The sequence below is a fragment of the Prionailurus viverrinus genome, chromosome D2 (assembly GCF_022837055.1).
Source record: "Prionailurus viverrinus isolate Anna chromosome D2, UM_Priviv_1.0, whole genome shotgun sequence".
In the NCBI taxonomy this organism is placed as follows: Eukaryota; Metazoa; Chordata; class Mammalia; order Carnivora; family Felidae; genus Prionailurus; species Prionailurus viverrinus.
Window position 1 is genome coordinate 48406050 of NC_062571.1, and position 236884 is coordinate 48642933.

At 39.0% G+C, this 236884-nt stretch overlaps 2 protein-coding genes across 14 annotated transcripts; both read left to right on the forward strand.

Moving 5' to 3' along the window:
- Positions 1-278: 278 nt before the first annotated feature.
- On the forward strand, positions 279-90996 carry ZFAND4 (zinc finger AN1-type containing 4). Of its 5 annotated transcripts, none has more exons than XM_047825896.1 (10): positions 279-406; positions 9018-9318; positions 54422-54497; positions 57974-58041; positions 61386-61572; positions 70542-70689; positions 81175-82350; positions 83089-83143; positions 88517-88634; positions 90091-90996. In XM_047825896.1, exons 2-10 carry the CDS (start codon positions 9057-9059, stop codon positions 90224-90226), a joined length of 2226 nt encoding a protein of 741 aa, XP_047681852.1. In that variant the 5' UTR covers positions 279-406; positions 9018-9056; the 3' UTR covers positions 90227-90996. The 5 variants fall into 5 exon arrangements, with proteins under 5 accessions (XP_047681852.1, XP_047681856.1, XP_047681853.1 ...); XM_047825897.1 differs by having other exon boundaries at positions 322-455; positions 88517-88638; XM_047825895.1 differs by having other exon boundaries at positions 322-455.
- A 7788-nt stretch (positions 90997-98784) lies between these two features.
- On the forward strand, positions 98785-229468 carry MARCHF8 (membrane associated ring-CH-type finger 8). Of its 9 annotated transcripts, none has more exons than XM_047825318.1 (8): positions 98785-99449; positions 146827-147006; positions 205975-206025; positions 220190-220272; positions 220520-221359; positions 222782-222962; positions 224937-225084; positions 225510-229468. In XM_047825318.1, exons 2-8 carry the CDS (start codon positions 146905-146907, stop codon positions 225812-225814), a joined length of 1710 nt encoding a protein of 569 aa, XP_047681274.1. In that variant the 5' UTR covers positions 98785-99449; positions 146827-146904; the 3' UTR covers positions 225815-229468. The 9 variants fall into 9 exon arrangements, with proteins under 9 accessions (XP_047681274.1, XP_047681275.1, XP_047681283.1 ...); XM_047825319.1 differs by having other exon boundaries at positions 98785-99038; XM_047825322.1 differs by having other exon boundaries at positions 98787-98908.
- The last annotated feature ends 7416 nt before the right edge of the window (positions 229469-236884 follow it).

Below are 236884 nucleotides of genomic sequence, written 5' to 3' on the forward strand. Positions count from 1 at the left end.
GTGGCACAAAGGGGCGGGGGCGCGGCGGCGGTGTGTTTCTCGTCAGTGCCTGCCGCGGCGTCGCTCGCGGGGCTGCGCCTCTCTGTAGGCCTGCGGGCGGGCGAGCCAGTGGACGAGACAGACGGGGAGGGCGCCCGGGGCTGCGGGCCGCTGAGCGGGTTCGCGCTGCCGCCGCCGGCCTCCGCGGGCCGGAGAGGAGCGCCGGCCGCTCGGCAGCCGGGCCCCGCCCCCTCCGCAGCCGCTGCCCTGAGACCAGCGCGGTGCGACGCCTTTCCTGAGGAGTCTCCACTTTTCGTCCCTCCGCCGAAGCGACGCGGGTGTCCCGCCCCGTCCCGTCCGACGGGTGCTGAGCCGCCAGTCGCCGATTCTGACGCGGAGCTTGTGCACTACCCCCCAGATTAGGCCCGTACGTGTGGGTAGCCGGAGTTTATCCTGGAGGAGTACGGGCTGCGCAGGTGACCCAGTGGGCTTGGAGTGTGTACTTTGAAGGCTGGAGTAGACGTTGGCCTCCAAGGATTTCCAAGACCCACTAGAAAGAAGTTTAGGGTTCAAATGCATTTAAGTGGTGGATATAATTCTGTAGCATTATTTACTTATTTAAGAGCGAGCTTAAGCGGGGGGAGGGGCAGAGACAGAGGGGGGTGGGGTGGGGGAGAGAATCCCAAGCAGGCTGCCTGCCCAGACAGCAGGGAGCCTGACTGGGGGCTTAAAATCGTGAACTGTGAGATCATGACCTGAGCCAAAATCAAGAGTTGGATGTGTAGCTTCTATTTAAAACAGGGGTGTTTTTCACCTAATTAGTAAAAGGCAGTTTGTTAAAAGCCAGTGTTTTTAAAGGTTGCATAACATTTTGGATCTCTTTGTGTTGGGGGAAATTTTTAAAAGATAACGGCTCTCCTCTGGCTAATAATCTTTAGAACAGGGTAAAGCTGATTGCTAGTGAAATTACTTACTTCAGTGCTATTATTGCCTTACCTATCTTTAACTTCTCTCTTATCTTTGGTAATGTTTTTTAGAACTTTTTCAGAAGAAAGAAGTGTTTTTGGAATTAATTTAGGAATTTTTTTTTTTTTTTTGATGCCATTACTCTTACTAGCTAAGTATGTTTTTTAATTGGTAAAAATTCTGGAAGTACTTTTTTTTTTTTCTCTACTCGCCTCTTTTTTTTTTTTTCTTTTGCTCTTGTATAATTTAGCTTTCACGTTCTTGCAACATTTCCCATCCTGTCTCTGAATCTTCATTGCCTCTCATTTTCCAACATAGGGTTCCATAATATGTTTAGTTGAGAATGACCACACGGTTATTGTGTGTTAATACTGTCTAGGTCTTTGGTCTGCTGGAACTTTTCATTTGCTCCTTTGCCATCATCTAGTCCTCCAGGCTGGCTTAACCAGATTTCATGGCCTCATTTTGTCCTCTGTTACTGTGATTTCTACTGCTCAGGAGAGGTATAACTATTTTTGAGTCATATTTCAGGTTTTTTGAGTAGGCTGCATACGTCCCAACACAGGGCTTGAACTCACGACTGAGATCAAGATCTGAGCTGAGATCAAGAGTCAGCTGCTTAAGCGACTGAGCCACCTAGGCACCCCACATTTTAGTTTTGAATTTGGTTACCTGCCTTGCTCCTTTATGGATTTTAGAAATTTCTCCATTGATTACGGCCCAAACTTACAGTAGGTGTCCCAGTGCAGTGTAGTGCTGCACTGGGTTGCTGTTTTTCCTTTAGCCCATAGTTGCTTTATCCATTCTCATTATAGATGAGGGACTTCCAAATCTGTTACCCTCTCCCAGCCCCAGCTTTTCTTTTTTTTTTTAAGTCGTTCTTATTTTTGTTTAACGTTTATTTATTTTTGAGAGAGAGAGCGCATGTGTGCAGGAGAGGAGCAGAGAGAGAGGGAGACGCGGAATCCAAAGCAGGCTCCAGGCTCTGAGCTGTCAGCACAGAGCCTGGCTCAGGGCTCAAACTCATGGACCTACAGATCTTGACATGAGCGGAAGTCAGACTCCTAACCGACTGAGCCACCCCGCCCCCTCCCCACCAGCTTGTTTATTATATTCAGGGTATTGTGGAAGAGTACTGTGGTGAAGGAAATGCTCCTTAGATCTTCTGTCTCTAAATTCCTTGGGCAGACACTGGTTACCCATGCCTTTATTTCTGTAATGTTCATTTCAGCATTCCTGACTTTTGACTTCTGTTGTTAGAGCTGCTACTATGTAGGTAGAAATGCTATTGATTTTGGGGAAACAGACACAGGTAATTCTTCAATACGTTGTTTAATGTAGCATGATAAGTATGTTTTTAAGAATACACATGTAACCCAGAAGCACATTATAAAAGCAGTTGGTTCAGAGGTTAGGGGTTAGCTTCATAAAAAGTTATTTTTCCTAAAAGCATTTCAGTGTATTTACGATATAACGAAACAAAACCTGAACAGTACAGCCACTTATTTGGCTTATATTTAAGAATAATGGGCTTTTACCACTATCATGAGCAATGTTATTAGCACAATACTTTGTATTATCATATTTATTACTCATTGTTTTTGATAAATAGTGTGATAGCACTCCTAGCATCTGTGCTTCCAGCATCAGGTTTTCTTTCTGTGATGCCATCTCTTTAGGATCATTAGCAGTCTTTACAGTGTAATTCAGGTTCCCTAATTGATTCTGCATCCAGTTAGTGTTATAAAAATTCACCCTATAGCAGAAATCACTGTATGTGCATGTATGTTATCTGTTGGACAAACTTTGGTGGACTTACTGTAGAGTGAATCATAACAGGATTCTCATGGGAAAGCAGCATTCCCCCAAACTTTTGGAGCATATCCAAATATTTCTTCATCTCTAAAACAGGGATTATATATATATGTTTGTGTGTGTGTGTGTGTAAAATAAATAAATGTATTTTTTTATTTTATATATATATATTTATCACAGATTTGTTCTAAGCATCACTTAGATCCAACACTGTGCTAGGTGATGGGGTGGCAAATCAGATGTGGTCTCCCCCTTAAGTAGCTTCTCGTTTAGGAGAATAAGAAAGCCATGTAAAAAAGTGAAATTGATTGTTCTGGGTACAATATATGATGGAGGTTGGGGTACAAAGCCATAAAAGGTTTTGTGGAATAGTTGCTATTTGAGCTGAGTCTTGAAAGATGATTAAGTGCTTGTCAGGTAGCCAAGGGTGGTGATGGCAGAGAGTAGAGCAAAGCAGGAGCAATGAGATAGAAGTGGAGGTATTCTGAAGCTGCAGGTGCACATGATTAGAGGATAGAAGTACAGAGGTATTGCCAGGTGGGATGACATAGATGTAAAATAGAATGGGCTGGAAGGTGAGATGTACGATCTTAGGGTCTTTCTCAGAAGTCTGAATTTTGTTCCTCTTTTTTTTTTTTTTAATTTTATTTTGAGAGAGAGCGTTTGCAAGAGAGCAAGTGGGGGAGGGGCAGAGAGAGAGAGAGAGAGAGAGAGAGAGAGAGAGACTTCTAAGCAGGCTCTGCACTTTGAGCGCAGAGCCCGTTGCAGGGCTTGATCCCACAAACCATGAGATCATGACCTGAGCCGATATCAAGAGCTAAGATGCTCAACCGACTGAGCCACCCAGGCGCCCCTGAATTTTATTCCTATATACAGTGAATTTAATTCTGTAATTTTGTTCTATTGGCATTCTATTCTGTAGAAGCCATCATAGGACCTGGAGCTAAGAAGTAACATGATCAGTTCTATACCGGTTAAAAAGATAACTATGCTCCACCCCATATATCATTAGGAAATGCAAATTAAAGAGATACCACTACACAACTATTAGAATCCAGAACACTGACAACATCAAATGCTGACAAGGATATGGAGCAGTAAGCACTCTTATTCATTGCTGATGTGAATACAAAGTGGTACAGCCACACTGGAAGACACTTTGGCAGTTTCTTATAAATCTAAACACATTGTTAAGATCCAGCAGTCACGCTCATTGGTATTTACCAAAAGAGGTAAAAACATAGCCACACAAAAACCTGCACACAGATGTTTATAGCAGTAATATTCATAATTGCTCAAGTTTGGAAGCAACCAAGATGTATCCTTCAGTAGGTGAATGGATAAATTGAGGAACATTTAGACAATATGGAGTATTCAGTGTCATAAAGAAATGACCTATCAATCCATGAAAGGACATGGAGGAAACGTAAATGCATGTTACTAAATGAAAGAAGCCAATTTGAAAAGGCGACATAGTGTATAATTGAAGCTATATGATATTCTGGAAAAGGCAACCTATGTGGATGGTAAAAGTATCAGTGATTGCTGGGGATTTGGGAGGGTTGTAGGATGAATATGTGAGCCACAGGATATTTTTAGGGCAGTGAAACTATTCTGTATGATACTGTAATGGTGGATACATGTCATTATATGTTTGTGAAAACCAATAGAAAGTACAACAGCAAGAATGAACTCTAATGTAAATTATGGGTGTTAGGTGATAATGATGTGTCATTGCAGTTTCTTCAGTTGTAACAAATACACCATTCTGTTGTAGGATGCTGACAGTGGGGGAAGTGGTGCATGCGTGAGGACAGGGAGTATATGAGAAAATATATCTCTACTTTTTAATTTTGTTCCTATTACCTTGATACCAAAACCAGACAAAGATATATTAAGAACACTAGATCATTATTTCCTATGCATATAGATAGAAAAATTTTCAAAAAATATTAATCAAATATAGCAACATATATAATTATACACCATATACAGATGAGATTTAGTTTAGGAATGCAAGGTTGGTTCAATAAAAACCAATGTTCTATTAAACACCGTATTAATAGAATAAGAGACGAAAACCACATGATTATCCCAATAGACATTGGACAGAAAAGCATCTGGCAAAATCCAACACCTTCATGATTAAAAAAAAAAAACCAAAAAAAAAAACCCAGTTAAAGTAGTAGAGTAGATTATGTATGGAAACCCCACAGCTAAAATCATACCTTGTAGTGAGAGACTGAATGCTTTCCCCCTACAGTCAGGAATAAAACAAGAATGTCTACTCTCACCACCAAAATTCAACCCTGTATTAGAGATTTTAGACCAAGTAATTAGGTAAGAAAAGGAAGTAAAGAGTGTCTTACTGGAATGTTCAAGATTGGAAATGAAGAAGTAAAACATTTCTCTTTGCAGATGACATAATCTTTTATGGAAAAAATCCCAAGGAATCCACTAAAAAATTACTGGAACTAATAGATGAATTCTGCATGGTTGCAATGTACAAGATCAATATATTAGAATCAATTTTTAAAATTTTTTTTAACTTATTATTTTTGAGAGAGAGACAGAGAGCAATCGGGGAAGGGGCAGAGAGAGAGGGAGACACAGAATCCGAAGCAGGCTCCAGGCTCTGAGCTCTTAGGACAAAACCCAATGCAGGGCTCCAACTCACGGACCGAGAGATCATGACCTGAGCTGTAGTTGGCCGCCCAACCGACTGAGCCACTCAGGCGCCCAAATATATTAGAATCAATTTTATTTCTCTATGCTGGCAATGAACAAATTGAAAATGACACCAACAATAACTTCATTTATAGTAGCATCAAAAAGTATAGTTCTTAGGAATACTTTTTTTTAAAAGCAAAACTCATACTCTTAAAAACTAGAAAACATTGTTGAAAGCAACTTAAGAAATTTAAATAAACTGAAAGGCATTGCATGTTCATGGATTATAAGACTTAATATTGTTGGGGCACCTGGGTGACTCAGTCGGTTGAGTGTCCGACTTCAGCTCAGGTCATGATCTCACAGTTTGTGGGTTTGAGCCCTGCATCAAGCTCTGTGTTGACCGCTTGCTCAGAGCCTGGAGCCTGCTTCAGATTCTGTGTCTCCTCTCTCTGCCCCTCCCCCACTCACACTTTGTCTCACTATGTTTCTCAATCAATAAATGTAAAAAAAATTTAAAAAGACAATATTGTCAAGATGGTGGTATTCACCAAATCTGCACACTTAACACAGTGCTTATTCAAAAGCCCAACTGGTGTTTTTGCAAAATAGACAAGTTGATCCTAAACTTCATGTGGAAATTCAAAGGACCCAGGATAACCAAGAATCATGAAAGAGAAGAACAAATTAGAGAACTTACACTTCCTGGTTTCAAAACTTACTACAAAGGTGAAAAGACAACGTGGTACTGTTATAATGATAGACTTGTAACAGATCAATGGAATAGCGTTGAGGGACCACAAGTAAACCCCCACATTCCCGGTCAGTTGGTTTTTGACAAGTGTATCAAGACAATTCAATGGGAACAGAATAGTTTTTCCAGCAAATACTGCTTGGACAACTTGCAAAAACTTGCAACAACTTGCAAAAGAATAAAAGTGGATCCTTATTTTATACCATCTACAAAAATTCAAAATGGATAGATCTATATGTAAGGCTAAAACTATATAATTCTCAGCAAAGTGTGTATCCAAGTGAATATTCCTTTTTTTTTTTTTATGTTTATTTTTAAGAGAGGGAGAGACAGAGTATTAGTAGGGGAGGGATAGAGAAAGAGGGAGACACAGAATCCACAAATCCAAATCCACATCCACACATCCAGGCTCCAGGTTTTGAGCTGTCAGCACAGGGCCAGACACGGGACTTGAACCCAGGAACCACGAGATCATGATCTTAGCCAAAGTCAGATGCTTAACTGACTGAGCTGCCCAGGCACCCCAAAATCTTTATTACTTTGGATTAGGCCAGGCGTTTTTGTTTTGTTTTGTTTTAAGTTTATTTATTTAGAGAGAGAGAGGGAGGGAGAGAGAAGCCCAAACAGATTCTGCATTGCTCTACATGGGGCTCCATCTCACGAACCATGAGATCATGACTGGAGCCGAAACCAAGAGTCAGTCGCTCACCCAACTGAGCTACCCAGATGCCCGTAGGCCAGGGTTTTAAAATGTGATGCCAAAAGCACAAGCAGCAGAAGAAAAATAGCCAAATTGGATGTCACTAAAATAAACTTATGCTTTGAAGAATACTGTCAAAGTTAAAAGGCAGCCTACAAAATTAGAGAAAATATTTGGAATCATATATCTTTAAGAGGCTTGTGTCTAAAAACACATTAAAAACCCTTTTACAATTCAGTAATAAAAAGACAACCAGAGTAAAAATGGACAAAGGATTTGAATACATTTTCTGAATATAGATATTTCTGTGTAGAAGGTATTCAAATAGCCAATAAGCATCTAAAAAGATGCTCAATATTCTTAGTCATTAGAAAAAGGAAATCACAATCACAATAAAATACTACTTTGCACCCACTAGGATGGCTTTAATCAAAAAGGCAAAAAAAAAAAAAAAAAGTATTGGCAAGGATGTGGAGAAATCAGTATCCTGGGAATGTAAAATGGTTCAGACCCCTTTTGAGAACAGTTGGCAGTTCCACAAATTGCTAAATGTGGAGTACCTACCTAACCCAACAATTCCACTCCCAGACATATATGGGAGAGAAAGGAAAATGTATGTCCACACAAAAAGTTGTAATCCAATGTTCATGCAGCATTATTCATAATAGCCCCACATTGGAAACAAGCTAATATGCCCATCAGCTGATGACTGGATAAATATGTGGTGTATCCATATGATAGGATGGACTTTTATTCAGCTATAAAAAAAGAATGAAGTACTGATACATCCTAAAATGGATGAACTTTGAAAACGTAATGCTAAGTGATAGAAGCTAATCACAAAATACAATCAAAATCACACTGTATGATTCTGTTTACGTGAAATGATCAGAATGGGCAAAATGACAAAGTAGATAAGTGGTTGCGTAGGGCAGAGAGGGAAAGAAAGAATTTGGGAGTGATGTCTAAAGAGGACAGGGTTCCTTTTTGGGGTGATGAAAATGTTCTAAAGACGATTGTGATGGTTGTACAATTCTGTGATTGTAATAAAAACCAGTAAATTTTAGATTTTAAATAGGTGAATTTTATGGTATGTAAATTATATTTCAATAAAGCCATTAAAAAGATACACTTACCTGTCCAGGAAGATGTGTATCACCTGTCCTATTAACTCCTCTCCTTACAAAGTTTTCACATTTCTAATAGCAATTTATTGATTTGATTATTCCTATTATCCTAATTATACACTTATAATTTATCTTAGGACTTTGTTGCATTTGCCTCTCATATTCATTAGCCATTGTATGTTTGTGTGTAGAGATTATGTCTGATGTCTGTTACCAGTATTAATGTCATCTCAGTGCTGTACTGATAGATAACTTCTGGAAATCCAAAAGCTTATTGATTATTTAGTGAATCTTATTTTTTAAGGAACCTATTAACGTGGTTGCTATTCTTTTCTTCAGTGTGATTCAAAGGTACAGTGGTATAAAGTTGTATTTTGTATGGGTTAAAAACATAATTTACGTGTTTTAGTAAAGGATGTATACCTCCTTGCAGATATATACCTCCATGCTGAGTTTGCTGGTTTAAATATTATTAACAACAATAATACACTTGTTGAGTATGCACTATATATAAATAACTGTGCTGAGCTTTAGTAAGATACAGAGAAGTATTGTAAATATACCTGTTCTTAATAATCTTACAGTCTGGGCGTGCCTGGGTGGCTCAGTTGGTTAAGCGTCCAACTTTGGCTCAGATCGTGATCTCACAGCTGGTGAGTTTGAGCCCTGCGTTGGGCTCTCGGCTGACAGCTCAGAGGCTGGAGCCTGCTTTGGATTCTGTCTCCCTCCCTCTCTGCCCCTTCCCTGCTCACGCTCTGTCTCTGTTTCTGTCTCTGTCTCTCTCTCTCTCTCTCTCTCTCTCTCTCTCTCTCAAAAGAATAATAATCTTATGGTCTAATTGGGAGAGTGGTTTCAGAGACAACTGTGAAAGGTTTAGGATTAGACAAATTAAGTAATAAAATGAATTCTGGGGCTGTCTGGAAGATTATGGGCCAGAGTTGTTCAGAGAGTATGACAGGATGAACTTTCAGATTCGCTTGTTAAAAAAATTATTCTTGTTTTTTAGGTACAAAACTCAAAACATGAACAGCATTACATATTACCAATGTTCAAAGCTGATTTGGCTAGAACTGGAATACGGTTGCATACCACACATTCCAGAGGAATTAGAAAAGTCAAAGTAATGGATAACAGAAAAGATCCTCCATTCTTCAATGAAGATAACCTGGGAACATTTTACTACAAACTTCCTTTCTGTGAAACCATGGAGCTCTTCATTGAAACATTGACTGGAACGTGTTTTGAGTTGAGAGTTTCACCCTTTGAAGCTGTTATTTCTGTGAAAGCAAAAATTCAAAGATTGGAAGGTACTAGTTTTTCTTTGTTTTTAGGGTAAGAGGATTACATTTGTTCATCAAGAGCATATAATAACTAACTTTTCTTATGGGGAAAATGTCACACATGCATGGAATTAGAAAGAATAGGGTAGTACACCCCCATCTATCCCTTACTTAGCTTTAATAGTTATCAATTCATGGTCTATCTTGTTTCCATTCCTACATTCTTCCCATCCGCTTCCCCTTCTACCAGATTCTTTTGAAGGAAGTCCCTGGCATCATGTTAATGGTGTGTAAAATAATATTTTAAAATAATTTTTCAACAGATTATGATGACATGCAAAATCTGCCACAACTACGTCACAGTTACTTTCAATGGGAAATTGTAATTGAGTTCCCTTTTAGTGACCTTCTTTACCTACTTGGCAGATACTTTTCTTTTTTTAATGTGGAGATTTTCTAAGGGGTTTAGCTTATATTTTCGTAATTTGAAGTTTTCTTAGTAGAGCAGGGATGCTGAATATTGTGCAGTGTCTCTTTGCTGTTTGCGTATTTGTGAAAGGTGTCATAGAGTACATTGTGTTAAAATTAGAGTCTTTTTTTTTGCACTTTGAAGGTTTCTAAATTAAGTGATACTTGCCATTACAGTTGTTAAAATCCAGTATTGACTAGAAAATTAAGTTTTTCTGTATAACACTAAATGGATCTTTGCTTTTTGAGCCAGCTGGAACTTGCTATAATTTAGAGGTAGTAACTAGCATTGCCCTCTAGTCCAGTTTAGGTTCAGAATTATAGAAGGATGAGTAGGGATGGAATTTTTTATCTTTATAAAGCCAAGAATCCTGGTATCCGAGCTTCTAAATATTTGCTGTGTCTCCACTAACTTCTATTAAGTTAGTGATCAGCTGCGTCCAGTGATCACATCAGTATATACACTAATGGTACATGAAACATTTTTCCCCCAAGTGATTTGCTGAGACATGGAGTCAGAATAGGTTATTTTGACATTGTTCTGCTTTTTTATTACGTGATGGTGTAATGATATCTTTTTAGGAGCAGGAAGACAAAACCCTCTTGTGTTCTAAATAATCTCTGTATTTTCCCCCCTTTCATGTATTTTGAATAATCTCCATGCAACAAAAGCACTTTAGGGAGAATGTTACTTAGGTACTTAATGTCAAAAGTAAATTTGAGGTTAGAGAGATTAGGGACTCATCCAAGGGAAATGTTTAGTTACTAACAGAGTTAGGTTCATAGCTTAAGGTGTGGACTCCTTGTTCTATGTAGGAGTAGGCATTGCCAGTGTAAAAACAGTGACTTTGTAGTTATTGGATAGTTGAAAACAAATAGACATTTATAAAACAAATAGAGTTATTGGGAAATTAAATGAGGTAATGTAAATACAAATGCAAATCCCACTGTCCTAACAAAATACCATAGACTGGGTGGTTTAAACAACAGGCGTTTATTGTCTCACAGTTCTGGAGCTGGAAAGTCTGAGATCAGGGTACTAGCATGGTCAGATTCTAAGAATCTGACTAAGAATCTTTCTGATTACAGACTTACTGATTTACAGACTTTCTTCCTGACTTAAAGACTCCCTTCTTCTTGCTGTATTCTCCTATGGCAGACAGAGAGAGAGAGCTCTCTGGCTTCTCTTCTTATAAGGGCACTGATCCCACCAGGAGGGTCTCACCATCATGACCTTATTTAAACCTAATCACCTCTCAAAGGTCATATCTCCAAATACCAGCACATTCTGCTTTAAGATAACACATTGGGTGTGGGGACACAGTTCAGTCCATAGCACCTACAACAAGTCATCAATAGATCTCAATTCCTGTTCCCATTCCTGACCCTCCTATCCCGCACCCCTTTTCTTTTGTCCTAGTCTCCATACTTTTTTGTAACTTCCTGCAGCCCATGGGCACTGACAGTCATTCTCTTCTTAAGGAGGCTTCCAGTAGGCATCTTTCATAAACAATGAATTTTGCTTTTTTTTCTGGGTTGTCTTTCTTTTTCTACCCAGGAAGACGTTGGGGCTAAAATATTGGATAAGACTCCCCAAGATAGAAGGATACGGAGTAGGGAGGATAGGAAGGCAGAGGTGACACCACTCAGTTCATCCTTGAGGGAAGTGGCTCCTCTGTCCGACTGCTTTTCCTTTTGGGTAGGTTTTGGTAAGTTCAGAACTAGAGGTTAGTGAGAGAAAGGAGGGTAGATGGGAGGGGTCTTCAGACAGAGCTCAAGGAATATTCTGGGTTAGGAATGATGAGGCTGTAGCAAGAAAGGGGCAGAACAGGCAATAGAACTTTAAATGGGCCTTGAAAGGACAGGAGCACTGAAGCCAGACTGCCTGATTTCATATTTCAGGTTGAGCAGATTACTTAACCCCTATTTATCTCAGTTGTGCTAATTTAAAACAGGAATACTGATAGTACCAATCTCAAAGAGTTGTTTTTAGGATTATTAGTTAATAAATGTAAAGCATTTAACGTGTTCTTTATCAGGGGAAAATGGTCAGTCTGTGGAGATAGTGCAGTATGTACCCAAGGATCTAAGAACTATGCCGTTGGGAGAAGATGTAATTTAGGTCTCTGAGTTTTTCAGAGGAAGTGAAATTTTTGGAGCTTTTCATCACCTAGAGCATTGGTATGCAAAGAATAGTACATACTTAGAGGATATGAAAAATAATCCAGTGGAATTTGGAAAGGAAAAATGTGCCAAGAAATGTAAGGGATTATTGTCATTTGGTTCTTTATTGCCGTGGGCAGTGGATTTACCATCCAGTCCTTGGCTTTACTGCTGCCTAGTAAAGATTTCTCTTCTATGCATGGGATAGGATGATCTTCCTGGCCTTCTTAGAGTGTTACTAGTTCTGTGTTATTAGTTCTGACCAATGACCTATGTTCATTGTCTGTGTTATTAGTTCTGACCAATGAACTATGAATAGAAGTCTCCATTAGCCTGAGCCCCTGAGTAGCTGTAGGGAGCAGAAGCACCCTGCTGACTTGCAGCAGACATGTCTAAGAAATCAATTTTTGCTTTAAGGCACTGATGTCTTTGGGGTGGTTTGGGGAGGGTTCAGCATAACTTACTTATTCTGACTGATACAGTATCAAATAGGGATCTTTTTTTTTTTTTTCACTACATAGATAACTGGTCTTCTAAATACCATTTATTGAATTACTCTAATCTTTTCTCACCAAAATAACTTCATACCTGTCACGTATGACATTTTTATGTGCACACTCAACTCTTTGGATCATCTAATCTATGTCTATCCCTTCATATGCCAATATCACACTGTGTTATTTATTATAACTTAACAGGTTTTGATAGCTGATGATATCCATTCACATTAAGGATCATTATATGTCTTTAGAGAATTGACCCCTTTATCACTATGTAATGCCTCTCTTTATCCCTGATAACTTTACTTGCTCTGAAGTTTGCTCTGTCTGCAATTAATATAATTATTCCAGCTTTCTTCTGGTGAGTGTTAGCATAATGTACCTTTCTCCATCCCTTTACTTTTCCCCCCAGCTTTATTGAGGTACAGTTAACAAATAAAATTGTATCTATCTCTATACTTTTAACCTATGTATTTAAACTTTGTATTTAAAGTGGATTTCTTATAGACATTATGTAGTTGGGTCTTGGTTTTTCATCCAGTCTGATGATCTCTTTTTTAATTGGTTTATTTAGGCAGTTGATGTTTAAAATGATTATTTATATGGTTGGATTAATAGCTACCATATTTGTTACTGTTTTGTATTCATCCTCCTGGTTCTTTGTTCCTTTATTTACACTCTTTTCTGCCTTTTGTGGTTTTAATTAATCCTTTTATATGGCTCTGTTTTCTCTCTTCTTAACATCAGTAGTACTTCTTTTTTAACTTATTTTAGTGGTTGCAATAAAGTTTACAATATATATTTATAGAAAAGCCAAGTCCACTTTCAAATAATGCTATACTTTTTCATGAGTATTGCAACTACCTAATAAAAACTATTCCTAGGGCACCTGGCCGGTTCAGTAGGTACAGCATGGGACTCTTGATCTCAGGGTTGTGAGTCTGAGCCCCACATTGGGTGTAGAGATTACTTAAAAACAAAATCTTGGGGTGCCTGGGTGCCTAAGTCAGCTAAGTGTCTGACTTTGGCTCAGGTCATGATCTCACGGTTCATGGGTTTGAGCCCTGTGTTGGGCTCTGTGCTGACAGCTCAGAGCCTGGAGCCTGCTTCAGATTGTGTGTGTGTGTGTGTGTGTGTGTGTGTGTGTGTGTGTGTGTGTGTGTGTCTCTGTTCCTCCTCCACTCATACCCTCTGTCTCTCTCTGAAAATAAATAAACATTAAAAGAAAATCTTAGAACAACCCCCCCCAAACCTAAGTATTCCTAATTCTTCTCTTTTGTCCCTTATCTCATTGTTATCATTCATTTCATTTATGCATAAGTCATAATTGTTACAGTGTTATTATTCTGAACAAACTATTATCTGTTAGATCAATTAAGAGTAAGAAAATGAATAGTTTTTATTTTACCTTAGTCCTTCTTTGATGCTTTTCCTTTATGTAGATCCAAGTTTCTAACTGTATCATTTCTTTCTGAAGAACTTCTTTTAATATTTCTTGTAAGGCAGGTGTATTGTGCCCAGTTTTTATTTATCTGAGAAAGTCCATTTCTCCTTCACTTTTTTTTCCCTTCTTTACTTTTGAAGGATAATTTTATAGGGTACAGAATTCCAGATTGGTTGTCTTTTTCTTTCAACATTTTATTATTAAAAAAAAATTTTTTTAAGTTTATATAAGTAATGTCTATACCCAATGGTGGGGTTGAACTCATGGCCCTGAGATCAAGAGCCTTATGCTCCACTGAGCCACCCAGGTGCCCCATTTTTCTTTCAACATTTTAAATAGTTCCTCTACTCTCTCCTTGTTTATAGGATTTCTCATGAAAAGTTCCCTATAATTATTATTTAGGTTTTTCCTCTGCCTTCATTAAAGAGTTTTCTCTTGGGGCACCTGGGTGGCTCAGTCGGTTGAGCATCCGACTTTGGCTCAGGTCATGATCTCATGGCTTGTGGGTTAGAGCCCCACATTGGGCTCTCTGCTGACAGCTGGGAGCCTGGAGCCTGCTTTGTATTCTGTGCTTCCCTCTCTCTCTGCCCCTGCCACTTGCGCTCCGACTCTCTCTCTCTCTCTCTCTCTGTCAAAAATAAACATTAAAAAAATGTAAAAAAAAAACCTTTAAAAAAGATTTTTCTTTTTGTTTTTGCTTTTCTGAAGTTTGATATGATATGCCTAGGTGTAGATTTAAAATTTTTTATCCTGTTTGATGTTCTTTGAGCTTACTGATCTACGATTTGGTATATCTCGTTAATTTTGGAAATTTCTGGGGCATTATTATTTTTCTTCTGTTCTATTTTCTTTTAGTATTCCAGTTATATGCCTTTTGAAATTTTTTCACAGTTCTTGGATGTTCTGGTTGTTTTCATTCTTTATTTTCTCTTTATATTTCAATTTGGGAAGTTTCTAAAAAGAACTTTTGTTTTTTTTTTTAAAGTAGGCTTCATGCCCAATGTGGAGCTTGAACTCACAACCCTGAGATCAAGAATTAGATGCTCTATTGACTGAGCCACCCAGGATCCCCTCTATCTACATTTCTTTAAGCTCAATGATTCTTTCCTTGCCATATCCAGTCAGCTGATAAGCAGGCCCATCAAAGGCATTTTTAATTTCTGTTATTGTTTTTTTTTTTATTTAAAAATTTTTAAAAATGTTTTTATTTATTTTTGAGACAGAGACAAGGCATGAGCAGGGGAGGGGCAGAGAGAGAGGGAGACACAGAATCTGAAGCGGGCTCCAGGCTCTGAGCTGACAGCACAGAGCCCTACGTGGGGCTTGAACTCACAGAGTATGAGATCATGACCTGAGCCAAAGTTGGACACTCAACCGACTGAGCCACCCAGACACCCCTCTGTTATTGTTTTTTTTTTAATTGAGTTCTAAGAATATTTTTTCCCTTTTTTAATTTTAAGTTTTGTTTATTTAAAAAAATTTTAAGTCATTTAAATGCAAGTTAGTTAACATACAGTGTAATAATGGTTTCAGGAGTAGAATTTAGTGATTCATTGCTTACATATAACACTCGGTACTCATCCCAACAAATGCCCTCCTTAATGCCCATGACCCATTTAGCCCATCCCCTCACACAACACCCCTTCAGCAACCCTCAGTTTATTCTCTATGTGTAAGAGTCTTTTATGGTTTGCCTCTCTCTCAGTTTTTATCTTATTTTTCCTTCCCTTCCCCTATGTTCATCTGTTGTGTTTCTTAATACATATGAGTGAAATCGTATGATATCTTTCTCTGCCTTACTTCCCTTAGCATAATACCCTCTAGTTCCATCCATGTTGTTGCAAATGGCAAGATTCCATTCTTTTTGATTGCCGAGTAATACTCTATTTGTGTGTGTGTGTGTGTGTGTGTGTGTGTGTGTACATACATATATACCACATCTTCTTTATCCATTCATCAGTTGATGGACATAATTTGGCTATTGTTGATAGTGCTCTTATAAACATTGGGGTACATGTACCCCTTTGAATCAGCATTTTTGTATCCTTTGGTTAAATACCTACTAGTGCAATTGCTGGGTTGTAGGGTAGTTCTATTTTTAATTTTTTGAGGAACCTCCATACCGTTCTTCAGAGTGGCTGCACCAGTTTGCATTCCTACCAACAGTGTGAAAGTGTTCCTCTTTCTCTGCATCCTTGCCAACATCTGTTGTTTCCTGAGTTGTTAATTTTAGCCATTCTGACAGGTGTGAGGTGGTATTTCTTCACTGGATTGTTTCTTGGGTGTTGAGTTTGATAAGTTCTTTATAGAGTTTGGATAGTAATCCTTTATCAGATATGTCATTTGCAAATATCTTCTCCCATTCCATCTATTGCCTTTTAGTTTTGTTGATTGTTTCCTTCACTCTGCAGAAGCTTTTTATCTTGATGAGGTTCCAGTAGTTCATTTTTGCTTTTGTTTCTTTTGCCTCTGGAGACGTGCCAATTAAGAAGTTGCTGCTGCCAAGGTCAAAGAGGTTGCCTGTTTTCTCCTCTAGGATTTTGATGGTTTTCTGTCTTACATTTAGGTCTTTCATCCATTTTGAGTTTATTTTTGTGTATGGTGTAAGAAAGTGGTCTAGATTCATTCTTCTGTGTGTCACTGTCCAGTTTTCACAACACCGTTTTCTGAAGAAACTGCCTTTTTTCCATTGGAGACTCTTCCTGCTTTGTCTAAGATTAGTTGGCCATATATTTGTGGGTCCATTTCTGGCTTCTCTATTCTGTTCCCTTGATCTATGTGTCTGTTTTTGTGCTAATACCATACTGTCTTGATTACAGCTTTGTAATACATCTTGAAGTCCAGGATTGTGATGCAGCTTTAAAACTGCGATAAAGCTTAAAACTGCAGCTTTAGTTTTGTTTTTCAACATTTGACTGTTCAAGGTCTTTTCTGATTCCATATAAATTTTAGGATTGTTTGTTCTAGCTCTGTGAAGAATGCTGGTGTTATTTGGATAGGGATTGCATTGAATGTGTAGATTGCTTTGGGTAGTATAGATTCTGTTATTGTTTTTTACTTCTGGCATCTACTTTTAATTCTTTCTTACACTTTCAATTTCTCTGTCTCCATTACCCATCATTACCCATCTATTTTTTCATGTTGTCTACTTTATATTAGATTTTTATTAAATTTCTTAACATATCAATCAGTTATTTTAGTCTCCCTGTCCGATAATTACAAAATCTGTCATATCTGAGTCTGGTTCTGATGTTTGTTTTCTTTGTATATACTGTGGTTTTCTTTTACCATGCCTTGTAATTTTTTTGTTGAAACCCAGATGTAATGTATTAGGTAGTGGTAACTGAAGTAAATAGGTCTTTAATGTGAGTTTTTGTATTAAACTAGCTAGGAGATGGGCTTTGTTTAATGTTTGTTGTAGCTGTAAGTGCCAGAGGCTTCAAATTTCTCTGGTTTTCCTGTTTTGTCTCTCTTATCTTTGGGTTTCCCTAAGAACTCCTCCTTCGAAAGAATTTGTGTCTTATAACTCACCTATAACCTGCTGCTATTCTACTAGAGCCCTGTTAGTGTGGTGGTAAAGTGTTGGGGACCAGAAACCATCTATAGTCTTACAATTCAGTCTCAGTTTTCTGGTGGGCCTGTGTCCCTGGGCCATGACCTTCAATGTGTTTGTTAGTGTCTCCCACCTATAATCACTTGGGTGTTATAGGAAGACTAGAGGGGTCTGGATTTTCCTATCTCTGTAGATTTTGGGGGTGATGGTTTGCCTTCCTACTTTATGTCTCCAGTAGATCAAAGAAAAGTTGATGGTTTTCAGTGTACTCAGCTTTTTTTATTGCTTTAAGTATGGAAGTGGCAACTTACAAGCTCTTTACATGTATTGTCTGAAACTGGAAGTCTCAGTATCATTTTAAAGTAACTGATGAGGTTTTGGGGTGATGGTGGGGTTTGTGGGATCGGGAGCCGATGGCCAAGAAAGAATTCTTGAAGATGTCCTTGGTGCAAGAAGGTGATCTTATTAAAGCATGGCGGGGGGGCACCTGGGTGCCTCAGTCGGTTAGGCGTCCAACTTTGGCTCAGGTCATGATCTCGTGGTCCGTGAGTTCAAGCCCTGCTTTGGATTCTGTGTCTCCCTCTCTCTCTGACCCTCCCCTGTTCATGCTCTGTCTCTCTCTGTCTCAAAAATAAATAAACATTAAAAAAAAAATTAAAAAAAAAAAAAAGCATGGGGACAGGACCCAGTGGCAGGAAGAGCTGCACTGGGGTTGTGCAGAGTGACTCCTTATGTACTGTGGAGTTTTGGGGGAGGTAAAGTCAAGAGGAAGTTTCTTAAAGGGATTTCCATATGCTAAAGAGGATTTACAGATTACTGTGGGCCTAGCTATTGTCAAGCTAAGGTTGTTTTTCTTTCTAGCAAAGCATTATCATTAAGATAGTAGGGAGTTCCTGATGAGGCTATTGATGAGATATTTGTTAACTAATGGAGACTGTCAGGTTAACCATTTGTTTTCTGTCCTTTCCTTTGTTCTTGGGCAGCCAGGAGTGCCTGAGGAATATCACACATGTGCTAGCTTGTGCTTGGCCCTCAGCTTGCCTTATGGTCCTCATCAGTAACCATTTATGATTTAAGATTTTTTCCAAGAACTGTGTTACCTATATCCTACAAGTTTTTAAGTTGAATTTCATTGTTATTAAATTTTAAGTGCTTTTTTGTCAAAAATACTTATTCTGTTGTTTAAATAATATTATACTCAGGTGCTCTGCAGCCATAGCAATACATAGGATTAGATAGATTTGATCATTTCTTGTAGTTTATACATACTCCCAATATTCTGACTAATAATATTGAACATGTTTTCATTGGTCTCCAAGTTTAGAAAACTCTTTCCATTTTTTCATCAAGGTACAATTTATATATTATAAAATTCACCATTTTTAGTATTGTATTAGTTTCCTAGGGCTGCCATCACAAGGTACCACAAACCTAGTGGCTTAAAAAACAGAAATTCATTATTACACAGTTGTAGAGGCTAGAAGTTCAAAGTCAAGGTGTTGACATTGTTGGTGCCTTCTGAGTGCTCTTGGAGAAAATCTGTACAATGTTTTTTTTGCCTAGCTTTGGTTTGCTGGCAGTCTTTCTTGCTCCTTGGCATGCAGAAGCACCATCCCAGTTTCCTTACTTATCATCTCCCTAGGTATGTGCGTATTTGTCTCCAAATTTCCCTTACTTACTTACTTATTATTTTTTTAAGTTTATTTCTTTTGAGAGAGAAAGCACAAGCAGTGGAGGGGCAGGGAGAGAGGGAGAATCCCAAACAGGCTCCATCAGAGCCCAATGTGGGGCTCAGGGCTCAGACTCCTGAACCACAAGATCATGACCTGAGCTGAAATCAGATGCTTAATTAAACAACTGAGCCACCCAGGCACCCTTCCCCTTTTTATAAGGATACCAGTCATATTGGATTAGGACTCTCCCTAATGACCTCATTTTAACTTGGTTGCACCTGTCAATACCCTATTTCTGAATGAGGTCACATCCTGAGGTATTGAGGGTTAGGGTTAAGACTTTTAACATATGAACCTTTGGGAGATAGTTCAACCCATAACTCATACATGGTTTTATCATTATTGGCAAACATTGCTGTCATGTAACTACCACCACAGTCAAGATAAAGAACAGTCCCATTACTCACCAAAATTCTGTGCCTTTGTGGTTAACCTTTTATGTAAACCCAGCTCCTGGCACTTACTGATCTGTTTCTGTCCGTATAATTTTGCCTTTTCCAGAATTTCAGATTAATGAAATCACACTGTATGTAGGCTTTTGAGTCTGGTTTCTTTCACTTATGTATAATACATAATGCATTTGAGATTTATCAATATTGTTACATGTATCAATAATTTATTCTCTTTATGGCCAAGTAGTGTTCCACTCTATGACTATAGCATACTTATTCTCAAATTTAGGGACATTTGGGTTGTTTTCAGTTCATGGTGATTATGAGTAAAGCCATTATAAACTTTGACGTAGTTTCATTTCACTTGGGTAAATACCTAGGTGTGGATTTGCTGAGTTTACAGTAAGTGTACATTTAATTTAATAAGAAACTGTCAAACTTCTTTTGCCAGAGTGGCAGTACCGTTTTGTATTTTTTGGGAGTAATGTCTAAAAGTTCTAGTTGCTCTGCATCCTCATCAGCACATGGTATTGTTTGGGTTGTTTTTGATTTTGTTTTTTGCAATTCTAATAGATACTGGTGATATCTCATTGCACTTTTACTTTGCATCTCCCTAATGGCTAATGATATTGAGCATCTTTTTCTTTGCTTATTGGTCATCTGTTTGTCTTCTTTCGTCAAGTGTCTGTTCAGTATTTGCCCATTTTTCATTAAGTTATTCGTTTTCTTACTGTGTTTTAAAAATCCCAGTAGTTTAAAATTTTTCATTATGGTTCTTAAGTTTCTTTGACTCCAAGTTATTCAGGAGTATATTCCTATTTCCATTACTAGAATTCAAAAATTTTCATTTTATTATTAATCACTAATTTAATTGCAGGTGGTCTGAATAAGTAGAATACTTATGGTAAATAGAGTATTCTTATGTATAATTGTCTTTGAGTCTTATAGTAGCCTGGGGCTCTTTAAAGATTCATGTGTGGTATAGAAGAAACAGGAAGAAAAAACCTGAGGAGCTGAATTATTGATGTAACAAGTTCCATTATAGCCTATTCAGAAGTAGAATCAAACAGACTTCTGATTCTGTCCATATGGTAGAAACCCTTTTTAGTACAGAACACATAAATTCTGGGTAAAAGTTAAAAAAATTTTTTTCCCAATATTTTTTCCAAATTTTTTCCACTTGTATTAATATAATGGAAACAGTAAGAGGCCTGAAAGACAAAATGCAGTTTTGGAGCAGATGTTTGTTTCAAAAACATCTCCCAATCTCTGAAGACCCCACAGCCTTGAAGCAAAGGGGAAAGGAGAGAAAATCTGGTGTACAGTGGAAGGTTGGCTCAGAGATAAATATGTTCCCCAAATCCTGTGACCACCTTGGTTTGGTTTTGTTTTGCCACCTACTTTCTGGCACTACAAGATGTGTTCAGATCATCTTGTATATGCACTGCACTGTCTTAGAATCAGCCATTTCTCTAAGGAGTCCTGGTTCCTTTTATTGGAGTAGTATTAGAAACCAAGATCTGGGCATGACAGTTGATTTTTCAGGTACAGTAATAGAAACCAGAAGACATTGGAATATTATCTTTAGAAGGCTGAGAGAAATAGCAATCTCTATCTAGAATTGAGTTGGTCTTTCCAGGATGAGGACAAAATAAAGATATTTCCAGAAAAAACAAAACTTGCATTTTTAAACAGAAGACCCTTGCAAAAGGAACTGCTGAAGGATATATCTCGGAAGGCAAATGATCTCTAAAGGAAGTTGGTGATGTAGGATGGAATGGTTATCAAAGTGGTACACTTCTGGGTAAATCTAAATAAACATTTACTTAATAAAACAGTAATGTATAGAGGTTTGAAAAAATCAAATTAAAATCCTGGTAACAATGACATAAAAGTCAAGAAAGAATTGTTTGCACAGTGCTAATAACGCTCTTAGCATTGTTCATGAAGAGGATAAAGATGTGATTAGCTCTAGACTTCATTTTATCAAATATGATAATTGAATTTCTAGAGTAATCACTAGAGATTAGAAATAGAGGTATATAATTTCCAAGTGGTAGCAATGCCTTAACCTTCTTCTATTTATCTAAATTAATACATGAAAGAGGTAGGCAATTAAAGCAGAACAAGTGAAAGGCACACAATAAGATGGTAAAAATAAATAGGAATATATCAGTAATCCCAAAAATGTAAAATGGATTAAAAAAACCTCTCTAATTGAATGACTACAATTGATAGATTGGTTAAAAAAAAAAAAAAAACCTATGTGAAATGCTATTTACCAGAGACTCAATCTAAAATGTAAGAACCTCAAATGTTGAAAGGACTGAAAAAGATTCATTAGGCAAATACACCTGATGAAAGCTGGTGTTTCTGTATTAATAATTATGTAAAATACATTTTATTTTTTTTAAGTTTTTTTCAATGTTTATTATTTATTTTTGAGAGGGGAGAGAGAGAAAAGGGAGACACAGAATCTGAAACAGGCTCCAGGCTCCGAGCTGTCGGCACAGAGCCTCATGTGGGGCTTGAACTCATGAACAGTGAGATCATGACCTGAGCGGAAACCCAGAGTCGGATGCTTAACCGACTGAGCCACCCAGGTGCCCCTGTAAAATACATTTTAAGGTGAAACATGAACAAATCATGTAGAGGGATGTTCATAGTAGTGGTGTTGGTTATGTTAAAATTCTAGAAAGGGACTGGTTAAGCAAGCAAGTTGTTTAACCATCTGACTATTGATTTTGGCTTAGGTCATGATCCCAAGGTCATGGGTTTGAGCCCTGCATCTGGCTCTGCGCTGACAGTGTGGAGCCTGCTTGGGATTCTATAGTATATTGGGATCATATTCAGTATTATTTTTTATGTATCTTTTAAAAAAATTTTTTATGTTTATTTTTGAGAGAGAGAGACACACACACACACAGTGTGAGCGGGGGAGGGGCAGAGAGGGAAGGAGACACAGAATCTGAAGCAAGCTCTAGGCTTTGAGCTGTCAGCACAGAGCCCAGTGTGGGGCTCGAACCCATGAACAGTGAGATCATGACCTGAGCCAAAGTTGGACGTGTAACCGACTGAGCTACCCAGGTGCCTCCATATTTTATGCATCTTAAGTAAAGTTCAAGCTTTGTGAGGGCAGGGTCTTCTTTCTTACTCACTTTTATGTTTCAGCTCAAAGAATAATGTTTGATATAGAATAGGCGTTCAGATATTTGATGAATGAATGAGTGAAAGAAATCCAGAGCGATGCTTAATACTTAACTGTATCTAATCGAAAGGTTGGTTGTCTTCTGGTGTTATTTTCCTGTTTATGAAATTAAAATATGCAATCTTTCCTATGTATATACTATTCCTTCTGTAATTCACTTTCATAATCTTCTTTCTTTTCTGTTTTTTTTAGAGAGACAGTGTGCACACAGGGGGACAGAGCACAGGGAGGAGCAGAGGGAGAGAGAGAATCTTAAGCCACCCAGGCACCCATTTTTGCTTTTTCTGAAATGACTACAATCCCTACACTGTTTTCAAAATTGCTTTCAAGATCTTTGTTTTAAAAGTTTGCGTGTCGGGGTGCCTGGGCAGCCCAGTTGGTTGAATGTCGGATTCTGGATTTTGGCTCAGGTTGTGTTCCCAAGGTTGTGGGATCCAGCCCTGTGTTGGGCTCCACACTGAGCATGGAGCTTGCCTAAGATTCTCTCTTTCCCCCCTCCCCTGCCCTTCTCCCCCACTCGTACTCACTCTTTCTCCCTCAAAAAAAAAAAAAGTTTGCATGTAATATATGTGCTTATCATATAATGTAACCTTAAGAATTAAAGTTGTAATTATCAGTGTTGAATAGATACATGTGTATTTAATATTAAGAAACCAGGAATGGACATAATTTTTGGTGTATTTTTCTTTTTTTTTTTTTAATATATGTTTTTGAGAAAGAGTATGAGTGGGGGAGGGGTAGAGAGAGAGGGAGACATGGAATCTGAAGCAGGCTCCAGGCTCTGAGCTATCAGCACAGATGTGGGGCTGATGTGGGGCTCAAACTCATGAGCCACAAGATTGTGACCTGAGGTGAAGTCAGACACTTAACCCGACTGAGCCACCCAGGCATCCATTGATTTTCTCATTTTTAAAAAACAAGCTTTTTAAAAATTAATAAATTTTGTTAGAGCAATTTTAAGTTCACCAAAAATTGGGCAAAACATAGAGAGTTTCCAAATACAACCATGCCCACCCCCAACCTCTCCTATTGTGAACATTCCACACCAGTGTAGAACATTTGTTATAGTTGAACCTACACTGACACATCGTTTTCACCTAAAGTATGTCGTTCGTATTAGGGTTCACTCTTGGATGTTTTACATTCTTTGGGTTTTCACAAATATGTAATAACATGTGTTCACCATTATATTATTATATAGAATAATTTCATTGCCCTAAAAAATCCTAGTGCTCTGCCTTTTTCATTCTTTCTTCCTTATAACCACTGGCAACCACAGCCTTTTTATTGTCTATTCCATAGTTTTGCATTTTCCAGAATGTCATATGGTTGGAATCCTACAGTATGTAGGCTTTTGAGATTGGATTCTTTACCTTAAAAATAGGCATTTAAGTTTCTTCCATGTCTTTTCATGGCTTGATAGTTCTTTTCTTTATAGTACTGAATAATATTCCATTATCTGCATGTACCACAGTTTATCCATTCACCTAGTGAAAGACATTTTGGTTGCTTCCAGGTTTGGATCATTATGAATAAAGATCCTGTAAATATTTATGTGAAGGCTTTTATGTAAGCATAAGTTTTTAACTTTTTTGGATGGACACCAAGGAGTGTAATTGCTGGATCATATGGTTAAGTGTATGTTTAGTTTTGTGAGAAACTGCCAAAGTGGCTGTACTATTTTGTATTCCCACCAGTAATGAATGGAGGTTCCTGTTGTTGCACATCCTTTGCCAGCATTTAATGATGTCATTGTTTTGGATTTTGGCCATTCTAATAGGTGTATGGTAGTAACCTGTTTTAATTTGCTTTTCTTTAATGACATATGATGTCGAACGTTTTATAGATGCTTGTTTGCTGTCTATATCTTCTTTAATGAAATGTCTGTTCAGGTCTTTTAACTCTTTTTTGTAAGTTTATTTATTTTGAGAGAGAGAGCGCGTGTGCGCACATGTGCCTGTGCAAGTGGGGGAGGGGCAGAGAGAGGAAGAGAGAATCTGAAGCAGCAAGCAAGAATCTCAAGCAAGGCTTGAACTCACAACCTCAGGATCAAGAGTTGCATGCTCTTCTGAGTGAGCCAGTTAAGTGCCCCAGAAGTTTTTAATTTTAATGAAATCTAGCTTATCATTTGTTTCTTTCATGGATCATGCTTTTGGTATTGTATTTAAAAAGTCATCATCATACTTAAGGTCAGCTAGGTTTTTTAGCATGTTATCATTTATAGTTGGCATTTTACATGTAGGTCTCCAGTGTATTTTGTTTTATTTATTTTTGAGACAGAGAGAGACAGAGTGTGAGCAGGGGAGGGGCAGAGAGACAGTGAGACACAGAATCCAAAGCAGTCTCCAGGCTTTGAGCTGTCAGCACAGAGCCCAACCCAGGGCTTGAACTCACAAACCGCGAGATCATGACCTGAGCCGAAGTCCGACGCTTAACTGACTGAGCCACCCAGGTGCCCCTCGAATGTATTTTGAATTACTTTTTGTGAAGGATGTAAGATTCGTGTCTAGATTAATGTTTTTTACATGTGGATGTTCAGTTGCTATAGCACCATTTGTGGAAAAGACTGTGGGCTCCATTATATTGCCTTTGTTCCTTTGTCAAAGATCAGTTGACTATATTTATGTGGGTTTATTTCTGTTTATTACTCTGTTGGTCTGTTTATTCTTCCATAATTACCCCACTGTACTGATTACTGTAGCTTTATAGTAAGTCTTGAAGTCAGGTAGTGTCAATCCTCCAGCTCTGTTCTTCCATATTTAGTTGGCTCCGGAGCTTTTTGCCTCAGTTTGTTGATATCCATAACATAACTTTTTTGGATTTTGATGGGATTGTGTTGAATCTACAGATCAAGTTGTGAAGAACTGATGTGAATCCTATCCATGAACATGGAATCTCTCTCCATTTATTTAGTTCTTCTTTGAAATCTTTCCTCAGAGTTTTATGGTTTTCCACATATGTGCCATATACATATTTTGTTAGATTTATACCTATTTTTCAGTAGATGCTAATGTAAATGGTGATAAATATATATATTTTTTAAGATACAGTTGTTTTTATCAAATAGTAATATATTTTTAATTTCAAATTCTACTTGGTCATCACTGGAATATAAATAAGTGATTGACTTTAGTATATTAACCTTGTATCCTGCAATTTTGCTGTAATTGCTTATTAGTTCCAGTGGTTTGTTGTTGTTGTTGTTGTTGTTGTTGATTCTTTTAGATTTTCTGCGCAATCATGTCATATACAAACAAAGACAGTTTTATTTCTTCCTTTCCAATCTGTATGTCTTGTATTTACTTTTATTGTTTTAGGTAGGACTTTAGCTAGTCCTTGCATTAGCTAAGGACTTCCAGTACGATATTCAAAAGCAGTAGTAGGAAGGGGACATCCTTGCCTTGTCCATGATCTTAGTGGGAAAGCTTTAAATTTCAAATCATTTAGTTTATAGGGTTTTCGTCAAGTTGAAGACGCTCCCCTCTATTTGTATTTGCTGTGAATTTTTGTCATGAATGAATTTTGGATTTTGTCAAATGCTTTTTCTGCATCTGTTGATATGATCATGGGATTTTTCTTCTTTAGCTTGCTGAGGTGGTAGACTACACTGATTTTTTAATGATCCACAAGCCTTGCATACTTGGAATATATCCACTTGGTAATAGTGCATAATTCTTTTTTATACCTGTTGAATTGATCTGCTAATATTTTGTTGAGGCGTTTTTTTCATCTGTGTTCATGAGAGATATTGGTCTGTAGTTTTCTTTGTCTAGTTTTGGTATTAGGGTAATGTTGACCTCATAGAATGAATTAGGAAGTATTCTATCTGCTTCTATCTTCTGCAATCACTTGTAGAGAATTGGATAATTTCTTTCTTAAATATCTGGTAGAATTCACCAGTGAAACAATCTGTCCTCAGTGCTTTTTGTTTTGGAAGGTTATTAATTATTGACTCTATTTCTTTAATAGATAAAGGAACATTGAGACTTTGTTTCTTGAGTATGTTGTGTGGACAGAATTGGTCCTTTCATCTAGACCATCAAATTTGTGGGCATGGAGTTGTTCATAGCATTCCTTTATTATTCTCGAGCTCAGATATTCTTTCCTTAGCTGTGTCCATTCTACTGATGAGCTTATCAAAGGCATTCTTCCTTTCTGTTACAGTGTTATTGATCTCTCTAGCATTTCCTTTTCTTTCTTAGAATTTTCATTTTTCTGCTTACATTGCCCATCTACTCTTACATGCTGTCTCCTTTATTTGTTAGAGCTTTTAGTTTAATAATCATAGTTGTTTTATATTTCCTGTCTGATAGTAGTTCCTTGCTCTATGTGAGCTTCGTTCTGATGCTTGCTCGATCTCTTCAAACTGTTTTTTGCCTTTTAGTAGGCTTTGTTATTCTTTCTTGATAGCCAGACCTGATATGCTTGGTAAAAAGACTGCTGTTAATAGGCCTTTAGTAATATGTGGTAAGGTGTGGAGTAAGATGGGGCATAGGGAAACTTTCTACAGTCCTATGATTAGGTCTCAGTCTTCTATTGAACCTGTGCCCCTGGACTGAGAACTTGACGAGGGCCTGTTATTACCTTCCACCCTGTCCTCCCCTGCTTTAGGTGGCACAGGAGGGCTAGACTGAGCTGAAGTTGAATATTTCCCTTCCTCTACAAGGAATGCTAGAGCAGGCTGGAGTTAGGTGTTTCCCTTACCCTCCCATGCAAGGCTAGAATGGATTGAAGTTAGTTACTTCCTTTCCCTCAGGTCAGTTACGGTCTTATAAAACCCCAGCAGATTAGGCTGTGGTAAAATAGTTTCTCCTGAGGGGAAGAATATAATGCTCTGGCATATTTCAGACTAGTTACTTTTTCTCTCCCCTACTGGAAGCAGTAAGATATTTTTCTCTGATAGTCACTGTAAAAACCTGGTCAAGCTCCTGGAAGTAATACTCACAAAGTGTGGGGCCCACCATGCCTGGGTTTCCTGGAGTTTTTAACTCTCATACTTATCCACACTGAGCCTCCAGTAATTCATCAAGAATAGTTAAGGTTTTCTTTCTTTCTTCTTTTTTTTTTTTTAATGTTTATTTATTTTTGAGAGAGAGAGAGAGAGAGAGTGCAAGCAGGGGAGGGGCAGAGAGAGAGGGAGACGCAGAATCTAAAGCAGGCTCTAGACTCTGAGCTGTCAGCAACAGAGTGTGATGCAGGGCTCGAACTCACGAACCACGAGATCATGACTTGAGCCGAAATTGGACGCTTAACTGACTGAGCCACCCGGGTGCCCCTATTGTTTATTTATTTGAAGGCTATTGATTTTGTATGTTAATTGTATATACTGTTAATTTATTGAATTATCTTTTTTTTGTAATTTTCTCATAAATTCACTGGTGTTTCAGGTATATTATCTACCATATCATCTGCACTAGAAATAGTTCCATTACTTTTTTAACTATTCTTTGGCCTGTCATCGATTACTCTTGTCTAATAACTCTAATGCTGTGTTCAACAGATATATTGAACATCCTTGCCTTGCTCCTGATCTGAGTGGAAATACTTCTGGTATTTATTCATTCAATTAGATACTCTCTTTAGGTCTATTTGGTAGTATTTTAGCATGTTAAGAGGGTATCTCTCAATTCCTGTTTCCGTGTTTTTTAAAAAATATTATGAAGGGATATTGAATTTTGTCAAAGGTTTTCTGATCTTCACGGTTTTTTTTTCCCCTCTCAGAAATGTTAATGTGATGATATTAATAGATTTCTGGGGTGCCTGGGTGGCTCAGTTGGTTAGACGTCCGACTTCGGCTCAGGTCATGATCTCATGGTTCGTGGGTTTGAGCCCTGTGTTGGGCTCTGTGCTGACAGTTCAGAGCCTGGAGCCTGCTTCAGATTCTGTGTCTCTTCTCTCTCTGCCCCTCTCCCGCTCATGATCTGTCTCTCAAAAATAAATAGATTTCTTTTTTTTTTTTTTTTAACTTTTTTTTTCAACGTTTATTTATTTTTGGGACAGAGAGAGACAGAGCATGAACGGGGGAGGGGCAGAGAGAGAGGGAGACACAGAATCGGAAACAGGCTCCAGGCTCTGAGCCATCAGCCCAGAGCCTGACGCGGGGCTCGAACTCACGGACCGCGAGATCGTGACCTGGCTGAAGTCGGACGCTTAACCGACTGCGCCATCCAGGCGCCCCTAAATAGATTTCTTAGTATTGAACCAACCTGCAGTCCTGAAATATATCCTACTTGTTCACAGTAAATTCTTCAATTGTGTTATTGGATTCTGTTTGCTAATGTTTAGATTTTTATATCAGTATGAATGAGTGATACTGGTCTGTAGGGGTTTTTTTATTTGTTTTTATTTTGTTTTTTGGTAAACTATTAGATTTAGGAGTTGATGCTATACTTGCTTTTTTAAAGAAATTAGGAAATTTTTATTTATTTAAAAAATTAAGATATTTTCATTCATTTTCAGTGCTCTGGAAAAATTTGTAGATCATAGGATTTATTTTGTCTTTAAAGATTTGGTTAATTCCTGTGAATCCATCTGGACTGGTGCTTCTTATTGTGTAATAGTTTTTGAGTAACATTCCCTAGTTCTTTGGAAATTTGTCTGCTTAAGCTTTCTAATTTTAATGACATCCATTTTGTTAATCCGTTGTTCCCTAGGAAATTATCCTTGCCATTTATTTTTGCATATTTGTGATTTCCTTCTTTTTTTCTTGGTAAAGTTAATTAGCAGTTTATGCCTTTGTTAATGTTTGTTACAAACTGTTGTTTTTATTTATTACTATTCTATTTTTCTGCCTCATTTTTTCATTTATTTATTTATTTATGATATTTATTTATTTTTGAGAGAGAGAGAGAGAGAGAGAGAGAGAGAGAGAGAGAGAGAGCAAAGTGTGAGGGGGAGAGGGCAGATAGAGAGGGAGACACAGACTCCAAAGCAGGCTCGAGTCTCTGAGCCGTCAGCACAGAGCCAATGCAGGGCTCGAACCCACAAACTGCGAGATCATGACCCAAGCCGAAGTCGAACGCTTAACTGAGCCACCCAGGCGCTCCTTTTCTGCTATTATTTTTATTTACTCTTTTTTTTCAATATATGAAATTTATTGTCAAATTGGTTTCCATACATCACCCAGTGCTCATCCCAAAAGGTGCCCTCCTCAATACCCATCACCCACCCTCCCGTCCCTCCCACCCCCCATCAACCCTCAGTTTGTTCTCAGTTTTTAAGAGTCTCTTATGCTTTGGCTCTCTCCCACTCTAACCTCTTTTTTTTTTTTTCTTCCCCTCCCCCATGGGTTTCTGTTAAGTTTCTCAGGATCCACATAAGTGTGAAAACATATGGTATCTGTCTTTCTCTGTATGGCTTTTTTCACTTAGCATCACACTCTCCAGTTCCATCCACGTTGCTACAAAGGGCCATATTTCATTCTTTCTCATTGCCATGTAGTACTCCATTGTGTATAAAAACCACAATTTCTTTATCCATTCATCAGTTGATGGACATTTAGGCTCTTTCCATAATTTGGCTATTGTTGAGAGTGCTGCTATAAACATTGGGGTACAAGTGCCCCTATGCATCAGTACTCCTGTATCCCTTGGGTAAATTCCTAGCAGTGCTATTGCTGGGTCATAGGGTAGATCTATTTTTAATTTTTTGAGGAACCTCCACACTGTTTTCCAGAGTGGCTGCACCAATTTGCATTCCCACCAACAGTGCAAGAGGGTTCCCGTTTCTCCATATCCTCTCCAGCATCTATAGTCTCCTGATTTGTTCATTTTGGCCACTCTGACTGGCTGAGGTGATATCTGAGTGTGGTTTTGATTTGTATTTCCCTGATGAGGAGCAACGTTGAGCATCTTTTCATGTGCCTGTTGGCCATCCAGATGTCTTCTTTAGAGAAGTGTCTATTCATGTTTTCTGCCCATTTCTTCACTGGGTTGTTTTTCGGGTGTGGAGTTTGGTGAGCTCTTTATAGATTTTGGATACTAGCCCTTTGTCCGATATGTCATTTGCAAATATCTTTTCCCATTCCGTTGGTTGCCTTTTAGTTTTGTTGGTTGTTTCCTTTGCTGTGCAAGCTTTTTATCTTCATAAGGTCCCAGTAGTTCATTTTTGCTTTTAATTCCCTTGCCTTTGGGGATCTGTCAAGTAAGAAATTGCTACGACTGAGGTCAGAGAGGTCTTTTCCTGTTTTCTCCTCGAGGGTTTTGATGGTTTCCTGCCTCACATTCAGGTCCTTTATCCGTTTTGAGTTTATTTTTGCGATGGTGTGAGAAAGTGGTCTAGTTTCAATCTTCTGCATGTTGCTGTCCAGTTCTCCCAGTACCATTTGTTAAAGAGACTGTGTTTTTCCCATTGGATGTTCTTTCCTGCTTTGTCAAAGATTAGTTGGCCATACATTTGTGGGTCTAGTTCTGGGGTTTCTATTCTATTCCATTGGTCTATGTGTCTGTTTTTGTGCCAATACCATGCTGTCTTGATGATGACAGCTTTGTAGTAGAGGCTAAAGTCTGGGATTGCGATGCCTCCTGCTTTGGTCTTCTTCTTCAAAATTACTTTGGCTATTCGGGGCCTTTTGTGGTTCCATATGAATTTTAGGATTGCTTGTTCTAGTTTCGAGAAGAATGCTGGTGCAATTTTGATTGGGATTGCATTGAATGCGTAGATAGCTTTGGGTAGTATTGACATTTTGACAATACTTATTCTTCTAATCCATGAGCACGGAATGTTTTTCCATTTCTTTATATCTTCTTCAATTTCCTTCATAAGCTTTCTATAGTTTTCAGCATACAGATCTTTTACATCTTTGGTTAGATTTATTCCTAGGTATTTTATGCTTCTTGGTGCAATTGTGAATGGGATTAGTTTCTTTATTTGTCTTTCTGTTGCTTCATTGTTAGTATATAAGAATGCAACTGATTTCTGTACATTGATTTTGTATCCTGCAACTTTGCTGAATTCATGTATCAGTTCTAGCAGACTTTTGGTTGAGTGTATCGGATTTTCCATGTATAATATCATGTCATCTGCAAAAAATGAAAGCTTGACTTCATCTTTGCCAATTTTGATGCCTTTGATTTCCTTTTGTTGTCTGATTGCTGATGCTAGAACTTCCAACACTATGTTAAACAGCAGCGGTGAGAGTGGACATCTTGTCGTGTTCCTGATCTCAGGGAAAAAGCTCTCAGTTTTTCCTCATTGAGGATGATGTTAGCTGTGAGCTTTTCATAAATGGCTTTTATGATCTTTAAGTATGTTCCTTCTATCCCGACTTTCTTGAGGGTTTTTATTAAGAAAGGTTGCTGAATTTTGTCAAATGCCTTTTCTGCATCAATTGACAGGATCATATGGTTCTTATCTTTTCTTTTATTAATGTGATGTATCACGTTGATTGATTTGCAAGTGTTGAACCAGCCCTGCATCCCAGGAATGAATCTCACTTGGTCATGGTGAATAATTCTTTTTATATGCTGTTGAATTCGATTTGCTAGTATCTTATTGAGAATTTTTGCATCCATATTCATCAGGGATATTGGCCTGTAGTTCTCTTTTTTTACTGGGTCTCTATCTGGTTTAGGAATCAAAGTAATACTGGCTTCATAGAATGAGTCTGGAAGTTTTTCTTCCCTTTCTATTTCTTGGAATAGCTTGAGAAGGATAGGTATTATCTCTGCTTTAAATGTCTGGTAGAACTCCCCTGGGAGGCCATCTGGTCCTGGACTCTTATTTGTTGGGAGATTTTTGATAACTGATTCAATTTCTTCACTGGTTATGGGTCTGTTCAAGCTTTTTATTTCCTCCTGATTGAGTTTTGGAAGTGTGTGGGTGTTTAGGAATTTGTCCATTTCTTCCAGGTTGTCCAGTTTATTGGCATATAATTTTTCATAGTATTCCCTGATAATTGCTTGTATCTCTGAGGCATTGGTTGTAGTAATTCCATTTTCATTCATGATTTTATCTATTTGGGTCATCTCCCTTTTCTTTTTGAGAAGCCTGGCTAGAGGTTTATCAATTTTGTTTATTTTTTCAAAAAACCAACTCTTGGTTTCGTTGATCTGCTCTACAGTTTTTTTTAGATTCTATATTGTTTATTTCTGCTCTGATCTTTATTATTTCTCTTCTTCTGCTGGGTTTAGGCTGTCTTTGCTGTTCTGCTTCTATTTCCTTTAGGTGTGCTGTTAGATTTTGTATTTGGGATTTTTCTTGTTTCTTGAGATAGGCCTGGATTGCAATGTATTTTCCTCTCAGGACTGCCTTCGCTGCATCCCAAAGCATTTGGATTGTTGTATTTTCATTTTTGTTTGTTTCCATATATTTTTTAATTTCTTCTCTAATTGCCTGGTTGACCCACTTACTCTTTAGTAGGGTGTTCTTTAACCTCCATGCTTTTGGAGGTTTTCCAGACTTTTTCCTGTGGTTGATTTCAAGCTTCATAGCAATGTGGTCTGAAAGTATGCATGGTATGATTTCGATTCTTGTATACTTATGAAGGGCTGTTTTGTGACCCAGTATGAGATCTATCTTGGAGAATGTTCCATGTGCACTCGAGAAGAAAGTATATTCTGTTGCTTTGGGATGCAGAGTTCTAAATATATCTGTCAAGTCCATCTGATCCAATGTCTCATTCAGGGCCCTTGTTTCTTTATTGACCGTGTGTCTAGATGATCTATCCATTTCTGTAAGTGGAGTGTTAAAGTCCCCTGCAATTACCACATTCTTATCAATAAGGTTGCTTATGTTTGTGAGTAATTGTTTTATATATTTGGGGGCTCCTGTATTCGGCGCATAGACATTTGTAATTGTTAGTTCTTCCTGATGGATAGACACTGTAATTATTATATAATGCCCTTCTTCATCTCTTGTTACAGCCTTTAGTTTAAAGTCTAGTTTTTCTGGCTACTCCAGCTTTCTTTTGACTTCCAGTAGCATGATAAATAGTTCTCCATCCCCTCACTCTCAATCTGAAGGTGTCCTCAGGTCTAAAATGAGTCTCTTGTAGACAGCAAATAGATGGGTCTTGTCTTTTTATCCATTCTGATACCCTATGTCTTTTGGTTGGCACATTTAGTCCATTTACATTCAGTGCTATTATAGAAAGATATTATAGAGTCGTTGTGATGTCTATATGTTTTATGCTTGTAGCAATGTCACTAGTACTTTGTCTCACAGGATCCCCCTTAGGGTCTCTTGTAGGGCTGGTTTAGTGGTGACGAATTCCTTCAGTTTTTGTTTGTTTGGGAAGACCTTTATCTTTCCTTCTATTCTAAATGACAGACTTGCTGGATAAAGGATTCTCGGCTGCATATTTTTCCTGTTCATCACATTGAAGATCTCCTGCCATTCCTTTCTGGCCTGCCAAGTTTCAGAAGAGAGATCGGTCACGAGTCTTATAGATCTCCCTTTATACGTTAGAGCACGTTTATCCCTCACTGCTTTCAGAATTTTCTCTTTATCCTTGTATTTTGCCAGTTTCACTATGATATGTCATGCAGAAGATCGATTCAAGTTATGTCTGAAGGGAGTTCTCTGTGCCTCTTGGATTTCAGTGCCTTTTTCATTCTCCAGATCAGGGAAGTTCTCAGCTATTATTTCTTCAAGTACACCTTCAGCACCTTTCCCTCTCTCTTCCTCCTCTGGAAAACCAATTATGCGTAGATTATTTCTCTTTAGTGCATCACTTAGTTCTCTAATTTTCCCCTCATACTCCTGGATTTTTTTGTCTTTTTCTCAGCTTCTTTTTCCATAATTTTATCTTCTAGTTCACCTATTTTCTCCTCTGCCTCTTCAATCCGAGCTGTGGTCGTTTCCATTTTATTTTGCAGCTCGTTTATTGCATTTTTAGCTCCTCCTGACTATTCCTTAGTCCCTTGATCTCTGTAGAAATAGATTCTCTGCTGTCCTCTATACTGTTTTCAAGCCCAGCGATTAATTTTATGACTATTATTCTAAATTTACTTTCTGTTATATTGTTTAAATCCTTTTTGATCAGTTCGTTAGCTGTTGTTATTTACTGGAGATTCTTTTGAGGGGAATTCTTCCGTTTGGTCATTTTGGATAGTTCCTGGAGTGGTGTGGAACTGCAGGGCACTTCCCCTGTGCTGTCTTGAATAACTCGTGTTGGTGGGTGGGGCCGCAGTCAGACCCGATGTCTACCCCCAGCCCACCGCTGGGGCCACAGTCAGACTGGTGTGTGCCTTCTCTTTCCCTCTCCTAGGGGCGGGATTCACTGTGGGGTGGCGTGGCCCGTCTGGGCTACTTGCACACTGCCAGGCTTGTGGTGCTGGGGATCTGGCGTATTAGCTGGGGTGGGTAGGCAAGGTGCACAGGGGCGGGAGGGGCAGGCTTAGCTCACTTATCCTTTGGTGATCCGCTTCCGGAGGGGCCCTCCGGCAGCGGGAGGGAGTCAGACCCGCTGCCGGAGGTGTGGATCCGCAGAAGCACAGCGTTTGGGTGTTTGCGCGTGCAAGCAAGTTCCCAGCAGGAACTGGTTCCCTTTGGGATTTTGGCTGGGGGATGAGAGAGGGAGATGGCGCTGGCGAGCGCCTTCGTTCCCGCCAAACTGAGCTCTGTCGTCTGGGGCTCAACAACTCTCCCTCCCGTTGTCCTCCAGTCTTCCAGCTCTCCGAGCAGAGCTGTTAACTTATAACCTTCCAGATGTTAAGTCCCGCTCGCTGTCAGAACACACTCCGTCCGGCCCCTCTGCTTTTGCAAGCCAGACTCGGGGGCTCTGCTTGGCCGGAGGGCCACCCCTCTGCCCCGGCTCCCTCCCGCCAGTCCGTGGAGCACGCACCGCCTCGCCGCCCTTCCTACCCTCTTCCATGGGCCTCTCGTCTGTGCTTTGCTCTGGAGACTCCGTTCTGCTAGTCTTCTGGTGGTTTTCTGGGTTATTTAGGCAGGTGTAGGCGTAATCTAAGTGATCAGCAGGAGGCGGTGAGCCCAGCGTCCTCCTACGCCGCCATCTTCCCCCCTCTATTTTTATTTACTCTTATAATTTCCTTTGATTTACTATGTTCTTTTTCTTTTTTTGAGATGAGAATTTATTTTTATCCTTGTATTGATTTTTATGTGTATGGTGCTATGAATCTTCATCTAATAACTGATTTAACTGTATTCCTTAGATTATTATTGTTGTTGCTTTTTAAAAATTCTGTAATTTTTGTATTTTCCCCTTCACCCAAGAGTTCTTTACCAGAAGGTGTTTTAATTTCCAGATGGAAGGATCTTTCTGTTTTTGTTGTTGTTTTTGTTAGTAATTTTTAGGTTTATTGCATTGCAAGCGGAAAGTGTTGTTTGCAGTATTTCCATTTATGAAAAGTAATATTTTTTTTACCTAATATATGACCAGTTTTTTTTTTTATAAGTGCCATGAACTCTCTTGAGTGGTGTATTCTTATTATTTAGGGATAATAAAGATCTATCTCATTGATTATGTTGTTTAGGTAATTCTATCTCTATATATATTTTGTCACACTTGATCTGTATATTGTACTGAAAGGTATATAAAAGTCTCTTACTGTGTTTCTCTCTGTCTCTCTGCATCTTCTAGTTTTTGTTTCATAAAGGTGGTTATGTCTGTCATTTGATACATAAAAAAATCTGTTAAGTGTTAATGTCTTCATTATGAATTTTAGCATTAAAAAATATCACTTGGTCTCCTGGGTGGCTCAGTCAGTTAGGCATCAGACTTGATTTCAGCTCAGATCATGATCTCACCTTTCCTGAGTTCAAGCCCTGCATCAGGCTCTGCATGCTGATAGCGCGGGTCCTGTTTGGGATTCTTCCTCTTTTTCTGCCCCTCGCCTGTTTGTGCTCTCTCTATCTCTCAAAATAAAGAAATAAAAACTTCGAAAAAAATAAAAAAAAATATGACTCATTGTTACATTTATTCTTTGGGGTGTGAATTCTACTTTGTCCAGTAATCAGGATCACCACCCCAACTCACTTTTGGATTCTCTTAGCTTGTTTACTTCTGTTCATCCCTTCAGTTTAGCCTTTCCGAATCCCTTTATTTTAAGGTGTATATCTTATCTACAGCCTATAGTTTGGTGTTATTTTTTTGTGACAAATTGAAAATCTTTTCTACTTTGTCACAATATATAACATTTCTATATTAGCCTTAATCTTTCAATATTCCACCATTTATGTATTTTAAAATGCCGGTTGGTAATCTTTTGACTGAAGATTTTCTGACCCTATCTTGATTGGATGAAGTTCATGCTCTTATCGCATTCCTCAATTGGTGCATGGTGCAGCAATGGATGCATCTCACGAATGCATAATTCTCTGGTAAGTTCTTGTAAGTTGAGAATTTTTTCTGTAACTTTGTTAGGCAGCCTGTATACCAGACCCATCAAATGAGTTCGCTTCCCTCAACTTCTTCCAGCCCCTGGCGAGCATCATTCTACTTTCTAAGAGTTTGACTACTTTAGATACCACATATAAATGGAATCGTGCAATATTTGTCTTTTTGTGATTTGCTTATTTCATTTACCATAGTGCCTTCAAGGTTCATCCATGTCATAGCATGTGACAGGATTTCCCTTTATTTATTTATTTATTTATTTATTTACTTATTTACTTATTTAATTTACTTATTATTCAAGTATAGTAAACATACAGTGTTATATTAGTTTCAGGTGTACAATATAATGATTCAACAATTCTACATGTTTCTCACTGCTCATTGAGATAAGCATACCTTTTAATGTTTATGTATTTATTTTTTTTGAGAGAGACAGATAAAGAGAGACAGAGACGGAGAGAGCAGGGGAGGGGCAGAGGGACAGGGAGAGAGAATCCCCAGCAGTGGAGCCCAACTTGGGGCTCAATTTCGTGACTGTGAGATCATGAGCTGAGTTGAAATCAAGTTGGCTGCTTAACAGACTGAGTCACCCAGGCGCCTTGAGATAAGTGTACTCTTAACCCCCGCTAGCAGCCACCAGTATGTTCTTTATATTTAAGAGTCAGGGTTTTTTGTTTATTTGTTTGTTTATTTTCTTTGTTTGCTTTATTTCTTAAATTCCACATATAACTGAAACCCTATGGTATTTGTCTTTCTTAGACTTATTTCACTTAGCATTATACCCTCTAGGTCCATCTCTGGTGTTGCAAATGGCAAGCTCTCTTTTTTTTTTATGTCTCAATAATGTTCCATCCTATACATACATACACACATATACACATACACAACAGATCTTCTTTATTTATCCATCAGTGGACACTTGGGTTGCTTCCATATCTTGGCTATTGTAAATAATGCTGTAATAAACATAGGGGTGCATGTATTTTTTTGAATTAGCATTTTCACTCTCTTTAGGTAAATACCCAGTAGCAGAATTACTGGATCACATAACAATTCTATTTCTAATTTTGAGGGGAATCTCCATATTGGTTTCCACAGTGGTTGGACCAGTTCACATTCTTACCAACAGTGCATTAGGGTTCTTTTTTCTTGACATTCTTGCCAACAGTGGTTATTTCTTGTATTTTTGATTTTAGCAATCTGACAGTTGTAAAATGATACCTTATTGTGGATTTAATTTGCATTTCCCTTATGATTAATGATGTTGAGAATCTTTTTATGTGATTTTGGCCATCTGTATGTCTTTGGAAAAATGTCTCTTCGTGTCTTCTGCCCATTTTTAAATTGGATTATATAGATTTTATGGTGTTGAATTGTATAAGCTCTTTATATAATTCAGATATTAACCCCTTATTGGATATATCATTTGCAAATGTCTTTTCCCATTCAGTAGGTAGCTGTTTTGTTGTGTTGCTGGTTTCCTTTGCTGTAGAAAAGCTTTTTATTTTGGTGTCATCCTGATAGTTTTTTTTTAATTTGTTGAAATTCAAGTTAGTCAACATACCGTGTAGCATTGGTTTGAGGAATAGAACCCAGTGATTCATCACTTACATATAACGTATAACACCCAGTGCTCATCCCAACAAGTGCTCTCCTTGATGTCCATCACCATTTAGCCCAGCCCTTCACCTACCTCCTCTCCAGCAGCCCTCGGTTGGTTGTCTGTATTTATGAGTCTCTTATGGTTTGCCTCCCTCTTTATTTTTATCTTATTTTTCCTTCCCTTCCCCTATGTTCATCTCCTGTGTTTCTTAAATTCCACATATGAGTAAAATCGTATAATATTTGTCTTTCTCTGACTTATTTCTGTTAGCATAATACACTCTAGTTCCATCCACATTGTTGCAAATGATAAGATTTCATTCTTTTTGATCACTGAGTAATATTCCATTGTATATATATACCACATCTTCTTTATCCAGTAGTTTAATTTTGCTTTTGTTTATCTTTGTTGGAGGAGACCTATCTAGAAAAATATTTCTATGACCAGTGTCAATGAAATTTCTACCTGTTTTATTCTAGGAATTTTATGGTTTCAGGTCTCACATTTAGGTCTTTAATCTATTTTGAGTTTATTTCCATGTATGCTGTAAGAAAGTGGTCCACTTTTATTCTTTTGCATATAACTGTCTAGTTTTCCCCACACTATTTATTGAAGAGACTGTCTTTTTCCCATTGTTTATTCTTTTGTCATAAATTAATTGACCATAAAAACATGAGTTTATTTCTGGACTCTGTATTCTGTTCTGTTCCATTGATCTGTGTGTTTATTTTTGTGCCAGTACCATACTGTTTTGATTGTTGTATATGTTGAAATCTGGGATTGTGATACCTCCATCTTTGTTCTTTTTCAAGATTACTTTGTCTATCAGGTCATTTGTGGTTCCATACAAATTTTAGGATTATTTGTTCCAGTCTGTGACAGATCCTGTTAGTATTTTGATAGGGATTGCATTAAATTTGTAGATTACTTTGGGTGATGTGGACATTTTAACAATGGTGGTTCTCCCAGTTCATGACCATGGAGTATCTTTCCATTTGTTTGTGTGATCATTTTGAATGTTTTTTCATCATTTTTAATTTTTTTCATCATTGTTTTGTAGGTTTTGGAGTACAAGTCTATCACCTTTGTGGTTAAGTTTATTAAATATTTTCTTTTTGGTACAATTGTAAATGAGATTGTTTTCTTGATTTCTGTTCCTGCTGCTTCATTATTAGTATATAAAAATGCAACAGATTTCTGGATACTTTGTATCCTGTGACTGAATTAATTTATTAGTTCTAATAGTTTTTTGGTGTAGTCTTTAGGGTTTCTTTGTATAGTATCATGTCATCTGCAAATAGTGAAAGTTTAACTTTTTCTTTACCAATTTGGGTGCCTTTTCTCGTGATTATGGTACCTAGGACTTCCAGTACTATGTTAAAGTAAAGTGGTAAGAGTGAACATCTTGTCTTGTTCCTGATCTTAGAGGAAAAACTCAGTTTTTCACCATTGAATATGACCTTTGCTGTGAGTTTTTCATATATGGCCTATTATGTTAAGGTATGTTCCTTCTTGAGGGCTGCCTAGGTGGCTCAGTTGGTTGAGCATCTGACTCTTGACTTCGTCTTGGGTTATGGTGTCGCAGTTCATGGGTTCGAGCCCTACATTGGGCTCTGCACTGGCAGCATGGAGCCTGCTTGGGATTCTCTCTCCCTCTCTCTCTCCCCCTCCCCTGCTGGTGCACTCTATCTCTCTCTCTCTCTCTCTCTCTCTCTCTCAAAATTAATAAACTTAATAAAAAAACTGTTTAAACTTTGTTGAGAGTTTTTATCATGAATGGATGTTGTATTTATTCGTATGCTTTTACTGAATCTATTGAGATGATCATGTGGTTTTTATCCTTTCTCTTGTTATTGTGGTGTATCATTTTGGTTTTTTTAAAAATTTTTTTTTTCAACGTTTATTTATTTTTGGGACAGAGAGAGACAGAGCATGAATGGGGGAGGGGCAGAGAGAGAGGGAGACACAGAATCGGAAACAGGCTCCAGGCTCTGAGCCATCAGCCCAGAGCCCAACGCGCGGCTCGAACTCCCGGACCGCGAGATCGTGACCTGGCTGAAGTCGGACGCTTAACCGACTGCGCCACTCAGGCGCCCCGTGGTGTATCATTTTGATTGATTTGTGAATATTGAACAACACTTACATCTTGGCAATAAATCCCCCTGGATTGTGGTGAATGATTTTTTTAATGTATTGTTGGATTTGGTTTGCTGTTTGGTGAGGATTTTTGCATCTATAATCAACAGAGATACTAACCTATAGTTTTCTTTTTTTGTAGAATCTTTATCTGGTGTTGGTATCAATATATGTGATGCTGAAGCGAGCACATCTGGTGTTGGTAACAGTGTAATGCTGACCTTGTAGAATGTATATGGAAGCTGTCCTTCCTTTTCTGTTTTTTGGGGAATAGTTTGAGAAGAATAGGTATTAACTTTTCTTTAAACGTTTGGCAGAATTCACCTGTGAAGCGATCTGGTCCTGGACTTTGTTTTTTGGGAGTTTTTTTTTTAAATTTATTATCATTTTTTTAATTAAAAAAAATTTAAAGTTTATTTATTTTGAGAGAGAGAGAGAGAAAACAAACCAGTGGGGGAGGGGCAGAGAGAGGGGGACAGAGGATCTGAAGTGGGCTCTGTGCAGATAACAGTGAGCCCCATGTGGCATTCAAACTCACAAACTGCGAGATCATGACCTGAGCCAAAGTTGGACACTTAACTGACTGAGCCACCCAGGTGCCCCTGTTAGGAATTTTTAAATTACTGATTCAGTTTCATTGTAATTTGTTCACATTTTCTGTTTCTTTCTGATTTAGTTTTGGAAGGTTATATATTTCTAGGAATTTATCCATTTAATGTAGGTTGTCCAATTTGTTGGCATATAATTTTTCATAATCTCTTATAATCTTTTATATTTCTTTGGTATGGGTTGTTAATTTTCCTCCTTTTCTGGTTTTACTTATTTGAATTCCCCCCCCCCCCACCTTTTGTTGATCTTTTCAAAGAAACAGCTCTTGATTTCATTGATCTATCGTTTTTTTAGTCTCTTTCTCATTTATTTCTGCTCTAGTTTTATTATTTCCTTCATTCTACTGGCTTTGGGGTTTGTTCTTCTTTATCTACACCTCTAGGCATAAAGTTAGGTTGTTTATTTTAGATTTTTCTTGTGTCCTGAGGTAGGCCTCTCTTACTACAATCTTCCCTCTTAGAACAGCTTTTGCTTCATCCCAGAGATTTTGGACTATTGTGTTTTTATTTTCTTTTGCGTCCATATATTTTTTTATTTCCTCTTTGATTTCTTGGTTGACCCATTCATGTTTAGTAGCATTTTACTTAGCCCTCATGTATTTGTGGTCTTTTTAGATTAAAAAAATTTTTTTTAATGTTTATTTATTTTTGAGAGAGAGGCAGAGTGTGAGCTGGGGAGGGGTAGAGAGAGGGAGAGACACAGAATCCAACGTAGGCTCCAGGCTCTGAGCTGTCAGCACAGAGCCTGATATGGGGCTCGAACTCACAAACTGTGAGATCATGACCTGAGCTGAAGTTGGACACTTAACCAACTGAGCCACGCAGCCCTTAAAAATTTTTTTTTAATGTTTATTTAATTTTGAGAGAGAGAGAGAGAGAGAGGGAGGGAGAGAGGGAGGGAAGGGAGGGAGAGAGATAGCGTGAGCAGGGGAGTGGCAGAGAAAGAGAGAGACACAGAATCCGAAGCAGGCCCCAGTCTCTGTCTGAGCTGTCAGCACATAGCCCAGTGCGGGGCTTGAACCTGTGAACCATGAGATCATGACCTAAGGCAAAGTCGGACACTTAACTGATTGAGCCATCCAGGTGTCCCTCCAGATGTTTTTCTTGTGGTTGATTTCCTAATTTTATACTGTTATGCTTGGAAAAGATGCATGATATGATTTCAGATTTTTTGAATTTATTGAGACTTGTTTTGTGGCCTATAATGTGATCTGGAGAATGTTCCATGTGTGCTTAAAGGAATGTATATTCTGCTATTTTTGGATGGAATGTTCTGAATATATTTATTAAGTCTGTCTCGTCTAATGTGTCATTCAAAGCCACTGTTTCCTTATTGTCTTTCTGTCTGGTTGATCTATCCATCGATGTGAGAGGGGTGTTACTGTATTGTCAATTTCTTCCTTTATGTCTGTTAATAGTTGCTGTATGTATTTAGGTTCTTTCATGTTGGGTGCATAATTATTTATAATTGTTATGTTCTCTTATTAGTTTGTTCCTTTTCTCATTATGTAGTACTGTTCTTTGTCTATCGTTACAGTCTTTATTTTAAAGTCTATTTTGTTTGATATAAGCATTGCTACCTGTCTTTCTTTTCGCTTCTATTTCCATGATAAATATTTTTCCATCTCTTCACTTTCAATCTGCATGTGTCTTTAGTCTCTAGCAAGCAGCATATAGATAGGTCTTGCCTTTTTATTCATTTAATCAGCTTATGTCTTATTTATTTATTTATTTATTTATGTATGTATTTATGTATGTATGTATGTATGTATTTATTTATTTATTTTGAGACAGCACAAGTTGGGGTGGGGCAGAGAGGGAGAGAGAGAATCCTAAGCAGTCCTTGCACCGTCAGCGAAGAGCCTGATGCAGTGTCCAAACTCACAAACTGAGATCATGACCTGACCGAAAACCCAGAGTCAGACACTTAATGGACGGAGTCACCCACGTGCCCCCATATCTTTCCTTTCTTGCTCTCTTTATGGTTTCATGGCTTTCTATAGTGATGTGCTTAGATTTCTTTCTCTTTATTGTTTGCATTTCTATTGCAGGTTTTTGATTATGGTTACCATTAGGCCCATATGTAACATCTTACACATATAGTCATCTGTATTAAGTTAATGGTCATTTAAGTTTGAACCAATTCTAAAGACACTAAACTTCTACTCCCTCTCCGTGTTTATGTATGTGATGTCATACTTTACATCCTTTTATTTTGTGAATCCCTTGACTTTCACATATAATTGATTCTACTGGTTTTGTGCTTTAACCTCCTTACTGGTTTTATAATTGATTAATCCACTACTTTTATTATGTTTGTATTTACCTGTGAAATTTTTTCCTTTCGTAATTTTCTCATTCCTGATTATGGCCTTTTCTTTCCACTCGAAGAATCTCTTTCATGTTTTTTGTAGGGCTGATTTAATGGTGATAAGCTCCTTTAACTTTGTTTAGAAAACTATCTCTCCTATTCTGAGTGATAGCCTTGCTAGGTAGAATGTTTTTGGTTGTAGGTTTTCTCCTTTCAGCACTTTGAATATGTCATGGCTTGCAGTTTCTGCTGAAAAATCAACTGATGGTTTTATGGGAGTTCCCATGTATGTAACTGCTTTCTCTTTCTGCTTTTAAATTCCTTCCTTTATCAGTAATTGCCATTTTAATTATTATGCATCTTGGTATGAACTTCCTTGGGTTGATTTTTTGGGGGCTCTCTGTGCCTCCTTGATTTGGATGTCTGTTTCCATCTCCAGATTAGGGAAGTTTTCACATATTATTTTTTCAGACAAATTTTCTGCCCTCTTTTCTCTCTTCTATAGCATGAACGTTATTATTATTACACTTGATGATGTCACTGAGTTTTCTTAACCTATTCTCATTTTTTATTATTCTTTTTTTTCCCCTACTATTCAGCTTGGTTGCTTTCTTTTTTTAAAAATTTTTTTTTTTCAATGTTTATTTATTTTTGCACAGAGAGAGACAGAGCATGAACGGGGGAGGGGCAGAGAGAGAGGGAGACACAGAATCGGAAACAGGCTCCAGGCTCTGAGCCATCAGCCCAGATCCCGATGCGGGGCTCAAACTCACGGACCGCGAGATCGTGACCTGGCTGAAGTCGGACGCTTAACCGACTGCGCCACCCAGGTGCCCCCAGCTTGGTTGCTTTCTATTACACTGACTTTCAGCTTGCTGATCTGTTCCTCTGCCTCCTCTAATCTACTATTGATTCCTCTATTGTATTTTTAATATCAGTTATTGAGTTCTTCATCTCTGATTGGTTCTTTTTTATATTTTTTATCTCGTTATTGAAGCTCTCACTAAGATCCTCCACTTTTTTTTCAAGTCCAGTAAGTATCTTTATGGCAATTAAATTGAATTCTCTATCAGGCATTTTGCTTATTTCCATTTCATTTAGATTTTTTTGCAGTGAGGTTGTCCTGTTCTTTCATTCAGCACATATTCTCCTGTCTCCTCATTTGTCCAATTCTCTGTGTTTGTTTGTAGATATTAGGAAAGTCGGTTACATCTCCTGACCTTGAAAGTAGTAGTCCTATGAAGAAGAGGTCCTGTAGTGACCTATAGTACAGTGTCCCATGATCACCGGAACAGGTGCTGCTGGAGTATCTCCTGTATGGGTTGCATGTGCCCTGCTGTTGTAGCTGAGCCTTGCTTGGCTGCAGTCCAGTTAGCTACAATGACCCATTTTGCCCTTTGTGGGCAGGGTTTGGTCCCTTTGTTATTCAGGGACCAGAATGGGGCCGCCGTTAGCTTATAATTGGGTAGTGTCAGCAGTCAGACCAGATGCCTGCCCCTTTGCTGTGGCTGTGGTAGCACTGAACTGCTGGGTGCTCTCCCTGTGTTGTCCTGAGAAGCTTTTGTTGGTGAATGGGGCCTGTAGACAAACTTGATGTCTTCCCTCTATCTGTTGGGGCTGCAGTAACCCCAAACTGCAGTGCTTTCTCCCTGTGCTGCCCCCTGGGAGGCTTTTTGTTGATAGGCAGCACTGCTGGTCAGGTCAGATACCTGTCTCTGGATTATCTCCTGGGGCTGTAAATGCACTGATCATCGGGGCACTCTGCACTGGCAGTCATAAGGTTCAGCTGCTGGGGCTGCTGGTATGTTTGGCTATCTTTCCTTCTCCCCAGGGCAAGAGTCACTTTGGATTGATGTCGGTCCCTGGCAGGGCTGCTTGCAGGATGAGACACAGCAAGAGTGCCTTTGGAAGGACTCTTGCCTAGTGGGGTAGGTTGGATGGGTGGATCCACAGGAGAACTTGCATAATGTTAGGAAGTTAAATGGATAGTGTTCACGCTGGTTCCTGCACATCTCTGGCTATGTAGGCCAAGGAAGGGGAAGAGAAATGGTGCTAGCCAATTCTTTTGTCCTTGAAGAAGGATCCTAAAGATACTCCTTCAGCATGTGGTCTGGGATTAATAAATGAATCTCCTCTGTGTATATCCCAGGCACTTAAAAAAAATTATTTATTTATTTTTAACATTTTTTTAATGTTTTTATTTTATTTTTGAGAGGGGGGGGAGGGGCAGAGAGAGAGGGAGACAGAAACTGAAGCAGGCTCCGTGCTCTGAGCTGTCAGTGCAGAGGCTGACACAGGGCTCGAGCTCAGACTGTGAGATCATGACCTGAGCCAAAGTCAGATGACCAACTGACTGAGCCACCCAGGCGCCCCTAAAATAAATTTTTTTTTGATTTAACTTTATTTTTTATTTTTTAAAATTTACATCCAAATTGGTTAGTATATAGTGAAGCAATGATTTCAGTAGATTCCTTAATGCCCCTTACCCATTTAGCCCATCCCCCCTCCCACAACCCCTCCAGCAACCCTCAGTTTGTTCTCCATATTTATGAGTCTCTTTTGTCCCCCTCCCTGTTTTTATATTATTTTTGTTTCCCTTCCCTATGTTCATGTGTTTTGTCTCTTAAAGTCCTCATATGAGTGAAGTCATATGATTTTTGTCTTTCTCTGACTAATTTCACTTAGCATAATACCCTCCAGTTCCACCCACGTAGTTGCAAATGGCAAGATTTCATTCTTTTTGATTGCTGAGTAATACTCCATTGTGTGTGTGTGTGTGTGTGTGTGTGTGTGTGTGTGTATGTACATATATATACGTATATATATGTATATGTATATATATACGTATATATATGTGTATATATATATATATGTACATATATATACATATATATATATATTTTCTTTATCCGTTCATCCATCAATGGACATTTGGGCTCTTTCCATACTTTGGCTATTGTGGATAGTGCTGCTATAAACATGGGGGTGCGTGTGTCCCTTCGAAACAGCACACCTATATCCTGTGGATAGATGCCTAGTAGTGCAATTGCTGGGCTGTAGGGTAGTTCTATTTTTAGTTTTTTGAGAAACCTCCATAGTGTTTTCCAGAGTGGCTGCACCAGCTTGCATTCCCACCGGCAGTGCAAAAGAGATCCTCTTTCTCTGCATCCTTGCCAACATCTGTTATTTCCTGAGTTGTTAATGTTAGCCATTCTGACAGGTGTAAGGTGGTATCTCATTGTGGTTTTGATTTGTATTTCCCTGATGATGAGTGATGTTGAGCATTTTTTCATGTGTCAGTTGGCCATCTGGATGTCTTTGGAAAAGTGTCTATTCATGTCTTTTGCCCATTTCTTCACTGGATTATTTGTTTTTTGGGTGTTGAGTTTGATAAGTTCTTTGTAGATTTTGGATACTAACCCTTTATCTGATATATCGTTTGCAAATATCTTCTCCCATTCTGTCGGTTGCCTTTTAGTTTTGCTGATTGTTTCCTTCGCTGTGCAGAAGCTTTTTATTTTGATGAGGTCCCAATAGTTCATTGTTGCTTTTGTTTTTCTTGCCTCTGGAGACTGTGTTGAGTAAGAAATTGCTGCGGGCAAGATCAGAGAGGTTTTTGCCTGCTTTCTCCTTCAGGATAAAAACATTGTTTTTAATATTTGTTTATTTTTGAGAGAGAGAGACACATACACAGAGAGAGAGACACAGAGAGAGAGAGAGAGAGAGAGAGAGAGAGAGAGAGAGAGAGAGGAGGGGCAGAGGGAGAGGGAGACATAGAATCCAAAGCAGGCTCCAGGCTCTGAGCTGTCACCACCCAGTGTCATGCACCCATGAACCTCGGGATCATGACCTGAGCTGAAGTTGGAACCCACTGAGCCACCCAGGCGCCCCACCCCAGGCATTTTTCAAACTGCTTCTTTTATGCTGTATCTCCATGAGATTGCTTGTTATACTGTCTCTTTATGGGTGGAGATTCAGTTTTTTATTGCCCTCCAGCTTTCCCGGAGCTGAGCCTGTTGAATTTTAAAGTACCTGGGTGTTAAGCCCCACTGGTAGTAAAAAAACGAAGTTAAGCCCCACTGTTTTTCAAAGCCAAATGTTATAGAGACTTGTCTTCCCAGTGAGGGTCCCTGTGCCTGGGATACCTGGCATGGAGTCTGCTTCTCTTCCTTGTCTGTGCTTGTGGTGTCCCTCCCAGTTGTTTTCTCCTCAGGAGTTTGGTTCTCCACTACGTCTTTGCTCTTCCTACTTTTTGATGTGGCTTCCTGCTTCCTGCTTTTTGATGTGGCTTCCTCTCTACAATTAACTGAAAAGTCTGTTCTGCCAGTCTTGAGATTGTTCTCTGGGTTGGTTGCACTGATATGATTGTTATCTAGGTGTGTCTGTGGAGCAAGGTGAACTTAGGATTTTCCTTACCAGCCATCTTTACACAAGTCTACAGGATTTCCTTCTTTTTTAAGGCTGAATAACATTCCATTGTAAGTTTATACCACATTTTCTTTACCTATTTAACTGTTGATAAACATTTAGGTTGCTTCCATCTCTTGGCTATTATGAATAATGCTGCAGTGAACATGGGCATGCATAATCTGTTCCAGATCCTGATTTCTTTTGAATATATACCCAGAAGTGGAATTAATAGATCATATGGTAATTCTATTCTTAATGTTTCAAGGATCTTCCATAGTGTTTTCTGTTGCAGCTGCACAATTTGGTATTCTCACCAGTAGTGCACAAGGCACCAGTGCAGATTTTTCCACATCCTTGCCAACACTCTGTTTTCTGTTTTATGTTTTTTTATGGACATCTTAATGGGTGTGATGATGTCTTACTGTGGTTTTGATTTGTACTTCCCTGATGATTAGTGATGTTGACCATCTTTCCATGTGCTTATTGTCCATATCCCTATGTCTTTTTTTTTTTTAATTTTTTTTTTCAACGTTTATTTATTTTTGGGACAGAGAGAGACAGAGCATGAACGGGGGAGGGGCAGAGAGAGAGGGAGACACAGAATCGGAAACAGGCTCCAGGCTCTGAGCCATCAGCCCAGAGCCCGACGCGGGGCTCGAACTCACGGACCGCGAGATCGTGACCTGGCTGAAGTCGGACTCTTAACTGACTGCGCCACTCAGGCGCCCCTCCCTATGTTTTTTTTTAGAGAAATGTCTACTCAAATCCTTTGCTCATTTTAAAGTCAGATTATTTTTGTTGTTGTTCAGTCCAGTCTAAGTCCTTTGCCTTATAAGTTCTTTGGGTTTTTTTCCATGTAACTCTTGAGGATTTTATCTTTATTATTGAAATTGAATAGTTTTATTACTAGAGACTAAGTCTTGGGTTTAATAATTCTAGGTTAATTTTCCCAGGTACCTACTGGGTCCTTTCCATTTGTAGATTCAGATTTTTTCTGTTTCTGGAAGCTTTTTAGGATTATTATTCTCAGTATTAGTTCTGTTCCTTTATTTTCTTTTTTTTGGATTTTGATAATGTGAATATTATTCCTTCTTGGCCTGTCTTCCATTTTCACTACTTTCTCTCTGACCCTTCTTCCTTCTTTATGTCCTTCTCATCCTCTTGGTTGTTTTCTTGCCTTGTCCTTTACTAAATGTGTATTTAAGTCTGTTATCTCTTGGTATCTTGTAATTTGTTCTTCATTTTGAGGTAATTTTGTCTTTTTCCTCCATTTCTTTTCTGAGTCTAGTCTGCTTTTTTTTTTTTTTTTTTGCAATTTCTTCCTTTTTTGTTTTTGTTTTTTGTGTTAGACATTTTCTGTTCTTAATTTTTGAAGTTCTGATTCAAAGTGCTCTTTCATATCTTCAAATGCTTGACTATGTTTAACTCTGTTGCAGGTGTGGCCTTACACTTTTCTTCTGCTTTATAGTTATTTTTCTGAGTAAAATTTACTTTAGTTGATAGGTTTGGAATAACATTAGAAATTAAAATTATATATTTACTTAATATAGAAGTATATATTTACATACTGTATACTATATATGTTATACAACGTAAAGTGATATAATTTTTTAAATTATTATATAACTTAATTATTATTATCATTAACTCTGTATGGATTTATAAATTTTTCTCCTGTTGGATTTTGTGGTATGGAGTGTTTCATAGATACTGTTTAATGGTGCTCTCTTATGTTGTTACGGCCATGTCCAGATATTTTAGTAGATGTTTTATGTTTGTTTTGTGCTGATGTGAGTTGGAGGGAGTTAAGAGTTTTCCAGTTTTGTGGTTCTTTTTTTGTCTTGCAAGACTCTTTTCACCACTTGCTCCTTCCCCACCCCGCACTGAATTACTCAGAGACGCTCCTCCTCTTTTGTTTTTCTGGCCTCTCACAGAAGCTTCTTCAAATTGCTTGGCTTTAAAGTCCCTTCCTTATAGTCAGTGTTCTGATCTACCTGAGTCCTTTTTGTAGACTTTTCAGTCTTAGAATAGTTTCTTCTTCTTCATTATGATTTTATATTGGGCTTAATATAATGTCACTAGTTTCCATCTGTGTCTTCTCTGAAATTTTTCTCAGTCACCCCTGCAGGGGCAGGAGCATGATACTTCACTCATGAGGATTGGGTGATTGTCCCCTCTTATTCCCATTTATTTTGAAGTTTAGACATTTTCCGTCTTCACGATAGGAGAGTGAAGGAAATGACTTTTGTGTAGAATCATTTCGTTTCTTGTTGTTCTGTATTGTTTTGGGAGGAAATATTGGGAGATGGGAGCAGGGGTCCACCAGTGTCTTTAATTATCCATAGGTCCTATTGATTCTAGTTTATTTCCTACATGCAGATATGACTATGTTCTCAACTACATAGTATCTGTGTGAAAACTCTAAAAAAAAGACTAAAGAAACATGTGACTCATTAGGGTTAGATGAGGTACCCTCTGATGGGATTAGTGCCCTTGTAAGAAGAGACACCAGCGAGCTGAGCTCCCTTTCTTGTGCACACTCACAAGGAAGTCATATGAGTACACAGGAAGCCAAGAGAAGTGGCCTTAAAATGAAACCTACTTTGCCAGAACCTTGATCTTGACTTCCCAGCCTCCAGAGCCTTGAGAAGTAAATTTCTATTGTTTAAGCCACCAGTCTGTGGTATTTGTTAGGGCAACCCAAGCAGATTAACACACATACACACATTTACAAAAACACTCATACTCGTATATCACTTCTCACAGATTTATTTAGAATAGTGAACAATTGGATAGGTGAAAATTCTCTTATTAGGGGACTGTGTAAATAAGTTACGACAGAAAAATATTAGAGTACCATTCAGTCATTAAACACAATGTATGGGTTTTTTTTTATTGATGTGAAAAATGCACATAATATATTAATTGAAAAAAGTAGTTTATGATACAGCTCACAAAATTTGTTCCCATTTCTGGTAAAAGAAAAAAAAAGTTTTAAAAGGAAATATACCCAAAATGTTAAGAATAGATTCTACTGGGTTTAGGATGACATGTAGTTTTTATATTCTTTTATATATCTCCAAGTTGTCTACTTTTCACAAATGACTGTTATTTTTATAATATTTTAACTTGTAAAATGTTTTAGAACACTTAATAAAACGTTTTTATGTATGTAATCTTTATTTTTTAGGAATACGTGTTTTATAGGAATTAATTTTTCTGGATTTAGTTGTATGAGAAATAAGAGTTGAAGTTTAAAGAGTTGAGGTTTAAAAGCAAACCTTAAATGGGGTTGCCAGATTTTTATTTATTAAATCTGGCAACGCTGTCTTAAAGGAAAGTTGGTTAGCTCTGTGTATTTGAGATTTTTAAAGTGTGTTTGTTAGAAAGAACCCTAGTGGTTTTTTAAATTTTTGTTTTTATTTTTTTAAGTTTATTTATTTTGAGAGGGAGAGAGAGAACACATGCTCAGGGGAGGGGCAGAGAGAAAGGGAGAGAGAGAGAGGATCCCAAGCAGGCTCTGCACTGTCAGTGTGGAGCCTGATGCAGGGCTCAAACTCACGAACCATGAGATCATCATGACCTGAGCCAAAACCAAGAGCCAGCCCCTTAACCAAAAGAGCCACCCAGGTGTCCCAAGAATCCTAGTGTTTTTTAATGTGTGAGAGAGGACACTGAGCCTCACAGAGGTTGATATTCTCCTCAAAGTCATTCAGCAACTCAAGTAGCCATTAGGATCACAGCTCAGTTTTGGATGTTTCTTTCACACTGTCTTGCCTGCCTGCCATCCTTATAATATTTATTTTAGCCTGATAAATGTTGGCTCAGTTCATTTAAAGTGTTTGCAGGAGATGTACCTCAGTAGTGTTATTACTGTGTCTTTAATCCAGTTCTAAAGTTTCCATTAGAAAATAATACCTGTATGATGTGGGTTGAATGTAAACAGGGTAGTTAGTACCTGGCCAAATTGCTTTATCTAATTATGCTAGAGAAATCCTATAGTTTTGATTGAAAAGTTGACCTAGGCAAATTTCCAGTTTGTTAAAATAATTTGTGAAATAATTTCTAGTTTTAAAGCCTTTCTTTACCTGACACTAATTTTTAGCTGGAAGAAAAACAACTAAACTGTTTCATTTGAGAGATATAATTGTGTCCTTCCCGCTTAGGGCCTCCTCCTTCTGTGACTGTATTCCATGATGATCTTTTGGAACATTTGGTAAACATTTAGTAGATACCAGGTCTTCTAACAGGCAGTACTACTGAAACATCACCAGACAGCGACTTTTGCTTTATGAAAACTGATTTTGTAGAGACTGATTAGCATAAAGGTTAAGCATGCAGTTTCTGGAGTTGGCCTTTGGGGGGCTTCACATCTCTATCTACTCTGTGTCAATCTCTCAATACTTCAGTTTTATAACCTGTGAAATGAACATAATATTGATGCCTACTTCACAAGATTGTGGTCGCAGTTAAATTATGATAATTGTGGTTGCAGTTAATTTATGATAATACAGGTCAAGCACTTTTAACAATGCTTAGCTTATAATAAATGCTAGTATACATACCACTGTTATTATTCTAGTCAAGTTTTAGTATCATAAGAAAAAGTAATTTGAGAAGACCGTGTAGGAGGTATTGAAGAAAGTTTTTCATCAACATCAGTGTCCATTAAATGTCCTATTGAATAGATAATACTCTTTGGCTAGAATGGTACAGATATTCTTTGGGTGTTTAAATTTGTACTTTGCAAAAGTATAATACTCCTTATTAATATTTCTTTAACATCACAGAAATGCAAATAAACTCTCTTGTAGACTATAATTTTTAGCATTGAAAATGGTCTACAGCATACTTTTTTTTTTCAATGTTGAATTATTCTGTAATTAGTGTTCAGGCTCTACAAAAGAACATGTTAATATGCAATCACATATAAACACCGAGGTGGAAGGAATTTTCTAATACATTAAGGTTTATTGGAAATTATATTTTCTGTCCTTTTTTTTTTTTTTTTAATTTTTTTTCAACGTTTATTTATTTTTGGGACAGAGAGAGACAGAGCATGAACGGGGGAGGGGCAGAGAGAGAGGGAGACACAGAATCGGAAACAGGCTCCAGGCTCTGAGCCATCAGCCCAGAGCCCCATGCGGGGCTCGAACTCACAGACCGCGAGATCGTGACCTGGCTGAAGTCGGACGCTTAACCGACTGCGCCACCCAGCGCCCCTGTCCTTTTTTTTTTTAATATTATTGACTTTTCCATTTAGGAGACATGTGAAAGATGCCATGTTAGTCACTAAATAATATTACTCTGGGAACACATTTTAGGGATATGACCCACCTTCCCCCATAACTACATGAAGATTGTACTTCACAGCATTAACAAACATAAACTAAATTAGTTTAATTTTGTAAGCTAAATTAAATGTTCTATACTTTTAAACTTAGATACAATTGATGTACTAGTTTCAGGTACACAACATAGTGATTCAATGTTTGTATTTATTGCAAAGTGATCACTGTAATGAGTCTTGTTAACATCCATCACCATACCTAGTTACAAAAGTTTTATCTTGTGATGAAAACTTTAAGGTCTACTCTCTTAGCAACTTTCAGGTATACAATACAATACAATATTATTAATTATAGTCCCTATGTTATACATTATTTTATATATTTTATGACCTAATCATTTTATAGATGAGAGTTTGTACATTTTAACCCCTTTCACCCCTTTCACGCCCCCATAATATACTTTGAACAAACTGCACATAAATGAATGAAGACTGTACTTTGCAGCATTAACAACTGTCTTCAATTTTTTTTTTTTCTTGAGAGAGAGAGAATGTGAGCAGGCAAAGGGCAGAAGGAGAGGGAGAAAGAGAATCTTATGCAGACTCCACACCCTTTGTGGAGCCTGATGCAGGGCTCAGTCTCACGACCAGATATCATGACCTGGGCCGAAATCAAGAGTTGGATGCTGAACCGACTGAGCCACCCAGGTGCCCCTAGGCCTTAAGTCTTAAACTCTTCAGGGCTGATTTCGTGATATTTGTTTTTTAATGGGCTCCCTAATGTTATACTTTGACTCAGGGTAGACAGTTATTAAAACATACCATTCTAAAGTGAATGGAGTGGACTTGATCTACTTTCAGTCATTCTGTTGATTTTAGCTAAGCACCTAGCATTCAATCTAGAAGTGTGTTTGATTTATTAGTAGTAGTAGTTCTTTAATAAAATAGATTTGAATCATACTTTTTTGAAGATTCTATTGAATTTTTAACCATATTTTTATAACCTTCCCCTAAGGTATACCCATCTGTCAGCAGCACTTAATTTGGAATAACATGGAACTTGAAGATGATTATTGCTTGAGTGATTACAAGTGAGTGTAATTACATATTAGCTGTTTTATAGATGCTCAGTATTACAACTCCGTATATTAGTGTTTTCCTTCTGAATCCTTGGATCCTGTCTCTTCTGAATAGTTCTGACCCCTAGATTAAAAAAAAATTTTTTTTAATGTTAATTTTTGAGAGGAAGAGAGAGACAAAGCACAAGTGGGGGAGGGGCAGAGAGAGAGAGGGAGACACAGGCTCTGAAGTGGGCTCCAGGCTTCAAGCTGTCAGCAAGAGCCTGATGTTGGGGCTCAAACTCACAAACCATGAGATCATGACCTGAGCCGAAGTCAGACGCCCAACCAACTGAACCACCCAAGCGCCCCTTGACCTCTAGATTTAAGTGTAAATCCTGAACCTTAAGATGTGTTAGCTCATTACTCCATACTGCCTGATCTTTATCCTTTGATTCTGTTTTACTTTTTCATTATTTACACCAAGTTCTATATCCTCTGTCTTTTTAGATCTCTCTCTTTTGATCTTGTCTTCTGTTCTCCTTTCTTTTAATATTGGCCCATTCCCACCTAACTACTTTCTTTTTTTCCCCATTTTTACAAGAGTATTGGGTGAGAATAAAAATCCTAGAAGATAGCACAGGCAGTAATTTCTCTGACATTGGCTGTAGCAGCATTTCTAGGTATGTCTCCTGAGGCAAGGGGAATAAAATCAAAAATAAACTGTTGGGACTACATCAAAATAAAAAGCTTTTTAAAAAAATGTTTATTTATTTTTGAGAGAGAGAGAGTGTGAGCGGCGGAGAAAGAGAGGGAGAGAAGATCTGAAGCAGGCTCTGCGCTGACAGCAGTGAGCCTGATGTGGGGCTCAAACTCACGAACTATGAGATCCTGACCTGAGCTGAAGTTGATGCTAAACAGACTAAGCCACCCAAATGTCCCAAAATAAAAAGCTTCTGTACAGAGAAGAAAACAGTCAACAAAACTAAAAGGGAACCTACTGAATGGGAGAAGATGTTTGCAATAATATCCAATAAAGGATGTATATATATCCAAAATATATAAAAACTTATAGGGTCACCTGGGTGGCTCAGTTGGTTAAGCATCCAACTCTTGGTTTCGGTTCAGGTCATGATCTCATGGTTTGTGAGTTCGAGCCCTGCTTTGGGCTCCATGCTGATAGAGCAGAGCCTGCTTGACACTCTCTCTCCTTTTTGTCTGCCCTTCCCCTGCTCTCTCTCTGTCTCTCTCAAAATAAATGAGTAAATGAATTTAAAAAAAAAACAGGGGTGCCTGGATGGCTAAGTCGGTTAAGCTCCGACTTCAGCTCAGATCGAGATTTCGTGGTTCATGGGCTCAAGCCCCACATTGGGCTCTGTGCTGACAGCCTGGAGCCCGCTTCAGATTCTGTGTCTCCCTCTCTTTCTGCCCCTCCCTGCTCACACTCTGCCTCTCTCTGTCTCTCTCAAAAATAAATAAACATTAAAAAAATTTTTAAAAATACTTCTACAACTCAACACCCCAAAACCAAATGATCCAATTAAAAAATCGGCAGAAGATATGAACAGGCATTTCTCCAAAGAAGACATCCAGATGGCCAACAGATACATGAAAAGATGCTTAACATCCCTCATCATCAGGGAAATACAAATCAAAACTACAGTGAAATATCGCCTTACACTTGTTAGAATGGCTAAAATTGGCACAAGAAATAATAGGTGTTGGTGAGGATGTGGAGAGAAAGGAACCCTCTTGCACTGTTGGTGGGAATACGAACTGGTGCAGCCACTGTGGAAGACAGTATGGAGATTCCTCAAAAAATTAAAAATAGAACTATCCTATAATCCAGTAATTACAGTACTGGGAATTTGGTCAAGGAATAAAAAAAACACATATTCAAAGGAATATGTGTACCCCTGTGTTTATAGCAGTATTATTTACAATAGCCAAATTATGGAAGCAGCCTAAGTGTCCATCAGTAGATGAATGGATACACACACACACACACACACACACACACACACACGAATAGTATTCAGCCATTAAAAGAACAAAATCTTGCCATTTGCAACAACATAGATGGAGCTAGAGAGTATAATGCTAAGTGACATAAGAAAACGACAAATACCATAAGATCTCAGTCATATGTGGAATTTAAGAACAAAACAAGTGAGCAAAAGAAAAAAGAGACAAAATAAATAGGTTCTTAACTATAGAGAACAAATTGATGGTTACCAGAGGGGAGGTGGGTAGGGGAATGGGTGAAATGGTGAGGGGAATTAAGAGTATACTTATCATAATGAGCGCCAAGTAACATATAGAATTGGTGAATTCACTATATTGGACACCTGAAACTAATATAATACTATATATTGTACTGGAATTAAAAATTTTAATTAAGGGGCACCTGGGTGGCTCAGTCAGTTGGGTGTCTGACTTTGGCTCAGGTCATGATCTCACATTTCATGGGTTCAAGCCTGTGTGTCAGCACAGAGCCTGGAGCCTGCTTGGGATTCTGTGTCTCCCTCTCTGTCTGCTCCTCCTCTGCTCATGCTCTGTCTCTCTCTCTCTCCTTCAAAAATAAATAAGAAAACATTAAAAAAATTTTTATTTTTTTATTTAATTAATTTTATTTAATTAAAAAATAGTGAGAAATTAAAGAGAAAAACACTTGATAAAGATAAGAGTATTGGGGAAGAGAGTTTTGTTCTTCACCAAATCTTTAATTTTTCATTAAGCCCTCCTGCTGCTGCTAAGTGACACTGTGTGCACCAGTGATTACAGATACACCATTCGCTTTGGTCTCTCTTGCTCTCTTCTCTTACATAATTCTTCATTCTTTTTTTTTTTTTTTTTTTATGAAATTTATTGACAAATTGGTTTCCATACAACACCCAGTGCTCATCCTAAAAGGTGCCCTCCTCAATACCCATCACCCACCCTCTCCTCCCTCCCACCCCCCATCAACCCTCAGTTTGTTCTCAGTTTTTAACAGTCTCTTATGCTTTGGCTCTCTCCCATTCTAACCTCTTTTTTTTTTTTTCCCCCCATAATTCTTCATTCTTAAGAACAAAAGGGTCAGAGGCCATGTAGAATATCTAGAATAACACTGGGATTCTGGAGCTCTTGTAGATTTGCTATTTTTCAATTTTCTATCTTATTGAATAGATCTGTTTTCTAACACTTTGGGTCTTGGACAAACTTCTTTTTTACTTAGGGCCTCGATTTCTTTACATGTGAAACGAAGGGATTAAACTACATGATCACAGAGGTCCTTTACAGTATTTTTATTCTGAGTTGTGTCATATTTAAAGATTATGAGAACTTCTTTACTTTTTCATTATTTATGCAAGTAATTAACATTTTGCATTTATGCATATTGCTATATATATTTTTTTTATTACAGAGGGTAATTACTATGCCTGATAACCTAGCACATAATTATGTGTATATGTAACACCAAATACACTTCGATGGTTATGGTTTGTTTTTGTGTTAACTATCCACAGCATTTCAGAAGGTTGTACCTTGAAGCTGGTATTGGCTATGCGTGGTGGACCTATAAATACTAGAAGAGGTAGGCATTTGTTAATTATGTATATTAAAGAAAGTTGACAATAATAATTTTTAAGCCAGTTGGTATTTTTGTAGTCCCAAGTTTTATCAGGTTCTTTTTCTGCTATCAGGTCTTAGAAGAATGACATTTGTTTTTCTAACTATCGTTCTTTAAAGCCTAAATGCCCAGACGCAGGAACCAGGGATATTAAAAAAAAATCTCACCAGTACAGGGAAAGGAAATGGAATAGCATAGTGTAAATATGTTGTTATCATTGTGTTTAGGTGGATACCAGTTTGTGCTTTTTTACCCACTGAGTCTTCAGCTCTGGATGTAATGGTTGTTATAGAAAATTCTAAAGTTGCCCGTTAGCCTGGTTTGTGCTGCGCTTGGGTTTCATGGATATTATTGTGGCCCTATTGAGTCCTTTTTCAGAATGTGGGCGGTCTCTGGAAGTCATTCATTCATTTAACAAGTATATTTTATGCATCTACTAGGTGTTCAGTACAGTGTCCCATGGAAGAAAAAGTTTCTGCTTCCTGACAGTGCTCAAAATAAAGAGGTAAAGACTTGATGTCATTCCAGGCAGTTACAAGTGCTGTGGAGGAAATAGGGAAGTGTGACAGTGTCTGTGGAAATAGGTTAGTAGGAGGATGATTGTGGAAAAGATGACATGAGCAGAGATGTGATTAACAAGAGAGTTCTAAGCATGGGAAGAACTGGGAGTATTCACATTGGCTTCTGATTCAGGTTTGTCACATGAATTCCCACGAAGAAGTGGGATCCTTAGACTGCTCAGAGTACTCCTGCTCTGTGGGCCTCATTTGGGGAAGGCCTTCATATTTGTTTGATCCTTTACTAATCCTGAAGACCGAGGTTAAGCATTGATTCCACTGCTGGTTTACATCTTCCATGAGTCAAATTTTATCTCTGTGTGTCATAATTTGGGTTAGATTAGGGATATTATCATCTTTTTCCTAGCTGCTTCAGGAGGACTTTCTGAGATATGTTACTTTAGTTGTTCAACTATTTTGGATATGTTAGAAAAAAAGCAAAGGTAGCAATGTTAGAGTTGGTTAACTAGCACTCCTAATATCAGGGACTTTCTATAAATTGGGCTTGTAAAATTATCCTATGTGACATAAGGCAATGTTTACAGTACCAACTCTGACGGTAGTGTAAGAACCCTAAAGTGTTTATGGAGCCATTATGGTAAGATAGAATTATACAGTGTTTAGTGCCATGTGAATTCCACTGTATTAAAATTTGGAAAGTTGGTTATTTTGTATAGCTTTGTCTTTAAACCAGGGTGTTTTATCAGAACATCTACTTTTATTAGGACCAGAATTAGTTTATGTTTATGAGAAGTGTAGGTGCTATAGATTTTGAGTTAAGAATATATGTATGTGGGTTTTATTTTGTTTTATTTACCTTTTGAGAAAATGAAAATAAAAAGCATCACTACCCTTAGGTAGTGGAAGCTGTGTAATAATTTTTTTCCCCACAACTTTCTGTGCCTTCTTTATAAATCTGAAAAATCAGCACCTAGAACTTGTCTTTTTTTCATATTTTAAATTATATGTTTAATAATTTTGCCTTTGTTGAATCAACCTCTTTAAAATTAAAAGCTTGCTATTGTCTCCCTGCATCCTTGAGAACTTTGTTAAGAAGAAAAACTATATATACCCAGGTCTAGAATTTTTCCATATTGTATTTGAGAAACCATATTTATAATTATTTAGTCTTACTTAAAAATTATGGTTTAGCAAATACCTTTATTGTGTGAGTTTCAGTAATGGTTAGCTTTTAAAATTATGTTTGAATTAATCATTATCACAACAACATAGAAAATCCTTTCTAAAACTAAATTGTATCCTATATATAACAATGTCTTATACCTGGTGAAATCAAAGTGGTTTTCCTGTTATGAAAGGTGTATGCATACACACACATGGATGCACACACATATTCAATCTCAGTGGCTCCTTAAATAAGGCACACCATATTGATTTAAGTAAGGCTTTCTCATGGCTTTAGTAATGGCAGTAGCATTGTTTTTATTTCTTATTCGTGTAATGTGGAAAGTGTAGCATTAACTTAAAAATGGCAAGAACTTGTTATAAACATGTCTTTTAATATTGCACATTTTGTGCCTATGCAAGAGTTGATCAAAACACCCAAATGTTTTTATGAAATAAGCTAAACTTTATTATTTCTGGTTTTTGTATTTAAGCAGTGGTCATTTTTGGATTTAGGGTATGAGAATGTCTTTAATATTTTTACCTTACTTTCACAACTTAAAGTTTCTTATTGCTATAACTCATTGCTATAACTTTTGTAGAGGGTAGCACAACACTGTGATTCTGTTAATAAGTAAGCTGTTTTTATTAAAGTTAGGGAATCTAAGAAATTGTTGCCCTTTTAGGAAAGAGAAAATGTTTCTGCAGCTTGAAATGAGAGTTTTTGGGAGCAAACTTTTTTCCCTGTAATCATTACTTAAGTCAGAATCTTTTAGAACATTTACTCCATGAACTAGAAATCTCTTGAGGCCCTTCCCACCACAGGAGCAGCATCTGTGGCTGCTGTGGACAAGAGCAAGTTGTAATGATGGCTGCAGTATCAAACCTGAGGACCACTACAGGCCACAAGAGCCTATAGTAGTGGGGCTCCCCTGTAATCCTTATGTTCTGGACACATGGATACCTACCAAGACAGTGGGGTCCTGGGAGGATGCTTTCAAGAAGCAACATACTGACCATAACACACACTGCAGTTTTAGTATACTCAGTGGCCCCCTTGTGTTCTAAATTGTTGTTGCATTTAGTTAACTTCATGTCAAGAAACAGCTCTAAGAAGAATCTAAAACCAGAATCAAAGAAGAATCTAAAACCAGAAAGAAAAAGAGGGATTTATTTGCTTCTGATTTCTAACATATGTCTCCCAGTTATGTGTATGTGTTTATTTTTTAATGTAAAGTAAATGGAATTTATATTGCTTTTAAATACTGATATAACCAATATTGGAATATATAGGAAGAAGGCGTGTGAAAAGAAAATAGTCATAAGTAATTATGTCCTAGAACCAGCAAATATACAGACTCTCGTGGTACTGGAAAGTACTGATGTATTTGGTTAAGCCCTGTATGTAACATCCTAATAATGCATTTTATTTATTTCATATTAGTTCAACATAGGGAATGTTGTATTAACTACAAAAAGACCAGAAACTTACTTAAAGAATATCATGTACTCTATGTTGTATGCACACGATTGTTCCAATTCAGCACATTATATCCTGTCACTGTACTAACATGCATTAAACTTGATATAAATTGAAAGCTTGTTTATCGATTTTTCCATTTGTAGTTCCTATGGAAGATCCACTTAGGGAGATGGCTGAGTACATGGATTCCAGTCGAGATGAGGTCTGGGAGAAGACCTCCTGCAACAAACAAGTTACATTTTTGGTATACCGAGAAGGAGATCAGTTGAATTTCTTTCGTGTAGTAGATAGGGGAGATGGCACTTTAACACCATTATCTGAATCTTTAAGGTAAATAGGTTTTCATTTGTATGTCTCACTTAGAAAAGGAGAACATTGTATGATATGCTCATAAACCTCAGTATTTGTGTTGTCAAAATAGTCTTATATCCACAAGATTGACTAAATTTTGTGCATTCTTGCCACCCCCCCCCCGCCCCAGGTATGTAATTCCAAAATTGTTCCTCATTATGATTGATATTTAGAGAGTCACTTATAAAACTGAAATTTGTTTATGGCGTAGGGTTTTTTCATATAAAAATGGATTTCTGTCACTTTATGAAACTGTAAGATGCCTACCTAGATTACAGATTTTTGTAATAATTGTGTGTTATTGTACAACCTTGGCATAATAGAAAGGGTTGACCTAGAGTTGCTGGTTTTGTTTTGTTTTGTTTTGTTTTTTCAAAATTTAACTCTACTGCTTAAAAGTAGTTAAATCTCTTTACCTCTCTGGTCTTATTTTCCTATTCTGTAAAAGAAGGAGGAGTTGTTACATTCTTTTTTTTTTTATTTTTTTTAATGTTTATTTATTTTTGAAGGAGAGAGAGACAGAGTGTGAGTGGGGGAGGGCCAGAGAGAGAGGGAGACACAGAATCCGAAGCAGGCTCCAGGCTCCAAGCTGTCAGCACAGAGTCCGATGCAGGGCTCAAACTCACAAACTGCGAGATCATGACCTGAGCTGAAGTCTGACGCTCAACTGACTGAGCCACCCAGGCGGCCCAAGAGTTGTTACATTCTAAACTCAGAAGGAAACAACTTAAAGGTACTTAGCTAGGCAATAAAACAGTTAGGAAATCTTACAAGGTAACCTGTGAGTTTCTGTGTATTCTGTCTTATTTTGATTCTTTATTGCCTCTCACTTTAAGTCACTAAACATTTAATGAACTTTCATAGCCAGTCTGTAGACTAGCCCTGGCTTACAGAGATAATTGTCCCTCCCTTCATAGAGCATGCAATCTGCTATAACTAGTGTCAATAATATAATCTTTCCAGTTGTTATCAAAGGATATCAACATCTTTGGAAAGCCAGATAAGAGGACCTTCATTTTGCCTGAAAGATAGGGAGTTAGGGACAATCTCTGAGAAGAAGCACCTTAAAAGAGGAGTAGGAGTTTACTAACCAGACAAAGGAAGGAAAAGTATTACAGGTCACTAAATTTAATTAGATTAGTTGTGTTTTTGGGGTGTTGAATTATATAACTTCTTTAATATATTTTGGATACTAACCCCTTATCGGATATGTCATTTGCAAATGTCTTCCCCCATTCAGTAGGTTGCCTTTTCATTTTGTAGAAGGTTTCTTTTGCTATTCAAAAGTTTTCTATTTTAGTGTAATCCAAATAGTTTATTTTTGCTTTGTTTCCTTGCCAGAGGAGACATATCTAGAAAAATTTTGCTAAGGCTGATGTCAGAGAAATTACTGCCGATGTATTCTTCTAGAAGTTTTATGGTTTCAGGTCTCACATTTAGGTCTTTAACCCATTTTGAGAAATGGTATAAGAAAGTGCTCTAGTTTCATTCTTTTGCATGTAGCTATCCAGTTTTTCCAGCACCATTTATTGAAGAGACTGTCTTTTTCCCATTGTATATATTTGCCTCCTTTGTTGTAGATTAATTGACCGTTTAAGCATGGGTTTATTTCTGGGATCTCTATTCTATTCCATTGATCTATGTGTCTATTTTTGTGAGCACCATAATGTTTTGATTATTATAGCTTTGTAGTATATCTTGAATTCTGACATTGTGATACTTCCAGCTTTGTTCTTCTTTCCTAAGATTGCTTTGGCTTTTGGGAGGTCTTTTGTGGCACAAGTACCTAAATTTAATCCCATAGTATAAAAAGCTAGTGACAAAACCATGCATAGAAAAAATAACTGGTAGTCTGGATCTGGAGTACAGTTTTTGTGGCTCAAGAGTCTAGGCACAGTTTAGCTGGTTGCTCTGCTCTAGGTCTCCCAAAGCTGCAATCAGGGTGTTGGCAAAGATGGGCTTTTAACCAGAGGCTTGATTGAGGGAAGCAAATCTGCTTTCAATTTATTCATATTGTTGGCGTAATTCATTTCCTGGCAGTTGTATGACTGAAGGCCCTGTTGTTGTTGTGTTGGTTTTTTTGTTTTGTTTGTGTGGTTTTTTTGCTTTTTTCCCCCCTGGCTTTTGGTTAGAGGTTGCCCTCAGCTCCCTTCTGATTAACTCAGAATCAACTGATTTGGGGCCTAAATTACTTCTGAAAAATCCCTTTTGCCACATATTCTATTGACTAGAAGCAAGTCCTAGGTCATGTTCACCCTCAAGCGTAGGGGAGTATCCTAGGTATGAGCACCAGGGATTGGGAATCATGGCAATTTCTTTAGATTCTGCCCACCACAAGTTATGTGGAAGAAGGATTAGACTTATCATTTATTTGAGAGCGGACTGTGACAAATGGGTATTGACTGTTGACTCTAATTTGTTAGGATCTGGTTAGCGCTACAAAGCACAGTAGTAACCATGTAGTAACCAGAACCATATAGGCCAGAAGTATAGAAGAGGGAGAGATGAAGCCTACAGCCTTAATCCAGTATCTCTTACTTGGACCATGAATAGAATTTTTTTCAAAACGTTTATTTATTTTTGAGAGAGAGTGCAAGCAGGGAGGGGCAGAGAGAGAGAGGGAGACACAGAATCCAAAGTAGGCTCCAGGTTCTGAGCTGTCAACACAGAGCCCGACGTGGGGCTCAACCTCACAAACCGCAAGATCGTGACCTGAGCTGAAATCAGATGCTTAACCGACTGAGCCACCCAGGCGCTCCTGAATAGAATTTTTTCATACCAGTCTCTCCGTGTGCTAGCTTACTGTTATTTTGGTTTCCTTCCTTAGAACATCCTCTTTTGGCTCTTTCCCTAAAGGAGAAAATCTAAGCCCCTTAACTTAGTATGTAAGGCCCTTTACAACCGGTCATCATCAGTTTTTCAGGTCTCCTTTGTGCCATGTTTTTGTACATCTTTTACCATTTGCTAGAAATGTCATTTTCTCCTTTATCCCAATTTCTCCTCAGCCAGCTTCTGTTTATAAAGGACATAGCCCAAATGTTGCTGAGGATTTCGATTAAAATTGTATTATTGTTCCTCTCAAGATATTTTTTATTTTTCTCTTCCTTTCTACTCACCTACCAGAACTGGACAAGGAATAGGGTACAGAGAAAGAGGAGTAGAAATCTTTTTCTGGTTATACCTTGAATGGCATTTATCTTGACTATTGTAGGGGAGCCTTTCTTACTCTACAATAGGGGGCAGCAAAAATTTTTTGTAAAGGGCCAAATAGTGACTATTTTAGGATTTTAAGGTCAAGAGATAAAATCAAGAATACTATGTAGACACATAACAAAAGAGAAAACAAATTTCCACAAAATTCTTACTGACAAAATTCAAAATATAAGAGTAATTGAGTGTGTGTGTGTGTGTGTGTGTGTGTGTGTGTGTGTGTGTGTGTGTCTGTGTGTGTAATTCGGGTCCACTAAAGAGAATTGAATGTTTTTTTTTGTGGGAGTAATATTTTACTTGAGGTTGCAAGCTAGTGTTATCTATCAAATTTGCAAAATTAGTTGCAAAAGTTCATCTGTTAATATGGATCTGTAATGAGATTTTATGTATTTTATCTTTGAAAAATTTTTTCATACAGATAGGCATCGCCAACTAGTGATATCATGTATGATTTTAATTGAGCATGTTTCATTGTTTGGAAGGCATTTGTAGAATTCTATTACAGTGCTCACTGGCTGTTTGCCTTTAGCATGGCAGTAGATTGCATATTAATCACTTCAAGATATGTGGAGCTCCTCAATCGCTCATTTAAATAGATTTTGAAATAGGGAAATTTCCTTTAACTTGCAATGAGATACGAAAACACTGCTGGGAATTTAGAAAGTATGCCCACTATAAATTCGTGTGGGAATGTTCTTGCTTTGTTTTAACTTTTGAAAGCATGCCATTACATGTGGTTCAAAGTAATGTTGATGTTGTCAGAATGACAGTACTGCAGCACGAGTTTCTTATAGGAACACTGTTTTACCTTGTGATTTTAGGTAGAATTCAATAAGAAACATTATCAAGTCCACAGCAAAAACTCATTTTCAAAGGCGTTCCTTGTTTTATGTTAGCAGTTAAAGGCGGTTCTTCTTCAGAAGAATTCAGTGTTAGTCCTGAGCTAACAGAATCATAATAAAACTACTGTCAAGACATTGAACTTATGGTTAAGTCCATGAGCCAGAAATGGTTACTACCGTGGACCCTACTGGTTCAGTAACACATGATAGATTCAAATATTTACTCCTGAATACCTGCTGGTGAAGAATAGAGTAACCATCGTCTCTAAACACCTTACATTTTCATTAACTTTGTAAATTTTTTTTCCCTGTTCCACACATATTTTTACTTCATTAATTGTAGGAGACTTCACTTCAAGTTGTTTTAGCCATTTGTTTGAACCTCTTCTTACCTGTAGTTGTTTCATGCAGACTATTCATAGAGGTTGGTTCTTCACTAACTTCAAAGTTGGTATTGATGCCCTGATAAACAAAAACAACTGAATGGTACTGATAACTTATGTCAACTCATCAAAAGCCAAGGGAAAGAAATCTAAATCATTTGCTTTATTTTTTAGTTGACTGTTGTCAGTTCTTCAAGAAATTGTTCTTGCCAAAGCAGTAATCTTTAAACAAGTTTATTTTCTCTGGACACATTACTTCAGTTGCTGTGATCAAACCCAATTTAATTAATTCACTTTTGGCAAACAGATTTTCTTGCTTAGCTCATAAATAAGCCACTCAGAAACTTACTTTGGGTGCAGTCTCATTTTCATTTTTTATTTTTGTGAAGAAATTCTACTTTGATGAAATATTTCATTTTTAATTTTCTGATTTTTCTGACTCTTTTCCAGCAAGTTGGGAATAGTCTGATGAGTCCTTAGTGTAGTAATGCCCAAATAAGTTGTTTTTCTTTAACATGGCCAAATGTCACTGCATAATAAACATGGGGCTTTGCCATTTAATTGAGTGAAATAATCCATTCTCTACTCTGCCTAAAAACTGTAGCATTCAAAGTCCACTCTTGTTTTGACAAGTTAGGTATGTGTATGTGCCTGTGCGTGTGTGTGTGTGTGTGTGTGTGTGTGTGTGTGTGTATAAATGTCATGGTACAGTGATACACATGGCACTCAAAATGCTGTTGAATTATGACTGTGCCACTGTGATTTGTAGTGTGCCAAGCCACAGTGCCAAGCCGTGAGAGAGCCACATACAATTCTGTTGTGGCTACTCAACTCTACCGTTGTAGTACAAAAGCAGCCTTCTGTAATATGTGATCAGTGGTGTGGCAGTGTTCCAGTAAAACTTTATTTGTGGACACAAATGTGAATTTCATATAATTTAACATTATGAAATGTTATTTTGATTTTTTTCAACTATTTAAAAGTGTCAAAACCATTCTGTGGACCGCACAAGAATAAGTGGTAGACTGAATTTGGCCTGTGCCCATAGTTTGCCAACTCTTACTCTAAGAAGAAACAGTGAGAATTGCGTGCTAATTGAATTCATTCTGATAGAAAATCTAGTATCAATCATGTTGAGTCTTAAATCTTTATAGTTAATCATGCCACCTTACTTCTTTTTTAAGTGGGAAGAAATCAAAGGAGGCAAGGCGAGACTTAATTAAATGGTAACTTGTCTGTGAAAGTCATGTGAGGACTTGGCTTTGGGGTGAACAATATTCACGTTGGGAAAGATATTCATTTGTTCAATATTTTATTCTTTAATCACAATATTAGATTAAAATGTTTAGAAAAAGTTAAATATAGCATTCAAGAAAATATCTAGAAATTTAAGAAAATACTTACAGTTTTTAAGTACAAAGAAAGATATTTGTAGATTGAATTTATAAATGACTGTTATCCTAGTCTAGTAACCTTTTTCCATTTTGAAAGAAACTGTGATTGGCTTTTCATTGCTCTCCTGAGTCTATGCTTTGTGAGAGAAAACACAGTAATGTGGTTCTTTGAAAAAAATTAGGTGAATTTAAAAGTGTATTTTTACTTGAAAATGGATCCAATGAAATAGTTATCATGACTCTACTTTTTAGAATACATATATGTACACAGTGTGCAGGCAAACACAGACAGAGTGTTCTCTGTGGGAAACAGTAAAGGACCAATTTTTTATTGCAGGAAAGTTGAGTCAGAAACCTCTTTCAGTATTCAGTATGGGTACTTAAAGTTAAAATAACCATAGAATGTATGACAGAGCACTTAAAATACTGCAAGATGACCAAGGATAGAATATACTTGAGTCATTTCTTCTGTCTCCAAGGGTGCACTGGCAGAAATCTTCACTCCTTCCGCCTTTTCAGGTATAGTTAACTTCGAGACAAGAGCCCTCACATGTTGTAAGTTCTGTTCACTTTTGGGGGTTCACAGCATGATGCAGTAAGGTCTGTTGTTTGGTGCCTGAAGAAGCAACAGGAAATAGTATAAAGAATAGGCTTTGGCTGTTTCCGATTCTGTGTCTCCTTCTCTCTCTGCCCCTCCCCCGTTCATGCTCTGTCTCTCTCTGTCCCAAAAATAAATAAACGTTGAAAAAAAAAATTAAAAAAAAAAAAAAAAAGGGGCGCCTGGGTGGCGCAGTCGGTTAAGCGTCCGACTTCAGCCAGGTCACGATCTCGCACTCCGTGAGTTCGAGCCCCGCGTCAGGCTCTGGGCTGATGGCTCAGAGCCTGGAGCCTGTTTCCGATTCTGTGTCTCCTTCTCTCTCTGCCCCTCCCCCGTTCATGCTCTGTCTCTCTCTGTCCCAAAAATAAATAAACGTTGAAAAAAAAAAATTAAAAAAAAAAAAAAAGAATAGGCTTTGGAACCAGGGGATTTGAATGTTAAGTCTACCATTTAGTAAAACCTCTCTGAACTGCAGCTTCTTCATTTATAAAATGAGATATGATATCACCATATATAGTTTTGTGAGGATTAGAAATGACATGGAGAAAGAGTCTGGCGGAGTAGCGTTCAGTAAATGATAGCAGTGTTAATTTAGTGTTGTTCCCATTGTGGCAGTTTTCATACTGTGGCGTCTGCAGTAGGGAGAAGTGATGGTCACAGGTCAAACACTAGGGACTAAATTACTTATGGAGACCTATTCCCACCATCCTTCCTTCTGCTACCCATACCTGCTGTGCATGTAATTAATCCATGGTTTCAAAATGTCGTCATTGTCACTATGTAAAGTTTTAAGAAAGGGGCTTTCCATTCTCGACTTTGCCTTTATGTGGTGGAGTATGTGTTTGTGAAGTGTTAGGGAATATGCCCTTATTTTTAAGGCCATCCTAAATTGTTTCCATTTCTTAAAACCATGTAGAACAGGAAATTTTGTTAACCCTCATACTTTTTTTAGCTAAGATACATACTTTAGTTTTCCTATAGGTAAATCAGGCATGGTGATCAATACACATTCTTTTTTTTTTTTTTTAATTTTTTTTTTTTACATTTTTTTAAATTTATTTTTGAGAGACAGAGAGAGACAGAGCACAAGTGGGGGAGGGGCAGAGAGAGAAGGAGACACAGAATGCGAAGCAGGTTCCAGGCTCTGAGCTGTCAGCACAGAGTCTGACGTGGGGCTCGAACTCACAAACTGTCAGATCATGACCTGAGCCGAAGTCAGACGCTTAACTGACTGAGTTACCCAGGCACCCTGACCAATACACATTCTTAATCTTCTCTATTTAAAATCTTAGTCATTCCACAAATATGCTGAGCTTGTGTTTTTCCCAAACCCTTATCATTGTAATTTTGCTTTATTGAAAAAGCTGAATGAAATTTCACTAATGTTTGTGTTCAGTTCAACAAATATTTATTGGCTATGTGTCAAGCACTGCGCTAGGCACTGAGACTAGGAAGTTGAACAAGGCCTAATATCTGCTTTCACCTTGCTTACTTAGTGGGGAGTGAGAGGGAAAGATAGACATATAAGTATAAATGTAAGGATAGTGTGACAAGTGCCATTATATTATGCAGTCAAAGAGATGGGGCTCCAAATAATAATTACGTTATGAATAAATGTCATGGTGACTGGTCAGTAGTTCAGATGTTTTACATGTTTAATAATTTGTGTTATGACTTGACCGGAGTTTCTTTTTTTCATTTTAAAATATATGCTGTTCTAGGTGGTTATATTTCCAAATACTGAGAAAAATATTAAGTCATTCTTATTTTTTCATTGTTCTTTAAAACAGATATTTTCTGAAGACAACAGTGTGTGTTCCTTTTTTAGTGAAAATCCTCTCGGTATGAATTTAAAAATCTGGACTTTGGTGTATTAATTTGTTTTTCATTATGGTTAATGGAATTCGGATCATCCTTTGGTCTAGGTTTCAAGATGATCAGCTTTGGCTGATAAAATGAAATCAGTGCGGTTTTGTGGAAATGGAGTTTGCTCTTGTGGGAGTAGATACAGGTGCCAGAAGACCTTCACTTGTTGTATACTGACTTCAGAAAAGCTTAGCTGTGCTAGATTTTCAGTAATGCTGGATCATGATATTTCACCCTATTTAATTTTTTTTTTCTTTTTTTTTTAATTTTTTTTTTTCAACGTTTATTTATTTTCGGGACAGAGAGAGACAGAGCATGAACGGGGGAGGGGCAGAGAGAGAGGGAGACACAGAATCGGAAACAGGCTCCAGGCTGTGAGCCATCAGCCCAGAGCCCGACGCGGGGCTCGAACTCACAGACCACGAGATCGTGACCTGGCTGAAGTCGGACGCTTAACCGACTGCGCCACCCAGGCGCCCCTTAATTTTTTTTTGAAGAAGTACATTGTTTGAAATACATTTGCCTTGAATTTACACTGACAAGATTTACTCATCTGTCATTAGCAGCATCTGTAGTTTCTACTGCACATAAAGCATTTTTAGTCATTGGGCAGGAATCAGACACATCTCAATAGTAATTGTTGTTTTCTTTGCAGTGGTGGTTCTGTGTATAATCTGTATACTGATGAGGATGAAGAAACTGAGCCTTCTCCTTCTGGGCAACAGATCATTGAAAATTCAATAACTATGAATAAGATGAAGCTGCTGAAGGCTAAGATGGAGAACATGAATCTCAGCAAAAAGGTGAAGCTGTCGGCATTTGGCCAGGCTTTTCTCTAGTTTATCCCCGCGGGGCTGACAGCGTTGAGGTCTGTGGGTAATTGTGAAAACAAATTATTGATAAAATACTACTCATTTCAAGTTTCTGGCCTCAGTTATTTATTAAGATATTAAAAGCAATGAATTGTTTTTTTTTTAGGCCACCAATACATTTACTATGATATACTGCACTTAAACTAATTCATGTTTTTTTTTTAAATTTCAGAGGTCTGGTGCTAAGAAGGATAATAGAAAATAGCCGAATCTCAATCTTCCCATAGTTACTTTTTGAAATGCTCTGTTAATATTTGCTTATTATGGATATCTCTCCTATTTTGGTTTTGATAAAGAATATACCTATGTTCAGCTTTACTGGATACTGTCAGTTTTCCAAAGTGATTCCAAAGTAATTGAACCAATTAGCATTCTTCCTGGTAGTGAATGAGAGTTGCACATATTCTTACCAACATTTGGCATGATCCTTCTTTTTTTCTTTTTGTCATTCTGGTTGATGTGTAGTGGCCTCACATTGTGGTTTTAATTTACATTTCTTTGACTAATGAAGTTGAGCACTTTTCACATGTTTATGGGTATTTGGATATCCCTTTTTATAAAATGCCCATTCAGATTTCTTGGGTATTTTTCTATTGAGTGTTATGTTTTTACTTACTGACTTTTTTTTAGATGTTTATATATTCTAGATATAAGTCCTTTGCTACACACACACACACACACACACACGCATACACACATATACATACATATATATATATATATATATATATATATATATATATCACTACTCTATTACTTTGCTTTTCATTGTATTAATAGCCCATCCCTTTTTCTTTCTTAAAATATATACATATAATAAGGTTTAAAAATCTTTAATGTATAGCTTGATGAATTTTTACATTTATATATACTCAGGTAGGTACAACCTAGATTAACATAAGACCTATCTTTCTCTCCAGATTTTCTCATAACCTTTCCCTACTTCCAGAAATAACTACTATTCTTATATGTGTCACCATAAATTAGTTTTCTAGTTGTTGAACTTTGTATAAACGAAATCATATAGAATAGACTTTTAATGTTTATTTATTTTGGGAGAGAGCAGGAGCGGGGGAGGGGCAGAGAGAGGGAGAAAGAGAGAGAAAATTTTTAGCAGGATCCACACTCTGCCTGGAGCCTGACATGGGGCTTGATCTCATGCCTGTGAGATTATGACCTGAGCCAAAATCAGTAGTTGGATGCTTAACCGACTAAGCCACCTAGGTGCCCCTCTTTTTTATTTTTGATCTGGTTTCTTGTGCTCAGCATAACACTTTTGCAATTCATCCATGTTGTGAGTATCAGTTCTTTCTTTTTTACTGCTTTGTACTATTCCATTGTATGACTACTTCAGTTTGTTTCTCTCCTCTTTTTGACATGTTGGGTTTTTTCTAGTGTTTGCCTTTCAACAGTAGAGATGCTGTGGACATTCTTATACATGTTTTTAGTGGACATATGCATTCTTTTATTTGGGTTATAAGCCTAGGAATGGACTTGCAGAGTATATGTGTAGCTTTAGTCACAATGCCAAACAGTTTTGGAAAAGTTCTGTAATTGTTCCTTTCTCATTTAGGTATACGGTCCATCCTTTTCAAAAAAAGTATAATGTGGGGGCACCTGGGTGGCTCAGTCAGTTAAGTGACCAACTTCAGCTCAGGTCATGATCTCATAGTTTATGAGTTCGAGCCCCTCTTCAGGCTGTGTCCTGATAGCTCAGAATCTGGAGCCTATGTTGGATTCTGTGTCTCCCTGTCTCTCTGCCTCTCCCCTGCTCACACTCTTTCTCTCTCTCAAAAAATAAATGAACATTAAAAAAAATAAAAAACATAATGTGAAGTAGGGAAAAGATAATTTTTTCTAGATGGAGAACAGTTGATCTAGCTGTATTGAAAAAAATCTTTCCTCACAATCTTAAATTTTTACACACCTAATAACAGAACTTCAAACACATAAAGCAAAAACTACAAAGAGAAATAGACAAATCCATAGTTATTTTAGAAGAATTACACACACTCTCAAAAAACTGGTGGAAAAGATGGAAAAATCAGAGAGGATGTAAGACTTGAACAACACTATCAGCCTACCTGCCCCAATTGACATTTATAGAATGCTGCATCAAAGAACAGCAGGGTACACATTCTTGTTCAGTGCACTCAGAACCATATTGTGTGCTGTCACACAAGTCCCAATGAATTTTAAAATATTCAAATTATACAAAAAGTTCTTACTCTAATGGAATAAAGTAAAGAATCAATAACAGATATCTGGAAAGTCGAATATTTTGGAAATAACACACTTCTAAGTAATTGATGAGTCAAAGAGACATTGAAAATCATTTTGCACTAAATAAAAATCTTCTGATAATATGGTGAATTTGTTTTTTTAATGTGAAATCATTCTTATATTCTTAGAATGAACTACTCTTGGTTGTGATGAATTTTTCTTTTTATATCTTTATCTTTAATTTGCTAATGTTGTATTTAGGAGTCTTGTTTATCCGGGGAATTGGTCTGTAATTTTTTTCTAACATGCAGCAAAGTTGGAAGAATTTTACAGTGAACACCCACTTATCCACACATAGATTTTATAATTAAAATTTTTTAATTGTTTTAAATTGTGGTAAAATGTACATTTTTAAGTTTAATACAGTTCACTAGTGTTATGTATATTCGTATTATTTTACAACCAAGTTTTATTTTTTATTTTTTGAAGTTTTATTTTTCTTCCAAGATTTTATTAAATTTAAGTTAGTTAACATACAGTGTAGGATTGGTTTCAGGAGTAGAATTTAGTGATTCTACTTACATATAACACATATAACACTCAGTGCTTACTTATCACAAGCACTCTTCTTAATGTCCATCACCCATCTGGCTCATGTCCCACTCCCCTCCCCTCCAGCAACCCTCAGTTTGTTCTCTATAGTTAAGGGTCTCTTATGGTTTACCTCCATCTCTGTTTTTATCTTATTTTATTTTCCTTCCCTTCCCCTATGGTCATCTGCTTTCTTAAATTCCACATATGAATGAAATCATATGATATTTTTCTTTCTCTACCTGACTTATTTCATTTAGCATAATACACTCTAGTTCCATCCCACATCATTGTAAATGGCAGGATTTCATTATTTTTGATGGCTGAGTAGTATTCCATTGTATACATATATCACATCTTCTTTATCCATCAGTCAATGGACATTTGGTCTCTTTCCATACTTTGGCTATTGTTGATAGTGCTGCTATAAAGATGGGGGTGCATATGCCCCTTTGAATCAGTATTTTTGTATCCTTTGGATAAATACCTAATAGTGCAATTGCTGGGTCACAGGGTAGTTCTATCTTTAACTTTCTGAGGAACCTCCATACTGTTTTCCAGAGTGGCTGCACCAGTTTGCATTCCCACCAACAATGCAAGTGGGTTCCTCTTTCTCGGCATCCTCACCAATACCTGTTGTTTCTTGTGTTGTTAATTTTAGCCATCTGACAGATGTATGGTGGTATCTCATCATGGTTTTAATTTGTATTAACCTGATGATGAGTGATGTTGAGCATCTTTTCGTGTGTCTGTTAGCCATTTGTATGTCTTTGGAGAAATGTCTGTTCATGTCTTCTGCCCATTTCTTAACTGGGTTGTTTGTTTTTTGAGTGTTGAGTTTGGTAAGTTCTTTATAGATTTTGGATACTACCCCATTATCTGATATCTCATTTGCAAGTATCTTCTCCCATTCTGTAGGTTGCCTTTTTGTTTTGTTGATTGTTTCCTTCCCTGTAAAGAAGCTTTTTATCTTGATGAAGTCCTAATAGTTTTTGCTTGCCTCTGGAGATGTGCCCAGTAAGAAGTTTCTACAGCCAAGTTCAAAGAGGTCAATGAAATGTTGCCATTTGGTTCTCTAGGATTTTTTTTTTAATTTTTTTTTCAACGTTTATTTATTTTTGGGACAGAGAGAGACAGAGCATGAACGGGGGAGGGGCAGAGAGAGAGGGAGACACAGAATCGGAAACAGGCTCCAGGCTGTGAGCCATCAGCCCAGAGCCCGACGCGGGGCTCGAACTCACGGACTGCGAGATCGTGACCTGGCTGAAGTCGGACGCTTAACCGACTGCGCCACCCAGGTGCCCCACTCCTCTAGGATTTTGATGGTTTCCTGTCACACATTTAGGTCTTTCATCCATTTTGAATTTATTTTTGTATATGGTGTAAGAACGTGGCCTAGTTTTATTCTTCTGTAAGTTGTTATCCAGTTTTCCCAACACCATTTGTTGAAGAGACTGTCTTTTTTTTCCATCAGATATCCTTTCCAACTTTGTCAAAGATTAGTTGGCCATGCAGTTGTGGGTCCATTTCTGGGATTTTCTGTTCTGTTCCATTGATTTGTATGCCTGTTTTTGTGCCATTACCATGCTGTCTTGATTACTACAGCTTTGGAATATAGCTTGAGGTTCAGAACTGTGATGCCTCCAGTTTTTTGTTTTTCAGGATTGCTTTGGCTATTCGGGGTCTTTTGTGGTCCCATCCAAATTTTAGGATTGTTTGTTTTAGCTCTGCAAAAGATTCTGGTGGTATTTTGATGATTGCATTAAACGTGTAGATTGCTTCGGGTAGTATAGACATTTTAATGATGTTTGTTCTTCCAACCTGTGAGTAGAGAATGGTTTTCCATTTCTTTGTGTCCTCTTTTTTCTTTTAATGTTTATTTATTTTAAGAGAGAAAGCATATGTGGGAGGGACAGAGAGATGGGGAGAGAATCCTAAGCAGAGTCTTTGCAGTCAGCACAGAGCCCAACTTGATCCCATGAACCATGAGATCATGACAGGAATGAAAATCAACAGTTGGGTGCTTAACTGACTGAGCCACCCAGGTGCCCCATGTGTCCTCTTCAATTTCTTTTGTAAGTCTTCTATAGTTTTCAGAGTACAGATCTTTTACCTCTTTAATTGGGTTTATTCTTTATTTTTATTTTTTAAATTTTTATTTGAATCCAAGTTAGTTAATGTATAGTATAGTAATTTCAGGAATAGAATTTAGTGATTCATCACTTACATATAAAACCCTGTGCTCATCCCAACAAGTGCCCTCTGTAATGCCCATCCCCCCACACCCAACACCCCTGCCAGCAACCCTCAGTTTGTTCTCTGTATTTAAACAGAGTCTCTTATGGTTTGTCTCCCTCTCCATTTTTATCTTAGTTTTGCTTCCCTTCCCCTATGTTCATCTGTTTTGTTTCTTAAATTCACTCTTAAATGAGTGAAATCATATATTTGTCTTTCTCTGACTTTTTATGCTTAGGATAATACCCTCTAGTTCCATCCATCTTGTTGCAAATGTCAAGATTTCATTCCTTTTGATTGCCAAGTAATACTCCGTTGTATATATATATACCTACCATATCTTCTTTATCCATTTATCTGTTGATGGACATTTGGGCTCTTTCCATACTTTGACTATTGTCGGTAGTGTGGCTATAAACATTGGGGTGCATGTGCCCCTTCAAATCAGCATTTTTGTATCCTTTGGATAAATACCTAGTAGGCCAGTTGCTAGGTTGTAGGGTAGTTCTATTTTTAATTTTTTGAGGAATCTTCATATTATTTTCCAGAGTGGCTGCACCAGTTTGCATTCCCATCAGCAGTGCAAAAGAGTTCCTCTTTCTTCACATCCTCGCCAACATTTGTTGCCTGAGTTGTTAACTTTTAGCCATTCTGAAAGGTGTGAGGTGGTATCTCATTGTGGTTTGATTTGTAGTTCCCTGATGATGAGTGATGTTGAGCATCTTTTCATGTGTAGTTAGTTAGGTTTATTCTTAGGTATCTTCTTGGTTTTGGTACAGTTGTAAATGGGATTGATTTCTCGATTTCTTTTTCTGCTTCTTTGTTATTGGTGTATAGAAATGCTACAGATTTCTGCATGTTGATTTTATATCCTGCAACATTGCTGAATATTTACCTTTTCAGTTGCTCTTTATTCTTTCCTGCAATTACATGCTTCCTTCAAGGATTATTTTCCTTCTGAATCATTTCTTTTAGTACTTCTTTTCATTTAGTAAAGGTTTCTAACAGTGGATTCTCTCAGCGTTTGTCTGAATACTTATTTTACCTTTTGTGTTTTGAAAAATGTTCAGCCTTTCAGAAATGTGGTAAGAGCAGCACAGCAGACCTGCATAGGCACTTTAGCTTGACCCATCAATTAACATTTTTTCACATTTGCTTTCTCCCTATTTTTTCACCATTCCGTTTGGGAATTAGTTGCAGATACCATTTCCCCCTAAATACTTCATTCTGCATATATCTCTGCAGAACAAGGGTCTTCTCCTACATAACCACAATACAGTTACCATACACATGATTTATCTTTGATATACATTCTGTCATCTATATTCTAATTTCTCTTTGTCCCAGTGGAATATCTTCAGTTTAAATTTGTCTGATTGTTTCATCATGATTGGATGCAGGTTAAACATTGTTGGCAGGAATATTACTTATATGATGCATTCTTCTCAGTGCAAAACATCAGGAGGCACATGCCAGTTTGCAGTAATTTTACTTTTTTTAAAGAAAATTTGCAATTTTAGTTGATATTCCCCTTTTATCCAAGAGTTGTTTAATAGCATTCAGAAAAATTCCTGGTGAGAGAAGCTTTTTGCTTTGTCGTTGTTTTTGATTTCTGGTTTTATTGAAATTAAAAACAATGATTTTATGGAAATCAGATAATGTTGCTTATATTTCTACTTAATAAAACCTGATTATTTGTGATCTAATATCACTCTGCATGAATATTCCATGTATACTTCAGAAGATGATTCATTCTCTATCATCAGGGTAAAAGCTTGATAGATAACTATAAGATTGACCTTATTGGTCAGTTGTTTGGATTCCCCATTTCCTTTGTTTTGGTTAGCTTAATGTTTCTTTGATAAAAATAATGATACCTGAAAGTCCATTATTGGTGGACATTGGTGTATTTCCTTTTTCATCTTCCATAGTGTTTTGCTTTTTTTTTTTTTTTTTTTAATTTTTTTTTCAACCTTTATTTATTTTTGGGGGGGGGGACAGAGAGAGACAGAGCATGAACGAGGGAGGGGCAGAGAGAGAGGGAGACACAGAGTCGGAAACAGGCTCCAGGCTCCGAGCCATCAGCCCAGAGCCTGACGCGGGGCTCGAACTCACAGACCGCAAGATCGTGACCTGGCTGAAGTCGGACGCTTAACCGACTGCGCCACCCAGGCGCCCCTTAATGTTTATTTTTGAGTGAGAGAGAAAAAGAGACAGAGTACAAGTGGGGGAGGGGCAGAGAGCAAGAGAGAGAGAGACAGACAGACAAATAGAAAGACAGAATCGAAGCAGGCTCCAGGCTCCAACCTGTCAGCACAGAGCCCAATGCAGAGCTTGAACTCAACGACCTCGAGATCATGACCTGAGCAGAATTTGGACGCTTAACCGACTGAGCCACCCAGGCGCCCCTACACGGTTACATTTTAATTATACTGCTTACTGCAGCTGTTATAAAGTGTTCCATCCCTTTCAGCTTAAATTTTCCTTGCCAGATATCAGGCCCATAACCCTTGATAACTTACTGTCTTCATTTACTTGGTATACCTTTTCCCATGTCTTTTAGAATTCACTTTTAGGCACACTTTTTTTTTTTCTCCAAGTAATCTTTACCCTCATTGTGGGATTCGAACTCACAACCTCAAGATTAAGAGCTTACCCTCGTTAGATGTAGAGATTACATAAAAATAAAATCTTTAAAAATTTTAAAAATCAAAGTTAACTTTTATTTTTTTTTTAATTTTTTTTAACGTTTATTTATTTTTTTTTGAGACAGAGAGAGACAGAGCATGAACGGGGGAGGGTCAGAGAGAGGGAGACACAGAGTCTGAAACAGGCTCCAGGCTCTGAGCTGTCAGCACAGAGCCCAACACGTGGCTCGAACTCACGGACTGCGAAATCATGACCTGAGGCGAAGTCGGCCGCTTAACCAACTGAGCCACCCAGGCGCCCCAAAGTTAACTTTTAAATTACTTTTTGGTATATCTTTTATATACATTATAGAGTTGGCTTTTTGCTTTGTGAACCAGTTTGAAATTTAAAAAAGTAGGTAACTTAATCACATTTATATTTAGCAGTATGACTTTCATATATGGTCTCAAATGTCTTATTTTGATATATTTACAGTATTCTAATGGTCTCTTTTCTTTTGTGTATGTATGGATGTGTGTGTGTATGAGTGTGTACTTTTTGGTACTTCAGAAGCCTTTTGTTCTATTGTTTAACTTTATTAAAAAAATTTTTTTTAATGTTTATTTATTTTTTTTTTTTTGAGGGAGAGAGAGACAGAGACAGAGCATGGGCAGGGAAGGGGCAGGGGCAGAGACAGAGGGAAACACAGAATCCAAAGCAGGCTCCAGGCTCTGAGCTGTTAGCACAGAGCCCAATGCGGAGCTTGAACTCAACGAACTCTGAGATCATGACCTGGGCCAAAGTCAGACACTTAACCAACTGAGCCACCCAGGTGCCCCATCTATTGTTTAACTTTAGATTAATATTTATTATCATGTCCTTTATCTGCTTTTTCCTTACTTAACCTTCTACTCTTTTATTTTCCATTTTTGAGAGATATCTTTTGACTCTTACTTATTATAATCAATGAACTTATTTGCTTTCTTTTTTTTTAAATTTTTTTTTAACGTTTATTTTTGAGACAGAGAGAGACAGAGCATGAACGGGGGAGGGTCAGAGAGAGAGAGAGAGAGAGAGAGAGAGAGGGAGACACAGAATCTGAAACAGGCTCCAGGCTGTGAGCTGTCAGCACAGAGCCCGACGCAGGGCTCGAACTCACGGGCCATGAGATCATGACCTGAGCCGAAGTCGGCCGCTTAACCGACTGAGCCACCCAGGGGCCCCTTATTTTGCTTTCTTTATCTCTCCATTAACTTTTTTTTTAATTGAAATATAGTTGACACACAATGTTACATTAGTTTCAGGTGTATGGCATAGTGATTGCACAGCTCTGTATATTCTGCTGTTATGCTCACCACAAGTGCAGCTACCATCTGTCACCCCAGAACGCTATTGACTGTATTCCCTATGCTGTACCTTTTATCCTCATGACTTAGTCATTCTGGAAACCTGTATCTCCCAGTCCTCTTCATCCCCTTTTGCCTATCCCCCTACCTCTCTCCCTCTGGCAAATGCCAGTTTGGTCTCTAAATTTATGGATCTGTTTCTGCTTTTTCTGTTAGTTTTATTTTTTAAATTCCATATGTAAGTAAATCATGTTGTATTTCACTTTTTCTGACTTAGTTTACTTAGCATGATACCTCAAAGTCTATGTGTATTGTCACAAATGACAAGATTTTATTCTTTTTATGCCTGAGTAATATTCCATTATACATACATCGCACATCTTCTTTATCCATTTATCTATTGATGGGCATTTAGGTTGCTTCTTTATCCTTCCATTTTTAAGTTTATCCATAACATCATAAATTGTTGTGATACTTTTATTAAAACTTACTATATTGAGGACCCCTAGACCACTCTACAGTTTGATGATTTGGTAGGAAGACTCACAGGACCAGCATATAGTTGGATTCATGGATAAGATTTATTATGGCAAGAGGGTACAAAGTAAAATCATCAAAGGGGAAAGGCTTATGGCTCAAGTCCAGAGAAAACCAAGCACAAGCTTCCCAGAATCCCGTTCCCAGTGGAGTCTCATAGGACATGCTTTATCCCTCTGTCAATGAGCTCTGTCAGTACATATGGAATATTATTATCTGCCAGGGAAGGTTATTAGAGAGTCTGTGCCCAGGGGTTTTATTTGGGGCAGTTCATGTAGGCACCCTCTGTCTAGCATGTACCAGAAGGCCAGACACCCAGAAGGAAAGCCAGTGTTTAGCATAAACCATAGTGCTTGCACAAACAAGTTAGGCACCTTTTCTGTTAGGGTGGTGGGAACCCTCTTGAAATACAAGTTCCCAGAAGCTAGCCAAGGGCCATCCTGGAAGGCAGGCCTTTTCAAGGATAACAGTGTAGGCCTGTTAACTCTTTTCTGTAGTACCTATGTAGCTGACACTCATCTTACTAGGAAAAATTGTTGGGGCCTAAAATAGGTGAGTAATATCATATCTAGTATACTCAGTGAATTTTCTTCTCAGCAAAACTCTGGAAAATAATCAGTAGTGAGGAAGATAAATAAAATTATTTTTAATATTTTCAGAAAATTATACTCCGTGGAGGAAGAGAGCAAAATTCATCTCAGTTTTAAACTTCAGATTTTAATCTTTTAAGACGTTTTAGATTGAGGTAATCAAAATGCCAGTGCTGCAGTAAATAACATTTTCCTCCTTCATTAATTTTTGTTAATGGGTAGACAAAAATGACTGTAAGGAATTATATATTCACTCTTTTTTTTAGCCTAAGAAAGCTGTCAAGGTAAAACCTCGTCCACCTATAGCTCCTCGACCTTCTGGTAGTTCCACAGCAGCTGCTCGCCACAGATTGTTAAGGGTTCTCCCCCACATTGGGCAGTCTTGTTTACCTCCTGCTGGGAATGCATGTCTACCTGAAACTTCCAGCAATGCCGTTTCAAGTTTGGCAACTGTGCCCCCCACTGATAGACCCATATCATCTATTGCTAGCAATTTTCTTAAGGAAGAGGATAACTGGGAGATGAACGCACTGTCTCATTCCAATGGTAGCATCAAACTACCACCTCAGATACCCCATACCGAGTTGGAAAATGACAAGGAGCTTGCTGATTCTGTTCTCCATCTTGGATCATTCCTGCCTAGGCGGACGAAACACTTTTCAGGAAATTTGTCATCCAATAAAGAGGATGACACTACCTTATTTCCAACGTCAGAAGAATGTGTAACTGAAGAATCACTTCCACCTGAAGTGGGTTCATTTGCTTTATTTACAGAAGGAAACACCGATGAACAGAGCATTGGCTTAGAAGGCACACAGAAGGTAAATCCAGAGTTCTTACTCTGTAATGATGATAAAGGGTTGAAAGCTGCAGAACAGCATCTTAAACATGTTGCAAGAATATTGAGCAGTGAATCAGTAGAAACTACAGTTCTCGACCACCATGAATTAAGTCCTCACAAGAATAGACTCTTGTCACCTCTTCGCTGTTCTACACCAATGTCACTCCATAATTCTCTGGTGAAACCACAGAGACAGTCCAAATGTTTTGAGTCTGGGAATCTCCAGTCTTCTGCTTCACAAAATGTGCTTCGGTCGCTAGATGTTCGAAATATAACTGATTCTTCTTTCTCTAGGACTACTCGCTTTCGTGCTGTTAAAGTTGATTCACCTGGGAAAAGAGCTGATATTATTTCTAAAGTTGAGGCATGGGATATCACAGAAATGGCAAACAAGGCTTCCAAAGAGCCTGTTGGTTGTGTAAATAATATAGGTTTTCTTGCTTCGCTGGCCCGGAGTGCAAGCAGAGATAGCTTACAGAGCATGCGTGGGGCAGGCAGGATTCGGACCTCTGGAATGGGGCTGTCTACAAGTCTCCAGCATTCTCAGGAAGAAAGCTTTAGGAAAAATTCTCCCCTGTTAGAACCTACAGATTTTTTTCTAGTAAGTATTTGTTTGCAATATGTTCTACTAGTTAACCTTGTAGTTATTCATCATATTACATGTTTGTTTTTTGTTTACTTAAGGGAGGAGACCGAAGGTTGAATTCTTTTTATAAAAGTTTCTCTTAAAATGTTAATCTAGTCGGTAGAAAATCTTTTTGATAGTTGAATTTTAAATAAGGTGTTAGCCCTAAATTGAGAATTGTAATTTGAAAAATAATTTTGTGTCAACAATTTATCATCTATTTTTAACACTAAATATTTTTAAAAGATTTTAATGTTTATTTATTTTGAGAGAGAGAGAGAGAGAGAGAGAGAGAGAGAGAGACTAAGCATAAGTGGGGGAGAGGCAAAGGGAGAGAGACACAGAATCTAAAACAGGCTTCACGCTCTGAGCTGTCAGCACAGAGCCCGACGTGGGGCTTGGACTCACAAACTGTGAGATCATAACCTGAGCCGAAGTTGGACAGTTAACTGACTGAGCCACCCAGGTGCCCCTAACGCTAAATATTTTTAATTGTTTCCATATAAGAACTTTTATTTACACCATCAAATTTTCTTCTCTTAAAGAAAAATACGTACAGTATTGCTGCATGTGAGAATCAGATGCCAAATTAATTTAATTAAATGAAAGCCCAACAGCATTTCCATAATAAAATACAAGTATTTCATGTTTAGTGATCTTTTCTTCTGTTCTCCATTAACTTACCTCTGTAGATGTTTTGTGTTTTGATTATAGTCTGCCCGTGGCATTGGAATGAATGGAAATAACACAGCAGCAGGGAAAAGAGTAGGTAAGCTACAGATAATTGTGAAAATATAAGCCTAACAATCACTTCATTATGCATACTGTTTTTTTCAGAGAGAAATAAGAGGAAGGTTCTTTGTGGTATGTATGGAGTAAACTCTCCCTAAACTTTATTCCACTGAGGAAAATGGCTATTAGAACTGACTGTAGAACATACTTGAAGAATAAAACAAAAATTGAAATTGAGGTCTCTGTTGCCTGGGGAAAGATATAGTCTAAGTGAAAAGACAGGAAGGATGAAGAATTAATGTGTAATTCCACAACCCTCTGTCACTGGCCACTCTAGAGCCATGCTGGGCTGCTGGTTGGGTTTCGAAAAAGTATCCTAGAGAGGTGTTTCTTGACATCATAATCCAATATGAAGGAGAGTAGGAAGAGCTCCTTTTGATGAACTGATTATTTCTGGGTAAAAGAAAAAGACGGTCCTTGAATCAGCCCTTTCCAAAGCACAGTAGCAGAAGTAGCTACAACATTGGCACTCCTTTCTGCCAATAACACCTTAAAGGTGCACTGGCCAGTCCTAATCTCCAAGGAAGCCATTATGATCATCATCTTTTGAGATTTTAGACTCAGACTAGGGGTGGGAGCTCATTACCAAAGATGTACCACCTTTCTAGCCTCAGGGTTCTAAAGGATACTTTATATGAAAGTATATAAAACTGATGTCACAACCAATGTAATATATATTATGGTTGTCACATGAGTTTTATGCCTTTAAAGAGTACTTAGGGTTTATTTTTCACTTCTACATAAGGCCCAGAGTTTTAAAGTCTTAATATATCCATGTTTTTTCAATATTAAAGTGTTATTATATCCATGTTTTTTCAATTTTTTAATTGTGGTAAAATATACATAACATAAAATTTACCGTCTTAACCATTTTTAAGTGTATAACTCAATGCCATTATATAAAACATTCACATTGTTGGGCAACCATCACCACCATCCATCTCCAGAATTCTTTTTATCTTGAAAACTTGTACCCATTAATCACTAAGTCCTCATCCCCCCACCCACTCACCCCAGCCTCTAGCAGCCATGATTCTATTTTCTGTCTAATTCTAATTCCTTGAAGTACCTCATATAAGTGGAATCATACAGCATTTGTTTTTTTGTGTGTACCTTACTTCACTTAGCATTGTGTCCCCAAGGTGCATCCATATTGTAGCACCTTGGGGACATGCTGTCAGAGTTTCCATACTTTTTAAGACTGAATAATATTTCATTGTATGTATATACAGCAGTTTGCTTATCCATGTATCTGTGGATGGAGACTTGTGTTGCTTCCACATTTCAGCTCTTGTGAATACTGCTGTTATGAACATGGGTGCCCCAATATCTCTTTGAGACCCTGCTTTTAATTTTTTCGAGTATATACTCAGAAGTGGAATTGCTGGCTCACATGTTTATTCAATTTTTAATTTTTTGAGTAACTGCCATACAGTTTTCCATAGTGGCTGCACTATTTTACATTACCACCAACAGTGTATTAGGTTTCCAGTTTCTCCATATTCTTACCAACACTTGTTATCTTCTGTTTTGCTTGTTTGTTTGTTTGTTTTTGATAATTGACATCCCAATAGGTATGAGGTAGTATCTCACTGTGGTTTTGGTTTGCATTTCCCTGATGATTAGTGATGTTGAGGATATTTTTATGTGCTTAGCCATTTGTACATCTTCTTCGGAGAAATGTCTGTTCAAATATGTTGCCCATTTTTAAGTTGGGTTGTTTCATTTTTTGTTGCTGAGTTTTAGGTGTTCTCATTCTGGATACTGGTCTCTTTATCAGATATGTGATTGGCAAATATTTTCTTCTAAATTTTTCTCCCTTTTTTATTCTACTGATAGTGTCTTTTGATGCACAATAGTTTTTAATTTTCATGCAGTCCATGTTGTTGGTGTTTTCCTTTGTTGCCTGTGCCTGTGGTATTGTTTCCAATAAATCATTGCCAAGTCCAATTTCATGAAGTTTTCCTCCTATATTTTACTCTAAGAGTTTTATATATGTCTTCCAGGAAGGTCTTTGATACATTTTGAATTAATTTTCTAATTTATATATTTTTGTATATATGGTGTAATATAAGGGTCCAACTTTATTCTTTTTCATGTATATATCCAGTTTTCCCAGTGCCATTCGTTATGTGTATATCCAGTTTTCCCAGTGCCATTCGTTAAAAAGACTGTCCTTTCCCCATTGTCTTGGGTATCCTTGTCAAAAATCATTTCATCCTGTATGTGAGGGTTTATTTCTGGGTTCTTTATTGCCTGTCTTTATGCCAATACCACACACTATAATTTATCTACTTTTAACTCTAATTTGAGCTTCTGTGCTTTTTCATTTCTCTTCTCACTCTTCCTCTGAAATAGTTGATGCTTTGGTCACCAAAGATATCCACAATTTCAATCCAGTGGATGCTTCTGTATCCTCACCTTGTTTGATTCTTGTGGGCCTCCTTCTTGAAATAGTTTCTTTTCCTTTGTTTCTCTCTGTTTCATTTCTTTCTTCTTCTTCTTCTTCTTCTTCTTCTTCTTCTTCTTCTTCTTCTTTTATTCTGGGCTATCATATTGCTGTAGAGTTTTGTTTTTGTTTCATTTTGTTAAACCTGATTTTCTTTTTCTTTACGTGTTTCACCAGCCCTCTGCTTGTCCCCAGGTATACATTCTTTTGGTTAATTTCATTTAAGTCAAGCCATCAACTACTGCCTGCAGTGATGATTACCCAAACAAGGGCCATGTAACTTGCTGCCATTTCCTTTCAGTAATAACTGTATCATTCTGAATGTCCTTGAAGAGTCCATGAGAGTTTTGGTATACATTTTATTTAATTAATTTGTTAAATTCTTCCACTGGTTTTCTTTGCTTTTTACTATAGGGTCTCCCTTGGAAATCTTACCCATCCTCATAGATCCAGTTATCATTTTTAGACATATGATTACCAAATTTTAGACATATGATTTTAGACATATGATTGCACCTGGAAATTAAATAGAGGTTGAAATAGAGTATTTTATTTTATTTTATTTTATTTTATTTTATTTTATTTATTTTTAAATTTATTTATTTGAGTTCAAGTTAGTTAACACACAGTGTAGTATTGGTTTCTGGAGTAGAACCCAGTGATTCAAACTTACGTATAACACCCAGTCCTCATCCCAACAAGTGCCCTCCTTAATGCACATCACCCATTTAGCATTTTTAGAAGCAATTGCACCTGTGAATGGGTCTAGTGCTTCATTCAGAGTGGGTATGATGTGGTAAGTGACAGAAAACAACTCTGGAAAGTTGGAAAGGTATCATATTGGACATACAAACCCTGAATGCCAGTCTGAAGAATAGTAGCAAACCTATATATTAGTGATGGGTCCTGACTTGGAGTAGGTAACTAATAAATGGTTTTCTCCAGTAGGTAGAAGCACGTATAGAAACTATTCTTGTAGGAGAAGACTGCAGTTGTGTGTCTGTGCCAACTCGTACTGTGTCTTGTGTTTCTGCACATTCAAAAAGAGTTCTTGAATGAAAAAAGTTTGGGAAACATTGAGTTAAGCAGTTCCAAGGAAAGAAAAAAGGAAAATATGACTACACTGAACTAATTAAATAACTATCATTAGATTATTCCATTGAGGAAGAATATCCTAAACCTGAATTTCGAAGATAATTACAATCAGATGAGCTTCCAGAAGATATCTGGTATTATATGCCTTTCCTCTGTGACCTGTGCAAATGCTTATTTTCGTTTTTTAAGAAGTGGAAAGTACCCCATCACCTTTGTTCTTGATAACTCTTAAGCGCACTTGAAGAAGAAAGTGCTAATTGAGTTGGTGCCAGGGCACCACTGGGAATCATTCACTTAGTTGTTTTCAATTTTGTTTCTACCATTAGGAGTCATTCAGTTAGTTTCCAATTTGAGGCAAGATCTAGGAAATGGGAAGGTATTTCAGACTGGTAATAAAGCTGACTTAGTTACTGGGTTTGTATATCCAGCATCCTTTCTGGGTGGCAAAAGGCATAGCACCAATTCATTGTAATTCCAATTTTTTGAACCCTTGAAGGATCTTCAAAGACTTTTAGCTGCCATATAAACATTAAGCCGAGGTCTCTCAAACCTTTTTTAAATAGTGGAGAATAGGCAACAGTACCACCTAGACCCAGCATTTTTCTTCTCATTCCTTCCCCTTGTTCTGTTTTCTTTGTTTGCCTTTTGCTTCTTGGCCTTTTAGTGCCACCAAGCACCATGTGCTGGTACTGTTATTATAACAACTGTGGATGGTGACTTTGAGCCTCTCTGCTTGAGTCAGGTTTGTTGGAATTTTGCTCAGTTGTAAGAGAATTTCACCTAGTAGTTAAAGAAATGGATTTAATTATTCTTATGTAATAACAGATATGCTGTTTTTTAAACATAAAATCATTACAGTAGTACAAAATTCAGTAACTATTTTTTGGAAAGGTAGTACTGTGAAATTGAGCAGTGCACCATGTTAGTCACTATTGATAATATGGTATTTTATATAATTACAACATTTAAAATTTTCAGGATGCTTTTTACATGTGAGAACTGAATTGACCTTAAAACACTTAGAAACACAAGGGAGAAAACCACGTTATGTTATCTTAAAAATGGGGGTTCCTAGGTAGCTCAGTTGGTTAAGCATCCGATTTCATCTCAGGTCATGATCTCATGGTTCGTGGGTTTGAGTCCCGCGTCGGGCTCTGTGCTGACAACTCTAGAGCCTGGAACCTGCTTCAGATCCTGTGTTTCCCTGTCTCTCTGCTCTTCCCCACTTGTGCTCTGTCTCTCTCTGTCTCTCAAAAATGAATAAATGTTAAAAAAAATTTTTTTAATGAACAAATTGAAGTTTTGAAAGAATAAATAACTTGCCTGTGGTTTGACAACTGTAATTTCAATGATGTAATCAGGACTAAAAGACCAGTTTCTTGATACTCTGGTGCTCCTTCTTGGCGTAAAAGAATAGGGTGTTTGTATTACATATACATTGTTTCTCAGAGGCCTCATAAGAATGATTTTGAACCAGACTTTTTCTTAATTCTCTGTCAAGGTTTGGTGTACTTTACAATTACTGATTGCCCTTAGAAATAATCAGAAAAATACTGGTGTGTACAGAAGCCCTAAAAATATAAGTCTCAGTCAGTAGAAACCCACCTCATCTTTAAAAATGTAACAGTTCTACTGTATCCTTACTTGTAGATTTTGTAGATAATTTTGGATATAAATATAGCACAAATTAATTTTTTATGGCCAAGAAATTTGTTGTGATGGGGTTGTGTTTTGTGTTTTGCTTAATACTATTTCACATTTAACATTTTCTGCCTGTAGTAATCAAGGTGTCCTTTCATTAATCAGGAGAATGTACTCATCACCTCCCACCCGTGAAAGCCCCAATCCAAACAAAGAAGAAAGCAGCAAAGCATTGTTTTCTCTGTGGAAAGAAAACTGGACTGGCTACTAGCTACGAGTGCAGGCAGGTTGGCTGACTGGAAAAGCTGAGATGCTTTTTTTGTGGTGACCCAGCCTGGGGATACAATATAAAACCTTCTTTAAATTGGCTATTCGTTGGGGCGCCTGGGTGGCGCAGTCGGTTAAGCGTCCGACTTCAGCCAGGTCATGATCTCGCGGTCCGTGAGTTCGAGCCCCGCGTCGGGCTCTGGGCTGATGGCTCGGGGCCTGGAGCCTGTTTCCGATTCTGTGTCTCCCTCTCTCTCTGCCCCTCCCCCGTTCATGCTCTGTCTCTCTCTGTCCCCAAAATAAATAAAAACAACGTTGAAAAAAAAAATTAAAAAAAAAATTGGCTATTCGTAACATCATTAAGATGATGTTCAGATGGTAGCCCTTATTTGAGCTCCTAAGTGGCTGAAGTAAGGACGAAGTAGACAGCTCATGAGTTTATAAATCATGAGATCCTCTCCTGCCCTCCAAGTTGGGAGATTTAAACCAGTGGCAGAGTGTACTTTGTCTTATGATAGATATGCGTGGTTTTTGTTTGAATGCAACTTGGAAGAATCCCTCCTCCAAGGTTCTTTTTTATTTTTTTATTTAAAAAAAAATTTTTTTTTCAACGTTTATTTATTTTTGGGACAGAGAGACAGAGCACGAACGGGGGAGGGGCAGAGAGAGAGGGAGACACAGAATCGGAAACAGGCTCCAGGCTCTGAGCCATCGATGCGGGGCTCGAACTCACGGACCGCGAGATCATGACCTGGCTGAAGTCGGACGCTTAACCGACTGCGCCACCCAGGCGCCCCGGTTCTTTTTTAAATTGAACAAAAAAAGGACTGAATTTAAAGTAAATGTACTATTAATTTTAATGATTATATGGTACAGTTTTATTTCAAAACAGAGGAATAATCTATTCACAAAAAGTAATGAATTTTCTCATAATTATTTCTTTCATTAGCATTGATTAATATCAATAAATCACTCTGGGGATGGTGTCTGCCCTTAGTTTGAGTCCAGGCATTAAAAACAACTGCTGCTTTTTAGAGTGCATTCTGTTCAGATAGAAACAGTTCATCTTGTTGCGAAAAACATTGTAAAAATCCTTTTATGACATAGTTAAGTTTTACATAATTTTCTTTTGAGACCGAATTTCTTAGAAATTCAGTTCTCCCAGGTTTACTAGATACAAGAGAAATGGTAGACATATTTATCAGCTTTTACAATTTTACCATTTCATAAAAATCTATATCCTGTTTCATTTCATAATAGATCCTTTATTTTAAACTCTCATATTCATGGACAGTTAATTCTCTTTGGGGGGCACTTGTGCTAGTTTATGAGTGTAAGGGAAATGTCAGTGCTGAAAATTGCTAAAGAGAACCACAGGGCTCCTGTTGGATACTGGAAGTCAAGCTCTCATCTCCCAAGGAGATGAGCCTCTCTAAAATGTGACTATTCACATGAACTTTTTTGTGCTTTAGATGTGGAAACAACTTCTGTGCATCTCATCGTTATGCAGAAACTCACGGCTGCACCTATGATTACAAGAGTGCAGGGAGGAGATACTTACAGGAGGCAAATCCTGTGGTTAACGCACCCAAACTTCCAAAAATCTAGCTCTTGCTCTGCACCTGGGAATTGTATTACAGTGACAGAAGAAATACTGTTCAGACTGCATCATATCTGTTCGACTCCAAAAGATTTGCCAAATGAAAAAAGCATACGGTGCTCACTGTTGGAGAAAGAATGCTACTATATTTGACATCTTTATTCTTTGGTCAATCAAATGTTTTAAAAGTAGTTTTAAAAACTTTAAACTATAATGATTTAACTTTGTTACTGCATGTCTTGTGTTAAGTATTTTATATTTGACATTGCAATTTTACTAGACAAGTCTTCAAAAGATGCACTTTAGGAAGTTATCACTGACTATGTAAACCAGCTTCCACGGTGTACAGAAATGTGCCGTCACGTAATGGCTCTACTCAAATCCACCACTTTTTTGAGGGGGGTGGTGGGTGGGTGGTGGAGATTTTTTTTTTTTTAATCCCATGTGAAAATTTATTGAATTTACTAACAAGTTCCTTTTATTTCAAACTACTTTTTATAAAAAAGAACATTTCATTTCCCAGTGTAGTTTTAACACACATATTTCTTCCATATTCAGATTGGCATTCAGATATGTATCCATTCATAAAACACATCATGTTAAACATACTATATATTTCTTAAAATATACTTTTTTGAATGGCAGTTCTACAATAGAAGGCGTCTCACTTGTTGCCATTAAATATAGAATCCACCTTTTCACTTTTTGAAAAATGGCTATATTTAAAACAAAATCTCACATTTTGGTTTGTTTTTCTTATATGTTGAGTGCTATTACCAGGAGAAATTCAAATAAATATTCAATTTCATTATGAGTTTGATTATTTGATTATGTACAATACTTTTTTCTTTTATAAAGACTTAAAAAAATGTTTTTTTATGTTTATCTTTGAGAGAAAGAGAGAGCACGAGCAGGGGAGGGGTAGAGAGCAAGGCAGACAGAGAATCTGAAGCAGGCTCCAGGCTCTGAGCTATCAGCACAGAGCCTGACCCAGGGCTTGAACTCATGAGCAGTGAGATCGTGACCCGAGCCGAAGTTGGACACTCAACCAACTGAGCTACCCAGGTGCCCTAAGACTTTTTAAAATAAAACTATTAAATCAATAATTTATTCTACTTGGAAAAAGTGACTCTAAGAATAAAGGTATTCATTTAAGGTACAAGGGCCCTGCTCCCCAGATGTAACCAATACACTGTTCAAGCTTTTGGGAGTTCACTTGCTTCATGGAAGTTTAGTTGAATCTGATCCTGAACCCTGGTAAACAGCTGGCAGGAAACCCAGATAGACTTTGCAACTCTAGCCCAAGCCCAGTGGGATCTGAAGTGGTTCCAGAAAGCTAATTTAGGGTGCTCGACAGGGTTTCTTTCTCCATGCAAAGCTGAATGAACTAGACATTACCTCCATACTCCCAATTTTTATTAGTATGCTAGTCTGCTGAGACTGCCCTACCAAAGTATGCTAGACTGGGTGGCTTTAACAACAGAAATTAATTTTCTCACAGTTTCTAGAGGCTGGAAGTCCCAGATCAAGGTTCCTCAGGGTGGTTTCCTGGTAAGATTGCTTCTTCCTGGCTTTTGGAGGGGTGTCTTCTCATTGTGTGCCTTTCCTTGGTGTGCAGACACGTGGTGCTCTCTGGTGTCTCTTCTTTTAAGGACACTAATCCTATGGGATCAGGGCCCCACTCATATGACTTCCCTTAATCTCAATTACTTCCTTAATCCGGATACAGCCATACTGGGGGTTAAGGTTTAACATACGAATTTGTAGGACACACATACATTTAGTCCATACCAGTCCATTCTTTTTAGTTATATCACTTATCTCAAATTCACCTACTCCTCTGCAGTTACCCTAGTCCATATTACCATAGGCTTCACCTGACCTATTGTAACTGCTGCCTAACTAGACTTCTTGAATTAGTTCTGTGGTCCTTTATATGACCCCATATTCTACACTTCAATTGTAGTGAGCTTGAAAACCAAAAAATTGAGCATATCAATGCTTGAAATATATCAGTAACTTCTTCTTTTCTTAAATTAAAATGACCCAAATTCTTAATCATTCTTCCTAGTAAGGCCCCTGTGATCTGGCCCCCATCAATTTCTCCAGCCTCAAATTGCACTCCTTCTCCCAACTTTCTGGAATTTGCCCACAATGACTTTCTTTTTGTTTTCTCAGCCAGTTTCTCCTTAATAACTACTGGTTTTTCAGATGCTGACTCCATCACTACTTTTGGAAGAAAGCCTTCCCTCATGTATTCTTGTCTAGTACCCTTCCTCATCCTACCATATACTTTTCCTTCATGGTATCATATACCATATACTTTTCCTGCCACGGTATCATTTTGACTTTGAATTGCACAAGATGGCAAGTCCATTGGAGCATCTGTTAGGTGTCAGGTACAATTGTTCAGTGCTGTAGATGCAGTGCTCCACTAAACATCCCTGCTTTTATTGCATGCTTAAATTCTAGGGGAAAAATAAATATAAGAATATTCCAGATGGAGTATCAGTATGTTAGGATGCTGTATTCATTTACTAGTGCTACCATAACAAAGTACCACAGACTGGGTGGCTTACACAATTTTCTCAGAATTCTGGAGGCTAGAAGTCAGAGATCCAGGAGTTGGCAGTGTCGGTTTCTTCTGAGAATGTCTTTGGTTTGCAGATAGCCAGCCACCTTCTCCCTGTGACATCACATGGTCTTCCCTCTATGCACAGCTGTGTTCTAGTCTCTTCTTATGTGGACACCAATCTTACTGGATCAGGACCACCCTAATGACCTTATCTTGCGGGCACACAGCACAGCAGATGAGTAATGGAAGCAGGAAAGTTTGTTAAAGCGGAAACTGTATGATGAGATATGAGAGCCGGCGAGGTAGAGAACTATGTGCTCTGAGGGTTGGGTTTCTGTTTTATTGACAGTTCTTAACTAGGGGGAGGAATCGTTGTTACTTTGGGTGAGAAGCAGAGTTTCTCACTTTTTCTAATTTGGTCATGGGTTTCCTGTCTCAGCATCCTCCATCTTGGGTCTGTCTGGTTTGATCTGGTTTCTTGTGGAGTGCTGCCAGGACAGGCCTCTGACTTTCCCTGATAGCTGGTCAGGACTTCCTTGTTGCTGGCCTCCAGGTATCCTGTTAGAACCTAACTGCCTATTCTAACACTGTTTCCAGTACAGTCCCAATATGAGGTACTGGGGGTTAGGAGTTCAACGTATAAATTTTATGGAAACTTGATCCAGACCAGAATAGATTCTATATATTGCTGTGATAACACATTAACCCCCAAAGTTCTGTGGTTTAACACAACAAAGTTTATTCCTCACCCACGCAAAATTGTGAGTCAGGCAACTTCCCAGGGTAGCTGATGAGGAGATTCAGGCTGATTCTCTAAGATTGCTGCAGCTGGGGGGGAGGGGGGGGAAGCTAGAGGTTTCACATTGACTTTTAAATGATTTTATCTAGAAGTGTATTATATTCTGCCCCTAGCCCATTGGTTAGAATTAGTCTTATGGCTTTACCCATTTGCCAGAGTTATGGTGGTGGGGAATGGATATTTAATGAGCTGTAAGGGCTCTGCCACAGATGGTAAGTGCTAAGAACAAAAACCAAGCACAATAGGGTGACTTAGATAGGACTGTTGTTTTAGAAAGGGTAGTCAGAAACATCCTGTGGGATGACCCTATTGAGTAGAGGCAGAACGATGGAGATAGAAGTTTTTTGAATACATGGCAAGGGAGGTGGGCAGGACAGTAAGAGAGAGACTGCCACAAGGCAGTGCTGGGGGCTGTTAAGGGGAAGGTGAGGAGGTATCGAAATGTATGGAATTTTCCTTTTTTGGTACCTGTGTCCTGGTGTAAGTAACCCATTGGTCAGCTAGGGCTTATGGATATTTTGAGGTGGGTCACCTAATGGGCCTGTTTGTATTCGGCTTACTCAGGTTTCCATTGCTCAAGCTGGTTGCCTAAAAGCACCCTCTGTACATCCACTGTGAGAAAGTTACACTTAAGTAAAGTCACAAAGGAAGTGAAATGGGAGAAAGTGTTCTGTATCTGAGGAAACCAAGAAATAGCAAGGAAGCTAGGCAGCTGGAGCAAAGCAAGTGAGAGGGACAACAGGAAATAAGGGGCTACATCATGGAGGATGTGATAGGCACGAACTTTGGATTTTATTCTGAATTAGGAAAATACTGGGGGGTTACGTATTTGGACTCTCTCACTCTCATGATTGTGTAGAGAAAAGACTGGATGGAAGTCTTCCAAAGATGGAAGTCAGGAGACAGTGATCATCCATGTGGGAAATCATGGGGCTGGAGCTTGGGCTGATGCTGGGATACAGCACTCTCCTGGATGGTTTTTACCCCTTCTCTCCTCAAACCACCAGCACTCCTCTCCCTGTCCTCACTCTCAGCTTCTTGTTTTATTAAACTAGCAACAATTGGAAAATAAATTCTATATGCATCTAACAGCAAATGTACTGTGCCTTTCCATTCCCCTTGCTCACCTGTCTATGGATGACCCCACCAGCCAACTCGAGGACTTCCTTCCTACAGTGGTCACTGTCTCCTGCATTGATATTTTCTCATCACTGGACCATTTCTATTAGCATATAAATATTTAAACAAAACTTTAACCCCCACATCTCTTGCTTGCTGATGTCTCATTCCCCTGCTCGTCTTTACAGCAAAAAGAAATCTGCTTGCTGTCACCAGTTACTATCTCTGCAATAAGGCTTGTATCCCAACCACTTTATCTTAATTGCTCCGTTCTCAAGCTCTCAAAGATCTCTCCACTGGCAAATCCAAAGGTCAGTTCTCATTTTACTCAACTTCTCAGCAGCAAAGGAAATGACATGCTGAGGCACTTCCTTCTCCCTAAAAAATTGTCTTCGCTTAGACTTTAGGACTCCTCTGTTTTGTATCTCCTTTTATCTCTGGCTGCTCCTACTATGTTTCCTTTGCTTACTCTTCCCTTCTCTGAAGTGCTACACAAGCAGCCTTTGGATCTTTTCTTTTTCCTCCAGTTATGCAATCAGTGTCCTAGGTCAGCAACTTTCAGTGATTTTCAAACTGTAAGGCCACACTGTTACTTGGTTAAAAAGTCAATTGAGTTGGGAGAAGTTTTTAAAAAGTGGAACAGAATAAAGTGGAAAAGAAATAGCGAATTATACATTGGGAGGTGAATTTGCTTCTTTTTTTAAATTTTTTTTTCAACGTTTATTTATTTTTGGGACAGAGAGAGACAGAGCATGAACGGGGGAGGGGCAGAGAGAGAGGGAGACACAGAATCAGAAACAGGCTCCAGGCTCGGAGCCATTAGCCCAGAGCCTGACGCGGGGCTCGAACTCACGGAGTGCGAGATCGTGACCTGGCTGAAGTCGGACGCTTAACCGACTGCGCCACCCAGGCGCCACTCTTCTTGAAACTTTTTAAGTTATCTACATGTATTTGGTCAGTATGGGAACTATTCTGTATCCTGGGTTGAGGTCAGAAGGTATAAAGTTACTGCTCTGTGTGATCTCATTTAATTTTGTGGCTTTAAATACCACTGACCAATCAATTTATGTCTCTGTATCTCTCCCCAGAATTTCAGTGTCTTCTATGCATTTTCTAACTGTATATCTCTATTTGGATGGCTAATGGGCATGCCAAATTTAGCATGTCCAAAATAAAATTCTTGATCCCCACCCCCTTCCCAAGTCTGCACATATCCTTTGTTGATTTTAAAAATAAAAGCCAGTTATTTTACCAGAAAAAATCAATTTATTTGGGAATAGCAGAGAATTGAAATTCAGGACAAACAAGATACAGCAGAAATCTTAGGGTAGGCTAGCAAAGGAGAGGAACATTATTTTATGGAGATGAAGGAGGAAGCTAGGAGGGGTTGTTTTGAACAAAAATCCATTGAAGAAAAGAAAGAATTCAGGGTGACAAGGTTTCTCATTGGCTGAATTTCTGGCTTAGTCAATTTCTCATAGGAGATGCACTGTTCATCTTTTCCTACTGGGACCTGTAACTGATGATTCTTTCTTGTTACCCCTTCTTCTGTTGGGGTAATTGATTATTCTTCCAGTAATTGATGAGGAGCCGTATGGCACAAGAGCTCCCCCTTCTGGTCTCCCAACTCCATTTTAGTGAGGTTTCCCTTTATTAATTTTCACCCCTTTCTCCATCTAAGTAAATGACAGTTCCATTTTTTTGGTTGCACAGGCCAAAAACCTTGGAGTTCCTTCACTCTGTTCTCTTAGTATACATCTAATCAATCTGAATATGTCATTGGTCCTACTTTGGAATATACCAAACACTATGTGAAGCAAAATTGTCATTTAGCATAGCATAGGAAGGCCAAAATCAAAGAATAAACAGATATAGTGAAACCACATTGTTATGGTTATTAATAAAAAGGAAAGGAATTTACACTTGGAATCAGGAAACAGAATTCAAGACTGGCTCTACCACATCATAGCTCTGTAACACCTTAGCAGGTTATTATTCACCTCTTTCTATGTTTGCAAATCCCCTGTTATTCCTTACATTCATCATTCTAGTGAGAACACTAGTACACCCACTGTGTTGCATGATATGCTGTTACAGAGTCGTATATAATTAAAGTATATCTTATCCTACTTACCAATGTATTTTGTTTGCCAGGAGACCCTAACTGAAAAACTAGAAATGGTTAGATATGTTCAGCCATTTGGTGGGGACTTCTTTCTTTCCCACAAACTCTCAGAGAGGGTAGGCAATTTCCTTCCCCATGTGGGCTGGAGCAGTAGAGAGCCCAGTAGTATATACCAGGAATCCCCATCACCACAAACAGGATGTGGAATTAACCTGCTGTCATAAAGCCAGTACACCCCTTGGGGTGAGTACCTGGTACCCATGAACAGTTGCCTTATTGGTAGCCGTCCATTCTAAGTGCAAAGATTTCTTTTTGGTTGTGCTTAGTTTCCTTGCTGACAATGATCAACTCCAGTCCAGGTGGCGAGAATCCAGACCCAGGACCTGAACAAGTTCAAGTTGTCATTTCTCATTCCCTCAGGACTCTGACCTCCTCTATCACTACCCTGTTGCCAAAGGTCATATATGGTTAACATTTATTGAGCACTGTATGTATTGGCCACTTTAAAGAAAGGTGCCAGCATTATTTCATCTTCATAACGATTCAGTAGATACTATCTTTTAAGTAGATGAAGAGGTTCAGAAAAGTTAAGTAAATTGCCTAGATAGTATGGCTGAGCCAGGACTCATCCTAGCATTGTTTCCATGAGTTCTGCCTAACTGCAGATCCCTCTGGGTCTATGAAGGATCTTTGCCACTTCCTACAGATTCACATTGATAGGTTAACCAACTTTTTTGCTTCTCCAGCATGGTCTAGGCATAAGGTATACCACTGAAAGATACTATCCTGCCTTCACAGAACATTTGCTGCCAGAAGCAGCAGAAAAAGTCAAGCAGGCTGTGGCAACTGGACTTGTAACCTGTTTTCCATAGTAAAAGATGAGTATGGAGAAAAACTCATCACTGTATTTTCTACTATTTGTATTATTGCATTCTAGGTGTGTTAAAGAAGAGGATATTTGACCTTGTACTGACCTGGAGGATATTTTGAGCCCACTGTTCTGACCCTGTCAATTTGCTCTTAGCCAGGTATGCAAAGTGATCAGGATTGTATGGAGGAGTTAATTATGCAATAGATCACTCCTGGACAACAGAACAATGCTGAAATATTTGAAGGTATTTGCGAATAAGTCACTCATGAATTTACGAAGAAATTGTACAAATTATTAGTCTCTTAGGTAATTAATAGTGAATACTCTGGGAGAAATTGCCAGTGGCTGAAACTTTATTTATGTAAAGTCTGATGTAGGAAAACGACTTGGTAGAAATAGTTACTAAAGACAAAGTAAAAGCTATAATCAGGAAAGTCTGATGTGGACAAAGCTGAATGCTGAATAAAATGCTTATTTAGATGTTTGTATTTACACATACCAAGTCTGAGCCTCATGAAAATTATAGTACAATAGAATTTAAAATAAAAGTTGAAAGTCCCACAAGCCTTCCTCACACCCTTTGTTTGATGGGGGTGAGGATGGAGTACGCTGTGGAATACGCTGTGGAATAGCCATTCACTCCAGATTAGGGAGCGAAAGCAAACCAAAGAGTTCGTTAGAGTAAACAAAACTATTATTGTCTATGCTCTTCTGGGTATTCGATTTGCTACCGTTACCTAAGGTAGTATTTTCATTTTTCCCTCCAATTTCAACATCAGAATACCGGACTGAATTCCCTTCTCCTTTCAACAGACTAATAATATACGCGGTCAAGCCCAGGGGTCACAAAGGGACGAAGCCGGAGTGGTGGGGGGGCCTTCCCTCTTCCGCGTCCGGACTGGGGAGGACGCGCCGGGTCTTGCCCCCACACCGCTGTAAGACCAGAAGAGCGCAGAAGATCCGCTCCACCGCCGCTGCCGCCCACCCCTTAGCGCGCCGTCGTTGCCGGGCAACACCTCCACAACTCCGCCCCTTGGAGGACACGTGACGCTCGTGTCACGTGACGGGCCAGCGGCGTCCTCCCGCAGAGGGGTGTAAACAGGCCCGGTGGTGGCCGAGCTGCGGCCCTGCTGTGTCCTGGTGTCCGGCATGCTTCAGGCGAGGCGGGGCGGCCCAGCCGCGAGCTCAGCGCCCACCTGAGGTAACCCTTGCGGCCTTGGGACGGGCGTACCTTACGCCGCGCGCAGTCGCTGCTGCCCGCCGCCGACGAGGCCGGCCGAGCCCCGGACCCCGGCAGGGGGTGTGGCTGCCGGCGGTGCCGTCCGCGACAGGTGGGTTGGGCAGGGGCGGCCGCCGAGGCCCAAGCTCTGCACAGCTCTGGGTCGCGGCCTCGGCGCGGAGCCGGCCGAAAAGTGGCAGCGACCCCGGGCTGTGGGCCCTTCCGCCCCGGCTGCTCGAGGCTGCCCGAGGCTACTCTCCGGGCCGCGCCGAACCGAGGGCCGCAGGATCCGTGGGGGGCGCTGAGGACCCCGGGCTGCCAGCGTGGAGTCCCAGTTGAAGCCTGGCCTGGCCCTTGCGGGCTGTGAGACCTTGGCCAAGTCAGCCTCAGCCCTCGCCCTGGCCTGAGTTTCCACATCTGTAATGAATGTCTGGACTAGATGATCTGTGAGGACCTGCCACTTCTGACGTGTGTGATCTCGAGACACCCGCATACTTTGGAAGCTGCCAGAGGGAACACTTAGGTAGATATTTGTCTTTTAATTGCTAAGTTCCTGTTTGTCTTTAAATTTCCACCTGACACGATTTGGATTCTTACTCACCTGGGCGAAGTTTTTAATAGAAAACTTACTAGACAAAGTCGTAATGGTTTATGTTACTGCGTTTTTTTCAGGCGTTTTTGATGCAACGAACCCTTTTTTGAACCTCTTCTGGAAGCCCAGTTAGTTTAAAAAAAAAAAAAAGATAAAAACGAAACCTTTTTTCTGCTTCGCTGTCTTCCTGTTCCACTGCACCACCTCTAAGGGCCCCCAGGGATCACAGGTTGAGAAGTATTGGTATACTGTTGGGGAAACGTTTTGAGTGTTAATTTGGTAGGCTCTGGATGGATCTTTTGCTTATGTGGAGTTTTCTATTATTTTTCCTTCGATTTTGTTCGACTGTATGTCATGCAATTAGAGAGACGATTAGTATATTCCTCATATAGATTTGGGAAAGCCCCCCCAGATTTCCAATGGACGTTTCCCTTTCCATCTTTTCTTGCATTCCAGGCCCAAGGCAAGTAAGTGTGTGTTTATAATAGTGAGACCTTATGCGCATTGCTCGTTGTTGCTCAGGTGTAGAATGGGAACGGAAGGCTTTTTTTTTTTTTTTTTTGCCAAGACTTTTTTTTTTAGACCCAACTGAATGGATTAGGACATTACCTCTGAAAAATACAAAAGTTGAGAGGGTACATGACTTAAAATCGTAGAGTCATGGAATGATATGAATGTATTACAAATTTTGAAACCCTGGAGCAAGAGAATTTTGGATTTTGAGAGAACTGAGTTTAGGAGAAAAGGAGGTCATGTTTCATATGGTGCGTGAACATATAAACAGAATATGAAGGGGTGGTCGGTAGACCAAAAATTATAAGGATGATTTTGTTTAAGAGAAATGCTTACTTTTTTGGATTGTTGTTTTCAAGGACTGGGATTGATGAGAGATTTACTGAAACTTGAAGTTTTATATTGAAAGAGGAAAACCATAAACTTTTACAAGTTGTCCACTTGGTGCTTCTGTGAAGTGAGCAAGATTGGAGGTTGAATGGACTATGAATGGAACCCAAGGTGACCTAGCAGAATATGTTTTCTCTTTTCAAAGTAGACCTACTTCCTTGATCTTTGGTGTAGGTCTAGGTAGGTTACTTCTTTCCATCGGGGCTCAGTTTCTACCACAAAGTGAGGAAATTGGATTGATTACTGCTCCATTTTTTTTTTTTTGGCTTCAATTAGGGTTGCCAGATGAAATACAGCTAACCTAGTTTAAATTTTAATTTCAGATTAACAATGAATAAGTTTTTAGTATAAATATTTCATAAGGCATGCATTACTAAAAAAAAAAAAACATTGTTTATTTGAAGTTCAAGTTTAACTGGGCTTACTGCATTTTTATTTGCTAAATCTGGCGGCAGCCCTCCTTCCAACATTTTTTGTCTTCTTTAACTTAGCTCCAGGAAGGAATTACAGATGCATAGACAGAAATTAATTGATTCAACCAGTTAAGACTCCCTATTTGTTATCCAGCAGTATCGCCTAGTTTTTGACAAACAGCTGTTTCACTTGTGGTCTCCATCCCCCCCAAGCTCCATCCCCCCCCCCCCCCCCCCCCCCGCCGTGTACGTCCCTTTTCTGCCGTAAGCACATAATGTTTAGGTTTATACTTTTTGTAGGAAACAATTTAAATATCTGAAAGCAAAAAAATAAATAAAAGTTGTCAAAATTTCTAAAAGTAACAAATTTAGGTCATGAAATAGCATGCACTATTTTTTTTTTTTTTCTATAAAAGATAGAACTCTACCTGTTCTCCAGTTACATGATTGACTTCAAAACGTGTTCTAAGGCAGTGGACTGTTCAGGAAGTTCTTACGCCTCTGATTTGGCCCCCTGTGATTATGGAATGTTAATCAGTATATGCACTATAAACATTTTATATTTTAACCGACCATTGTTAATCCTATCTTTGCTATATTTTGAAGAGTTTCAATGTTGAAATTCTTTTTCAAGGAGTATAATTATTTAATTCCTCAGTTTTTGAGAATTTTAAAGAAGACTAGGCCAGATCGTTACTCACCTCATCCTGAAATTCCTGAATTTTCAGATTCATTCATTCATTCATTCAATAGTCAACAAAAAACTGAGTGCCTTCTATGAGCAGACTGATGTAATCAGTGTTCTGAATCTTCAGGTACTTATCTTTGACAGAGGAGCTAAATCACATGCATTCCAGGGATAATGTGATGAGGGCCTTGAAGTGATACAAATACTATGGAAATTGAGAGGAGGATGTGCATGCATAAGGCTGATGGATTGAATGGCAGAACCTCCTAGAGGAGATGGTATTTAATCCAGATTGCTGTGTAAAGGTGGGATCAGGAAGACAGGCTGACAGAAAGGTAGGGAGAAGCAGGAAAAGGCAGAGAATCCATCTTTTCTGTTCTACAAAGCATACACTTCATTGGATTAGAAATAATTGATGATCTTGTTTATATGTAGTTTTTGGTTCACTACGATACTCCTCATCTGCATGAAGTATATTGGGATGAAACTTCTTCAGTGTGTGTCTATATTAGAGAGATATTCAGATATTAGTGTAGCTCTCTGAAAAAAATGTTTATGAAATACTTCACAATACAGAAATAAGTAATTTGCATATACAAAGCTCAAAAAATGGAATATTACCAATACCATTGAAACTGTGTGCCTTTTCCTGATTAGACACCTCCCCTTCCATCCCTTTGGAAGTAACCACCAGACTGAATTCTACCATTTCTTTGCTTTTCTTCATAAACTTATTTTATGTGTATACACCCCCCAGAACGTTTACTTTTGAATGTTTTTGAACTTTATATAAATGGCATTGTAGTATGTGGATTTTTTTCCACGGCTTTTCCATTTAGGTTTCTATGTTTCATTCATGTTTTTTCCCCCAAGTTTCTTTTAAAAAAAATTTTTTTTTTCAACGTTTATTTATTTTTGGGACAGAGAGAGACAGAGCATGAATGGGGGAGGGGCAGAGAGAGAGGGAGACACAGAATCGGAAACAGGCTCCAGGCTCTGAGCCATCAGCCCAGAGCCCGATGCGGGGCTTGAACTCACGGACCGCGAGATCGTGACCTGGCTGAAGTCGGACGCTTAACCGACTGTGCCACCCAGGCGCCCCCCCCCACCCCAAGTTTCCACCCATGCTAGTTTTTACCAAGTGTAAGCGTTTTGCTGCGGTAAACACCTGTGATTGGGATTGTTGCTTGTAGGGTATGGGCCTCTGTAATTTTCCAAGTATTGCCAAATTACTTTCCCTTGTAGTTGTGCTGTTTTACTTTCCTACCCTCATTGTATGAGAGTTCCTACTGATACCCTATCCACATGCTCTCTAGTGTTTACTACGAGCAAATCATATATCTAACAATAAATTTCTAATGGGAGTGTGTAAGGAAGTCTTACACCTCAACAATAAAAGAAGAACTCAATTTAAAAACAAAGGATTTGAATAGACATTTCTTCCGACAAGGCATACAAATGACCAATAAGCACCCGAAAAATAGCTTGATCTCATTAGCCACCAGGGAAATGCAAATCAATATCACAGTAAATTACTGTGTTGTACCCACTGGGATGACTATAATCTAAAAGACAGATAATAACAGGTGTTGTAGAGATTGTGGAGAGACTGGAATCTTCATACTCTGTTATTGGGAATGGACAGGGATGTAGCTCCGTTGGGAAACAGTCTAGTAGTTCCTTAAACAGCTGAACACAGGGATAGCAAATGACATAGCAACCCCACTCCTAGGTTTATACTCAAAGAAAAATGAGAATATATATTCACACCAAAACTTGTATGCAAATGTTTACAGTATCAGTATGCATAGTAGCCAAAAATAAAAGTAACTTAAATGTATACCAGTTGATAAATGGATAAATAAATTGTGGTTTATACATACAGTGGAATGTTACTCAACCATTAAAAGGAACGAAGTACAGATTCATGCTACAACATACATAAACTTTGAAGACATTATGCTAAATAATAAAAGCCAGTCACAAAAGGCCACGTTATTTTATGGCTATGTTTATATGAAATGTCCAGAATACACAAATCTATAGAGTCAGAAAATAGATTGGTGATTGCCCAGATCTGGGCATTTGGGGTGGGGGAAGAGGGAAGATTTGCTGCATAATGGATTTCTTTTATGATGATCAATGTCCTAAAATTGATTGTGGTGGTGGTTGCACAATTTTGTGAGTATGCTAAAAGCCCTTGAATTGTACACCTAAAAAAGTCATTGGTGGAAAGAAAGATATTGAAATAAAACACAAAAAAGGTTGCCATGTTGTGAACAGCCCTAAGGAGAGGCCCATGCAATAAAGGATCAAGGCTTGGCCACAGCCACATGAACTTAGAAGCAAATTCCTCCTTCCTTCCTTTTATATAGAGCCAAGCCTTCAGATGATCCTATAACCTGGCCAACATTTTTTTTCTTTCCAAGATTTTCTTTAAATTCAAGTTAACATATAGTGTAGTATTGGTTTCAGGAGTAGAATTTAGTGATTCATCCCCTACGAATCATCCCCAGTGCTCATCCCAACAAGTGCCCTCCTTAATGCCCATCACTCATTTAGCCCATACTCCCACCCACAACCCCTCAAGCAACCCTCAGTTCTCTATAGTTAAGAGTCTCTTATGGTTTGCCTCCCTCTTTATTTTTGTTTTATTTTGTTTTTCCTTCCCTTTCCTTGTGGTCATCTCTTTTGTTTCTTAAATTCTACATATGAGTGAAATAATATGGCATTTGTCTTTCTCTGACTTCTTTCACTTAGCATAATACACTGTAGTTCCATCCCATCTCATTGCAAATGGCAAGATCTCATTCTTTTTGATGGCTGAGTAATATTGTATATATATGTATACCGCACCTTCTTTATCCATTATCAATTGATGGACATTGGGGCTCTTTCCATAATTTGGCTATTGTTGATAGTGCTGCTATAAACATTGGGGTGCATATGCCTCTTCAAATCAGTATGTTTATATCCTTTGGATAAATACCTGGTAGTGCAATTGCTAGGTGGTAACTTTCTGAGGAACCTCCAGACTTCCAGAGTAGCTACATCAGTTTGCATTCCCACCAACAGTGCGAGAGGGTTCCCCTTTCTCCGCATCTTTGCCAACATCTGTTGTTTGCTGAGTTGTTAATTTTAGCCATTCTGACAGGTGTGAGATGGTATCTCATTGTGGTTTTGATTTGTATTTTCCTGATGACGATGTTAAACATTTTTTCATGTGTCTGTTAGTCATGTGTATGTCTTTGGAGAAATGTCTGTTTATGTCTTCTGCCCCTTTCTTAACTGGATGATCTATTTTTTGGGTGTTAAGTTTGGTAAGTTCTTTATAGATTTTGGATACTAACCCTTTATCTGATATGGCATTTGCAAATATCTTCTCCCATTCTGTAGGTTGCCCTTCTGTTTTGTTTTGTTTTCGTTTTGTTGATTGTTTCCTTCGCTGTGCAGAAGCTTTTTATCTTGATGAAGTCCCAATAGTTCATTTTTGCTTTTGGTTCCCTTGCCTCCAGACATGCCTAGTAAGAAGTTGCTCCGCTACCCAGCAGTTTTGACTGCAGCCTCACGCAAACCATGAGCTAAGCTGTCTAAATTCCTGACCCATACTAATTGTTACATAGTAAATGTTTATTGTTTTAAATGAGTTTTGGGGTACTTGGTTTTGTGCACAATAAATAATATGTGGGCAGTGATTTTGCATTATGTGTTGTCTTTCATTTTGGTGTTGTGGAAAGCTGTGATGGTTAAATTAATAAACCATAATGGACTCTTTTTTATCATCATTTTGTTAACCACAACTTGTGACAGTAATTAGTACATTTCTTTAAAAAAATTTTTTTAATGTTTATTATTTTTGAGAGACAGAGAGAGACAGAGAGAGATAGAGAGCAAGCAGGGGAGGGGCAGACAGAGAGGGAGACACAGAATCCGAAGCAGGCTCCAGGTTCTGAGCTGTCAGCACAGAGCCTGACGCAGGGGTTGAACTCACAGACTGCAAAATCATGACCTGAGCTGAAGTCACTTAACCGACTGAGCCACCCGGGCGCCCCAAGGGTAATACATTTCTTGAGATATCCTCTAAATTATTGGGGGGGGGGGGAATTTATGCTTAGAATAGTTTAAATTTGTTTTATTATAGTTTTCTTGTTTTATTATAATTCCCAAACTTTGTAATCCTATGTGATAAATTAAGAATCTTTATCAACTAGGACAGGGCACTTCCAAACCATATATCAGTATGGAGTATTTCTCATATTGTCATGATCTTCTGGTAACCATTTTATAAAAATTATGGGTGGTATTAATATATTTTAGGCAGATTTGTTTTCATTATTTATGGCTTTAGAAAAGCACTCAAAAAATAGTTATTGAGGCAAACTTGAGTTCCTTAGAAGTAGCCTCAGTTTACTGAAACCATATGAAAGGAGGTTGAAGAAGACTTTTTTTCTTTTCCTTTGAACATTTCTGAATTTCAGTTGAAGAAAGATTGTTTGACTGTATGGGTAAGGAATTCACAGTGGGTTTTGAAATTTTATTATATTATATTATATTATATTTTATTTTATTTTATTATATTTTATTTATGCTTATTTGTTTTTCGAGAGAGAGAGAGAGCATGCGCAGTGCAGCGGCAGAGAGAGGGAGACAGAGAGAGAATCTCAAGCAGTCTCTGCACTGTAAGCACCAAGCCTGATATGGGGCTCAAACTCACAAACTGTGAGATCATGACCTGAGCTGAAATCAAGAGTTGGACCCTTAACCAACTGATCCACCCAGACACCCCTGAAATTTGATTTTTAAAAATAATTACATGTATAAAAAAATTTTAAGGATTTGCTGCTCTTTATTTTTCTTTTTTAAAAAATATAAAAGATGTATATTTATTAATATACAAGTATATCTGAAATGTTATACGAAGAAAACAGACCACAGAATTTTTCCCTCAAAAGTTTTATAGTTTTAGCTCTTATAGTAGGTCTATGATCTATTTTTAGGGGTTAAAGGGTATGTGGTATGAGATAGGGGTCTAGGTTTATTACTTTTCTTTATGAATTCACAGCTGTTTTAGTATCATTTATGGAAAGGTTATCCTTTCCCTATTGAATTTCTTGTCCTTTCTCCAGCCTTTGCCCATTGAATTATCTTGCCATTTTTTGTTGGAAATCAACTGATGGTATATGTGTGAATCTACTTTTGGACTCACTCTTCTGTTGATTTGTAGATCTGTCCTTATGTCAATACTGTACTGCTTTTCTTACTGTGGCTGTGTGGTTTGAAATTGGTTAGTATAAATCCTTTACCTTTGTTTTTTATTTTCAAAGATCTGTTTCAAAGGATTATTTTTAGTTTTGTAGTGTACATGTCCTATACATATTTTGTCAAATTTTTATCTTAATATTTTGTTTTTGATATTATAAATGAGATTAAAATTATTTTCCACTTGTTTATTGCCAATATGTAGAAATACAGTTGGTTTTGTATATTACCTTTATATCTGGTAGACTTTCTAAATTCACTTACTACTTCTAGTAGTCTTTTGGTTACTTTTTAAAGAATTTTCTACAACTTTTCTTTCTACAACTTTTCTTTCTACAACTATTTCTTTCTCCCTGCCTGCTTGCCTTCTTTTTTTCCTTAATTTCTTTCTTTGGCCCATTACATTGTCTAGAATCTCAAATCCAACATTATGATAGAAGCGGTAAGGACATTCATGTTGTGGTCCTAGTCTGATGAAGAAAGCCTTCAGTCATATGAATGATACGAAAAGCATTCATGATAAAAATTTTTGATTGTTAAATTAGACTTAAGAAAAATTAAAAGCTTCTTCACTTTAAAAGACACTGCTGGGAAAAATACAAGATCTGCTACAGAATGGGAGCAAATATTTGCAATTCATATGTCCGACAAATTATCCAGTGTGTATAAAGAACCTCTACGAATCATTAATAAGAAGGCAGACTACTCAAATTATAAAAATGATAAAAGATTTGGACAGACACTTCACAAAGGCCGATATTTGAATTTACAATAGGCACGTTTTAAAATTCTCAGTATATTTAGGGAGGTGCAAATCAAAATTATAAACAACTCTTTGCCTACAATAATGCTTAAAATTGAAGACATTGATGATATCAAGGCTTGGTGAAGATGTAGAGCAACCGGAACTTACATAAATTGTTAGGAGTGTATCGTGATATAGGCACTTTGGAAGACAGTGTCACAGTTTCCTGTTAACTTAAACATACACTTGTGGGATAACCCGGAATTCCACCCCCGGTTATAAAATAAAAGGTTATGTCACAAATGGTGTAATGACAATGTGTAGAGATCAAAGCTGGAAATTATTCCAAATGTCTGTCAACCATTAGACAATGGAACACTATTCCACAGTAAGAATGGAAATACTGATAATATCACGGCATGAAATTGGAAAACATTTCCTGAGCAAAAGAAGCCAGGCACGAAAGAGTACATACTGGAGAATTTCATTCATCTTAGAGCCAGCAAAATTAATGTATAATAAAGGAGATTAGTAATTGCCTTGGGTCAGAGTGGGAAGAACTGACTGCAGAGGAGAAAGGGGATTTTTTTGCAGTGATAGAAATATTCTCTCTGAATTTTAAGTGGTTTGTGGTTACACTAGATCTGTCAAAACTTTTCTAGCATTACATTTAAAACGGGTGTATTTTAGGTAAGTTGTGGCTCAATACAGTTGACTTAAAAAAGCAAGGTGTAAAGAGCATTTATAGAATAAGCATTTATGTGTTGTATACAGTAATTTTATGTATAATTTTTAAATGTATGTGTACACACATGCATAAGAAGTGTCTAGAAGGATGTTCAGCAAATTGTTACTGATTATGTCTACATGGTGGGATTTTAAGAGATATTGAAAATATGATTGGACTTTCTTATATATGAATAATTTTTTTTTCAATGAACATGTTTTGACAAAAGCAAAAAAAGTGTGTTTTGGTTATCTGGAATTTCTATTCTTAGATGTTTTCATCTTTTAAATATTGAATAAGCATTATAATAATTATGAAACATGTTTAAAACTTAAATACTATTAGTTTGTAATCACCACCAGTTAGGAACAAAATCTTACATTATCTTTGGTGCCCCCTGGTCCCTTTCTCATCCTATCTTTTTACCTCCCTACAGACATAACTGCTACCCTGAACTTGTTTTTATTGTTTCATTTTTTTAATAGTTTTATCACATTTGCATTTCTGTGCTGTGTTGTTTCCGTCTTGGTACCGTTGAATGTAATAACTAGAATCATACTGTGTGTACACTTTCATCACTTGCTTTTTCATCCCACATAGTGAGACTTGAGACTCACCCATATTTCTGTATGTGGCTGTAGTTCACTGATGTCATTAATGTATTGCATTACATTATATGAATATTCCATAATTTGATCTTTGTACTCTTGGTGAATGGGTTGTCATTTTTTTTCCTGTAATGAGCAGTGTTTATGCGAATGTTTTTTTAAGTTTCTTTATTTTAATAATCTCTACACCCAATGTGGGGCTTGAACTCACAACCCTGAGATCAAGAGTCACATGCTCTTCGGACTGAGCCAGCCAGGTGCCCTGGTTATGTGAACATTGTGTGCATGTCTTTTGGTGCACAAAGGCAGGACTTTCTCTGTATAGTTGGAGGTATAGATTTTAATTAGTGGATTAATGCATTTCTTTAACTTTTGTAGAAGTACTTGTTTTCTATTGCTGTGTAAGAAATTACCACAAACTTAGAATCTTAAACAACACAAATTTATTATCTTGTAGTTCTGTAGATGAGAAGTGTGGTAGGCTTCCCTGGGTTACCTGCTCTGGATCTTACAAGGCTGAAATCAAGTTGGGCACATATATTCGTAATTCATTCAACTCTTTCTCTATTAGTGGATATTTAGTGTGTTCTGATTTTTCTTTTTAAAAGTTTTTAAAAAATATTGTTTAAAAATGTTTTGTATTTATTTTGAGAGAGAGAGAGAGAGAGAGAGAAAGAGTGCGCGCGTGCACACACACACATATGAATGGGGAGGGGCAGAGAGAGAGGGAGAGAGAATCCCAAGCAGGCTGTGCTGTCAGTGCAGAGCCCTACAAGGGGCTCAGTCTCACACACCGTGAGACCATGGCCTAAGCTGAAATCAGGAGTCAGAAGCCTAACTGATTGAGCCACCTAGACGCCCCTGATTTTTCTCTTTTATAACAGTGTTGAAGTGACTGTTTTTGTATGTATGTCTTTGAACATTCATGGGAAGTATTAGTGTGGTATAGAGTCCTAAAAGTGGAATCGTCTGGTCAATGAGATTTAAATTGTATAGTGGCGGTTGTTACCCCCATTTTTATTTCAGCCTACACTTCCCCTAATAATGTGTAGGTACCCTTTTTTCCATTCCCTTGCCTGTATTGTCTGTTACCAATTCTCTATATTTTTCTGTATTTTATTTTTATTTAAAACAATTTTTTAATGTTTTTTTAATTTTTTTATTTTTATTTATTTATTTATTTTTTTAAAAAAAATTTTTTTTTCAACGTTTATTTATTTTGGGGACAGAGAGAGACAGAGCATGAACGGGGGAGGGGCAGAGAGAGAGGGAGACACAGAATCGGAAGCAGGCTCCAGGCTCTGAGCCATCAGCCCAGAGCCTGACGCGGGGCTCGAACTCACGGACCGCGAGATCATGACCTGGCTGAAGTCGGACGCTTAACCGACTGCGCCACCCAGGCGCCCCATAATTTTTTTATTTTTGAGAGAGACAAAGTGCGAGTGGGGGAGGGACAGAGAGAGAGAGGGAGACACAGAATCTGAAATATGCTCCAGGCTCTGAGCTGTCAGCACAGAGCTTGATGCGGGGCTCTAACTCATGAGCTGTGAGATCATGACCTGAGCTGAAGTTGGACCCTCAACTGATTGAGCCGCCTAGGTGCGCCTGTATTTTTCTGTATTTTAAAATTGACGTTTAAGTTTTCATCAAAATACCTAGATATTGTTTAAAAATAGTGAACACAGAGGGCTTATAATGAAAAACAGGTAACTTCTGTTTTCTTTTTTATAATTTTTTTTTTCATATAAGTTTGTTTATTTGCTTTGAGAGTAAGCACAAGCGGGGGAGGAGCAGAGAGAAGGAGAGACAGAATCCCAAGCAGGCCCTGTGCCATCAGTGCACAGTCCCATGCGGGGCTCAGACTCACAAACTGTGAGATCATGACCTGAGCCGAGATCAAGAGTCTGACACTTAACTGACTGAGCCACCCAGGCGGCCCGGCAACTTCTGTTTTCTTATTTCTATGGTAGTTATCTTCATAGTTCTAAACTTAATGCTTATACACATTATTGATTTATCAGTTTTAGATTATGCATTGCTTTCTTGTTATTTGGATTTGGGCATCTTAAACTCCTCACTTACCTTTTCTGCATTCCAACTATGGCTATATCCCTATTTTTATTAAAATCAGTAGTCAGTGACCACTCTGTTCTATAGAGCCAAGTAGTAGTCTGTGATTGCTTTTTCTTTCTTATGTATCTTTTTAAAGTTACCTCATTTTTCAGTGGCATAACTTTTCATATACACATTCTTTTTATCATGTTCTCTCATATTATCCATATTTTTTCAGTCTCTATAATTTTCTGGAGGTCTTTCCTCCTAGAGCCTTCCATCAGCCTGCTTTAATGTGGACTGGAATTCTCTAGGTCAGTCACTATGTGGGAAACCTTTTTCCAGGCCAGTTTCTCCAGAGAATCATCTTTCTCTCATTGTGTATTGATCTTGGTAATTTAAGCCCTTGCTCCTCAAAATTTAGTTCATAAACCAGCAATGTTGGTATCATCTTAGAGCTTATTAGAAATGTAGAATCTCAGGCTGCATCCCAGATCTGCAGCATCAGAATAAGATGATTTGTATGCACCCCAAATCTTGAAACCCCTGGGCTGTGCTATACCGTGGTAACAGTTACAGTAGGAACAACAAAGATGGCGGTTGGAGAACTGGATGAAGGATCTTAATGAATGTTTTTAAGGGCCTAGAAGTGGAAAATATTACTGTCCTCTTATTAGGAATCAGTCACATGGCCTCATAACTGCAAAAGAGACTGGAAAATGTAGTCTCCCATTTGCCCGGAAACCGGAAATGATGTAGTAGGTAAATTGCCTTGAGTCTGTTTCAGTTAGTCATTCTGGTCTCCAAACTGTTTCATTCTTTTTCCCACACCCAGAGCACACTAATCCCCTATCCAAGCAGCCATTGCCTTCAGTTCAAAGTACAGGATCTCTAAGTGATGCCTGGCCAGCTGTCAGGTCCACATCAGCCTTTCTTAGTCAAGTGAACTAAGAAGACACACCTTCTCCTCAACCCTCAAAAAGTATTACAGTAAGAACACAACATGACTTGTACACTGTCCTATTTGGAAGGTGAAGCATAGAGGGACAGTAGTCACTCTTCTGTAACAGTTTTGTTTTTTTTTCTTAATGTTTATTTCTGAGCAGAGAGGGAGAGCGCACATGCGAGCAGGGCAGAGAGAGAGAGGGAGACAAAGAATTGGAAGCGGGCTCCAGGCTCTGAGCTGTCAGCACAGAGCCTGACGCGGGGCTCAAAACTGACGGAGCGCGAGATGATGACCTGAGCTGAAGTCAGACGCCCAACCGACTGAGCCACCCAGGCACCCCTGTTTCCCTCAGAAACTTAGACTTGTTATCCATTTGCTTCCAGTCAATTCAGAGTACAAATAACCAAATTTATTTTTGAGAGATACTTTATTGCTTACCCGCCTCTATACCTCTATCTTGTTTCAGTGGAAGCCATCTGTAATGCCACACTATAATCTGATCTTCTCTGAGTTTCTTTCTTTCTTGTAATACCTTTTGCTAGAAATAGCCACTAGGAACCAATACACACTGTAGTTTTCAATTTGCAGATTTTTTCCCCTTAGAGCTTAAAGTTCATCAGGTGTGTGGTTTGCCTTCTGAGTTACAGCCATCAGCAGAGTTCCTAAATATTTTACATTGCATAAAGTGGATCATCATCTTTTCATTCTATAGTATGAAGTTCCTCATTGCCTGCAAAGTGATGACTAAGTAAATACAAGTTATTTAGGTTTGTGTTAATGACAGCACCCTAGTTCCGGTAGCAGTTTCTGGTTGAGGATGTGTCCAGTGGACCAATTGTTTTATTTACAGACTTTTTTTTGGCCTGTTGCTTGCTCTCACTCATAACATGAAGTGTGAGCCCCTTGATGTTTTATAGGCAAATTACTTCATTTTGTGTCTTTATCCATCATTGCATGTATTTTACATTGTGGCTTTCTCCACCTTGCTAAGTTATTAATATTTTCATATTTTCTGTCTTCAAAAACATGTTAAAATCTCTCATTTGCAGACTTATTTAAAATGTCTTTTTTTCTTTAAATTAAAATTTTCATTTTGAGGTAACTAAGTGTATATGCAGTTGTAAGGGATCCTATTTAACCTTTATTTAGTTTCCCCCAGAATTAACATCTGGTAAAGTTAACAGTACACTGTCAGGAGCAGGACATTGACATTGTTACAGTCAAGATGCAGAATATTTCCATTTCCACAGGGATCCCTGATGTTGCCCTTTTTATAGTGATACTCACTTCTTCCCACTCTCACTGCTTTCTTAACCCCTGGCAACCATTAATATGTTCTCCCATTGCAGTAATTTGTCTTTCTTAAGAATGTTATATAAATGAAATTATGACCTTTTTGATTTGGCATTCTCTGGAGATTCATCCTGATTGTTGCGTGTCCAAATAGTTCCTTTTTATTCCTTTTTTATTGCTGAGTAGTATTCTGTGGTATGTACCATAGATGTACCATAATTTGGTACATCTTCTTGTACCGTAATTTGTTTGATCATTTACCTACTAAAGGACATCTGGTTGAATAAAGCTAATTCAGGCATTTGTGTGCAGGTTTTTGCATGACCAAATTACTTCATTTCTCTGGGATAAATGTCCTGGGGTACAATTGATGGGTTGTATGATAATCACAAGTTTAGTTTGTTTTTTTTTAACTTTATTTATTTATTTTGAGAGAGAGAGAGAGAGAGAGAGAGAGAGAGAGAGAGAGAGAGAGAGAAAGCACGCATGCACATGGCAGGGGCAGAGAGAGCGGGAGAAAGAAGAATCCCAAGCAGGTGCCACACTGCCAGCACAGAGCCTGATGCAGGGCCCAAACCCATGAACCATGAGATCATGACCTGAGCTGAAACCAAAAGCCAGACACTCAACTGACCGAGCCATCCAGGCACCCCCACACATTTAGGTTTTTTTGTTTGTTTGGTTTTTGTTTGTTTGTTTTTTAATGTTCATTTTTTGAGGGGGGGAGAGAGAGAGAGACAGAGTGCAAGTGGGGGAGGGGCAGAGAGAGAGGGAGACACAGAATCTGAAGCAGGCTCCAGGCTCTGAGCTATCGGCACAGACCCCGATGCAGGGCTTGAACTCACGAATGGTGAGATCATGACCTGGCCGAAGTCGGATGCTTAACTAACTGAGCCACCCAGGCGCTCCACCCCCTGCACTTAGTTTTTAAAGAAATTTTCAAAGTGTTTCCAGAGTGGATGTATCATTTTATATTCCTCCCAGTAATATAAGGGTGGTCCAGTTTCTCCTTAGCCTTGCCTATATTTGGGTGTTGGAACCATTTTTTATTTTATACCTATTATAGGTATGTGGTGATGTCTCATGGTGATTTTAATTTGCATTTCCCTAATGGCTAATGAGGTTGAATATCTTTTCATATGCTCTTTGCTACCATGTATCCTCTCAGTGAAAGTCTTTTCATGTCTTTTGCCTTTTTGTTTTATTTGTTTTTAATTTACATCCAAGTTAGTTAGCATATAGTGCAATAATGATTTCAGGAATAGATTCCAGTGATTCATCCCCTATGAATCATCCCCAGTGCTCATCCCAACAAGTGTCTTCCTTAATGTCCCTTACCCGTTTAGCCCATCCCCCCTCCCACAACCCCTCCAGCAACCCTCAGTTTGTTCTCTATATTTAAGAGTCTCTTAAATGTTTTGTCTCCCTCCCTGTTTTTATATTATTTTTGCTTCTCTTCCCTTATGTTTATCTGTTTTGTGTCTTAAATTCCACATATGAGTGAAGTCATATGATATTTGTCTTTCTCTGACTAATTTTGCTTAGCATAATACTCTCTAGTTCCATCCACGTTGTTGCAAATTGGTTTTGCTTTTTTTCTAATTGGATTTTTTAAATTGAGTTTGACAGTTGCTTATATATTCTGGATACTAGTTCTTTGTCAGATATGTGCTTTGTAAATATTTTCTTCCAGTCTGTAGTTTGTCCTTTCACGCTTTGCAGAGCAAAAGTTTTTACATTTATGCAATCCAGTTAGTAAATTTTTCTACTTGGGGATCATGACTTTAGTGTCAGGTTTAAGATCTCTTTGCCTAATCCTAAATCCTAGAGATTTTCTTCTATGCTTTTTTTTCTCCCTAAAAGTTTTATAGGTTTATGTTATACATGTACATCCATAAACTATTGAGTTAATAATTGTATAATGTGTGAAACTTAGGTCGAGGTTTATTATTTTTTTTCTTGTTGCTCTGGTACTATTTGTTGAAAAGCTGCCTTTCCTCCATTGAACTGCTTTATCAAAAATCATTTGGGCATATTTGTGTGGGTGTGTTTATGCGTTCTTTCTCCTGTACCATTGATCTGTATGTCTGTTCCTCTGCCAATAGCACATGGTCTTGATTATGGTAACTCTGTAATTAAAGTCTTGAAATCAGTAGACTGGTTTCTCCCATTCTGTTTTTTTCTTTCAAAAGTGTTTTGGCTATTGTAAATCTTTTGTTTTTCCATATACATTTAAAAATAATCTTGTCTATATATACTAAAAATCTTGGTGAGACTTTGGTAGGAATTTTGTAAAACTTGTTTATTAACTAGGGAAGAGTAGACATCTTCACTCTGTTGAGTTCTAGTCCATGTATTCAGTATGTGTCTTTATTAATTATCTAATTTCTTTTATCAGCATTTTATCCTTTTCAGCATAAAAGATCTTTGTTTTACACCTAAGTATGCATTTTTTTATGATTATAGATGTTGTTTTATTTTTAATTTGTGTCTTTGTTTTCATTTCTAGTATGTACAAATAATTTTAGTAATGTTTATCTTATATCCTGCAATATTGCTGAACTTGCTTACTATGGGACTTTTTTGGTAGATTCCTTGGGATTTTTTATATAGACAATCAGGCCAACTGCAATAGGTACAGTTTTATTTCTTACTTTCCAGTCTGCGTGCTTTTTATTTCATTTTCCTGCCTTATTGCAGTAGTTAGAACTACCAGCACCATGTGAAACAAGAGTTGCCTTTTCCCCAGTCTTATGGGGAAATCAGTTGGTCTGTTATCATTAAATGTCATTTTAGGTGTAGGGTTTTTTAAATGTTTTGGTTTTTGGGGTTTTTTTTGGTTTTGGTTTTGGTAGATGCTTTTTATCAAATTAAGGAAATTTTTTACTTATTTTCCTGAGAGTTTTTATCATGAACAGGTGTTGAATTTTGTCAGATGTTTTTTCTGCATTCATTGATATGATCATGTGATTTTATTCATTAGCCTCTTTTTAAAAAAAAATTTTTTATTGTTTATTTCTGAGGCAGAGAGACAGAGCATGAGTGGGGGAGGGTCAGAGAGTGGGAGACACAGAATCAGAAGCAGGCTTCAGGCTCTGAGGTGGCAGCACAGAGCCCGACGCGGGGCTCGAACTCATAAACCGTGAGATCATGGCCTGAGCCGAAGTCGGTTGCTCAACTGACTGAGCCACCCAGGGTCTTCAAGCCTCTTAATGTTGTATATCAACATTATAGATTTCAAAAATTTAGCAAATCTTATATCCTTGGAATAAACTTCATTTGGTCATGGCTTATAATTCTTTTTATATTTGTTGAACTCTATTTGTCAGTACTTTGTTAAAGTTCTCTTTCTTTTCTGTTTAGAGAACATCATGTAGCCATTCCATTCTTTTATTTTTCAACTTTTTTTTTTTTTTTAAATTTATTTTTGGGACAGAGAGAGACAGAGCATGAACGGGGGAGGGGCAGAGAGAGAGGGAGACACAGAATCAGAAGCAGGCTCCAGGCTCTGAGCCATCAGCCCAGAGCCCGACGCGGGGCTCGAACTCACGGACCGCGAGATCATGACCTGGCTGAAGTCGGACGCTTAACCGACTGCGCCACCCAGGCGCCCCAGCCATTCCATTCTTTTAGAGTACATGTGCTAGTGACACATTTTCATAGTTTCATTTCAGGATGTCTTGATTTTCCTTTTCTCTCTGAAGGATATTTTTGTTGGATATAGGGTTATAAGGTGATAGTTCTTTTCTTTCAGCCCTTGAAAAGGTGTTGTGTCTCTTTCTGGCCTCTGTGGTTTCTGATGAAAAATTTGCTATCATTTAAATGATTTTTCCCTTGTAGGAAAAATCTCTCACTGCGTTCTCACTGCTCTCTCACTGTTTTCAAAATGTTTTCTCTTTTTGTAGTGTTCAAAAATTTGACTATGACATATCTTGGTGAGGAGTTCTTTAGGATTATCTTGTTTAGAGTTTGCTCAGAATCTTGAGTCTATAAGTATATACATCTGTGAAATTTGGGAATGAATTTTAAGCCATTATTTCAAGTGCTTTTTCAGCCTGGCACTCTGTGATGACATGATTATTAGCTTTTTAGTAACAGTCCTACAGGTACCTGAAATTCTATTCATTTTTCTTTTTCAGTGAGCTTTTTCTCTGTCATTCAAATTGGGTAGTTTCTATTGTTCTGTCTTCTGGTTCACTGACTTTTCTCTGTCCCCACCATTTTGATCTTGAATCGATCTATTGATTTTTGTATTTTGGTAATTATATTTTTCAGTTCTGAAATTGCCTTTTGGTTTTTCATTATATTCTATATTTCTTTGCTGAGACTTTGTTTTTTTTTTTTTTACCGAGGCATAGCAATGGTGGGGATGAAAGTCCCAGCTAGTTAACTTGGCTTTTTCTAATACCATCCTGATGGGGATACTGGGATGCTTTGTTACATCTTGGTGGGAGTGGAAATCTAGTCTACCTTCTGTCTTTGCTGGACTGGGTAGGAGTGTAGCTGCAGTTTTTTTCTGTGGTGTTTGGCTGGAGTAAGAGGTCTAAAAGTTTTATTGTCTTAAAGGTTTTTTTTTTTTTTTTTTTTTTTTTTATCTTTCTGGACTTACCCTTTTCTGGTTGTTGGGTTCGAAAGAGCTGGCTTTTCTTGGGGCTTTATTTTGGTCTGTACCCCTTGGTGTTTCTGAATTGCCAATTCTTCAGCTGTAAGTTTGGGTTGTGTGAAGCAAAAAGAAAACCCAGGAAACCCAACACTATGTTGTTCCTTGAATCTTGAGGTTCCTATCTGGTTTATCTTCTTCTCTGCCTTTCAGCATCTTATATTTGTTTTATATTATAATGTCCAGGGTTTTTAGTTGTATATAGTGGGGACAGGTAGGGAAAAGAATATTTATTCTATCTTCCCAGAAATGTAAGCTTCTTTTTTAAAAGTTGCATCACTGTCATTTTAATAGAGTCTTGATGGAAGAGGAGCTAATCTTAAATATTTAATCCATATTTTTATTACTTATTTATGTTTTATTACATTAGTATGAATTAGGCAGATGTAGTATTTTATTTGCCTAGTGCTTGTTTTGTTTATGGCACACAATCTTAATTTGGGAGAGTCTTTGAGAAATGGTTGAGAGCATGGAACTCTGCTTGCCTAAGGCTTCTCAAAAAGCTCCATTCTGTAAATGGACTGCTTCTGTGTAACCCAAGAAAGATTAGATTGCTTTTAGGTGAATCTCTTCAGGGTAGTTGATGTAGATGATGATACTTTAATACCATAACCTGATTTTTAAGTTAAAATGACATTTTAGGGGCACCTGGGTGGCTCAGTTGGTTAAGCATCCGACTTTGGCTCAGGTCATGTGCTCTGTCTCTCTCTCTCAAAAATAAATAAATGTTATAGAGCGTGAGTGGAGGAGGGGCAGAGAGAGACACACACAGAATCCAAAGCAGGCTCCAGGCTCTGAGCTGTCAGCACAGAGACCAACGCGGGGCTCGAACCCACGAGCCGTGAGAACATGACCTGAGCCAAAGTCGGATGCTTAACCAACTGAGCCACCCACGCACCCCAAACATTACAAAAATTAAAAAAAAATAAAATGACATGCCAGGAATACTGGCATAATATATCGTTTAAATTTATAGCTTATCAATTATAATCCTTATGCTGTAATCCTTTACATTTATCATGAATTTTTAAAGAATAATTTTAATATGGTCTTAGGAAGGATAACTTTTATATTAAGTTCTATCAAAGCATTAAAATTTTAAAGAATTACTGGAAGTCTTAAGTTTATTAATTCAGATGAGATAATGTTAGAGATGTTCTAGTACTTACTCAGGTAGCATAGTTAAGAATATGGGCCCTGGAGCCAGCTGCAGTGCTTACTGTATGACCTTGGGCCTGGGTTTTCCATGCATCTAGTGGGGATGATAACAGTTATACTATTTCATAGGGTGTTTGTGACAATGTGAGGTGTGAAGTTTTTTTTTTTAACTTGTTAAACTGAAAGTTATTTTTTTATCATAAAACTTTAAAGAAATTATGTCAATTCTGTTACTTAACACAGCATATTTTGCAACTTTGTATAGTTCTGAGAGCATTAGGCGTAAGAGTTAGGAAACCTGAGTTCCACTCCCGACTTTCTTTAAATAACTGCCTGACCTCTGGCAAGCAAGCAACCTTGCTTTTTCTCTGCCTTACTTTATTCATTTATAAGAGTGGGTTTGGGTTTGAACTGGTTGATCTCTAAGATTGCTTCTAACTCTTCTATTTTGTTTGTTTGTTTTTTGTCTCTCACTGAATCGTAATCAAGCTAGCTATAACACAGTTCATGAGGAGAGCGCATTTTATAGCCTGGAGAAGAAAAGAAAAAGGCTTGGGATGGGGAGGGTATGATAATCTTACAGAAACAGTAAGGGCTGATGGATCAATAATTAGGTTTGTTTCACTGATTCTAACCTAGGGCAAAACTGACACTTGTAGATGGAAGGGAAGAGCTCTTGACTCAGCATAATGGACACATTTCTAACAGATACTCCTGTCCAACTTTGAAATGGGCCACCTTAAGTCCTTCCTAACACTGAAAGGACAAAGGCCAAGTTCAGACCGGCAAATGATGCTTCAGAGTCAGGTCAAAGTGATTTATACCTCAGCCAGGGATACTGCTGGATAACTTCTGTAACCTTCTGGCCTCCCATGGGTGGAAATCGTGACATGATAAAGTTGTTATAAAATAATAAAGAAAAGCCATATTGTAGTCTGGCAGAGTGGTCACAGACTTTAACTGAATTATAACAATGACATTCATATTCGAAATTCTTTTCTATCTGCAGTTTTTTTTTTCTTTTGGTAGAGTGTAGACCAACTGTTATTTGTTCTCAGTTTTGAAAATGTCATTCCTAGGGCGCCTGGGTGGTTCAGTCAGTTGAGCATTCGACTTCGGCTCAGGTCATGGTCTTCTGGTCTTTGAGTTCGAGCCCTGCGTTGGGCTCTGTGCTGACAGCTCAGAGCCTGGAGCCTGTTTCCGATTCTGTGTCTCCCCCTCTCTCTGCCCCTCCACCACTCGTGCTCTGTCTCTCTCAAAAACTAAATAAACATAAAAAAATTAAAAAAAAAAGTCATTCCTCCTAAGTCTTGTGTAGTTTTTTGATGATTCATGTGGGAAGAGCAGAACTGTTGTTTTCTTTGTTTTGACCGATCTGTGAATGTTTGCCACTTTTTTTAAGTGTATTTATTTATTTTGAGAGAGAGCAAGTTTGAGCGGGGGAGGGGAAGAGAGAAAGGGAGAGAGGAAGAATCCCAGCTGCTAACAGAGAGAGAATTTGCCAACAGCACAGAGCCCTATGTGGGGCCTGATCCCATGAACTGTGAGATCATGACCTGAGCCAAAATCAAGAGTCAGACGTTTAACCCACTGAGCCACCCAGGCACCCCGCTATTTTCTTTCTTTCTTTCTTTCTTTTTTCTTCTGAAGCTAAGCAGGGAACTTTGAGTTTGGGTTCTTAGATCTTGTTGAGATCTGCAGCTAAAGTTGTTATTGACTGTGTGAGTGCATTGCCAACTTCTCTAGAGAGGTTTACCAGTCTGGATGGGCAATTTTGATAGTATTATCTTCTTACAGTTTCTGCTATGAAGTAGTCTTTGAAGAAATATACGTGGAGGAGCAAGCCCTTGGGGGAAAAAGGTATTCTTACTACGTTTTTAAAATTATCATGCTCTTTTTCCTATTTCCTAAGGTAGAATTTTGGTCACCGAAGGAACAGTTCTCTCACCCTGACTTAGCATCTTGTTGAGGAAGTTGTGTGTGTGTGTATGTACGTTTCCTAACCTACCTCAGGTTTCCTTTACCCACTCAGTGCTGTTTTCCTTCTAAGTTGGGATTAGGCTGTACTAGTGGAGAAATCAATTTACAGCAGGTGTCTCAGTGTTAGCACTAATGAGGTTTGGGGCTGCATACTTCTTTGTTGTGGGTGGCTGTCCTGTACATCATGGGATATTTAGCAGCATCCCTGCTCTCTTCTTACTAGATGCCAATAACACTACCACAGTTATGGCAATCAAAAATATCTCCAAAAGTCCCCTGGGTGGCAGAATTGCTCGGGCCGAGAACCACTGACTTATGGATGCTTCTCAGCCAGCCCTCTGCCACAGCTGTGGTCATCCTACTCCCATCTGGTTTCTCCATGTTGCTAGCCTTGCTCACGGCCTCCTCCCCTTAGCTGTGCTCTGCTCAGCTCAGCTAATTAGGTGGAAAGTTGCCAAGTGGAAGGTGGGGAGTAGGGCAGAGGTAGTGGAGTCCATGGGGAATAGGTCAGAGTTGGAGTTAAGGTGTGGCCCTGGGTAGTGGCTGATCACTGCAACACACAGATGAGTGTTTTTTAGTGGCAGCTAATGATTAGACTTAACAACAAATGTTCTCTGACATGAAAGTGAGCTGAAGTGACACTGGTATCAGGCTCATCAGGTATGTGATGTCTTAATGCTATCTGAAGCCTGCCTTGGGAGTCTGGGGTTTTGAAAGAAAGCTCCAGGGATGTTCTCTCTTTAATGTTTTTATCTGAAAGAAACAAAGAAGAGAGAAACTGCTTCTTGATGAACTTCCGTGTTCAATTTTAATTTCATTTTTGAGGTAAATTAAATAGCTAGAGTTAATAGTTTTTTGGGTTTTTTTTACATATATGAGGTGAGAGAATTTGTAAATAAGAAGCAGCAAATGTTTAATGAGTGCAATTAGGGATGGTGACATGTCTTTAAGAAAGGATGAGTGCTGAAAGAGCAAGGCAGGTAACCATGTAAGGAGCAGTAGCTCTGTCTTGGGTGGGGGCAGACACTGAAGGGTGGGCAAGGAGAGCGCCCATAGATTAACTTGAGACTTGGAACAGGTGTTCACAGTCCTTGCTTATATATTCAGACAATTAGTGTTTGTTGTTAGTACTTTTATTCTGTGCTTTATGAATTTTTTTTTTTTTTTAACCAGTCAGGGTCATCCTGAATGCCTGTTTTTATAAACTTACTCCCTCTTTAAAAAAAAAAAAATATTTATTTATTTTGCATGTGAGTGGGGGAGGGGCAGAGAGAGAGGGACAGAAAGAATCTCAAGCTGGTTCCAGCTGTCAGTGCAAAGATTTGGGGCTCAATCCCGCCCACCGTAAAATCATAACCTGAGCCGAAATTCAGAGTTGGATGCTTAACTGACTGAGCCACCCAGACACCCCTTTATAAACTTTATTCTCTTAACATTCATTGCTCAACATTCCCCATTTTTGGGCGTCTGGGTGACTCAGTTGGTTAGGTGTCCATCTTCGGCTCAGGTCATGATCTCACGGTTTGTGAGTTTGAGCCCCACATTGGACTCTTTGCTCTCAGCTTAGAGCCTGCTTCAGAATCCTCTGTCCCCCTCTCTCTCTGTGCTCCTCCCCTGCTCACTTTCTCTCTCTCAAAAATGAATAAACATTAAAAAAATATTTTTTAAAAAATTTCCATTTTTAATAACTTTTAATGACTGCATATTGCATTTATGGTTGTATCCTAATTACTTAGCCATTTTTCTGTTGTTGAACATATAGCTTGCTTCAAAGAATTTTGCTACTTATCCTTTGGTGTATATCTTTGGGCATACATTTTAAATCCACAGTTCAGATGATTTCTTCACGATAGTGTCATGAGCTAGAATCACTGGGTGAGATGGTGTGGATATTTTTAAGGCTGTTGATTTATATTACTGAACTGCTTTGCTTTACTGAAAGTTTTTTTTTTTTTTGAAAGGTTCTAATTAACACTCTCACTAGCAGGGTTTTGAGTGGCCATTTTAAGGCATCCTTGCCAACTATTTAAGAGATGGAAAACATCTTGTGTTTTTTTGCCTATTTAAATTGTTAGCAAAGTGGCAAAGTTGATGTTTTTTCTTTTTCCTTTAAAAGTTTATTAGTTTCTTTTGTAAATCAACGGTATGTATCCTTTCCCATTAGTCTTTTGTTACTTTTTTTATTCCTTTATGAGGTTTCTTTATATATTATAGGAAGTAACCTTTTCTGTCATATTTGTCAAAACATTTTTCAGTTTTTCAGTTATATCTTTTATGTTATGTGTTACTTTTTTTATATGATTTTTAACTTCTAGAAATATAAGAATACAAATAATGACCACACATCTTTTATCAAGATTCCCCCATTGTTTATACTTTATCCTGTTAGCTTTATCATGTTCTCTCTATGCATATATGTAAATGCATGTTTTTCTGATTAATTTTAGTCTAATATGTATGTTTTTTAAGAATCACGGCATTCTCTTAAAAATTTTTTTTAATGTTTATTTATTTTTGAGAGGAGGGGGGGAAGGGGAAGAGAGAGAGGGAGACACAGAACCTGAATCAGGCTCCAGGCTCTGAGCTCTGAAAAGCACAGAACCCGACATGGGGCTGGAACTCATGAACTGCAAGATCATGACCTGAGCTGAAGTCAGATGCTTAAGCCAACTGAGCCACTCAGGCGCCCCCTGCCCCAGGGCATTCTCTTATGTAACTACAGGAAAATATTAGTCAGGAAACTTAATAATTGGTACAGTATTGTTACCTAATTCATAGTTCATACTGCATTTTGAACAATTGTCTCTATAATGTCCTTTATTGTTCTTTTGTTTTCCCTGCCCAGTATGCAATTCAAAATCACACTGGAGTTTTTTTTTTTTTTTATCTGCATGCATCATTTTTATTGCCTTTGCCAAGAATTATGTGACCATATGCCAAAACTAACACAGCCATTTGGAATGGGTGGAGATTGCGAACTCTTGTCCTTACAGTGTGGACACATGCTGTCCCTGTTTAGATGATATAAAAATACCAAGTTGGTTTAGTCGATAAAGTGAACTGTGATGTAAATGATAGTTAATAAGTCAAGCTGCCTGAACAAAATACTGTGAGATAGCTGAGTTATCGACATTGCTGGAATATGGGATGATAAATAGTGAGCTCATGTTTTTTTAGTCTCCTTTAATCTGGAGTATTTCAACCTGTCTTTGTCATTCTTGACATTGAATTTTTGAAAAGTACAAACCAGTTATTTTCTAGAGTGTCCCTCAATTTATGCTTATCTGAAGTTTCCTCATGATTAGATTCAGATTATACATTTTAGATAGGGAAAACACAAAAGAACAAAAAAACTTTATTTTTCTCAGTGCATCGTATTAGGAGCCACTTGATGATAGTTTCAGTATTGGTGAGAAAATTGAAAACTTGGTTTAGTTGCTGTCTGCTAGATTTTTCCACTGCCAGGATACACTTTTTCCCTTTGAGGTTAATAATTATTGACACTTTGTGAATACCATGTTCCTCATCAAGCTTTTACCCACTGGTTTTAGCATCCAGTGATTTTCCAACTCCATACCTCCTTCTGTATTTATTGACATTCTGCTATAAAGAAGAGCTTTCCTTCTTTCCTCCACCCCTCATTTATTTGGTTGCTTACTTGAGTGAGTCATAGCTATATTCGTATTTAGTGGCCTATAACTTATTACTCTAATTATTTGGATACTCTAATTGTTCTGGATTTGGTCCATGTGAACCTTTTCCAATTGATGCCATTGTTCTTGTTATATGTCCACAATTCTTTGAGTACTTATTTGCTTTCTGGTATGACAAGACTCTCTGGGCTCATTTTGTGTGCCTCAGCCTTCAAACTTTTCTCCAAGGAAAAGTGGGGAACAAGATTTGGGCGCGTGATGTACTTACTGCAACTAGTGTGTTGTTACTTCTAGCCCCTTTTAATGGACAGAGCCAGGATATGTTTGTGGGTGTATACACACACATGCACACATATATCTGTATTCTTTACTTATGCATCTATGTATACGCATGTATATATATTAAAGACAGATTTATGTTGATACTGACAGTATTATCCAACACCATGAGGGTACATTCTAGTGTTCCTGCAAATATTGAATTCTGTGAAATGCTTTTGCATCTTGCTTTCAGTCATGGTACAAAGATATTCTCCTAAGTTTATTTTTAGGAATTTTGTAGTTTTGGCTTTTAGTTTTGATTTGTGATCCATCTCAAATTATTTTTTGTTTATGGTGTGAGATAGGGATTGAAGTTTATCTTTTTGTTCTGATGTGGATATCCAGTTCCTCTAGCACCATTTGTTGAAAAGGCTTTCTTTCTCTTCCCCCATTGAATTGCTTTGGTGCCTCTTTTAAAAATCAGTTGACCATATAAGTGTGTGCCTGGTGTGATTTGTTTGTCCTTAGACCAGAACCATAGTTTGATGATTACTGAGTTTTATAAGTCTAGATGTGTAAGTCCTTCAACTTTATTCTTTTTCAAGATTGTTTTGCCTGTTCTAGATCTTTTTCATTTCCATATAAATTTTAGAGTCAAATGGCCGATTTCTGTAAGATGCCTGGTAGGAATGTGAATGGAATCCTCATTTGGGCAGAATCAACATCTTTTCAGTACTGAATCTTCCAATTTACAAACAAGGTATATGTCTCTATTTATTTAGATACTTAATTTTTCTCAGTATATTTTAGTTTTCAGTTTATGGGGCATGCATGACTTTTGTTAAAATTTTTCGTAGTTACTGTGCTTTTGACATTATTTTAAGATAAATTTTTAACATTTTATTTTTGTTTTGCTGCTAGTATATAGAAATACATTTGAATTTAGTATATTGACCTTGCATCCTGCAGCCTTGCTAAATTGACCTAGATTAATCTTGCTAAACTGATTTAGATTTCTTAGGAATTTGTTAATATTATGTCATCTGTGAAAAGAGACAATTTTACATCATTCTTTCCAGTTTTTATATCTTATAATTCTTTTTCTTGCCTTGTTATATTGACTAGGATCTCCTCTGTGTTGTTAAGTATGGTGGTGAGAGTTGGCATACTTGTCCAGAGTGGGGAAATCCTGAGGATTTTGTTATGTTATTTGCCATGGGTTTATATGATAAAGGAAATTTTTCTTTGTAGTGTTCTGACAGGTTTTTTTGTTTGTTTTTTTTTAATCGATGGATCTTTTTTTTTTTTAATGAATGGATGTTGATTTTTTTCAAATGCTTCTGTTTTATCTGTTGTTATATTAAAAGATAATGGGTTTGAAATGTGGATCCAGCTTTATATTCCTGGGATAAACCCCACTTGGTCATGATGTGTTACCCTTTTTCAAGTTACTGATTTTGATTTTTCCATTAGTTTGCCAAGAGTGTTTTCATCTGTATTTATAACCTGTATTCATGATTTGTGGTAGTTTTGTAATTTTTTTAGGTTTTGCTAATAGGTTTATGCAAGTCATCTAAAATGTGTTGGGAAGTGTTTCCTCCCTAATTTTCTTTCTCATATGTTTGATAGCATTCACTGGTGAAACATTGGAGCTTTGAGCTTTCTTTTTGCAAGAGTTGGCTAACCAATTCAATTATTTAATAGATACATGGCTATTCAGATTTTTACAATTTCATTTTGTGTCAGTTGTGAAAAGTTGTGGGTTTTTTTTTTATCATTAAGTATATCTTTTTCCATTCTCTTTTTAAAATTTTTTAATTTTTAAAAATTTTTAGAGAAGGAGGGAGGGGAGAGGGACAGAGGGAAAGAGAGGATCTTAAGCAGGCTCTACACTCACCCTGGGATTGTGACCTGAGCTGAAATCAACAGTTGGATGCTCAACCGACTGAACCACCCAGTCGCCCCTCCATCCTGCTTTTAACTTTTGTCTTTATATTCAAAGTGTATTTCTTACAGACATGGTATATTGGGTCTTGTTTGTTTGTTTCTTCCTCTTTTCCCCCAGTCTGACAATCTCAACCATTTAATTGGAATATTTAGTCCCTTTATACTTAATGTATTTACTAATACACAGTTGATCTTCATTATTAACGGATTCTGTATTTTCAAGTTTGTCTGCTTACTAAAACTTATTATTTGTAACCCCAAAATCAGTACTCAGCAACGCTCTCAAGGACATTCATGGATATGCACAGGGCAGTGAAAAATTTGAGTCATCTGATATTCACGTTTCCAGCTGAGGTTGAGCAAGTCATACTCTGCTTTCTTGTTTCAACTTTCATACTGTAAGCATGTGTCCTTTTTGCAGTGTATTCAGTGCCTTTTCACATGACCTGTTTCTTTTTTTTTTTTTTTTTTGAGACGTATTTTTATTTGCTGTTTGGTTTCTTATTTGGCCCGTAGCTTATGCAGTAGTGTGTTGTTTAATATTTACATATTAAATATTTAATATTGACATTGTAGATTTTCTAGCTTTGTTTTATTGTTGATTTTTAGTTTTATACCGCTGTGGTTGGAAAATATACTTGGTATGATTTCGATCTTCCTAAATTTGTAATGTTTGTTATGTCTTATGTAATTTTTAAAAATATTTTTATTTTTAAATATAATTTATTGTAAAGTTGGCTAACATACAGTGCATACAGTGTATGTCTTATGTGATTTAACAAGGGGATTCTTCTGTGTGTACTTGAAGAAAATGTGTTCTATTTTTCTTGGATGGATGTATTATATATATCTTTTAGAACCATGTGTTTTGAGATATGCTTCAAGTAAAACATATTTTTGTTGAAAAAAAATGAATTTTTTAAAATTTATTTTTATTTAAAAATTTTATTTATGAAAAAAAAAAGTAGTCCCTAAACACAATGTGAGGTGCTATGTAGTGTTCCTTAGTACAAGAGGCTGTGATGTGCCTTACAGAGAAAATAGACATGTTAGATAAATTTCCTTTTAGATGTGAGTTACAGTGCTATTGGTCTTGGGTTCTGTGTTAATGAATCAACAGTATATTTTTGCTAAATAAGGTGTTTTGAAACAGAAACAAACATAAAACGAGGTTATATATTGATTGGTTGACCAAAGTGTAGTTGCCAAAGGCTTGCAGGAACCTAATTCTGGATTTCACCTAGGAGTAATGGTTGTGTATTTGCTAATTCAGTACTCATGGCAAGTTTAAAAACATAACTAATGTGAATAATGAGAATTGACTATAGTTGGGTTTAGATCTCTCTCTCTCTCTCTCTCTCTTTTTTTCTTTTTCTGTTACCTTTTCCCTCCTTTATGGGGCAAATTGACTGTTTTTTAGTATTCCATTTAAGAACATTTTTTAGCAGTTACATTTGCAATTGCAATGTACATCCTTAGCTTTCCCAATCTATTCCTACTCTTAGAGTTAATATTATACCACTTCCTGTAAAATATAAGAACCTTGTAAAAATATAATTCTATTTCTGTCCCATTCATTGTGATGTTATTGTCATATATCTTACATATACCTATATTATAAGCCCCAGTGTTAAACTTCTTGTATTCAATAGCCTGTGTCTTCTAAAGAAATTAAAGGGAGAAAGTGAAAGGTAGTTCTTTATATTTACCACATATTTACCGTTTCTGGAACCCTTCATTCCTTTTTATAGATCCTAGTTTTTATCAGGTGTCATTTACTGGGGATGAATTTCCTTAGTTTTCATTTATCTGAATATCTTGTCTTTCATTTTTGAAAGATTTTTTGCTGCGTGTGGAATTATGAGCTGATGGTTTTTTCTTTTCAGCATTATAGATGTTGTTTCATTGTTTTTTGGCTGCTTTTTTAGTCATAAAATCAGCTGTCATATTGTTTATTATTGTTCTTTCTTTCTAGGCATTTTCAAGATTTTTCTCTTTATTTTTGTTTTGCAGTAGGTCATGATATGCTGTAGTGTAATTCTGTTTATGTTGATCCTAACTTAGTATCCACTAGTTTCTTGGATTTACAATTCGGTGTTTTTCATCAAATGTTAGAAGTTTTTGGCTATCGTATTTTCATATACTTTTTATGCCTGCAGTTTCACACTTTTCCTTATCTGTGTCTCCAATTATATATATATTATACTTCTTGAAATTATCTCACAGATTTGTGAGAGTTTGTTCATTTTGTTTTTTTTCAACTTTCCCTCCCATTTCTCATCTTGGATAATTTCTTTTGGTCTTTTATCCAGTTCACTGACTCTTTCTGTCATCTTCAGCCTACTGTTAAGATCATCCAGCGATTTTTTTTAAAGAGATTTTTAAACAAGTTTCTATTTATTTATTTATTTATTTATTTATTTATTTATTTATTTATTTAGAGCACAAGCAGGGGAGGAGCAGAGAGAGAGAGGGAGAGAGAGAATTCCCAACAGGCTCTGCACTGTCAGTCTCACCAACTGTGAGATCATGACCTGAGCAGATACCAAGAGTCAGACACTTAACCAACTGAGCTACCCACACGCCCTCACCCCCATCCAGTGAGTTTTTAATTTGAATTTTCATCCTTTTCATTTCTACGATTTCTGTTTGGCTCCATTTATTTTTTCTTTCTTTTTTTAAAAAAGCTTATTCTTGAGAGAGAAAGCATGAGCAGGGGAGGGACAGAGAGGGAGGGAGACACAGAATCCGAAGCAGGCTCCAGGCTCCAAGCTGTCAGCACAGAGCCCAATATGGGTCTCGAACCCACAAACTGTGAGATCATGACCTGAGCCAAAGTCAGGCACCCAACTGACTGAGCCACCCAGGCGCCCCTGTTTGGCTCCATTTCTTAATTTTCACTTCTCAGTTGAGAAATGAGTGTTAACATTTTTAATTCTTTTTTTTTTTTTAATTTTTTTTTTCAACGTTTATTTATTTTTGGGACAGAGAGAGACAGAGCATGAACGGGGGAGGGGCAGAGAGAGAGGGAGACACAGAATCGGAAACAGGCTCCAGGCTCTGAGCCATCAGCCCAGAGCCTGACGCGGGGCTCGAACTCCCGGACCGCGAGATCGTGACCTGGCTGAAGTCGGACGCTTAACCGACTGCGCCACCCAGGCGCCCCGAACATTTTTAATTCTTTTACTTTCAACTTTTATTTATGTTTTTCTTGAATCTTGATCTATGTCTTTTGTATGTTTTTGAAAATCTCAGCTTTTATCACTTCAAATATTATTTCTGGTATTTGTTCTTTCTGCTCTCACAGAGACCTATTTCTTCATGTGTAAAGTAAAATTTGATTGTGAGCTTATATATATTTTTTCAATGTTAGTCTGTTAGACTCCAAAGAACCTCAGCTGAAGATATTTTCATTACGAGTCATTAAAAGACATTATCATTAACAAAATTATTTCTTTTCATTAAGAGATATTTTCATTGAATTTATAATTCAATATGAATTATACCAGGAAGTAGGGAGATGTGCTCAACTGAGGAAACTAAGTGATTCAGAACACACACTCTAGGACTAGGCTTGCTGCTGACCATCTGGGCTAGTCCTCACCAGATGAGGGACCCTTAGCACAGCAATCCGGTTCTCTGTATTAATTCCCAGTTGGTAAAATGGACATAACAGTAGGATTCATATCATAGGGTTGTGAGGATTGATTTATTTAGTATATGTGGAGTACGTGGAACTGGTCTTTGGTACAGTAAGCTCTCTGTTAATGTTTGTTCTGCCACAGGCTCACTAGCAGTGGTAGCAGACCCAGGACTGAGACCAGGTTCCCTGACTTTGAATCTTGTACTTTTATATTGTGCTTCCTCTGATGGCCTGTTAAGTTTATGATCTATTCAGTAGCTTATCATCTCTAGATAATTAGAACAGACTAAAATTATTCATTCCTTTCCTAAAATTTATGTTCTTCTTGAATACTTGAAATTTCCAGAAAATTATTACTTTTTAAACCACACCTTTTCTTCTTAAAGATATATTCACTTAGAATATTTGATTTTAAAAGGCAAGAATTGGGGCGCCTGGGTGGCTCAGTTGGTTGGGCATCTGACTTTGGCTCGGGTCATGGCCTTGCGTTTTGTGGGTTTGAGCCCCACGTTGGGCTCTGTGCTCACAGCTCAGAGCCTGGAGCCTGCTTTAGACTCTGTGTCTCCCTCTCTCTCTGCCCCCTCCCCTGCTCATACTCTGTCTCTCTCTGTCTTTCAACAATAAATAAATGTTAAGGCAAGAATTGTCAAAGTATGAATGGGGCTTTTTCATAAATTCTGTATTAAATTTTACTGATTTTACTACATATTTTTTTCCCTTTAGGCCTTGAAATGTTCTACTTTATGTAGGTATCATTTCTTCACAATGGAAGTTTTATTTGTGGTCCAGCATAACGGAAAAAAAAATCAATCTGTATAGTAAAAGTGAAAATTCCCTTGTGATTCCACTCTCGTTCTCTTTCTGGATGCTCTCCAATTGCACTGTTAATAGTTGGATGTTACACAGACATTTACATATGTATATATGCACACATACCCACACACAAAACCTGCTGGTGCTGGAGGCAGAACCAAGAGCTCCCACTCCTGTGCCTGGCATTGGCAATGCAGTCACTGTTATAGTGCAAATGTCGTTATGTTGATAGGGCAGCCATCGTGGCTAGGGCACTAGGATGGTCATTATCATCCATAGTGCTATCAGATTTGTGACTAACTGATGTTACTTCCTGTGCTGCCAACTCCTTGAAATTTTATTGTTGCACAGAGCCTTTTTGAAAATGGAGTTAAAGACTCTATTTACAGCTCCCCTGTTTTATGCAGCATAGTGTGAATGATGCACACCATGTTGTCCTCCAAGCCACCACTCTGTAGTCATGCTCTGTGGCTTTATCTGGATTAAACCTGGGCTCTTGCTTTACAGTGAATTGTCATTCCTTCCTCCCCTCTCCTCAACCCACCCATGGAGATTTCTTGGTCCTCTTGGTCCCTTTTGTAAACAGCCCTTTGGGAAGTCTGGTCCTGCCAATGTCCCCAGTCACGTGCAAGATCTCTCTGTCTTTCCTAGAGTGGTCCCAAGACAGGCTCAGCTGGTAGTTGTGCTTCAGAAGAATAATATTGTATAAAAGTGATTTTCAAAGGTGGTGATTGATTCAGGTTAATCTTTCTAATACAGAAACGCCAAAGTTAATTAGAACTATAATAACAGGTAGAAAAGTTATCAGTGATTCTTCTTTTTACATATTTGTTAGACACACTACAGTAGGTTATTGTTATCAAATTTATAACTGCCTTTATTGTTACTATTGTAAGCCTGAATAGACTAAAAGTGTCGAGTCTTGGCACAGTGTGAAGAGGTGAGGCAAGCCCCGCTCTGGTTTCTCCACTTTACTGCAGTACGTAGAGAAGGTGCTTGCTCCAGTCTGAGATGATAGCTGGCTGGTGCGGGGCTGTCTCACAGCAGCATTATATGCTATATTATATGATGTGAAAAGAATTCCTTTTGTAGGAAGCACTTTAAATGAATTATAACTGCGTCAGATTTTTCTGTTATAAAATGTGTTCCTCTATCAATGTATTAAAGATGCTTCAAAAGATCCATGTGTTTTTGAAGAAACATAGTAACTTCATATGTGTATTGCTGTCAGAAGGAATTCTAGTCTTTAAGCCGTGAAGTATTTTTGGATCCATTATTCTGAAATAGAAATGGAACCCAGTAACTTTTTTTTTTCACCTTACATATTACATAATCTAATTGATTTTTAGATGTAATAGATATAAAAACACTTCATAGTAAAAAAATCTCTACCAACAAAAATAATAATTGTTATCAGAGAGAAAAATAGCACAAATAGTGTGTGGTAGTTTGGTACAAAATGGCCCCTGATGAAACACCTCCTGTCCATATCTCTGCCTTTTTACAACATGAGTCTGCTTGTTTCTTCCGTCAAGTGATACAGTCTCTTTCCCCACTCCTGATGCTGGGCTTTGCCATGTGTCTTGAACTGGCCAATGTGACATCAGCAGGCACAAGGCAAGCAGAGGCACCATGTGCAGTGAGCCAGCCCTTTTGAGCCTCCCCTCTTGGAGTGCTGCTTGCCATTACACAAAGAAGCTTAGGAGGGAGGCCACAGGGAAAGGGAGGCTCAGCCTTCCCCACTAGGTCCAGTCCCCAGCTGACCTGGGCCCAATGCAGCAGCATGAGTAAGTCAGGTAAGGGCAACAGAAGAGCTGCCCAGCCAACCCATGGAATTGTGAGAAATAGGAAAGCATTGCTGTGGAAGCAATTAAGTTTTGGGTAGTTTGTTACCCAGAAATAGCAAACAGAAACATCTGTTTGCATTTGCTAAATGGCTGGAATCTGTCTCCGTATTCTAATTATAGCCCCATTACTGAACCCTCAAGTTGCCCTTAGTCTGGGGAGGGAGGCAGAAGTGTAAGCAGGTCACTTTGTTATTGTGTGGTGAATGCCCAGAAAAGGTTCTGGCTGCTGTGACCTTGATGTTTCCTCTGTCCCCTTTTCCTCTAAGGATCAGGCACTGTTATCTGTAGGACGAACATTGAGGAGCACTTGGAGGAACTAGAGGAAGTAGACTATTTCTGTACTTCATTGAAAGCGTTTTCTATCCCTAAAGTCGGTCTCACACGTCCGTTTCTTAGAAGTGAAATGCTGAAAGAACCACAATAGATCTCTTTCCCTTTTGTTAACTAAGTGTTTTCGGTATTCTTGTATTTGTCCCGTGAACAAACGAATGCCCATGAGTATTCCTCCTTATCTTTCCTCAGGTTCAGAATCTTTTGCAGAATCCAGATGTGAGTCCAGGTCCTTCACCCCAGTCATCATTCTTGGTTCATCTAATTCACACACACGGTGGAGTGGTTCTGCTGAGCTCTCCCAGGGTCATTGGAGAAGATGGTGTGCACTGTCTTGAGCTGTGTCGCACTGCCCCACATTATTTTCTTCCTTACTTGCTCCGTTGCTCTGCGCCTTGGCATTCTAAACTACACCCACTGGCCTTAAAGTCTGCAGCATGTCTCCACTTTCTTGCCTATGACTTGCTTTTAGCTAAGAACTTAACCCCAGGTTCTGTCAGTTTTCCTTAGGGGCCCATTCTCCTCTCATTGGGCAGCATTGTTGGGTGTACGTGGAGTCCACTCTGCCCCTCTTCTTGAATAATCCAGTGGAATAGTTTAAAGATACGGTTCTAAGTTTTATATAGTTGTAATGGTGTAAGGATATAACATTATGTACGTAATATATATAACATGTAGTTAAAATGGTTTAAAGATATGGACTGTATTTCTAAAATGCAATATTTTGGGGTGCTTAGGTGGTTCAGTTGGTTGAGTGCCAACTTCAGCTCAGGGCATGATCTCACAGTTGCTGAGTTCGAGCCCCACATCAGGCTCTGTGCTGACAGCTCAGAACCTGCAGCCTATTTCAGGTTCTGTGTCTCCCTCTCTCTGTCCCTCCCCTGCTCATGCTCTGTCTCTCTCTGGCTCTCTCTGTCTGTCTCTCTCTCTCTCTCTCAAAAATAAAATCAACATAAAATGCAGTATTTTTCTGTGGTTTGTGATACAAATTTGCAAGTGAACTCAAAATGATAGTTAAATGTCTTAAAAGTTAGACCCAACTATCGAAGTACATCTTACTGCTTTAAAATAACCACTTTTGAAATATATAGATTATTATCTTTCTTGAATTTTTGGCAAATATACCCATTACTTTGATCAGTTGATACTTAATATACATAACAGTGCAGGAAAAAGCAGTGTTACTATTTACTACTTAAATGTGGATTCCATGTATCTTTGGTATCCATGGTGATTATAACTCTTTTGTATCACAAGGAAGCCACCAATACACCTGGTTTTATCTCTCTTTCCAACAGCAGTGCCACAGGGAGATAAAAAAGAGAAAATCTACATATTTTAGGTTCACCTTATAAGTCACCACAGGCTACCGTGTTTGGTGAAATACAGCTATGAAACTTTAGGCAAATTGCTTAACCTTCTCTAAGCCACATGTGGAATGGAGATAAAATAGTTTCCCTACCTCCTGGCACTGTTGTGAGAATTAAATGAATTAATGCATGTGAAGCACTGAAGATTTGCAGGTGCTCATCTGTTGTGTTTTTCCTGCAGCATATTATCCGTAGGTGTTATATCTATACTTTTGTTTCTCTTGTTTTATCATGCTTACAGGGCTTATACTTTGAATTTCATTTTCTACTTGAGCATTGCTTTTGTACTTTTTTAAATGTAACTTCATTGATGTTATTCTTTATTACCTCTAGTCTCATGCTCTGAATTATTTTAGGAGATTTATTTATTTATTTTTTAGGAGATTTAAAAGTTAACAAACTACCATCTTTAATTGTTTCTGAGTTTCTGAGTAAACTTTAATCTGTGGAATATGTTTGTGTGTTTATGATTTTTTTTTCACTTTTGGTAATTACATATAAATTTTCTGTCAGTTATTGCCTTATTGTGTTGCATTTAAAACTTTATTTATTTATTTATTTATTTATTTATTTATTTATTTATTTAATGTTTATTTTCCACTCTGGAAAATAGTATGGAGGTTCCTCAAAAAGTTAAAAATAGAACTACCATACTCTCCAGTAAGTGCACTACTGGGTATTTACCCCCCAAAATACAAAAACACTAAATCAGAGGGATGCATGCATCCCTATGTTTATAGCAGCATTATTTACAATAGTCAAACTATGGAAGCAGCCCAAGAGTCCATTAATAGATGAATAGACAAAGAAGATGTAGTGTGTATATGTACAATGGAATATTATACAGCCATAAAAAGAATGAAATCTTAACCATTTGCAATGACATGGATGAGGTAGAGATTATAGTGCTAAGTGAATGAAGCCACTCAGAGAAAGACAAATACCATTCAGTTTACTCATGAAATTTAAGAAACAAAACAAATGAGCAAAGGAAAAAAATAACACGGAAAAACCAAGAAACAGACTCTTAACAATACAGAACAAACTGATGGCTGCCAGAGGGGAGGTGGGTCAGAGGGATAGGTGAAATAGGAGATGAGATTAAGGGAGTGTGCTTGAGAAGAGCACTGGGTGATGTATGTAATTGCTGAATCACTATATTATATACCTGAAACTGATATAACACTGTATTTAACTATGCTTGAATTAAAAATAAAAAAAAAAAAGAAAAACGCGAGGGCTATGAAATGTCCTTTAGGCTTAGCAGCATAGAGAACGTTGTTGACTTCACTGTATTGAAGCCAGATTGCAGTGAGCTGAAATGTGCATAGAAAATGAAGAAATCTGGGGCGCCTGGGTGGCGCAGTCGGTTGAGCGTCCGACTTCAGCCAGGTCACGATCTCGCGGTCCGTGGGTTCGAGCCCCGCGTCGGGCTCTGGGCTGATGGCTCAGAGCCTGGAGCCTGTTTCCGATTCTGTGTCTCCCTCTCTCTCTCTCTCTGCCCCTCCCCTGTTCATGCTCTGTCTCTCTCTGTCCCAAAAATAAATAAACGTTGAAAAAAAAATTAAAAAAAAAAAAAGAAAATGAAGAAATCTCAGTTCAGAAGAGCTCTAGAGTATGTAAGAGGTTTGTTTTGCTGTCGAAAAGCAGGATATAGGGATAATCCCAAGAGGTGAATAAAGAAACAAGTGAAATTTTCTCCCCCCTTCCCCTCTTTTTTCTTAAAAAAATTTTTTGTAATGATTATTTATTTTTGATAGAGACAGAGGGTAAGTGGGGGAGGGCCAGAGAGAGAGGGAGACACAGAATCCAAAGCAGTCTCCAGGCTCTGAGTTGTCAGAAATTGAATTTCTAATTTTGCTTATAATTTTGAATTTTCAGGAGTACTTTCTTCTTTTTCATATTATCATACTTTAGCTTTCTGGTTGGTATGTATCATCTGTACATCTAAGAGGATGTTGACTGATTTATTTAAAAGGGTTTTTAAAACTTTAGAAAATTATCTTTATTTCCCCTAGTTGTTGTTGTGGCTTTGTATTATTATTTTGGTAACTTTCATTTGGAGCTCTTCTTCCAAATTTGATCAGTGATTCAGAAAGGCCAAGAACATTTTCTGTGAAATGGGGGAACAGAGGTTGGATTGCATTGAAGTGAGTTTTGAAAGGCAAGAAAGTGAAGAACATTGTACATGGCTCAGAAAGTTTGGCTATAGAGGGAAAGAAGATAGGAGAATTGAAAGCATTTTTAGTTTTGTTTTTTTAAAAAATGGGAGATCCACAAAGTACTTTAAAATTCTTTATTGGTATGGAATTTCATAATTCTTTAATAACATCTAGTGACATAATGACATAAAATTTATGCATATTTCTTGGAAAACTCTTACTTTGTTGGTGTGAAGGAGTCTTTAGAGAGGCGAGGATGAAAATATGAGGTAGGAGGATGGCTGATAAAGTGAGGCCACTGAATAGCCAGATGAAGAAAAGGGCAGAGAGCCCAGGTATAGTCCCAGAGCTGGGGTCTCCTTTTCCTTTGAACCACATAATATACTTTACATAATTCATGAAAGGGTTGGGGACAGTGGGCAAGTTTATGTGATTGGTGGTAGGAAATTGAGGAACTTTCACAGTAAATACTGTTTGACCAGCAAAAGTACCCAATCTCATGGTCAGATCCTAGGCATGTGGGCTTTCTTCACACATGGAAATCTCTTAAGAGAGAACAGTCCATTCTCCTGGTGGAAAAAAGGCATTCACTATTTTGGAACAGGATATAACCATGATTAAAAGGAAGAAACATTTATTGATTGTCCATGTTTATTATTGTTTTCTGTGTTCTGTGAAAGATGATGGTTCCTGCCACAGATATGTTTCTGCCATAGTTACAGGGACAAACATTTCCTGGAAAAAAAAAAAAGTATAAGCAACACATAGCTTTCTAAGTGCTGGGCAGATGCTCAGATTTATTGATAGTTTGCTGTATTATGATACTAGACTCCTATTTGCCACATGTTCATGTTCTGAGTCTCCATTTCTGTTGGTGTGTAATGGCCATTCCATTTCGTGAGAAATATACAAACTAAAAATAGTATGAGATGACACTATTAATAAAGTCTTATATGTAAGATATCAAATAATGCAGTCTCCAAAATTAATAACTGTAGCTTGAAAGTCAGATGTCATAAAACATAGTGAAGGTGAACTGTTCCCATGATGCATTATGCTGTTTTTAAAGGGTTAGTGCTTTGCAAAAATATGACAGGAAATGCTGAAAAAATCGAGAAGGAGCATAAAATAAACACCATAGTGCTTGAAAACATCTGTGTCCTGAGAATGCATCTTCCTACTTTATTCCTGTAGGAAGATTAGGCTTGAATTCTGTGAGGCCTTCAGAAATGTACTTCTCACAGAAAAGAGCCCTTTTATGGTTGTATATCTTCATTAATAACATAAGTCTCTGTTGACAACCTAAGTGGAATGACTTGAGCTTTTAATTTTAGCTCTTCAAATATTTAAACTGTAAAAGTAATATATCATCACTAAAGGTTTAAAAAATAGAGAAATGAAAAGTCATTTATATTGCCACATCATTAAACCACTGTTAGCATTTTTAATGAGTTTCCTTCCTAGCATTTTTACATGTGTATATATTAACATAGTCATAATTACAATGCGTGTTTAATTTATATCATTTGCTTTTTATCAAATCCATGTTTCTCTTGCTTCTAATGCCCACATAATATTCCTTTGATTGTACTAGCACTGCAGTTTACTTAGCTTTTTCCCAGTTATGGGAAATTAAAGGAACTGTTTTTCTTTATTGTAAATAACGTTATGGTGGAAATCTTGGGGCTTATAAATTTTTGTGTATTTTCTCAGGCTAAGCTTCTCACAGGTAAGCTCTTCCACGTCTTTTCAGCCCTGTTGCTCAACATTTTTCTTGATAGGCATTCTGAGTTTATGATACTGCCAGGGGGTCATAAGGACACAGGTTCAGCGCTGATTGGTCAATGATAGATTTCATCATATTTTTGTAGACTTTTGTAAAGGGAAAAAATGGTTCCCTGAGCTGTTGCTTTTCCCTGATTATTAAAATATTAAGTGAGGACCTGTGTTATGTCCTCATTTGTAAAGTGGCTGTTCCTAGATTTTAATGTTTTTGAAACCTATTTGTATTGACTTCTTACATATAAAAGATACTGATTTTCTGTCCCATATTCTACATTTTCCAGTCTTTTTTTTTTTTTTTTTTGCCTGTTTATTTTTACTTATAGGGTCATATCTATAAATCTTTTATAACTTTTTTTCCTGTTAATTTGAGGCTTAGGAAATCAATCTCCCTTTAGTTCTTTAATATATTCATTTGCAATTGTATCTTATGTGTTATTTTTTAACATTTAACTTGTATATGTATGAGGATTTATTTCAGTAAATGAAATATGAGTCTTTTTAAAAAATATTTATTTGTTTATTTAAATATTTATTTATTTTGAGAGAGAGGCCATGTGCACACATGAGCTGGGGAGGAGCAGAGAGAGAGGGAGAGAGAGAGAATCCCAAGCAGGCTCCATGCTGTCTGTATAGAGCCCAATGCAGGGCTCAGTCTAACAAACTGTGAGATCATGACCTGAGCCAAAATCAAGAGTCGGACACTTAACTGATTGAGGCATCCAGGCGCCCCTGAAGTGTGAGTCTTAATTGATATTATTTTTCCTACCAAATTCCCATTTTTTTTTAATTCTTGTTTATTTTGAGACCTGGGGTGGGGGTGGGGAGGGACAGAGAGAGAGGGAGAGAGAGAGAATCCCAAGAAGGCTCCACACTGTCAGTGCAGAGCCCGATGTGGGCTTGAACCCATGAACTGTGAGATCATGACCTGAGCTGAAATCAAGAGTCTGATGGTTACGCGACTGAGCCACCCAGGTGCCCCTTCCCTTCCAAATTCTTGTCCAATTGTCCCAGCATCAGTTAAGAAGAAACTTGTCGCTTTCCTATAATTTTGGGCTGCTATTTTACTCTTCTGTATAATTCAGTCAGTTTTTGGACTGTCTTTTTTAGTCTTGGACCTGTAACTTTACTTTTTTAATAATAATTATTGCATAGTTATGTCTATATTTCAAGAGGACTCATCTCTCTGTTGATTCTTTCTCAACATTTTTATTTGATTGTCTCATTAATGCTTATGCATAATTTTAGAATAATTTTGTCAAGTAGAAAATCTTGCTTAGACTTTGGAATCACATTAAATATATGCTTTAATTCTGGAGAACACATATTGTTGTAACACAAACTATTATTATAGTTTTCAAATATACTCTAAAATTGCTGAATGTTTTTCATTAAAAGTTCTTAAGTAGCTTTTAAATCATTTATCTCTATTTCATGATTTTTGTTTTGTTGGTGTATAGGAATGTTGGTGACATTATATATTTATATACTTTTTTCTTACACTAGAATACTTATTTTATGCAAATGTTTATGTTAACTGATTCTAGTAGTTCTTAGAAATTCCTTTGGGTTGAAGACATCCACATGGCTAAAAGACACATGAAAAGATGCTCAACGTCGTTCATCATCAGGGAAATACAAATCAAAACCACAATGAGATACCACCTCACACCTGTTAGAATAGCTAAAATGAACAACTCAGGAAACAATAGATGTTGGTGAGGATGCGGAGAAAGGGGAACCCTTTTGCATTGCTGGTGGGAATGCAAACTGGTGCAGCCACTCTGGAAAACAGTATGGAGGTTCCTAAAAAAATAAAAATAGAACTATCCTACGACCCAGCAATTGCACTACTAGGTATTTATCCAGAGGATACAAAAATGCTGATACAAAGGAGCACCTGCACCCCAGTGTTTATAGCAGCAGTATCAACAATAGCCAAATTATGGAAAGGGCCCAAATGTCCATTGACTGATGAATGGATGAAGATGTGGCATAGGGGCACCTGGGTGGCTCAGTTGGTTAAGTGTCTGACTTGGCTCAGGTAATGATCTCACGGTTCACAAGTTGGAGGCATGCATCAGGTTCTGTGCTGACAGCTCAGAGCCTGGAGCCTGCTTCAGATTCTGTGTCTCTGGTTTCTATCTGTACCTCTCCTGCTCAAGCTCTGTCTCTCCCTCTCTCAAAAATGAATAAAAACATTTAAAAAATAAAAAATGATGTGGTATACACACACACCCACACACACACACACACAATGGAATATTATTACTCAGCCATCAAAAAAAATGAAATCTTGCCATTTGCAATGAGGTGGGATGGAACTAGAGTGTATTACGCTAAGTGAAATGAGTCCGAGAAAGACAGATACCTTATGATTTCACTCGTGTGGAATTTAAGGAAACAAAAGGGATGACCATAGGGGAAGGGAAGGAAAAATAAGATAAAAATAGTGAGGGAGGCAAACCATAAGAGACTCTTAACTATAGAGAATAAACAGGGTTGCTAGAGGGGAGGTGGGGGGGATGGGCTAAATGGGTGATGAGCATTAAGGAGGGCACTTGTGATGAGCACTGGGTATTATATGTTAGTGATGAATCCTAAATTCTACTCCTGAAATCGATACTACACTATATGTTAACTAATTTGAATTTAAATTTTAAAAAAAATTAAAAAAAAATTCCTTTGGGCTCTCTTTCATTATACTATAAAGTTCTCTTTTTGTCTTATCACAGAAAAAAGTCTTATCTAGAAAAAATCCAACTGTAAAATAAGAGCAGTGATAATGTATTTTCCTTCTTTGTTTAATTAGATTGACTCTTAAGGGTTTTGCCATGTGAGCATAAACTTAAATTTTGTTTGAGATAGATGTTTTTTAAAGTTAGGGATTCATCATTGCTGTTTAAGAATTCTGTGTTGATACTGGATTTTATCATTTGTTGACAGCACCTAATGACATAAACTACTGATTCCGAGGGTTTTGTTGGAAAATGGATTCTATTCCTGTGTGTTCTGGGGTCATGGTGTGTTGGTGACTCCCATTGTACACTGTGTACATACATATCTTGAGGTTCCCACAGGCATGTCAAGCTCAGTGTCCATGAAGAGCTTTCCTTTACCCCCCACTCCTCTGTGCATCCTGGTCTTTTGAATGCACACCCAGAAACCAGGGTACAGTTGAGTCCCTTCACTAGATTATGTCGGTCCTCCTTTTCAAATGGTCTCTCTCATTCCTCCGTATTCCCAACTTTAAGTCCTGCTTTGATCCTTCAGTGCTGTGTACTACAGCTGGTCTCCTCACTCCTCTTACTGCTTTTTTTTCCTTTCTGTATCTGCTAGCTGTTGTGCACAGGCTTCTCGTTTTTATAGGAAATGTGCTTCTGATAAAAACACGCTTAATTTAAAGTTGTTTATTCTGAGTGCCATTCGAGATGTTGGCATTCAGCTCCACACAATGGTGAGGAGAAGGGTGCTGCTGGAGCCTGGCACCCTGTGTGCAGGGGTGCAGGGAGGCAAGCAGACCTGGGGTGACTGTCCCTCAGGGAAGCCGCGACTGGCATCTTTGTCTTCTCCTGGCTGCCTCCTTGTTGTCTGTATTTGTCTCATCATTGTTGGAATGGACAGAATCTTTCATTTATCTTGACCATTTGGAAAGCACATAGAACAGCTTAATTGTTATGCCACGCTGGTCATATTTTGCATCAGGCCTTCCTACCTCTCCCCTTGTAGGGATAGTGTGATCAGCCTTGCTTCTCCTTAGAGTCATGCTACTAGAGATCCTTAAAAAATGTCAGAAAGAATTTGAGGTCTCAGTTGTGTAAATTTTGTGTCAGAATGAGGGGCAGGAGGACAGAAAATGGTACTGGAAAGACAAAGCTAACAACTGGCCTTTGTGAGGCACTGAGGGGAATCATTGCAGATGCCTGAAAAAGGAGGCTGGAAAATGTGCTGATGTTAAGAACCCTTACATTTGTGCACATGGACACAATCTTGTTTGGTCTTCACATTAACCCTGTGAACGGAGTAGAGATTATTACCTTTCTGTTTTACAGCTGAAGAAACAGAGCCTTTGAAATTCCTCAGTTTGCCCAACATCACACAGCATTCAAGAGTCAAGTCTTGAACTTAAATTTCTAATTGCTGATTTTGCACTCTTCCTGTTACCTCTTTCTCAAAACTGGAAGAGTGATAGGATAACAGTGACCATCTCCTTGTCATCCAGATACATTATATTGGGATAGCACTAAGGAAAAATACAGTTTTATCGATCTTAGTCCATATCAATTATTTACATATTTTTAAAAAAGTTTTGTTGAGATATAATTCACATTCATTCAAATCCACTTATTTAAACTATATAATTCTGTGGCTTTTAGTATACTTAAGAGTTATGTGCCATTACCATAATACATTTTAGAACATATTCATAACTCTAAAAAGAAACCCTTTTAGCCATCATCCCCCCCCATCATCCGCCATCCCAGTCCTTGGCAACCAGTAATCTACTTTATGTTTCTATATATTTGCCTATTCTGCACACTTAATACAAATGTAATCATATAATATGTAGTCCTTTCACTTTATAATGCCTTCAAGCTTCATCCATGTTGTAGCATGTATTCATATTTCATTTTTTTGTTGCTAAATAATTCCATTTTATAGATAACACATTTTATTTATCCATTCATTAATTTATGGGCATTTGTGTGATTTCTACATTTTAAGGAAGATTCAGACAGTTTTCCAAAGCAGCTGCATATATTTCCACTGGCACTGTATGAGGGTTTCAGTGTCTCCACATCCTTGCCAACACTTACCTGTCTTTAAATATAGCCATAATTGAAGTGATATCTCATGGTGTTGATTTGCATTCTCCTGTTGGCTAATGATGTTGAACAACCCATTTTTCTTTTTTTTAAAGTTTTTGTTTTAATTCGGTTACATTACATTAGTTACATTAGTTTCAGGTATATAATATGGTAATTCAGCACGGGCATGCATCACCCTGTGGTTATCTCCACAAGCGCGTTCCTTAATCCCTGTCACCTATTTGACCCGTTTTCCCACCTCCCTCTCCTCTGGCAACCATCAGTTCTGTATAATTAAGATTGTGTTGAACAACCCATTTTTCATTGGGTTATTTGTGTATTCATTGTTGAGTCGTGACAGCCCCTTTATGTATTCAAGATACAAATCCCTTATTGTATGTTTTGCGAAAAGATTCATTCTGTTCTGTGGTTGACTTTTCACTTTTTTGATGATATCTGTTGAAGCACAGATGTTTTTATTTTGGTGATATTTAGTTTATTTTTTTATTTGTGTGAGATAGGAGTCTAAATTCATTCTTTTGCATGTTGAAAAGACTGTTCTTCCCCATTGAATGGTCTTGGAACCCTTGTTGAAAAACCAATTGACCGTAGTTACATGGGCTTATTTCTTGACTCTAAATTTTATCTAAAGTCTTCTAATCCATTGACATGACATATCCATTTCCATACTCTTAAACAACCAGTTTGTCCATTTCTTCTAGATATGGATGTTCATATTAGCTGTGCTGTATTTTTCAAGTTAGCATTAGTGGGATTGAAGTTCTCATGCCTGGATTGTCAGACATAGTGCAAAGGTTTAACTATTGTTCTTCATTAAAGACAAATTGGTATAGATATTTGGAAACTATGCAAAGAAAATAGTATGAGTAATACCTGCTTTATGCTTTTCACATGAACCTTTGCAAAAAAAAAGTGGCATGGTCAGTTTTGTAGTTTGGCTTTTAAGATTATCATTTTTATCCTAAATATGACATAGGAGAAGGATTTCTTTAGGGTGACTTTCAGGTCTATAACCTGGAGATAGGGGTTCATATCAGAAGAGTAGCTTAAATGGCTGTAAGAAGGAGAGGTCCTTTAAAATTCTACAAAATATTTAAAACCCTCTCTCAGATTTGTGTTTATCTGGCATAAATAGTCCTCATCAGTCTTGTCATGGTCATGTACCAATGATGTAATAATGATTATTATACCAGAAGCACCAAAGGAAGCTATTGGCATGATGTATGGTGGGACTCTGGACATGGTTGGTTTGAGTTAGGTATTCCAAGAGACCACATGGAGTTTGTCATCTCTGACAGAGGACTTTGATGTATGAGTGATGAAGTGATGAAAAAACTGCTCACCAGTGACCGTTATGATCTCCCAGAGAGTATAAGACAACTAAGCTGTAAGTGCCTCTTATCTTGTGTAATATGAACATAAACATTCAGACCATTCGTTGGGCACAGTGCTCCATCTTGTATCAGGTTCATCAAAGGCTTGAGATAGAGTAGATGATATATAACATGTAGACACTGACATTCTAGTAATTGATTAGAGTATCTAGACATTAATATCACCTACTGTATTTTCCTGTTTTATGGGTATCAGTGATCACTCACCTATTATAAAACTAGACTTTTAAAAACAATATTCTTTTAGCTCATTTTCTCATAGTGTTGATTCCTTCCAGCTTCTTATTCCTTCTTGTTGCTTGTTGGTCAGAGAATCTTATGAGGGGAATTAATTTTTTGAGTTCTGTTGCTCTTTAATTTGGTTAAGTAACACTATCAGAGATGAAACAAGCCACACAAACACCTACCTTTGGTCCAGAGCAGAGTTTGGGGAGGGAGAGGTGGAATAAATGGCTGCCCTTCCGATGTGACCTTAGGGCTGGGTGGAATAAATGGCTACTCATCAAATATGACCTCAAGGTTGCCAGGCTCTCTTGTTTACACTCCCTGCCTATTGTCCCAACCTCCAATGCATGGTTAATAAGTGAAGACCCCCAAATTAGAGATTCATTGTTTTAGTTTAATGTTTCCATCCTTTGTTAAAATTCAGATAGCATGAAACATTACTAGATTAAATGTTATGGATAATTTGGATATATAATTGGTTTTGTGTACTGAGTTTGATAGATTTCAGCAGGGGTGGGTGAGGGGATAGAGAACACACAATTCAATTACCAGGAACTTTGGAGGAATGTAGGAGAAAACCAGAAAAAAGGCAGGTGTGCATGGAATCATTGAATCAAGCTTATTTAGAAACTATTATTTTACCTAAGGGCAGCCTTTTTAGGATCCCAGGAATATCCATGATGGCTCTAATCTTCCCTGAAAAATTCTTTAGAAAGGGGTTAGCAAACTACAGGCCATGGGCCAAATCTAGCCTGCCACCTGTTTCTGTAAATAAAGTTTTATTGAAACATAACCATTTTCATTCATTTGCACACTTACTGTGGCTGCTTTCACTCTGCAACAGCAGAATTATTTTTTTTAATGTTCATTTATTTTTTGAGAGAGAGCATGTGCATGTGTGCATGTGAGTGGGGGAGGGGAAGAGAGAGAGAGAGGGAGGGAGGGAGAGAGAATCCCAACCAGGCTCCGTGCTGTTAGTGCAGAGCCCGACGAGGGGCTTGATCTCATGAACAGTGAGATCATGACTTGAGCTGAAATTAAGAGTCAGATACTCAACTGACTGAGCCACCCAGGCACCCCACAGAATTCAGTAGTTTTAAAAAAATATGGCCCAAAGTGCCTAAAATATTTACTTTCTGGCCCTTTATAGGAAAAGTTTGCCCACAACTGGTCTAGAGAGTCTAGACTTTCAGAAGGTTAAGCATAGATCATACGTATCTTAAATTTATTTTAGACTTTTAAGCCTTTAATCTTACCATTGTGTGGATTCAGGGGCAGTGGTTTTAAGGAAAGATCACTACTTCTATCAGAATGAATGCTTGTTCAAGGAAAAAAATTAACTTTAAAAATATTCTTAAATGATGACACTGCTGTATTTAAAACCTAATAGCCAATGGAAAATTAATACCTGATTATACATGTACATGCCTCTTTCAGGTGTGCCCATCTTATTACATGAGAAAAATGTTAAAATTTCTCCTATAAACATTCATCTTGTTGTTTATGAAGACCAGGTATTTGTGTCAGATACTGTAACTGGTTCACATCTGAACATAAATATAAAATGCTAATCTCACTGTTGGAAATTTGAAATGTTATGTCTTGTCTTCTCTCTCTCAGCTTGAAGTCCATGGCCCAAAATGACTCTACCACTGGAGACTCTGTTCAGTAGAGAAGACACCCAGACAAGAGGCTGGGATGAGCATGCCACTGCATCAGATCTCTGCCATTCCAACCCAGGATGCCACCTCTGCTAGAGTCTACAGAAGTAAGACCAAAGAAAAGGAGAGGGAAGAGCAGGTATTAGGAGGATGCCTTTTTTAGTTTCATTATTTTTGTTGTTTTCATTAAACACAGCCTAGAATGATAAACTCTGATGATCAAGGTTTTCTCTGCTAACATACTAAAATGCATGTGATGTAAATATTAGTTGGGCTCAGAAGTTCTGTATAGGTTTCTAGGTTTTCAGACTTTGGTATCCCCTTATTCTGCCATGGTTATACATGACTTACTTATCTTCATTGCCTAAAATTATATAATTTTTTTCTGGCAAATCTCTGAGTAAAAGTTCTTTGAATTCTCAGAACATGATACAAAAGGATAAATTAATCTGAACCAAGATTTTGTAAATATCTCGTGCATACTAGTCTCTGCTTGCTTTAAGGGTATCATAGTTAACATCACAGAGCCTGTCTCTGCCTTCGTATGGCTCTTGATCTGGCCTGACAATTAAAATGAATTAGAGTCTAATGACAAGGTCAGTAATAGAGGAATTCAGGGCCACCAAATTCCAGCCCAAGGGGTCAGGCAGGAATGGCTTCCTGGAAAAGATGACATTTACATAGAGAACCTGAACAGTGACCTGGAGTTAGCTCAGAGAAAGTAGAATGTTCCAGTTAGGAGAAATATTATATGCTGAAAGCCCAAAGGTTTAAAGCAAGATGAGTTTGAAGAGATTAAAATAGAGTAACAGGAACATAAAGGGCAGTGGCAAGATAGGAGGTTGGAAAAGTTACAGGAGGTACCGTAAGGAGTTTGGATTTATTTTTGCAGAATGAACGATCAAATTTGCATTCTTAAAACTTTCACTCAGACTGCAGTTTGGAGAGTGAATTGAATCAGTGGTAAGACACTAGTTAGAGGATCATTTAATAGCCTACTTAGGCCAAGTTTGGCAAACTTTTTCTGTAAAGGGTCAGATAATAAATGTTTTAGACTTTGTGGGCCAGTCACATCTCCTCAGTTCTGCCACTGCAGTGTGAAAATAGTCAAAGACAATATATAAACGAATGGTCATGACTGTGTTCCAATAAAACTTGACTTGCAAAATCTGGTAACAGGCCAGATTTGGCCTGCAGGCTGTAGTTTGCCAATCCCTGGCCTGAGTAAAAGGTGATGGTGACTTCGTCTGGGATGGGGTAGTGGGGATAGAGAGATATTTAGTTTATTAATCCACTGGGCTTGATAATTGCATGGGGGGTGAAATAGGGGGGAATCATGGATATCTCCTGCTTTCTCCTTGCCTTTACCATGTGCTGCACAAACATGTGCTGATTAGTTCTCACAGCATTCCTATTCTGTAGTAAATCTTTCCTGATGACTCTAAAGAATCCTTGTTAAATCAGAAAGTATTAAGTCTTGTTTGAAGGTGAGTGATTATAGTTGATGGGATACCATTCTTTGCTTTATTTCATAAATAATTAGAAAAAAAACCAAATCTGTTGGGGGACCTGGGTGACAGTCCGTTAAGCATCCAACTCTTGATTTTGGTTCAGATCATGATCTTATGGTCCTGAGATCAAGCCCCGTGTTGGGCTCTACGCCGCCAGTGGAGCCTGCTTGGGATTCTTTCTCCCTCTCTCTCTGCATCTCCCTCACTCATGCACACACTCTCTCTCACTCTCAAAATAAATGAACTTATTAGAAAAAAACAAAGAAATCTGTTATATCATAGCTCTTGAAGTACATGGACTATGGAAAATGAAAAGGTACAATATAAATTAAAAGGGGTCTCCAGGGGCGCCTGGGTGGCTCAGTTGGTTAAGCATCCGACTTCGGCTCAGGTCATGATCTGACCTGCGTCGGGCTCTGTGCTGACAGCTTGGAGCCTGGAGCCTGGCTTCAGATTCTGTGTCTCCCTCTCTCTCTGCTCCTCTCCAACTTATGCTCTCTGTGTCTCAAAAATGAATAAATGTAAAAAAAAAAAAATTAAAGGGCTCTCCATATTCTTAGTTTGTGTTTTCCTTTTTTCAGTTGTTTGTATTGTCAGTCTGCACCCTTTCTATTTTGCTGAGCTCCTGGGAGGAGTGTGGTCAGCATTGATTGAAAGGCTGGCCAGGGCGGTAATGGAGTAGATGGGTTTTGGATGTAGTATTTTCAGTATTTCAGTTTTTCCTCAAGTTGCTGGAGATGGGAGAATACCTCCCAAGTAATCTTTCCTATATTCTTTCAGTTTTCACTTAAGTTAAAAGCCTTCATTTAAGATTCATTTAAATTAATGGTCTTTCTTAGAACCCTTTAGCCCAAATGGATTTTTAATTTTTTAAAAAAATTTTTTAATTAATTAATTAATTATTTATTTACATTCAAGTTAGTTAGCATATAGTGCAATAATGATTTCAGGAGTAGATTGCTTAATGTCCCTTACACATTTAGCCCATCCCCCCTCCCACAACCCCTCCAGCAACCTTCTGTTTGTTCTCTATATTTAAGAGTCTCTTATATTTCGTCCCTCTCCCTGTTATTATATTATTTTTGTTTCCCTTCCCTTATGTTCATCTGTTTTATATCTTAAATTCCTTATATGAGTGAAGCTATAAGATATTTGTCTTTCTCTACTAATTTCACTTAGCATAATACCCTCTATTTCCATGCACATAGTTGCAAATGGCAGGATTTCATTCTTTTTGACTGCCGGATAATACTCCATTGTACATATGTACCACATCTTCTTTATCCATTCATCACTCGATGGACATTTGGGCTTTTTCCATAATTTGGCTATTGTCAATAGTGCTGCTATAAACATTGGGGTGCATGTGCCCCTTCGAAACAGCATATCCCTTGGTTAAATACCTAGTAGTGCAATTGCTGGGTTGTAGGGTAGTTCTATTTTTAGTTTTTTGAGGAACCTCCATACTGTTTTCCAGGGTGGCTGCAACAGTTTGCATTCCCACCAGCAGGGCAAAAGAGATCCTCTTTCTCCACATCCTCACCAACATCTGCTGTTGCCTGATTTGTTAATGTTGGCCATTCTGACTGGTGTGAGGTGGTATCTCTTTGTGGTATTGATTTGTATTTCCCTGATGATGAGTGATATTGAGCATTTTTTCATGTGTCAGTTGGCCATCTGGATGTCTTCTTTGGAGAAGTGACTATTCATGTCTTTTGCCCATTTCTTCACTGGATTATTTGTCTTTTGGGTGTTATGTTTGATAAGTTCTTTAAAGATTTTGGATACTAACCCTTTATCTGATATATCATTTGCAAATATCTTCTCCCATTCCGTCAATTGCCTTTTAGTTTTGCTGATTGTTCCCTTCACTGTGCAGAAGCTTTTTACCTTGATGAGGTCCCAGTAGTTCGTTTTTGCTTTTTTTCCCCTTACCTCCAGAGACATGTTGAATAAGAAGGTCCTATGGCCGGAGGTCAAAGAGGTTTTTGCCTGCTTTGTCCTCTAGGATTTTGGTAGCTTCCTGTCTTACGTTTAGGTCTTCCATCCATTTTGAATTTTTTGTGTGTGAATGGTGTAAGAAAGTGGTCCAGGTTCATTTTTCTACATCGCTGTCCAGTTTTCCCAGTACCATTTGCTGAAGAGACTGTCTTTATTCCATTGGATATTCTTCCTGCTTTGTCAAAGATTAGTTGGCCATATGTTTCTGGGTCCATTTCTGGGTTCTCTGTTCTGTTCCATTGATCTGAGTGTCTGTTTTGGGGGCTGGTACTATACTTTCTTGATAATTACAGCTTTGTAATACAGCTTCAAGTCCGGGATTGTGATGCCTCCAGCTTTGGTTTTCTTTTTCAAGATTGCTTTGGCTATTCAGGGTCTTTTTTGGTTCCGTACAAATTTTAAGATTGTTTGTTCTAGCTCTGTGAAGAATGCTGGTGTTATTTTCATAGGGATTGCATTCAATATGTAGATTGCTTTGGATAGTATTGACATTTAAAAAAATGTTTTTTAAATATTTATTTATTCTTCAGAGAGAGAGAGAGAGGGTGTGAGCACAGGAGGAGCATAGAGAGAGGGAGACAGAGAATCTGAAGCAGGCTCCAGGCTCTGAGCTGTCAGCACAGAGCCCGATGCAGGGCTTGAACCCACAAACTGTAAGTTCATGACCTGAGCCGAAGTCAGACGCTTAACCGACTAAGCCACCCAGGTGCCCCCCCTCCCCCAAATGGATTTTTAAATACCACTAAATAGTACATTTTTTTAGTCTAGGGTGCTTGCCTGCCTATACCAAGCTGAGGTTGCTTGGTCCCTATTCATTGCAGTATTGAATTTGGACACCAGGTGGCAGGAATTTCTTGGAGTATATATGTGCAAGCTATACTTGTTAGGAGTACAGGAAGAAGTCCAACATTTTAGCCCAGGAAGAGAGATTCTTTTTGATATAAAACCCTATTACAGATTTGTTGTGGTGGATGTTCAGTAAATACTTATTGAATTGATCTATTTAATGGGGGGTTTTAAGGTTTGGATAAGTAGTATTAACGGCTATATTCATGGAATTGGGATTTTTTTAAAAAAATATAACTTATTGTCAAATTGGCTAACATACAGTGTGTAAAGTGTGCTCTTTGTTTTGGGGGTATATTCCTGTGGTTCATCGTATGCATATAACACCCAGTGCTCATCCCAGCAAGTTCCCTCCTCAATGCCCATCACCCATTTTCCCCTCTCCCCTCACTCCCCTATCAACCCTCAGTTTGTTTTCTGTATTTAAGACTCTCTTATGGTTTGCCTTCCTCCCTCTGTGATTTGGGATTTTTTTATAAGTTCATTTGTTTTTGAGAGAGAGAGAGAAAGTGCAGGTGGGGGAGGGGTAGAGAGAGGTAAAGAGAGAATCCCAAGCAGGCTCCACACTGTCAATACGAAGCCTGATGTGGGACTCAAACCCACAAACATTGAGATCATGACCTAAGCTGAAATTGGACACTTAACCAATTGAGCCACCCAAGTGCTCCTGGAATCAGGATTTTAATTGGTATTGGGAAGAGGGACCATTCTGTTTCACTTTAGCGTGGGGAATAGTTGGAACACCTGATCGCAGCGTGACAGTTTTGGGAATCAGGGAGCCAAGGCGAGGGGACAGATACTGGAATTGCAGCTGAGACAGGAGCTTTGGAGGGCCCCATGAGTTTTGGCAGCAACTGGCATATTGCTGAAAATGATTTTTGTAGGTGTCAGAGTTCTGAAATGTGGTATCAGAATTGGTTTGGAAGGCACATTTTTGTCCATTAGGGTTTTCCTTTATCCAGTTTCCTTGGTATGGTGAGTTCAAAAAAGAATCCTTTGGTGTGATTTCTGATGGCTTGTGTTTGGGAGAGGAAGAGAGGGGAGGGTAAGAGAAGCTCTGCAGAGAGAGCCATTCCTTCCTTCCCTCCCATCATTTGTTCTTCTTAGAGCCGCAAAGGTGAACTTTATCTCACAATCTCCTGGTAGGATAACATGAGATGGCTCATTACATCAATAAGAATTTTATTCCTTTTGAATCTTGTGAGAAGAGAGGCATTGCAGTTTACAGAATCAAATAATCCAGCTGTTAACATCGACAGTTTGTCATGTTTATAGATGCGTGGTTCTCTAATGCCCATTGCATGAGCCCATATCTATACAGTTCTAAGAAGAGTTCATGACATTTACAGAGTAGTCAATACAGTTGATGAATAAATGAATGAATTTAGTTTTAATGGTATGGGAACCACTATGGAAACAAGAGGATTGTTTTATAATTCATCAAAGGATTTCTGCTCCTATTGCTTATGAACTGGGTAGCTGTTTCTTGAGTATTTTTTTTCTTAGTGTTTTCTAAGTATTGATCCATTACTTTCCAGACTCTGGTCTGCATTTAGAAACCTGATATGGAGGTGGTTTGCATTCCTTCTAAACAAACATTTTCTTCATAGTGTTTTGGGGAGATATTTTCTTTTTCTTTATAGTTTAGAGAGTTATCAGTTAATTTCTTATCTAGACCTAACTGTGTTTTGTGGTTTGATAGGTCCCTCTACATTTTTCTTTCTCTATTTTTTTTTAAGGAGACTCCATACCCAGTGTGGGCCTCAAACTCACAACCCTGAGATCAGGAGTCAGATGATCCATCAACTGAGCCACCCAGGTGCCCCCACCTTTACATTTTTCAAGATTATTTTTTATGTTTTATTTCATTAAAAAACATTTTTTTAAAATATTTATTTTTGAGAGGGAGAGAGAGAGAGAGAGAGAGAGAGAGAGAGAGAGACAAGACCTGATTGGGGAGGGGCAGAGACAGAGGGAGACACAAACTCTGAAGCAGACTCCAGGCTCTGAGCTGTCAGCACAGAGCCCAATGTGGGGCTTGAACCCATGAACCGTGAGATCCTGACATGAGCCGAAGTAAGACACTTAAGTGACTGAGCCACCCAGGCACCCCTTATTTCATTTTTGACAACTGTATTAAGGTAAAATTGACATACAATAAATAGAACATATGCATTATTATTATTATTATTACTATTATTATTCTTTAAAGCTTATTTATTTTCAGAGAGAGACAGAGTATGAGTGGGGGAGTGGCAGAGAGAGGGAGACACAGAATCCGAAGCAGGCTCCAGGCTCTGAGCTGTCAGCACAGAGCCTGATACGAAGCTCGAACCATGAACCGCAAGATCATGACCTGAGCTGATGTCGGATGCTTAACCAACCGAACCACCCAGGCACCCCTAAACAGTACATATTTAAGGTGTACAGTACCTTCACAAGCAAGATTGTGAACGTATCCATCACTCCCAAAAGTTTCCTCATGCCCTTTGTAATCATTCCCTCCCACCCTTCTCTAACCCCTTCCTCAAGCAGTCACTGATCTGCTTTATTTCACTTTAGATTAGTTTGTGTTTTGTAGAGTTTTATATAGATGGAGTTATATACTTTTTGTACTCTTTTTGTCTCTTTGTACGTATTTTTTGTCTCTTTTTAAAGGCTAATTCTTTCAAGATTCATCCAAGTTGTGTGTATCAGTAGTTATGTCCTTTACTTGCTGAGTAGTATTCATCGTATGGATATACTACAATTTGTTTATTCATTCTCCTGTTGATGGACATTTGGATTGTTAACCAGATTGCGGTTGTTATAAATAAGGCTCCTAACATTCGTACAAGCCCTCGTATGGACATATATTTCCTTTCCCTTGGGTAAATACCTAGGGTGGAATCATATGGTAGATGTATGTTTAACTTTTTGAGATACTGCCATACTGTTTTCCAAAAGTGATTGCACCACTTTACATTCCTACTAGATGTGGAGAGTTCCAGTTCTTCTGTGTCTCTGCTAACATTTGCTATGGCTGTCTTTCATTTTAGTATCTAACAGGTGTATACTGGCATCTCATTGTGGTTTTAATTTGCATTTCCCTCGAGTAATGATGTTGAGCATCTTTTCATGTACTTATTTACCATCCTTACGTTTTTTTTGTTGAAGAGCCTTTTTAAATCTTTTGTCCATTTAAAAAAATGGTGTTTTTTTTCTTATTTTTGCATTTTGTATTCTAGATATAAGTCCTTTATCAGATACGTGCTTTACAAATGTTTTCTCCCAATGTCTGAATTGTCTTTTTATGCTCCTGCCTATGTCTTTTGAAGACTAAAGTTTGGTTTTAAATTTTTTAATTTTGATGAAGTCAAATTTATCCTTTTTTTCCCTTGTACATATTGTACTTTTGGTATTCTATTAAGAAAGCTTTACCTAACCCAAAGTTGCAAATAGCATCTTAGAACTTTTATACTTTTGGTTTTACACATATGTCTAAGATCTGTTTTGAATTAATTTTTGTATATTGTATGAGGTATATATCTAGTATCATTTTCTGTATATATGAATGCCCAATTGTTCCAGTACCACTTGTTGAATCGACTGGACTGTCTTTTCTCCATTGCATTATCTTAAATCAGTTGCCCATTATGTGTGTGCATATTTCTTGACTCTCTTCTGTTTCAATGATGTATTGACTATCTTTCTACCAATACCACATTGTCATAAACACTACAGTTTAATAACTTTTGAAAATCAGATAGTGTTCTTTTTCAAACTTGTTTTGCCTATTTTAGTTTTTTTGTACTTCCATATGAATTTAAGAATCAGATTGTCAGTTTCTACACACACACACACACACACACACACACAAGTCTTCTGAGATTTTTATTGGGATTATTGAATCTGTAGTTCACTTTGAGGGAAAACCGACACTTAAGAAGATTGAGTCTTGGGGCGCCTGGGTGGCTCAGTCAGTTAAGCGTCTGACTTTGGTTAAGGCTGTGATCTCATGGTTCATGAGTTTGAGCCCTGCATCGGGCTCTGTACTGACATCTCAGAGCCTGGAGCCTGCTTAAGATTCTGTGTCTCCCTCTCTGCCCCTCCCCCACTCATACTCTGTCTCTCTCTTTCAAAAAATAAACAAACATTAAAAAAAATTAAAAAAAAATATTGAGTCTTGACCCATGAACAAGGTATGCCTCCTCTTTAAGTCTTATCTAATTTCTCTCAGCAATGTTTTCTAGATTTCAGTGTGTAGATAGGTCTTACATACCTTTTGTCAGATTTATCCCTGTTTAATTGGTATTTTTGATGCTGTTGTAAATGGTGCTGTTTTTTAGAATTTTAATTTCTTATTGCTTGTTGCTAGTACATAAAAATAAAATTGATTTTTGTGTATTGATATTTGTATCTTGTGTCTTGTTTGCAATTTTGGCAAACTCACTTATTAGGTTCCAGTAGCTTTGATTCCGTTAAATTTTCTACATAGGCAATTGTATCATTTGTGAATAAAGTTTTACCCTGCCCTTTTCTACCTGGATGCCTCCCTGCTTTTTGGTCCTAGTGAAAACCTCCAATCCTTGTGTTGTTCTTGATCTTAGGAGAAAGGCATTTATTCTTTCAGCATTAAGTATGATGTTAGCTGTATGTTTTTAGTAGATACCCTGTGTTGGGTTGAAGAAGTTCCCTTCTATTTCTGGTTTGCTGAGAGTTTGATTAGGAATGGATCATGGGTTTTGTCAAATGTTTTTTTGTGTCTTATCAAAGATAAAGCTGTATTCTTAATTTTTTTTAATGTTTATTTTTAGAGAGCAAGCATACAAGTGGGGGAGGGCAGAGAAAGATGGGGACAGAGGATCTGAAGTGGGCTCTGTCTCGATGTGGGGCTCAAACTCAGGAACTGCAAGGTCATGACCTGGGCTGAAGTCAGACGCTTAACTGACTGAGCCATCCAGGTACCCCTCTTTTTTAAAATTTATTTATTTTGAGAGAGACAACACAAGTTGGGGAGTGGCAGAGAGAGCTAGAATCTCAAGCAGGCTCTGCACTGTCAGCACAGAGCCCGATACAGGGCTCAAACCCATGAATCATAAGATCATGACCCGAGCCAAAATCAAGAGTTGGGTGCTTAACTGACTGAGCCACTCAGGTGCCCCATAGGTAAATCTGTATTCTAGTTAAAGCAGCAAGGGCAGATTTTGTTCAGTAATAACTATTGTGATAGGGAGGAAAGTCCAGTGTGAACTGAACTCCACTTCTTTTTGTGTGGAGGTGACTAGGATGTTTTAAAAGGATAATGACGGAGTAGAAAGGAGGAACAAATGGGAAATGAGTAGGGGCTTGAGTAGAGTCAGGGATGTAGAAATTTACAAAAAGCTGGAAGAGAATTTGGTCATTGTGATTAAGCCAGCTGGGTTTGCTACCTCATGCCTATTCAAGTTAGGCTTGTACTCGCCCATAAAGATTGGGAGATAGGGGCTCTGTCTTCAGGGATTGGCTGGAACAAACAGTAAATACTTTTGGCAATCTTGAGTTTTCCCAGGCAGGAACTTAACAGGGTTGGAATCATCATCCTAGGAATACAGCCATGGGAAGTTAGAAACTACACTAGTGTTTGTTCAAGTCTTTTAATGCAGAGGTTTGGATGGAGTCATATGTACCAAAGAGTTCCTACAGTTTAGTCTACTGAGGTGATCATAATGGTTTTTATTATTTTGTGTATTTGTCAATGATCTCCAGAGAGAACCAATAGGATATCTTTATCTATAGATACAGGTATGAGATTTATTATGGGAATTGGCTCACATGATTATGGAGGCTGAGAAATCCGACCAGGCTGCTGTTATTTGCAGCTTGGAGAATCAGGAAGTTTGGTGGTATAATTTAGTATACATCCAAAGGCCCAAGAATCAGGGAAGTAGATGATATAAGTCTCAGTTTGATTCCAAAGGCTGGAGTCTGAAGGCCTGAGAACCAGGAGTACTGATATCCAAGGGCAGTATAAGATGGATGTTCTAGCACAAGCAGAGAAAATCCACTCTTCCTCTATCTTTCTGTTTTATTCAGGCCTTCATTGGATTGGATGATGCATTGGGGGCATTGAAATATGAACAACTTCTGGAAATGCCTTCATAGAAGCACCCAGAAATAATGTTTTATCAGCTATCTGGGAATCCATTAGCTCAGTCAAGTTGACACATAAAAGTAACCCTCACAGTTTGTTAATATGGCAAAGTACCCTGGTTGCTGTTTTTTTGTTTTTGTTTTTGTTTTTTTTTAATGTTAAACCAACCCTACATTTCTGGAATAAAGCATACTTGGTTATAATGTATTAATATATTTATAAATTATTGGATTTGAATTGCTAAAATTCTTGTCTAGAATTTTTGCATCTGTGTTCAAAAGGAATATTGGTCCATAGTTTTCTTTGATTGTAATGTTTTTGTCTGATTTTGTCCTAGCAACAGTACCGGCCTCATTCAATGATTAGGGAATTATTTCCTCCTCTTCAGTATTTTAGAAGAGTTTAGAGTTGGCATTACTATTTCTTCCTTAAGGTTGGTAGAATTAACCAGTGAAGCCATCTGGGTCTGGAAATTTTTTGTGAAAAAGTTTTAAACTACAGTCTCAATGTCTTTAATATAAGGCTATTTAAGTTAGCTGTTTTTTCTTGAATGCACCTTGATAGTTTGTGTCTTTCATGGAATTGGTCAGTTTCATTGTTTATTGGTATAGAATTGTTTATAATGTTTATTATTGTCTTAGTCCATTCTGGTTTATTATAACAAAATACCTCAGACTTGGTGGCTTATAAACAATAGAAAATTATTTCCCATAGTTCTGTAGTCCCAGATCAAGGTGCCCGCATGATCCAGGGTGAGGGCTTTCTTCTGGGTTGCAGACATCTCATTATATCCTCACATGGCAGAAATGGTGAGGGATATCTCTAAGACTTCTATAAGGACATTAATCCACGCGTAAGAGCTCTTCCATCTTGACCTAATCGCATGCAAAGCCCCCACTTCCTAATACAACCACATTGGGCCTTAGGATTTCAACATATGAATATGAATTTTGGGGAGACACAGACATTCAGCCTGTAGCACCGATTATCCTTTTTTCTTGATCATCTGGTCATAGGTTTATCAATTTAAGTGAACTCAAAGAATTCTTTCATAGATTTTCTCTGTCATTTTTTTCTTTTTTCTTTATTTTTTGGCTTTTGCTTTGATATTCATCATTTTGTTTTCTTTGTTTCCTTTGAGTTTAATTTGCTCTTCTTTTCCTAGCTTCTTAAGGTAGAAGCCAAAGTTATTTATTTGAGATCTTTCTTATTTTCTAATGTAGGTATTTAGCAATTAGAAATTTCCTAATTTCTGCTTTTGTGGCATCCAGCAAATTTTGCTTTGAGTTTCATTTTTATTCAGTTCAAAATATTTTCTAACTTCCTTTTGATTTCTTCTTTGATCCATGGTATTTTTAAGTATGTTATATAATTTTCAAAATTTCTGGACTTTCCGAGATCTTGCTCTTATTTATTTTTAATTTAATTGCATTTTGTCTGTGGACATATTTTAAATAAGTTAAATCCTTTAAAATTTATCAAGGCTTGTTTTATGGCACAGAACATGGTCTCTTTTGGTAAATGTGCTATGTACACTTTAGAAGAATGTGTATTCCTCTGTTGTTGGATGCTGTGTCCTATAAATGTCAGGTCAAATTGATAGTGTTTTCCAAGTTTACTCTATCCTTGAATCTAGTTGTTCTATTAGTTGAAAGAGTGATGAAATTGCTGATGGTAATTATGGACTTGTCTTATTTTTCCCAGTTTTGCTACATGTATTTGATGCTCTGTTATTAGATGCATAAACACTTAAGATTGTTTGAGCTTCTTGATAAATTAACCCCTTATTATTATGAAACGATTATTTTTATTGTGGTGATAATATTTTTTGCTCTGAAATCTACTTTGATAATAATACAGGCATTGCAACTTTCTTTTGATAAGTGTTAGTATGGTATCATCTTTTCTGTCTTTCTACTTTTAATCTATTTGTGCCTTTATATTTAAAGTGCTCTTGTATAAGCAGCATGTGGTTGGGTCTTTTTATCCAGTGTGGTAGTCTCTGCTCTTTATTTAGATGTTTGGGCCATTTATATCTAATGCCATTATTGATACATTATTGATAGGTTAAATCTTCCTATTCATTTTCTATTTGTCTCATCTGCCTTTGTTTCTCCTTTTCATCTCTTTCAGGCTTTGTTAATTATTTTTTAAGATTTAATTTTTTATTCTTTTTTTTAAGTTTATCTATTTTTGAGAGAGAGCGCATGCACGCATGTGCAAGTGGGGTAGGGGTGGAGAGAGAGGGGGAGAAAGAGAGAATCCCAAGAGTCTCCGTGCCTCTGTCAGTGCAGAGCCAGATGTGGGGCTTGATCTCACAAACTATGAGATCATGACCTGAGCTGAAATCAAGACTCAGTCACTCAACTGACTGAGCCACCAGGTGCCCCAGATTTTTATTCTTTGTTGGCTTGTAAGCTATAACTTTGTTTTAGTCATTTTTAATTTAATTTATTTTTTATTTCTTATCAGGGTTTATAATAGTATACATTTTTAACTTATCACAGGCTACCTTCAAGTGATAATACTTACGTATACTATAAAAACCTTACAATAGTATACTTTCATTTCTCTCCTCCTGACTTTCATGGTATTGTTGTCATACATTTTTCATATATATATGTTATGAACCCCAGAATTACAGTGTCAGCATTTTAAAACATTTTTAAAGAGATTAAAATATTAAAAAATATCTATTTACCCTTGTAAATAACATTTCTGGTGTTCATTGTCTCTTTGTGAGGGACTTTAACATTTCTTGTAGTGTGAGTTGGCTGGTAATGAATTTTTCAGCTTCCTTTTTTTTCCTTCCTTTCTTTTTCTTTTTTTTCATGTATCTGGGGTTTGTTGAGCTTTGTGGATCTGTGAGTTTACAGTTACCTTTGAATTTGAAATATATTTTTCTGTTCCCTCCCTTCTTTGGGGACTTCATTTCACACATTAACTCTTATAGTTATCTATTGTTATGTTTGTAATTTTTTAAAATTTTATATTTTCTTTCTGTGTTTATTTTGCTAATTCTCATTGCTATGTTTGTAAGTTTATTAATCTTTTCTTTTTTGTTCTCTAACCTGTTAATCTTTCTGGTGTATTTTTCATCTCAGTTCGGTTTGGATCCTTTATGTCTTTCATGTCTCTGTTCAACTTTTTGATCATAAGATCCATATTGAACTTTAAAAAATTTATTTAAAACTAAAACTCAGGGACGCTTGGTTGGCTCAGTCGGTTAAGCATCTGACTTCAGCCTCAGTCATGATTTGGCGGTTTGTGAGTTCAAGCTCTGCCTCGGGCTTTGTGCTGACAGCTCAGATCCTGGAGCCTGCTTTGGATTCTGTTTCCCTCTCTCTCTGCCCCTCCCCTGCTCATGCTCTGTCTCTCTCAAAAATAAATAAACATTAAAAAAAAAAAACTCAGTTAAGATATCAGGTAGTAGACATTTTTGTAGACTTTTTTTCTTCTCTGATTTCAGCATAATTGTATATCTTGCATACGTTTCCATTTGATTAATCTGAGGTTTTTCTGTATTTCTTCACCAGTTCTCTATTTATTCACCAGTTCTCTTTTCTTTTTCACGCAAATAATTTCACCATTTAAAAAAAAAATCCATGTTTTTCTCATTCCTCTGTTGCATTTTCCCATTATATGATGTTTTTCCTGTGTTCAGGCCTGTTTTAAAATATCCTTCTGGGGGCACCTGTGTGGCTTAGTCGGTTGAGCAGCCGAGTTCAGCTCAGGTCATGTTTTCACAGTTCGTGAGTTCAAGCCCCACATTGGGCTCTGTGCTGACAGCTTGGAACCTGGAGCCTGCTTCAGATTCTGTGTCTCCCTCTCTCTCTGTTCCTCCCCGCTCACACTCTGTCTCTCTCAAAAATAAATAAAGATTAAAATATCCTTCTGTGCACACAAGTAGGATTATTAATATGTATTTTTAAAAGTCTAAAAGACAGTTTTGTACTTGGCCAACAAATCAATGTTTAGAAATACACATTTCATTTGACAGTATTTGTAAATTATTTTCAAGAATAATGTCCATTTTAGCCTGTTACTAACAGGGTCCACTGTAAGCAACAGCATTATTTCCAATTAGTGTGAGGAAAGGGATTTCATACAGGGAAGTAGTAGACGCTTACAGGGTAATTCAAGGGCTGGAGGAGCAAGCTGGGTTTCCAGGAACAGTTAATCCCAGCACCCTTGGACTGCTCTGCTGAGATCAGCTGACAAATCAGAAAGTTGCTATTGCCACTTCTTGTGGAAAAAAATCACTATCTTTACATAGTTGAAAAAGCTGCCACATTGCTGCAGACTTTGCTGAGATAGTAAGAAGTGCTTGGCAATGGAATCACTCACTTTTGCCATGATCTAGATGAGCAAAGTGGATGCTCTGCCCTCTTCTTTCCTGCCCGCTGCCCCCCCGCCCCCCTCCCCCGCCATGTGTCATCTTCAAACCAGAGCTTTGAGCACTAGTGCATTGAGTAAGCACACCCTAATTATTCCTAGAACACATATTACAAGGTTGTTCAGAAAATACATTTTTGGGGGTGCCTGGGTGGCTCAGACGGTTGAGCATCTGACTATTAATTTTGGCTCAAGTCATGATCCCAGGGTCATGGGATCGAGCCCTGCATTGGGGTCTGCACTGAGCACGGAGCCTGCTTGGGATATGCTCTCTCTGTCTCTCTTTCTCTTTCTCTCTCTACAAGAAAAAAAAAGGAAATACATTTTTAACTTTCTTTTTCATACCCCTTTAACATGAAATTGATCTGGATGGAATGAACAGGCCCACATCAAGGTAATTCAGCAATTAGCTTACATTGAAATAGTAAGCTCCATGGAAAAAGAAAAGTGGTATTTTCTTTTATATATTTATAAACAATTTGTTACTATCCCCATTGGCCTCAACATCTTGCTTCTAATTTTACTATGAAGCATCAGGATGATGCTCATCTTTTTTTTTTTTTTTTAATGCTTCTACACATCTATTGATAAACACTTGTATCTTAATAAGATGTTACTGGAAAGGTGGTTTATATATACTTTAGTTTCAGTAAATTAAGCACACAGCTATTCCATTTGCTTTTACGCATAAGTTTACGTGCACTTATAGAATGATGATCGTCTAACCACATTTATATTTGCTATGAAAACATATGAATGTTGGCAGCCAATACTGTGCTCATCTTTACCTGACATATTCTGAAAAGATGACCTCTCAATTGGTAACAAGTATTTTGAGGCATAATCACTACACTTTTACCTCTTAATTATTCTCTTTTTTCTATTTGATAAGTCATTCCCTTTTAAATAATATAAGCTTAATATAGGGAACCTGGAGAAAACAGTATGTGTTTTAACATCCCAGAATCTTCAGATTCTAGCCTAACTCCCAGTTTAATGCTCCCAGGATCCCTCTAAACCAACTCCCAGTCTAATGCTTGAACCTGCTCTGTATCATTGTGGTTTGCTTGTTCTTGGGGCACCATTAGGGCATCTCCCATGGCACTGACCTTGTACCTCCAAAAGCAGTTCCCTTCTTTTTTGGGTGACCAGTGATTTGAGATCCAATGTTAAGAACAAGCTCTCTATAGCTTTCTTTTATTGGTGGTCTTACTTTTTTCTTCAGGAACCATCAGTCTTACTCTGCAACATAAAAATCATTGTTTAATTTATTATGAAGTTAAGTCTCTCAACATTCTAATTGTTCTCTTCTGGACCATTCCTAGTTTCTTTATATAAGTGTGTTTAAATGAAGAGATAAATATACATCTTTAAAATATAGTGTCCCAAATTACTGTCTCTGGTTCGGTATCACTTTCTGTGAGATCATTTGTGTGACTTCTTGAATAATCTGTCTGTATTATCTGCAAGAGCCCAGAGATTAATATTCTCTTACCTAGAAACAAGGATTTCTTTTGTCATCTGTTTGCCTTTCCTTGATCCCTGGAGTGTTTTTTAAAAATCTCCTTCCTAGCATGTTTTTCCTGTCTAGTAATCAAATCTATCACTGTAACTCCTAGTTTGGTCAAGCACTCGCAGAAAGTTGTAGCACACTCACTAAGAAACAAATTCTGACTAACTCTTTTCTAAATGATTGTTTTCTACCTTATAAGGCTTGTCTTCTTTAAGAATGAAGAAATAAGCTTACATGTGTTTTTCTAGAGATAAAAAAGCATACCGTTATCAAATATTGAATACAAGTTGATCAGTTTGAACTATTACATTTTCTTTTGCATACATTAATTTTGAAGCTTGAATGCAGATAAAATTACAATTTTGAGATCCTGCCATTTTAAATATTCTTAGTCAAAAGCCAACAGTATTGGTTCTAGCTATTTCTTGTATTAAAGGCGTACTTTTTCCAGCCAGTTCTCACACAAGTTTTGGACTGGTAATGGTTTGCTGTTTACTTATTTAGGTCTGGAGATGGAAGAATGCACAGAATGGCTGTAGCAGACCTCTGTGATGTTGACCTATGACCTGTGAGAGTTTGTTAGGTGAGAGTCCATGTCATATAGGTAAAAGCAAGAGTCTAGTTTGGTTATGAAACATAACATTTGCAGTTGGCTTTAATATGTTGCATATAAATTGAATGAGGATAGTGCATGAATATATTTGTCTAGGTCATACTTTGTGGTTTGTTGGTTGTCACTATTCTCTTACAGCTGTCCTACCTGCATTAAACAACTAGGAGGCAGATCATTTTTCAGATTTTTCTGTCAGTAACCCTGCTGAAAACCACTCAAATTTGTTTTTAAATGCAGAAATGAAAAAAAAAATACTATAGCCATAGTATCCTATAATATTTGTTAGTGGCTTTTATATCTGACATCATTGAGATGACTCCTTTATTTTACACAAATGAAGAAGCAGGTCCAAAGAGAAATGCCTTACCTATGGACACTTGAATTTGTATATTTATTCTGTATTATTTTGTTTCCTCTTAAAAATGTTTTCACATGAATATAACTCCATGCACACATTTATACTTTTGTTCATTTATGCAACAAGCAGATATTAACAGTATGTTAATGTACTGGAAAGAATTCTGCCCTTTGAGGAGCCTATAATGTAGCAGAGAGATGGGAAGAGCCATGTCACAGAATGCAGTGAACGCTATGAGCAGCTTCCCCAGTGTATTCCAATTGGAGATTTTTTGATGATGTGGTTAGTTGTGCTTTTGTTTTTGTTTATTCCATTTCTGCTTGGAATTTAGGTGTGCGTTACAGTTTTTCAAGTTGAGGAAACGGGGCACCTGGGTAGCTCAGTTAGTTAAGTGTCCAATGTCAGCTCAGATCATGATCTCATGGTTCGTGGATTCAAGCCCCACATCGGGCTCTGTGCTCACAGTTCAGAGCTTGGAGCCTGCTTCAGATTGTGTCTCCCTCTCTCTCTGCCCCTCCCTTGCTCGTGCTCTGTCTCTCTCTCAAAAATAAAAAAAAACATTAAAAAAAAAAGTTGAGGATCCAGGCCTTTCTTCACTTTTGGAAAACCCTCATTCATTATTTCCTCAAATATTGCCTTTCCCCCAGTTTCTTGGTTCTCCCTTTTTTGGGAGTAAAGCTCACTGTCTTCTTCCATGCTTCCTGTCTGTCTGTCTCTGTGTGCCTCACTCTGGGGATTTCTTCAGCATTGTCTTTCTGTTCACTCACCTTCTCTGCTGCCAGGCCTACTTGTGCCACCGAGATTATAATGTCAATATCTACATGTTTTTATTTCATAAATTTTTAAAAGAAGTTCCTGTCTTTGCATTATGTTATTTTTGTTTATCTCTGTGAACATATAAGAGTTTCATATTCATATTCATATTCAAGTTTCTTTCCTTAGACTTTAGGCTCTCGTCTAATGTTTTGACTTTACATTTTTTGCTTGCTCTTGGACCCTGAGAACTTTTTGTTCTGGCTTTTGAGCTTGGCTGTATATTAAAAACTACTTTGCTGTGAGCCTGAGTGGCTCAGTCGGTTGGGCGTCCAACTCTTGATTTCGCCTGAGGTCTTGATTCCAGGGTTGTGGAATGGAACTCACGTTGGGCTCTGTGCTGAGTGTGGAGCCTGCTTAAGATTTTCTTGCTGTTTCCCTCTCTCTGTCTCTCTGTCTCTCTCTCTCTCTGTCTCAAAAAAATTTTTTTACTTTGTTGTATTTTTTCTAGGATTTGTACGTGACTGGAGATGGGAATAGGGTGTTGTATTTTTTGGTGTAGCTCAGAAGTACCAGTCTCCCCAATGGACTATGAATTGTGTGTACATGTATAAAAACAATTCTGCTGTGTTACCTAAACCTCTAGTTAAAAAAATTCTTCACATTTTACAGTAAATATTGTTAATACATCTTCCAGTAAGTGGAGGTATGCAGTCGTCCATTAATTATTCACTTCACATGTGGCCGTTTTTACTGCATCTAGTTTTATTTTTTTTTAATTTTTTTTCAACATTTATTTATTTTTGGGACAGAGAGAGACAGAGCATGAATGGGGGAGGGGCAGAGAGAGAGGGAGACACAGAATCTGAAGCAGGCTCCAGGCTCTGAACTGTCAGCACAGAGCCTGACATGGGGCTTGAACTCATGAACCACGAGATCATGACCTGAGCCAAAGTCAGATGCTCAACCTACTGAGCCACCCAGGCACACCGATTTCTACTGCATCTAAATAGGTCGAGCTACTACTAAGGATTTATTTTATTTAACTTAACGTAGCATATATTTATATCATGATTATTCTGTGCAAGGCACTGTTCTTAGGACTTTACACATAGTAACTCTGAATTCATTTGATCCTTGTTCGAATACTATTAGGTGTTATCATTGCGTCCTAATTTTATAGATGAAGCACACCAAGTAGTTAGAGGAGTTGCCAAGGGTTCCCCTGTTGGCAGTTGGCGAGTATTGGAATTGGTATTCAGACCCAACCTCCACACTCATACTCTTCATTTACTTGCTTTTGGCATGCTGCTCTGCCAGCCACTGGCCTTTATCTTTGCAAACCACATGTCCCTCATAATGAAACTCGCCCAGCTCCACTTGCTCTGTGTCTTCATCCCTGCCTCACTCAGTAAGTCTATACTGAGCTCGATTCAGGTGTTTTTCTGTTTGCTTCCTTATGTCTTTATCTTCTGTCTTCATTTATTTGTTCATTTTTGGGGAACAAATATATATTAAGCACCCATTACATGGTGCGTGCCTTTAGGCGTTGAGCATAAATGCTGCCTAACACAGAGACGCCCTCCATGCTGCCCGGATCTCTCCCAAGCCTTGTGCTTCTGTCAGCCACGCCTCAACTGTAGTCCCGGTCCTGGTTGGCTCCACTCTGCAGCGGCCTGCACGTTGGTCTCCAGGCTTCAGCCTCCCTCTTCCTGCTCTGTGCACTGCTGGCCGGGAAAATAGGCAGTTACCCAGTTCGGTGTGGTAAGTGCCATGATCCAGAGAAGTATCCCGACCCAGTCTCATAGTGACAAGGAAGCTTTTCTGGAAGAAGAGATGGTCAAAGATGAGTCTTAAGAAGTAAGAGTTAGTTGAAGATAGAGGAGAAGAGTGTTTGGTACAGTACAAGGCAAAAATTCCAAGGGAAGAGAAGAGCATGTGCTATGTTTGAGGTACTGAGAAAAACTCATTATGCTAGAACTTGAAGTGTCAGATGGGTGCGGTGAGAAGAGGTGGGAGCACCCACGGTGGTGCTAAGGGAACTGAAACAGTGCAGGGTAGAGCTCTGTTTTAATAAGGTGACTGTGGTTTGGTGAAGGCGACCAGTGGGGAGACCGCTCAGAAAGCTAATGCTAAGGTCTGTGTGATAATGGCCTAAACCCAGGGAAGTGGTATTGGGGATGGAGAAGTGAGCAGATCACAAGGAGATGGATAGGAGGTGGGATCGACGCCATGCTGGTGGCTGATGGATTGTGGTGGTCATGGGAAGGGGACATCGGGTCGAGACATTCACTTTGATATAGGAAGGGCAGCTGATTAGCTGGAAGGATGGTGAATTTGATGGTGAATTTGAGGAACATGCAAGTGTGAGGTAGTGGTGGGTGGGCCACCTGGAGATATTCAGAATTCTCAATCTCTAGAGAGAAATCTAATCTATCTAAGCAAGAGAGAGAAAGAAATTTGGGAGTTGGATAGCATATGGATGGTAAAGGATGCTCTAGGAATAGAAAAAAATGTCAGAATGAATAGCCTCAGAAGAAAAAAGGGTGTGTGACAGGACACCGGGGAAGGGCAGTCACCATCTTGAGTCACTGTGTCACAGACACCCCTTATCATGACAGCAAGCACCCCATGCTGACTTCTGGTGCTTGCTGTATTTCAGAATATTTTATATTTTTTCCATACAACTTTTGCATAGGCCATGATATATTGCCCATTTTATTCAGTCATCTTAGTGCTGAGTTTGGGTGTTTAGCCTATAAAGAATTTAATTTACTACATTTCAAAAGCCTATCTTTTTTAAATAGCAGGGAGGACTGCTGTTGGATTCACAGTATTTAGGTAATATGTGAATAACTAGTAGTGATTACAGTTACAAGAAAGTCTAAATAGTGTATTTTTCCTTGGGGCTTTGGTTTTGAAGTAGACTTAGGCTAATGGAGGCATAATGCTTGTGTATTATTAGCTGGGTGATTAGCGTTTATAAGCAGAGTCACACACCCAGATTGTGAAAGACATGCACAAGTGATTCATTCATAGTGTACCCCAAGATTCATTGATGGCTGTTCTGTGAGAGCAGAGGTCTTTCTCTTCAAATACACCGTGTGACCTAGGATTCTGCTGAACTGGGAGGAGCCTCTGCTTTGATCAGCATAGTTCTTGTGGTCACTCAGTGTCACTGTCCTCCTGTCTTGGCCTCAGTGGCCTTCCCATACCAGTGCCCTGATAGCAGTTGTCATCTCACAGGGAACTTGGAGACACAGAGACTAGAGTCTTTTAGTAAGTGAACTTACATAACTTCACAAAAATTATTCCTTTAAGCTCAAGATAATACTAAGAGTGTTTTGAGGAAAATTAGAACTTTGAGCCCTTCACTTTAAAAAAATTATTTATTATGAAAAACAAAAATATGAGGGGACTATTTTAGATCTTAAGAGGCTTAACAATCAAATGGAACCTGCTAGGTAGATTCCATTTGAAAGTGCATATTCTAAACTCCTATTATGGATAGATTGACGAAAGTGACTTCATCTCTTCCACCCCCCAATTTACTGTTCTTTAATGAAGAGCTTTTGAGGGAGAAACCTTTGAGAGTTTCAAGTGATAAAAGCGCTTTTTTTTTTTTTTAAGTAACGTATTTTTTTTTTTAATTTTTTTTTTCAACGTTTATTTATTTTTGGGACAGAGAGAGACAGAGCATGAACGGGGGAGGGGCAGAGAGAGAGGGAGACACAGAATCAGAAACAGGTTCCAGGCTCTGAGCCATCAGCCCAGAGCCTGACGTGGGGCTTGAACTCCCGGACCGCGAGATCGTGACCTGGCTGAAGTCGGACGCTCAACCGACTGCGCCACCCAGGCGCCCCATTAAGTAACGTATTTAAAGATAAGCTTTGGGTCGGCGGCAAGATGGCGGCTTAGGAGGACGCTGGGCTCACCGCACGTCCTGCTGATCACTTAGATTCCATCTACATCTGCCTAAATAACCCAGAAAACCGCCAGAGGATTAGCAGAACGGAGTCGCCGGAGCCAAACGCAGACGAGAGGCCCACGGAAGAGGGTAGGAAGGGCGGCGAGGCGGTGCGCGCTCCACGGACTGGCGGGAGGGAGCCGGGGCGGAGGGGCGGCTCGCCGGCCAAGCACAGCCACCGAGTCTGGCTTGCAAAAGCGGAGGGGTCTGACGGACTGTGTTCCCACAACAAGCGCGACTTAGCGTCTGGGAGGTCATAAGTTAACAGCTCTGCTCGGAAAGCGGGAAGGCTGGAGGACAAAGGGAGGGAGAGCTGCTGAGCCCCCTGACAACAGAGCTCAGTTTGGTGGGGAACAAAGGCGCTCGCCAGCGCCATCTCCCCCGCCCATCCCCCAGCCGAAATCCCAAAGAGAACCTGTTCCTGCCGGGGAACTTGCTCGCTCCGCGCAAACACCCAACTCTGCGCTTCGGCGGAGCCAAACCTCCGGCAGCGGATCTGACTCCCTCCCGCTGCCACAGGGCCCCTCCTGAAGTGGATCACCTAAGGAGAAGCGATCTAAGCCTGCCCCTCCTGCCCCCGAGCACCTTGCCTACCCACCCCAGCTAATACGCCAGATCCCCAGCATCACAAGCCTGGCACGGTGCAAGTAGCCCAGACGAGCCACACCACCCCACAGGGAATCCCCCCCCTAGGAGAAGGGAAGACAAGGCACACACCAGTCTGACTGTGGCCCCAGCGGTGGGCTGGGGGCAGACATCAGGTCTGACTGCGGCCCCGCCCACCAACTCCAGTTACACACTACAGCACAGGGGAAGTGCCCTGCAGGTCCGCACCACTCCAGGGACTATCCAAAATGACCAAGCGGAAGAACTCCCCTCAGAAGAATCTCCAGGAAATAACAACAGCTAATGAGCTGATCAAAAAGGATTTAAATAATATAACAGAAGGTGAATTTAGAATAATAGTCATAAAATTAATCGCTGGGCTTGAAAACAGTATACAGGACAGCAGAGAATCTCTTGCTACAGAGATCAAGGGACTAAGGAACAGTCACGAGGAGCTGAAAAACGCTTTAAACGAAATGCATAACAAAATGGAAACCACCACAGCTCGGCTTGAAGAGGCAGAGGAGAGAATAGGTGAACTAGAAGATAAAGTTATGGAAAAAGAGGAAGCTGAGAAAAAGAGAGATAAAAAAATCCAGGAGTATGAGGGGAAAATTAGAGAATTAAGTGATACACTAAAAAGAAATAATATACGCATAATTGGTATCCCGGAGGAGGAAGAGAGAGGGAAAGGTGCTGAAGGGGTACTTGAAGAAATAATAGCTGAGAACTTCCCTGAACTGGGGAAGGAAAAAGGCATTGAAATCCAAGAGGCACAGAGAACTCCCTTCAGACGTAACTTGAATCGATCTTCTGCACGACATATCATAGTGAAACTGGCAAAATACAAGGATAAAGAGAAAATTCTGAAAGCAGCAAGGGGTAAACGTGCCCTCACATATAAAGGGAGACCTATAAGACTCGTGACTGATCTCTCTTTTGAAACTTGGCAGGCCAGAAAGAATTGGCACGAGATTTTCAGGGTGCTAGACAGAAAAAATATGCAGCCGAGAATCCTTTATCCAGCAAGTCTGTCATTTAGAATAGAAGGAGAGATAAAGGTCTTCCCAAACAAACAAAAACTGAAGGAATTTGTCACCACTAAACCAGCCCTACAAGAGATCCTAAGGGGGACCCTGTGAGACAAAGTCCCAGAGACATCACTACAAGCATAAAACATACAGACATCACAATGACTCTAAACCCGTATCTTTCTATAATCACACTGAATGTAAATGGATTAAATGCGCCAACCAAAAGACATAGGGTATCAGAATGGATAAAAAAACAAGACCCATCTATTTGCTGTCTACAAGAGACTCATTTTAGACCTGAGGACACCTTTAGATTGAGAGTGAGGGGATGGAGAACTATTTATCATGCGACTGGAAGCCAAAAGAAAGCTGGAGTAGCCATACTTATATCAGACAAACTAGACTTTAAATTAAAGGCTGTAACAAGAGATGAAGAAGGACATTATATAATAGTTACAGGGTCTATCCATCAGGAAGAGCTAACAATTATAAATGTCTATGCACCGAATACCGGAGCCCCCAAATATATAAAACAATTACTCATAAACATAAGCAACCTTATTGATAAGAATGTGGTAATTGCAGGGGACTTTAATACACCACTTACAGAAATGGATAGATCATCTAGACACACGGTCAATAAAGAAACAAGGGCCCTGAATGAGACATTGGATCAGATGGACTTGACAGATATATTTAGAACTCTGCATCCCAAAGCAACAGAATATACTTTCTTCTCGAGTGCACATGGAACATTCTCCAAGATAGATCATATACTGGGTCACAAAACAGCCCTTCATAAGTTTACAAGAATTGAAATTATACCATGCTTACTTTCAGACCACAATGCTATGAAGCTTGAAATCAACCACAGAAAAAAGTCTGGAAAACCTCCAAAAGCATGGAGGTTAAAGAACACCCTACTAACGAATGAGTGGGTCAACCAGGCAATTAGAGAAGAAATTAAAAAATATATGGAAACAAATGAAAATGAAAATACAACAATCCAAACGCTTTGGGACGCAGCAAAGGCAGTCCTGAGAGGAAAATACATTGCCATCCAGGCCTATCTCAAGAAACAAGAAAAATCCCAAATACAAAATCTAACAGCACACCTAAAGGAACTAGAAGCAGAACAGCAAAGGCAGCCTAAGCCCAGCAGAAGAAGAGAAATAATAAAGATCAGGGCAGAAATAAACAATATAGAAAATAAAAAAACTGTAGAGCAGATCAACGAAACCAAGAGTTGGTTTTTTGAAAAAATAAACAAAATTGACAAACCTCTAGCCAGGCTTCTCAAAGAGAAAAGGGAGATGACCCAAATAGATAAAATCATGAATGAAAATGGAATTATTACAACCAATCCCTCAGAGATACAAACAATTATCAGGGAATACTATGAAAAATTATATGCCAACAAACTGGACAACCTGGAAGAAATGGAAAAATTCCTGAACAACCACACGCTTCCAAAACTCAATCAGGAGGAAATAGAAAGCTTGAACAGACCCATAACCAGCGAAGAAATTGAATCGGTTATCAAAAATCTCCCAACAAATAAGAGTCCAGGACCAGATGGCTTCCCAGGGGAGTTCTACCAGACGTTTAAAGCAGAGATAATACCTATCCTTCTCAAGCTATTCCAAGAAATAGAAAGGGAAGGAAAACTTCCAGACTCATTCTATGAAGCCAGTATTACTTTGATTCCTAAACCAGACAGAGACCCAGTAAAAAAAGAGAACTACAGGCCAATATCCCTGATGAATATGGATGCAAAAATTCTCAATAAGGTACTAGCAAATCGAATTCAACGGCATATAAAAAGAATTATTCACCATGATCAAGTGGGATTCATTCCTGGGATGCAGGGCTGGTTCAACATTCGCAAATCAATCAACGTCATACATCACATTAACAAAAAAAAAGAGAAGAACCATATGATCCTGTCAATCGATGCAGAAAAGGCCTTCGACAAAATCCAGCACCCTTTCTTAATAAAAACCCTTGAGAAAGTCGGGATAGAAGGAACATACTTAAAGATCATAAAAGCCATTTATGAAAAGCCCACAGCTAACATCATCCTCAACGGGGAAAAACTGAGAGCTTTTTCCCTGAGATCAGGAACACGACAAGGATGCCCACTCTCACCGCTGCTGTTTAACATAGTGCTGGAAGTTCTAGCATCAGCAATCAGACAACATAAGGAAATCAAAGGCATCAAAATTGGCAAAGATGAAGTCAAGCTTTCGCTTTTTGCAGATGACATGATATTATACATGGAAAATCCGATAGACTCCACCAAAAGTCTGCTAGAACTGATACAGGAATTCAGCAAAGTTGCAGGCTACAAAATCAATGTACAGAAATCAGTTGCATTCTTATACACTAACAATGAAGCAACAGAAAGACAAATAAAGAAACTGATCCCATTCACAATTGCACCAAGAAGCATAAAATACCTAGGAATAAATCTAACCAAAGATGTAAAGGATCTGTATGCTGAAAATTATAGAAAGCTTATGAAGGAAATTGAAGAAGATTTAAAGAAATGGAAAGACATTCCCTGCTCATGGATTGGAAAAATAAATATTGTCAAAATGTCAATACTACCCAAAGCTATCTACACATTCAATGCAATCCCAATCAAAATTGCACCAGCATTCTTCTCGAAACTAGAACAAGCAATCCTAAAATTCATATGGAACCACAAAAGGCCCCGAATAGCCAAAGGAATTTTGAAGAAGAAGACCAAAGCAGGAGGCATCACAATCCCAGACTTTAGCCTCTACTACAAAGCTGTCATCATCAAGACAGCATGGTATTGGCACCAAAACAGACACATAGACCAATGGAATAGAATAGAAACCCCAGAACTAGACCCACAAACATATGGCCAACTCATCTTTGACAAAGCAGGAAAGAACATCCAATGGAAAAAAGACAGCCTCTTTAACAAATGGTGCTGGGAGAACTGGACAGCAACATGCAGAAGGTTGAAACTAGACCACTTTCTCACACCATTCACAAAAATAAACTCAAAATGGATAAAGGACCTAAATGTGAGACAGGAAACCATCAAAACCTTAGAGGAGAAAGCAGGAAAAGACCTCTCTGACCTCAGCCGTAGCAATCTCTTACTCGACACATCCCCAAAGGCAAGGGAATTAAAAGCAAAAGTGAATTACTGGGACCTTATGAAGATAAAAAGCTTCTGCACAGCCAAGGAAACAACCAACAAAACTAAAAGGCAACCAACGGAATGGGAAAAGATATTCGCAAATGACATATCGGACAAAGGGCTAGTATCCAAAATCTATAAAGAGCTCACCAAACTCCACACCCGAAAAACAAATAACCCAGTGAAGAAATGGGCAGAAAACATGAATAGACACTTCTCTAAAGAAGACATCCGGATGGCCAACAGGCACATGAAAAGATGTTCAGCGTCGCTCCTTATCAGGGAAATACAAATCAAAACCACACTCAGGTATCACCTCACGCCAGTCAGAGTGGCCAAAATGAACAAATCCGGAGACTATAGATGCTGGAGAGGATGTGGAGAAACGGGAACCCTCTTGCACTGTTGGTGGGAATGCAAATTGGTGCAGCCGCTCTGGAAAGCAGTGTGGAGGTTCCTCAGAAAATTAAAAATAGACCTACCCTATGACCCAGCAATAGCACTGCTAGGAATTTATCCAAGGGATACAGGAGCACTGATGCATAGGGCCACGTGTACCCCAATGTTCATAGCAGCACTCTCAACAATAGCCAAATTATGGAAAGAGCCTAAATGTCCATCAACTGATGAATGGATAAAGAAATTGTGGTTTATATACACAATGGAATATTACGTGGCAATGAGAAAAAATGAAATATGGCCTTTCGTAGCAACGTGGATGGAACTGGAGAGTGTGATGCTAAGTGAAATAAGCCATACAGAGAAAGACAGATACCATATGGTTTCACTCTTATGTGGATCCTGAGAAACTTCACAGGAACCCATGGGGGAGGGGAAGGAAAAAAAAAAAAAAAAAAGAGGTTAGAATGGGAGAGAGCCAAAGCATAAGAGACTTAAAAACTGAGAACAAACTGAGGGTTGATGGGGGGTGGGAGGGAGGAGAGGGTGGGTGATGGGTATTGAGGAGGGCACCTTTTGGGATGAGCACTGGGTGTTGTATGGAAACCAATTTGTCAATAAATTTCATTAAAAAAAAAAAATGATAAAAAAAAAAAATATATAATAATGAAAAAGTTCAGGATATTACAAGAATTACCAAAATGTGACACAAAGACACAAAGTGAGCAAATGCTGTCGATAAAATGTCGCTGATAGACTTTCTGGATGCAGGGTTGACAGACCTTCAATCTGTAAAAAATACAGTATCTACAATGCACAATAAAGTGAAGTGCAGTAAAATGAAAAAAAAAAAAAAAAAAAAAAAAAAAAAAAAAAGATAAGCTTTTTTTTTTTTTTTTTTTTTTTTTTTTTTTTTTTTTTTTAGCTCTTCTCAGTTCCTAGTTTCTACGATGGGTCATAGCCATAGAGTAATGCATATTTGAACAGCTGAAGCAGTACTCATTCGTGAAGCAGCTTGTTTTAAATGTGACTAGAATATTTTCCTGGACTGTATGGTTTTGCAAGGTATTTCAGGTAAAATATGAGTATAAAAATATTCTGATTTCTTTCACATAAAGTGTGTATCATTCAACACACTTAATGCCTCTTTATTGAATCATATAATGAAATATTTAGTTACATTTAATTCTCAAAATATTTTGTATTTTCTACCTTCTATTAATAAAAATTGAAATTATGTTCTTGCCGCCAGGCTGGTTTATTTTTCGCAGTACAGTAATCACAGTCAGTTTTAGTAATCTCACCTTGGTATTTGCTCCACATCGTCTCATGTGTGGTGGAATGGGATTCATAGCCTACATCGGTCTTTAGGACATCACAAAAGCACATGATTGAATTCCCTCGGAAACCTGGTGACTGGTCCAGGTCTGAATCCTACTTGACACCTATTTTAGACCCTGGTCCCATTCTGAATCCTAAGTCTGATATTGCTTTATCCAAACCGCACAGATCTTCATTTGTACTTTTTATCCTGGCCTATACTACTTGAGCATTAATTTTTCTAGTATTGAAAATCTAATGGATATAATTTGGCTTACTAAGTTATAAGTTTATAATATACTGTGTATTGTGTCAAGTATTCAAGGACTGCTTCCATGTTTAAGAATGTTATTGTGAATACTATGTTTTTTTCTATATTTAAGTAGGTCTGCATAAGGTATTTATAAATTATCTAACTTACATGCCCATTAGGGACTCCATTCTTCCTCTCCATTCTCTATGCTCTTCCTCCGTGAATGGGTGGTAGTGGGTGGAAATGTAAAAGAAAAAAATTAGCACCTGTATCTCTGATGTGGCACTTAAAAAATTCTACCATGTGGTTGTTACCTGTTAGTTATTTGTTTATATCCCATAATAGAGTATGAATTCCTTCCTGGTAGGGATGATTTTCTTTTCCCCAGGCCACAGCTTTAATTGGAGGGAGGAGGGAAAATATAGAGGGGACCACAGAGGAGGGAGTTACCCAGGACCCATGAAGCACCCAGCCTCAATAGGGGGGAGTGTAAATGGAGTGGACTTCTAGCTTTGGAAGCAGTACTGGGACTGAGGACATGTGGTGTGGGGGTTCTGGGAACTCCAGGGGAGCCAAGCTGCACTCCAGCACTAGAATGCAAAGGTCCTGGAAATGGATGATATTTTATTCATCAACAGGAGTCTCTTGTAGCATATAGTTATGTAGGTTCGAATGATGACATACTCAATCTTTTGTAAATGGTAATGGTAGTTTTACTCAGATGTTTGTATTTTCATGTTAAGAGCAGGCCAAAAAAGTATACAGTGGCATTTGGAAAAATCTGGGAAAGATTTTCTTGTGCAGACATTTTCCCTGCACATGTCTTAGAGCTTCTGTGGCTGTGGGATTCCTGATGCTTCCGTTATAAAACTGACACCACCCTCAGGTACTCTGATAAGTCCAGTGGTTTGAAAACTGTGTTGTTTTAATTAGTGTATGATACATGCTTTGTAGAAGCTTTGTGGTCTAGAGCAATGTTATGATACTGGTAGCTTCAAGAATGCTCTTGCATGTGGCAGATAAGTGAGAAGGGGGCTCTAGGTAGAAAACTATCCCAGTGTCTGAGGGCACAGTTTGCTGCTGAACTGTTATCAGCAGCCAGGCTAGGACTGGCATTACAGAGATAATGTAGAAAGGTCTACTAGGTTCCCACACAGGGTGCTCTCTTGGGTAACTTTTTAGTAACTGAGGAAGACCAGTCCTTCTGAAAGGCCCAAACAAGCATACAGTAGAGGTCAGAGCAAACCAGATAACTAGTCCAGAGTATTAGGCAACATTTGAAGGAGCAGGTTTTAAGATCATGGCAAGCCAAGAGTTCATCAGGTCAAGGTCTTCAGAGCAGCAGTACTGGCAGAGAAAAGCCATGAATGGTTGTTGACTACAGGCAGTCAGGGTTATAGGTACTTTCCTTTTATAGTTCCTGCTGCTTCAGGAACACGTCATTGTAACGGTCTTAAGAATTTGAAGGTCTTGGTTGGAGCATCGTCAGTGGGGGGCCATACATGTGTACTGTAATCAAACTGCAAACTCTGCATTCTGTCTCACCTAGGGCTGTCTTTTCTGCATTTCGTGCGGCACTGTTAGCACAGAATTGAAAGTACTGTGGGCAGTTCAGTTTTGATGCGGAGTTTTTATGAAAGTTGGAACTACCATTTTGCCCTATTTCAGAATAGTTACAAAAGCCAGGTCCTCCATAATCAGACCTTTCACCCCAGGCACCCAAAAGGAATCAGAATGCTTTATGAGATACCTGAAATATGCTGTGAGTCCGTCACCTGTTGTTTCAGCTGCTAGACAATGTAACCTTTGGAGAAATAACCTTTACCAGAAAATATGTATGTTTTAAAGTCCTCAAGAATGGTTCTCTCGGTGGGAATTTTAAACCCGGAGCATAGAGATACTTGAAAAGAGGAAGGAAGTCAAGGGATAAATGACAGTACTTGGGAGACAATGAGAGAAATAAAAATGATAACAAAAAATTTGTTATACTTTTAAAATATATTAAAAAACAATAGATTGATGACTGAAGTGATGATTATCTTAAAATTGGGGAATTAGTTTATCATGTGGAATTAATATATTACCCAACAACCCTTTATGCTTCTCTGTTGGTTTGTGGTGGGAAAAATGCTGAAAACCCTTGCCTGTTGTGTATTTAAGATGTGTTCTAGTCTGCTAAAGAGGGCGTGGAAAATACAAGAAAATTTGAATGACTCTGTGTTCCAGAATCTTCCCTTGTAGTTTTAGTTTCTTACAGCAGTTACAGGCCTTTTTTATAGAAGGGGTTCTCCTTTAACATTATATTAACATTATCATTCTTGCAGTGGGGAGTTGAAGGATAGGGTAGAATTTGTACATGTGGTAATCCATAAGAAAGAGTTTTTAAAATTTTTATTTATTAAAAATTTTTTTGATGTTTTTTATGAGAGACAGAGTGTGAGCAAGTGAGGGGCAGAGAGAGAGGGAGACACAGAATCCGAAGCAGGCTCCAGGCTCTGAGCTGTCAGCACACAGCCCGATGTGGGGCTCAAACCCACGAGCCATGAGATCATGACCTGAGCGGACGTCAGACGCTCAACTGACTGAACCACCCAGGTGCCCCCATAAAAAAGAGTTTTAATAATGAATTCACAACTCTGCCACCTAACTGATACTCTGGGGGAGATTGGTGTCCATGGTGTGCCTTGTTCATGCCCTCACTGTACCACTGCTGCCACCATTGCACCAAACTGCTTACCCTCTCTTTAATTTGCTCTTAAAATCCTGTGTTCCTATAGACACCTCAGGCCAAAGGATGATGAGTCTGCCAGTAATAAGGAGTTATTTTTCAGCAGAATGAATCGAATTGGCTGCCTTGGGAGGTGGCTGGAGAATTCTCTGTTATTGGGATTGTTAAAGAGAAAGAGCCAGAGCTGCAATATTATACAAGGATTCAGGCTCTGTGTTGGGTTGGAATAGATGATCTTTATGTTTCTGCTAAATCTGAGAATCATTGATTTTTTTTGAATATCCTTAATAATCAGTTTAAAGTTCTGAATTAATTTAAAAAATATACAGGCTAACAAAAGAGGACCTAATCATGTAAACAGTCCAAATGCCATCTCTGAGGATGCTTTCAGCTGCAGGTAACAGAACAACCAACCCAACCTGGCTTAAACAACGAAAAGCTTTACTAGCTCATATAAAAGGAGGTCTATATTAAAGAGAAGGATGGGCCTCAGGGTGGTTGATCCAGCATATCCAAGCCATTCCCAAGGACCCAGGTTCTTTCTCACTGTTTGCTCTACCATTCATGGGGTATACTTCATCTCAGGGCAGATTTCCCCTGATGTAGGTGGTTGTCAGTAACATTCAGGGCTGTATATGGCCTTGCGAATGGGAGGAGGAGAGGAAGAAAAGCTTGTTGCTCTCTCTAAACATGAGTAGGTATTTCCCAGATACTTCCAGCACATATCACCTCCTGAGCCGCAAGTGGGCTCTTGCCAGTCAACCTGCTTTAGGGACAAGGGGTGAAGTCAGCATCCTGAGATATATGGTAACTCTGGGGAGAGGGAAATACTGAAGAGAATTGGGGGTTCTGTTAAAAGGAAGAAGAGAGGGCAACCAACAGTATCCACTGTAGTCATTTTGTTATGATCTACTGTTTTGATGTCTATTATGTCATAAGTCTTTGACTTTTTGATGTGGCCATATCAGATTATTAATTTTTTTAAAAGTGGTGTGATTTCTATTTTAAGATGGAAGAGTGAAGCTAAATTTCAGAATATCCATTCTTTTTTTTTTTGATGTTTATTTATTTTGAGAGAGAGAGCAAGCAGGGGAGGGGCAGAGAGAGAGGGAGAGAGAGGCTCCCAAGCAGGGTCTGCACTGTCAATGCACAGCCTGACACGGGGCTCAAAGTCATGAAATGTAGGATCATGACCTGAGTCAACATCAAGAGTAGGATGCTTAACTGACTGAGCCACCCAGGGCACCCCTCAAAATATCCATTCTTTTAGACTTAATGATATGAACAGCAAATAGATGAAAACTGGCAGAAATATACCAACAGCTATTCAAAGAAAACAGCTGATGGTTGGTGAGAGAAATGAAAGTTTCCAAGTATTCAAAGGGTTTGGCTCAGTCATTCTTGTTTTCTATTATTAAAAAAATATTTTTTAATGTTTATTTTTGAGAGTGAGAGAGAGAGCATGAGCAGGGGAGTGGCAGAGGAAAAGGGAGACAGAATCCAAAGGAGGCTCCAGGCTCTGAGCTGTCAGCACAGAGCCTAATGGGGAGCTCAAACTTCACGAGCTGTGAGATCATGACCTGAGCTGAAGTCGGATGCTTAACCCACTGAGCCACCCAGACACCCCAGCTCATTCTTGGTCCCACACTATGCAGAGGCTCTATGAGAGAAAGGATAGTGAGCAAAACATTGCAAAATCCCTAATGTCTGTGTCAAGGAGCGTGAGTAAGTATTGGCAGTGCTGTAGGAGCACTGGGAATTCCAAGTTACTGGAAGTCATTCCCTGTGGGTTTCTCTTATGTGATAAAGAAAGACACATTGGAGATTACTATTCTGGAATGCTCAGACTGGGAAAGAGGTAGAGAAGAAAGGTAGAATAATCAAACCTTAGAGCTGATTATCTTCATCAGTAAACTGGGAGGTAGCAGAACACCTGGCAGGAGGGAACATCAATAATGCAAGTTTCTTTGCAGAACAGTAAGTGGAAGAAGGGGCATAACTATAGTAAGCTACAGGTGACAGGGTGGGGTGGAGGTAGGAGTGGGTGCTCGGGAGTTGGGTCAAAGGAATGACTGCAGAGGAAGAAGAGAACAGCCTGCGCTGGACTCTCTGATGGAGATGAAATCTCTCAAGGGTTGAAGGAATTAATGTTGGGGAGGAAAAGAATAGCTCCCAGGGAGAGGAGCTTAGAGTTACAACTGCTTGTAGCCTTAGTCCCAGCTGAGCTGGTTCTCTTTTCCCTTTTTCACACTCTGTAAACACCAGTTAGAATGAATCTGTAAGGGGAGAGGCTCCCCTAGACTACACAGTAACACATGCAGAAGCACTCCACAGAATACACCAGTGAAGCTTAAGCCAACAGGAAGGCCTCACAAGCCCTCTGCACTCACGACAGGATGGAGAGAAAGGCATGGTACATGCAGAAGAAGGATACAGAGTCTATTACTATTATTTTTTAATATAATTTATCATCAAATTGGTTTTCATACAAAACCCGGTGCTCATCTCAACAGGTGCCCTCCTCATTGCTTATCACCCACTTCTCTCTCCTCCCTGCTCCCCATCAACACTCATTTCTCTGTATTTAAGAGTCTCTTATGGTTTGCCTCCCTCCCTCTCTGTTTGTAACTTTTTTTGCCCCCTTTCCTTCCCCCATGGCCTTCTGTTAAGTTTCTCAAAGTCCGCAAATGAGTGAAAACATATGATACCTGTCTTTCTCTGACTGACTTATTTCACTTACCACAATACCCTCCAGTTCCATCCATGTTGCTGCAAATGGCCAGATTTCATTCTTTCTCAATGCCAAATAGTATTCCATTGTATATATAAACCACATCTTTATCCATTCATCAGTTGATGGACATTTAGGCTCTTTCCATAATTTCACTATTGTTGAAAGTGCTGCTATAAACATTGGAGTACATGTGCCCCTATGCTTCAGCACTCCTGTATCCCTTGGGTAAATTCCTAGCAGTGCTGTTGCTGGATCATAGGGTAGTTCTATTTTTAATTTTTTGAGGAACCTCCACACTGTTTTCCAGAGCGGCTGCACCAGTTTGTATTCCCATCAGCAGTGCAAGAGGGTTCCCGTTTCTCCACATCCTCACCAGCATCTGTAGTCTCCTGATTTGTTCGTTTTAGCCATACAGAGTCTATTCTGGAAGAAAAGCTAATTTCCCTTCAAAATGGGAGCAGATTCCTGAGTAAGCTATTAAGGAGTAAGCTATTAAGAACCTGAGTTTCATAAAACACAGACTCAGAAATGATACAATATAATAACAGAATGAAAAAAAAATAACAGAATGAGGTGAAAAGGGAAGAATACAGGGCCAGGGAGTCACATGGGGAGCCAATTTGCAGATCAAATAAATTTGAAGTAGCTAGGAACTGAACAGTCATGGCTGGAAGATGAACTTACTGAGAGTACAAAGCTTGAGATATTCACAGTGAATGCAGAAGAAGAGGAAAGAAAGAAGCAGTTAGGTAAAAATGATAGGGGGAGGATTGGACTTTCTGGAGGTGGAGCTGAGATAGAAGGAGTATGGGCCTTCTGTTTTTTGTTCAAGTTCCTCTTGGAATCATGTTTTTGGTTGCAGAGGATTGACGATTTTAGATAACACTCATTTGAAAATATGTAAGCACTGACAAATTGGTGAAAACAAATGTTCATGTTCTTTTTAGAAGAATATCAGTGAGATAAAAGTTATATTTTTAGCCTGAGAGACCAGGAAAATTCCCCTCTGAAGCATTTTGTTTCCTGGCATTGTTACTGAAAACTCCCCTCCCCACAACATGATTTTCTGTGCTCTGTTGGAACTGGTCTTTTGCTAAATGTAAATACTGACCTGCTGATCTTAAAGCAGGCACTTTGCTGCTTTCCTACCACCAGAAACCATTTTGTAGGTCAGGTTTTATGGAGAAAAAAATTTTTGTGTGTAGTGTTAGACATCTGTGGTTAATCATTTACCTTTTCTACATTTTAAAAAATCTCTTAAGTAAGTCTGGGTAATAGGTTAGCCTGAAAAAAGAGCAAACAGATCTACTAACATTTACTGTCATTGACTAGAAAAGTGAACTTTCATTCTTTGCCTTTCAGCAAGTATATGCTTTAGAATCTTTACATTGCAAATTGCTGTGGGGAGTAGACCATAGAGCAGAAATGGGTTGCTGGAATGGACTTGTCATGAATTATTCATTCACTATCTAGTTCCTTGGAAATCAGCTGGAGGAAGTAGTTAGTCCAGTTTGATCACAGGAGTGGTATGCCAAGGGCTCCAGCAAGCCCTTACAAGTCCAGCCTCGAGGATGTGCTTCTGCTGTCTGCTGCTGTAGGGCGGCAGCTGCTGTGTAGACGAACCCAGGAACATGCTGCTGGGAAGAGTTGCACTGAGGACTCCCCAATGCATCTTGCTGGGAAATGAAGCTTCAGGTAGGAGAAGTGCTCTGTCAGCAGTGGCCGGATTTCTCATTGATTTTAGGGATGCCATTAGGCCTTATGGAACAAATATATGTAGAACCAGAATTGTGCCAGGATACCTCACTATTGAGGTTCTCAACCAGAGAAGCTTAGCAATTTAATTCCATTTTCAAGGTTGTACTTTGTTTGTAATAAAACTGTTCCTTGAAATTGTGAAAAGTATTCTTAAGCCAAATAAGCATTTAAGTGTATAAATTGTAGCAATTTTTTTTCATGCTGTCCTGTTGGTGTAAAAAATGTCTCTTTAATTGACAGGATTTTGCCCATGTAAACTTAAATCATGGAATTAATGGCTTTGGAAAGTCCTGAAAAAGACAACTTAGTTTATAATTTGAATGAGCACAGCTGCAGGCTCCATTGCATTTTCTGGAGGAATTATTGTTTTCAGAAGTCTCCTGGCTTGGTTCTTTCTGCTAGAGCATTCATTATTCATTCTGGGAAGATTTTTTAGCTTCTTATAGGATGGAAAATGCATAAAAGATGGAGCAGTAACAAAGGCTCTTAGTTCTATTTGTCGGTATTACCGTGTGTGTGTGTGTGTGTGTGTAAGTGTCTAAGTGTGTAAGTGTGTAAGTGTCTAAGTGTCTAAGTGTCTAAGCCAGACATGTAATTTCATTTGGCAGGGACATTCTCATGTTGCCATTTGCATGTCTGTCTTATTTCCTATGGATGCTATCTCTGTTAATTTTGCTGAGGCTATGAGATACTCTTGAGCTATAAGGGACAAAGATAGTAACGATGAAAAGAATCAGAGCCTCAAGGCATCTGGGCCAAATTGGATGTATGCATTTCATCATGAAATATCATTTATAGTTTTGAAACTCTTCAGTGAACCAACATCTTGTGAACAGATATATACTGAACTCTGAGACAGAGAAGACCAACAGTCTCCTCCTGCACCATTTTCTTAAGCTCCACAAGAGTAGGAATCTTTGTTTTGTTCATTCATCATTCCCAAGGGTTTAGAACAGTACCTGGCACATAGTATATGGTCAATAAATGTGTACCCTGATGAATGAGAATACAGTCTATACTAAAGAAATTGAATAGTTTTTCTATAAAGGTTATTTGCTTATACAGCACTGTAGGAAGTATTTACAGTGTTACAATTTCTATAGTAACTTTTATAGCTAATGTATTCTGATTTGTATTGATAAAGATTTTTCAGCTAACCTCAAGGGTTATTGGATATATAAAGAGTTATATATAAAGGATTTATTGGATATATAAAGAGTTTTTAAATGGCAGAAGTTAAAATCTGTTAATTTTACTGCTTGTATAATTAAGGTTTTAAAAATATAAATGAATAGAAAGACCTTTATGTTTTTCATAACTTTATTTCATGTTCAAAAAATAAAAATGAAAATTCGTAGGAAACTCATTTGAAAAAGACTGTATTTATCAATACATTACTAGGAAGATCATCATTCTAATCATACCATGTTACATGTAGCATTTTAAAAAGCATTTATCAGTCTGTGTCAGGAGGGTTTTGGAACTCTAACCCATTTATTCATAAGTTCAGTGATGAGTTTAAAACTGCAGTATGTGTGGTGCTGAGCAGAACTAAATAGGGCAACATGTTCCCCATATATATACCACATTTGGGAGCTCAGAGGAACCAAAGGGGTCATCTCTGTTAATGTCTCTGCCCCGCTCCCTTCCATACAAACCCACTTCATAAAGGACGAAACTAATGTCCAGAGAATATGGATGAATGGCCAGGAGCAAATGGTTAGCTGTTACTGTCTTAAGCTTGATCATCTCATATATTTTCTAGCTTCTTGTTACTTCATTATCATCATGTTAAAGCTAGAAAAAAATGAAGCAGATAATCACATTTTTCATAAATTTGAACTGTATTGTTTTATTGAAGACAACCATTGATGCATTTTGCATAACTTTAAATAAATTGCCCAGTCTGTGTGTGGAAGTAGCTTTATAAATTGTAGGCTTTCCCCCTGAATTTTTGTGATATGATTGTTTTTTTTTCCTGAGTTATAATTGTAATGACTGTGCCTTGAATTTTATTTCAAATTTGAACTTTTTATAAGATGATATTTCTGTGCCATTTTTGTTATTCCTTAAAACTACCAGAGGTTTGCATTTATATTTGAGATAGATGTAGATTACTTCATACTTTTTCTGAACGCTTTTTACTAATTTTATTAGTCTGCTTGGGCAGCCATAACAAAATGGTACATATGTGTGGAGACAGAAATTGCTTGCTCTCCCTCCCTCTTCTCATAAGGCCACCACTCCTGTTGGATGAGGGCTGCTTATGACCTCGTTTAATCTTGCCTGCTTTCTTTTTTTTTTTTTTTTTTTTTTTTTTTTCAACGTTTATTTATTTTTGGGACAGAGAGAGACAGAGCATGAACGGGGGAGGGGCAGAGAGAGAGGGAGACACAGAATCGGAAACAGGCTCCAGGCTCTGAGCCATCAGCCCAGAGCCCGACGCGGGGCTCGAACTCACGGGCCGCGAGATCGTGACCTGGTTGAAGTCGGACGCTTAACCGACTGCGCCACCCAGGCGCCCCTCTTGCCTGCTTTCTAAAGCCCCACCAAGTACAGTCACATTGGAGTTTAGGGCTTCAACCTAAGAACTTTGGTGGTGTCATAGTTCAGTCCATAGCACTGACCAAGGCCTTATTTTTTAAAGCAGAATTTCCAGTAAGTTTTTTTGTTTGTTTATCCTTTTAGAGTTTACTCTGCTTCTTTAATCTGCAGGTTTATGTCTTTCTATAAACTTGGGAACCTTTATTTTAGCTCAGCCTGGGGACATTTTGTCAAGTTTTTCTTCAGGTATTTTCCAGCACTGTATTCTTTCTCCTTTTTTAGATTCCAGTGACATGACTGTTAAGCCATTTGGTTTTATTTCACAGGTCCCTGATATTTTGTCCATATTAAAATTTTTTTTTAAGTTTATTTATTTATTTTGGGAGAGAGAAAGAGAGAATGAGCAGGCGAGGGGTAGAGAGAGGGAGAAAGAGAATCCCAGGCAGGCTCTATGTTGTCAGCACAGAACCGAATGCAGGGCTTGAATCATGAACCATGTGATCATGACCTGAGCTGAAACCAAGAGCCGGATGCTTAACCAGCTGAGCCCTTGTCAGTATTTTGTAAATCTTTTTTTCCTCTCTGTTGTTTCAGATTGAATACTTTGTATTATTATATCAAGTTCTTTTCTTCTGTCATTTCTCTACTATTGAGTCCAGTTTCTATAAGAGTTGTGAATGGTCATTTGAGCTGCCTACAGTCTTTGCTAGATAATTTCAACATCTCTCTTGTTATTAGTGTCATCTAGTTATTGGTGTCCTATGCTTTATTTGTAATTTGTTTGTGTTTATTAAAGTATTTTTCTTATATGTAGCATGTAGTTATATCTTGTTTTTATATCTCATCTAAAAATCTCTGCCTTTTAGTTATGGTGTTTAATTCATATATACCACAAACCCACATACACGTAAATACATAAATACATACACATTGGTTGTGGTACTGATTCCAATATGGGGAGTGGGGCTTCCCACATAGCACCAAGCAATTCTCTGAACACCAGCAGAGTATCTGAGAATTCAACTCAATTCTGACTCTGTCTACCTGTTGATAGCATCAGATTCCACAAGCTAAAGGGTTCAGTTCTGCAAGACTGACCCCCTTCACCTCCACTGTCCCTTTTAGATGTCACAAGCTTAGGCTGTTACCTGTGCTTCTGACTAGCTACACATTGGAGGTTCCCCATGACCCCTTCTTTGGATTTCAGACACCAGTGACAAGTCTAGGTTGTTACTTATACTTCTGACCTACTGCCTATATGTCAGTGGTTCCCACAACCCCCTCTTTGGATTTGATTACTTTGCTAGAGTGGCTCACAAGTCTCAGAGAAACATTTTACTTACTAGATCACCAGTTTATTGAAAAAGGATGCAACTCAGGAACAGCCTGATAGATGGAAATATTGCATAGGGCAAGGTACGGGGAAAGGGCACAGAGCTTCTGTGTCCTCTGCAGGAGCACCACTTACCCTACATCTGCATATGTTCACTAACCTGAAAGTTCCTCTGACTGTCCTTTTGGGTTTTTATGGAGGCTTCATTACATAGGTGTGATTGATTGATTAAATCATTACCATCGGCAATTGATTCAACCTCCAGCCCCTCTCCCTTAAAAGTTCCTACTCTAATCACAAGGCCGCATCCTTAGGTGCTTTCCCTAGTCAACCTCATTAACATAACAAGAGACACCTTTATCACTCTCAGGGTTAGGAAATTCCATGGGTTTGGGGAGCTATGAGCCAGGAACTATGGATGAAAACCAAATTATATTTTGGTTACCTGAATGACCAAATAAACATTTCTTATAATCACAGTAGCACAGGTACACAGTTGTAAAAAATGATACAGAAAGATCTCATGTGCACTTCCCTACTGTCACCCAGTGGTAACATCTTACAAAGCTCTAGTAAAATATCACAGTCAGGATATTGACATTGATGCAGTCAAGATGCATAATATTTCCATCACCACAAGGATCCTTCAGTTGCCCTTTATAGCCACACCTACTACCTTCCTTAACCACTGGCAGCCATTAGTCTATTCTCATTTTCTATAGTTTTGTCAATTAAAGAATGCTATATAAATGGAATCATACAATTTGTAAACTTTTTTTTTTTTTACTACATATAATTTCTTGTGATTTCCTTTTTATTGTTGAATAGTATTCCGTGGTATGGATATAGCATAGTGTTCAAGTATTCACCTGTTGAATTTGTTTGGATTAAGCTACTATAAACACCTGTGTACAAGTTTTTATGTGAACATATGTTTCCATTTCTCTAGGATAAATGCCCAGAAGAGCAGTGACTGTTTCATGTGGTAATTGCATGTTTACTTTTTAAAGAAAGTTCCAGTGTTTTTCACAGCAAGTCACAGTTTATATTCCTGTGCAAGCAACATATGCATGATCCAACTTCTTTGTATCCTTAACCAGAATTTAGTGATGTCACTATTTTCTATTCTAGTCATTCTGATAGATGTGTAGTGATATCTCATTATGGTTTACTTTCTGTTTCCCTAATGGCTAATGATGTTAAACATATTTTCATATGCTTATTTGCCATCTGCATATTTTCTTCATTCAAGTGTCTTTTCATGTCTTTTGCCCATTTTCTGATTGAAGTTTTTTTGCTGTTGAGTTTTCAGTTTTTATATAGTCTAGTTACTAGTATTTAGTTGGGTATGTGGTTTGCAAATATCTTCTCTCAGCTGGTAGCTTTTATTTTCATCCTTTTACCAGAGCAAAAGGTTTAAATTTTAGTTTGATTTATCAGTTATTTCTTTCATGCGTCAATCATATTTTAGATGTCAAGTATAAGAACTCTTCACCTAATCCTAAATATTTTCTTCTGGTTTTTTTTCTAAAAGTTTTACAGTTTTATGTTGCATATTTAAGTCTCTTTAAGTAATTTTGAGTTAATATTAGGTTTAAGACTCAAGTTGGGTCTTTTTTTTTTTTTTTTTGCTTTTGCTTATTGTCCAATGGCTCCAGCACCATTTGTTGAAGATTCTTTCTCTAAAGTCAGTTGGGCACATTGTTTATATGGGTCTGTTTCTGAATTCTCTATCCTGTTCCATTGATCTGTGTGTCTGTTTCTCTGCCAATACCACAGTCTTGATTACTGTAGCTATGTAATAGGTCTTGAAATCATGTAGACTTATTATTCCTGCCTTAATATTCTTTTATGAAATTCTTTTAGGTATTCTAATTCCTTTACCTATTCTTATATATTTTAGAATAATTTTCTCTGTATCTACAAAAGAATTTCTGGGATTTTGATAGGAACTGCATTAAAAGTGTCTATCAGTTTGGGGAAGAGTTAACAGCTTTCCTATCCTGAGTCATCTAACCCATGAATACAGTATGTCTCTGTTTACTTAGATCTTCTGTGATTTCTTTCATTAGCATTTTAGTTTTAGCATTCACGTCTGGTTTTGTTAGATATGCACCTAAACACTTTAGTTTTTTACAATGACTGTAAGTAATAATTTTCATGTCCTGTATGATATACATAGAAATGCAATTAATTTTTTTTGTGTTTATCTTGTGTCTTGTGACTTTGCAGAACTCATTTATACTAGGAATTTTTTTGTTGATTAACCAAGGAGATGAAAGACATGGACTCTGAAAATTGTAAAGTTCTGCTGAAAGAAATGAAATCAGACATAGATAGATGTAAAGACATTCTGTGTTCATGGAATGAACACAAGACTTAATATTGTTAAAAGTTCAATACTACCTAAAGTAAAACATTTATCATAAAATTCATATGGAGTGCTTGCTTTTACAGCACATATACTAAAATTCATATGGAATCTCAAGGGACCCAGAATAGCCAAAACAATACTGAAAAAAAAGGACAAAGTTGGAAGTCTCACACTTCCTGATTTCAGAACTTGTTACAAAGCAATAGTAATCAAAACACTGTGGCACTGGCCGTGGTACAGACATTTAGGCCAATGTAATAGGATAGAAAGCCTAGATACAAACCTTCACGTGTGTGCTCAAATGATTTTTGAGTGCTAAATGATTTAAAAGTACTAAGACTATCAGGGGGGAATGGGCATTCTTTTCAGCAAATGGTGCTGGGAAAAACTAAATATCCACATGCAAAAGTTAACTCAAATGTTTCTTACATTTGCCTCCAAAAGTTAACTCAAAATGTATCAAAATCCTAACTAAAATAAACTACAAAACTCTTGGAAAAACAAAATATAGGAGGAAAGGCTTCATGACATTGGATTTGGCAGTGATTTCTTGACACTAAAAGCATAGGCAGCAAAAGTAAAAATAGATACATTGGACTGCATCAAAGTTAAAAACTTGTGTGCATCAAAGCACATAATCAACAGAGTGAAAAGGCAATCTGTGAAATAGAAAACATTTGCAAATCATATATCTGATAAGAGGTTAATATTCAGAAATATATAGAACTCCTACAACCTGTGCCTGGGTGGCTCGGTCTGTTGAGTGTTCAGCTGTTAATTTCGGCTTGGGTCATGGTCCCAGCGTCATGGGATCAGGCCCTGCACTGGGATCGGCGCTGAGCATGGAGCCTGCTTAGGATTCTGTCTCTCTCTCTCTCGCTGCCCCTCTCCCCCACTCATGCATGCCCTCTCTCTCTCTTTCTCTCTCTCTCTCAAAAAAATAACAAGAACAACAACAAAAACCTACAACTTAACAACAGATAACCTAATTAAAATGGGCAAAGGACTTGAATAGATTAGACATTTCTCCAAAGAAGATACATAAATGACCAACAAGTATATGAAAAGATACTCACCATCAGTAGTCATTAGGGAATTGCAGTTCAAAACCACAATGAGATATCAGCTTATACACATCAGGATACCTACTTGAAAAAGTGTTTTGGTGAGGATGTGGAGAAATTGGAATCCTTGTGCCTTGTTGCTGGAAATGTAAAATGGTACAGCTGCTATGGAAAACAGTATGATGGTTTCTCAAAAATTAACAATAGAATATGATCCAGCATATCCCATTTTTGGGTATATATCCAAAAGAATTGAAAGCAGGGTCTTGAAGAGATATTTGAACACTTATATTCATAATAGTATTATTCATGATGGCCAAAAGGTGAAGCAGCACAGTTGACCATTGACGGATGATTAGGTAAACAAAATATGGGATTTTATTTAGCCTTTAAAAGGAAATGAAATTCTGACGTATGCTACAACATGGATGAACCTTGAGGACATCATGCTAGGTAATGATTCCACTTACCTGATGTATCTAAGGTAGTCATTGGATCAGAAAGTAGAATGGTGGTTGCTAGGCATTGGAGAGACAATGAAATGGGGATTGTTGTTTAATGTGTATAGAGTTTCAGTTTTGCAAGATGAAAAGTTCTGGAGATTGGTTGCCCAACAACATAAATATACTTAACAATACTGAACTTTACACTTAAGAATGGTTAAAATGATAAATTTTATGTTACATGTATTTTACTCCAATTAAATTAGAAAAGAAGGAGGAGGAGGAGGGGGAGAAAGGGGAGGGGAAGGTGGGGGAGGAGGAGGAGGAGGACAACGACGACAACTGACATCGTTGCCTTTTTCATAATCTTAGGGAAGAAGCAGTCTTTCATCATTAGATGTAATGTTACCTGTAGTTTTTTTGTGGATGCTCTTTATCAAACGGAGGAAATTCCTTTCTATTATTTTCCTTTTTTTTTCCCCATTGTATATCTATTCTGGAGGAATGTCTGTTGAGATCCTTTGCTTATTTTAGAAGTTATTTTTTTATTGTTGTAAGCATTGTTTATTCTAGATAGAAGTCCCTTATTAAATGTATGATTTGCAAATATTTCTTCCCATTCTGTTTCATTCTGTTCCTCCCATTTCTTTTCATTTTTTGATGTTGTACTTTATATTTTTTAAGTTAGAATTTTCCTTTAAAGTTTATTTATTTTTGAGGGAGGGGGCAGGGCACAGAGAGTGGGGGAAGTGGAGAGACAATCCCAAGCAGGTTCTGTCAGTGCAGAGCCCAGAGTCTGATGTGGGTGGGGCTCAATCTCATGAACCGTGAGATCATGACCTGAGCTGGAACTGAGAGTTAGATGCTTAACTGGCTGAGCCACCCAGGTACCCCTTGATGTTTTACTTTAAATCACAGAAGTCTTTAATTTTGATGAAGTCCAGTTTACCTTTTTCTTTTGCCACTGTGTGTCTTTTGCTGCTGTGTGTCTAAGAAGGCTTTGCTTGTTAACTCAGGGTCATTAAGATTTACTCCTATATTATATTGTAAGAGTTGTATAGTTTTAGTTCTTATATTGGTTTTGTGATCCATTTTGAGTTAATTTTTGTGTATAGGATGAGGAAGGAGTCCACCTTCATTTTTTTGCATGTAGATGTCCAGATGTCCCAGCCTTATGTGTTGAAAAAAACTATTTTTCCAGTGACTTGTCTTACACTCATACTGAAAACTAGGTAACCAAAAATGTAAAGCCTTACTTCTGGACTTTCAGTGTTATTCCATTGATTCTTGTACCATTCTAATACCAATGTCACCTGTTTTGATTATTATAGCTTTGTACCAAGTTGTGGTATCAGTATAGCTTTGTTCTTCCTTTTCAAGATTAGTCTGGCTGTTGCTGGTCCCATGTAATGAATGTTATGATCAGCTTGTTAGTTGCTCTAAAAAAAGTCAACTGGGATGTTCATGGGGATTTCCTTCAGTCTGTAGGTCAAAAGGAAAAGTTTTGCTATCTTAAAAATTTTAAGTCATCTGGATCATTAAGAAAGGATGTTCCATTTATTTAGGTCTTTGATTTCTTTCAAAAATATTTTGTAGTTTCAGGGTATAAATTTTGCACTTGCCATGCTGAAGTTATTCCTATTTTTTTTTTTTACAATACTGTAAATGAGTTTTCTAAATTTTGGTTTGGGGCTCATTTACAATGTATATAAGTGGACTTTATTTTTGTATATGGTTTTTGTCTTCAGGATTTTCTATATACAATATCATGTCATCTACAAACAAAGATACTTTTACCTTCCTTTCCAAGCTGGATGTCTTTTTTTCTTTCTTTCTTTTTCTTGCCTAATTACCCTCCCTAGAATCATCACTACAGTGTTGGATAGAAGTTGAAAGAGTGAACAGTTTGTCTTGTTCCTAATCTTACTGTAAAAACATTTATTCTTTGATCACTGAGTGTGATGTTAACTAACTACTGTGGCTTATTGTAGATGATCTTTGTCAGGTTGAGGAAATTCAGTTCCTAGTTTGTTGAGAGTTTTTATCAGGAAAGGTGCAAGATTTTGTCAAATGTTTATTGTGTCTTTTTAAAAATTTTTTTATTATGAAATTTATTGTCAAATTGGTTTCCATACAACACCCAGTGCTCATCCCAACAGGTGCCCTCCTCAATACCCATCACCCACCCACCCCTCCCTACCACCCCCCATAAACCCTCAGTTTATTCTCAGTTTTTAAGAGTCTCTTATGGTTTGGCTCCCTCCCTCTCTAACTTTTTTTTTCCTTCCCCTCCCCCATGGTCTTCTGTTAAGTTTCTCAGGATCCACATAGGAGTGAAAACATATGGAATCTGTCCTTCTCTGTATGACTTATTTCACTTAGCATAACACTCTCCAGTTCCATCCACGTTGCTACAAAAGGCCATGTTTCATTCTTTCTCATTGCCACGTAGTATTCCATTGTGTATATAAACCACAATTTCTTTATCCATTGGTCAGTTGATGGACATTTAAGCTCTTTCCATAATTTAGCTATTGTTGAGAGTGCTGCTATAAACATTGGGGTACAAGAGCCCCTGTGCATCAGTACTCCTGTATCCCTTGGGTAAATTCCTAGCAGTGCTACTGCTGGGTCATAGGGTAGGTCTATTTTTAATTTTTCGAGGAACCTCCACACTGTTTTCCAGAGCGGCTGCACCAGTTTGCATTCCCACCAACAGTGCAAGAGGGTTCCCATTTTTCCACATCCTCTCCAGCATCTACAGTCTTCTGTTTTGTTCATTTTAGCCGCTCTGACCGGCATGAGGTGATATCTGAGTGTGGTTTTGATTTGTATTTCCCTGATGAGGAGCGACGTTGAACATCTTTTCATGTGGCTGTTGGCCATCTGGATGTCTTCTTAAGAGAAGAGTCTATTCATGTTTTCTGACCATTTCTTCACTGCCCATTTCTTCTTTATAGATTTTGGATACTAGCCCTTTGTCCGATATGTCATTTGCAAATATCTTTTCCCATTCCATTGGTTGCCTTTTAGTTTTGTTGATTGTTTCCTTTGCTGTGCAGAAGCTTTTTATCTTCATGAACATCCCAATAGTTCATTTTTGCTTTTAATTCCCTTGCCTTTGGGGATGTGTCAAGTAAGAAATTGCTGTGGCTGAGGTCAGAGAGGTTTTTCCCTGCTTTCTCCTCTAGGGTTTTGATGGTTTCCTGTCTCACATTCACATTCTTTATCCATTTTGAGTTTGTTAAAATTCTTTTGATCTTGTGTGTTATGTTCAGTTTCATCTATTTCAACCTTGCCTTCCTAGTATAAATGCCACTTAGTCATAGTGTATATCCTTTTTATCTGTTGCTGGATTTGGTTTAATATTTTGTTGAGAACTCTTGATTCTGTATTTATAAGAAATATTGATGTGCTGTTTTCTATTCTTGTGGTATCTTTGGTCTTCTTTTTTTTCTTAAGTGATATTGGCCTCACAGAGTGAGTTGGAAATTGTTCTTTTCTCTTATTCTGTTTTTAATTTTTTGGAAGAGCTTTTGAGGAATTGGTATTTTTCTTCCTTAAATGGTGGAATTAACCAGTGATGTCATCTGTGCTTAAGTCTTTTATTTGTGGGAAATTTTTACATAAGTAATTCAATCTGGCTTATTCAGATTTTTTATTTCTTCATGAGTCACTTTTGCTGGTTTGTGTCTGTCTCTGTAGGAATTTTCCTATTTTACTTCTCTCTCTCTCTCTCTCTCTCTTTTATTTTGTTATAAAATTGTTCATAGCATTCGTTTATAATCCTTTATATTTCTGTAAGGTTGGTAATACAAACTCTTTTATTCCTAATTTTAGTAATTTGAGTTGTATTTCATTTTTTACTTGGTGAAGCTACATAAAGGTTCTTGGTTTTTTGTTTTGTTTTGTTAGTCTTGTCAAAGAACCAACTTTTGGTTTTGTTGATTTTTCTCCATCCAATTTCTAGTCCTTATTAACATGTTCGTGTAATGTTTCCCTCTGTTTGCTAATTTAGGTGTAGTTTACTCTTTTTTTTTTTTTTAAACCAGTGTCTTGTTGCAGAAGTAATGTATTTGAGCTTATTCTTTATATCTATCAGTGTTTACAGCTGTAAGTATCTCTCTAAGCACAGTTTTAGCTGCATTGGATAAGTTTGGTATTTTGTGTTTTCATTTTTATTAGTCTCGTATTTTCTCATTTTCTTTGTGAGTTCTTTGATGAACTGGTTATTTCAGATTTTGTTAATTTCCATTTAATTGTGAATTTTTCTTATTCTGTTAATGACATCTAATTTAACTCTTGTGAGATATCATACTTTGTATTATTTCAGATCTTTTGAATTTATTGAGGCTGGTTTTATGGTCTGCTTAGTAGTGCCATCCTGGAGAGAGTTCCATGTGCACTTGAGAAGAAGGTGTATTCTCTCGTAGGGGTTAGTGTTTCTGTAGAGGTCTGTTAGGTCTAGTTGGTTTACAGAGCTGTTCCAGTCTTATCTTTTGTTGGTCTTCTACCTGGTTGTTCTGTCCATTGTTGAATATGGGGAATTGAGGTCTGCCAGTATTGTTGAATTGCCTGGTGTTTACTTTGTTTTGTCAGTTTTTGCTTCCTGTAATTTTTGGCTCTCTTATGAGGTTATATTTTCATGATGGATTGACTGTCTTATAATAAATCTCCCTCTTTATCTCTAGTATAATTTTCTTAAGTGTGTTTTGTCTGATATTGGTATGGTTTTCCCAGCTTTCTTATGGTTACCTTTTTTTGCAATATTTATCTTTTTCCTTCTTTTAACTTTAATCCTGTTTGTAATTTTCAGTGTAAAATGTGTCTTCTCTAGACATTGTAGACTTGCATTTTATGTTTTTATCCACTGTGACAACTCCTTTTGATTGGATTGTTAATATTTATTGCTGTTAATATGGTTTGATTTGTCATTTCACTTTTTGTTTTCTATATATCTTGTGCTTTTTCTGTTTCTCCTTTACTGGCTTCTTTTGCATTAATTGAATTTTTAAAGTTGTCTTCTTAGTGTTTGCTCCAGGGTTTAGTGTATATATTTTTAAAAACAAAATCCAACTTCAGATTCATCATATTAATTTAATTCCAGATATATCCAGTAAGATATAAAATCATGCCTCTTATGTAAGTCTTCCCTCTTTGCCTGTCTTGCTAATGTTGTTACCATGTTACATCTATATATGTTACAAATCCAATAATACATTGTTGCAGTTATTAAATTCTCTTTTAAAAAATTTTTTTAAATGTTTATTTCTGAGAGAGAGAGAGAGAGAGAGAGAGAGAGAGAGACAGAGCGTGAGCAGGGGAGGGGCAGAGGGAGGGGGAGACACAGAATGCAAAGCAGGCTCCAGTGAGCTGTCAGCACAGAGCCCAACATGGGGCTTGAACTCATGAACCACAATATCATGGCCTGAGCTCAAGTCAGGCACTTAACCAACTGAGCCACCGAGGCGCCCCTAATTTCTCTTTTAAAGAAGTAAAAGAAAGGAGAGAACTTACAGAGTTTGTTGTTTTAAAGTTATTTAGCATTTCTTGTTCTTACTTATTTCTATGGATTTGAGCTGCCATCGGCATCACTTCCTTTTGCCAGTACAGTTTTGTACCCACCCACCTCTTTTGTTTGTTTTTGTCAGATATATCACATTTTTTTGTGTTATCATTTCAACAATACAATATGTGCATGTTTTTATGTAATTCCTTTTAAAATCATTTAACAGATGAACGGACAGGAGATACATGTATGTAAACTGGCTTTTATTTTTATATAATTAGTTTTTCTGGCATTCTTTTTTTTTTCATGTGGTTTCTGGTTATTGTTTGGTGTTAACTTGTTTTTAGCCTGAATAACTTCTCTTTGCATTTCTTTTATGGGGTATCTGCCCGCATCGCATTCTGTCAGTTTTTGTCATTCTTGGTATCTTCTTGTTATCTTCATTTTACACTTCATTATTGAAGATAGGTGTGCTGGAATAATATTCTTGGTTGAAATTCCTTTCCTTTCAGTTCTCCAAGTATGCCCCCCCCAGTCTTCTGGCTTCCATGGTTTCTGATGAGAAGTCACCTAGTAATCTTTTCAGGGTCTTGTTGTATATAACTAGTTATTTGTCCCTTGCTGCTTTCAAGGTTTTCAAGGTTTTCTCTTTGTCTTTCAGCATGTTGATGTGTTTGGGTGTGGATTCTTTTGCTTTTCTCCTACTAGGTTTAATTTAGCTTCTTGGATGTGGAGATTAATGCTTTTATCAAATTTGAGAGTTTTCAGCCATTATTTCTGTGAATATTTTTTCTCTTCCTTTCTTTTCTTTCTCCTGTACTCACATTATGGATATAGTAGTGTACTTAATCATGTTCCATGTTTCTCTAAGGCTCCATTTAGTTTTCTTTATTGTTTTTGATCTCTGTTCTTTAGATTGCATAATCTTTTAGGATCTGTCTACATGTTTACTGACTTTCCTCTGCTAGCTCAAATCTGTTGAATGTCTGTAATGAATTTTTCATTTCAGTTGTGCTTTTCAATTCCACATTTTCCATGTTCACTTTTTTTTTTTTTTTACAATTTCTATCTCTTTATTGCTTTCATCAATTGGATAAGATAATGTCATCATATCTTCCTTTGCCTCTTTAAGTATGGCTTCCTTTAGTTCTGTGAACATATTTATAATAGTTACTTTGAAGCCTTTGTGTACTAAAGATGATTTGTGGGCACGCTCAAGGGACTTTTCTGTTAACTGCCTTTTTTTCCTCTTTGGGTTATACTTTCCTCTTTCTCTGCAGGTCTTGTAATTTTTTTACTCAGTGTTGTATATTTTATTTTATTTTATTTTAATTTTTTTTAATGTTTATTTATTTTTGAGACAGAGAGAGACAAAGCATGAATGGGGGAGGGGTAGAGAGAGAGGGAGACACAGAATCGGAAGCAGGCTCCAGGCTCTGAACCATCAGCCCAGAGCCTGACGCGGGGCTTGAACTCACGAACCGTGAGATCGTGACCTGAGCTGAAGTTGGACGCTCAACCGACTGAGCCACCCAGGCGCCCCAATGCTGTATATTTTAGATAATACTTTTTAGCATCTCTGAATTAAATTTTTCTACAGCCCTCCCCCCCCCCCCACCTCCTGGGGGTTGTTCTTTGTTTAGTAATTATAAAAGTTACAGTAAAACTTACAGATTTTTACAGTAAAATCGGTTTTCCTCACAATATATAGTTTGATTTTGCTTTTCAGAGAGGTGAGCCTTGGGCTTGCATTCTCTCAAGTTGAGATGACTGTTTATAGCAGTGTTCTTTTTGACTGTGCCTTTCCCTGATATGTTAAGTTTTCATGTCTCTGTTGATTTCACACTGAGTTTTTAGTTCCACTAACTGCTGGCTGATTGCTCTGCTATTTTGGACAGTTTCATAGGGCATTGTTCCATGGTCTGATCCAAGTAAATTCAGATCCCTTTGCTGCAGTTGTTTTCTTTAAAAAAGAAAAAAAATTAGGGGCGCCTGGGTGGCGCAGTCGGTTAAGCGTCCGACTTCAGCCAGGTCACGATCTCGCGGTCTGTGAGTTCGAGCCCCGCGTCAGGCTTTGGGCTGATGGCTCAGAGCCTGGAGCCTGTTTCCGATTCTGTGTCTCCCTCTCTCTCTGCCCCTCCCCCGTTCATGCTCTGTCTCTCTCTGTCCCAAAAATAAATAATAAAAAAAACGTTGGAAAAAAAAAAAAAAAAAAAAAAAGAAAAAAAATTAATGTTGATTTTTGAGAGAGAGAGCAGAGGAGAGAGAGCAGAGAGCAGAGAGAGAGAGAGGGAGACATAGAATCTAAAGCAGACTCCAGGACCTGAGCTGTCAGCACAGAGCCTGATGTGGGGCTTGAACTCCTGAGCCTCAAGATCATGACCTGAGCTCAAGTCACGATGCTTCACCAACTGAGCCATCCCAGTGCCCCTGCTGCTGTTGTTTTCAAGACCAGTATTTGAGGTTTCTTCCATCCTCTGGAGGACCTTCTTAGTTGTCTCTGCCCCTGCTTTTCTGTGGTACACTTTTAGTTGTTTTGTGATTTTGCTTGTTGCTCTCTTGGAGCTACCAGTCTCCTCATAAAATGTCATCGTTTTTGCCAGCACCATTAGCCTTGAATTTCTATGTATTCTATTATAGTTAATGTTTGTTTCCTTGGAGATAACAGAGGAGCTCTCTTCTCTTGGCCTGCCTTTCCACCTTTGCAAAATCAAAGCTTACGCTCTAGAGCTGGGGGCAGGTAAGGTGACCCACATCTTTTGAAGTGACACACCTGCTTTATGAGCAGTACATTGGTAGGGTAGTAGCCTGTGGCTTTCTTGTTTTGCCTTTCTTGGTGTGGAACTTCCACCCTATTAGTCTGTGGGGCCAAGCAAAGTTGGGACCACATTACACTCAGTCTGCCATGCCTGGAGTAGAGCTTCTGCTTTGCCAGTGGGCATTGTGCAGGAGAGAGCCCAGACCTACTTCTAATCACTTTTGCCTGGAACATGGCTTCTACAATATGGAGATGGTGGAGTAGGATGTGTAATGCTTGGGGCCTGCCTCTCTCCTGGAGATACCATTCTGTGCTGTTGGGAGCTGGGGAGAAATAGAGCCATTTTCTCTTGGCTGCACCCTCCCAGAGTAGAGCTTCTGTTAGCCTGAGGATGGACTGGGTTGTGGTTCAGATGCCACAGGTCCCCAGTGTTCTTACCAAGGTGTAGTCAGTTTTCTTGAATAAATGTTTCTCTATTTGCTCTACGCCCCTAGGATAGTTTCTGATACTTTAGGAATTAAGGGTGCCATTTTACTTTTTATTTTCTGTTCTACTGTTTTGTTATCTCTCCCCATCTCTCTCTCCCCATCTCTCTTACTTCTCTTTTTCTTACCATCATGTGGGCTAGTCGAACACTTTTAAGAATTTCTTTTTATTTTATGTATGGTGTTAGCAATCTTTGTGTAGCTTTTTTAGTGCTTGCTTATCTTTGGAAGTTTGATATATTTCTTATACCTTACATCTCTTTAACGTTGGGAACATTTCAAAGACAGTTGTAACAATACTTTGACTTCATTTCCTACCAATTTTAGTATGTGTGTCATTTTTAATTGACTGTTCTCCTCATTATAGATTATGTGTTTTATTCCATCTTTGCATATCTGGTATAAATCATTTCTACTGCATGCCAGAGTCCAGCAATTGCCTCGGGGTAAAGCACGTCTATGATTGAGTTGCTAAGTTAACTAGTCAGTGTTTTTAATGGAATATAATTTTTATTTGAAAGAATTACTGGCAAATTCTAGTTATTCTGACTTGGAGATTTGTCAGACATTTTCTCTAAATTGAATGAATGAGCCAGTTTTTCTTTTCAAGGAAAGCAAGTAGCAGTTTTTGTTGCCAATGAAAAAATTTGACATCTCTAAGCAAAAATTAGAATTTTGGAAAACTTGTATCCATCACTGTGAGCTTGGTAACTTTTCAGTAGTTAAAGATGCTGGTTGTCATATTAATGAGTTATTTTTTTTCATGTTGCATAACGGATTGTGTCAGTATTGAAAGAGTTGTATAACTCAGTGAACCAATAATTTCTAAGTGGCCAAGGGTGTGATGTTATAGAGTCATACATGATTAAGAGAGAAAATCAAAGTAAAAGATGGGCCAGTTGATTTTAATGGAGTATTAAAAATTTATTAATTTCACTTTAGAGTTTACATCACAGCTAATTACTTGAGTTTTTGTGTAGTACAAAGAATATCCAGTTACCTCAAATAGTTTTTAAATACACATTCCTTTTATAAATACCTAACTGTATAAGGCCAAATTTTCTTCATTTACTTCAGTTAAAAACAACAGAGGAGATTGAATGCGCAAGCACATATGAGAATCCAGCTGTCTTCTATTAATTGGACAATAACTTTATAAATCCAAAAGATTTACAAAAATATAAAACTGTGTTACTCTGTGCACTTATTTTTCTTCAGAAAGATAGTTATTTTCATGGAAATGTTATTTATATTAACTGGGCTTATTCTAATTGAATTAAGAGATTCATATTGTAAACATTCTTTTTTTTTAAGTTTTATTTTGAGAGAGGGAGAGCACATGAGTGGGGGTGAGGAAGGCTGAGAGAGAGAGAAAGAGAGAGAGAGAGAATCCCAAGCAGGCTCTGTGCTATTCATGCAGAGCCTGGTGTGAGGCTTGATCCTGTGAACCGTGAGATCATGACCTGAGCCCAGATCAGAAGTCAGACGCTTAGCCAGCTGAGCCACCCAGGTGCCCCTGTTTTAATTTGTAATGTGGAAAATATAAATATATATAACCCACATACTCAAAATATTAGGAGTCTTCAGTAACTTACATTGTAAAGGTTCCCTAAGACTAAAAAGTTGGAGACCTGTGCGTATACTTTTTCTCCTCACTGTCCCACCGTGATTGCTGCACCTCCTGGCATGCTATCTTTATTCCAGGGTGACTGAGGAAAGGAGGAATGCTGGAGAAAGGAGCAATGGCTGTATCAGGAAAGCAAAATGTTCTCCCAGAAAACCTCAAGTTTAATGTCTAGGGAGAACTTTCTTACATATTTAGCCTTAACTGCAAAAGAGAGTGAGAGAGTGAGAAAGTGAGAGCTTTGGGTTGGGTCCATTCCTGCTCGGAACAAATTTGTTCTGTTGGCAGGGATGAGTATTGGGTAGATACATAGTTATCTGTTACACAGAGTGTTTTTGTTTTGTTTTGTTTTTTCCTTGTTTGTTTCTTGCATTTTTAATCACTGGTCCTGGTCAGAGTTTCAGGGAAGCTCCCACATGAAGTTTAATTGTTTGACTCCTTTATACAAAATCCTTAAAACTTGCTTAGACATCTCACCTCATTGTCTTCTTGTTAATTCTTTGCTTCTACTTTCTAGGGCGTATTTGGTCTCTGTGGGCTCTGCATCTCTGTTCTACCCGCAAGGTACATGCTATTGGAGCCACACATGGACTTGGAAAACGCCATTGACAGGACTGATTAAGTTGTGAAATGTCCCTTATTCTTCAACAGAGCTTCTCTTTATCTTTGTGATTTGGTAACATCTTACATTAATAAAACTTCTCTTTCTCACACCCTCAGACTCCTTTCCCAGTGTATGTATCAGTCAGTTTCCTGATTGATTTATTTGTATTAACTCAGTTGTGAGCTCACTGTCATATTGTATGCAGAAATTCATTTTTATATTAGTCATGATTTGCTTAAAAAAACAAATGAATCCAAAGCATAAGAGACTCATAAAAACTGAGAACAAACTGAGGGTAGATGGGGGATGGGAGGGAGAGGAGGGTGGGTGATGGGTATTGAAGAGGGCACCTTTTGGGATGAGCACTGGGTGTTGTATGGAAACCAATTTGACAATAAATTTCATATTTAAAAAAACTGAAAAAAAAAAAGAATTATATTGTTATACTTCAATTAAAAAAATGAATCATAGCCTTTATGGATTATGCTGGCCCAGGATTTGGAATGAAATTTGCATCTTAAAGTGTAGCCTGGGGACCAGTAGCATGGGAGTCACCTGAGAACTTATGGAAATGCAGAATCTCGACCCACCTCGAACCTAACAAATCACAATCTGCATTTTTACTAAAGTCCTTAAATGATTCAAGTGCACAAAGTTTCAGAAGCACTGGTCTAAGGGAGACCACAAATGAGAAGAGGATATGGAACTGTGTTCTGAGGAGCTCTTGCTTAACGTAGACAAAAAGAGCCCACCAGAGACACATGGAGAGGAGAGAAGGCCAGGGGAGCGGGTGGTATCACAGTGTGGCATCACCTGGTGCCTTCTCGGAGGAAAGAAGGTAACAGTTTTTGCTACCAGCAGTGAGGCTTTTCTCTCTCCCAGGATTACAATGTGGTGGACCCATTAAGTGGTGACTAAGCATATTAAAGATTTATAAAAATAGTTTGCTGAAGTCTGTATCACTTGGGCATTGAAGCTTAGTTTTGGCTTAAAGTGGAATGGAACTCTTTTTCTCTTTGGTATGCCTAATTCCCGTTCTTAACATTGATGTTTGGTAAACTTTACTTCTTTTTATTCCGAAGCGTACCATTGTACCCTGCTATAATTCATGGATGTGCTTTTTAACGTTCTTAAAAATGTTTTTGTTCATTTTCCCCCCTGGTTGTATATTTCTCATCAAAACACAATTCTGTGGTGACATCGTCATTAGAACAGGCCTAGGAATGAGATTCATTTTTGTCCGTATTTTGTGCCTAATATGGTTGTTTGCATGTGGTAGTCGCATGGTAAATAAGTATGGAATGAATGAGTCACTGGTTTGAATGCATGCTGGGATTTGCTTCCTGAAAAATAGTTCTGTTATGGTCCTGAACTTCTTAGATTTTCAGTAAGCCCGAATAAATGTAGCAGCATTTAAGGGAAATTACAATGATCTGTTGGAACTGAATTGTTAATCTGCCAGGCAGTGGAGAAGCAATTCTAAATATTGACAGAATTCAGTCTTTAAAACATCTGTATCTGCTGGAGCTGGTTAAGTTGTTTGATTTTTACCAGTGTAAAATATTGAATTGTTCTTTTTTTTTTTTTAACTTTTTATAAGCCTTTTAAAAAATATTTACTTAAATTCAGGTTAGTTGAATTGTTCTAACAAGGGAAATAGGGCACAGGCTTATATCATTAAATTTATTTCTCAAGTTCATAAGGTAATAAGCAACTTTTCGATCTCAGTCTGGATTTATAAAGTTACCTAGCTTAACAGTGAGACCCACCCTAATAACCCTGTCTATGGAATGGTAAGTGTCAAAAAAAGTCAGGGAAAGGAATGACTGCTTTTCTTAGTACCTCAGAACGTCTTTGTGGATTTCCAGGTAGTGTTAAACTGGCCATTTCTTGAAAGGTAGTGGGTAATGTCATAGCAGTTGTAATGGTTTTCTGTACCGATAATCTCGGTACAGGACGAGTGGTATCTTTGTTTTAGTTTAGTAAACTAAATTAAAATTTAGTGGTAAATTGCCAGTAGATGAGCCTCTAAGCCTGGATTCACAGCAGTGCCCTGTGTTTGTCCATAGTACATTCTTGACTCATGAATGAAACTTGAATGGTTACAGATTTACCTGTTCTGTGGACAGACTCTCCATTCCCCGTGAGTGAAGGCGCGAATAAGATGAATGAATGAAATTCCTAATTCATCTGGTCTCTTAGAAATACTCTTTGGTGACATTGCCAACACTTTAACCATACTTTATAATTTTGTTCTTTTCTTTTGTAACTATCTGATTGACTTGCTTAAGACCAAGAAACATTCCATTGAGGCTATGCACTTAGTAACAGTGTCTGTATTGTATTATACTCAAGAGTTTGAACTTCTGTTTTCACTCAGATTTATAAAATAAGAAAAGAATATATAGAAAATAATCAAAAAATTACACATTTACATTGCTGTGAAGACAAGACAACATTGTCAAAACAAGCACCAGCTGGCAGGCCACTGGGGAGCTCTTGAAATGTTTCTGTGTTAACATTTTAGGGATGTTGAGTGTTCAAAGGCCAAGTGTATACCAAAGTCAAGGCAGTATGTAATTTGGTGGGTTGAGGGAAAGGGGAAAGTTAACACTTTCTTGATTGCTAGTTCTCTTTTAGCGGAGCCTTGGTGGCGTGGAATCCACTCTTTCAAAGCAGTTTTAGATCTACTGGCTCCTTTGCACTTCTGACTGACCAAAAGAATTTTACCTGCTAATTGTGTCTCAGCCTTTTCTAGTCTTCCTTATGGTTATTGTGAAATGTGAGATGAATAGAGAATATATAATCTTAAAAATGGAAATGAGGTCATCTCTTCCATTAATAGTTTTTTTGTTTTGTTTTATTTTACTCATTTGGGCTTAGAGCAAGGCCAGTTGGAATCAAGAAGAGTTACTTTCTTATTTTTAGAAAATCAGACTTACATTTGGAATGTTCACTGATTTTTTTTTTTTTTTAAGAAAATTATAGTGTGGAAGATTACTGTACTCATTTGCTGTGGCTCCTATAACAAAATCACCACGGAGTGAGTGCTTAAGCAACAGGAGTTAATTTTCTCATGGTTCTAGAGGCTAGAAGTCCAAAATTAAGGTGTCAGCAGGTTTGGTTTCATCTGAGGCCTCTCTCCTTGGCATGCAGATGGCCGCCCCTGCCTTCTCCCACGTCTTCACCTGGTATTCTCTCTGTGTGTACCTTTGTCCGAATTTCAGCTTCTTTAGAAGAACACCATTCATATTGGGTCAAGTCCCACCCTGATTACCTCATTTTAACATAATTACCTCTTTAAAGACCCTATCTCCGGGGCGCCTGGGTGGCGCAGTCGGTTAAGCGTCCGACTTCAGCCAGGTCACGATCTCGCAGTCCGGGAGTTCGAGCCCCGCGTCAGGCTCTGGGCTGATGGCTCAGAGCCTGGAGCCTGTTTCCGATTCTGTGTCTCCCTCTCTCTCTGCCCCTCCCCTGTTCATGCTCTGTCTCTCTCTGTCCCAAAAATAAATAAACGTTGAAAAAAAAAATTTTAAAAAAAAAATAAAGACCCTATCTCCGAATACAGTCACCTTCTGAGTACTAGGGGTTAGAACTTCAACATACGGATTTGGGGGGACACAATACAATCCAGTCCATAGCAGTTCTGTGTCGGGGAGGTCATTTTCAAGGGAGAAAGATAAGGTAGGTTATTCAAGAATTCGAAGTGAAAATGAAGAGAACCTAAACCTAAAGCATTGACAGTAGAAATGCAAATGAGTTGGAGACTGAGACATTACAGAGGAAGAATTTGTTATAAGACTTTGTGACTAAAGATGGAGGAGGCTCTCAGATTTCTCTAACCCAGGAGGAGAAAGAGGCTTGAGGGAACAGATGTGAGTGGTGGGATGTCCCTTTTGAGTACTCAACACTTGACAGCCAGACAACCTAGGTGGTGTCAGCTGTCCTGCTTTCTTCTTCCTCATCCTACAGTGGCTCCTCATAGCATGGACCACATCACAGTAAACTGAACATGCTATTTCTCACCTCTGAACCTCCATTCGAATGTGCCTTAAGACACTTGTAGCCCTCTTATTTTTTGTTAATTCCAAATTCCTGTTCTTGGTAACTTAAGTTCCTTTAGGGCAGGGACTATTGTTTTATTCATTTTTGCTGGCACATAGTACTTTACGCTCAGCAAATTCTAGTTGAGGGAATGATTGCCAGGATTATTATGATTAATGGTCTGTGCACATTTTAATCACCTATTTCATTTTCTTGATACTTAACACCTATTTGGTTTTCTTGCAGAATGAGAAGACTTTGGGACATTCCATGAGTCATTCAAGTAACATTTCTAAGGTAGAGTGCCAGAAGTATGTTATTTTCATGATTTGGGGTTTTGGTTTTGTTTCTCCTAGCTTAAATGTGATTATACTCCTTTCTTTTCAAGATGCAGAGTTATTTACACAGTTCTTAGTCTGCTCTAGGACCATACAACAAGGTGTGTGGCAGTTATATTTTTCTAGTGAGGCGATTCTGAATGTGTTACGGTTAGTGACTAATAGGAGAAAAAACTATTTCTCCCAGGAGAAATCATTTACTCTCAGGTAAAAAAAAAAAAAAAATCTCAGAGAGTCACCAGAAAATCTGTCCCCTCAATTAGGAGCACATTTGATCTTAACAAATAGCCAACTCTGGTGACTTAAATAATTATGGATTTATGTGGTTCTAATTGTGTCTGGAGATAGGTGGTCCAAGGCTGATGTGGTTGTTCAAAAATGTCAGTGATTCAGGAATTTTCTGTCCTCTCCGTGCCACCTTCTTGGCACATTGTCGTCATCCTTTTGCTTTCTATTACCTCATGGCCTCAAGATGGGAGTTGGACCTCCAGGTACCACGGCTGTGGCCTTGGCAGGAATGAGAAAAATGATGAAGGATGGAGGGGTCTGTCAGCTGAGAGTGACCCTTTTCAGCAGGAAGTGCTTTCCCAGAAGCCCTAGCCAGCTGCCTGACGTGTGCTTACATTTCACTGCCCAGAACCGGATCCAGAGCCACCTCAAGTTGGAAAGTGGCTAGGAAAATGAGGGCTGACAGGGTGAATTGGCCATCCTACAGCACCTGGCACACCTGTGGTGTAGTCGCTCGACTAGCCTGTCAGGAGCATGTCAGCTGCTGTGGGGTGACCCAGGAGCCAGCGGACAGTGTCTCGCACTCAGCAACCTTGTTTGCATGCCCTGCTCATCTTGGCCCATCCTGGGCTTTGGCCAACCTGTTGTCCATGCAGTATGTCCTTGTAGGCACCTTGAAGAGATGGGCCTTCTCCCCATGTCTGTGTCAGCTGACCAGACACTGGCACAGATCGTCACAGGAAGATCTGAACAATGTGACAGATCCTCTTCTGCTGTCTCCAGCCTCCCAAGTAGTCAGAAATGAACACATTATATGCCATTTTAATTTACAAACTATATACCTATTCTCACTTGTATCACCCCCTTTTTAAAAGTAAAAGTAGAATCTAGCAAATCCTTTGAGACAATTAGTCTGTTCTTAGGCATATTTCTGACCTCACCATATATCATTCATCCACTTCATGATGCATAAAAAGTAGGGGCGCCTGGGTGGCTTGGTTGGTTAAGCGTCCGACTTCGGCTCAGGTCATGATCTCACGGTCTGTGAGTTCGAGCCCCGCATTGGGGTCTGTGCTGACAGCTCAGAGCCTGGAGCCTGCTTCCGATTCTGTGTCTCCCTCTCTCTCTGCCCCTCCCCTGTTCATGCTCTGTCTGTCTCTGTCTCAAAAATAAATAAAACGTTAAAAAAAAATTAAAAAAAAAAAAAAGTAAAGTCCATATGCTCTATGCGATATCGAAGGCCGTTTAGAGTACTCCTTGGTGCGTTCCTGACCTGACCTTCCCTGCAGAACAGTCATTCAAAAGCCACAGGCTTCATCCACCTCACATGAATACCTTTCAGTGAATCCTTCTTGTTCCAACCTCCATTTCTTTCCTTCTGCTGTTTGTTCAGCTAGGAATGTGGGAGTTAATAGAACTGTACAGTGGTAGATCATTACTGTCTGAGTGAGATGGCAAGTTTTGCCTTACCACTTTTTTTTTAACGTTAATTTATTTTTGAGAGAGTGCAAGCAGGGGAGGGGCAGAGAGAAAGGGAGACACCGAATCTGAAGCAGGCTCCAGGCTCCAAGCTGTCAGCACAGAGCCCGATGCAGCGCTTGAACTCATGAACTGCGGGATCATGACCTGAGCCAAAGTCGGATGCTTAACCAATGAAGCCACCCGGGCGCCCCATTGCCCTACCACTTTTGAAGGTGCTGCCCAATGTTTAAGCACTGAGAAAAGTAAGAAGATGCAAATCCAGATGGCCTGTCTGGTTAAGTTGAGTGTAACATTATTATTATTATTATTATTATTATTATTATTATTATTATTTTATTTGAGGGAGAGTAGGGGAGGGGCAGAGAGAGAGTGAGAGAGAGAGAGAGAGAGAGAGAGAGAGAGAGAATAATCTTAAGCAGGCTTCACGTTCAGTGCATAGCCTGACATGGGACTTGATCCCACAACCCAGGGATCATGTCCAGAATTAAAAAAAACAGTTAAAGTGTGGAGCAGAGTTTTGTTTTTGTTTTTGTTTTTTTTTCAATATATGAAGTTTATTGTCAAATTGGTTTCCTGGAGCAGAGTTTTCTGCCACAGAGGAGGGCCAAGAAGTTGTGGGCCTCTTCCATTTTCAAAGTAGAGGTTCCTGCACGCTGGAAATCCTGGTTCCTCCAGGAAAATCGCTGGAGAGGTGTGTACACACATTGCTTCCCAGTGAGCCATCAGCCTGAAATTTTGTTGCAAAATGTACCCTCTGTAATAAGAAAGTTGTGTGATGTAGAGTTGTTAGGCATCAACCAGATACATGGTGCTGGGGGAGGGAGGGCAGGACTGCTCTGAAAGATAACTTTGTTTTTGAGACTACATTTCTTTCTTGCAGTATTTATAAAATGAGCCTGTTGTTCGAGGCCCCTTTAGGCCATGGCACATAAAACTCCATCTTCAGTGTAGCAGACATACTCAAGCAGATACTTAGTACCCTTGACATAGAAGATACAAACAAGGGTTAGAACACAGACATGTTTTATGCTGCCTGGAATCTCCCTTGTGTCTCTCAGGAGACTTTTTCTGTTGACTCAGCCTCCAGCTGGGTTCAGCACTGGTTTGTGCTAAGGGTCGTCAGTCACCTGCAGAGCGCATTATGCTCATGCAGTTTACCCCTTACAGGTAACTGAAGTTACTTGAAGTTAGAAGTTGAGAGCAGGTAAAAATAAACCTTCTGTCTCTTTGTATCCCAGCTAGATAGATTTTGTTACAGAGTGATTTGTTACAGGGGGTGTTTCAGTGTTTGTTGGAGGCACCCCATGTTTTCTTGAAGCCTCAGAAACCTAACTCCCCTTACAGGAAACAGGAAGGTTAGATGGGATGTGTGAGAGGCAGCTGGGTGGCTCATCTGTTTTTAAAATGGGCATCCAAGTGTGACCCTCTTAGAGAGTTAATTAAGGAAGAATATTGAGACATTTAAGCAGTTTCGATCACAGAGTCTTTACCCAGTACTTGGTTTTGTATCAATGGTAATGACGTTAAGTGGGTATCATTTATTGATTCTAAGTGCAAGTTTTCATGAAATTTGTTATCTCATCCTAGTGGCCCATCCTGACCCCCTAAGCGGTCCCCTAGTCACCTTTCCCTGTTTTCAACAGAGCACCTGTCACTTACTGCCTGAGTTTTTATTGGTGTTTTTTGTTTGTTTGTTTGTTTGTTTGTTTGTTTGTTTACTGTTGCCCCTTTGCCCCACAAGTAAGTAAGTTCCATGAGGCTAGGGTTATATCTTGTTTGCCTGTAAAACTTCAGAGCCCTGGAGTTGCTTAGTACATGTTTGTTGAGCAAATGTTTGCATAGCGTTGTGCTAGACATTATGTCTAGCCCATCGTTCTCTCCATTGTCACAGCCATGTCCTGGGCCCAAGCCTCCTGGATTACTGCAGTAGCTTTCTAAGAATCTGCCTGAATTCTTGCAGCCTCCCAAATCAGCCACTACCCAGCAACTAGGTAAATAGAATCCTAATGCTTCTCTTGTTAAGCCTTCAGTGGCTTCTTACTGCATTTAGAATAAGATTCAAACCCTCTACTTTGATGTGCCACATCTAAGGTGATCTGGTCCTGGCCACTTGCAAACTCATTCATTTAAAGCACTTATCATAGTTTATAATGATATTGTAGCAATGTGTAGCAAATCATTATTTTTTTTTAAAGAAGTAGTAGAATTGCCCCCTAGTAAAAGACCTGTTCTGTTGACCGAGTGCCTAGAGAAGCTGAGGTAGGGTGAGACCCCGAAGGCATGCTTGTGGAAAGAGGGGCACTTGAATGCAGCTCTCCATGCAGCCTCACCCTGACCTTTGTCCTGCTGAGGGGTCCTAGGGTGTGGGCCAGCAGGGTTCCCCAGGCATGAGCCATCTACACCCCACCCTCACCCTGTGCACTACCTGTGCTGTTTGCGTAATCATTTTCTTTAAACGGGCTTACTGTATTTAATTACGTTTTGTATCACTGTATGGTATCTGAAATCATGTTTTTGATTTGCTAGTTTTCGATGTGAAATTAAAACGTAGCTATGAAAAATATGTTCTTCAGTATGTCAACTAAACTCTTATTCTGTCACCCACCACTTCTCCTGATTCTGCCCTTTGTGAATTAGCACTGTGACAGACAAGGGGATTTGGGAGGCCATGTGGTGAGGGAGAAGGGAGGGTGGAGGGGGGTGTCTGTGCTGCAGGAATGTGATGTGCAGCACCTGGCTGTCAGATGGCCCTCACTCCCAGGGTAATTTGGAGCTCGGGCTGGTGAAGGGAATGCGGCGAGGTACAGAATACAGCCTCGGAGTGGTGATTGCTTGTGGCACATCAGGGTGAAGTGATACGCTTCCCTGTTCAGGGGAATTGTACCACAATTGCCCCCTGCCTAAAGGCTGTCTCCTCACTCGGCATAGGGTATCCTTGGCATGAGGTGTCCTCATCTGTAACGTAGACAAGGGGGCCCAGTGCAGCATATGTGAGGATTACATGAGTTCACGCTTGTCCCACACTTAACTCTATGCCTGATGTTGTGCTCTGAATGCTGAACCAAACAGAGAAGAGAGGAATAAGCAGACCTCCATAAATACCTGGCAGATGAAGCGAATTATTATGAAGGTAAAAGACAAGGGGCTGAGGTAGGGAATGACAAGGAACCAAAGTTTAGAAGGGCTGCTTGGGAGAGGTATAGCTCAGGGGAGGCATGTAAAGCAGAACATAAACAGTGAAAAGGAGCCAGCCAGGATAGGATTAAACTGTTGAAAACTGGTTGTCCCCTCCTTAGGAAATCCGGGACATTAGGCATATATACTGGGAGTGATGACTGTTATAGTTGCCCAATTGCAGGGTGCCTGTAAACTTTGGGGCCATGTTGGCTGGGGGCCAACACTGAGGACCACTGTATGTTGCCCTAAAATCTTTTAGAAGAAGGTTGGAATTCCCTGTGGGATGCTTGAACTCAGTACCACTAGAATTTTTTTTTTTTTAATGTTTATTTTAGAGAAAGAGAGTACAAGCATGCGCAGGGGAGCGTCAGAGAGAGAGGGAGAGAGAGAATCCTAGGTTGCCTTCTTACTGTTGGTACGGAGCCTGATGTGAGGCTGCATCCCACCATCTGTGAGATCATGACCTGAGCTGAAATCAAGAGGCAGATGCCTACCCAACTGAGCTACACCCAGGTGCCACTGGAGTTTTTTTTTAGATACCAGGAATTTGCTTAGGTCAGGCTCATCCTAAGGGCTGGACTTTCTAGAGCCTCTGCTCAGGCCTCTCATAACACCCAGATATGGCATTAATTTACAATGAGAGAAGCATTCTCATTTGACCCTGGGAATAGGACTTGGTCCAGGTGACACAATTTCTTAAGCAAGTTCATGATTGGTAGCACTTACAGGAAGATGGCAGTGGTAAGCTAGATCTGTATCATGAAGCCTGGAGCATGGGTATTGTCCTCTCTGCAGCCAGGCAGCTAGTCTTACTAGGCTGACATTGCTGAAGGCTGGTACCTAGTAGAATATTTTAGAGCTCTGCATAATTTTATTCAGATACCATGAGCATTATGTGCCTCTGGTTGATCAAATGTTCCTGGGTAGAAGTCAGACTGGACATGTGTAACAAGCCCTTAAAATTATTGCTGTTCTGTTTTTTTTGGCAAGCAAATCTCAGTGAATTTAAGCATTGACTCTCCTAGATCTCTCGAGTATTTTCTAGTTTTGACTGCCATCAGATAGGGATGAGTTATAGGAAGATGTCGTGTGTAGATGTAAATACAGCCCTAAGAGGGAGGCCACACACTGTGCTGTGGTTGTCAAGACCAGTGTCTGCTTCTCTGTGCTTCTGAGTGCAAAGTTGATTGGAGACAGACTTAGGTTGCTCAGACTTACAGGTTAAGTACAAGGCAAAATATGCCTTTCCTAATTTATTCTGAAGAAAACATCCCAAAGACAAGATACTTACTTTCCTGTGGCAGGAGCAGGGGAATGACTTGGAGGAGTTGAGTGGCATCATCAACACAGTGTAGCCTCACTTGGGATCCTGATGGAGCGTCATGGGCAGTGTTTTGCTATTGGCTCCCCTTTTGCAGAGACCATATTTGCATTTATTGTTTTCTTCTGACTGGTTACAGTTTAGTTTTGGGCTACAGCTTGGTCTCCAGTGGTTTCTTTTCAAAATTTGGTTCCGAGTCTTCTTGTGGGGGGAAAAGGCAGGGTTAAAACCAGTGTCGAATAACACCAGGAGGTTATTTATTTGCCTTTTTCACTCTTACTCTCTCATGAATGCACAGTGGAGCTTCCAGCACGAGAGATGGCATCTTCTCTCAGACACTAGTGGAATATGTGCTGGTGGCCTTGTGGTTTAAGGTCTTCAAGTATAGTAAAGATTGATTGATGTCACCCACATAAACACAAGCTCTTTGGGGACCTCAGTAATTTTTTAGAGCATAAAGGGGTCCTAAGACCAACAAGTTTGAGAACCTGTTTTACACCTACGAATAGGCAGTCACTCCAGAGTGTACTTGTTTTATTCATTCAGCTGTACGCGAACACCTACTGTGTGCCAGGCACTACACTAGGCTAAACAGCAGCAGCTTCTGAGTTAGCATATTATTACAGAAACATCTTTTTATGAACCTTGATAACTGCTGTGATAGAATTGAACCAGGGTAACAAGTACAGTAAAAACCACTTTTTGAGGAGCAACCTGTGGAGGGGCCAGTCACGCAGCGTGAGGTGTTGGAGCGGCCCCAGGAGGGGCAAGGGGGGAGGGTGGAGTGCTGGGTGACCCAGTACCATGATTTTGGATCTTTATATGGTGTTATACTTGTACGTTCTGGGAATGTGAAACCATCTTTGCTCAGAAATCATTGCCATCAGTGTAGTTTATTGAAAGCAAGCTATATTTGTAAGGTTCCCAACAGTAGCTGGAAGCCTACTTTAGGAGATGAGCCATGAGAAGGTTCCTTCAGCTGTTGCTTTGCCTCTAACAGTACTGTGATATATGCCCCTCATTGTGCTGGGGACGTAGTAGTATTCACGTAGTTCTAACTCTCTAAAAGGCCACCGAAGAAAAGAATTCAGTGTTAGTGTTACTTGCTAGGCAGTGCTGAGAGTCGTTTATAATGGAACTCATTTTAGAATTCAGTAGTTTTTAGTGCACACTCTCCTCCATGAATCCTCTATTGTATATATTCTATATTTACTTTCTTAGTGGTCAGTTTTAATTAATTGCTATTGTGAAAGCTTGTTCTTGGCACAGCCCTTCATCAAGAGTCAACATGTATTTATCAGAGCAGCCACAGAACTGGCCTCTCCTTCAATGGTAGCTCATTTTTGCAGTTGAATACAACTGGGTATTTATTTATAGAAATCAGAGTCTGTTATAAGGAAGCATTTGTTTTCACAGAGCAACTTCTGTGCTGAGCAGAAAGTTTACTGAAATGCAGTTGCAGCCTGTACTGCAGAGTACAAACACCAAGTGAGACTCTATTTGGCTTTATCATGTGAAGTCAGGCCTGCTGAGGTGGCAGTAAGGGACAGATTATTATCTTGTGGTTTGAGAGGGAGTGAGGATGGGCAGTAGCCTTTAGTAACGTACCGAGCAATAAGTGAACGTAAGCTGGTCTGGTAAGCACGATTTCTAAAATGCCCCATCCTAATGTCCAGAACCCGTGAATCATGAGACGTCATTCCCACGATGTTATATTGTATGAGTGGAATCATGTGAGCTCTTAAAAGCAGAGTACTTTCTCTGGCTGGTGGCAGAAGAGGACACGAGAGATTAGAAGTAAGAATGGACTTGAACATGGGAGGGATCGATGGGGCGTGGAGGTGGCCCCCAACTTGGGGCAGCCTGCAGGGAACTGGATCTTGCCAACAATGAATGAATGTGAAGTGTATTCTTCCCCAGAGCCTCCAGAAAGGTGGGAGGCCCTGAGCAGAGGATCCCGTCACACTGTGTGCCAGATTATAAATTCGTGTGGTTTTAAGCCACTAAGTTTGTGGCAATTTGTTACACAGCAATAGAAACCTAACACAGCTGGCAAATGCTGTCCTTGTAAAGGAAAGCCCCTCTCTCTTGGGTGCTGTCAGAGCCCTCACCTCTGAAATCTCTGTGCTGATGGTATAAATTGCTCTCTTGATTAGCCATCTTCTTCTCTAACTTGTTTTGATATTTTGTATTTTCTTTGTGGAAATACAGTAATGACTTCAAATTATTTTGACCACGAACCTTGGTAAGAAATAGTTTTTACATTGAAACTCAGTTCACTCACAAACACAACTGAAAGACAAATTTCCTCCAAAAGACTTCATCCTTGTGATGTCAGATGCATTCTGACATCTTCTATTTTATTTCGTTTTTTTTTTTTTTTTTTTTTTTTAATTTTTTTTTTTCAACGTTTATTCATTTTGGGGACAGAGAGAGACAGAGCATGAACGGGGGAGGGGCAGAGAGAGAGGGAGACACAGAATCGGAAACAGGCTCCAGGCTCCGAGCCGTCAGCCCAGAGCCCGACGCGGGGCTCGAACTCACGGACCGCGAGATCGTGACCTGGCTGAAGTCGGACGCTTAACCGACCGCGCCACCCAGGCGCCCCTTTTATTTCGTTTTTTAAAAATGTAGATTATGACTCACTAGACCAGTTTCTTTACTGGTTTTCCCAGAGTTGGAAATCGATACAGTTGGTTGTGCTTCTGTAGTTTTATTTTACTTCTTAAACTTTTAATCACATGTTATTTTTTAAAAATCAATTTGTAGTTAGGAAATACCTACTGATGGTAAAAGTGGTGTCATGGTTGGGAAGGGTCTCCATTGAAATACTTGTTTCTCCTGCCCAGGGTCCCTGGTCTCCTTCCACATGTCAGAGCAAACCACTGTTAGGAGCCTTGAAGTGTGCACCCTTCCCCTGATAAATAGTCTGCACAGGCCCACACACAGAGCATGGCCCTCCCCTCTGCCCATTCCCTCCTTGTGCCCAGTATGGACTCCGCTCCAAGCCCAGGGGCACTGAGGTTATGGCAGGCGACTGTTCCCACAAACAATGCTGAGCAAACCTCTCTGTATATATGTGTGAGGATGGATTCCTGAAAGGAGAATTGCTGGGCCCAAGTGAACGTGCATTTGCAAGTTAGAATCTAATTGCCACATTGCTATCTTGTGAAGTTTAGCCCTTTGCTTTCCCACCGGCGGTGTATAAGCATGGCTGTTCTCCCGCACTTTTGCCAACACAGGTATTCTGTGATTTAAAAAACAGACTTTTGTTGTTGATAGTACATTTTGTTATAGTTTTAATTTGTATTTCTCACTGTAAGAGAGGGTAAGGTAAACATCTTTTTATGTCTTACGAGCCATCTGTACTTTCCCAATTTTTTCTGTTAAGTTTGAGGTCAATTGTAAATAGGGGCCTTACTTGTCTCTTACCCTCCTTTACCCAGTCTTTCTTCAAATTGCGCCTGGCTTAAAATCAAATGAACCTAGAGGCTCCTGGGTGGCTCGGTCAGTTAAGCGGCTGACTCTTGATCTTGGCTCAGGTCATGGTTTCATGATTTGTGGGATGGAGTCCTGAGTCGGGCTGTGTGCTGACAGCAGATTCTCTCTACCCCTCTCCCCCGCTTGGGATTCTCTCCCTGTCTCCCTCTCTCTCTCCGTCTCTCTGTCTCTCTCTCCCTCTCTCTGCCCCTCTCCCTTTGCCCTTCTTCCACTCTCTCAAAATATAAATAAATAAACTTAAAAAAAAAAAAAAAAGCAAATGAACCCAACCAGACCATTTCTTGTGGCCCTGTACCTGTTGATGTAAATCAGAGAGTGAATTTACTTTTTTTTTTTATTTTTATTTTTTTATTTTTTTATTTTTTTTTTAAATTTTTTTTTTTCAACGTTTATTTATTTTTGGGACAGAGAGAGACAGAGCATGAACGGGGGAGGGGCAGAGAGAGAGGGAGACACAGAATCGGAAGCAGGCTCCAGGCTCTGAGCCGTCAGCCCAGAGCCTGATGCGGGGCTCGAACTCACTGACCGTGAGATCGTGACCTGGCTGAAGTCGGATGCTTAACCGACTGCGCCACCCAGGCGCCCCATGAGTGAATTTACTTTTGTTAGGAGCCTGAGACCTCAGATGTTTAAAAGAAGCTTTGCTGATAAAGAAGGCCCAGTGGAAGTTTGCAGCAGAGAAGAAAGAGGAGGTGGCAGAGAAGGGGGTTGGGAAGCAACCTAGTGGAAGGAGCGAGGGAAGGAAGTGAAGCAGGAGAGCCGGGAAAGGTACGGCTGGTGTCTTGCAGAGGGAAAGTCCCTCTGATGTAAAATTGTTAAGTTCCTGCCACGGACTGAGAAGTGTACTCGCTGAGTCTGCCCTTTGAATGGCAGTAAGTTCTAGCAAAAAGAAACAGGGAGAATGAAGTGCCAGCTTCTACCGAGGCTACATGGGAAGTTTTCTTTTGGTTGTTTCTGACAGCCTTGATGAAATCATTTAAAACAGTGAGTTATATGATAGGGAAGGGCAACCACTGAGTGACTTGAGTAGTGCAAAACAAACTGTCTAAAATTGTCATTCCTAAGAAATAAAATCAACTGGGAATGGAATCTCTATGTAATCCAGAGGTTTATTTTGTGTAGTTGATTATGACATCTTAAGAAGAGGGGTTTTTATGAAATTTTTTTTGTGGTGAGATTGCTTTACATTTTTTTTTCTTTTCTTTCTCCAAAATCTGTTTATTGGGATAGTTTCCCATTCATGTTGATTCAGGGTGCTTTCAGTGCTGCTTCCGTCTGAAGGAGTGTCCTTCTGTGAGCCTTGCCGATCCTCTGTGGGCTGGCACAGGACGGTGGAGCAACCCACACACAACACCACTTTGCACGTGTCTGAACACAGGGTGATTTTGTAGCACCCTGGGCACCTCACGTCCAGGAAGTAGGAGCTGGGGCTCTGCACCAGGCACTTCTTGTGCTTCCTCTTGTCTTCTGAGGGCGGATGCAGGAGGCCCTTCGCCGAGGGGCCTGTTCTCCGGGGCAGGTCATCATTGCAGGAAGCTGTTTTACACTCCTTTCCATGACCACAAAGTCTCTTGTTTGAGGACTGACAGAGAGCTCCAGGAGCACATGGCTTTCATTTTGTTGACACGTAATTTTCTCATTATGAACATTTACACATACTTTCATCAACAGCAGTCCTGTGTGGTCTGATCTTGTGGAGGAGAAAGGGTGTTCTCCTTTTCCCTTAAGGTGAGTGCTGTTGCCCCATAACCTCCCCCATGCCACCAGCCCGCTGCCTCGGGAAGAGTGAAAGAGCTGTCCAGGGGACTGCCAGCCCCTTGACTTACCTTGACTCCCCCGGTTGGACCCTGGCGCTGTATTTGAACTGTATTTGTAGGCTTCCTTTTGTCCTTGCTGTTGACGATCAGTCCAGCCTTTGAAATCCTCGTTGGTAGGTTGATAGATGTTTTATTCAGCTAGATACCAGCTACGAGTTAAGCTCTGTAAAGTTGTTGATGCTATGCTTTGGTGATTGTTTTACACGAGGACTGGTCCTGAGCTTCAACAGGTGCTCCTCTTCAGCTGATAACAGCCAGAACCTCTTATGGAAGCTCTCATGGCCCCACGAATCTTGCTAGTTTTCTCATTCAGCTGGCATAAGGCATTTGTTGGTTTGTATTCATATAAAACAGCAGTAAGTAGATAGTTAAAATTTCCTTGAAAGTCATGATCTAATAAGAGAAAAATTTTCTCTGTACTTGGGAGGCTTGTTGAGGCTTGGACATTTATCAGCTTGCTGAAAAGTGTCTCATGATATTTTTTGTGGCATTGGAGAGAATGAAATGAGGACAGGGGCCCAGACAGAGGATGCTGAGCCTGTTCCTGTTTCCCAGATAAGCAGACAAGGGTCTTGGGACCATTGTCACCATCTCATAGGTGTGACGCTCTGCTCTAAGTACAGACGTGACTGTGTGCGTTCCCAGGAGTCCACTTGAGACACGAAATTCGTGGGGAAGTGATCCCAGGTCCTGTTGTGTGTGCGGACTGTCTGGCTGCCTACTTGGTGCAGGCCTTGTTCTCCTCTGAGGCTCTTCGCCCCTGCCTCCAAGCACTCCCCCGTTGCGGGTGTGTAATGATGCAATCACCACCCAGACTTCCCTTTTGGACATGGATCACTTGAATTCAGAGCAGGAATGAGAGGCCATTTTCCCTTGATTTCAGCTTCCTGTCTGAGACCCATCTCTTCCCAGGATGCTGAATATTTTCCACATTTAGTTAGAACATGTGGATACTTTGGTGACTCAGAAGATGTGCTAATTGAGTAACACTGCATGATTTTAGCATATACATGCTGTATGATATCATGTAACTTCCTGGACCAGGTTTCAGGCTGAGCTGGATTTGAAGTGACATTTAATTCTCTTGCTCGGGAGCAGGAATAGTGGTCCATTGAAGCCCTCAATCAGAGTGCCAGTCCTGGCTCTCTTCGGGTGGGTGCATTTGCTGGAGAAGGCGGATGGGGAGAGCTTCTGGACAGTGGTGCTGCCTGTCTTGGTGGCTGGCCCGTGGCAGGGGTTCTGTAACTTGAGTGCCAGGATGAGAGCACACCCGTGGAGATCACACTTAGCAAGAGTGGAGGCTAAGCCTCAGCCGGGGAATTGTGGGCCAAAGTGGGGCTCTTCAAAACAAGGAGCAGTACTGAAGGCTACGTGGGGGGCCTGGGGAAGGTAGGGAGGTGATGTGGGCTTGCTCTTGGTAATGGACTCAGTACTGTTTTCATGTGGCTGTTTGGGTTGTGTTGTGTGGGGCACATGCTCACTCAGGCTGACTGTCTGAGGAGGGAGGAACACATTTATGTGAATATGTATGGTGCTCTGAGGGCTGTAGGAACGCAGGAATTGGCAGTCTAGAGAAGGCAAGGACCACACAGAGGTTGTAGGAGGTTGGGGGACCCTTTAGCAGTGGCTCTGCTTCCTCAGCTCAGGTACACCCTTATATTCTTGTTCCTCTCCTTCCACTTCTCTTCTTATTATGGTGCTTTTTCACCTTCCTAGAGCTCTTGTCTCATTTTGGGTTATTCACAGCCCCTCAGTACTCCTGGTCTATGCCATGACTTTGTGCTATACGTTCTTTCAAATTTAAGTTTTCTTATTTTTCTTAATGCCCAATCCCATGACTAGGACTCTTGGGAGCCTTCTGTGCTCAGCCCCCTTCTGGGCCCTGGGTTGAGCTATGGATTGGTGGCTCTGTGGTTAGCTAGTCTCTTTTTTGTGTAAAGAGCTCTGATAGGGTAGCAAGGTTTCATGGGCCCAGTGTGAGGTGAGTAGTAGAGAGCACTCACGGCCTGCTACCCTTGATTAGGCTCATCCGCAGAACCAGGTTAAATAAAGAGTGCCAGGTGGGAAAGGTGAGCACTGGCATTGTCGGCACCTCACGTTTCTTTTGCATTTGCATATATCATCTAGTATTTGGTTCCTCCCTCCCTCCCTCCTTCCCTTCCTTCTCCCTTCCCCCCCTCCCCCCACCTCATGCCCAGCCTGGGGCTTGAACTCACAACCCTGAGATCAAGAGTCACATGCTCTACCTGCTGAGCCAGCCAGGAGCCCCTCTGTCTAGTACTTGGTTTCTTGATTTATGTATGAACTAATTAAATTTAGATGCTCAGGAAATAAAGGACCACTGAATCTGCAGGAGATCGGTATTACTGCTCTGAAGTCTTAAATATTTCTTGGCTACACTTTGACCCACATAAAGGGAAAGAGTGCTGTTTGATTTGTTTGGTCTCAACTCATAGGGACCTAATGGATGTTATTCACCGAACAGTAGGAAGGGCAGATGTTCTTGGATTCTCCGTCCATTGCTGTTCAGAAGGGGATGGTGTTCACTGTCCCCTTTACTCTTTCCTCTGAAACTGACTGGAGGTGTGTCGTTGCAGGCTGGGGGTTCTTCATTGGCGTCGGCTCCAGTGTCCGCCTTCTCTCGCACTTCTGTCACGCCATCCAATCAGGACATCTGCAGGTAACGCTCCGCTTCAGATGTTGCCGTGGTTCACGTGACATCCCAGAAATAAGCATTAGTGCCTATAGGTTCTCGATTTTCCATTTGCTTGGTCAGAATGCCTTTGCTCTAAACAGCTGGCCCAATTTTATGTGCTGTTTGCTCACCAAGTTACCACATGAGTCTCATTTCTTCACTTTGATGTCTATTCTCTTTTAAGATTGTTTTTTACTTTCTGTGCTTTTATTCCACTGTTCTCTGCATGCAGTTCCAGTGCAGTGTGTTCTGAGTGTTGTCACCAAAGTCCCGTGCAGTCTGCCGTTGTCTTGAAAGCTCCTCAATACCAGAGTTCTCTGACACAAGGGCTCACTGTGACAGTTATCTGTAAAGACACATTGTCAAAGAGAAATTCCTGTGGTTCAGAATGGACCCAGGCCTTGAAGCCTGCTGACAATACCAAAGCCAGAAGAATACTAAAGTTCTCAAAATCCCTAAACGATGTGGGTGAGAAGCCCCAGAACACTTCAGGAAGTTTTGACTATGTGGAAAGAACTCGCTCCGAAGGGAAATTGATACTCCCTCAAGATCCAGGTCTCAGGATTAACAGGTTCCATCAGAAGGAAAAAAAAGCACAGCATCACAAACCTCTTGGCAGTTCCAAACATTCTTGCGTTTCATCCCTTTCTGCCAACCGTTCAGTTGCCTCAGAGGTGGAAGCTGGCAAGGGGGGCATCCACGTCCCTCTTTTGGAAGAGAGAGCGGATGCTGAAGCTGTGTCCAGGAGCCGGCGACTGCTCCGGTACCTGTTCTCGCTCTCGCACGGCTCGAGCGCCAGCAGCCTGCACAGGTTCCATGAGCTGGAGGGCTGTGCCGTGCCCCTGCACACCGCCAAGTCCTCCAGCGGGCTGGCAGGGAGCATGGGCTTCTGCTCCGATGAAATGGGAGACGACGATGTCTTTGAGGACAGCGCATCTGCAAAATGGAAGAACAAGGTCCTGCGGGCACCCCTCTGCTCAGTGGAGAAGGACAGTGACCTGGATTGTCCTTCTCCCCCCTCTGAAAAATGCCCCCCCATATCTCCTGTGTCCACATCAGGGGATGCCTGCAGGTTGGTTTGCCAAGAACCATCATTCTGGCCATCTCTGCTCCCCATACCTCTGTGGCCTCATCTTGCTTTAATATGTGAAGTTTCAGGAAAATGAAGTAATGGGTGGTTATAGACAATTGTGGGTTAATAATTTTCTCCAGAAGAATGGAGTATTGGTATCATTTGAAAAACCAATTTTTATGACATGGGTCCCAAGGTAGTTTCACAGATGATAAAAGAGGGAGAAGCTACACATATTAAAGGCCAAGCTGACTCTTCTCAACCAAAACTAAGTAGACTTTGCTTAAGGAGATTGGAAGAAAGAAAATAGTATCTCCAGTTTTCCAGCTTGATGATCTAGACGTTAAGCCTTGGCGGCCCCTCCCAGCCTCATTTTTGCCCTTTGTTCCACTTGCAACACAGTGTGCATGGGAAGAGGCCGTTCTTCAGTACCATCTGCCTTCCTTCTTTTTAACTTGGATGCAGCCACCTCTGCCCTCATCCTTTCTCCACTTCCGCCCTTTGTCTTCCTGTGTGCAAGCATCCTTGTCTGGCCTCTGGAACCTTTCAGAATTTGCTTTTTGTCACCAGGCTCATACTTTCCCCATTCTAGCCTTTCCCTAGGCGCCCCTTCTCCAGGCCAGCTGGTACATTTCTAACAGTTGTCTCCGAAACCTCTCTCACAGAAACAAAGAGCTGAGAGTCTGGCCAGGGCCAGGACCTGGCTCCCCCCAGGTCAGGTGTCCCTACCTGCTCTCCAGCTGTTGGAAGAGACCCTTCTATTTCTCACAAGTCTAAGTTCTTTGAGGTTAGTAGCTATATCCTCTTGTATGCACCCTTAGAAGCCATGAATGGTTTACAATTCTCATTTCCTCAAAAAAGAAATAAAATTGCAGCCCCTTATCATGGGGTTTTGGGGTCCAAGAGAGGTTCTGTGTTTTCTCTGTTTACTCTCTGAGGGAGGACGGAGACGTGTAGTTGTGTGTGAAGGTGAAATTAGTGATTATAGATAAAAAGCAGATTTATCATCTTTTTAAGTCACCGGTAATTTTGGAAGGTAGAGTGCTGGTTTTGTTTCACACAGAAATTTTTCCCCCTAATTATTTTAACATGTTCTGAAAGATGCTTCCATGTTGCCTTAAATTCGTCTTTCAGTGACATTTTTAAATCTTCCCAAAAATGACTGCTTTGTCATTTCTTATATCATTTTTTCCTCTCTGATGCCAAATGCCATCCAGACTTCCCATGTTGGTACGGTAAGCTAGAAGCTCTTAGCTTGTAGTAATCGTTCTCATCCGTGTCTGTGCGTTTTTGTGCTTGTAGTCGTTTCTGTGATGTTTGTCGCTGAAAGTTTTCTTTGGGGGGGGATTGACCTTCCCCCGAAGCGTCCTCTTCCCCTGTCGCGTGGCCCTCCCGGTAATGACTGGCCTTCCTTTGCTGCAGGATCTGCCACTGTGAAGGGGATGACGAGAGCCCTCTGATCACCCCCTGCCGCTGCACAGGGAGCCTCCACTTCGTGCACCAGACCTGCCTGCAACAGTGGATCAAGAGCTCCGACACGCGCTGCTGTGAGCTCTGCAAGTACGAGTTCATCATGGAGGTCAAGCTGAAGCCTTTGAGAAAAGTACGTGTGAGGACACGTTCAGAAGTGCTCTCGCCTTGCTGAGACGAGGGCCCTGGGAAGAGTTAGCACCTTGGACTGGATGAAGCCGTAGCTTGCTTGTGTTCATTTCTGTAAGAAGTGGGGGCTGTGCATACATTCGTGCTACAGAGGTCATCGTTTCCGTTTCTGATTTCCCACTCCCTCCTCTCAGGAAGAAGCTCTTTCTGACCATTCAGTCCTAATGTGTTTTTCCGTCAAACTAAGACTGGTTGCTTATCTGTGTCAGTCATTTGGCCCTTGGCCACAGACTGTTTTGTGACATCTTAGCAGTTAACTTTGTACATATTAACTGCTCACGTCTTGCCTCTGAGTAGGACTGTACATCAGACATCAACTAGTATCTCTCCCTGACACAGAGCACAGAATGAAATAGTAAACTTATTTGTATATATTGTGATAAATATTTGCTAGTTGGCAGGGTGAGGGTGGATGGGAAAAGAAAGGAACCCCAGGCCTTACATAAAATGCACCTCTCTTCAGGCCCCAGGTCACTGCCCCCTCTGAGCGAGCCTGATCTGGCAGCTGCCGCCTGTGTAATGGTTTTCAGTGTGTCTTTCTATGTGCCCAGCATACAAGGTTTTGTTTGGAAGAATGAAAGACTTGTTCTTATCTCGGAATCTCAATATGTCAGTTCAAGGAAAATCACATGATCAAATCGAAACACCTGACAGTGCGAAGGGAACGAAGATTAAGTCGCGGCGGAGCATGTCCAACAGTTCAAGGAGGAAGCATTGGTTGTGGGCTGGAGCGCTGGGGGAGGGGAGCGGTGGTAGCTTCACAGAATGTTTGGGTGTTGAAGCCGTTCTTGAAGGAGCAGTAGGATTTGGAGTACAGCGAAAGGAGTTTAGAGAGGTCACATTGTCTGTGAAGAAAAGCATACACCGAAAAGGTGAGAGTGAGCATTTCAGGACCGTGTGAAAGGCTTGGACTGAGTGTGTGTTGGGAAATAGCCAGAAATCAGGGAGCAGAGAGCATTTTAGGAGGGAAGCCAAATGAAGATACCGTATAAAACCACAGCAGAAAGCCATCTGGATGTTGGAGAAGACAGCTGCAAACTACTTAAAAAATGTTTTGCCCCATAAAAATAATAGAATTTGTTGGATACCTTCTCTGTGCTGGCCTCTCAGGTGAGATGTGTAGCCTTTGACCAATATAGACAATCTAGGAGGCTGTACTTTCAGCTTATCCTATATAGAACCATCTGGAAAGTGGCTGTGATTAGGGCTGGCCAAGGATATGCAGAGTGTTTATGCTTTGTTCTTTTTCTCTACCCTTATATGTTTTCTTCTGATTTGGAAAGCAGTAAATGAAAAAGAAAATCTGGCTATTTGGAGCAAATTAATGAGCTCCTAGAGGAGATGGGACTGGCAGAGCCTGCTTATACCAGGAACTCTTAGCATCGATTTCAAGCTGTTGCTGCCAAAGTAGCAAAGGACCAAAGAGTGAGCGCCTTCCGCCATCACTGTCACGATGTAGTGTGACCATCTGCTAGTGTGTTGTGGCGTCATCAACCCTCTTCCCCTCGCTCATGCAAGTCAGCAAGGCAGGGAGGTCTCATGTGTGCCACCTGGGTCTGGGGCCAACATGCTGTTTTCATCAGGCCGAAACCTAGAGTCCTTTAGCTAGCCATTAGTTGTTTGCCTGCAAGAATAAGCAGACAAAAGGATTGGTTGGTGGTTGTGGTTCATAGCTCATCTTGATCCCAGCTTCTTTTCATTGCATACAAAGTTGGCTGTCGACAGAATACCAGTGCCTGGTACCTAGTTGAAGCCAAGTGGTTTAAAGAGAATGACTTGTAGTATTTGGGGAAATTCATCTAGATTGGGGAAAGGGTGGGGGGGGAGCCAGTCTTACCCATCTACAATGCTGTCACCTTCATTGTAGCCCTTTACATTTGGGGGCCTACACCTCATGCTCTGCGTGTTGTCTTTCCAGTGGGAGAAGCTGCAGATGACGGCCAGCGAGCGCAGGAAGATCATGTGCTCAGTGACATTTCATGTCATCGCCATCACCTGTGTGGTCTGGTCCTTGTACGTGCTCATCGACCGCACCACTGAGGAGATCAAACATGGACAGGCAACAGGTATGTGCTCAGAGTGACAGGTGAGCTCGGTATGGAGATCGGGTAACACGCTGGGGTCATAGGATTGGAGTGTTACTCCAGATTGGTATTTAAGTCAGACTTCAGATGTCTGGGTTTCTGGAGTGAGAGCATTAATTATGAGGTACCAAGCATCCTTTTCGGATGATTCTCTTGCTGTGGTGAGTAGTTTTGAAAAAAACCCAGTCAGAAGAGATCAAATCAGGGAAGGAGAGAATCTCTGCAGACTGTCTCCTAGAAGAGCACGAGGATGAGAGAGAGTGGACACCAAGGACACCCTGCCTTTGGTGAAACTAGATGGATGAGTGAAGAATCCATTGGTTACTGGAAGGTCAGCAGTTGTGTTTAGTTACTTCAGATCTTAAATTAGGTGTGCTGATAGACTAACTGGGTTTTTCCCCTTCCAGGAATCCTAGAATGGCCCTTTTGGACTAAATTGGTGGTTGTGGCCATCGGGTTTACTGGCGGACTTCTTTTTATGTACGTTCAGTGCAAAGTATACATACAATTATGGAAGAGACTCAAGGCTTATAACAGAGTAATCTATGTTCAAAACTGTCCAGAGACCAGCAAAACGAATATTTTTGAAAAATCTGCACTAACAGAGCCCAACTTTGAAAATAAAGATGGACCTGGAACCTGTCATTCCGACACAAACTCTTCTTGTTGGACAGAACCTGAAGACACTGGAACCGAAATCGTTCATGTCTGATTTTGTGGAGGGTGTAGTTTTCCTGGACATCGATGAACAGCTGAAGGAAATTGTTTACTGCCAATTCTGTACCTTTTTTTATGTCCTTTAATAGCATAGACGAGGCAGGTGACTGTTTTTTTAATGGCTTCTCTTTTTCTAAACCCTCCTTAGTGAATCTCCCAGAAAGCCCTCACATTGGTTGTGCGTGGTGGGGTCCCACTTCTGCCAACACTTCCACGGGAAGGGAGGCCCCCGTGACACTGTGAGGGGTTGCTGGCTGGGTTCTGGCCCACGAAGCCTTGAGCAGTGAGAGAATAAAATGCCGGACCCTGAGAAGAGCAGGAGCCGGGTGGCACCCTGGCCTCAGTGCCCTGCCTCTCCCGGTCAGCAGCAGTCCGCCCACTGGAGCAGAGTGTGTGGGAATGTCTAGTCATGCCAGAGGATTTCCCTCCGCACCAAGAAGAGCCTGGGGAGATGATGCTGCCACTGACGTTTCTCCCGAGCAGACCGGGCAGTGGTGCTCTGTGCGTGGTGGCAAGTGATTCACTGAGCAAACAGCACTTTACAAAAAGAGAATCTTTATTTTGTAGTATGTGTGTCCAGTGGGATTGACATTTAAAAGAGTGTCTCATTTAGAAGCCTTCCCTTCACGACCCTGATTACCTATCTCTTTTACGTTATGATAGATCTAAAACCCTTTTTGCCTTATATATTCTGAGAAACCTGACATCTGCTCTGTGTCCATAAAAGGAACTTGTGGCTATAAAACTGGATAAACAGGCCTGAGGCTTTTTCATAATGTTTCATGAGAATTAATGAACACCAGATGGCAATTTGAGCATAGTTCCTGTGGTTTCGGGCCTATTATATGGCAAGTCTTCATGTCACAGGCCTGCCCCAAGTATTTTTTTTTTTGTCAACACTGAAAAAGAAGGTTTTGTGAGATCTAAACAAAAGGAAGGAAGTGAGTAATTAGAACAAAACTGAATGTTTAAAAATGATTCCTTTATGGACAACCTCTCCGGTTCATGCTGGCTTCACACTGACGGAGTGAGCACGCACTGCCCTGGTCTGGGGCACGCACACTGCAGGCACTCCTGGGCGCCAGCCACCTTGGACAGCTTCTCCTGGGTGGCTCTGTGGATCACTGCTCAGGGCAGAGAGACAGATGGGCTGGCTCTGGGACAAAGGCCAGGAGCGAGTAGCAAACTGCCATGGCCCCACTGGGTCACTGCCCCCAGCCACACCTCCACCCATTTATCGCCTTAACCGGACTGGACAACGAGGACCCTTTAGGGGCCCCTGGCCGTGTAATCAGTTCGTTCTGTCATCAGGGATTATCTCCTGTACCATTTTCATAAGACAAAACCAAAATCACCACCATCAAATGGCCTTTGTCCCTTTAAAAAGTCTGCTTAAAGTTCTGTTTTTAAAAACCCGTTTCTCTGCACCAGGTAAATAAGAGTCATCTCCAGAAAAATAGGCCAAGAGGGTCTGCAGTGTAACATCATCATGCCCAGAATACTTCCTCTCCAGGTGACTCTGCATCTGCAGAGCCTCCTATAAGGGGAAGGCTGCTTGGGTGGGGGAGGGGGTGTCCTGCCCTCAGTCCTCTGAACCTTAGGTGCCCCACCTGTCCTGTTTTGAGGATGAAGCAAACACAAGATGATTCCTTTGCCTTTCAGACTGGAAGTGCTGTGGTTAGTTTTGAAAGCCAGGACGAGGCCGAAGTGTGTCTAAGCTCTGGGAAGGGCGTGTGGTAGCAGGCTTTGCCCTGCCACCTCCTCCCACCCAAAGTCTGACTCATCAGGATCACGGATCTCTGTCTAAGGATCTGCTCTGCCGTGGCCTTCCTCTGGTTGGGCAGGCACTATCCAACCATGGCAACCCCTGAAAATAGGTCAGCCTGCTCTCGCTCTCTCGCGGTCTCTATCGCGCTCTCTCTCGCTCTCTTGTCTCCCAGGCCGCATCCGGTCCGCGCCTGTGTTCACTGTGCCCCAAGTGCAATTACCCACACCCCTTCTCAGCCTGGGGACTCCAGGCAGCTACACGCTGTCCACTCAGGGGAGCCGAGTCCTGGTCAGCCCTGCCTCTACCCCTTAGAAACTGCCCAGGCAAGGCCTCTTGTCCCTGCCGTCTTCTTACAGCGAATGAGTAGTCGCGTGAAGACTGGGATAGAATTTTAAGTGAGAATCCTTCCCCTCTCCCCTGATGGAGGCCCTTATGCTGAAGCTGAAAGTCACTGAGACTTCCTGCGGATGGGAAAGTGTGCTTTAGGTAAGGATAGCTGCTGGGCCGCCCACCTGTCATGGCTGGCACCCCGTAGAGCAAAGGTGCCTTTATAACCACGACTGCTGTGTTGCTCCCATGCCTGACCAGGTTGTCACGTGAAACTCTTCTTTTCAGGAAGGCCTAACACCATCTCATCACCTCCACCAAACTCCTAAAAGCCTTCTGCCTGGGGACAGTCCATCCCACGTCCTTCTTTCCTGTCCTGGGATGGCACACAGATGTCCCCTTGCCTTTCTCTTTTCTTGTAGGTTCTAGTTGAGCTCCTCTCACCCCTTTCTTAGTCCCGGCCGTATTCCTCACCGACTGAACTGGGAAGCCAGAAGCCCTGGAAAGGTGCTGTGCTGCCATCTAGTGGGGGAAGCAGATCTGCCAGGTGTACCTTTAATCCACATCAGTTTGCCCTCTAGTTCTTTGGGGGTTATTTATTCCCTAGGCTCCCCGCCCCCTCCCATTCTGCACCTGGCTTTGTGGGAGGATGACACTTGGCTGAACCAGAAATGTGGGATGAGCCTGTGGGTCTGGGGGCCAGGCAAAGGGGAGAGGGAAGTGGCTCAGGGGTGCGGCCAGCTAGCTCCCTCTGATTTGGCCTTTGCTTCCCCAAAAGTTACAGTATGGCTCGAGGGCTTCTGACTTTGGCCGCCAGCAATAATTTGTGTTTTTTTTGTGCCCGAGTTGATTTTAAGAATTCCTGGAAACTATAAAAAGGTCTCATCCTGCTCCAGGCCTCTATGTCTCCTCCCTTTTCACCTCCTTCCACCGTTTTCAATCTTATGGGTCTAGTTTTCAACCTTGCTGGCGTGCCCTCCCTGGCTCCAGACATGCAGGCCCCAGGCAGTGGGCCAGTGCAAGCGCATCAGGTAGTGCCTGCACAGTTAGGGCTGCTTCTGCTGCCTGGTGGGTCAGCCACACGGCTGGCGGAGGCCTGCAAACAGCAGGGCCGAGATCCACGATGCTGTGCATTTGGCCTGATGCAAAGACACTTTTTGAATACTTTCCCTTTTAGATCTGATTTGAAACATGCAGCTTCCCTCACCAGCCCAAGGAAAGACCGAAACATAAGGGAAGAAAAGGATTTATCTTTGTTTTGGAAGTAATTAAGTTGTGCAGCTATTTACCTATTTAGATGCAACGTTTATAGAAAGCTGATTGTTAATAAAAACCAAATTTACACTGGCATGTGTGGTGTAGTTTCTAAAAGGCACTTCACATTTGAAGATTTTCTTAACTTGGAAACTTTCTGGTTCTCTAAATGTCTGGTTTTGTATCCTTTTGTGTATGTTCACTGTTTCTCAGTATTACCACTTGAATAATTCTCTGGGGGTTGTTTCTGTTATATACGGGGTGTCTAATTGCAGCAATAAAGCATCTCTTTAAAAAGGAGTTTTGCCATGAAAGTATTTTCCTGCAAAAAGCCTGGGAACACTGGCAGGCATTCCAGTGGTTCTGATCCCCTTTCCCCATTCCTCTGGCTTGCACGTTGGGAAAGAAAATCACACAACCTCTGGAGGTATCTGTTTTCCTCAGCCTGTCCCTGCAAGGGGGGACGATTCCCCCAGACACTGGTGGTTGGTGAGGACAGGGTGGTTTCAGGGGTGCAAGCATGGGAGTGAAGACCGAAGTAGCTCACACAGGTGTGCTGCTTTCAAACATCCAGGCTGTACTTGGACTCCATTCCCTATGAGAAGCCAGATTCAAGTTCAGGATGGGTATGCTAGTGGGACCATTGGAACAGATTATTGCCTTACTGGCCTTATCTGTTGAAACAGTTACTGAGCCACAGCCTAGCTGAGGAGGGGACCCAGGGAGGACCAGCAGGATCTCTGGCAATAGTTTGGCCTAGCTGCCTCTCCCGGCCTCCAGCAGAGCTTCCTGTGTTGTGGTGTTGTCTCCGGGTCTCGAGACTGCAAACTGCTCACAGGGCTGTAAGCGCTGAGGACAGCCCCTGCCTTTACCTGTGTGCATGAGATGAAAACAGGCCAGGATTGGCCTGTATATACTGTACTCTAGGTGAGCCCAGAGGATTCGTCCACCCATTAAGGGTACAGTAGTACCTACCAGGAGACTTTGGAGCTAAGCAGGAGGATATTTGGCCAAGTGTCCTTGCCAGTCTTCTGAAGCTGTTGAGGCTTCTGGAGGAGGATACGACCACGTAACAGCTGAACAGGTACGTGCTTGTGGGAGAGGGGGGAGCCGGGAGGACCCTTGAGCTAAAGTGCTCAACTATTGGCTGGAGGGGTTGTAGCAGGATTCTCACCCAGAGAGTCCTGACACTGAGGCTTTTCTTTCCAGGAAGCAACTTTATTCGTGCCAGCACCACTCAGTTGGGTTCGTACCCAAAGGACTGAGCCCCGAGTGCCACATGGCATAGTTTTTCATATATTTTTTACTTCTTTGTCTCCCATATGAGGTAACACACAAACATGTAGTCTGATTAAGTGGTCTCATGTTACAGGGTCGGGAGCAATGTTGTCAAGTACATGAATAGCAAGGTTGCCTTTTGGATTTTGTTTGTTTTTTTGCCCTTAGGGAGGGGACCCTACCACCGGGTGAAGAGGGTGGAGCTGAAAGAAGAATCTGCTTTTGTGAGAATGTGAGGTGGGGGACACTGAGGGGAGCCTCTCTTCTTTGGGGGATCCACTGAATTTGATGAGTTCGGTTGCAGAGATGCCTTGTTGTGCACAGGCTTGATGATGCTGTCCCCAGGCCTTTCTGCCCTTTAACACCAGCCACAAAGTGGGGGTGTGAGGGGCTGCAGGCACACTTCCAGGGAGCATTTGCATCCTTGGTCAGGGCAAACCCCTTGCAGGCCAGCCTCTTGTTACATAAATAAACTCACAGAGGTACAGCTTTGCCCGCTAATTTACATATTGACATACTTTTCCTCGTTACTCGGGATGTCAGGCTGGTCAGAGGAGGATCCATGACTCATGGTGCTAAAACAGAACTTCCCAGATGACCAGGGGTGACTGGCCTGTCTTTGGGAAAGATGTCTGATTAAACATTCCGGGGCTGGGAGGGGCCAGGGGAGGCGTACAACCATCAAAGCTGTCGGCACAGTAAAAAACAAACACGAAACCAGAACAGAAAATCAAACACAGCCCTTGTCTCAGGGAAAGGCCTTGAGCAGGAATAGCACTGGGAGGCAGGGGGTTCTGGGCCACAGTCATGCAGTCAAGGCATCACATACTTTTTACATATCTGAAATACATAGGAAACGCATGTTGCTTACTGCAATCATCACCTCACATCTTGCTTTTTTCACCTAACAACTGGATTTAGGCAGAGATTTTAAGGTTGCTAACTTGACTTTTGAGCTTAGAAACAAAGCTGAAATCCACATCCATGACATTTATCTTTGTACACTTGTGGGGGGGGGGGTGCAGTTCTGAACATAAGTTCCTAGAAGTAGAAAAGGGGGTAAAAGTTGCAAAACTGACCTCCACAAAATTATTCACTTACCTTCCCACTGTGAGAATCTTAGTCTTCCTTCCTTACATTGTATCATGTGGGTGTTAGTTTTTTAATTGTTACTAAAATGATTGCCATTCCCTTTTCTCTCATTGATGTTTTACTTTGCATTTCTTAGATAAATGAGGTTGAGCGTCTTTTGTTTACTGTGCATGTCTGCTTATGTGAATTTCCATGCCTTGGCCATTTCTCTTGGATTTTTTGGTATATTTTACATTGAATCATAGGTGCTTGGTGCCTTCAAAAAAATTTTTTTTTAATTTTTTTTTAAGTTTATTTATTTTGAGAGAAAGAATGAGCAGGGGGAGGGGCAGAGAGAGAGGGAGACAGAGAATCCCAAGCAGGCTCTGCACTGTCAGCGCAGCGCCCAATGTGAGGCTCAAACCCATGAACTGTGAGATCATGATCTGAGCCAAAAGAAATCGAGTCAGACCTTTAATCAACTGAACCACCAGGCACCCTTGAATCATAGGTACTTTTTATTGTATTTTATTTTTAATGTTTAGTTTTGAGAGAGAGAGAGAGCGAGCGTGAGTGGGGTGAGGGGCAGAGAGAGGGAGACACAGAGTCTGAAGCAGGCTCCAGGTTCTGAGCTGTCAGCAGAGAGCCCGACGTGGGGCTTGAACTCACGAGCTGTGAAATCATGACCTGAGCCAAAGTCAGATGCTTAACCGACTGAGCCACCCAGACGCCCCTATAGGTGCTTTTTATGATGAAAGAATATTAACTTCAGTTCAAATAACTGGCAAAGAAATGCAGTTTGTGAATTTTTAAAACATTTTATTATGAAATTAAAAAAATGTTTATCTTAGAGAGAGAGAGAGAGAGAGAGAGAGAGAGAGAGAGAGAGATTGAGCCAGAGAGGGGCAGAGGGAGAGGGAGAAAGAGAATCCTAAGCAGGCTCTGCTCAGCACAGAGCCCCACGTGGGGCTCGATCCCACGAACTGTGAGATGGTGACATGAGTTGAAATCAAGAGGTGGCCACTTAACCGACTGAGCCACCCAGGTGCCTCTGAAACTTTTTTAATATAAAATTTTAAATAATTGCATAGTATTCATATACCTTAGTGTTGCATAGAATTCATATACTTTAGATTCTACAGTTAACATTTGGCTATATATGCTTTATAACATATTTCCATCTATTAATCATGCTGTTCTTCCATCAGCTTACTTTTTTAATGCATTTCAGAGTAAACTGCAGCCAGAAGTATACTTCACTTACTTCAGTTTGCCTTTTGTTAACTAGAATTCAACATTTGTTTATGGTTCTTTTTGTTCGGAGGAAAAATTTACATACAGTGAAATGTATAAATCTTACGTGTACCATCTGATGAGTTTTGGCATGCATGCCAGATGTATGCATCTGTATAATCCAAAACCAGATGTTCTGTATCAAAATGTGGAACATTATCTCAATCCTGAAAATTCTGATGCCCCTTTCCTGTTCACCCCTGTTCCCATACCCTCTAAAGCAAACATTGTGCTGATATTTGGGGTTTAGCTTGTCCTGGAATTTAATTTTAATTTTAATGGAGTTGCATAGTTTATACTTTTGTGTAAGGGTTCTTTATGTCAGCACAATGTTTTTGAGTTTCATCTATGCTCCTGTATCAGCACATTCCTGTTTTATGCTGCATAATGTTCCATTGTATAAATATAGTTGGAGACTTGTGCTGTTTCCAGTTTTGGGCTATTATGAGTAGAATAGTAAGATTATTTTTGTGGACATATGTTTTCATTTCTCTTGAGTAAATACCTAGGCATGAAATGCTAGTTCAGAGAGGATAGAAATATGTTAGTTTTAGAAGGAACAAACGTTTTTTTGAAGCAGGTGTACCATTTTACATCCCCACCAGCAAGGTGTGAGGGTTCCAATTACTTCACATCCTTGGTCCAACATTTGGTGTTGTCTGTCACTAACCTAAAATACAAGAATTTTACTGTTCTCATAGATGTGTAGTTGCATTGTGTTTTTTGTTGTTGTTGTTGTTGTTGTTGTTTTAACATTTATTTATTTTTGGGACAGAGAGAGACAGAGCATGAACGGGGGAAGGGCAGAGAGAGAGGGAGACACAGAATCGGAAACAGGCTCCAGGCTCCGAGCCATCAGCCCAGAGCCCGACGCGGGGCTCGAACTCACAGACCGCGAGATCGTGACCTGGCTGAAGTCGGACGCTTAACCGACTGCGCCACCCAGGCGCCCCAGCATTGTGGTTTTAATTTGCATTTGTGGCTTTAATTTGCATTTTCCCAATGACTAATGATGTTGAACATCTTTTTATGTGCCTCTTGTCATGTGTTTATTTGCCATTCCTGTCTATCTCTTTGTGTAAGGGGAGGCAGACTATAGTCCACTGACCAAATCCAGCCCATGACCTATTTTTGTAAGGCTTCTTGAGCTAGGAATGTGTTTTACAATTTTAAAAGGTGGTTTAAAAAAAACTGAAAAAAAAAAAGGTTGTTTTAAAAAAATGCAGCAGATTGGGGGCACCTGGGTGGCTCAGTCAGTTAAGCCTCTGACTTCTGCTCAGGTCATGATCTCACCGTTCGTGAGTTCGAGCCCTGTGTCAGGCTCTGTGCTGATGGCTCAGAGCCTGGAGCCTGCTTCGGATTCTGTGTCTCCCTCTCTCTCTATCCCTCCCTGACTAGTGCTGTGTCTCTCTCTGTCTCTCAAAAATAAATAAATGTAAAAAAAAAAAAAGCAACAGATTGTATGTGGTCTACCAAACCTAAAATATTTTACAGGAAAACATGTGCTTGACACTGCTATGGATTTAAAGTGTGTATCTTTTATATTGCATGTTGTTGGATATTGACTTTTAAAATTATTATGCTAATCTCTGCCTCTTAGTTGGAGTTTTTAGTCTATAAACATTTGATGTAATTACTAAGTTGTGTCTACTATTTTATTATTTGATTTTTTTGTCCTTTCTGTTTTTTAATTTTTTCTTAACGTCTATTTATTTTTGAGAGAGACAGAGACAGAATGCGAGTGGGTTAGGGGCAGAGAGAGAGGGAGACACAGAATCCGAAGCAGGCTCCAGGCTCTGAGCTGTCAGCACAGAGCCCAACGCGGGACTCGAACTCACGAGCTGTGAGATCATGACCTGAGCCAAAGTTTGAGGCTCAACTGACTGAGCCACCCAGGTGCCCAGTCTGTTCTGTTTTTGTTTCTCTGTTCCTCTTTTTCTGCTTTCTTTTAAATTATTTATATATTTTCACAATTCCATTTTAAGTCCTCTCTTGGTTTTTCACTATACTCTTTACATTATTTTTAGTGGTTGCTCTAGGGATTATAATCTACTACTTAAAATTTCACAAACTACTTAGAATTAATATTTGGCCATTTGATATAAGATGTAGAAACATGTGGCTGAAAAAGTCCATTAATATCCATTGCCTTTTATGCTATCTTCATATTGTGCTTACATGCATTATAAATGCCACATGACAATGCTATAACACTTGCTTTAAATAATCATATATGTTGAAGGAAAGGGGGGAAAGTCTCTTAAATTTACCAAATATTTGCCATATCTGACACTCTCCCATCCTTCCTGAAGATCTGAGTTTCCATGAGAGCATTTCTTGTAGTGTAGATCTGCTGGCAGTAGATTCTCTTTATTTTCCTTGAAAATTTCTTTATTTCATTTTTATACTTGAGGAACATATCTGAGAATTCGGTGTTGGTGATTGTTTTCTTTCAGTGCTTTACGCTTTTTTTTTTTTTTTTAGATTTATTTATTTTGAGAGAAAGAGCATGAGCGGGGTAGGGGCGAGAGAGAGGGGAGAGAGAGAGAATCCCAAGCATGCTCTGCATTGTCCACACAGAGCCCAAGGCAGGGCTTGAATTTATGAACCATGAGATCATGACCTGAGTCAAAACCAAGAGTTGGTTGCTTAAGAGACCGAGTCACCAGGCGCCCCCTTTTAGCGCTAAAAAATGTTGTCTCAGGGGCACCTGGGTGTCTCAGTCGGTTAAGCGTCCGACTCTTGATCTTAGTTCAGGTCTTGATCTCACAGTTGTCAGTTTGAGCCCTACCTTGGGCTCTGCACTGGGCATAGAGCCTACTTAAAAAAAAATGTTGTTTTGTTGTCTTCTGGCCCCCACAGTTTCTACAAATTTTTTAAAATATTTTTTAATGTTTATTCATTTTTTTTGAGAGAGACAGAGCGTGAGTGGGGGAGGGGAAGAGAAAGAGGGAGACACAGAATCTGAAGCAGGATCCAGGCTCTGAGCTGTCAGCACAGAGCCTGATGCAGGGCTCTAACCCATGAACCATGAGATCATGACCTAAGCTGAAGTCAGACGCTTAGCTCACTGAGCCACCCAGGTACCCCTGGCCCCCCTAGTCTCTGATGAAAAGTCATTTGTAATTCAAATCATTGTTTCATTGTATGTCACCTGTTACTGCTTTCAAGGTATCTCTTTAATCTCTCCTTTTGAGGAGTTTGATTCCTCAGGTATGGGTTTCTTTGTATGTATTCTGCTTAGTTTTGAGCTTCTTGGAGCCATAAATTGTTCTCTCACCAAACTTGGGAAATTTTTGGCTTTTATTTCTTCAAATACTTGTTCTGCTCCATAGTCTTTCACCTTCCCTCTCCTTCTGGGACTCCAATTAGATGTATGTTAAACCTTTTTTTTTTTTTTTTTTTAACACTTATTTATTTTTGCGACACAGAGAGACAGAGCATGAGGAGGGTAGGGGCAGAGAGAGAGGAGACACAGAATCTGAAGCAGGCTCCAGGATCTGAGCTGTCAGCACAGAGCCCAACACGGAGCTTGAACTCACAAACCGTGAGATCATGACCTGAGCTGAAGTAGGACGCTTAACCAACAGAGCCATTAGGTACTCCTGTTAAACCTTTTGATATCGTCCCATAGATCTCTGCGGATCTGTTCATGTAAACACATTCTCTTTTTGCTTCAGATTGGATCATTTCTATTGATCTGTCTTCAAGTCACTCTTTGCTCTGTTCTGCTATATTAGTTATTTTTTCCAGATATTTTTCAGTTCTATCTAGAATTTCCATCTGATGATTCTTTTTCCTCCTCTTCCCAGTCTTCTCCTCTTCCCCTCCTCCTCCTCCATTCTCTTTTACAATGTGTACTTCTTTGCTGAGATTTCCTATCCTTTCATGAATTGGTAACATATTTCCTGTAACCCACAGAGCATAGGTATAAAATCTTCGTTGAAATTATTCTCTATTAAGTTCAACATCTGTGTCATTATATGTCAGTTTCTGTCAGTTGTCTTTTCCCTGAGAGTAGATCACATTTTCCTAATTCTTTGTTGAATAATTTTGGATTGTGCTCTGGCTAAT

What these genes read in the sequence shown, in the direction of transcription:
- MARCHF8 (XM_047825318.1), top strand. Translation starts at nt 146,905, where the DNA reads ATGAGCATGCCACTGCATCAGATCTCTGCCATTCCAACCCAGGATGCC. An exon ending in ACATCAGGGGATGCCTGCAG is followed by an intron (nt 221,360 to 222,781) that starts GTTGGTTTGCCA and finishes CCTTTGCTGCAG; the next exon opens with GATCTGCCACTGTGAAGGGG. An exon ending in CAAACATGGACAGGCAACAG is followed by an intron (nt 225,085 to 225,509) that starts GTATGTGCTCAG and finishes TTCCCCTTCCAG; the next exon opens with GAATCCTAGAATGGCCCTTT.
- ZFAND4 (XM_047825896.1), top strand. Translation starts at nt 9,057, where the DNA reads ATGTTCAAAGCTGATTTGGCTAGAACTGGAATACGGTTGCATACCACA. An exon ending in AAAAATTCAAAGATTGGAAG is followed by an intron (nt 9,319 to 54,421) that starts GTACTAGTTTTT and finishes CCTTCCCCTAAG; the next exon opens with GTATACCCATCTGTCAGCAG. An exon ending in AGCAGCAGGGAAAAGAGTAG is followed by an intron (nt 83,144 to 88,516) that starts GTAAGCTACAGA and finishes TTCATTAATCAG; the next exon opens with GAGAATGTACTCATCACCTC.